Source organism: Pongo pygmaeus, chromosome 17 (genome assembly GCF_028885625.2).
Source record: "Pongo pygmaeus isolate AG05252 chromosome 17, NHGRI_mPonPyg2-v2.0_pri, whole genome shotgun sequence".
In the NCBI taxonomy this organism is placed as follows: domain Eukaryota; kingdom Metazoa; phylum Chordata; class Mammalia; order Primates; family Hominidae; genus Pongo; species Pongo pygmaeus.
The window spans coordinates 28,267,745-28,556,102 of record NC_072390.2 but is presented as its reverse complement, the minus strand read 5'-3'; the positions used below and the strand labels follow the sequence as shown (position 1 = coordinate 28,556,102).

At 39.6% G+C, this 288,358-nt stretch overlaps 1 protein-coding gene and 1 long non-coding RNA gene across 9 annotated transcripts; one reads left to right on the top strand and one right to left on the bottom strand.

Annotated features, from left to right (window-relative positions):
- Window positions 1–69,958: 69,958 nt before the first annotated feature.
- On the top strand, window positions 69,959–264,382 carry ARHGAP28 (Rho GTPase activating protein 28). 8 transcript variants are annotated; one of them, XM_063653408.1, is made up of 20 exons: window positions 70,521–70,632; window positions 79,649–79,730; window positions 125,080–125,170; window positions 169,989–170,191; window positions 188,044–188,261; window positions 201,789–201,881; window positions 210,534–210,623; window positions 218,592–218,676; window positions 221,027–221,169; window positions 223,868–224,033; window positions 224,147–224,238; window positions 226,597–226,674; window positions 232,130–232,292; window positions 237,151–237,233; window positions 239,880–240,077; window positions 240,424–240,537; window positions 245,083–245,139; window positions 246,652–246,776; window positions 259,147–259,211; window positions 262,193–264,382. In XM_063653408.1, the coding sequence occupies exons 4-20, from the start codon at window positions 170,023–170,025 to the stop codon at window positions 262,285–262,287; spliced, it is 2,034 nt and encodes a 677-aa protein (XP_063509478.1). In that variant the 5' UTR covers window positions 70,521–70,632; window positions 79,649–79,730; window positions 125,080–125,170; window positions 169,989–170,022; the 3' UTR covers window positions 262,288–264,382. The 8 variants fall into 8 exon arrangements, with proteins under 8 accessions (XP_054316989.2, XP_063509475.1, XP_063509478.1 ...); XM_063653409.1 differs by lacking the exon at window positions 125,080–125,170; XM_063653407.1 differs by lacking the exon at window positions 79,649–79,730 and having other exon boundaries at window positions 70,591–70,632.
- On the bottom strand, window positions 225,892–230,067 carry LOC134738428 (uncharacterized). Its single transcript, XR_010124146.1, has 3 exons — window positions 229,974–230,067; window positions 227,177–227,261; window positions 225,892–225,995 (listed from the first exon to the last, which is right to left on the bottom strand). It is a non-coding gene; the product is annotated as an uncharacterized LOC134738428 (long non-coding RNA).
- Window positions 264,383–288,358: the final 23,976 nt, after the last annotated feature.

Genomic DNA, 288,358 nt, shown 5'->3' with positions numbered 1-288,358 from the left:
TTTTTGAGGGGTTTTTCCTCAAAAGATAAAATTTAAAGTACGATTTTAAAAAATTGCAATCTGTTGGGCTATTTTCTCTTCTCTGTGGCTCTTGTATCACTGCACTCTCTGTGTCCATATATTTTCTTGAAGAGTTAATTACTCCCATTGTTTCCATTTCCATAATTATGATAGCATCTGGTTAGACAGCTTTTCCTAGAATATAAATTAGTCTTGTGTCCTCAAGTAAAATTGGAAATAGCCACTTTGAAGAAATGAAAAATTTCTGTTTTAAAAAGTGTGAAAATAGAGTAGATTACAGTAAAGTGAGCTGATAAATCTATTTTTCTAGTTGATATGGAGATATCATGTCAAATTTTATTTTCACAAGACCAGGTGACTTGGTTTCTCCATAGTCTTAAATTCATAAAGTTAATAATTTATGTGGAGAATATATGACAGTGATATTTGACCTATAAAAATTAACCAATAGGTAGGGGGGCAAAGTTACCACTGGTTAAACTGAAGTGTTAAGGTTATTTACAAAGTTGCTTTTGTCTATTGTTGACAGGATTCATTTAAACTGCTCAAAGTGGTGAGTTAAACGGAGAAGGGGTTTACCACCTCTGTATCCTTTAGGCCTTTAAGTATGCCACTAACTCTGCTTTTTCTAAAAAATGTGATACTGTTTGGTGACAGTGTGTATATGTGATGGCCTGGATGGGGACTGGGGACTGTTTCAGAGGTTTCCACTTAGCCTTGAACACTACAATAGCCTTGAACACCCCACAAGCTCAGGAACCAGGGTGAGGCTCTTGCCATCTGTCAACTGTGTTCATTCCAATTAAACAATTTTGGACTGGGGAAATTACCATGGTTAGGTCTGTTTACCTAATCTACTATGAGCTGGATCTTGGCCAAGAGTCCAAGTTTCTCATACTCCACTTGAACAGGAGGACTGGGATGCGTTCTCAGTGTCAATGCAGACCCTGTGTCCAACAATGCTTGAAACTTTTGGCTTTCCCTTTTGCCATGTACAGTTACTTGAGTAAGTAGCCATATGTCTCTTTGAGGAAGAACCAGGAGACTCATTGCTCTGTTTACTATTGAAAGATCCTTTCTCCTGGGGACCTAAGCTCTTATTCAGACAATGGACTATAGGTTTGAAACTGGCTCAGCTCTGGAAACTGGGCAAGGGATTATAACTTTTTATTTGGATGACTGCCTTCAGTCTTTTGGTCATACATCCTTGATTCTTTTTTGGTTGTAGAGATTGAGACAACCCTTGTTTTACCACCTATCATACTTGAAGTGTATCATGTTCAGTTAACCACTTGCATAGCCTACAAATCGTGATCTTGCCACTTATAATGGCACCCACTTTCTTCTGCATTGAAGCACTGCCACCTAGCCTCTTTTATTTCAAGCTTCTGTCAGGGAGCACAGTTCTGTGACAGCATCTTCCATCATTGTGCTGGCCTGTAGAAGATGGTCACCTCCGAGCTTCTCTGGGGTGCTCATTCCTTATCACTCTGGTGTATGAGGTGTCCTCCGGGTTTTCTCCTGGAGCAAAGCTGTCAGGTAGGTTTTCAGCCCTTACATAGCACATTCACTCCAGAAGGTCCTCCTCTCCAAACTGTTTGATCTCTTCTTCCACATTCTGCCATGAGTATTTTGGCATATCTAATTCACTCAATGTGGAGCACTGCTTTCTCCAAGCTTTGAAGTGCTGCCCTAGCAGCATGAAGCAGAGTTTAGCAGCATCTCCGGATAAACTCTTCCTTATCTGACTTTTATGTTCCAGCCCACTTCATTAATCACCCTCAGGACACAGAGCCATTCATATTCCCTTGGCTCCACATGGTCTCTGATAGCTACATCCCGTAGCTCTTTTTGGTTGTAACGCTTTTTCTCTCTTAAGGAATACAACACATCCCCAGTGAGTATACTGTGATTAACTCTAGTTAGGTCACTGGTGGCCAGGGAGGAAGATGGGGTTAGACACTGTGGGCAGCATGTGCTATCTTGCAGGGCAGAGATCTCTCATCATCTTCAGATAAAGGGTATAGCACAGGCCTATAGCAGAGAAAAGCGGCCACTTGTATTGGTTCAGAGGGCTCAGAGAATCTGGGAGTTCAACATTATCAAATGCATCAACTCAGATATCGCTGTAACATGTCACACTCCTTTCCAACTGTGGCCTGGCCTGGGTGTAGCAGGTCTGACTGAGAAGTCAACCTCCTCTGTAGCTTGGATAGTATTCTAATTAGGTCATGGGCCTACTCAGTGTTTTCTTGTCTGCTGGCTGCAGATGATGAGAGTCTCTTTATATGCTACCAAGGAGGCCCAGTGTCTTTCACACTTAGCCATAATTAATGATTAATCACTGTGGTAGGCAAAATAATAACCCCTGAAGATGTCCATATTCAAATCCCTGAAACCTGTAAAAAAAAGATTTTACAGTTGTTGAGATGTTGAAGATTCTGAGATGGGAGACTAGTGTGAATTATCCGAGTAGGCCCAGTGTAATCCCAAGGGTCCTTATGGAAGAGGGGAGGAGGGTCGGAGTCACAGAAGGAGCCTACATGGTGGGAGCAGAGGTTGGAAAGGTATGATTGCTGCCTGGGAGCCAGGAACCAAGGAATGCCTGTGGCCTCGGAAAAGGCAAAGAAATGGAGTGTACCCTAAAGCCTCCAGAAAAAATGCATCCTTGTCTATACCTTGATTTTAGCCCACTGAAACCCATTTTGACCTTCTAACCTTGAGAATTCTAAGGCAATGAATTTGGGTTGTTTTAAGCCACCAATTTTGTAGCAATGCATTATACCAGCAATAGGAAGCTAATACTTTTCACCATCTTTCTGAAAACCTAGCTGTGACGGCCCTCAACAGCAGCCATCCAGTTCCATAGTCCTTAGGTAGTAGGACTTCCCAACCTCTCAAATCCCTAATATCTTGTACCTAATAATTCATTACCTTCCACCAAAACCCATCCAAGCTCACCACCACTGAAAGTTTTAACAGTTAACACTGCTACTACTACCAGGGCTACTACACTAGCATGGGGACCTCATGGCCACTGGTCAGCAGGTGCTCCAGCTCCCAATCCCATTTAGTGCATGTTTCCTTAAACCACTTCTTGTAGGAACTGTTGCAGACCAGGCTCTTCAGGAATCATACTGTGAGACAAGATTTGTGTGAATGAAATATATTGGTGAGAGCCCCTGGGGATGGAAAGTGGTGGGGACTGAAGGAAGGGGGAATGAGCAGAGGGAGAGATTGAACCAAGATACAGCAAAAACAAAGGCCTCCATGGATCCCATGCAGAGCTCTCCAGCTGGAATGGCCCTTCCGAGAGTCAAGACACGCAGGAGTGCCAGGCTTTATCTCTTTCCACTAAAAATTTATCATATTTAAGCTACCTAGAAAGGGGGCTGTTTTAGTTTATTCAGACTGCTATAATAAAAATGTAAATTGGGTGGCTTATAAACCAGAGAAATTGATTTCTCACAGTTCTGGAGGTTGGGAAGTCCAAGATCAAGCTACCTGCAGATTTGGCATCTGGCGAAGACCCATTCCTCATAGAGGCCACCTTCTAGCTATTGTCCTCACTTAGTGGAAGAGGAAAATGAGCTCCCTCAGGCCTCTTTTATAACGGCACTAATTCCATTCATGAGGGCTCCACCCTCACGACCTAATCACCCCTCAAAGGCCCCACATCCTAATACCATCATCCTGGGAGTTAATACTTCAAGATATGAATTTTGGAGATGCAAACATTCAGACAATAGCAGGGACATAAACTTGGGTGAATGGCTCTCCTTAGCCCAAGGGTAATGTCCACAGAGGGACTCAGCTAAGAGCTGTTGGCCACCAACACTCTCAGCAGCTGGGGAGCAAGAGCTCAGACCTGTCTTGAGGGTGGGCAGGAATCGGGGTGGAGAGGGAAATCACAGTATCCACTACCATACGTATGTGTGTGTATAGATGTAGGGACGGATGTGGATATTAAGGATGTCCTCAGTAAGTGAACATAAATATAGACACATTTACAGTAACTTTTTCAAATAGAAATGTCACGAACCTCTCCTGTAAGCATAGCCTAGTTTTATCCTCCTATCATTTCCTAGAATCATCAGGTGTGTTCATGTCTATATCCTAAGCAGGGTCGTCTTGCTGGAATAGGAGCTGCCTTCCCACCAAATTACAGAATCTCAGTACTTCCCTATCCCATGTCTTTTCAGGAGTTTGCAAATGTGTGTAGTGCATGTGGGGGTGTGAGTGTGTGTGTGAGACTGCATGATGTGTGAGGGTATGTGTGGTGTGTGATATGTGAATGTATAAGTATGTGATGTATGTGGTGTGTGGATGTGGGTGTGGTGTGCATGTGAGTGTATGGAGGGAGTGGGAGGGGGGTGATCCAAATTGTCACCAGCTGATCTGATGTCCCTCCCTGCTCCCACCCTTTTTGGTGCCCTTGTCTTGTCACCCTTTGGCCCCCGTGTCTGGTGTGGCTCTGCTGATGCCAACCTCTGCTGCCCACAGGTGGCTTCCTTGCCCCTGCCCCAAGCCTCCTGATGTGTGGGGGTCACTGGCTGGTCTTCCTGGGGTGCCCATGCAGTGCCACTCTGCTCTTGACTTCTCATATCCTCTGTCCCTGGCCCATGAACTCCCTGCTCCCCTCCCTGGGTGGTCAATGGTTTTGTTTCTCTCTCTGGTTAGTCCTGACACTCACTCCTTTCTCTTTCTCACTCTTCCTCCTACAGGATAAGGCTTGTGCTCCTAGTAGTCTTGTTCTTTATTTTATATCAAATTCTTCTTCTACACAGCCATCAGCGTCTCCTGAGAAGAAGAAGCCCTGAGTCCATGAGTTTTCACACACACACACACACACACACACACACATTTAACCTGGATCCACTGGGCTCCTGCAATACTGATGCCTTGTCCCTGAGTCTTATCTTTCCTGCCAGCCTTCTGCCTTATCAGAGGCTTTTCAGGATGCCTCTTGCCTCTCCCTGAAGTCCTCTATTATCAACCCCACTAGTCCAGAAGACACATCTGTGGGTGTCTGATCCTGAATCCTAAACAGAGTTCAATTTTTTTTTCCTATAGAGTTTTTAGGCCTCAAGAAGTTCCAGGCTTATCCCTGTAATTCTGTTTAAGTATTGAGCATGCAGTGAAGGTTGAGGGTTCACCTGAGCATTCCATGGCTGCCCAGAGCCCAGAGCCTCCTGGCAGGAAGTGCTGCCCAAGACCACATCCTTGACTCTTCCAGGGTACATCCAGGAGACCTTGCTGCAGGTGGTGGAGTTGTGGCTCACGTGGAACTCATAACTGTGTGTCAGTATCCAAGTCGAAATTTGCTTTAAATCAAACTAATCTTTGGAAAATCACTTTTATTTAAATCTACTGTGAAGTAAGTATAGTACCATTAATCAGTAAGTCCAACATTTGAACAGATTATTGTTTCTTATTTGAACAGCAAGTAAATTGGTTGGTTTCTGTTTAGTGGCTATATTAAAACAATAACAATAATGACACAACTAACTGTCTTTAAACTCTAGAATGACATTCAGCATGGTGAGGATCTTGCACTATTGAAAGCCTACAAATTCATACCTCTCATCTAACACTCATCCCGTGGCATACGCTCAGTAATGGTAGGCTGATTCAATTCTTTCCATTTCAGTTAAAATAACCCAAATAAGTGTATAGTATAGTGTGCTGTATCAATGGAAAAGAGGTCAGAAAAAAATACATTAGGTGTTTTTTTTTTTAATGGCCGCTAGCTCTGGAGGGTGAGATTATGGGTAATTTTACTTTATTTTTTATTACACTTTGTCCTAGTCCATTTTGTATTGCAGTAATGGAATACCTGAGGCTGGGGAATTTTAAAGAAAACAGATTTATTTGGCTTACTATTCTGCTGGCTGGCAGGTTCAAGACTGGGCATCTGGTGAGGGCCTCAGGCTGCTTCCACTAACGGCAGAAGGCCAAGGAGAGCTGAGTGTGCAGAGATCACATGGTAGAGAGCAAGCAAGAGAAAGGAGAGGCAGTAGGTTCCTTTTAACAATTAGCTATTGTGGGAACTAATAGAGTCAGAACTCACTTACTCCTGCAAAGGGCATTAATCTATTCATGAGGGATCTGCTCCCATAACCTAACTACTGCCCACTGGGCACCCCCTCAAACATTAGGATCAAATTTCAACATGAGGTTCAATGTAGAGGACAAACATTCAAATGTTTTAAAGCTTTTTTTCTTGACTATAAAAGCAATATAAGACCATTGTAGATAAATTGGAAAATGGAAATAAGTTTATGGAGAAGACAAAGATTATCCTAGCATCCCTATCACCTAGAGAAAGCAACTGTTAACATTTTGTTATATTTCATTTCCATTTTTTCCATGTAGCCAGATATGAACATACAGGTGTTAGACCTGAGTTCACACTGGGTGTTAAGTCATGTATTTTCATTTTGTATTTGTTTTTTCACTTAACATTGTATGGGGAGCTTTTTTGCTCATCTGTAACTATCAAAACATCATTTTTAACAAAGGCTAAATATTACTACCCTATGGCGAGACACGAATATTATATCCAGTTTCTTGATATAAATAATGATGCCATGAATAAAGTTGTCAATATTCAACCACATATCAGATTCTTTCCCTGGGATAGATGACAACAGATAGGATATGGATTACTTTCGTAATTAGAAAAAATATGTAAGTTACATTGAAAAGTATCAAGCATGATGTGGACAAAAAGACCTGCAAAGTATTGGGCTAGCAGCACCAGGTTTGGGGGTAATAAGTCATCTTTTTCTCATGCCAGACAGTACAGGGCAGGAACAAGCCTGCCTGTGTTCTGTGAAGGAAACCAGTGTCTGATACAGGTAGGTGGTCTAAGCCATCTTCCTTTTCCTAGGAGCAGGAAGACTGGGAACATCTTTCTTGGTAGCACGGAAGAGAAATACATGCAATAGTTATTTCTAACATGGGGAGGTTCCTGGGGCAATACTGCTTCTACCCTTTTACTGAAGGATGTACTCCACTCTCCTTAGAGGGATATGATGGCACAGCAGATAAAGCATCCCTGAAAAGAGGTCATTTTATAGATGTAGCCTCAAAACAAAGCAGCAGCAAGTAGGATGAGTGTGGCTAGGCTGTCCCAGTCACTAGGTGAGCCTAGAGAGAAGGACCCCTGAGCATCCACAGAGGGAGTTCACCATCTCACCCTCATCACAGGATAAACTAGGCATGAAAAGAAATCTCTTTCAGACTACGATCCATACTGTGCTTTGCATCATTCATGCCAGTTTGCTAAAATATGCAGAGAAAATGATTGGTTCAAGCTGAGAGAGAGCGTTGCAGAGGGAAACAAGAGCCTAGCTTCTCCCTAGAAGCAGCTTGATATGCATCTCAAATTCATTTCATCCCCTGTATCTCAATGTGCTTCTCATTTGAGAAAACAGTTCAAACCACATATAAACAAAAACTGAGAAAGAAATAGTGGTGTTTCCTTATTTGAGATTTTTTAAAAATCTAAACAATTCTAGGAAATTATTTGGAAAGATTTTGAGATAAACTTTAAACTTTTTCTCTGCAGTAAGGTTGAAAGCTACAGGAAAGTATTTTCACTAACATAGGGTGAAAACAACATAAGTATTTTTAAAAACCCTTGAAATAAAACAGCAATTAATCTCTATGGAGTACTACATCCAATAAATGACATGAATGTATGTGTGTTTAGATAATTCTATTTTAATAAGCAGTTGCATATATATATATATGCATATACATATAGCATATATATATCTTTCTGTTTTAGGCTAGCTTCTTTCCCTGTAAAAACAGAGACAGTAAACCTTAGTAGGCTACATAATAAATTATAATAATGGACATGATAGCTCTTGTGAATAGTGGCTTTTCTCTGAAGACAGTGACAGACAAGCAAGTCGTTGCAATCTCTCTCTGCACAGCTAAATTAAGAGACTCCATCATCGATCATGTTGAATTTGTTAAAAGGCTTTTTATGTCACTTTGGTACAGCACTAGCCTATTATAGTTACTGTCATGCTCCTCATTTTGTTAAGAAACCAGCTGTTCTTAGAAGAAAGCAAAGTTGCATTTGATGTGAAAGAAATGAGTTCATCAGGCTGGTTGTGAGAAAGGAATCATATTGGAAGATATAAAAGTTGGTAGAGGGTAAAACTTAAAATATCTCCAGGGTGAGGAAAATGAGTGTCAAATAAGACACAACAAAAAAAGAACAATTATTCACATTAATATCCTATTAATATAAATTACTGACATTTGTATTTTTTAGAGGACATCATAAACTGTTCAATCATTTTATTTGATTTTCAAAATAATACCATGAGTGAGGAATTTATCACCTGTGTTCCTCAGCTGACAAAACTAAAGAGAAGAAGGGTTAATTAACTTGTTTAAAGTCACCGGGCTTTAGGCCAGGCACAGTGGCTGATGCCTGTAAACACAGCACTTTGGGATGCTGAGGCAGGCTGATCACTTGATGTTAGGAGTTCAAGACCAGCCTGGCCAACAAGGTGAAACTCTGTCTCTACTAAAAATACAAAAATTAGCCAGGTGTGGTGGCGCATGCCTGTAATCCCAGCTACTCAGGAGGGTGCGGCAGGAGAATCACTTGAACCTGGGAGGCAGTGGTTGCAGTGAGCCGAGATCGCACCACTGCACTCCAGTTTGGGTGACACAGAGCAACTCTGTCTCAACAAAAAAAATTTAAAGTAAAGTAAAATAAAGTCACCAAGCTAGTCAGTGTCAGCATTGGAAGCCGGCCATGTGCTTCTCAATCTGTAGCTCTGGTTGCATAAATAGGTCTCTATCTTCTTCTCATATTTGTGTTTATGCATATCTGTAAATTTATACCCACAATAAGTTCAATTCAAAGAATATTTATTGACCTCTTAATAAACCTTCGAGCTATGGTTTTGATTCTGTATCTCCTAAACTCATTTTTCCAAAATACTTTAATATCATTATTTCTATATTCTTAGCAAAATGTATTAAACAAGTGGTCAAAATTCTATTATTTTCATTTATTGGCTGAAGAAGTGGAAGGGTTAAATGACATTCCTAAAATCAAATGAACTAAAAGATGGCACAGAGCTGTGGAGAGTTCAGATTTCCTGACATCATCCTAGGTTCTTCACAATTTGTCACAGGTTTGTGGGTAAGGTTGAGAAAATCATGTACCACCAACATTTTTTTCCTCATGGAGTCCAAATAATCTATGACAATCTGTCACTTGGTCTTATGTTAAAGTCTGTGTTTTCGTGAATCCACCGTTAGTTTCTAATGTTCATCTGTTTGTGATCATGTCACTTCTACTTCCATTATAACAGCAGTCTGGCCCATCAAGGGGCTGAGATGAGCATAGTTTAATGCTTGTAGATGGGCTAAGTCTAGAACTTCACTCCTGGTGGCATTGTCCTGCCTCTCCATGCTAACTACCTTTTAGCACATGTACTGAGTGCCAGGCACTATGCTAAATGCATTATATGCATCTCTGTATTTAATCCTCATGATACGATCATTATAATCCTACTAAATAGGTTGAAATTAATTTGCCCAATTGTAAGCTGGGAAGTGAGAAGACCAGGATCCAAACCCAGGCAGTTTGACTCCCAAGTCCTGATACTTAACCATCATGCCACTTGCCTTAAGTCTCTACCTTGGAGCCATGTCAATCTCTAAATAAGAATACTGCTTCCTGTTCTGGTGCACCTTTCTCACCTCTCTCACTCCCTCTCAATTCAGTTTTCTCCTTCTGCATCAATCATTACTTGATGATGTTTAACCTAAGAGGCAGAACCCAATGACAGTTCTCATTTTTTAAGAAAACTCATGGACTTGGTACAGTATTTCTCTTGTGTAAACTGGTATTTGATCTCAAGCTTTTCAAAGCTCACCATCAGTCCCAGATGCTGTGCTGACTCTGCAAAGCAGTGTATGATAAATTTCCTGCTCTTTTAACTTCTGTGCTTTAAGAACACAGTCATCTGTCTACATTCGACAATTTCTGTGTCATTGTCAATGGTGTCTGAAATGTTTGTAATATGATGAGGTAAAAGAGTCCCCCAGATGTCAAAATATGTATTGTGACATAGATTTCTAAATTCCTTACTGCACTCTCATACACAACTGCACAGAAAAAGTTGAACAGGACTGAACATAACACATAGTCTGACATCACTCAATTCTTGGTGGGCATGGAGAATTGGCAAACTTTTGAGAGTCTCCAAACTTACTGAAAAGTTGCCAAGTGCTTTTTATGAGATTCTGGAATGCACTTTAGAGATTCTCCTGCTATTCCCTTCACATTTCCTGTGCATTAAAACTAGGTGCATTGTACTGTGCCTTGATATTAAACACAAGCATATGCTTTTGAATAGCTGATCCTGGAATTTCTAACTAGGATTTGCTTTTTTGATGTGAAGGTTATTGTTTGATATGGTTATTATTTTGTTTAATGTGAGATACTTAGCACTGATTAGCACTACAAGTGGCCATGGGTACATGAAAAGGTGAATTTCAACAAATGTAAATGTCACTCTGGGGAGTAATTGCACATATTTAAATATACAGACCATCCCCGACTTAACGATGAGTTGACTTACAATTTTTCAATTTTACAATGGTGCAAACGCAATACACATTGAGCACACTCCTCTACTTAGGATGCAGCAATGTCTGCACTTTTCAACTTATGATGTTTTCCATTCATGATGAGTTTATCTGGATGTAACTCCATCATACTTCAAGAGGCACTTGTATATACACCTGTCAAATAGCCTTGTTTACACAAAATCATCAGACTTAACAATAGAAGGATGAGAACTATAATTTGTTATTTCCTAATCGTTCTGAACTTAGTATGGTTTGCTGAGAGTACCCTTCTTTGCCATCAAAAGTTATATAAAAAAATCTTAACAGGCAATCTAGACTGGACATTTGAAAGCCAAGTTGCAAGAAAGGCTTCTTTTTAAATTAGATGGTACAGAGATGTATAGATAATATTAGAAAATGTCAAGGGTGGAGGTAGAAAGGCTGATATCAGAGTTGTCTGGAATTTGTGACACAGCACTTTTTGCTCTGAGAGTTATTAAAGGTTTCCATTGCCTTTTCAACTCAAGTTCCCAGAACCTACCGGTCAGCTCTACCCTGACAAGCTCCTTTGAATTTACAGGTCTTTCTTTGTCCTGTCATCAGATCCTCGTGGGCTGGATCCGCTGGACTCAGGCCCCTTTCCCTGTAATGGAGGGAGATTTGCCAAGTGTTCTAGCTTGGGCTTGGGATAGAAATGATGTATAAATCTTGAGCTGGGCCCTTTAATTCCCTCCCATGTGCAGTGTGTAGGGGCATTCTGTTTCACATCACCACTGTGACTGGAGTGTCCGGGAGCCGTGAAAAGAGTGCTGTCTCATCCACGCTGAGAAAAGTCCCTAAGTGCAGACAGGAATCTTTCCTGCGAGGCCACAGAGTGCTATGTCTGAGATGCTGACAACCAGTGGGCACCGGCTGCCCTCAAGCTAATTCCCAGGGCTTGGTTGGCAACAGCTGAACTCAGTACAGTGTTGACATTCCGCTCCTCCGTACGTGGTTCTTGTCCAACTCACCAGCGGCTCATGTGTCTCCCTCATCCCAATCCCGGCCCCATAGGTGGGAAGTCGGGCTCAATTCTCTTTCAAAACTATTGTTTATACACGCTTGTATAAACATGCTCTGCTCCTTAGAGTATTTGTTTCTAATCTTAAAACACATTTTCTCCCCCTAAAAGCAGAAACAAAACAAAAATATACTCCCGGTTGTTATCAATCCAATCTTATCAGCACTAGACAGAACCTGACTTCTGGAATCCACTCCCAGGCAAGGGTGCCCCGCCCCTGCCTGAGGATGCCCCGCCCCTGGCTTCTGCGCAGCCGCACTTGCAGCCACCCTGGGCAGGCGGTGGAAGGTGGGGCAGCGCTGCCTCTGGTGCGCAGAGGCAGAGGCCGCCATTGACCACCGAATCGGCTTGGCTAGAACTCAAAGCCTTGTGCCTGGCTGTCAGTCCCTACCTCACCACGTTGACACAGACTGTATGGCTTTCAGGGTACCTTTCCACGTATTTTCCTGTCCAGTCAGATGAGGAGAGGGAACAGTCTGAGAGAACCACGAAACTGCCAAACCCAGTGGGTCCGAATATTCCTTCAAGATTTCAAGAAAGCCGACCTTGAGGACGGCCACGGGGCCAACTGCAGTATGGACAAGTCGTTCTTGTAGTTGCACAGATGGCCATTGACAAAAACAGCCCTGCTTGGGTGACTCCTGAGCCCTGATACCCGAATGAGTATGATCAACCGGTGATGGGCCTGGATCCGGCTGTGGGAGTGTCCTGATGAGCCCTGGGCCAGCGGAGGTGAGCCCCAGGCTGGCGGTCACTCCTGGGCACTGGATTTGAAGCGCAGGGCCTCCTTACCCCTGCCACCAGACATCCACTGCGTTTCTTCCCCATTTGTACCATTCCTTCCAAGAGAGTTAACAGAGTCCCAGGTCCCTCTCATAAAAACGACTGGGAATCGTGTCCAGAGATGTAGGCTGGGCGGAGGCTGGAGACCCTTGGGTATAGGTGAGGCTGAGGATCTGAGATGCAGACCAGGCATTAGTCAACTGAGGTTTTCAAGCAAGATCAGCTGCAGTGCAGAGGTACAGCTGTCTCCGTTTGGAGATTGGGGAGAAAATCCCAACGTTTTAGTAAAAAGGGAGCTTCCTATCCATACGGTGGAATAGCTAGATACTAGGAAAGGAGAATCGAATCTGCTGTTCATTGTCCCAGTTTTCAGAACCCTTGTGGTGACCATTAGGACAATGCACTGCAAACTTTGGTTTCCTGACTTCTTTATATCCTTAAAAATGACTGAGGACCCCAAAGAACTTCTGTTCATATGGGTTTTATATATCAGTGTTTACTGTGTTACAAATTAAAAGGGAGAAATCGGAAACTATCAATTTATTTATTTGTTTATTTTTATTTATTTATTTATTTTTTTGAGACAGTTTTGCTCTTGTTGCCCAGGCTGGAGTGCAATGGCGCGATCTCGGCTCACTGCAACCTCTGCCTCCCAGGTTCAAGCAATTCTCCTGCCTCAGCCTCCCGAGTAACTGGGATTACAGGCGTCCACCACCACGCCCGGCTACTTTTTCGTATTTTTAGTACAGATGGGGTTTCACCATGTTGCTCAGGCTAGTCTTGTACCCCTGACCTCAGGTGATCCACCAGCCTCAGCCTCCCAAACAGGTGTGAGCCACTGCGCCCGGTCTTATTTAAAACAGTAATGAACCCCTTACATGTGAACATTCTTATGAAAAATAACTTTGTTTTCCAGAACAGAAGAGTAACATTATATTACATTTTTGCAAATTTCTTTAATATATTCTCTTATCTCAACATTCAGTCTGTTATGATCAGCCAAATAGACTCTAGAAAACTTCACCATCCACCCCAGAGTGAATGAGAGTGAAAAAGATAATGACACCTTGCCATTATTATGTAAATAGCTTTGGCTTGGCAGACTGCCTGACAGGGTCCCCACTTTGAGAACCTCTGGATTAGGAAGTTCAGAGGAGGGAGCCAACCACAACAAAGCAAGTCAAGGTGCTTGAATTTGGCTCCTGCCTTGTAGCACACACTGGAGGTGAGGGTTTTTTGATGAATCATTCTTTTGATAATATTTTTATAGGAAAACTTGATGCAGTTTCATCAAGAGTTATGTTTCCATGATATAAATGCTCCCTAAGTCTTCTCCTGGTGTAAGAATTTATGATGAGAGGCTAGTATTCAGTCTTTGGCTTCGTAATGGTCTGATAAGGAAGGAGTCATTTATCCCACAAAAATCACTGTTTCTTTATCTATTCATTTTTGGGGGCATTATAAATTCGATGAAGTGAAATTCTCCTGATTTCCCTCAACCTCCTTGACTGTTCTTTTTCAGTCTTCTTTACTGGCTTCACCTCTGCCTAAATGTCCAGAGGAGAGTAGGAAGGAGGAAATTCCATCCATGGTAGTTTGAATGGGCTACACAAGGTCTCAAAGTAGTACAAATAGCCATCTTTCCTGCTGGGTGATGGTCTGCTTTCTGGGTTGCAATGGGGAAGATTGATGACTTATCATGCAGGAGAACTTGCAGCGTCCTGAGCCTTCTTCTGTATGCTGTCTCCCTAGATGATTTCATCCAATCCCATGGCTTTCAGTGTTTTTATCCTCAAAACACATTATCTACCACCATTGCTTCTAAATTGAGTTCTGGGCTGAAATTTTAACTGCCTACATGATGTCTCTACTTTTATATCCTGGAGACAACTCAAATTTAACAAAGCCAAAACTGAACTATCTTTCTCCTTAGTGTACATAATCAAATGTGTTTCTTCTTCATTTTTCCCATGTTAGAAATTTGCATCATAGTCTTCTAAGTTGCTCAGACTATAATTCTGGAAGTCATTCTTGAGACCAACTCATCTTGACCTCTTATACTCTAGTCTGTAATCTAGTTCTGTTGATTTTAATTTCAAATTGTATCTCTACTACGTTAGCTTTTTTCATTACCTCAGTCCAACTTTACCATCATCTTGTGCCTGGACTACCACCAGCATCCTTCCTAACTATTCTTCGTATATCCACATACATCATGTCCCCCCTCCAATCTGTCTCCAACAAATTTTTTTAAATCAGAAATACAAATACTTCATTCCCCTTTCTATAGTTTTTCCCTGGCCTATCAATGTTCTTAGGATAAAGGTCAAAGTTCTTACCATAGATCAAAGATACTGGCCCCTGTCTACTTCTCCAGCCTCTTCTTACACCTCTCTCCCCATCACTCTCTGTGAAACCACCCACAGGGGGTTTCATTCATTCAGTGGCCAATATTTATGTATTGAATATGCACATTGTGCCAGGCACTGAGGATACATACAGTGAGTGGCAAACAAGGCCAAGGATCCTATTCTTATGGAAATTATATTCTAGAGTAGGGAATTAGGTGACAAGCAATGATATACATAAATGTCCAAGATAATTTCATGTAGTTAAAGTGCTATGAAGAAAATAAAACAATGTGATAGAAAGCCAGTAGTAGGCTATTTTTAATTGGGTGGTCAGAGAAGACCATGCTATGAAGCTGAGATCAGAGTGACAGGAAGGAGCCAGGTCAGCCATGTTAATATATGGGAACAGAGCATTCCAGGTTAGTGGTGACAACAAAGATAAAAACTCCAAGGCAGATACTGATTCATGAAATAGACCAGTGGGGCTTATCTTAGTATTAGTTTTCAATTGCTGCTGTAATAAATTACCACAAAATTTATGGCTTAAAACAACACAGATTTACTGTCTTTCATTTCTGGGTCAGGAGTCTGAAATGGTCTCACTGGGCTAAAACCAAGGTATTCGTTTCTGGAGACTTTAGGGGAGAATCTGTTTCCTTGCCCTTTCTGGCTTCCAGAGGCTGCCCCGACTCATTGGCTCATGGCCCTCCATCTCCATGTTCAAAGCAAGCAGCGTGGGTTGATGCTCACACCACATCGCTTTCATGGCCTTGCTTCTATCATCATGTCTTCTCTGACTCTGACTCTTCTGCCTCCCTATTCAATTTTCAGAACCCTTCTAATTACACTGGACTGCCCAGATAATCCAGGATAATCCCCCCATTTTAAGTCAGTGATTACTAACCTTGATTTCATCTGCAACCTCAGTTCTTCTTAGCCATGTAAGATAACATATTCACAGTTTCCAGGGATTAGGATGTGGATATTTTGGTGGGGGAGGGGGGAAAGAGGCATTATTCTGCCTACCACAGGTAGAAAAGTATGAAAGGAGATGATGTCAAAGAGGTGAGCTTGGACCAAGTTATGAAAGGCTTGTAGGCCACATTAAGGAGTTTGAATTTTATTTCATCTAAAAGGAAAAGCCGTTGAAGGGTTTTAAGCAGGGTAGTTAAGTGATCTGAATTGCATTTTAAAAGGAACATTCTGTTTTCCATATGGAATTGAATTTAAGAGGGAAAAAGTGGCAACAAGGATTCTAGTTAGGAAATGTGTGAACTTCTCTGGGCTTGATTAGTTGGATTAGGGTGGTAGCAATAAAGGTGGAGAGAAGGGAATGGTTATAGGATATATTTTGGAGATAGAAACTTGCTAATATCTTTATATGGATGTATAACAAAGGGAAGGGAAAAATGAAGGATAAGTACTTCATTTATTGAAATGGAGAACCTGGAAGATGACCAAATTTGAAGTGATAGAAATCAATTTTTTTCTCACATTAACTGTGAAAGGCACCTTTGGTATTCAAATGGAGATGTCAGTATGGCAATTATATGCATAAGTCTGCATCTCAGAACTGGTTAGGTCTTTTGCTATTTTATTTCTTCTGTAGTTCATTGTTTACATATGATACTTGGCAGCCATTCATTAAATAATATAAAGTTCTATCAGGACCAGCTTGAACAGCTATTAAACATTTTGTCCTGAAAAACAATTCAGAATGATGCCAGAACAACTGGACATCCACATGCAAAAAAATGAATGTAGACCTTACACCCATCACAAAACTTACTGAAAATTGATCACAGACCTAAATGTAAAACACAAAACTATAAAACTCCTAGAAGATAACATAAGAGAAAATCTAGAAGACCTCATGTTCTGCAATGACTTTTTACATCCAACACCAAAGTCTCAATCCCTGAAAGAAGGAATTAATCAGCTGTACTTTTTTAAAAATTAAAAATTCTGGGCCTGGTGCAGTGGCTCACGCCTGTAATCCCAGCACTTTGGGAGGCCATGGTGGGTGGATCATTTGAGGTCAGGAGTTCAAGACCAGCCTGGTCAATATGGTAAAACCCCACCTCTACTAAAAAATACAAAAATTAGCCAGATGTGATGGTGCGCACCTGTAGTCCCAGCTACTCAGGAGGCCAAGGCAGGAGAATCGCTTTAACCCAGGAGGCAGAGGTTGTAGTGAGCCAAGATTGCATCACTGCACTCCAGCCTAGGTGACAGAGTGAGACTCTGTCGTAGAATAGAATAGAATAGAATAGAATAGAATAGAATAGAATAGAATAGAATAGAAATTTCTGCTTCATGAAAGACACTGTCAGAATAAAGACAAGCCACAGACAAGAAGAAAATATTTGCAAAAGACATAACTGATAAAGGACTGTTATCAAAATCCAAAATATATGAAGAACTTTTAAAACTCAGTAATGAGAAAACAACCAGATTGAAAAATGGGTCAAAGACCTTGACAGACACCTAGTCAAAAAAGATATACAGATGGCAAATAAACATATGAAAAGATGTTCCACATATGTTATCAGGGAAACGCAAATTAAAACAACAAGATGCCCCTACATACCTATTAGAATGGGAAAAATTCACAGCACCAAATGCCGATGAGGATGTGGAGCAAGAGGAACTCTCATTCATTGTTGATGGCAATGCAAAATGATATAGCCACTGTGGAAGACAGTTTGGCAGTTTCTTACAAAAGTAAACATACTATAACTATATGATGCAGCACCCAGGCTCCTTGGTATTTATCCAGAGTAGTTGAAAACTTATGTCTATGCAAAACCCCACACATGGATGTTTATAGTAGCTTTATTAATATTTGCCAAAACTTGGAGGCAACTGAGATGTCCTTAAGTAATGAAATGGATATACTATGGTACATCCAGATGACGGAATATTATTTACTGATAAAAAGAACTGTCAAGCCATGAAAAGATATGTAGGAAACTTAAATCCATATTACTATGTGAAAGAAGTCAATCTGAAAAGGCTACATACTATAGAATTCCAACTATAGGACATTCTCAGAAAGGCAAAATTAAGAAGTCAGTAAAAAAAAAAAAAAATCAGTGTTTGCCAGGGGATAGGGAGGATATGGATAAATAAGCAGGGCCCAGAGGATTTTTAGGGCAGCAAAACTACTCTGTATGATACTGTAATGGTGGATACATGTTATTAAACATTTGTCCAGACCCATTGAATGTACAATAGGAAGAATGAACCCTAAATGTAAACTGTGGCCTCTGGGGGATAATGATGTGTCAATGTAAATTCATCAGTTGTAGCAAATGTACTCTTGTGGTGGAGGATGCTGGTAACTAGGAAGGCTATGCAGGTGTAAGGGCAGGAAATACACAGGATGCCTCTGTATCTTCCTCTCAATTTTGCTATGAACCTAAAACTGCTCTTAAAAATGAAGTATTAAGAAAACAAACAAATAGTTCCCAACAAAATTCCCAATGAAATATTTTTGCAACAGATTTTCAGGTAAAAATTTCCTAAGTCAGTTCAGTTTTGACACTGCCATGCTACATGCTGTTTTCAAAGGCTAGCATTCCCAAAGGCTAAGAAACAGCTGTTCTGAAGGTGCAGACTACGTTATTTGTGTTTCCTGTTATTTATTAGTTGGATGACATTGGGAGACCACTTAACCTCTGTGGACCTCAGTGTCGTTATTGAAAAATGGGGGTCATTTACACTTATTTTGCCCACCAAACAGGATTGTTATAGTCAAGTGAAATAAAATATGTGAGAGCATTTTGAAAACGCCAAAGCACTCTGAAAATCAACACTATTATTGTCATTATGATTCCGTCTTAGTACAACTCCTATTACCTTGATGGAAAGATGAAAATACCCTCATTTGCTTTCCTCCCTTTTAAACTTGGTATCCTATTAAGAGTACTTACAGTAAGAGTAGATGGCATTAAATCTTATCACTTGTTCAGGAGCCAGCCTCTCTAATGTTTTTATTTGGATTCTGTTTGTACCAAAATGCATTATCTGTTCCCATTGTTCATTTACCTCTCATGGGAAGAAAACAAGTCATTTGTGGACTTGGAATCCCTAGATATAAAATGTGCCCTTCTTTTGATTCAGAAATAGAGAATCTAAAAAACATGAAACTTGAGGTGTTTCTGTAAGGTGCTGTGGGATTTGAGGTGAAGAATTTGAATATAACCAATATTTTACCTAACAAAAAGCTGTAAATGTAAAAATGCCTTTGTGCTACAAGTAAACTTTCTATCTACATAATATATAGTAAATATACAAAGATTTTCATAAAGCTACACAGAAGAATCCATTTCATTACTTTATAGCTGCCATCTGCAACTGTGTAATGAATGTGCAAGTTCTGGTCCTAATTTTCTTACAGAATGTTGTGAGAAGTAAGTAAGATGAAAAAAATAACTTAGACCATAGTAAATTGTCAGTAAAGTTTATTGTTATCATTATGTCTATATTACATATTTTATTTATAATTATTATCTATTTAGCACTAATATAATTATATTGGTCATGTGATTTAATTGATTGACATATCAGTGTGTTATATTTTAATGTTAATTAGTAATGTTTATATATTATTATATGTTTTTAGTATATTTCTGCTATGGGTTGAATTATGTCCTCCCTGCCCATCACCACCACCAAATGTATATGTTGAAGTCGTAAGGCTCAATACCTCAGAATGTGATCTTATTTGGAGATATGGTCCTTACAGAGGACATCAAGTGTCAGTTAGGTCATTAGGACAGACCTAATCCACTAGGACTGGTGTATTTATGAAAGAGAAAAAATTGGAGAATGACCTGCACACAGGGAGAATGCCATGTGAAGATCAAGGCAGAGATTAGGACCATGCTTCTACAAACCAAGGAAGGTATAGCAAAGATTGTCAGCGAACTACCAGAAGTTAGGTAAGAGGCATGAACAGACTCTCCCTCACAGCCTGCAAAAGCTCCCAACCCTGCTAACACCTTGATCTCATGATCCGCTTCTCCAGATGAGACAATAAATTCCTATCATCTAAGCCACTCAGTTTGTAGTACTTTGTTATGGAAAGTACCACATGTCCTAGCAAATTAATGTACTTCCTCACTGGAAAATAGGCAAGAGTGGCCAGATAGATTTTATGGCACAACAACATAGGCAAGGATGCCAAGAGCATTCTTTGGTACTTTCTTCCATTGTCCACTACTGAAATCCTACTTTGTCCCACCAGGTCTGGTCCAAAATCCATTTCCACAACAAAACTTTCCAGTCTTCTGGTCAGAAGCACTTGCTTCCTCTTTTGTGCTTACAACATAGACAAGAATATTTTCCTACCTCATTCTTTCCCCCTGCAATCCATTTTGCCATTGAAGCCAGATTAATCTTGCTTTAAAATTACCCTTATATATTAAATAATTTTTCACCCTGTCCCCCACCCATTCAATTCTAAGCATTTTGAGAACAAGAAATTTATTGTTTATTTGTGGTATGTCTATTTCATCCCCCACAAGCAAGTACAGTGTAGCGCTTGCATGGAACATATAGTAGATGCTCAGCGACTGTTAGAGAAATTGAACTGATTTTCACATCAGTATTTCCTCATCTTCATTGTACTGAAAGAGAATGTTTCAGAGAAGGAGGAACTAAAATTAGTTGAATGAGCAGAGGTAAGTTCCCAAGAAATAATTTTTGATTGAGGTTTGTAAAAGGAGAACTTGTGGGCAAAAAAGCCGCAACCTGGAAATACTAGGGAGTCCATGGCACAGAGCCAAGCACACTAATTGTATCCAGTTGAGGTAAGAAAGGGATTGGATTTATAGCCTCGAGCGCAATTCAAGGCAAGTTTGGGAATCTTAGCTACCTTAGAGAGAAGGAAGCTTGTAAGGTTACAATGCTGAAAAAGATTAGGGCTGCAGGCTGGTTGGGTGTAGGGGAGGAGAGGGGAATGGTAAAAGGGGGAAGCAAATGATTGCTTTTGTCTAGCTAATGGTCAGGCAGGAGGAACCCGGACTACAGCAGGAGTGAATTTGAGGCCAGGGTAGAAGTAGGTCAGTTGACAGCAGTTTTCCAAGCTGGAAGTTAGAACGTGGATAAATGTAAATGAACATGTCTGAACAATAATAGAGACTATTTGAAACTAGAAGGGTTCAAGAAAATATACGATATGTGGTTGCTATCATTGTAGAAATTATCGTTGGAGTAGGCCTGAGGTGTTGGTCTTTTCTTTCTCCTAGTTTCTATCATCTTTTCCCCTTGTCTAGCTTGAATATTGAACTGAAATACATTTTTAATAGGTTTTGTCTTAAGAGCAGGTGAATTGATTCTATATTTCTCTTTCTTAAAAAGTCAAATCATCGGTTTTCTGTAGCCTTCAATGGATTTTTTCCCACTCAAAGTTTCCACCTTTGCTCTAAGATTCTCTCCATAAGACCATTTAAATTTCCTTTTATTATTTCCCAAGATAAAGAGAACTTCTACTTTGCTTGAGAACACCCTATATCTGTCTTAATGGCCTAAGAAATTTTACTCAGTTCTTCTATTGTTCTTACAATGTCTAAATGAACAGGACTCTTGAAGACTTCTTTTTCCATTGGATACTTCCATCTAGCACAAGAATAGTCCTATGTCTCATCCCTGAAATTTAAATAAACTTTAGTGTATTTTTATTTTTAGGCATCGCTAGTCTTTAGGGGTAGGAAAGTTAATTGATAGTAGGAAGAGTGTCGGTGAGCTACAAAGAAGTACAAGATACTGTCCCTGTCACTGAACCATTTTCTCAAACTAATTGTAAAGCAAGCTAACATAAGTGTGAATTATATAGCAATATAACTTGTCTCTAACATAATCTGTCTTCAAATGTGCAGACTATGGTCATATTACACTTTAGAAAATTACCGCTATGGCATACTAACTGGCTTTCACATGTATTTTCTATGGGCGTGTACTGGAAGTGTGGCCTGTGTTTCCTCTATGTACTTCTAAAAGTCTGTCTGGGAGTAGTACTCCTTTAGTCTTCCAGGAACCAGTTTGCATGTTGTATTGACATAGTCTTAGGTTGATAGATATTTTTAAAATACAGCATTTGACTCTAAAGAGAAAGGGAGCCTGTGTCGTGATCTGTAGCATAGTTGAAGTGTCAGAGGAGTTTAATAGAGAGGCAGCAGAGTATAGTAGTTAAGTATATGAACTTTGGTTAAGCCCAAACCTGAGTTCAAATCCCGCTCTGCCACTTACTAGCTATGTGACTTTGGACAAATTATTTAATCTTTTTATGCCTCAATTTCTTCTTTAGTGAAATTATTGCAATGGTAGCTACCTTACAGTTTTATGAGATTAAGTTAATTAATGTTTATAAAGTACTGGGAAAAATGCCTAGCTCATAGTAGGTACAAAATAAGTGTTAAGTAAAAGTCTTTCCATAATTAGCAACAAAAATACTTTTGATGGAATTTCAGTTGTGTATTTCTTTGGCTAAGTATTAAATGACTAAATTATCATTTGGATCCTTATTACAGAAATCTCTAAATCTTGTTTGGAGGCCTGATTGATTGGAGATTATGAAAATAACTAAATCTGTTAGTCTGAAAAGCCCTTAACATTCCCCGTGCCAGGCCCTTGTTGCCTGAGACGTTTCTGAGTAAAACTGGGAAAACTTAATGAAGGACAGTAGAATGACAGCATTTCATTTCTGCTTTTGTGACTCAGTGTGAATGGAGGCACCACATTGAACCTCCCCTGAAGTCATGTGCTGTTGTTGGTGTGTGGGCATTTGTGGTAGGGGAGTGGGTATAAGAAAAACAACTATTTCTGAAAAATAGCAGACAATACAATACAGCACTACATGTTCAGTTATAAGGAAATCAGTCAACAGGTTTGGGAAGCAAACTATGAATGCTTGTTTTGATGTTAAATTGCTGATTCTAATCTGGTATAATTTTAGCAAAATCCCCCTATTCTGCTGAATTTAATGGAGCAGAGGAGCTGAGTGTTTGGGAATATGAAGCACCTGAAGCCATGAGAACCACAAAGGCTGAAGATTGCACCCGCTACCCACATCAGTCAAACAGCACTGATTCCATAGGTAGGGTTTCAGCTGCCTATGTAAATTCATTTCAGGTTACTTTCCTTAGCAAAGCTCAACTTAGTATACTCACTGTAGAACGTATTCTTTGTTCTTACAATGGTGAACCTCCTAAGAACACAGTAATACACAGTTGATCTCAGCTTTGATGTTTTGCCTCACTTATACTGCAACCTGATAAGTGCTTTCTTCTCTACAGCATTTTAAGAAAATAAGTATTATTTTGGGACTACCAAGATTAGTAACTGGCTTTATAAAAAGCTGTTTGGTACCTTTCTGAGTTCTTGATGTTTCTATTTCCAAATTAAGAATATAATTACATTTTGTGTGTGCCGTCTTAGTTTCACAAACAATTCTGATTCTGTAATTTAAAATGTACTCTAAAAATATCTGAATCTGAGAGAATGATTTGCTATGTAGTGGCACCACTGAAAAGATTCATTCGATAAATCCCAAGTATAAGATGGCTTCCAAAAAGCATTTGAAAATCATTCCCAGTTATACTTCTTTACGTTTAATCAACCTTGTATAATTTTATAACAGCAAGTGTCTTTTAGCTTTTTTTATTATTTAAAATCTCAAAGGCCAGGCGTAGTGGCTCAAGCCTGTAATCCCAGCACTTTGGGAGGCCAAGGCAGGTGGACTGCTTGAGGTCAGGAGTTCGAGACCAGCGTGGCCAGCATGGTGAAACCCCATTTGTACTAAAATTACAAAAATTAGCTGGGCCTGGTGGTGGGTGCCTGTAATCCCAGCTACCTGGGAGGCTGAGGCAGGAAAATTGCTTGAACTGAGGAGGCAGAGGTTGCAGTGAGCCGAGATCGCCCCACTGCACTGCAGCCTGGGCGACAGAGTGGGACTCAGTCTCAAAATAAATAAATAAAATTAAAATCTCAAAGATATGCTAAGTAGAGGAAATAGTACAATGAAGAACTTCATTTACCTTTCAACAATGATCAACTCATAGCTATTTTTGTTTTCTCTACTATTTACCTATATCCCCTCCACCTCCATATTATTTTAGTGCAAATCGTAGACACTATAGCATTTGATCTATAAATATTTCTATGTGTATTGCTAAGATAGACACTACTCTTTTTAAGTGTTATCCCAATACCATCATACTCCTTCAACTTAACAGTCATTCCTTATACAGTAGTCTCCCCTTATCCTCAGGGGGATGTTCCATGACCGCCCACTGGATGCTTAAAACTTAGGATAGTACCAAACCCTATATATACTATGTTTTTTCTTATACATAACTATGATAAAGTTTAATTTAAAAATGTACAGTAAGAGATTAAAAATAGTAACTAATAAAATAGAACAATTATGATGATATACTGTAATAAAAGTTAGATGATTGTAGTTTCTCTCTCTCTTTTCTCAAAAAAATGCTGCAGCAGGCAGTGTGGGAGGCCTAGGTGGGTGGATCACTTGAGGTCAGGGGTTCCAGACCAGCGTGGCCAATATGGTGAAACCTCATCTCTATGAAAAATACAAAAATTAGCTGGGTGTGGTGGTGTGTGTGCCTGTAGTCCCAGCTGCTAGGGAGGCTGAGGCAGGAGAATCGTTTGAACCCAGGAGGCAGAGGTTGCAGTGAGCTGAGATCATGCCACTGCACTCCAGCCTGGGTGACAGAGTGAGACTCCATCTCAAAACCAAACAAAACAGAAAAACCAGCAGGTCTTTGTTCTGAAGCATTTTCCTTTGTCTGGGTACCACTGATCACGTCCCCATTGTATCATCTATCATGTTCTTCTGTCCATTTCATTGGGAGTAAAATCTAGATTGAGCTGATTTAGGTTAGGATTTTTTTTTTTTACAAGAATACTTCATAGGTGGTGATATGGTTTAGCTATGTCCCTACCCAAATCTCATCTTGAATTATAGTTCCCATAATTCCCATGTGTCATGGGAGGGACCTGGTGGGAGGTAATTGAATCATAGCGGTGGTTACCCCATGCTGGTGTTCTCAGGATAGTGAGTGAGTTCTCATGAGATTTGATGGTTTTATAAAGGGCTTTTCCCTCTTTGCTCAGTACTTCTCTCTCCTGCTGCCATGTGAAGAAGCATGTGTTTGCTTCCCCTTCCACCATGATTGTCAGTTTCCTGAGGTCTCCTCAGCCATGTGGAACTGTGAGTCAATTAAACCTCTTTCCTTTATAAATTACCCAGTCTCAGGCAGTTCTTTATAGCAGCCTGAGAACAGACTAATACAGGTGGTATTATTTATCTTTAATAGGAAATACATAATGTCTACTTTCTCTCTTTTGGGATGTTAGTAGCCACTTTTGATTATTGTCTTAGATTCATTGTTTCATTAGAAGTTGTAAAGAGGTAAAAGTTTAATTCTGTTAATTCCCTCTTCAATTATTAGTTGGAATACTTCTTTAAGAAAAGATTGCCTCATCAATTATTTTATTATCCTGAGGTACAATTTTTATGATATAGGCAGGATAAATATTAAACATTTTCCTTCATTTACTACTCTTCACAATAAAGAATTGTTTTTTAAAATAATTCACTGGCTTAAAGAAATTTGATGTGTTTTGGTGCATTACAGTTACTATCTTTATTGATATAATATTGTTTCATCTTTGACAAGTGAGGGATTATTCAGATTTGCTCCTGAGTTTACCTTTTGATAAAATTTAGTAGTTATTGTGAGCTGCTAGTGTAATAACATGGCCATCAACAATATGATTACTAAAATGGGCTGGGTGTGGTGGCTCATGCCTGTAATCCCAGCATTTTGGGAGGCCACAGCGGGTGGATTACCTGAGGTTAGGAGTTCGAGACCAGCCTGGCCAATAGGGCGAAACCCCGTCTCTACTACAAATGCAAAAATTAGCCAAGCATGGTGGCACATGCCTGTAGTCTCAACTACTAGGGAGGCTGAGGCAGGAGAATCATTTGAACTGGGGAGGCGAAGGTTGCAGTGAGCCGAGATCATGCCACTATACTCCAGCCTGGGTGCAATGGAGTGAGACTCTGTCTCAAAAAAAAAAAAAAAATACTAAAATGAATATATTTTTGTTTTATTACTATGCCCCACTAGGAATGTATAATAAAATCACTGTGTTATGGAGTCATATAGAATAGTTCCCCAAGGAGAGTTATGCCTTCAAGTGAATACAGAGTTAGGTTGTTTTATTGCACATCAAATTCCTAGGGACTATTTTTTAATTTTTTATAATTATGTAAAAATATGTACATACACCAAATAAGATATATTCAGAAATCTCAAACTTCTATTTCTGTACCTTCCATCAATTTTCTCTCATATACGTAACTAAATTTTAAAGTGATTTTTCTTCCACTAAAAAATCAGATTTAGTGATATAAAATTTACAAAAAATACAGCTAACCAGTTTTATGGGTATGACTTGATAAGTTTTGAAAAATGTGACATGACTACATGTTACACCATATGCAAACACCATTATGCCCATGATAGAACATTTTCTTCACCCTAAAAAGTTAGCTTATGTCTTTTTGCAGCTATTCTTCTTCTGACCCTGGTCCATGGCAACTACAGTTGTGGTTTCTTATAGTTTGCCTTTATGGGATTTTATATAAATATATTCATAGAGTATGTAGTATTTTATGTCTGGCTTCTTTCACTTAGCACAATCAGGTAGTGTAAGTGCTTCAACCTCTTTCTTTTTCAAAAAATTTTGGCTAGTCTAGGTCCTTAGCATTTCTATATAAATAGTAAAATCATCATGTCTATTTCTACAAAAAAAAGCTTTTTTTAAATTTTGATTCTGAATTTTGATCAGAATTCTGTTAATTCTGTAAAGCAATTCTGGAAGAATTGACATTTTACATGATTCTTTGAATCCATGAACATACTACCTTTCTCCATTCGTATAGGTATTCTTTAATTTCTTTTGGGAATATTTTATAATTTTCAGTTTACATGACTTGTACATATTTTGTTGAATTTTGTGATATTTCATATTTTTGATACAATTGTAAAAGATAATGCTTTTTAAATTTTATATTCCAAATGTTGTTACTAGTATATATAAATACAATAGATTTTAATATATTAATCTTGTATTTTACAACCTTGCTATATTCACTTATTTGTATTTATTTATTTATTTATTTATTATTATTATACTTTAGGTTTTAGGGTACATGTGCACAATGTGCAGGTTAGTTACATATGTATACATGTGCCATGCTGGTGCACTGCACCCACTAACTCGTCATCTAGCATTAGGTATATCTCCTAATGCTATCCCTCCCCCCTCCCCCCACCCCACAACAGTCCCCAGAGTGTGATGTTCCCCTTCCTGTGTCCATGTGTTCTCATTGTTCAATTCCCACCTATGAGTGAGAATATGCAGTGTTTGGTTTTTTGTTCTTGCGATAGTTTACTGAGAATGATGATTTCCAATTTCATCCATGTCCCTACAAAGGACATGAACTCATCATTTTTTATGGCTGCATAGTATTCCATGGTGTATATGTGCCACATTTTCTTAATCCAGTCTATCATTGTTAGATATTTGGGTTGGTTCCAAGTCTTTGCTATTGTGAATAATACCGCAATAAACATACGTGTGCATGTGTCTTTATAGCAGCATGATTTATACTCCTTTGGGTATATACCCAGTAATGGGATGGCTGGGTCAAATGGAATTTCTAGTTCTAGATCCCTGAGGAATCGCCACACTGACTTCCACAAGGGTTGAACTAATTTACAGTCCCACCAACAGTGTAAAAGTGTTCCTATTTCTCCACATCCTCTCCAGCACCTGTTGTTTCCTGACTTTTTAATGATTGCCATTCTAACTGGTGTGAGATGGTATCTCATTGTAGTTTGGATTTGCATTTCTCTGATGGCCAGTGATGGTGAGCATTTTTTCATGTGTTTTTTGGCTACATAAATGTCTTCTTTTGAGAAGTGTCTGTTCCTGTCCTTCGCCCACTTTTTGATGGGGTTGCTTGTTTTTTTCTTGTAAATTTGTTGGAGTTCATTGTAGATTCTGGATATTAGCCCTTTGTCAGATGAGTAGGTTGTGAAAATTTTCTCCCATTTTGTAGGTTGCCTGTTCACTCTGATGGTAGTTTCTTTTGCTGTGCAGAAGCTCTTGAGTTTAATTAGATCCCATTTGTCAATTTTGGCTTTTGTTGCCGTTGCTTTTGGTGTTTTAGACATGAAGTCCTTGCCCATGCCTATGTCCTGAATGGTAATGCCTAGGTTTTCTTCTAGGGTTTTTATGGTTTTAGGTCTAACGTTTAAGTCTTTAATCCATCTTGAATTGATTTTTGTATAAGGTATAAGGAAGGGATCCAGTTTCAGCTTTCTACATATGGCTAGCCAGTTTTCCCAGCACCATTTATTAAATAGGGAATCCTTTCCCCATTGCTTGTTTTTCTCAGGTTTGTCAAAGATCAGATAGTTGTAGATATGCGGCGTTATTTCTGAGGGCTCTGTTCTGTTCCATTGATCTATATCTCTGTTTTGGTACCAGTACCATGCTGTTTTGGTTACTGTAGCTTTGTAGTATAGTTTGAAGTCAGGTAGTGTGATGCCTCCAGCTTTGTTCTTTTGGCTTAGGATTGACTTGGCGATGCGGGCTCTTTTTTGGTTCCATATGAATTTTGAAGTAGTTTTTTCCAGTTCTGTGAAGAAAGTCATTGGTAGCTTGATGGGGATGGCATTGAATCTGTAAATTACCTTGGGCAGTATGGCCATTTTCACGATATTGATTCTTCCTACCCATGAGCATGAAATGTTCTTCCATTTGTTTGTATCCTCTTTTATTTCATTGAGCAGTGGTTTGTAGTTCTCCTTGAAGAGGTCCTTCACGTCCCTTGTAAGTTGGATTCCTAGGTATTTTATTCTCTTTGAAGCAATTGTGAATGGGAGTTCACTCATGATTTGGCTCTCTGTCTGTTGTTGGTGTATAAGAATGCTTGTGATTTTTGTACATTGATTTTGTATCCTGAGACTTTGCTGAAGTTGCCTATCAGCTTAAGGAGATTTTGGGCTGAGACGATGGGGTTTTCTAGATATACAATCATGTCGTCTGCAAACAGGGACAATTTGACTTCCTCTTTTCCTAATTGAATACCCTTTATTTCTTTCTCCTGCCTAATTGCCCTAGCCAGAACTTCCAACACTATGTTGAATAGCAGTGGTGAGAGAGGGCATCCCTGTCTTGTGCCAGTTTTCAAAGGGAATGCTTCCAGTTTTTGCCCATTCAGTATGATATTGGCTGTGGGTTTGTCATAGATAGCTCTTATTATTTTGAGATATGTCCCATCAATACCTAATCTATTGAGAGTTTTTAGCATGAAGCGTTGTTGAATTTTGTCAAAGGTCTTTTCTGCAACTATTGAGATAATCATGTGGTTTTTGTCTTTGGTTCTGTTTATATGCTGGATTACATTTATTGATTTGCATATATTGAACCAGCCTTGCATCCCAGGGATGAAGCCCACTTGATCATGGTGGATAAGCTTTTTGATGTGCTGCTGGATTCGTTTTGCCAGTATTTTATTGAGGATTTTTGCATCAATGTTCATCAAGGATATTGGTCTAAAATTCTCTTTTTTGGTTGTGTCTCTGCCAGGCTTTGGTATCAGGATGATGCTGGCCTCATAAAATGAGTTAGGGAGGATTCCCTCTTTTTCTATTGATTGGAATAGTTTCAGAAGGAATGGTACCAGTTCCTCCTTGTACCTCTGGTAGAATTCGGCTGTGAATTCTGGTCCTGGACTCTTTTTGGTTGGTAAGCTATTAATTATTGCCACAATTTCAGATCCTGTTATTGGTCTATTCAGAGATTCAACTTCTTCCTGGTTTAGTCTTGGGACAGTGTATGTGTCGAGGAATTTATCCATTTCTTCTAGATTTTCTAGTTTATTTGCATAGAGGTATTTGTAGTATTCTCTGATGGTAGTTTGTATTTCTGTGGGATCAGTGGTGATATCCCCTTTATCATTTTTTATTGCATCTATTTGAATCTTCTCTCTTTTTTTCTTTATTAATCTTGCTAGCGGTCTATCAATTTTGTTGATCCTTTCAAAAAACCAGCTCCTGGATTCATTGATTTTTTGAAGGGTTTTTTGTGTCTCTATTTCCTTCAGTTCTGCTCTGATTTTAGTTATTTCTTGCCTTCTGCTAGCTTTTGAATATGTTTGCTCTTGCTTGTCTAGTTCTTTTAATTGTGATGTTAGGGTGTCAATTTTGGATCTTTCCTGTTTTCTCTTGTGGGCATTTAGTGCTATAAATTTCCCTCTACACACTGCTTTGAATGTGTCCCAGAGATTCTGGTATGTTGTGTCTTGGTTCTCGTTGGTTTCAAAGAGCATCTTTATTTCTGCCTTCATTTCGTTATGTACCCAGTAGTCATTCAGGAGCAGGTTGTTCAGTTTCCACGTAGTTGAGCGGTTTTGAGTGAGATTCTTAATCCTAAGTTCTAGCTTGATTGCACTGTGATCTGAGAGACAGTTTGTTACAATTTCTGTTCTTTTACATTTATTGAGGAGAGCTTTACTTCCAAGTATATGGTCAATTTTGGAATAGGTGTGGTGTGGTGCTGAAAAAATGTATATTCTGTTGATTTGGGGTGGAGAGTTCTGTAGATGTCTATTAGGTCCGCTTGGTGCAGAGCTGAGTTCAATTCCTGGGTATCCTTGTTGACTTTCTGTCTCGTTGATCTGTCTAATGTTGACAGTGGGGTGTTAAAGTCTCCCATTACTAATGTGTGGGAGTCTAAGTCTCTTTGTAGGTCACTCAGGACTTGCTTTATGAATCTGGGTGCTCCTGTATTGGGTGCATATATATTTAGGATAGTTAGCTCTTCTTGTTGAATTAATCCCTTTACCATTATGTAATGGCCTTCTTTGTCTCTTTTGATCTTTGTTGTTTTAAAGTCTGTTTTATCCGAGAGTAGGATTGCAACCCCTGCCTTTTTTTGTTTTCCATTTGCTTGGTAGATCTTCCTCCATTCTTTTATTTTGAGGGTATGTGTGTCTCTGCACATGAGATGGGTTTCCTGAATACAGCACACTGATGGGTCTTGACTCTTTATCCAATTTGCCAGTCTGTGTCTTTTAATTGGAGCATTTAGTCCATTTACATTTAAAGTTAATATTGTTATGTGTGAATTTGATCCTGTCATTATGATGTTAGCTGGTTATTTTGCTCGTTAGTTGATGCAGTCTCTTCCTAGTCTCTATGGTCTCTACAATTTGGCATGATTTTGCAGCAGCTGGTACCGGTTGTGCCTTTCCATGTTTAGCGCTTCCTTCAGGAGCTCTTTTAGGGCAGGCCTGGTGGTGACAAAATCTCTCAGCATTTGCTTGTCTGTAAAGTATTTTATTTCTCCTTCACTTATGAAGCTTTGTTTGGCTGGATATGAAATTCTGGGTTGAAAATTCTTTTCTTTAAGAATGTTGAATATTGGCCCCCACTCTCTTCTGGCTTGTAGAGTTTCTGCCGAGAGATCCGCTGTTAGTCTGATGGGCTTCCCTTTGAGCGTAACCCGACCTTTCTCTCTGGCTGCCCTTAACATTTTTTCCTTCATTTCAACTTTGGTGAATCTGACAATTATGTGTCTTGGAGTTGCTCTTCTCGAGGAGTATCTTTGTGGCGTTCTCTGTATTTCCTGAATCTGAATGTTGGCCTGCCTTGCTAGATTGGGAAAGTTCTCCTGGATAATATCCTGCAGAGTGTTTTCCAACTTGGTTCCATTCTCCCCATCACTTTCAGGTACACCAATCAGACGTAGATTTGGTCTTTTCACATAGTCCCACATTTCTTGGAGGCTTTGCTCGTTTCTTTTTATTCTTTTTTCTCTAAATTTCCCTTCTCACTTCATTTCATTCATTTCATCTTCCATCGCTGATACCCTTTCTTCCATTTGATCGCATCGGCACCTGAGGCTTCTGCATTCTTCACGTAGTTCTCAAGCCTTGGTTTTCAGCTCCACCAGCTCCTTTAAGCACTTCTCTGTATTGGTTATTCTAGTTATACATTCTTCTAAATTTTTTTCAAAGTTTTCAACTTCTTTGCCTTTGGTTTGAATATCCTCCCGTAGCTCGGAGTAATTTGATCATCTGAAGCCTTCTTCTCTCAGCTCGTCAAAGTCATTCTCCGTCCAGCTTTGATCCATTGCTGGTGAGGAACTGCGTTCTTTTGGAGGAGGAGAGGCACTCTGGTTTTTAGAGTTTCCAGTTTTTCTGCTCTGTTTTTTCCCCATCTTTGTGGTTTTATCTACTTTTTGTCTTTGATGATGGTGATGTACAGATGGGTTTTTGGTGTGGATGTCCTTTCTGTTTGTTAATTTTCCTTCTAACAGACAGGACCCTCAGCTGCAGGTCTGTTGGAGTACCCGGCCGGCCGTGTGAGGTGTCAGTCTGCCCCTGCTGTGGGGTGCCTCCCAGTTAGGCTGCTCGGGGGTCAGGGGTCAGGGACCCACTTGAGGAGGCAGTCTGCCTGTTCTCAGATCTCCAGCTGCGTGCTGGGAGAACCACTGCTCTCTTCAAAGCTGTCAGACAGGGACATTTAAGTCTGCAGAGGTTACTGCTGTCTTTTTGTTTGTCTGTGCCCTGCCCCCAGAGGTGGAGCCTACAGAGACAGGCAGGCCTCCTTGAGCTGTGGTGGGCTCCACCCAGTTCGAGCTTCCCAGCTGCTTTGTTTACCTAAGCAAGCCTGGGCAATGGCGGGTGCCCCTCCCCCAGCCTCGCTGCCGCCTTGCAGTTTGATCTCAGACTGCTGTGCTAGCAATCAGCGAGACTCCATGGGCGTAGGACCCTCTGAGCCAGGTGCGGGATACAATCTCTTGGTGCGCCGTTTTTTAAACCCGTCGGAAAAGTGCAGTATTTGGGTGGGAGTGACCTGATTTTCCAGGTGCTGTCTGTCACCCCTTTCTTTGACTAGGAAAGGGAACTCCCTGACCCCTTGCGCTTCCCGAGTGAGGCAATGCCTCGCCCTTCTTCGGCTCGCGCATGGTGCACGCACCCACTGACCTGCGCCCACTGTCTGGCACTCCCTAGTGAGATGAACCCAGTACCTCACATGGAAATGCAGAAATCACCGGTCTTCTGCGTCGCTCACGCTGGGAGCTGTAGACGGGAGCTGTTCCTATTCGCCCATCTTGGCTCCTCCCCCCCCCGTTATATTCACTTATTAATGCTGGTAGCTTTTTTTCTCTAGATTCATTAGAATTTTCATTTTTATTATTGATACATAATAGATGTACATATATTAGGGGTACATATGAGAATTTGACATATTCATATAATCAAATCAGGGTAATTGTGTTATCTATCACTTTAAATATTTATCTTTTCTTTCTGCTAGGAACATTTGAATTATTCTTTTCTAGCTATTTTGAAATGTACAACAGATTAATGATAGCTATAGTCACCCTACTGATTTAGCAAACACCAAGTCTTGACAATCATATTGTCTATGAATAAAGATACTTCAATATCTTTCTTTTCAGTCTCTGCTTTTTATCTCTTTTTTTTCTCTCTTGTGCCACTGGCTGGGACCTCCAGTACAATGTTGAATAGAAGTGGTGAGAGCAGGAGTCTTATTCCTGATCTTAGGAGTAAAGCAATCAGTCTTTCACTATTAATTATTGTGGTGATGCCTGTAGGTGTTTCATAATTGCCCTTTAATGAGGTTGAGGGGTTTTCCCTCTATTCCTAATTTACTGAGAGTCTTTGCCATGAATGGGATTGAATATTGAATGTAGGCCAGATGTGGTGGCTCAGTCCTGTAATCCCAGCACTTTGGGAGGCTGAGGTGGGTGGATCACTTGAGGTCAGGAATTTGAGACCAGCTTGGGCAACATGGTGAAACCCTATCTCTACTAAAAATACAAAATTTAGCTGGGTGTGGTGGTACACGCTTGTAGTCCCAGCTACTCAGAAGGCTGAGGCACGAAAATCGCTTGAACTCAGGAGGCAGAGGCTGCAGTGAGCTGAGACCGTGCCACTGCACTCCAGCCTAGATGACAGAGTGAGACCACGTCTAAAAAAAAAAAAAGAAAAGAAAAGGAAAGAAAAAAAAATCGGATGTGGAATTTAATATGAAGCCAATTGTTAAATCATATTGTCAAACTGGACTGTCAAATTTTGTCAAATACTTTACATGAACCTACTGAGATGCTCATATGGCTTTCCTTTTTAACATTTTAATATAATGAGTTAAACTAATCTTTTAATGTTAAACTAACCTTAAATCCCTGGATGAAATCCATGTGGTAGTGATGTATTATTCCTTTTATATATTGCTGGATTTAATTTGATAAAATTTTGTTAAAGAGGTTTGTGGCTGTGTTCACAGGGAAATCATCATATAATTTCCTTTTCTTATATGTTTTTTCCTGGTTTTCCTTTCTGGTAAAGCAGATATCACAAAAAATATTGAAAAGTTTTATATCTTCTGTTTTCTGGATGTTTGTTTTCAGTTGGCAATATTTTTTAATGTTCAGTAGAATTCCTGGGTGGTTCCAAGATGGCCAAATAGGAACAGCTCCAGTCTACAGCTCCCAGCATGAGCGACGCAGAAGACAGGTGATTTCTGCATTTCCAACTGAGGTATCGGGTTCATCTCACTGGGGATTGTTGGACAGTGGGTGCAGAACAATGGATGCAGCACACTCAGCGTGAGCCAAAGCAGGGCGAGGCATCACCCCACCTGAGAAGTGCAAGGGGTCAGGGAATTCCCTTTCCTAGCCAAGCAAAGCTGTAACAGACAGCACCTGGAAAATCAGGTCACTGCCACCCTAATACTGTGCTTTTCCAGTGGTCTTAGCAAACGGCACACTAGGAGATTATATCCTGCACCTGGCTCAGAGGGTCCCATGCCCACGGAGCCTTGCTCATTGCTAGCACAGCAGTCTGAGATCAAACTGCAAGGCGGCAGCGAGGCTGGGGGAGGGGTGCCCGCCATTGCTGAGGCTTGAGTAGGTAAACAAAGCAGACAGAAGCTCGAACTGAGTGGAGCCCACCACAGCTCAAGGAGGCCTGCCTGCCTCTGTAGACTCCACCTCTGAGGGCAGGGCATAGCCAAACAAAAGACAGCAGAAACCTCTACAGACTTAACTGTCCCTATCTGACAGCTTTGAAGAGAGTAGTGGTTCTCCCAGCACGGAGTTTGAGATCTGAGAACAGACAGACTGCCTCCTCAAGTGGGTCCCTGATCCCCGAGTAGCCTAACTGGGAGGGACCCCCCAATAGGGGCAGACTGACACCTCACGTGGCCGGGAACCCCTCTGAGACAAAACTTCCAGAGGAACGATCAGGCAGCAACATTTGCTGTTCAGCAATATTCACTGTTATGCAGCCTCTGCTGCTGATACCGAGGCAAACAGGGTCTGGGGTGGACCTCCAGCAAACTCCAACAGACCTGCAGCTGAGGCTCCTGACTGTTAGAGGGAAAACTAACAAGCAGAAAGGACATCCACACCAAAACCCCATCTGTACGTCACCATCATCAAAGACCAAAGGTAGATAAAACCACAAAGATGGGGAAAAAACAGAGCAGAAAAACTGAAAATTCTAAAAATCAGAGCGCCTCTCCTCCTCCAAAGGAATGCAGCTCCTCACCAGCAACAGAACAAAGCTGGACAGAGAATGACTTTGACGAGTTCAGAGAAGAAGTCTTCAGATGATCAAACTTCTCCGAGCTAAAGGAGGAACTTCGAACCCATTGCAAAGAAGTTAAAAACCTTGAAAAAAGATTAGATGAATGGCTAACTAGAATAACCAATGTAGAGGAGTCCTTAAATAACTTGATGGAGCTGAAAACCATGGCACGACAACTATGTGATGAATGTACAAGCTTCAATAGCTGATTCAATCAACTGGAAGAAAGGGTATCAGTGATTGAAGATCAAATGAATGAAATGAAGAGAGAAGAGAAGTTTAGAGAAAAAAGAATAAAAGGAAATGAACAAAGCCTCCAAGAAATATAAGACTATGTAAAAAGACCAAATCTATGTCTGATTGGTGTAACCTGAAAGTGATGGGGAGAATGGAACCAAGTTGGAAAACACTCTGCAGGATATTATCCAGGAGAACTTCCCCAACCTAGCAAGGCAGGCCAACATTCAAATTCAGGAAATACAGAGAACACCATAAAGATATTCCTCGAGAAGAGCAACTCCAAGACACATAATTGTCAGATTCACCAAAGTTGAAATGAGGGAAAAAATGTTAAGGGCAGCCAGAGAGAAAGATTGGGTTACCCACAAAGGGAAGCCCATCAAACTAACAGGTGATCTATCGGCAGAAACTCTGCAAGCCAGAAGAGAGTGGGGTCCAGTATTCAACATTCTTAAAGAAAAGAATTTTCAACCCAGAATTTCATATCCAGCCAAACTAAGCTTCATAAGTGAAAGAGAAATAAAATCCTTTACAGACAAGCAAATGCTGAGAGATTTTGTCACCACCAGGCCTGCCCTACAAGAGCTCCTGAAGGAAGCACTAAACAGGGAAAGGAACAACCAGTACCAGCCACTGCAAAATCATGCCAAATTGTAAAGACCATCGATGCTGTGAAGAGACTGCATCAACTAACGAGCAAAATAACCAGCTAACATCATAATGACAGGATCAAATTCATATATAACAATATTAACCTTAAGTGTAAATGGGCTAAATGCTCCAATTAAAAGACACAGACTGGCAAATTGGATAAAGAGTCAAGACCCATCAGTGTGCTGTATTCAGGAAACCCATCTCACGTGCAGAGACACACATAGGCTCAAAATAAAGAGATGGAGGAAGATCTACCAAGCAAATGGAAAACAAAAAAAGGCAGGGGTTGCAATCCTGCTCTCGGATAAAACAGACTTTAAAACAACAAAGATCAAAAGAGACAAAGAAGGCCATTACATAATGGTAAAGGGATCAATTGAACAAGAAGAGCTAACTATCCTAAATATATATGCACCCAATACAGGAGCAAACAGATTCATAAAGCAAGTCCTTAGAGACCTAGAAAGAGACTTAGACTCCCACACAATAATAATGGGAGACTTTAACACCCCACTGTCAACATTAGACAGATCAATGAGAGAAAGTTAACAAGGATATCCAGGAATTGAACTCAGCTCTGCACCAAGCGGACCTAATAGACATCTACAGAACTCTCCACCCCAAATCAACAGAATATACATTTTTTTCAGCACCACACCACACTTATTCCAAAATTGACCACATAGTTGGAAGTAAAGCTCTCCTCAGCAAATGTAAAAGAACAGAAACTATAACCAACTGTCTCTCAGACCACAGTGCAATCAAACTAGAACTCAGGATTAAGAAACTCACTCAAAACTGCTCAACTACATGGAAACTGAACAACCTGCTCCTGAATGACTACTGGGTACATAACGAAATGAAGGCAGAAATAAAGATGTTCTTTGAAACCAACGAGAACAAAGACACAACATACCAGAATCTCTGGGGCACATTTAAAGCAGTATGTAGAGGGAAATTTATAGCACTAAATGCCCACAAGAGAAAGCAGGAAAGCTCTAAAATTGACACCCTAACATCACAATTAAAAGAACTAGAGAAGCAAGAGCAAACACATTCAAAAGCTAGCAGAAGGCAAGAAATAACTAAGATCAGAGCAGAACTGAAGGAGATATAAACACAGAAAACCCTTCAAAAAATCAGTGAATCCAGGAGCTGGTTTTTTGAAAAGATCAACAAAATTGATAGACTGCTAGCAAGACTAATAAAAGAAGAAAAGAGAGAAGAATTAAATAGATGCAATAAAAAATGATAAAGGGGATATCACCACTGATCCCACAGAAATACAAACTACCATCAGAGAATACTATAAACACCTCTATGCAAATAAACTAGAAAATCTAGAAGAAATGGATAAATTCCTCGACACATACACCCTCCCAAGACTAAACTAGGAAGAAGTTGAATCTCTGAATAAACCAATAACAGGTTCTGAAATTGAGGCAATAATTAATAGCTTACCAACCAAAAAAAGTCCAGGACCAGACGGATTCACAGCCGAATTCTACCAGAGGTACAATGAGGAACTGGTACCATTCCTTCTGAAACTATTCCAATCAATAGAAAAAGAGGGAATCCTCCCTAACTCATTTTATGAGGCCAGCATCATCCTGATACCAAAACCTGGCAGAGACACAACCAAAAAAGAGAATTTTAGACCAATAGCCCTGATGAACATCAATACAAAAATCCTCAATAAAATACTGGCAAACCGAATCCAGCAGCACTTCAAAAAGCTTACCCACCGGGAGGAGGAGCCAAGATGGCCGAATAGGAACAGCTCCGGTCTACAGCTCCCAGCGCGAGCGACGCAGAAGACGGGTGATTTCTGCATTTCCATCTGAGGTACCGTGTTCATCTCACTAGGGAGTGCCAGACAGTGGGTGCAGGTCAGTGGGTGAGCGCACCGTGCACCAGCCGAAGCAGGGGCGAGGCATTGCCTCACTCGGGAAGCGCAAGGGGTCAGGGAGTTCCCCTTCCAGGGGTGACAGACGGCACCTGGAATATCGGGCCACTCCCACCCGAATACTGTGCTTTTCTGACGGGCTTAGGAAACGGTGCCCCAGGAGAGTATAGCCCGCACCTGGCTCAGAGGGTCCTACGCCCACGGAGTCTCGCTGATTGCTAGCACAGCAGTCTGAGATCAAACAGCAAGTCGGCAGCGAGGCTGGGGGAGGGGCGCCCGCCATTGCCCAGGCTCGCTTAGGTAAACAAAGCAGCCTGGAAGCTTGAACTGGGTGGAGCCCACCACAGCTCAAGGAGGCCTGCCTGCCTCTGTAGGCTCCACCTCTGGGGGCAGGGCACAGACAAACAAAAAGACAGCAGTAACCTCTGCAGACTTAAATGTCCCTGTCTGACAGCTGTGAGGAGAGCAGTGGTTCTCCCAGCACGCAGCTGGAGATCTGAGAACGGGCTGACTGCCTCCTCAAGTGGGTCCCTGACCCCTGACCCCTGAGCAGCCTAACTGGGAGGCACCCCCCAGCAGGGGCAGACTGACACCTCACACGGCCGGCCGGGTACTCCAACAGACCTGCAGCTGAGGGTTCTGTCTGTTAGAAGGAAAACTAACAGAAAGGACATCCACACCAAAAACCCATCTGTACATCACCATCATCAAAGACAAAAAGTAGATAAAACCACAAAGATGGGGAAAAAACAGAGCAGAAAAACTGGAAACTCTAAAAACCAGAGTACCTCTCCTCCTCCAAAGGAACACAGTTCCTCACCAGCAACGGAACAAAGCTGGACGGAGAATGACTTTGACGAGCTGAGAGAAGAAGGCTTCAGACGATCAAATTACTCCGAGCTACGGGAGGATATTCAAACCAAAGGCAAAGAAGTTGAAAACTTTGAAAAAAATTTAGAAGAATGTATAACTAGAATAACCAATACAGAGAAGTGCTTAAAGGAGCTGATGGAGCTGAAAACCAAGGCTCGAGAACTACGTGAAGAATGCAGAAGCCTCAGGAGCCGATGCGATCAAATGGAAGAAAGGGTATCAGCCCTGGAAGATGAAATGAATGAAGTGAAGCGAGAAGGGAAGTTTAGAGAAAAAAGAATAAAAAGAAACGAGCAAAGCCTCCAAGAAATGTGGGACTATGTGAAAAGACCAAATCTACGTCTGATTGGTGTACCTGAAAGTGATGGGGAGAATGGAACCAAGTTGGAAAACACTCTGCAGGATATTATCCAGGAGAACTTTCCCAATCTAGCAAGGCAGGCCAACATTCAGATTCAGGAAATACAGAGAACGCCACAAAGATACTCCTCGAGAAGAGCAACTCCAAGACACATAATTGTCAGATTCACCAAAGTTGAAATGAAGGAAAAAATGTTAAGGGCAGCCAGAGAGAAAGGTCGGGTTACCATCAAAGGGAAGCCCATCAGACTAACAGCAGATCTCTCGGCAGAAACCCTACAAGCCAGAAGAGAGTGGGGGCCAATATTCAACATTCTTAAAGAAAAGAATTTTCAACCCAGAATTTCATATCCTGCCAAACTAAGCTTCATAAGTGAAGGAGAAATAAAATACTTTACAGACAAGCAAATGCTGAGAGATTTTGTCACCACCAGGCCTGCCCTAAAAGAGCTCCTGAAGGAAGCGCTAAACATGGAAAGGCACAACCGGTACCAGCCACTGCAAAATCATACCGAAATGTAAAGACCATCGAGACTAGGAAGAGACTGCATCAACTAACGAGCAAAATATCCAGCTAACATCATAATGACAGGATCAAATTCACACATAACAATATTAACTTTAAATGTAAATGGACTAAATGCTCCAATTAAAAGACACAGACTGGCAAATTGGATAAAGACTCAAGACCCATCAGTGTGCTGTATTCAGGAAACCCATCTCACGTGCAGAGACACACATACGCTCAAAATAAAAGGATGGAGGAAGATCTACCAAGCAAATGGAAAACAAAAAAAGGCAGGGGTTGCAATCCTACTCTCGGATAAAACAGACTTTAAAACAACAAAGATCAAAAGAGACAAAGAAGGCCATTACATAATGGTAAAGGGATTAATTCAACAAGAAGAGCTAACTATCCTAAATATATATGCACCCAATACAGGAGCACCCAGATTCATAAAGCAAGTCCTGAGTGACCTACAAAGAGACTTAGACTCCCACACATTAGTAATGGGAGACTTTAACACCCCACTGTCAACATTAGACAGATCAACGAGACAGAAAGTCAACAAGGATACCCAGGAATTGAACTCAGCTCTGCACCAAGCGGACCTAATAGACATCTACAGAACTCTCCACCCCAAATCAACAGAATATACATTTTTTTCAGCACCACACCACACCTATTCCAAAATTGACCATATACTTGGAAGTAAAGCTCTCCTCAATAAATGTAAAAGAACAGAAATTGTAACAAACTGTCTCTCAGATCACAGTGCAATCAAGCTAGAACTTAGGATTAAGAATCTCACTCAAAACCGCTCAACTATGTGGAAACTGAACAACCTGCTCCTGAATGACTACTGGGTACATAACGAAATGAAGGCAGAAATAAAGATGTTCTTTGAAACCAACGAGAACCAAGACACAACATACCAGAATCTCTGGGATGCATTCAAAGCAGTATGTAGAGGGAAATTTATAGCACTAAATGCCCACAAGAGAAAGCAGGAAAGATCCAAAATTGACACCCTAACATCACAATTAAAAGAACTAGAAAAGCAAGAGCAAACACATTCAAAAGCTAGCAGAAGGCAAGAAATAACTAAAATCAGAGCAGAACTGAAGGAAATAGAGACACAAAAAACCCTTCAAAAAATCAATGAATCCAGGAGCTGGTTTTTTGAAAGGATCAACAAAATTGATAGACCGCTAGCAAGATTAATAAAGAAAAAAAGAGAGAAGAATCAAATAGATGCAATAAAAAATGATAAAGGGGATATCACCACCGATCCCACAGAAATACAAACTACCATCAGATAATATTACAAACACCTCTATGCAAATAAACTAGAAAATCTAGAAGAAATGGATAAATTCCTCAACACATACACCCTCCCAAGACTAAACCAGGAAGAAGTTGAATCTCTGAATAGACCAATAACAGGAGCTGAAATTGTGGCAATAATCAATAGTTTACCAACCAAAAAAAGTCCAGGACCAGATGGGTTCACAGCCGAATTCTACCAGAGGTACAAGGATGAGCTGGTACCATTCCTTCTGAAACTATTCCAATCAATAGAAAAAGAGGGAATCCTCCCTAACTCATTTTATGAGGCCAGCATCATCCTGATACCAAAGCCGGGCAGAGACACAACAAAAAAAGAGAATTTTAGACCAATATCCTTGATGAACATTGATGCAAAAATCCTCAATAAAATACTGGCAAACAGAATCCAGCAGCACATCAAAAAGCTTATCCACCATGATCAAGTGGGCTTCATCCCTGGGATGCAAGGCTGGTTCAATATATGCAAATCAATAAATGCAATCCAGCATATAAACAGAACCAAAGACAAAAACCACATGATTATCTCAATAGATGCAGAAAAGGCCTTTGACAAAATTCAACAACCCTTCATGCTAAAAACTCTCAATAAATTAGGAATTGATGGGACGTATCTCAAAATAATAAGAGCTATTTATGACAAACCCACAGCCAATATCATACTGAATGGGCAAAAACTGGAAGCATTCCCTTTGAAAATTGGCACAAGACAGGGATGCCCTCTCTTACCACTTCTATTCAACGTAGTGTTGGAAGTTCTGGCCAGGGCAATTAGGCAGGAGAAGGAAATCAAGGGTATTCAATTAGGAAAAGAGGAAGTCAAATTGTCCCTGTTTGCAGATGACATGACTGTATATCTAGAAAACCCCATTGTCTCAGCCCAAAATCTCCTTAAGCTGATAAGCAACTTCAGCAAAGTCTCAGGATACAAAATCAATGTGCAAAAATCACAAGCATTCTTATACATCAATAACAGACAGACAGAGAGCCAAATCATGAGTGAACTCCCATTCACAATTGCTTCAAAGAGAATAAAATACCTAGGAATCCAACTTACAAGGGATGTGAAAGACCTCTTCAAGGAGAACTACAAACCACTGCTCAAGGAAATAAAAGAGGATACAAACAAATGGAAGAACATTCCATGCTCATGGGTAGGAAGAATCAATATCATGAAAATGGCCATACTGCCCAAGGTAATTTACAGATTCAATGCCATCCCCATCAAGCTACCAATGACTTTCTTCACAGAATTGGAAAAAACTACTTTAAAGTTCATATGGAACCAAAAAAGAGCCCGCATCGCCAAGTCAATCCTAAGCCACAAGAACAAAGCTGGAGGCATCACACTACCTGACTTCAAACTATACTACAAGGCTACAGTAACCAAAACAGCATGGTACTGGTACCAAAACAGAGATATAGATCAATGGAACAGAACAGAGCCCTCAGAAATAATGCCGCATATCTACAAGTATCTGATCTTTGACAAACCTGACAAAAACAAGCAATGGGGAAAGGATTCCCTATTTAATAAATGGTGCTGGGAAAACTGGCTAGCCATATGTAGAAAGCTGAAACTGGATCCCTTCCTTACACCTTATACAAAAATCAATTCAAGATGGATTAAAGACTTAAATGTTAGACCTAAAACCATAAAAACCCTAGAAGAAAACCTAGGCATTACCATTCAGGACATAGGCATGGGCAAGGACTTCATGTCTAAAACACCAAAAGCAATGGCAACAAAAGCCAAAATTGACAAATGGGATCTAATTAAACTCAAGAGCTTCTGCACAGCAAAAGAAACTACCATCAGAGTGAACAGGCAACCTACAAAATGGGAGAAAATTTTCGCAACCTACTCATCTGACAAAGGGCTAATATCCAGAATCTACAATGAACTCCAACAAATTTACAAGAAAAAAACAAACAACCCCATCAAAAAGTGGGCAAAGGACATGAACAGACACTTCTCAAAAGAAGACATTTATGCAGCCAAAAAACACATGAAAAAATGCTCACCATCACTGGCCATCAGAGAAATGCAAATCAAAACCACAATGAGATACCATCTCACACCAGTTAGAATGGCAATCATTAAAAAGTCAGGAAACAACAGGTGCTGGAGAGGATGTGGAGAAATAGGAACACTTTTACACTGTTGGTGGGATTGTAAACTAGTTCAACCCTTGTGGAAGTCAGTGTGGCGATTCCTCAGGGATCTAGAATTAGAAATTCCATTCGACCCAGCCATCCCATTACTGGGTATATACCCAAAGGAGTATAAATCATGCTGCTATAAAGACACATGCACACGTATGTTTATTGCCGCATTATTCACAATAGCAAAGACTTGGAACCAACCCAAATGTCCAACAATGATAGACTGGATTAAGAAAATGTGGCACATATACACCATGGAATACTATGCAGCCATAAAAAATGATGAGTTCATGTCCTTTGTAGGGACATGGATGAAATTGGAAATCATCATTCTCAGTAAACTATCGCAAGAACAAAAAACCAAACACCGCATATTCTCACTCATAGGTGGGAATTGAACAGTGAGAACACATGGACACAGGAAGGGGAACATCACACTTCGGGGACTGTTGTGGGGTGGGGGGAGGGGGGAGGGATAGCATTGAGAGATATACCTAATGCTAGATGACGAGTTGGTGGGTGCAGCGCACCAGCATGGCACATGTATACATATGTAACTTACCTGCACATTGCACACATGTACCATAAAACCTAAAGTATAATAATAATAATAATAATAATAAAAGAAAAGAAAAAAAAAAAAAAAAAAAAAAAGCTTACCCACCATGATCAAGTGGGCTTCATCCCTGGGATGCAAGGCTGGTTCAATGTACGCAAATCAATAAATGTAATCCAGCATATAAACAGAACCAAAGACAAAAACCACATGATTATCTCAATAGATGCAGAAAAGGCCTTCGACAAAATTCAACAGCCCTTCATGCTAAAAACTCTCAATACATTCGGTGTTAATCGGACGTATCTCAAAATAATAAGAGTTATTCAAGACAAACCCACAGTCAATATCATACTGAATGGGCAAAAACTGGAAGCATTCCCTTTGAAAACTGGCACAAGACAGGGATGCCCTCTCTCACAACTCCTATTCAACATAGTGTTGGAAGTTCTGGCCAGGGCAATCAAGCAAGAGAAAGAAATAAAAGTATTCAATTAGGAAAAGAGGAAGTCAAATTGTCCCTGTTTGCAGATGACATGATTGTATATCTGGAAAACCCTATCGTCTCAGCCCAAAGTCTCCTTAAGCTGATAAGCAACTTCAGCAAAGTCTCAGGATACAAAATCAATGTACAAAAATCACAAGCATTCTTATACACCAATAACAGACAAACAGAGAGCCAAATCGTGAGTGAACTCCCATTCACAGTTGCTTCAAAGAGAATAAAATACCTAGGAATCCAACTTACAAGGGATGTGAAGGACCTCTTCAAGGAGAACTACAAACAACTGCTTAATGAAATAAAAGAGGATACAAACAAACAGAAGAACATTCCATGCTCATGGATAGGAAGAATCAATATCATGAAAATGGCCATACTGCCCAAGGTGATTTATAGATTCAATGCCATCCCCATCAAGCTACCAATGACTTTCTTCACAGAATTGGAAAAAACTACTTTAAAGTTCATATGGAACTAAAAAAAGAGCCCATATTGCCAAGACAATTCTAAGCCAAAAGAACAAACCTGGAGGCATCTCACTACCTGACTTCAAACTATACTACAAGGCTACAGAAACCAAAACAGCATGGTACTGGTACCAAAGCAGAGATACAGACAAATGGAACAGAACAGAGCCCTCAGAGATAATACCACACATCTACAACTATCTGATCTTTGACAAACCTGAGAAAAACAAGCAATGGGGAAAGGATTCCCTATTTAATAAATGGTGCTGGGAAAACTGGCTAGCCATATGTAGAAAGCTGAAACTGGATCCCTTCCTTACACCTTATATAAAAATTAATTCAAGATGGATTAAAGACTTAAATGTTAGACCTAAAACCATAAAAACCCTAGAAGAAAACCTAGGCAATACCATTCAGGACATAGGCATGGGCAAGGACTTCATGTCTAAAACACCAAAAGCAATGGCAACAAAAGCGAAAACTGACAAATGGGATCTAATTAAACTCAAGAGCTTCTGCACAGCAAAAGAAACTACCATCAGAGTGAACAGGCAACCTACAGAAAGGGAGAAAATTTTTGCAATCTACTCATCTGACAAAGGGCTAACATCCAGAATCACAAAGAACTCAAACAAACTTACAAGAAAAAAGCAAACAACCCCATCAACAAGTGGGCGAAGGACATGAACAGACACTTCTCAAAAGAAGACATTTATGCAGCCAATAGACACATGAAAAAATGCTTGTTATCACTGGCCATCAGGGAAATGCAAATCAAAACTACAATGAGATACCATCTCACACCAGTTAGAATGGTGATCATTAAAAAGTCAGGAATCAACAAGTGCTGGAGAGGATGTGGAGAAATAGGAACACTTTTACACTGTTGGTGGGACTGTAAATTAGTTCAACCATTGTGGAAGTCAGTGTGGCGATTCCTCAGGGATCTAGAACTAGAAATACCATTTGACCCAGCCATCCCATTACTGGGTATGTACCCAAAGGATTATAAAACATGCTGCTATAAAGACACATGCAGACGTATGTTTATTGCGGCACTGTTCACAATAGCAAAGACTTGGAATCAACCCAAATGTCCAACAATGCTAGACTGGACTAAGAAAATGTGGCACACATACACCATGGAATACTATGCAGCCATAAAAAAAGATGAGTTCATGTCCTTTGTAGCGACATGGTTGAAGCTGGAAACCATCATTCTCAGCAAACTATTGCAAGGACAAAAAACCAAATACCGCATATTCTCACTCATAGGTGGGAATTGAGCAATGAGAACACTTGGAAACAAGAAGGTGAACATCACACACCGGGGCCTGTCATGGGGTGGGGGGATGGGGGAGGGATAGCATTAGGAGATATACCTAATGTAAATGACAAGTTAATGGGTGCAGCACACCAACATGGCACATGTATATATATGTAACAAACCTGCACGTTGTGCACATGTATGCTAGAACTTAAAGTATAATAAAAATATACATATATAAAAAAAAATATTTCTGAGGTCTAAACAGAAGAGCATATAATCCCTTAGTAGATTTGATCTTTGCTCTGAGGGTCTTTTTAGATTTGAGAATTTTGGAAAGATTGGGAATAAGAAACAGATATTTTTAACCCAAGAATTTCTGGCTACTTGATATTTCCTATAAACTTTAAAATGGAAAAAAAATGTTCAGTAGAATTCACTTATGATACTATCTGGACCTAGGGGTTTCTATGTTGGAAGGATTTTACCTATCAATATAATGTATTTAATAAATACAGGGCTAATTAGGTTATCGATTGCTTCCTTAGTGAGCTAGTTTTTGTCTGACAAGGAATTTTTCCATTTCATCTAAGCTATCAAACCTGTTAAAACCTGTTACATGAAATTATTCCTGATATTCTTTTTGTTTTTGTTTTTTTTTTTTGAGATGGAGTTTCGCTCTTGTAACCAGGCTGGAGTGCAATGACACGATCTCAGCTCACTGCAATTTTCGTCTTCTAGGTTCAAGCAATTCTCCTCCCTCAGCCCCCTAAGTAGCTGGTGGTGCCCGCCACCATGCCCAAGAAATATTTGTATTTTTAGTAGAGACAAGATTTCACCATGTTGGCCAGGCTGGTCTCGAACTCCTGACCTCAGGCAATCTGCCCACCTCAGCCTCCCAAAGTGCTGGGATTACAGGCGTGAACCACTGTGCCTGGCGTATTCCTGATATTCTTTTATTATGACTTAAATGTTTGTATGATTTGTAATGATGTCTTATTTCCTCTTTCATTCATTATATTCATATTTACGTCTTCTCTCTTTTATTCTTATGATCTGGAAAATGGTCAATTTTATTGATTTTCACAAAAGAACCAACGTTTGATTTCATTTATTTGTCACTGTTGTATTTGTTTGTTTGTTTGTTTTTGTAGAGGCAGAATCGCACTATGTTGCCCAGGCTGTTCCTGAACTGGCCTCAAGTGAGCCTCCCATCTTGTCCTCCCAAAGTGTTGAGATTACAGGAATGAGCTAATATTGCCTGGCCCAGTCTTGTTTTTCTAGTTTTAATTTATTTCTGCTCATTGTTATTTTTCATTCTTCTGCTTATTTTGTATTGAATTTTCTCTTCTTTTTCTAGTTTTGTAAGGTGAAAGTTTAGATCATTGATTTGAGACTTTTCTTTTTATCAATTACAAGCATTTAATGTTCTAAAGTTCCCAAGTACATCTGTATACCATAAATTAATAAGTCGTATTTTCCATTTCATTTGGTTAAATATTTTTAACTTTCCATTGAGATTTCTTCTTAGAAGTGTTTTGTTCAATTTACAAATATGTGGTGGTTTGCCAAATTGTTTTTTCTTATTGATTTGTAATTTAATTCAGTTGTAGTTAGAGAACATGTTTGGTATGATTTCAATCCTTTTAAATACACTGCTTGCTTGTTTTATAGCTCAGAATATGTTCTATCTTGGTGACTGATCCATGTACACTTACCAAAAACGTGTGTCCTGCTGTTTTTGAAAGCAGTATTCTCCAAAGTCAGTTAGGTCAGATTGGTTAACTGTGTTTTTCAAGTGTTTTATATCCTTACTAATTTTTGTCTTGTTCAGTAAATTACTGAAAGACAAGTGTTTAAATCTCCAACTCTAATTGTGGACTTAATATATTTATCCTTTCAGTTCTATGTATTTTGAAGCTTGGTTTTTAGGTGCATATACATTTAGGATAATGTCCTCTTGGTTAACTGATTTTATATATATAAAATTACATATATATCTATAAACTGATTATATATCTTATATATAATTATATATAATTATATATAAGATATATAATCAGTTTATAGATATATATGTAATTATATATAATCAGTTTATATATATAATCAATGTGTGTGTATATATGTGTATGTGTGTGTGAGTGTGCATGAGAGAGAGAGAGAGAGAGGGAGACAGGGCCTTGCTATGTTGCTCCGGCTGGTCTCAAACCCCTGGGCCCAAGCGATCCTCCCACCTCAACCTCCCAAGTAGCTGAGACTATGGACATATGCCACTGCACCCAGCTAATCTTTATATTATTGTAAATATCCTTTATTCTTGGGAAATATTCCCTGTTCTGAAGTCTACTTTATCTGGTAGCCACTCCAGAATTCTTTTGATTTAGGCTTGCAGAAAATATTTTTCCCATATTTTGACTTTTGTGCTATGGGTATCTTTCTGTTTAAAATTGTGTGTGTGTGGTGGTGGGATAAAATCTGATAAATGCATTTATGTAGTAAGATGATACAACAGAGTGTTATTCATGAGATAGTCAAAGACTCTCGAGTGAAATAACACTATAGCTGGATTTTAAAGGATGAGTAGGAACAAAGTGAAGGTGAAGAAGGAGGGTATTTCTAGCAAAGGGCAGCATTTGCACGGCATGAAAGTACTTGCCATGTTCTTGAAAAAGTGGAAGAATTCCTTTGTCTGGATCATCCACCCCAGGTGTGTTTCAGGGAGGAAGGGATAGGAGGACTCAGAGATAACTCCTATAACAAGGGTCAGGAAACTTTTTCTTAAATGTTCAGATTGTAATACTTTAAGCTTGCAGATCATACAGTTTCACAATTATGCAGCTTTGCTATTGTACCATGAAAGCAGCCATAGATAATATGTAAACAAATGAGTGTGGCTGAGTTCCAATAAAACTTTATTTACAAAAACAGGTGGCAGTCTGAATTTGGCCCATGTGCCATGGCTTACCAATGCTTTAATTAATGAATTGGGGTGGGAGAGCAAGTGGGGATATAAGGTGTTAGAAGTACAGCAAAGTCTATAAAGTAAAGACGAAAGTCAAGGTAACATCATTGTCTCTATTTTAGAACCCTCAAAGAGCTAAGACTTCTAGTATGGTTGTTACCACTTATATAATTTTACAGAAATAACATGATTTCTATAATTTTATAGAAATAAATTTTGGATTAGAATCCTCTTGACCTTTTTTATTGAAAAACAAGAGTTCTGGGAATCAGAGAAGAATGATCTCATTTTTGCCTTGCCCAAGTGGGAACAGTAAATGCTAAATCTTCCAGAAATGTGGGTAATCTTTATGCAGTTATGAGTAAGTCCCACCCTGTGCCAGAACTCTCCCAAAATGGGGAATTCTGACTTTGGAAATCATCCTCTTAGGTAATTTAGTCAGTAGTGTCATGTTGTTGGTTAAACTTACAGGAAGCATAAGGGCTATGCAAGCATTATATGAAAGTCTGATGTATTAGATCTGAGAACAAAAGGGAAAAAACTCTTGATGAATTGAATGAAATGGCCAAATTGAGTCTGAAGGTGGATTAGGTGGGTTCTTCTTTTTCTTTTTCTTTTTCTTTTCTTTTTTTTTTGAGATGGAGTTTTGCTCCTGTTGCCCAGTGTGGAGTGCAATGGCGCAATCTCAACTCACTGCAATCTCTGCCTCCCAGGTTCAAGCGATTCTCCTGCCTTAGCCTCCCAAGTAGCTGGGATTACAGGCATGTGCCACCATGCCTGGCTAAATTTTTTTTTATTTAGTAGAGACGGGGTTTCACCATGTTGGTCAGGCTGGTCTCGAACTCCTGACATCAGGTATCCACCCGCTCCGGCCTCCCAAAGTGCTGGGATACAGGCGTGAGCCACTGCGCCTGGCCTGATGGGTTCTAAATATTCTTCAGACTTGCAGATTCCATAAATACTGACAGCTTATTAAACAGTCTATGAAAATGTTTGTTTCTGACTATCACAGAATGGAGAAATTCAGTTGTGTAAATGAATCTTAATTTTGGTAATAGTACGAATAATTATGGATGATCTGTTTCAAATACTCCATCAGTCTGAGTACAAATCTTATTAAGTCACAAGGATGATGATTGTTAAAAATTTATTTTAATCTTAAAGATTAAAAATTTTAACTCTCCACCCCTGAAGGAAAACAATTTAGGAATTATTCAAGTGAAAATGGCAATTTTCATCAAGGAGTCAGTGATGTTTTCATAATTACTGGTTTTTACATAAATGTTTAAGTCAGTCAATATATAATTACACCTTAATTTCTAGAATTCACTAGAGACAGTGAAGTTAGTTTTTGAGCAGGATAATTATGAGAATGTTAGCCAGAAAAAAAATTACCTTTCAACAAGATGAAATTTTCATGTCAATGGTAAGTGAAATCCTCCAATATGTCCCCATACGTTGTGATATATAGTTTTTGAAATATAGAGATAAATAATGGCCATCACATGGTTTCTTCTTATTATTTGTTTAATTTGTCAGGAAAGCAGACATAAAGTGTTTTTCCTTTTTTTCCTAATTATTACTCACTTTGCCTCCTTGGCTCTTTTCTGTCTGCATTATTCTCAACAAATAAGGCTTTTCCATAGAATAACATCTATTTAAGCTCTACAGTAATCGGTGGTCTGTGATCCGGATAAAGGCTTTGCAAGCAATCTCTTGCTTAAACTATCCATTATTTTTTAAATGTTCACCTCCTAGGCTGCCACCTAAAGATCCCTGATGATGGAGGTGGGGTTGGTGAAGGTGAGGTATGAGCCAAAAGCTAGAAAGTGATGTTAAAATAATTAATTGGGAGGCCATTTCACTGAGGCAGCTCCAGTGCCGTAGGGACTTGCCTAAGCAAAGCGAAACCCAACACAATGTACACTGTAAAAGGAAACTTAAGCCTAACCATTAGTCAGAAACCACCAACCAACCTCTAACAGGAAATTTCCACTGGAATGATCCAAAGAAGACTACTGCTTTACTTTAACTAATCAAATATTTTATTTGCCTTTGCTTCTGAGTTCACCCTATCAAAAAAAAAAAAAAGCCTTCCCTGAGGAGTCCTGAACTGCTTGTGGTCTGGAGTTGTCTGCTTCAAGCATTGCTATTCACTCACTCTTTAATATTTTAATGTGCCTCAATTTATTTTTCAACAATAATTGTGAATTAAATATATATTATATCCCAGGCACTATGTTAAACTCTTTTTATATATGATTTCGTTTACTAGTCGTAGCAACTTGATAACTTAGGTATAATTTTCCTCTTCTATAGGTCTAGGAGGCTATAGTTCTGAAGATATTAGAGGAGCTATAGTAAATGTACCTGATACAAGCATATAGATTGTCTCCACCTTTGTTTTAATGCATTGGCCAGGACATCCAGTAAGATGTTGAATCTGTGTTTTATATCTCATTCAAAAAAATTAAAGTCGGGTGCAGTGGCTCATGCCTGTAATCCCAGAACTTTGGGAGGCCAAGGTGGGAGGATCACTTGAGGTCTAGAATTCAAGACCAGCCTGGCCAACATGGTGAAACTCCATCTCTACTAAAGCTACAAAAATTAGCCGGGTGTGGTGGTGGGCATCTGTAATCCCAGCTACTTGGGAGGCTGAGGCAGCAGAATCGCTTGAACCTGGGAGGCGAAGGTTGCAGTGAGCTGAGATTGTGCCACTGCACTCCAGCCAGGGTGACAAGAGTGAGATTCCATCTCAAAAAAAAAAGAATACTCCCCAAATTACTAATAAGTTAGTAGATATAATAAGTGATAATTTTATACCACTGTTCAGGTCTTCCTCTTCATTCTCTTCCATTCCCCAACCCCCATTGCAACCCAGCACGCAATAAAATATGCATACTTAAGAATTTCTTTATATCACTTCAAAAGACAGAGTGTAAAAGGAGATGAGATGAAGCTGATGAGTAATCACTGTCCAAGCTGGGGAGCAGGGAGACTGGTGTGTTATACTAGTGAACTTGGTAATAGGGACCAATGGAAGGGCTTTTCTCGGTGGAGTGGCGTGACCTGACTTGTGTTTTAGATATATTACTCTAGCAGAAATGTAGGGGTAGGATTTTGGGGAGCCAAGACTAGTAACCAAGAAGACTGGTGTGAAGGCTTTTGTAATATCTACATCTGAACGGTGAGGCCTGCACTGGTAGAAGAGATGGAGACAGACAGATTTGAAAATGAGTCAACTATTATTGAGTGGGGAATACAGGAAGAGGAAAAAGTCAGCAGCACCTTTCAGATTTCTGGCTTGGATGACTAGGTGGATGATAGTGCCCCAACTGAGGCAAAGAACACTTCTAGACTCATTAAATGGAGCAATGTTTTCAGCTTTCAAAGTTGGACATGAAGATTTGTCTTGTACAAAGTAGCTCTGTCCAACAGAAATATAATGCAAGCCACATATATAATTTTAAGTTTTCTAGAAACATTAAAATAAATAAAAAGCTGGTGAAATTAATTTTAATATTTTATTCAACTCAATATATTGAAAATGTTATAATTTAAACTTGTAACCAATGGAAAATTTTTAATGGTGCATTTTTATGTTATTTTCAAATGAAATCTTTCAAATCTGGCATGTGCTTTTACACTTACAGCATATCTCAGTATGCACTAGTTATGCGTCAAATGCTCAATAGACACATTTGCCTAGTGGCTGCCATGTTGGACAATACACCTGTAGTAGGAGAAAAATATTCTTTCTTCTTCTTCTTCTTTTTATTTTTTTTTTAAGAGACAGGGACTGTATCACCCAGGCTGGAGTCCACTGGCACAATCATAGCTCACTGGAGCCTCAAACTCCTGGGCTCAAGCCATCCTCTTGCCTTGCCCTCCCAAGTAGCTGCAACTACAGGCATGCACCACCAGGCTTGGCTGACTTTTTTTTTACAGACGGGGTCTATGTTGCCCAGGCTAGTCTTGAACTGCCCTCAAGCAATCCTCCTGCCTTGGCCTCCCACAGCACTGGGATTACAGGCCCCTGTGCTCAGCCAAGAAAAGCATTCTTTTTCATAAAAGAACCATATAGCATCTGGAAATTGATGACTGCTTAATTAACTAAGATATGTATTCAAGTACAGTAGCTCAGAAAGAAGCCATTCAACTTAACAATAGAATATATTTACAGGAGATGTAACGTGTGCTTTCAATTTTAACATGGAAGTTGTGTGATCTCTGGTAAGTTAATTTTTTCTGCACCAGGGTGAATCTAAGGTCAGAATTTTTTTCACAGTTTACTTTTACTAACTCTAGGTCAGTGAATTCACTACATTGTGCAGGTGCAGCAGCAGCAATTGTAGTGATGGTGGCAGTGGTGGTAGTATAGTAGTCATTAAAATGTCAAACCTTATACAGCACTCACTGTGTGCCAAGCACTGTTTTAAATGCTTCAGATATATTAACCAGCCTAATTATCACAACAACTCAATGCAATAGATTCAATTATTATGCTCATTTCACAGGTCGAGAAACTGAAGTACAGAAAGGTTATCTAAACAACTAACAGAGCTAGTAGGTTGCAGTTTGGGGTTTTAAATGCAGGTACTCTTGTTCTTCCATCTGTGCCCTTAACCACTGAGCTATATTGTTCTCTTAAAAAGTAAAAAGAAAAAAAGGTATTATTTTCTTGTAAACATCACAAACTTAAATCTTTTTCAAATGTGTGAAAATAATTTCAAAGCCACAGCTAGTAAGTTTTGGATCAAGACACTGATTTTCTTGATTAGCACAGATAATGTGATATGTGCATATTCATCCTTAAAAACACTTTCAATTGTAAAGAAAATAAATTGATTATTACTGCTTTCTCTTTTCTGCAGCAGTCTTGAAGCCAAGCTCTCTTTAAATTGTGAAAAGCAACAAGGGCCAATAGGCAGAGTCCGGAAAGTACATATTTCTTCAATAAAGAGATAAATGTCCTCTCTAAGAGTGAAAACAAAACAAACAGCTCTTCAGAGCCTGTACAACCCGCCTTCAGCACAGTACTGGCACAACTACGGGGAACTTCTATGCTGACTTGTACAGGAGCAGTACATGGAGGAAGCCACATCCCCAGCCTAGGTACACAGGAGATTCAGAACCACTGTGAGATTGCACACTTGGAAAGATGATAGGGAATGGGAGCGTTAGAGGCATAAATAAATATAGCCCATTTAGTGTACTCATCAAAAAGAGAAGAATCCTGCAAGTGCTTCTTTACCAGACTCTTGATTTTAATAACCAGTCAGAATACATGCAGAGAGGGATATTTAACTTGGATGTTTATGGAAGCATCAAAAGCATTTATTGAGGATGACTAAATCCACACTCTATAATAAGGTCTCCATATGATTTAGTACATGGAAAATTAACTATAAAGGAGGCGGAGTGTTTTATGCAGGTATCTGTTTCTACCTCGCTGAGGAACTGATGACAATGCTTTATCCATTGTGATTCATTGCTGGCTCTGGCCACTTTTTCTGCTGCATGCCCCACATTGCTGCCATAACTCAAAACCTGCTCTGTCCTGAGATGTCTGCTTCTTGGTTCAAAGCCTCTGGTACAAAATTAATCCGTTTCTTAAACATTTGCCCAAAGCCTACTCTGAGTCCTGAGTCTTGTCTGTCCAAGGGGAGGCTGTGTCAGTTTGTAGCTCTTTGAGTCTTTTCTATAAATGCTACACATGGACAGTTTCCCTATACTGTGGTTTCACTGGGGAATGGGTATTCTTCCACCACTTCATGTGGGTTCTCTCAGTATATTGTTTTAAAATGTTTTGGAGGAAAACCTTATCTTGACTGGTGTCTGTTCTGCAAATAGATGCCCTATTGCTGGGACATTTCTTGGGCAACACCAGTAAACACAAACCCTGCCCACCCCTGTAGCACATACAATACATACAAATACCTGGGATTGTGCCACTTCTGAAATCACATGGGTTTTATTCGGTCAAAAAAAAATTGGCACAATGAATCAAACCTCTGAGTCCTCCAACTCACTTTTTAATTTTTTTTGAGTGGGATTGAATAATGGCTGATGACTCTTTTAATATATATTTTAACTGATAGAGTTCAATCTGTGCCCTGTTAAAATTTACATTTCTTGATTGATTTATCATCTTGATATTTCTTTTCATAAAGCTTCATTCTCCACTTAATTAGATTGCCCTTTTCTGGGCTTTCATCCGACTCTACTCTGTGTTTCTCCATTGGCATCACATTTCTGAAGTAGGACGTTAGCACCTCTGGCCCTAGGCTTCATCTACTCTCATTTTAGCCCCATAGGCCCAATTTATAAGCATGAAATGTATTTATTCATTAACATGTCAATACCAATCATATGCAAAATTTGTAAGATAGAAACTTCTGGCTTCCATGGCCTCACCTTATAACACACTGCTAGATTTTATCATATTTTTAAATTTATCTTTTTTTATGTATCTTATTCATCTTCACCTAATAGGTTTTACCTTTCTAATATAGTCACAAATCAGATTTATAAAAAGTATAGCTTTATTCATCTATCCTTGAACTCAACTTAGCTCTATGACTATCACTCAAAGACGCTCAGTCTCTTCCAATTTAAAGCAGGCTTTTTCAGGAACTCATTCAGTTTGCATTTAAGCTCATCAAAGTTCCAAGTTTCTATCATAGTTGTTCTCCCCTGTGGTGGCTTCTTGTCTTCTGCTCGATCTCCTGAGGTTGTACCTGGGCACAGGGGACATTATGTGACATTGTGAGGATGATGCCGTCCTCCAGCCTTTGCTCATCTGCTTTAGCTTTGGTGGGGTAGGGGGGCTCTGTCCACACTGCCCCCACTGCTGGTGGACCTACTTGTTCCCTCTATTAGCATAAGCAGTGCCCCTCAGGAACTCCAGCATTTCCCACTGCCCATTAGAGTCCCCACTAAGGGATCTCCCTTGGCCTGCCTAGAACTACTCTGTGACTCCTGGCCTGGGCAATGAAATCCTGAGACCCTCAGCCACAAAGTCATTTCATCTTGGACAATAGTGATTCCTCAGAGAGTTTGTCATTCAGTTCTTGCTGGGGGCCCTGGGAAATTCTGGATCCTGTCTGTGCATTTATGAAGGATTCCAGGAGGTACAGGCCATCTTAGGGTCTCTGCAGGGCTGCCTCATCCCAGAGTTTCAGGTGGGGATGGCAAATAAGCTTCTCCAGCCTCAGGCCCTCAAACCTATTGCTCATATTACCCTGCAACCCAGGCAAGGGCAGATTTGACAGCTCCTCTTCCTCTAAGACAGACCCCCAAAGTATCCTCTACTCCTCTCTTTGCCATCTCTCCAAGACTTCCTCTGTGTGGCAGCAACAATGTCCTTCTCTTTACATCACTGTCTGGTTTTTTGTTTGTTTGTTTGTTTGTTTTGAGACAGTCTCGCTCTGTCACCTAGGCTGGAGTGCAGTGGTGCAATCTCGACATCACTGTCTGAAGTCTTTCTAATGGTGGATAAAAAGCCTCCACATTCAGTCTTCTGAACTTTGCTTCTAGATGTTAATGGGAAGGTTTTTGGGGGGTTTTTTGTTTTGTTTTTGCTTTTTTTTTTTGAGATGGGGTCTGGCTATGTTGCCCAGGTTGGCCTTGAACTACTTCACTCAAAAGATCCTCCCACCTCAGCTTCCTGAGTAGCTGGGACTACAAGTGCCTACCATAGTGCCTGGCTTAATGGGAAGTTTTTAGAATTTAGAAAATCTCAAGTGCTGAGCTCTGGTTATTGAAAGCCCAATTTTCTTGACTAATGTTTCTGGAATGTTCTTCAAGAGCTTATCTCAGAAGTCAAAATCTGAACATCAAAGGTTTAGCCATTTCTCCATTCCACCTGTGACAACTCTATCAATTTCTACATCTGTAAATGTAAAATGTAACTACAGTCCTGTAGTTACTAGAAAATGAAACTGCAGGACTGATACCTCACTATGGCTTTCTCAAAAAGTGTGAGGACTCAAAAGTTACAGGAGAGCAGTGCCAATGGGGCTCAAAACCAGAGAATGTGATACTGTGTAAATTATGCCCATGGATTTGTGCAGTGCAGCCTGGTTAGAATGACTTTGAAGTCAGGAGTGTAAGGCTAAATTGGCCAGTTGTTGTAGTAATACAACTTCTGTTGGAGGGAGAGGACAATTCCTATCTCTGCCCTGTCACCTGCTAGCCATGAGACTATGTATATGTTTGGTCTTTACCTGATCCCTCTTTTTGGGGCATCACTCTGAGAGCCTTTATACAGATACTGTCCTCAGGCCGTGTGGTTTGGATTGGGCAAACCCAGTCCTTCTGTCTCAGAGCTTATCACATGACCCAGACCTGGCCTGGCCTATGGCCTGGGTTCAGGAATGGGTATGAGACCAAAGCTAGGCCACTTCCCTGGGACTTGGGCCATATCTTCGTAACAAGAACTTTTTCTTTCTCTGTAAATACAATGGATCCCTGGGGCTGCAGATGGCCACCTTGTGACCACACAGCCTGTCTGATATATCTGGAAGCCAAGGGGAAATAAGGCTGAGATACTGGGGAGGCTCCTAAGAGCATTATTGGAGCCTCTGTTGTAAAGCATGTCTGAAGCAAATACCGCCGCCACCTCTTCTTTTGCTGCTTAAGCTAGTGTGAGTTGCATTCTCATTACTTGCAACCACAAGAATAATACCAATAGCTAGCACTTACGTGACACTTTTAGGTGCCACTGTATTGTTCTAAGTACGTGACTCATCTAGTCCTCACAACAGCCCTATGAGGTAGGTCCCATTGTTGCCATCCTCTTACCATCCTCTCCACTTTGCATAGGGGAAACAGAAGCCCAGAGATGTTAGCTTGCCCAAGGTCACAGACCTAAAAAGAGATATAGGTGGGATTCAATCCAGGTAGTCTGGCACCAGAGTCTAGGGACTTAACTACTCCAGGATGCCTCTTAATCCTCTAGACTAATACTGTGAACCTGGACAAGTAACTTAACATCTCTGAGCCTCCAATGTAAGGAGTAAATGATACAATACTTATCATAGTGGATCCTCAGTAAATAGTTGTGATTGTAATATTTGTAATTATTTCACAACTTCATGCCATCAGAATTCCTTCTGAGTGGTGCTTGGTAGGTGGGAATAAATGAGTTTATGTTTACAAACAGCTTTGAGGATTTGGAATGAAAGTTGGATACTAAGAATTATGATAGTTTGTTGCCTAAAATCAAGTAACACTTTTGTTCCTTTATACAAAGAAATAATGAATCATAGTTCGGACCTGATGACTTGATTGTGTCTCTCTCTTTCAACATCATATGTAGGATTAAATGATCACTTGAGGCTTGGCTGTTTTTAAAAAATTCTCTAGAAGTGACTGAAAAGAGGCCTAAGATGATGAGATACTTGAGAAAGAATTATTATACCCTTTACCACAGTGCTTCAAAGAATTTAAAATCTCTTTGTTCTGAATTTATTTCAATTGCCAATGGTAGAAAATGGTACATTTCCTAAATTATATGAATACCTGTTATCTACAGATCCCAAATCTGATCCAAATGAAATATAAATCAAAAGGTAATTTGGTAACAATTTACCTAGGCAACTTCAGACATTTAGAGTCTACTTCTTTCATAATTTTTTTTATTTCTGCACCTGCCCCACTCTTTTGAATCTATTATCCTCTACAGACACAGGGAAAACTAGCTACTTCCCTCTCCTTTTCTGGTTTTCACCTCCAGGTCCCCTGGCAAAGAGGAATGTGCTCAGTGCTGGGGCATTCCTGAGGAGAGTCATTTGGCTGCAGCCATTGAATGGAAAAACCACCGTAATTACTTCCCTAACTATAAAACTACAGTACTAGGGGGTGGGGAGGATACTATATGCAGCTCTCCACTCATTGATTGATTGATTGACTTACATGTTAAACATGAGTTTATACATTATACATTTCTTGAGAGCACATACGGCAGACACTATTATGGACTCTGGGGATACAAATGCAGTGAAATAACATTACCAAGTTTATTCACATGCTTTCCTTTTTGTATTTCCCAATATCATATTATTCCGACTCACTCGAGGTTAAATTGCTTTAGTATGGATTCCCCAAAGGAAGAGATTACAAACAGACAAAAGTAGTCTATGATCTCTTGGCTAGCAGGTGCCAGAGCAGTGATCAGAATTGTCCTCTCCCTCCAACAGAAGTTTTATTACTACAGCAGCTGTCTAATTTTGCCTTACATTCCTGTCTTCAAAGCCATTCCAACTGGCTACATTGCATAACTCCATGGGCACAATTTACACATCATCACGTTATCAAGTTTTGAGGCCCCATTGGCATGCTGTCCTATTATTTTTGAGTTCTCATACATTTTGAGAAAGCCACAGTAAGGTATCAGTCTTGTACTTCCATTTTCTAGTGTCAGTCCTGTAGTTTCATTTTCTAGTAACTACATTACTGTAGTTCATTTTACAGAGGTAGAAACAGAGGATTAAGTGGGAGAGGGCTCCTTCCTTCATGAAGTTGTTATTTAAGCCTACTATGTACCAGAAGCTATACTGAGTGTGCCTGTAGTCTGCTCAGACCCCACCCATAAATGCCTCATCTATTCCAGATGCCAGTGCTGTGAGAGGAGACGTCATCTTCAGGACCATGCCAATGTCCCAACCTGGTGACACTGAGACATTCAGGCTTTCCAATACTTTTTTGAGCCGAACGATAATCAGTAATAACTAGGTACATCCCTGAATAATGTTTCAACTGACAAACATCCATTTTCTGATTATCTACCTAATTCTGCCCAGTTTCAAAATATGACTTATGTTAACACAGTTATGACCTTTTCTGTAGAAATATTTATAGTCTTTGGAGTGTACTAAAAAATATTTACTGGCTGACTAATGGTGACTAGAATTTCTTGAATTCCCCTGGAATCTCCTCCAATAGGTATTGCTAACAAAGTGGAAGGTAAAATAACAATTTCATGTATGCATAGCGTCATAAAAAGAACTTATGTTTGTTTAGCATTATGTACACAGCAGTTTTACAACTTATCCTTTTCAAATCGTGGCCAACAACTCTGTGTGATAGGTATTACCATCTCATTTTACAGATGAGAAAAATCAGGTCCCAGAGAGATTAAGTAACTGCTCATAGTCAAACACAGCACAACTCCTATATCTGTCCTGCTTCAAACCCTGCCTTTCACCATTTTAACCACCCCTTGTATAAGCTTACTTTCAAATTATACTTTCAACATCTTCAGATCCAGGTGACTCAGTTCAGGTCATTTATGTCTTATTGAATGATGCAGTCAGCCACATTTGAGGCCTGAGTTAGCCGATGTGGATTTGAAGCCTCCTATTCTCATCACAAAAATCCCAGGTTTGTTTGATTTATCAACTTTGTCAGGCAGTTACCCCCTCCTTATTCAGGGCCATGTGGAGGCAAAACTGCAAAATGGGCAGGTGCATTCTTTCCTTGTGCATCACTTCATCTCACCCTCTGCAAGCACCTCTTCCCTTTCCAGATCTTGGAAATCTTTACCATCTATGTCCTGATTATGCCTTTTTTCAGTGTTTCCAGGCGAGCCCTACCTCCCCGAGGCTTCACCAAATCCTGCTCTAGTAAATACTCTTAATGTGTTGGCTTCTATTCCTGCTACCTGAAATCTCTAAGGTGTCAACTTAGGGACTTTCTCCCTCATGGTATGTGATCTTGGGGCCTGTCTTATCATTACAGCAGAGAAGGCAGTCCCTGAAGACCACATCTCTTAAGACTCAGTGACTACCAAGTGGAGGCCTAACCACAGCCAATCTGATGCAATTCTGGTACCCTGTTTCCTGAGAAGAGGGAAGCAAGGATAGAAGAAAAAGTTAAAATTTGTTGATTTTGTAAGAAGCACCCTGGCAATATTCTGTTCTCATTCCTGCTCCAAGAGTTGTCTTTCAGTTTTGATCTTCAATCCTGTGCTATTTCTCAGATCTTTCTAAAACACTGTTCTTTGTTTTGGTTAATCAGAAATGTTTCTTTGGTTCGCAATCCAAGAATGATCATAATAAACCTTCCCTCTTTGTTGGTAGACCTGCATACTGCATGTCCCAAAGCCTCTCACTGTCCTCTTCTTCCTTCACTGTCTCCTACTGTGCTCACCTCATCACTTGCCGGGTCAGGTGGTCTGTCCCTCCCCAGGTGAACCAGAACAAAGCAGGCAGCTGATCTGTAATAATGAGCTAGTGACAGAGAGGGGATTGTCGGGTCCTTTCCCCAGCTTCCCCTCCAAGACACCTGTGTAATTCTTTAAGCTAAATGTCTTTTCAATAGCTATTTAAATTCCATTTATCTCATCTTGGACTTTGTCTTAGGTTTCAATTTGGGACTTAGCATGTGGCCATTTATAGTTGGTTTTCTTCTGCCTCAGACTCTAGTGTACACTCTTCTCCCAAAAAGGTTGGGAAGCCTAGGAGATGTAGGTCAGAAGAGCTGAGTGAAGACCAGGTGGTGCAGAGCCCAGGAGGATGCCTAAAAGCATAAGCTGATTCTGGTGCTACCTTGTTTGACACCATCAGTGGATTCCCCATCTGAACTCTTGGGTAAAGTTTAAACTCCTCACAAGGCATTCAGATGCACCAGGGCCTGGCCTCTGCCTGTCTCCAGCTTTGTCTCCAGAGTTTTCTCCCTTACACTTTACTCTCCAGCAAAGCTAAACTAAAAAGGTTTCCCTGTACATGCTTCAGTCTTTTTTTCTCTGTGCCTTTTTTCCATCTTTTACCTGCCTCTGGAATGCCCTTCCTTACATAGCCTCAGCCACACACACCTACTTGTGAGCTACCCAACTGTCATTCATCTTTTAAGAGCATCTCTAACATAACCTCCTGGGGAAGTGTGTTATTTGATGACCTCCCACACCAACCTCTTCCCTGCTTGCAGAGACCCAATTAGTCTGTGCTTTCATATTCCTATTCATCTTCATGTTCTTGGTGCTTAGCATTGTAGGTATGAGTGATAATTGTAAATTCTTGGAGTAGATGCATGGGTGGATGGATGGATGGATACATGGAAGAGTGAATGAATGAATGAATAAAGCCTTTATGTAATTGTAAAAACATGGCATTGCAGGAAATATTCCATATTGTAAGCACTTTTTGACTAAAACTTTATGCTACGGCTGGTCTGTTCCTTTCCTCTACCCTGCCTGGGTCTATTAGTAGTGATTCATTTCCAATCAATAATGATTCAATTTACCTGTAGAAGTCACTTAAGTAACTCAGTTATGTCTACCACATAAATAACACAAGTCTTGACCTGGCTGGCTGGCTCTCGTGGTGACATAATCTACTTAACCCAATTACCAAATTGATCAAAGATCTCAAAACAGTTAATGAAGAAAAATAAGCCCTGATTTCTCTTTAAAAATAGATGCTAAGAAAGCAATAGGAAAATCAGAGTAGTCTAGAAATTCTGTGTCATCATGAGAGCACCCAGAAAATAAATTTAACTCAAGTAGTGCCAATACATTTTGAAAAATATTTCAGAGTAGCAGATCAAGATTTACCAACTGACTTGATGATGAAAGATTTACACACTACCTTTTAAAATACTTGTCTCATTATTTTCTCTTTATATAAAATAAATGCAATTTTGTATTCATTTCCTCTAATTTAAACCAGTCTTTCCAGAGGACTTGAGGGCACTGATAATGTATGTAAGATGGAGGGTTTTTTGTTTGTTTTGTTTGTTGGTTTCTTGAGACAGGGTCTTGTTCTATCTCCCTGGCTAGAGTGCAGTGGTGCGTGCGATCATGGCTCATTGCAGCCTCTACCTCCCAGGCTCAAGCAATCTCCCCACTTCAGCCTCCTCTGTGGCTGGGACTAAGGGTACACACCACCACACCAGCTAATTTTTAAATTTTTTTGTAGAGATGGGGTCTCCATATGTTGCCCAGGCTGGTCTTAAACTCCTGGGCTCAAGCGATCCTCCTGCCTCTTGCCTCGCAAAGTGCTGGGATTATAAACGTGAGCCACCCCACCCCGCCAGGTGGAGTTCTGAAAGCAGAATTTGCATGTTCTCTTTGGTAGGTAAGAATTGTGTCTTCATTTCCTGCAAGATAGGGCCAGTGACTATGTTCTCTTAACCCTTCTTGCTAAGAGAATGTCAGTCAGCGTCTGCAAGGACTCATGAGGCTGCAGCTGTTTTCCTGTTCTGGTATGAAATGATTATCCTAGCAGCAATTTTGCCAGATAAGCAGCCAAGGCCACAAGAAGCACTTTTCCTTTGTCCATGTTAAAGTTTTGCATAAATGTTTTGTTTTCTTGCCTTTCCTGATGGAGTTAAATGGAATATCTCCATATTTTGTAGTCCATGCAGCTGGTGACACTTCGGGGCCAGTGTTTGTGAGGCTTCCCCAGGTAGGTTTCGTCACATAAATTGAGTGTGACTTATCTCTCAGCAAAGGTTGTGAAAAACCTTTGGAATCCCTGGGTCCAGATTCTTTACTCTTGAGGGTTCAACTCAAATCGTACTTCTGGAAGGGCTGAGACAGAGGACAGCTGACAAGGGAGAGTGAAAGACAGAGAAGGGAACCAACATCTACTGAACATCTAGGATATGCTTAGTACTGGGATAGGTGTCTTAAAGATGTCATCTCATTTTAACTTCCCATCAACTCTTTGAGGAGATATTACTGGTCTCTGTTTTTCAAATTAGGAAATGGAAAAAGAGAGAAATTAAGGTGACACAGCGAGTAAATAGTAAATCATAATCAAGCTCAAACTTAACTCTGTCTTACTATCTTTTGTCTACCCCTCTGCTTCCCGTTTATTTAGAAAGTGCAGTCTTTGTGCACTTGTGATTACATATTTTACTATTCTCTAATGCCTTATTTATATGTATCCACTGACAAATTTACAAGGCAGAATGAAAAACTGAATTATCCTTCAACACATTGTAAGAGTAGTTGATGACAATAATTATACACACACACATATATTAAGAAACAATAATTCTGCCTTAGTAATTTTGAACTACCTTAGTATTGTGCCTTGAAAATACATGTGACTCCCTTCCTTATTATTTTCATCATCATCATTACATGCTAGTGATATTTACCCTCTAGTATACTAAATAGGTTTATGTAAAGCTACCATAAAGAAACATAAATCAAATCCTACCTGTTTCTTTACATTTTACAAGAGGAATATATTTTGAATCTATCAAACCTTTCATAAAAGAGAAATACAATACTTAAGGACCTAAATTCAGGAGCCAGATTTCCTGGATTTGAATCCCACCACATCCTAGCCTGCATAGGACTTGGGTAGCCTTGGGAAGTTACTACAGCCAGTTTCTTCAACTATAACGTGGAGCTGCCAACAGTGATACTTATCTCACCTCAAAGGCTGCTGTGAGCCTCTCATGAGTTGATGTTCTGATGTCTTAAACAGAACCAGGGACATGGTAAGTGTTCAATACATGTAGGCTGTTTTCTTTCTTTTGCATGTGAAAAAAACAGGTCTACAGTTCAGTGACTTTCTTGGGGTGTCATGTTGGTGGCAGAGTGGGTACTGACATCCAAGTCTCTCGATTCCCAGTTCAGTGCTGGGCACTGTATGACATCCAGAGTAGGACAGCACAGGAAACTGTAAGTTTCCCTCTATCTTTGCCCTTACTCCAAATAAACTGAAAATGCTGCCTACATGTCCACTCTCCAGTGTTGGGCAAGTTTCAAGCTTAGCTTCCCCAGGGCCACCATTTACTCCACTGCCTGGCCAGCTGTCACAGCCCTGTGCTGTCATCCCCTAGCACACTGGATTACAGCATTGTTTGGAATGCCAAAAATGTTAACAGACTCTATTAAGTCTGAATTTTGAAATTCAGAAACTCTCAAATTTCAATCCTTTTTCATAACTCATTTGACCGCAAGACCTGTTCAGGCCTGAACTTTTTCAGTGACAAAACATCTGAACTGACATGAGGCTATTTATAATTTGTAGTTGACCCTCATAGTGTGAGGGACACTGCCCCACATCCTGGGGCAGCAGGATACATACCAGTCAGGGTCTTGGCAGAAAGAGATGGGGCATTCAGCCCAGGTGAATAAAGAGAGTTTATTAAAGGGACTATTTATAAAGGCATGGCTGGAGCGAAGGAATCCTTAATAAGGGATGCTGCAGAACAGCAGAAGGAGTGAGTACTACATGCACCAGGAGCTGTTACCACCCCAGGATCAGGAGGGCCAGGTAGAGGTAGGAGTTACCTGAATTTGGAGAAAGCAGCATAGCAGAGGGTTGCAGTCAGGAGTGGTAGGTAGAAGGATCTAACATGCAGCAAAATAGCAAAGAAGCCTGGGAAGTCAGTACCTAACCTTACTTCTCCCTCCCTCTAGATATTCTGCTGGTGCCTCTCTTTAGTGAACCCTCCCTGAAGCCAGAGGCAAGGGAGTTCATAGATGCAGACCACACGGTGAGCCACCCAGGGTATCAAGCAGGGTAGTGAGGTTGACAAGTGGATCTGGAGGCCTAATGGAAATAGCCTGCATAGCATATTCTATAACGTCCAATATATGCATTCTACCATCTTTCTAAAAGCCAAAAACTCGAGAATGCTTAAAAGAGTTGTATTTTATTAAGTCAACAGCATATAGATATATTTGAAAAATATTAATACATACATGTCAGCTTTTTTTTTTTTTTTTTTGACAGAGTCTTGCCCTGTTGCCAGGCTGGAGTGCAGTGGCACCATCTCTGCTCACTGCAGCCTCCGCCTCCCGGGTTCAAGCGATTCTCCTGCCCCAGCCTCCCAAGTAGCTGGGACTACAGGTGCGCGTCACCAGGCCCAGCTAATTTTTGTATTTTTAGTACAGACGGGGTTTCACCATGTTGGCCAGGATGGTCTCGATCTCTTGACCTCGTGATCTGCCCACCTTGGCCTCCCAAAGTGCTGGGATTACAGGCGTGAGCCACTGCGCCCGGCCACATGGCAACTTTTTTTTGGTTTGCAGTTTTAGTGCCATAGAGACTTATGAGTCATTTATAATAATGCTTTGGTATTGGGGCTCAGAAAACAATTTGGTATTGGGTCTCAGAAAACAAAATGAGGGTCTTAGGGGTAGTCTCAAAAGCAAAAGTTTTTTTTTGTTTTTTTCCGGAACTTTTTGCTCCTAGTCTCCCAGTCTCATCTTCTAGCCATAGAAACTAGAATCTCTCTTTTTCAAGGCGGGTCATAGAAACCAGAACCTTTTTTCCCCAAAGATGGCCATAAAACCTGAAAACATTACCCCACTTTTTCCTCCATTGTTCTGTGTAAAAATTGGCCATAAAGAAGTTATCTGACCTACTTGTTTGACTGTAGATTATGAGACCCCCCATTCTAGAGAGAGTCCCGCCCCATACCCTGAAGGAAGAAATGCATGCTCAGAGACGCCAAGAAGGATCAAGACAGACAGGCTTTGCTGGGTTTCTCCACTTAGTCTCTTAGCATTAGATAATATTCTTTTTGTCCAATCATATTTCTGCATGGCTCTCCATATTGTGTTGAAACTAAGCATAAGAATCAAAAATTTCCCCTATACTTTTGGGTCTTCATTCTGAAGGATCCTGTGTTTACACATTAAATACATTTTTATGCCTTTTCTCCAATTAATCTGACTTCTGTGAGTTAATTTTTTGGTGAACCATCTGAGGGCAAAGAAGTTTCCCTTTGACCCTTACACTTGGCTACTCTGCAAGGCTGAAACTACTGCACTAAAGAGTATTATCTCATTCATTGATTCACTCATTGATTCATATGTTCATTCTTTCAACAAATATTCCTTACTGAATGCCTGCTCTGCAAAACACTACAGGCTCTGGGCTATAAAGACAAAAACGACCCTAGCCCTTCCGGTAGCTTACAATTTAGTAAAAGACACTAATTTGTTGGAAAGTAGTAATACAATCTTGAGTTAGCAAGTAGTTTTCATCTCAAAGCTATCTTGCTGGTTTGGGGTTCTATTTTGAGGTAGGTTTCATGGCCATATCTGGGCTCAGTGGAAAAAAATGCTAAGATCTGTTAGCAACATCTGACGTGGGCGCAGCCGTGGAGAATGCACACAGCACAGTGTTTGGCTGACTGTGTGCTTTAATTACATGGTCGAATGAAATTATTTATTATAATGAAAGTAGGAGCAATTTCCACAGAAGGGCAGAAGGAAGGTTACTTTGAATTAGGAACACCTGAGAGGCTTTATTATATAGAGGGTTTTTCAGGATTTCCAGATAAGAAATAATAGGTAGGGGCAAAGACAAAGTAAGATCACAGGACAGGCTGGTGTAAGTGGGCCACAGGGCCTTGGGGGTGATGAAGTACTAGGTGATCAAAATAGATTAAGGAGAGGCCATACTAAGGAGTTTGGACTTCAATTTGTAGCGAGTTACAAGCGAGGGCTTTTGAGAAGAGGATGTTCTGCATTTTAGGAAAATCACCCAAACAGCATTTTGAAAGGGGGTGGGGCATAAGAGGAAGCCGATGGAAAGTAATCTTTGTGAAAGAAGGATTGTGGCCACCTAGTCAGGAGATGGTAACGAGAGAGCAAAGACATTAGCAGTAGGAATTCAAAGAATGGTTGGCAGACATTTTGAGATCATTGATTGGAGGGAGGAGTCTAAAGTGAAACCAGGGTGTCTACAATGTGAATTCACAAGAGGAGGAGGGCTCCGTAGCTGGCAGGATGGGGCATTACTGCAATGCGGGGCATCTAGAGGCCGTGTTATGGTCAAAATGTTTACAAGAAAAGACCCTGCAGGTATTTCATATTGGGAGTCTGTAGTTTCGAAAAATAAAAGAAGAATGTTCCATGCCCAGAAAAAGTTCCACTACTGTAATTCCTTATGGTAATTCTAAAATTCTATAAGCTAAAAATTTCAAGCTTTTATGAAGTTTGGTGCCAAAACTTATTGGGTGATAAATCTGACCTGAACAAATGTGAGGCTATCTATAGACTTTATCCTACTCAAAGTCAATATTCATTTTTCTTTGTTGCAGAAATAATACACTTAAATATACAATACTGTCCCAAATTTACTGGGCTGAGGGTTTTTTATGTTAAATGGTGCATGCATCAAATTATCATTTAAAAATAAAAAGTAGATATAATTTCTGAAATGTATCTGTTCCCAAGGTTTTAGATGAAGAATTGTGGATATATATCAATACCTACAGTGGTTTTTTAACTTCACATTTTAAGAAGGTATTGTCTTAAGTTTTATGCATTGGCATAAAGCACAGTAAATAAACAGATGCCTTTTTTTATCTGAAAATTTTGGAGAATAAAGCATTCTTTGTATGTGTCTTTTCCATACACTCATGCTTAGTAAGTTTCTTTATCCATAAAATTGGGATAATAATGCTACCTACCTCATAGAGTTGTTTAAACAGTTAATGTACACCATCTAACACATAAGTATGTTAGCAAATTTAGTCATTATTATCTCATCCCTTTAATAAAACATTTTTAAAAAGCATTTTGGATGAAAAACTTATGTTTTCCCAATCTCTGAAAGTGCAATGAAAATAAATGTGTCCCTTCCTGATGAATGTAAAGCGCAAAGAGTACCCCCATTTCTTGAAAACCTAATATGTACCTGTTGCTTTAATCCAACGAGATGAATGTTATTTTCCCCATTTCACAGATGCAGCAACAGAGATTACGAGATGTTAAGTAGCATGATCAAGTTGCCCTCCAGTAAGGGATAGATTAACTTGTCTTTCCACTTCATCTAGCTCCTAGAGATGTATGGAAGAGACAGCAGATAAAACACATTGTCCGTGTGAGTAAAACATTCACGTGGGCCTCTTCCTAGGCATACTTCTGGTTACTTTTTAATCAGCTATAAGAATGTTGTTTTTCCATTTGTGCTATTAGTCCTATGTGGATAAGGACATACTTCAGACTCAAGATTTCTAATGATGCCCCTTTTTATCTACCTCGAACCAGTCCCTACATCCTCCCCGACCAACAGTAACTTCTGGAAATAACATCCATTTGGCCTATAATAATAAAGTCTAATTTTCAGACAAGCTGCAAACGGTATCTGTTAATGTGATCATGATTGGGAGGAGGAAAGGGATGTGAGAGTGAGGTAAGAGTCTGGTAGTGGTGCACTGAGGGTGTGGGAGGGAAGCGTTCCCTTGCTGTTAAGAGGGGATTACCTGACCCAAAAGGAAATCAAGTTTATTGTAACTTGACCAAGTAAACAGCAATGTAATCCAGTTCTTCAATTTTTGATGTGGATGCTTTAAATGAGAGAGTGTCACATTTTCTCCTTTTCTTCCCCAGAGCACACATTTCAAACCCGGCCTCTCTCCTCAGCCTGAGGTATGGTTTCTTAGTCTCACTCCTCGCAGCCAGGCAGGAAATGTTCCCAGCCACAGGATAAGCCTCCAGTTGGAAGAGGGCTGGGAGAGGGAGTGAGAAAAGGAAAAAAAAAGAAACAAAGAAAAACAAACTTTACTAGAGCCGCTAGCAGGAGCCCCGAAGGATCCCGGCCGGTTTCCAGTTTCCTAGAAGCGGGGATCACACCGCCCCGCGCACTCCCGACACATGCGCGCGCACGCACACATAGGCGCCCACACACAGACACACACACGGACACACACAGGCGCGCGCACACAGGCACACACACGGACACACAGGCGCGCACACACAGGCACAAACACACAGGCGCACACATAGGCGCACACACACACAGGCGTACACACGTACACAGGCACACAAACAGGAACACACAGGTACACACGCACACACAGACACAGGCACAGACGCACACACACACACACACACACACACAGGCACACAAACAGGCACTCACAAACAGGCACTCACACACAGGCACGCGCACGCACACGCGCGCGCACACACACACACACACACACACACACGGGCACACAATGCCCGCCCCCACTCCAGCCCGTGGGCGTGGTCCCCAGCGTCTGCGAATTCGCGGGCCCGGGGCGGGGCGGGCCTGCCCGGGGGCCCCTGACAGCCGCGGGAGAGAGCGGCTGGTCGCACCTCGGGCCGCGCCGCCCAGCTGCTGACAGCCTCCCTGCGCGCCGGTCCATGCTGGTCCCGGTCTTTGTTCTGGGGCCGGCGCCGAGACATGCGCGGCTGACGATGGAGGTGGAGGACTCGGGCGGCGTGGTGCTGACCGCCTACCACTCGTACGCCCGCGCCCAGCCCCCCAACGCCGAGTCGCGCTGCGCGCCCCGCGCCGCCGCCAGCCACCCGCTCAGCAGGTACCCGGAGCCGCTCCCACCGAGGGCGGCGCAGTCGCGCTGGGCTTGGGGGGGGGTTCGCCGTGCAGCTGCGCCTTCTGCCTGGGCGCACGACCGCCGTCACTGGATGTTGTTTCAAGTTTTGGTGGACTAGATGAGTGAGCCTGGGGTTCTTTGCATTGTCTTTGACTGCAGGTGGGAAACACTCGAAGGCTCCACCAGCCTGGGCTGAAGTCGTTGGCTAGCAGAGATTAGCAGCAGGATTGCATTCTTGATACGATTTGAGGATAAGTCATGTATATATGTATATAGATATACCTCATTTCGGCCAAAGTTGCTTATAAAACATCGGGAAATTAAAAAATATTCCAAATGAAACACAAGCAGCACATGAAAACATTAAATGCATAACCCTAAATCCTCAGAATACTCCTTTTGAGAGCTTGTTCAGTAACTGTATGCCTGATTTAAAATTTAGGTTGAGAAAATCTCTAAAAAGTACACCTCAGTAGACTTTTAAAGACAATTTTATTTCTACATGTTAAAACCTTTGAACTGTATAAAGGCATTGGTGTCGTTATTTGATCACTGCTAATGTCACCTCTGTGCTGTCAGTGTAATTATATTTCCTTTTGGTCAAAAGAAGTCTATAAGCATCTCATCTTGTACATTTCAGATTTAATCAGGGATCTATGTTAAATTACTCTATCAGTGATCATCCATTTGATGCAAGATCAAGGCCAATGAGACTTTCATTAACTAAAACAAAAAGTTTAAGTGGGTAGACAAAAGTATTATGATGAGTGAGATGGTTAGATATTTGATACATATTTCGGGGAAGTTTTATTTGTGTAAATGTGACTATCTGATCCATTGACGAGTGCTTTTCTTTACAAGGGGGCAGTTTGAGTGGTGTGTTTTCATCATGTTTATTTTTAATCATTTCTTTTATCTCATACTTTTAACTTTAGTTGTGTGATGATTACTTCTGTTTCCTAATTTAATTGTGATTTTAATTGATTTCCTAATTAGCAGATTGTGACTTTATTTCAAGGAATATCTTTTTGGCTAGTATCCATGAGAAGAACAAAGTACATTGGCAAGAGATCTATGTTGGGCTTGGCTAACAAAGAAAATGTTGTTTCTTTCAAAAACAGCAGGTTGAGTGAAATCTCATTTTTATATAAAGACTGGGAAAATAACATTTTTTTTCCAGCTTTAGGAGTTGTGCATATACTTTTAAAGGCTCCTTGAAGATATAAACTGGCATTTGTCTTTAGGGTATTTTCTTTTCTAAACATAATTATTGGCTGTAAGTACTCAGATTATGACTAACTAAATATATATATGTGTGCGTGTGTGTGTGTGTTTTGATGAAAAGCATGGGCCAAGTTTGTCCATTTCTTAAACGGTTCTAGTGTAGCTGTCCTGTCTATAATTCCCAGCAGCTGTCTCAGAGCGCCAGCCAGATTGTGCCATTTGGGCGATTTGAAACTACATCCGTTTCCAAAGCAAACTAGAAGCAGAAGTTCTATTAACTCAGCATGTGGTCTTGTGGAATGATAATACATGAGAGCAAGCGTTACATGTCAGAGCCAGTATTTCACCTTAAGGTTGACAATTAGATTCACATTGTTCCAAGTTTGCATTTTTGGTGACTGCCCTGCACTCTGGGAGCCTTGGTACCATTGTTCCTCTGCTGCAGGACCCCCTGGTCCCCCGCAACCCAATCACAAGAGAATAGCTTAATTCCTTGGTTCCCAGTAAAAAAGCAATCAAAAAGAGGTTCCTGTATTTACAAAGAGCCAGAGGAACCATTAATCATAAGTCTGATAACAGAAATAATCAGGCCCAAGTTATTAACCTTTGACTCACTAACTAATGATCAATACTTCCTTTCAAGCCAAGAAGCAAGATCATATTGTTCTACTTCTGAAGAAAGCACTCTCTCTTTCAAGAATACCCTTTCCTTTAAATTGCTTACACATTTGTAACCTATTTGTGGAGCAATGACCAGAATGGCACTAGAAGGCGTGGACTTTTGTATCTGCGTTATTTTTTAGCTCTTGGTGGCATAGGTTCAATTCAAAGCAAACCATTCTTTTTTATTTTCTAGACCCCCACTACACCTGAGTTTATATGTTTTTAAGGGTTTTTTTTTTCTAGCCTTTTCCCAGTAAAATAGAATATATTATCTTTCTATTTGCTCATTTTTTCCACTATTATATCCCTAGAGCAGTATCTGGTACATCGTAGTAGCCCAATAAATATTTGTTGAATAAATTAATGAATTCCTGCCAAGATTACAAAATAGCCAAGATAAAATGGTGGCATTTTTAACTGCCAACCTCAACCTGTTTGCACCTCCGTGGCCAGCAACGTGTTAGGCATTTGGGTTACAAAGACAAATGGGACATAGTCCCTGCCCCAAGAATGTGGCCCTTTACCTTTCAAACCAGCAAGACTTTGACAAAAAAAGAGGAAATAAGTGACACTATTTCTACAACAAGAGGCTTCAGATGTAAATCTGGATTTTTAGCTAACCATTTAAAAAAAAAAATTCAAGGACCCAGCAGCTCAGGCCTGCCCTGCTGCCTGCCATCCCTAGCTGAAGCTGAGCTGCTCCATCATAGGGGCTGCTGTGCTTGTTTGCCACACTCTCCCTGTTTCCCTTCAACACTGAAGCAATTTCTTTTAGGGCTGCTCACTTTATTTTATTTTACTTATTTTATTTTGTTTTCATAAAGTAGGTAGCCAGTGAAATGTACTTGTCAGTTACTCAGGCTTGAGGTCAGATTGGCAGACCCTGACTCTACACCAGTTACTACAATGTGGCCTTGGGCAATTTACTTCCGCTGCTTAGGATATTGACTAACGCAAAGGAAGCACCAGATATATTAGCTGTATCCCTACTGTTATCACTTTTAATCAGGTGTTGTTGCTGTAAAGAGGAGAGTCAAACGTTTTTGGTACTTGCATCACTATCAGAAGTGGACAAACAAAATAAGGTCAAGAAAGCCTTGTTTGTCAAGAAAAAAAAAAGGGGGCCATTTAAAACTCAAATATCTGAGTTTTATAGCTCCAATCTTGCAAATCCGAAGAATCAAAGGGATCGCTCATTCTTACCTCATTTTATAAATTAGTTAAAACTATGTATGGAGCATAATAAATAAAACCACCTGAAGTCATATAAATGCACTGGCCTTTAGAGGGAGTTATGTGTACCTAAAAGATTCTAGGTTGGGATATATTGACAGTAAGGAATCCTCAGATTTAAGTTCTTTTTTAAAAATCAATATTCAGAATATATAAATTAATATGTTGATTTTTAATATATAGATTATCCTTTGTCCATCTTGTCCTGTTCTGTTTTTGCTCTTTGAATTTGCATGGGGCAATCTGCTGTGGCATTTAAAATACTGTTATACATATTTCCTTTTGAGCCTTTGGGATTCCTTCCCACACCCCCTGTTTCTTTAAGATTTATTTCTTTTTTTAATATGTAATTTCTATCACCATATTCCTTGATTCTAATAGAGTGTGAGGATGGATAGACTTGCTTGTTAATTCTCATAATTAATTCTATTTTGTCATATTACTTTTATCTTTCAAAGTTTTCTTAAGAATTAATTTCAAGGACTCCACAAAGTCTATTTTAGCTATTACTTTTCAGTAGCATGGCGTACTTGTAACATGAATTTTAATTTGTTTCTTTGGAGCTAAAAGGCAAGAAAACCATCAAGATACAGCATCTTTCCATCCCTAATAGGCACACAAACTTTTCAGTAGTTTAAAGCAAGAGCATAATTCCCTCAGAGGAAGTTTTAGTAAACATATTTCATTCTCACTTATTTTCCATTTTGGTCAACTAATTTGATATTACAACAACAAAAAAAAACATTCTCAGCTTGCGTTTCTGGACAGTTTAGGCTTATTCCTAATGAGGAACACCAATTACCTTCTGTGTTTTGCACCTTTATATGCCTAACAGTGTCAAGAAGTCCTAGTTGGTGTCTACAGTGCATTTCTAGATCATGGGGGATTCAAACCACTGCAGAATTTATTCATGCAGCAAAGAGACTCACAAGTCATAAGTATTTGTTGGGAGGAAGATAACTAATTCTTTTTTTCACAAAATTGTATATCCACATTCTATTGTAAAGGAAGAAAGAGAATAAAATAACTGTAAATTATCAGTTCTGTTAAATGGTTGAAATTAGAATCATGATTTTTAGAGAGGCTAAGCTTCTATTCAGAATCCAGAGTGAGACTATTGACGGACATACAAAATAATTTCACTGATAAAATGAAACGTAGCCAAGGATAAAGCTAGATTTTGTTTTTCAAGGTTTTCCTGAGTATATGCAAATAATGAAGTACAATTTTTTTTTTAGTGAAGGTATAGTAGAAAATGGCCATGACTATTTCTGGTATTTATCTAGTTATACCATAAACTTCCCGAGAGAGGACAAAAATAGAGGAGGGAAACAGCCAACTCTTCCTCGAAAACAAATATAGAAGCTAACCAAGGTTATCCTAGGAATTCTAATTCTACAGCAGTGTTTAAACTTCTGTAAGGGGGCTATTGTTTCTTAGCTATTCTTAATAATAAGATAATTTGATTAAAATGGAATTGATGATTAGAAAGTAAATATTTTATATTGAGGAAAAACTAAATTTAGCAACTTTTAGTGATAGATTTATTGGTACCTTCCTGGACTGAAATTAATTAATTAAGAAGACATTTATTTCCAGGTGCTAACTCTTACTAAGCATTTATGTAGGCCCGTATGACCTTATGTACACATGCACAGGAACACCATATTCTGGGGGATACTAGGTATACTTTCTTGAGAGGATTCAAAAATAGTAATGGAAATAAGATTCTTACTAGACAATAGGTATTTGTAGGTCATTCTTTATGTTATGGTTGAAACCAGAGTTGGTGTCTCTGGTTTCTTTTTACAGTAGGATCCCTGCTGAGCATAGATTCCTCCATATGCAGAGCTGTTGGAAAACATCTGGTACATTTCCTTTGATGGTGTCATATGGCTAAATATTTGGCCAGTTGCTCTATCCATTTTTAAGCTGCTCACTTCTCCCTGATCATTAATCTCTAATGTATGCACAAAAGTTTAGGGAATTTAGAGTGTTGTAGAGTCACCTTATGTAGATGAAGATGATGACTAAAAAGTCGTAACTTTTAACTTTCTATTTTGATGTAATTTTGGGCTTAAGAAACTTGCAAAAGTAGTCCAGAAAGTTTCTGCATAACCTTTACCCAGATTCCCCAAATGTTAACATCTTGCAAAACCAGAATACCATTTGCGAAAACTAAACAAAGTAAAACTGGTACAATACTGTAAACTAAACTACGAACTATGTTCTGATTTCACCAGTTTTCCAATAGAATTGGAATTTTCCTGTTGTAGAATTGAATGTGGGACTCCACACTGAATTTTGTTGTATCTCCCGAGTCTCCTGCAATCTGACAGTCTGTCCTTGTCTTTCATGACACTTTTTGAGAACTGGTTGGTGATTTATAGGAAGTCCTTCAAATTGGGTTGGTCTGATGTTTTCTCATGATTAAATTAAGGTTATGCTGTTATTTTTTTTTTTTTTTTTTGAGCCAAGGTCTTGCACTGTCACCCAGGCTGGAGTGTAGTGGTCTAATTATGGCTCGCTGTAGCCTCTATCTCCTGGACCTAAGCAGTCCGCCCATCTCAGCCTCCTGAGTCGCTGAGGCTACAGGCACATGCCACCATGCCTGGCTAATTTTTGTATTTTTTGTAGAGATGGAGTTTTGCCATGTTGCCCAGGCTGGTCTCAAACTTCTGGGCTCAAGTGATCTGCCCACCTTGGCCTCCCAAATTGCTGGGATTACAGATGTGAGCCTTCATGCCTGACCAAGCTTATGCATTTTTGATGAGAAATCTGTGGAAGTAATATTGGGTCTCTCTGAGGGCATCATACAGCGGGTATGCGATGTTGGCATCTTACTAATGTTGGTGTTAGGTTTGATCGTCGAGATAAGGTGGTGTCTGCCAGATTTCTGTATTATAAAGTTACTATTTTCCTCTTTATAATTAATAGCTATCTTTGGAGAGATACTTTGAGACTATGGAAATATCCTTTTTCTCCTTAAACTTTCCTTTTAGCATTTACCTGTGGATCTTGTCAGTACAATTCACTAATGTGGTCTTCTAAAGGTGACTTTCTATTTCTCTCATTTCTTCTACATTTGACTCGTTTTACATACTATGAAATAGACATCTAGTAGCCTTGCTGATTTTTTTACCTCATTAGCTTTTAAAAGGTCAGCCAAATATAAATAGTCATCAACAGTAATTTAATCTACTCTTTTTTTTTTTTTCAGTTTTGACACAAAGTATAAAAAATGGTTTAATTTTACCTGGTCTGACTTTATGAAAGCTCTAAAGATAGATTTTCTAATTTTTAAATTTCTGTGATTTTTTGGAAGCAAATATTTAGTAATAGGCTCAAAGAAAAAAATCAGCCGGGTGCAGTGGCTCACGCCTGTAATCCCGGCACTTTGGGAGGCTGAGGTGAGCGGATCACCTGAGGTAGGGAGTTCGAGACCAGCCTGACTAACATGGTGAAACCCTGGCTCTACTTAAAAAAAAAAAAATACAAAATTAGCCTGGCGTGGTGGCGGGCACCTGTAATCCCAGCTACTTGGGAGGCTGAGGCAGGAGAATCACTTGAATCTGGGAGGCGGAGGTTGCAGTGAGCCAGGATCACGCCCATTGCACTCCAGCCTGGGCAATAAGAGTGAAACTCCATCTCAAAAAAAAAAAAAAAAAAAACGGAATCAGAAAGTTGCTAAATTAAATGCTGTGTTAAGAGAGTGTAGTTGTTCTTAAATCCCACTTTGCCTAGAGAGTATTACTGAAACTATCTTTTGTTCTTTGAGAATTATCTTTGTACCTGATGGAAAACATTTTCCTCTTACCAGTGTTCCGGAGATGTTATGTGAACATCTGCAAATGTATTTTAACTAAAGTAAACATTCTAATTTGAATGTAATCAGAATTTTTTCTCATTCCGTCCTCAAACTAAACAATTTTGTTTCTGAGGTAATTGCCATGTTCTTATTTCTCAACCATATGGTCTCTAGATATCAGTTCTAGCCAAGAATAAAAGTAAAATGTTATATAGCAAAGCAGAAGAGGTAAATGGAATGTTTTTCAGAAGAAAATTTTGGAAATAAATTCTATCTGTTTAAGCAATACACTTTGCTTTGTTTTTAAGCCTCTTTGGATGAAAATAAAAAGTCAGGCATACCCTGAAATAGTGTTAGAAATTAACCTTTTCTTAATGACTGTTATCATTAAGACAGCATAATTGCATGTGTTTACTGAAGTAAAGTTACCTATTGAGATGTGTAAGTTGGCTTGCTTTACTAATAAATAGTCTATATTGGTATATTGTTTTATTTCCTAAAAATTGAAATTATTACTTATTTCTTCAGGCAGCTCTGAAAGTCCTTAGCAGTACTTTTATTTCTAATATTGTTACTTTCAACATGCTTTGTAATTTACTTTTGATTAGATAATCAGCGTGTTACAACTATGTAAAGGCAATGCTGTTTAAAGGACTAAAGTGTATACTCTTTTGTTAAAGAATTTGATAGCATTTATTTTGGTTTCTTTGAGAGTCCTTTTTAGCTTGTTTGCTTTTTGTCTCTTGCTGTGCTCTGATTATTGAGTTAGTGAGTTTTTCATAATGTATCATTCTTTATTATATGAAGTTTCATACATCATTTCTTTGTGATTACTGTAGGCTGTGCATCAAAACAAAATACTAAAGTGTACAAAAACTTCAAGTTGCTTTAGTCTCTAAAGTGGGAAGTAAAGAAAGTAGATTGTTTTTCTGTGTATGCATCTTCTTAAATATCTGGGGTTTATGACACATTCTTTGAGTATCAAATGTGTTATGTCACTCTTCAATGAATGAATAATATAGATAAACTGTCCATTTGACAGGCAGTTAGTGCCATGTAATTCTAAGGGTGGGAGAACATATACTAAGTATCCCTTAGAAAACCAGCTGCCTGTGTCATGTTACTCTGAAAAACTAATTAAATCTATGCATTCCTTTTCTGATCCCTTAGTTGAATAGATGATGACTGCATACAAACACACAATACAAAGGACAGGAAGGAGAAACTGGAAACCGAGGACAAAAGTAGTAGGTAGTGTTTCTTGAACTGTCAAACACTTGAGATTTATTTGTGCTATTTTAGCAATTGTAAATTTGGGTACTGATTATCTTTTATGTACCAAAGATAAATTTTTGTATCTTTGTTAAACTTTGTGGTTAGCCACAAAATTTACTTATATACATTTATAATGTACAGGGAAAAGAATCCCTTTGAAATTTCCTATTGAGTATTCATTTATGAAAATCAATTTAGAAAACACTGATCAATGCATTTGCCTTAAAAACAAACCACTTATTAGTGTATTTACCTTTATACAAAGGTCCATCAATTATTTTAGGTTTTTGAAGATCAGTAGAGAAATCTGACAGTGGCTAGAAAAAAATTCTCAACATCCTAAAATGACATTATAACCCATACTATGATATTGGATTTATTTCTTTTCTCTCCACTTTTCCTCTCACCCTCACTACGACACAAAAATTTATGTAGTAGTCAAAGTTACATGTCAGTGGTTGGGATCAAATCTATATTTAAGTGGCAAGAGATAAAAAGCAGAAGAGAGAGAGAGAGAATAAATAAACACAGTCAAAGAAGTGAGGACTAAGCTTCTCTGAAGGTTTCCTCGACAACTGTAGCCAGAAGGGTTCTGACCTACCATAAGAAGCTGCCATCTACCACCATAATGCTTATTTGGTAATCAATCATGCCCTAATCATGTCATATGGTCCTGCGATGTTGATTCTTTAAAAATAAGTCCTAGCTTTAATCAGAGCTTACAAATGAGGCAAGCACTATGCTAAAAGCTTGACATACATTATCCCAGTTATTCTTTAAAACTGTTTTGTGACACAGGAAGAAACTGAAGCACAGAGAAGTAACCCAAGATCACACAGCAAGGAGAGCCAAGATTCCAACCCAGTCTCCTCTAGAACTGGTACTTTTAACCTGTTATTTAAATCTTGTAACTTTATTAATATATTATGGATTTATTGTTTCTCTGCCTCAATTTGATTATTGAGAGCAGGGACAATACTGGTATAGTATTAGCAACCAGCAAGAGCAACTTCCACATAGTAGAGGTTATAAATATTCAGTGTTGATTTAGTCTTTCATTTTGCAAACATTTCTATTCTGTTTTAATGGAATAAGCATAGAAGTGGGTATGAATGGATATATGAAATTGATTTAAATATAATAATATATTTGAGAACTCTTGTTATCACTTGAAGGAAGTTCAATAATAGGATTTTTTTTCATTTATATTCTTACCCTTCACATAGTCTTATTTAAGACTATATTTAACAGTATTTAAAACTAGACAAAATGTTCTAGAGCAAACATTCAAATTGATTAAGCTTTCTCTCTCTCTCTTTCTTTCTTTCAGAAGGAGGGCGGGTTTTAATCCTTTAATCTTTAGGTTTATGTTCTTAGTAACTAGATCTTATAATTTTTCACTTTAGTTTGATTAATTGCTTTTTTAACTACTAAAATAAATTTCTGTAGTTAAAAACTTTTATTGCTTAATTCCTTGCAGTATGATTTATACCATAAGAATTCTTTTTTTTTTTTTTTTTTTTTTTGAGACAGAGTTTCACTCTCATTGTCCAGGCTCCTGTGCAATGGTGCAATGTTGGCTCACCGCAACTTCCACCTCCCAGGTTCAACTGATTCTCCTGCCTCAGCCTCCCAAGTAACTGGGATTATAGGCACGTGCCACCACGCTCGGCTAATTTTGTATTTTTAGTAGAGGTGGGGTTTCTCCATGTTGATCAGGCTGGTCTGGAACTCCTGACCTCAGGTGATCTGCCCGCCTCGGCCTCCCAAAGTGCTGGGATTACAGGCGTGAGCCACCGTATCCGGCGCTACCGTAAGAATTCTTAATGAACATTGAGAAACAACACTTCATGAGAATTAATGAGTTCTTCCTCTATTCTCTCCCAATTTTCAGTCAAGTTTTCACCTTGTCTTGAGTTGAAGGCAACCAGGGGACCAAGTCAGGTCCTAGACTATGACATTGTAGAGATCAGTTCTGTTCTAAATCGTGCTCAAAAATTTAGGCTGTGGAAACTCAGACTCCTGAGCCATCCCTAGTCTCCTGTAAGCCTGAGTACAGCCCTTGTTCCTCAGTGACCTTGGAGCCATGGATGATGCCAACCTCAGATGAGCCTCAGACATTTCCATTTAAAAAATGAATCCTTAGCCCATCTTAGTCTGGACCTGAATCCTCTGCAGAGGTCAGAATCATAGTGACCCTCAGGCTCTGGGCCCTTGTGTTAATTTTTCAAGCTATTCATTTTAATAAACTTTAGTCCTTAGGACACCAGAACTATAGAGATAGGACAATCATTTTCATTATATGATAAATAGTAGTCTGGACTTTTCTGCTAACTGCCATGTTTTAGGAGTGTCTTCTCATTATTTTTAACCAGCTAAGGAGTTCAGAGTATGTTGCTAATGAAAACTAAGTTTCATGAAGACCAGTCATGAGTAAGGACAGCCAGGAACAATGTCTGTGCTACAACTGGAAAGCAAAGTATGGAAAAGTGTCTTGCCTAGAGCCTCACAAGGAATTACCAACCTGTCGAGCCTGGTTTGATCACCTGCTTCCCATTACCACAGCGTTCACTCAGGCCCACAATGTGGGCTACTGGGTTCGAGGAAGCAGGAAGGCCAACAGCAAGGAAAACATGGAAGAGGGGAGAACTGGCTCCCTGACTGGGTACGGAGCTAGAGAAAAGGTGGTGTCAATTATGAGAATGGCATTTCCTTCGCTTCCTTTCAAACACTATTACAACCACCCCTGCACATTGTCTTAGTGAGTGTAAGTTGGAGAGTCTTGAAAACGTATTTGCCGTGACTTTTCATTAGCATCTTTAAAAAAAAAATTACTGACCTCAGTAGAGTAAGCAATTAATGAGGGAAAGAGCTGACTGTAAGTTTCCACAGATTCTGTTTTGAAAAACAGAGGATGCCTGGCCCTGTGATTTTTAACATACCACAACTTAACTCCTCTCCCTCCTCATTTATAAGGCTCTGTGATTACAAGGTCGACTTGGCAACTGTTTTCATAAAATCTGAATTGTGCTGAGTTGCAGAAAGCGGCAGGCTAGAGGACTCCCACCTCTTCCAGCTGCTGGAGGCATGGAATTGGAAAAAGCAGGCCAGGCTCTGCATGTCTAAAGCTGTGTCATCCTTCATGAGGCAATGATCCCACACCAGCTAAAATAACATGAGTCATTGCTTATAAGAAGCCCAAGTGAAGCTGATTTCGATTATACCAATCCTAAACAAACATGATACTCCTCTTATCCAGATGATAAAAAAGTTCTCATTGTGGGAGTCAAAAAAAAAAAATAGCACCAATTCTCTTTAGAGTTCATGGAAGTGCTTTGCCATTTAGCGGGCTTTTAAAGTTTATCTTAAACAGGAATTCGTCATTTAGCCAAATCTTACTCTAGGTTATTCTTGCTTTTGTCTCTTTTACTCCCCTACCCCCAACCCTGCCCACATCCAGTTTGGCTCATTAGTATTTTAATCTGGTTTGAAAGCTATTGGATCAAAATCCATAAAATCAAAACTGTAATCTTGCAGCTCTTTGCTTTTATTCTTTTCCAGGATCCCCCAATTGCTTTATTCCTCTACAGTATAAAAGATGGTTTTAAACTAGACCACAAAGAGCTGGAGAAATGGTTTAGAAGGGTAATAAAGTAGCTTAAGTAAAGCTGATGAAGGCCTCAGCTGGAATTGTGGGAATATGGATGGAAGGGACTGAAGGATTCCACAGGGAAAACAAGCAAATAAGTTGGTATAATTTGGTGATTAAATGCATGCTGAGAACTAGGAACACATGACTTGGTTTTCTTTTTTTTTCTTTTTTCTTTTTCTTTTTTTTTTTAGACAGAGTTTTTTGCTCTTGTTGCCCAGGCTGGAGTTCAGTGGTGTGATCTTGGTTCACTGCAACCTCAGCTTCCTGGGTTCAAGCAATCCTCCTGCCTCAGCCTCCTGAATAACTGGGATTGCAGGCACCCACCACCATGCCCGGCTAACTTTTTTTGTATTTTTAGTAGAGACGGGGTTTCATCATGTTGGCCAGGCTGGCCTCGAACTGCTGACCTCAGGTGATCCACCCACCTCGGCTTTCTGGCATGCAGGGATTACAGCCATGAGCCATCGCACCCGGCCGTGACTTGGTTTTCTGTCTGGGAGTGTTAGGTATTGAATTTGGGAATTGTGGTGGATGAGCAGATTGTGGATGGGGAGACAATGAGTTTGACATGTGAAATTTCAACCTTTAGGTTCTTGTGGGATAATTAAGTGTATATGCTCAGCAGACAGGTGGCTATACAAGTTGGAAGCCTAGGAGGGAGATCAGGGCTGAAAGTTCTAAGCTATTTATTCATGGGAGACTTCAGCATTTCGGGGGTAATTAAAACTGGGCTTGGATGAGATCTGGCAGGAGACAGTAAAGTCTCTATAGAGACAGCAGTGGAACAAGGATGGAAACTTGAGTAATGCCAGCTAGGGAAGGGCAGGGCTTGGGAGCCTGTGACGGAGACCAACAGGATGAGAGCATTCCAGAAGCAAAGGCAGCAGGCTCAGAATGATCAGACAGCCACATCAAAAGTAGCTAAATGAACAATATGGTAAAGAAAATCATCCACCAGATTAAGTAGTGTGGATATCAGTGATGATCTTTGCTATTGTGGGTTTAATAGAGTTGTAGAGGTGGAAGCCACTTTGCTGCAGGTTGAAGAGTGATGATGAGATGAGAAAATACAGGCAGAAAGTAGATATGATTCCTTCTGAAAGCTTAGCTAGTGAGAAGGAAGAGAGAGAAGAGGGAGACCGATGAGGGGAGCTTTAAAAAATGTACCCAAAAGAACTAAAATTCTGATAAAAGTCAAGAAAGAAATCTAGCATTTCTAAAATGCATGACTTAAAAACCCACTTCTTTTCTTACTTAAAATTTTTTGATAATATGTTTTTGCTTATAGGATAAAGCTTTATTCTTAGCCTCAAAATAATATGGAAGCATTTCTAGAACAAGAATATTGTCTATTTTCTTCATTACTGGATCCTTAACTACCTTCCCCTCTCCCTCATCAGAGGGCCTGGCACTTAGTAGAGTCTTAACAAATGGTTAACTGTGGAGGCTGAAATGTGGAAATGTGATTTCTCCTTTGTTGGAAGCTACCAGGGAAGTCTTCCAAAATCTAAGCATCTCTTCCTTTACAAAGTCTTCCCTGAGAGAGAAAATACACTAAATTAACCTTTATTCATAGGATAATATATACTATTGATAACATGCATAGAAATAAGAATAATAAAAAATCAAACTGGCAACAATTGTAAATAATCATAGCTTCATACATAAAACTGAGTGCAGCATGGATAGATAATTAATAGAAAGTAAATATATCCCCCAGTGTTTTAAAAGATTAAATTTTACTTGAGTCATTTCACTCATTAAAACAAGAAGAATTTAAGCTCTGAGTCTTGCAATAAAAAGTGAAATTGAACAAATGTTTATTGAACCTCTCTATGCCATATGTGATATTGGATGCTGGGGCTACAAAAATGGTTAATAGCTGGTCCTTAAGTGAGAAATGTATTCATGATCAATTTCAGCTGCATCCGGAGTTCCACTCCTTGAGGACAGAAACTGTCTCTTATCTCTGTATCCTTAGCATTTTAGCCTACTGGCCCAGAACTGACACTCAGTATGTGAATGGTTCAATGAATGAATGATTGAAAAAAAATGCATAAGATACTCTGGGAAAGCGGAGAAGATGTAACTAACATTTAGGGCTCGGGTTGGTGAGAGAGGGGTTAATGAAAACTTGGAGGAGTCGATACCTCAATTAAGTCTAAAGAATGAGCATGAGTTAGTAGCGGGGATTTTAAGAGTTGGAAGAGTGTTTTCGGCCAAAGAACCAGCGTAAGGAAGAGGCATTGCAGCATGTAACCACAGATGCTGGTATTGCTGATACCCTGAAATATGAGATGAGGGAGGGAGAGTAGAGACCATTTAATGTGCACTTTGAGTAAAATGATTAGGGTCAGACTGTACTCAATGACATACCCAATTTCTTCATTTGGATTATGAGGGGCTCCATTAGTTGACCTCAAGGGTCTTTTCTCACGCTTAAATTCTATTTTTCCCTATTATTAAGTTGGAAGTGAGGGTAATGAGATAATCCTAGATTTTTAACTAAAACACAGTTTTAGACCTGTGCTAATTTTATGATAACACCTTCCTCCCCTCTCATTGAACTGTACTTATTTAATTGATCTCTCAGGTACTTTTGCTGTCTGTACAGTAGCATGAAATTGTTACCTAATTTTAGTTCATTCAATTACTCAAAGTGGAGCTTGGTTTATTTCAACTAAGCTACCTAAGTCCAGTTAATATATTAGTAAGATGCTTGTGTTTAAGATTTTCTTTGAAAAATATAGCCTCTCCAATAAGCCGAACTGATTTTTGTTTTTCAGATGATTGTGAATTGACAACTCAATTAATAGGAATGTTAGGTAGTGTTTAAGAATGCTATGGCACTTTATTTTATTTATTTTTTCAAAGTTAAAGAGAGTATTCACTAAAAACTTCTTTTTTGAAAGATAAATTTTATTAATATTTTATGTGCTAGATTTAATAATTTCATTTATACTTAATTTAATTATATTTAATTTAACTATGTTTATATTTCATTTAATTAAAATACTTTATACTCTTTTTGGCACAAAATTAGAAAAATTTAATAGAATTTAAATTAAATTAAAGTGGCGAGTTCCAAGAAACATGGGAGCATATTGTTGAATATTTTCCTTGTGTTTTTAATAATTCAATAAAACACACATGCATACATTTTAAGAGGAAAAATCTATTTCACTTTTTTTCCTCATTTTCTGCTTTTGAGTGTCCTCTGACATGCTAGGTCCTAAAACTGATATCTGATGGCATATTGCAAGAATGTGCCTGGGAAGGAAATGGGCTTAGAGGCTTGACAGGAATTTCCCTCCACCAAGGAACCCTTCTTCACCTTTCTTTCTCCCTTCTTCACCTTTCTATCTTCACTTCATCTTCTTATCCATTACCATGGAGGGAAAATTATATAATGGTCACGAATCTAAAGACCTCCAGGATTTCTGAAGCCATACCTACAAACAAATAAAAATAAATGCTTTATTTACTGATAAGTCAGTTTAAAAATCGAGGTATACTTCCTCTACAGTAAATGCACTGTTAAATATTCAGTTCCAGGATTTTTGACCCATGTAACTACCATCCGAAACAAGATATATAACATCTCCCTCACCCCAGACATTTTCTTCATGCACTTTGTTCCTTCAGTTACTCCTTCCAGGCAACCCGTTTCTGACTTCTATCACCACAGATTAGCATTGCCTGTTCGTGGAAGCCGTCACAGCATGTGTGATTTGTGTCTGGCTCCTTCGCTCATCATAATGGTTTCTGAGGGTCAGACACATCATTTCATAGAAGCCTGAAAGTGCCAATAATGTGTACAGACCATTTAGTGGTTTTATACTATTATTGTACCCAATTGTCATCCAGCTGTCTGGCAGCTATTGGCTGTTGGGTTAAGAGGGGCTGGGCAAGGAAGCAGGTTTAGAGTAAAACCCATCACACTGTGAGAAAACCGAACTCAAGATTCTATTCCCAGGACACTGCATCTGGAGACTCATTTCTCCATTGTAGACCCAGCCAAGATTGGGATGTAAGCAAGTTTATTTTTGTGCCTGATCAATTTACTTTGGCTTCCTGGAGCCCTTCTATTTACCCTGTAGTGATCCACGAAGGGATCATTTTGTTCTACCAAGGAACAGTCTTCTTAGCATTTAAGGTGTTTTACCTTCCCAAAGCATATATACATTTCTTTAAACCTCTAATAGTGAGACTCCAGGTCTCATTCAGAGAACGGAATGTTCTTTAGGCAGGAAGTCACACACCTCAGTGCACATAATTTAGACCAGGGGTTGGCACAGTTTTTCTGCAAAGGGTCAGTATTTTAGGCTTTGCTGGTTATATTTTATCTGTGGGAACTCTACTGCTGTTATCGAGAAAGCAACCATAAACATTACATGAACCAATAGAGTTGATTGTTTTCTGATAAAAATTTATTTAGAGAAACAGGTAGTAGCCTGGATTTGGCCTGTGGGCCATAATAGTATCTGACTCCTGTTTTAGACAGCTTTCTGCTCTGCCTACTCATGAGGCTTGTATAGCAAGCCTATCCTAGCAAAATACAGAGAATTAGTTTTCCAGAATACAGAAAGCTGAAAGGAACCTGGGGTTGCACCTGTTACAATCTCTCATTTTTAAGTGAGGACGCCGAATCTCAGAGTAGTAACTTTTCAAGGTCACAAGGAATCAGTGAAGAGTCCAGATAATTCAGTCTTTAACAGTTTCTGATGGATATGAGTCACATTACTTCAAATATAGTATCATGTTGACATTTGGAGAAACTGTCTTAGCTCATGTGTTTTAAAGGAATAAAAGAGAGAGAGAGAAACGGATATAGGAATTCATGTGGTAGTGTTCTGAAAACTTAACCAGGGGTCAGCCAAGAAAGGATGAGAGTTATACATTTAGCAAGTAGATTGATTAATGAAACAAAAAACAGCACTGTATATTGAACACTTTGTCTAAGTCTGTTTTAAAATTATATATGTATGATGAATGAATAATAAATAAATTTAACTGAAAAAATAGAGACCTCTAGATTCTCTGATATTCAGTTCATTCATCCATTTATTCTTTCTTTTTATTTTTTTTTAGCAAACACTCATCAAATATCTTCTCTTGAAGGCACCATGAAAGAGCAAAGCTAATCAAGACAGAGTTCCTGTGCTTGAGGAGCTTATATTGGAGCCCAGGAGAACTGGGAACCATTTCTTGTTTAGTACTGTATCCTCTAAAGAGGAAACAGGGTTTACTTCATGGAGGACATGATATTTGAGTTGGACATGTGGATATGGTGTGATGTGTGTATATTGGTCTATAGATGAAGGTAGACGGTAGGGAGAGGGAGTCAATAATTCAGTCAATAGTTCAGGTTGGATGTATTTAGAGATTGGCAAGGGAAGTAGTGATAGTTTTTGTAGATATGTTTGGCAGGGTTTAATTTGTGGGATGGGATTGGCTCAACAGACCAGTTGTCAAAGAGATGTCAGTTGTTTCAGCCAAAGCAGTTAAAATAAGTCAATAAAAGTGCCTCACTTTGGGAGGGTGTCTTCAACTCTATAGATGCCATATAGTCTATTGAAGTAATTAAAATATTGAATTAAATATTAAAGCATTAATTTTGAAAGAATCAGACTCAAGCAAAAAATTCTTTTAGGGTTCTTGAAGAGTTCATGTGTCCCCACACAAAAAATACCCAAATAACTGGTGGAAACTACTTTACACATTGGAAGTAGCTGATTTAATAGCTACTAATCATAAACATATGCTGGAGTCATAGTGGTTCAGCCAGAGTGCCAGTATTCGGACTTCACATTTAGTAGAGACATACATAGCTCTTACCCCCAGTGACTCACACTTTCTGTGTTTACCTTGGCTTGTGGTTGGATGATCCAGCTGGGTATCCAGTGTTGTGCACCAAAGGCACATGGGGCAAGCAGAGGGGGAAGGCTTTAACTCGACACTAATGAAACACTGGCCTGCCTTAGGCATTTTGGTAATTATGTGAATGCAAAAATATTACTAATAACAGAGCATATTTTGGAGGCCGTCTCAAACCTGGTCAGCTGCATTTAAGCTCATGGCCACAGGTGCTGTGGAATGCACCACTGTTTGCTTTGAAAGTGGTGAAGGAGATCCAGTTAGAGATTTTCTGCCTTCCTGGAATGACACCACCCCTAGAATAGAAATCTCCACATTCCCAAACAAGATTCAACCTAAATCAGCAAATATTCAATTCAACGAACCAGTTACTGCATCAATACCTATTCCAGGAAACTTTTACATCCAGGGTATCTTTACATTTATAGATATCATGACTATATTATATACCTGGAGAGAGCTCTCACAGTATTAAAAGTGTTTCTCTGGTACCTAGAAATTAGCTTTGAACAAGTATAGGGCAAGTTCAATATAAAAATAGCACATGGCTAAAATAGGGCCTGGCTCGAGTGACTGCTGTGTTGGAGGCTGCCATCTGTGTTGTCTCCTTGAATCAGGACACTTCCGGGCAGCATTGCCATGATGGGCAACTTCTGTGGCTTGGATGTTTCTGGCTGATGTGAGAAAGCTGATGGAGGAGAGGCTGGGAGGACTCTGGGCATACCAGAAAATACCATATGAATAGGATGTTTCTGTTTTCAGAAGTGAAAGATGTTGGCAGTCAACATTTAACAAGGTCAGGGCCCAAGAAGGTACTGTCTTCTAGTCATTTCTCAAGGAAGGTAGAGAGGAAACCGAAGTCTTTCAGTATTTCCTACATGTTTACTGGAAATTATACAAATTGTTGACTAATAGGAAAACAAGGGAAATTAATCCTTTTTTTTAACCCTCACACCCACAGTTTGTGGCCCATTTCCTAAATGGGAGTTTGGTCTGTGTTTCTAGTGCCTTCCTTGCATTCCCCTGTGGCTGTGTGATCTGCACAGGAGATGTCAGTCACTAGTCTTGTGTGTCAAGATGGAGGCAAAACATATTTGTTTATGTAAATGTTTATGCATACAATATGTTTATGCATATTTGCTTATCCTCATTCTAAGGTTGGAGATAAAGCTTCTAGCACATCTCTGACCAATATAATCATAACAACATTAGACAAAAATGTTTGAGCTAAAAGTCAATCAGTGCAAACAAGTGATCTGATCTGTTTGTATATTATCCATTCAGTAGGCCATAGTATACTAAAAATAGAAATTCAAGAAAGGCTAGCTAAAATTATAGGTAGCAAATTAATAGCATATCTTTATAGGAAAGTTAGAAATGTAAAAGCCAGATATTACTCTCTCTCCTACAAATATTCCTTGGTAGTATTGTTTGATAAAATGCTGGACTGGAGAGATATTTTCCTTCACCCAGGGTTTTATAGTCTGCTTTGATTGCATATAACCTGTCCAGCAATCAGTTTATAGGACATTTGAGCCCCAAGGACCGATAGAAAACATCTAACCTTATTTTTCAAATGAAGAAGGTGAGATGTTAATTAACTCAAGTCTCTAATGTTCTAACATTTCTATACCATTTTTTTAAATGGGAAGATCTCGTCATGCTTTTTCACATTGTATTCTTGCCATTCCTTCCATATAATATGTGGCATTAGAGTATAGCATCACTCTATCCACAGAGCGAGAGATAGCTTATATGTATGCAAAAACAGATTTTTGGAGAATGCTTAGCATCCATAGATTCAGGGTTGTACTCTTTCTCAGGCCTTGGTATAGATGACATATTTTGAGTAGTAATATAATCAGTCTGCCCTTTGAAAAGGAGTGTTTTAATGAAAATGAGTGTTCTATTTTAAAATTAAAAATTAGAAGATAATTAATTTTCACTGACAGGTTATTCTCTAGTAGTAAAGTGTAGGTAGCTTCAAAAATATACCCTCAGTGCACATTTAAAGTTCAGTGAGGATTCCAAGAAGGAAAAAGGGATATCTTCAAAATGGCATTTGTGATGATCTCCAACTCAGTTTTCTTTTCTGGGTTCCTTTCTTCTGTCTATTGGACTTTTCCTTTTGGAGAAGGCAACTTAAACTCCCATGCCTTACTGGGTGCCTGCTCTCACGTGTCTGTGGGTCCGCGTGCGTGGTATTAATTGCTAACATCTACTGAGTGCTTCCCATAAAGCAAGCACTATTCCCAATGCTTTACATGTATTAAAGCCCCTAGGGTTTACTCCTATGAGGTAGGTGTTTTTTTGCTTCTAATTTTACAGATTTAGAAACTGAGATACAGGGTAACTAATTGGCCCAAATGAAGTATGGTAATGTCAGCCCAAAACCCAATGCTGCTGCTGTTGCTTTTTAAAAATTGTGGTAAAATATACATTCCACAATACAGCTCATGCCTCTTAGCCATCACACTCTGTTCCCTTTCTATACATCCTCCTTCCTTTGCCTGAAAAGCCTCTTCCCCAGTCTTCACCTGGTAAGTACTATAGTCCTTGGAGATTGGGTCATATGTTACTGTGTTAGTCTGTTTTCTGTTTCTGTAAAAGAATGTCAAAGACTGGATACTGTATAAAGAAAATAAGTTTGTTTAGCTCATGAGTCTAGAGGCTGGGAGGTCCAAGTGCTTGGTGCTGTATATGGCCAGGGCCTTTGTGCTGTGTCACAACATGGTGGAGGACATCACATGGTAAGAGGGAAAGAGTGTGCCAGCTCAGGTCTCTCTTCTTATAAAGCCACAGTCCCATCGTGGAGGCCCACCCTGATTACCTTACCTAATCCTAATTACCTTTCTAAGGCTCTACCTCCAAATATCACCAACATATGAATTTGGGGATTAACTTTTCATCCCATAAAATTTAAGGGACATATTTAAAACATAGCATTTAACATTATCTAGAAAGCCTTCCTTAGTACCTTTTCCTGTTTTCTTCCAATCTGGGTCTAGATTATTTACTTTATGCTACCAGTAAAACCTGGGCCAATTGGAGCCATAAATTTATTATTTCCAAAGGTAATTATGATGTTACTCCTCTGTAGCTGACCCCTACCCCTGCACCGGACTGCAGCCTCCCTGAGAGCAGAAGTCAGTGTTTATCTTTCTGATCTCAGTAGCTAGCAACATACCCTAGAAATATTTATGGAATAGAGAGAGGGAGGCAATGTATGATTTTTTTTTAATTGAAAAACAAAATAACTGACTGCTTAAAATTTTTCAGAGAAGACAATTTTTAAAATTTTACAATGTAACATAGAAAATGATACACCAAAGAAACACAGAGAAATGTTAATCTAGGTCAGGCTCCACATAGCCAGCTCCTAATATTTTCCCTTTGTCAGATTTTATCTCTTGTAAAGAAAAAAAAAAATTCCCAAGAGGTGAAAGAGAAAGGAAATGCTTTTGTTTTTCAACTGTGAAACTGGAGTTTCCATGACCTCATTGTGAGGCCATCACTCTTCTTGGAGGTATTAATAATTTGTCTCTTGTTAAAGTGCAGCATCTAATTTAGGGCTCAGTGACTTAGGATGATTTAGAAGGGATCAGAAAACATAATTTTATAGACTGGAAAATGATGGCCATGAGGAATATACATGGAAATTGATATTATTGGAGCTGGAGTATAGAAAGGCAAAATTCTCTGTGCCAATTGCGTCAACAAGAAGAAGATATTGTCCCACTGGTGGGCACATACAAACTGGTTCTCTCTAGTCCACCCCTAGAGAGAACTGCCAGCCCCAGCAACAGCAGTTGCTCCCCACTAGCAGCGTCATAGATCACAAAATAAAATAGTGCTGTCTCTTTGTAATTGTGTAAGCCATAACATTTGCTGTATAATTTTCTTTTCTGATTTTAGCTTGATTTTCTGTCCTCGAAATTTCCTAGGGTTATAAATATAATTGGTGATTGCTAAGACAAGAAGCCAATTTTTCTATTATAAGAAATAGCAAAGTACCTTCCGTTTTTGAAGCCTTGCTTACAAAACTTAAAAAAAAAAAAAAATTCCAGGCATCTGGGAAATTCAAATTCATAAAATAATGTTTAATTAGAAAGGAAAGGAAGCTACATTTGTAGAACAGAGTAATTTGATTATATTTTAACTATTAAATAATTTTCAAGGTGGTCATTGTTATATGCACTTAATTGACATTAGATTATATTAAGAATTTAATTTTAGCTCCCTTTACAAATTGGCCAATGCCCATTCACCCTTGGTAGACTAATAAGGTTTCTGCTGAGCTGTGTTTTTTATTAATCCTCATTACTACTCTCAGATAAAAGACACGAATAGGGCCAATGGAATTCTTTCCACTATTGAGTTCTATAAACACAATTTCTGGAGCTGTTTCAACAGAATGTGAGCATTATTATAAATTATTGGGAACGCAGACCCAAATCAAAACAATGAAGCAAAACAGACCTTCCTGCCTGTTCTGACTGCATCACTGTCCTCACAAGTCAGTAAACGTCTAGCACTTCACTTTAAAATTTCTTACAAGCTTTTTCTTGGTTCTCTTTCTCTAACTTGGTCTCTCACAATCTTTTTGTGTCTAAATTTGAGGTCATTTGTGTCTTCAGTGCAAACCTCATGCAGAATAACAAAGATTCCAGTCTCAGCAAAACCATGAAGTGCTAAATCCACCTCAGTCTCTGCATGAGAAAGACCATGTCTAAGGAACGCTGTGAACTGGGCTCTGGAAACTTCTCGGGCTCAAAGTCAGTTCTTGCCTGGGAGTGCTGTGTGACACAGCAGGCTTTTCCTCCTCTCCGCTTAAGAGCATGGACCAGTGACATGAGGCCTTTTGTTCCTCTCAGCACTCTCTGACCATCCCTGGTCACAGTTCAGGAATGCCGAAGTTGGGCTTCTAAGAAATTAAGCTAGTATCGTTGCACCAAGTCATGGGTTTATGTTTTTGCTTCATATGTTCATAAGCATTTTATTTGCTTTCATTTTTGACCCACTAATTGACAATACTTTTTTTTTCTGTTGTTGCTATAAATACTATGTAGGGGTTTTAATGAAGTATTAATAGACCCTCAAGCTTTTCCTAGTAAACCACAGGCTTTTGTATCTTACAGAAATGTTGCTTAGTTGAGTGATTCTGGGTCTAGACTAGATGTAATTTGTGAGGAGGGAGAGAATAAAGGGATTTGTAATATTTAGGGACCCAGTTTGAAATGGTACCAGTGGGTTTATTTTGTATTTTTTTAAGGGAAGAGTTGTTGAAAGAGACTATTAAATAATCTCTGCTTAATTTCAGGACAATATTGTAATTGCAAAAGCTTAAAGTAGGAAAATTAGTTTGAGATGAGAGCCACTGCTCTTGTCTAAAAAGAAATTTCTTCAAATTAGTCTTTAAGTTTTTTTTGGATATTCCTATTTTATCGAATGCAAAGTGACAATAAGAACAGATACTGTGTTTTCATGAGACCAAATCGAGATCAACTATATTTTTCTTCTTTGTCTGCTGTGTGTATGTGATTCACGGAGTTAATGCAATCTTATGATTTATTCTGTAGCAAACAAGAAAGTTTCAGTTTATTCTATAAATGCAGACCACACTTTGAAGAACATAATGTATATAACCTCACATAGTGTGAAATTTGAGATTGATGTTTAAAGATTATTCTTAATAAAGTGGGTATTTTCCAAATTAAATGAAAAGATAATATTTGGTGAAATTAGATTGAATTGGTTGAGGCATCTTATGTTTGCCGCTGTTTTTAAAGTTTGAGTTCTGATGGTCTTCCAGAGGCGTAGCTACTGTATGTTCCGATTGTCTAGTAGCGTTTCATCTTCAAACACTTTACCCCTAGCATACCAATTTTTGTCTTAGTAAATGTGGCCTCTGCCCATAAGAGACAGAAGAGGTTGCTGAAATTCTTAAAGGAATCTAATTGTAAAGCTGACACACAGAGCCATGCTCACTTTTTGTGACTAGGATTTGCTCAAATTCTGGTCTGCGCTAGCACATTTGTTCTTTAGTATTACATCAGTAGCTCTAAAATATATTATACAATTGATTTCTGCAATTATTTCATTTGTTCTTGAAGTCTACTTATCTCAAATACGACCATTTGCATGAAAGAACAAGGTAGCAGGTAGGAAGAATAACTGTTTAAAACATTATCGTAGAATGGAATATATAATTTATTTTTGACCATGTGACTCTGAAGCTGTAATTACTTTCCTTAAATCTTTAGTGATATTTACTTCTTTCTATTAAATATGGTCTTCAGTCCTTGTTGCAGTTTCTTCCAAAAGGTACCACAAATCCAACAACTATTATGGCAAACCCATTAATGATATGTCATTATCATCATGAGATTAAACTGTATTTGGATAAGTAGGGCCATTTAATGTTGCTAAATCATACTAGAAGAAGGGAAATGAATACAGCTCTGTACTGGATATCATAAGCAGGATAAATTTAAATACTAAGATTTTAAGAATCCAAGCTGGCTAAGAAAGGGAGAGCATTGTCAGAATACTCAAATTACTGAGTAGGATAGAGTTGGCAGTTGTCTCCCTGATACTAATTCACCGATGGCATGGAGTAGCTTTCCAGAACTAGTGACCAACTGTGCCCTCCAGCATCTGTAATTTGGTGGACTGAGATAAGGGTAAAGTAATGAAACTTAATGCTTCAGGGCATATGTAAACTGTTCTTCTGCAGAGATAGGACAGGAATTTTCTCCATTCATTCTGCAGGTCAATTTCCCAAGGATCTTCATAAGTAATATTGTGAAATGAAGCCCTGGACCTGGGAACCTGAATTTGCCAGCTAAGTTTCCCAAGTAGACTATATGTCTGAGTGAATAAATGAATTTGATCCAAGGATAAGGAGGTCAGGGGGTTTGTGTAAGGGGACTAAAAGAAAGTAAATTGGCTGGGAGTAGTGGGTCACGCCTATAATCCCAGCACTTTGGGAAGCCAAGGCGGGTGGATCACCTGAGGTCAGGAGTTCGAGACCAGCCTGGCCAACATGGTGAAACCTCGTATCTACCAAAAACACAAAAAAATTAGCTAGGTGTGGTGGTACAAGTCTGTAATCCCAGCTACTTGGGAAGCTGAGGCACAAGAATCACATGAACCCAGGAGGCAGAGGCTGCAGTGAGCCGAGATCGCGCCACTGCACTCCAGCCTGGGTGACAGAGTGAGACTCTGTCTCAAAGCAAAAAAAAGAAAGTAAATTTTTGGAAGAATTTTAATGTGATATGGAAAAAGCCTGGATCTCCTAAGGCAAGTGATGAGTCAAAGACAATATGGGAAACATAACGTGAGAGAGTGAAGTTGAGTAGTGGCTCCTTTCCAAAAAGTGATGATGGAATCCTTAAGGATATAAATGCCATTAAGGTGGTTATAATAGGCTAGAAGGCACTGAAGCAGGAGAGGCAGTGATTTGGCAAAAGGACTAGAGGGAAATGAAGTGTTTAAAGGCAGGAAGAGGCAGAAAAAGGAGAAACGGGGAAAAGCATTGTCGAGCTCATGATGGTAAGAACAATTGATTTTAGGATGAGGAAATGAAAGCATCAGAATTATTAAAACCATATGAAAACCAGTAATTATTTACATTATTAAATTGACTTGTGCCAGTTGCACTGGTTGTGCCTAAGTAAGACAACTGTATATTTTATTATTCAAAATGAGACAATTTTGAGAGTGAACTTAACAATTATGCCTGGACAGCAGGTATAACCTGGGGTTTTCTGAGCAAACCAGAACATGTGGTCATCTTATGCCTGAGTCCAAATACCATAAAATGTAGTATTCCATGTTTTCTAATGAGTATCGTTGCTGACCAGCATTTGAGCAATTTCTTTTATATCAATAAACACCAAAATATCAATTAAATCAATATATAGGTCTCAAATATTTTGGTTCATATATAGAATCACAAAAGAATCAGGGCATTTTGGTTATAAGTTACTGTTATTTCACTTTCAGTCTCATCAGCATTGAAATAATCAACTCTGTTCACTTTGAAAGAAACAAATCTATGGGAAAGGTTAGGAGTCCTTGGAGCCAGACTTTTGGATTGGGATCCTCAGTCTTCTACTGACTGTGGGAACTTGGGCAGGTTATTTAGGCTCAGTGGCTCAGTTTTCTCCCTGGTGATAGTAATAGTATTAATCTCACAGATTTATTGTGAGAATTAAAAACATCAAGTAAAGACCTTAGGATGATGATTGCAATATAGATCTATGGAAGAGGCAACTATTCTTTTATTATATTCTCAGGGTGCACTGTTCTTTTTTTGCAGGGTCCTTTGAATGATCATTTCCTGTCCTCTTTCCCTTCCCTCTCTTCCTACTCTATCTCCATTGCTTTCAGGTGTTAAAAATCCAAATTGAATAAGAAAAGTAACTCTCACAGAAATAATGTATCAGAAAATATCCTTTCTACTTCAGCTTATGTTAGAAGAATAAGATACCACATAGAAGGAGGATCTTCCAAACCTAATAAATGTGGAGGTTGATTTCTTAATATACAAATTATTGATCATGATGCTTTAATCAAAACTGAAGGATTCATTTAAATTGAAAAAATGTTCATTATTTGGTGTATAGTCAGGGTTTTCTAGAAGGACAGAACTAATAGGATATATGTATATATGAAAGGGAGTTTATTAAGGAGAATTGACTCACACGATCACAAGGTGAATTACTACGAGGAGCAAGGAAGGCAGTAGTGGCTCAGTCCGAGCCCCAAATCTCAAAAGTAGGGAAGCCGACAGTGCAGCCTTCAGTCTGTGGCCAAAGGCTGAGAGCCACTGGTGTGAGTCCAAGAGTCCAAAAGCCAAAGAACTTGGAATCTAATGTTCCAGGGCAGGAAGCATCCAGCATGGGAGAAAGATGAAGACCACAAGACTCTGCAAGTCCACTGCTCCCACCTTCTTCTGCCTGCTTTATTCTAGCTGCGCTGGCAGTTGATTGGATGGTGCCCACCCACGTTGACGGTGGGTCTGCCTCTTTCAGTCCACTGACTCAAATCTTCATCTCTTTTGGCAACACCCTCACAGACGCACCAGGAAAAATACTTTTCATCTTTCAATCCTATCAAGTTGACACTTAATATTAACCATCACACTTGGGTCTTGACAATAAAGAGCATTACTTAAAAAATCAAGAAAATACTCTCTCTAACCCTTTGCAAAGAATATGACCTGCTTAATAGTTATCACAAATGGCAAATAGCAGTATTTTTTGGAAACATGGAAACTGGTTAGTGGAATAAGCCATTATTTCACATGGTGAAGTTTGGAAAAAAGGAGAAAACCCTATTAGACATTCGCAGAGATATGTAGGAAAATAGGCGGCAGGGCAGTGTTTAAAGAAAGAAGGGAAATAAATGAAATAAAGCAAAAGAAGCAAAATGTCTCTGGAAAGTGGGTCAGAGGCAGAGATAAATGAGAACAGAAGCTTGACCAGCTTTACATATAGAAAGGAACGTATCTGAAGTAGGAATTCTAGGAACATACCGATGATTAATACAAAGCCAAGATTTTACAGTCATTATGATTTTTCTTTCTTAGAGAAATAAAATCCATACAGATTTGGTAAAAGGAGCATTTGAAGTCGTGGTCAATGTCCTATCTTACCTATCCTATTGAATTAAGAATTAAGCAGTGACAAGTGTATATATGTTTCCAAAATTTTGTGATCTCTTTCTCCCTATGTCCTCCTCTCCATCATTGCAAAGTTAATGGGACCCACGACATCAAAGACACAGAAACAGACCAAATATCCAATGTTTTCAGCAACTTTGGTAAATTCTTTAAAAACCTGGTGGAGTCAAGGGTCTTTCCAGCATCCAGTAGAATAAAGCGTTGAACACAGAGATAGTTGTTCAAGGCACACAAGCAGGAGTATGGATCAAGCTCACACAGCACTGCCCCAGAAGATGAATGAGCTCTGCCCTTAGATTATCTGCCCAGTCAAAAGACTTAGCATGGTTTCCCTGAGACCTGGCCTCAGCATTCCTAAGCAAAGCTATAAATTTTGGACTCTGAGAGCCATTTTCCACGTACCACTAAGTCCTTTTTTGTGCTGTATTAAATAGCTATTTCCCAAGTTTATTGGCAAAGGGTTTGGGAAACAAACTGATGCCTGAGGAATTCTTTTGACCCGTGTCACTGCATGGAGTTGTAGGTTTGCTAGCAATATTATTTAGGATAATCCAAGTGAGAAATTCCTGTAGCAAACATACTATAATAAAACCATCAAATGAGCAATGGGTGAGGGCTGGGGAACTTGTTAAAAGCCATAAAGCATAACTAAGACTGTCTTTTTTGCTTCGATTTAGGTCGGAGATTCTGCTCTGGAGTCTGGTGCTTGCTTGTCTTTTTTTTTTTTTTTTTGAAACAAAGTCTCACTCCATCGCCCAGGCTGGAGTGCAGTGGCAGGATCTCAGCTCACTGCAGCTTCTGCCTCCCGAGTTCAAATGGTTCTCCAGCCGCAGCCTCCCAAGTAGCTGAGATTGCAAGCATGCGCCACTACGCCCGGCTAATTTTTGTAATTTTAGCAGAGATGGGGTTTCTGCATGTTAGCCAGGCTGGTCTTGAACTCCTGACCTCAGGTGATTTGCCCACCTGGCCTCCCAAAGTGCTGGGATTACAGGCGTGAGCCACTTCGCGCAGCCACTTGCTTGTCTTTTAACATTGCACCAGAAAACCAGAAGGGAAAGGGTGAGAAATACAAATTGTCCAGTTTTTCTCCTAGCTGCTTGGTCTAGTTAAACATTTGTAGGTAGACAGACCTGAAAATAAGGTTTTATGGTATTTATGATTTTTTCTCTATCTGTTCACTTATTATCTCAGATAAATGAGAATTGTGGTCTTCAATTAGAGAAGATCAAAGGCAAATCAGGAAATAGTGATTTATTTATTGTAAGAGTCAGGAACGACGTAGTACTGCTTTAGATTTGTTCTGAGATAATAATGGAACTTGTTGCTCTATTAAATAGATTTTTATTAATGAGCTTTAAAAATCACACTTAATCACATATGACATAGTAAAATTAAGTTTGAATAAAATTGTTGGTTAAAATCAATTTAAATTTAATACTTAGTATGTATAGAGTGGGCTTTTCCTTTTAGATGCTTACTGTGTTTTCTTACAGGCATTATTTCACCAATGATAACCTTACATATAATTTGAAAGGAGGCAAATTGAGATATACGGGCAGATGGAGATTTAGTTCTTAATCTCGAATCCTTTTAGACACAGTTACTCAAATTTCAGAATGTTTCATTAAAGAGTTGGTAGGAAAATTTGGAAAAAACTGGGCTTTTCAAAAAGTAAAGTTTAATCAAAAAAGGCAAGCCTAGAAATTAATAAGGAAATTCTGCTTTTCACTTAGAACATTCTATTAATGATCAATAAACGCCTGTGTTTAGATATAGTTTTTATTATTTCATATCTTTTCTGTAGTATATAAAGTTACAGGGACTTATCTTCATTTTGGTGGTTCTCTGTAATTTGTTTTTAAGTGCTACTAATTTTATTCAGAGTTACGCTGCATGAAATATAGTTGGTTCATTTTAAAATGTATATTTAGAGCTTAAGCCCTGCACCTAATAGGTTTAAGAATTTAAAATATGCTGGATATGCTTATGGAACATCAGTATTAAATGAGTGAAGAAATTGAATCTACAGCGCATTTATATGGAAATTACAATAGCAGAAACAAAAGGTAAATAGTAGCTAAAATTGGAACACTTTCAGATTCCTATCTTATCTTGAAAAACTATGAAAGAATAACAGAGAAACTAGGCTCTTATACCCAGCTGCAAAGTTCCCCTGCTAAAGAATAACCTGACTTTAAATTTCACCCCCAAGTTGCCGCTTCCCACTGTGTTTAAAAACTGTGGTCACAGGTGGTTGATTCCTTTTTCAGAAGGCAGTTCATTTAGATCGGTATCAGAACCTTGTTTGATTCAACAAGAAGGCTATGCTAATTGTTGGCTATTTTCTTGGAGGGGGACATCAAACTGTAATCAGGAATTTTAGGAGAAACTTGTGATCAAAACATTTCCAGTAGGAGTTCAAACAAAGAATTCAATGTGCTAAAATAATGAAGTGAATCTTCTCTGTCATGGAATTATATCCTAACTATGCCTGCCTATGTAGGTTCAAACACACACACACACACACACATGCACAAACTACATGTTTTGGAGAATTGCAGTGAACAGATAGTTTTTTTCCACTTTAGAAACATTGGGCCACTTTAAAAGTTTGGTGACAGTAAATTTGCAAATATGATTATTTTCATTTTCCAAGCAAAAAAACTGTAAGTTTCTGATGCTGTGATTGAAAGCAAAAGAAGTATAATTTGTAGGAGTACTCTCAAAGTCAAGATCCTCTTATCCTAAAAACAAGACTACAGTCCCCATCACACCAAGAAATTCTTAGGTCCAGGTAAGAAACAAACTCAGAATTCAGCATGTACATTGTAAAATTATACAGTATAGTATAATGAACATACAGTAAAATAATGAAATTTAAATGCATGACTTCTGTGAAATTATTTTAAAAGAATTTTTAAAGTAGCAGAAAAGTTTATTTTTACTGATGGTTCTGTTGTTTTTACAACACATTCAAAACACTTTCTATAGAAGCTTTCAGTTCCTTAGCAAGGTAAAAGATTTCTTCTCACTAAGAAAATGGATTGCTTTGATAAAGCAATAATTAGCATTGATGTCAAATTTATTATTATCCAAAGCTTATCTCAATTTAGCTATTGCAATAGAGCTTTCCCTTTAAAACCTCGGTCACCATTACTATTACTTTACATTCTGATCTTTAATTCATTGGAAGGGATTTGTTACAGTTAGTCTGGGTCAGTGACTCAATCTCTTCAAGAGGAGGAAACACCAAAATGGGCCTTGTACTTTCCTGGATTCATTTCATGTTACTGATTTTACCTGGGTGTAATTCAGAATACAAATGTAGAAGTTGTAAATATCCATATCAGGGGTCCTTAGCATATGGGAAGATGAGATCGTGGGATTATACTTAGGTCTCTGTATACAACAACCTTTTTTATTTTTCCAAGTTAAATTCAGTCTTTAAAATGCACGTAAACATACAAAAAACAGCATATATATTATACGATTCCCTTTATATAGCATACAAAATAAGCAACACTAATTGGGGGTATCAGAAGTAAGGTTAGTAGCATCCTAGAGATGGGGGTGGGGCTGAGGGCAGGGGCAGGTAGTGAGTACAAGGGACATGGGGCGAGCTCCTGATTTACTCTTGTTTTCTTGATTTCAGTGACATTTCATAGGTGTATTCTGTCTGTGGAAACTCATTTGGCAATCCACTTATGGTTTGTTCTGTTTTCTTCATGTATATTACATTAAAATGTTTTTAAAGGCATGTGCATTAGTAAACATGGAATTTTGGTTCCTCAGCTTGGGTCTTGGATATTCACCCAAATACAAGTTGGAGAGGCTGCTTATGTGTACATGTATCTCAGAGATCTTGGAATCTAGCCCACAGTGTTAAGTGAAGGAAACAGTATTGATGGAGGCAGGCATTGCCACTGCTTAACCCACAGCATGAATCTGGGCTCCTAGGCCCTAGGCTTGGACCATCAGCCGCCCAGCCATATTATAATCTGTTAACAGGTGTGGATGAGGACCAAGGATCAGAATCAGGAAGGGCCAGTGGTCAGTGAGGGAATTGGGAAGTAAAGCCAACAAGCCAAGCATTGTTAGTGATCGAATGACTTCCAAATATGTACCTTCAGCCCAGCCTCCTTCCTGAATAGTGGTTTTCAACTTGGGCTCTGCAATTCGGAAGACTCAATTCGTCTTTTAGCTTTGCCATTTTGTAGCTGTGAACCTTTGGCCAAGTTATGTTATCTCATTAAGGCTGAGCTTCCTTCTTTGTAAGAAGATGTATGATAATATAGAGTTGTTGGCACACTCTGGTTATATAGGAAAGGTTTAAGAAGGGTAGATAGCAAGGGTAGTTGCTGTCAATAACCAGCGGTCTACAGGCGGTTCCACAGGTTTCTCAAGTCCAATTTTTACTTTGTCATCTCTGCTCACCATTATTTACCCATTTGCTGGTAGCATAGGAATCATTCTCGTTTTCTCCTTCCCTCTACCAATCACCCCATTGATTAGCTTTCCAGTGTGTGTCAGTTTCTTTCATCTCCATGGCATGACTCAAGCTGTCAGCCTTTCTGGCTTGTCTTACTTCAGATGCCTCCCAGGTGCACTTCCCGCTCCAAAAGTTTCTTATAATGCAGACAGTGATTTTTCTAAAATACAAGTTCAACCATGCCACACACACACACCCTGCTTGAAACTCTATAATGGTTTTCATTTCCCTTAGGGTAACCTGAACTGCTTAATATTTTATACCACGTTATAAGGCTTTACATGGCCTGATTTGCCACTACTTCCCTCTCTAGCTTCAAATTTTGCTGTTTCTCTTTTTCAGTCTATACTGCAAAAGGATGTAATTTCATTCAGTTTCCCCTTCAACATGCTGTGCATCCTCTTTCAATTCATGCACGGTATTCCTTCTGTTAGAAATAGTCCGCTGTGCCTCCCCCGCTGTGCCTCCCCCATTTTTATGAAATGAACTGTGTGCCCCCAGAATTTATATGTTGAAGTCTAATCCCCAGTACCTCAGAATGTGACTACATTTAGAGATAGGGCCTTTAAAGAGTGGATTAAGTGAGAATAGGGCCTAATCTAGTATCCCGTATACCGGTGTCCTTACATGAAGAGAAGATGAGGACGGAGGGAACACCAAGTGAGAATGCAGGGAGAAGACAGCCATCTATGAGCCAAGGAGAGGGGCCTCAGGAGAAACCAACGCTGTCAGTACCTTGATCTCAGACTTTTAATTTCCAGAACTGTGAGGAAAAAAAAAATCTTAAGCTATCCAGTCTGTGACATTTTGTTATGGCATCTCAAGCAGAGTAATATACCCACAATGAATTCACTTCCCTGCTTCAGGACTGAGCGTAGAAATAATGTTTTCTGGGGTACTCTCTCTGGGTCAGGCCAGGTGCCCTCTGATTGGCATAACAACACCAAAACTATATTGACCATTCACCATGCCTTGTATCATCCCATTTAATTTTCACAATAACTTTATGAGAGGGATGATTATTTGTTTGTTTGTTTGTTTTGAGATGGAATCTTGCACTGTCTCCCAGGCTGGAGTGCAGTGGCGTGATCTCAGCTCACTGCAACCTCTGCCTCAAGCGATTCTCCTGCCTCAGCCTCCTGAGCAGCTGGGACTACAGGCATGCACCACCGTGCCTGCCTAATTTTTGTATATTTAGTAAAGATGGGGTTTCACCACGTTGGCCAGGCTGGTCTCGAACTCCTGACCTCAAGTGATCCTCCTGCCTCAGCTTCCCAAAGTGCTTGGATTACAAGCATGAGCCACCACTCCTGGCCACGAGAGATGATTTTATCATCCTAAATTTACCAATTAGAAAACTGGGGAAAAGAGGAGTTGCCAGACATGTACAGATGACCCAATCTCCTCAGTTCTTATTTTTCAAGGAAGAATATTCCTGCACACCTTTTAGAGTTTGACTTCCAGACTAGCCTTATTACTGTGTCATAGCAGTCATCCTACTTTACTGCAGACACTTGTTTAATTTTCTTCTCTGCTAGCTTCAAAGGTCCAGGAGCACAAAGCCTACGTCTGGAATTTTTTTCACTGACCTATCAGCCAGTGTCCAGCACAGTGTGTGTCCCACAAATATGTGCCGGGTGCTCCCAGCTCCAGTGCTGAGACAAGTGAGCTGCCAGTAGTCTTGCCTGGCCCATAGATGGGGAAGGAGAACAGCAATGCTCTTTAGGTAGGGAGGATACAGGAGCCGAAGTGCAGCGGAGAGGGCTTAAGTGAGCACAGCGCTCTGAGCTTCTCCCTCTTCTCTCTCCACAGTTTTTGCAGTTCTCTTTATTTAGGTTTAGAAAAAGAAAGTATTAAAGCAGAGAAATAATTATCAAGAATATGCTATATCCAATCTTTATTCATACAATCTAGTTGGCTGTTTTCTTCTGTCAAACTAAAGAAAAAAACAACTTTCTTTAGAAATTTGGAATATGGATGATAAAATCTAATTCCACACACTCGAAGTTGTCCATGGAAGGAGTCACCGTAGACATGAAAGAATGAGGTGGTAATTTAAGTGAAACGAGGGGCAATAGCTCAATTACTGAATTGCTTGGTATTAGAAAAAGAACATGAATTGGTACCTTTTCTAGAATTTCACAGGCACTTCCTACAATCCAGGGTGCATGAATATTAGTGTATAAGGCCACGTCCAAAGAGATCAAAGGAAATATTAGCATATCAACACTGTGACACTACCTGCCGTTAGTCATTTTAGTAACTGACTTGATGATCAGATTGAAAAACCATAGTGTACGTAGGGTTTGGCATTATCGAGGTTTCAGGCATCCCCTAGGGGTCTTGGAGCATATCCCCTGAGGAAGAGGAGGGACCACCCTATGTCTCAAGAGAGGCTTAAAGTGTTAGAGTTCAGAGGAAGATGGCTCCTCCCTAGAATCAGGGAAGTCATCAGCCAGAGACTAAGTTGGCCCTGACATTATTGTAGTAACCCCTCTTCAGGAGCTGAAAGCCTGCCAGCCTCCCTGAGGCAGCAGTCAGTTCTCTAACTGATTGGATCTGACCTATATGTTAGGCCAGTGAAGAGCTAAGAGTGATTCCATTTTTAAGCCTGCTTTAGCATTCAAATCAATCAAAACTCTTGTAAGGTTATTCTGCATCTTATCCCTATGATTGATCACTTCAAGCCTGAAAACAATGGCTGGACTTTCTGCATGTTATACTCTGACCTTGGTGCTAAAAAATGCTAATGTTAGAAATTGCGGGCAGTTGCTGTCTGGCCATTTTATTTCATTACTTTACAACTCGCTTAACCAAAAAGGCCTATACTATTGAGTTTAAACCAAATGACCAATACAATTGAGGTATTTATCTCCAACAGAGGACTTACACTGGAAAAAAAAAAGACTCAACAATAATTATTGCTACAGGCTTTAGCAGTCAGACACAAGATGTTACCAGCTAATACTAGATTTGATTTGCTAATGTTTTGCTGAGGATTTCTCTGTCTATGTTTGTAAACGATGTTGGTCCATAGGTTTTTGTTCTGGTAATGTCTTTGTACAGATGGTTTTGGTATCATTATAATCCTGGCTTCTTACAATGAATTGAGAAGAGTTCCTTTTACTTGTTTTCTGTGCAAGTTTGGTTTCTTCCTTAATGTTTAATAGCATATTAGTGAAGCCATCTGGGCTTGGAGTTTTCTTTGTGGGAAGGTTTTAAATTATGAATTCAATTTCTTTAATAAATATGGGTCGATCTCATTTCTTCTTCTGTCAGTTGTAATAAATTATCTTTCAAGGCATTTGTCCATTTCATATAAGCTGTTGAATTTCTTGGCATGGAATTCTTCAAAATATTCCCTTATTTTCTGTTTGTGATCTGTAGGATTTTTAGGTACAAGGTTCTTTTTTTCCTTTCCAACACTGCCTATTTTTGGCTCAAGCTGAGCTATAAATTTATTAATTTTACTTATCTTTTCCAAACCCTGCTTTTTAAAAATTTTTTTCTATTGTTTGCCTGCTTACAGTTTCGTTGACTTTTGCTCTTGTCTTAATTATTTCTTTGCTTCTATTTACTTTTGACTTAATTTAATACTCTTCTTTTAATAGCTTCCCTAAGGTGGAAGCTTAGATAATTGATTTTGTATCTCTCTTCTATTTTAATATAAAATATAAAATTCCCTCTGAGGATTGCTTTAGCTGCATCCCATATATATTGGTTTGTTGTAGTTTTCTTACTATTGAGTTCAAAATATTTTCTAATTTCTCTTAGGATTTCTTCTTTGACTTTTCAGGATATTTAAAAGTGTGTTGCTTAATTTCCAATCTTTGGGGATTTTCTGGGTATTAAAAAATCAATTTCTAATTTAATTCCATTGTGGTCAAAGAACATACTTTGCGTGAATTAAGTCCTTTAAAATTTCTTCAGACTTGTTTTATGGCTTGTCATATGATTTGTCTTGGGAATGTTCCCTGGGAACCTAAAAAGAATGTGTAGTAGTCCACTCTTTGGGATGAAAGTAGTCTATAAAGATCCATTAAGTGAATTTGGCTGAGGCTATTGTTTGTTTTCTTTATTTTTCCTGATGTTCTGTCTACTTGTCCTGTCCCTTAGTGAGGGAAGAGTGTTGAAATCTCCAACTGTAATTGTGCATGTGTCGCTCCTTTCAGTTCTGAAGGGTTTTTACTTCAAATATTTTGAAGCACTGTGTTTCAGGGCATACTCATTTAGGATTATTAGATTTTCTTGATGAATTCAATAATTTATCATAAATAAATATCCCTCTTTGTCTTTAGTCCTAGTTCTTTTTCTGAAGTTGTAACAGCCATAGAGTTGTGCTGCTGAGACCTCGTTTCCAAAGAGTGGAATACTTAGCCCACAGCCTCAGTTGCCACACTTCAGGACCTGCCAGTCTTCCTGTAGTGGCTCTGCTCTCCCCAGGAGGCCAATGGCCCATGACTGAGCACAGCGTGGTACTAAACTGGGCTGATACAGCCCCAATGCCAGCTCCTCTGGTGGGCAGTTTCTGCTGGGGGATCTCTGTAGGCCTGGCTGAGACTTTTGGGGACCCAAAATCCCAGACTCTTCCTACTCAAGTCTTTTTCCCCTTCTCTGATCATAGGTTTCAGATCTTCAGTCATGTTTGAAGGCTTTTCTGTACCCAGTGTGGCTCCCGTTTACCTTAATCTTTCATGGCTGTTTCCCCACAGTAAATCTCCTGAGCTTCTGATTCAGTATTGACAACTGCTTCATGCAGGAGCCAAGCTGCCGCACAAATCTACCTGCCTGAATGATGTGGCCACTCCAGCTTTCTTATGATTAGTGTTTGCATGGCATATCTTGGTCCATCCTTTACTTTTCCTGTGCCTATGTCTTTCTGAAGTGTGAAGACAGCATATATGCTTGGGTTTGGTCTACTATCTTGCTATATGTTTACTATTTATCTCATCTGTTCTCTTCCCTTCTTCTCACTCATTTCCGGCCCTTGTTTATATTACTTGAGTTTTACTTTTTTTTTTTTTAGTATTTTATTTTATCTCTACTCTTTTAGCTCTTTATTCATTATTTTTCATGATTGCTGCAGAGTTTACAACATGACACTTTATCTTATCACATTCCGCCTTTGAGTAATGCTATAATTTCCTGTGTAAGAATCTTACGATTTTTGCTTTCATTTTTTCTTCCTCTCCTTTTTGCTGCTATCATATATTTTATTTATTACATATGTCATAAACCTTAAAATACATTATTATTTTGTTTCATATAGTCAATTTTATTTTAAAGAAATCAAAATAAGAAAATAGTTTCCTTTACATGTACCCACATATTTACAATTCCCCACATTTTTATTCTTTTGTAGAGGTCCAAGTTTCCATCTGGTATTATTTTCTTTCTGCTTGAAAAATTTTTGTGTTCTAGTATTTTTTTTCTAGTGCAGATTGGCTGGCTCTGTGCTTTTGTTTGTCTAAAAAAGTGTTTATCTAGTCTTCCTTTATGAAGGATAACTTCACTGGATATTGAATTTTAGGTTGATCATTTTTTTCTTTTAACACTTTAAAGATGTTGCTCTACTACTTTTAGCTTGTCTTGTTCCTGACAAGAAGTTTGCAGTTATTCTTATCTTTGTTCTTCTGTATGTAATATGTCTGTTTTTTCCTACTCTGCTGCTGTCAATATTTTCTCTTTATCTCTGTTTTTCAGCAATTACATCGTTATATGCCTGTCTGTGGTTTTGTATTATCTTTCTTCGAGTTCACTGAGTTTCTTGAATCTGTGATCTATAGTTTTCAACAAACTTGGAAAATTTTCAGCCACTATTTCTTTAAATCAGTTGCCCTTCCCAATCCCCATCCTAGCACTCCAGTACCACATATGTTGGACTACTCCATGTCATCCCACAGGTCACTCAGACTCTTTTCAATTTTTCCAAACTTTTGTTCCCTGTGTGTTTTAGTTTGAGTATTTTCCATATTTTATCTCCAAATTTATTGGTCTCTTGTTCTGCAGTTGATTAATGTGCTAATAATTCTATCTAGTATATTTTTCATTTCAGATATTTTGTTCATTTCCAGAAAGTTTTATTTTCTTGTCTCCCATTTCTCTCTTATTTTTCTTTTTAAGTCCTTAAATAGTTGAGCATATTTATGATTTCTCTTTTTATGTCCTTGTGTGCTAATTCCGCCACCCTTGACTCTATCATTTCTGAGTCTGTTTTTGAGCCTCATTTTCTTGCTTCTTTGCATGTATGTAGTTTTTTAGTGAATGCTGGACTGTTGTTTTGTTGTTGTTCAGCGCAGGGTTTTATTGCCTTTCTTTTAAAGTTTTGTTAAGGAAGGTCTAGAGTAGACTTTACTTAGGCTGATTTAGTTTCACTAAAGTGAGAGACTTCTGGGGTTTTGACTAAAACCCCAGGTTCTCAACAAAGACTTTCTATTCTGATTGGTCCAAAATCAAATGCCTCCCAGCCCTTTAGGAGCTCTGGGAATTGCTTAACTTATGGAAGATCTTTTTTTGAGGGATTGGGGGCTGCTCTATGAAGTTGACGCTGCACATGAGTGACTTAATATTTAGCAACAAACTCAAGGAGATCCCATATGGATTCATTGAGCTCTTTGTCTCTGTAACTTCTTCCTGTCAGATACTTTTTCTACCAAATTCCATCTGCCTCAGCATCCCTGAACTCTGTTCCATGTCCCCTTAACTCAGTGAGACCCCGGTGTTCTTGGCTTCCCCTTGCTGTACTGCTGGTCTGCGCGGTTCATCCGGGTGGAAAGCTGGGATGCCTGTAGGACTCACTCATCGTTCCCTTTCTCTCAGGCATCACATCTTCTGTTATGCTTCCTCTTATCCGATGTCTATAAACAGTTTTTTACGTAGTTTATGTTTATGCAGTTATCTAGTTGTTTATGGTGGCAAGGCTAATCTAATATCAGTTAATCCTTTATGGCCAGAAACAATTTCAGCTTTTATAAATATTCTGGGTGTTTCCTTCTAGACATTAAGGTAGCCTTTCAGACCCTGTTTAGAGTTGAGAGAGAAGCAACTTTTTGGTAGGGTGAGAAGAGACTCCAGGGCCGTTGATTGTGCCCTGGACTGACACAAACTGATATTAGACACAGGACCATAGTTGGCATCCCAGATAGGAAGGGGGTCTGACAACTGGGAGACTGAGGGGTTGCTGTGGCTCCTGCCCCTCCCAGGTCCTGTTTCCCAATCGTCTTTCACACATAAGGAGTATAAGTCAGGGACAACCTGTAAATCTAAACTCTTCCAAGAAAGTAATTTCCTAACTGGGGCTCCATATCTATCGTTTCATTTATGGATGTGAATTTTCTTTCTCCTTTGCATGTCCATGGCAATTTAAATCATTCTTCATTCTTTTTCTTTGCATCAGTGCTATTCATTTAGGACTTCCAAAAGCGAGGGACTCTGTTAAGGGATTTGCATTCATAAACTCATTTAATTTTCACTGTGACCCAATGAGGTAGGTACTGGTATGATCTCTATTTTATTCACGAGGAAAGTGAGACTTGGAAAGATTAAGAAATTTGCTCAAGATCATGCACCTATGTTGTGCTAAAGCCAGGATTTGCACCCATGTCCTTTTCATTTCGTGCTCTACATTCCTGATATTAGGCTATCTTTCTGTCTTATACTGCACACTACCTTTGTACTACAGTTATTTCTGTGTCTGTCTTTGTAGTTTATGAATTGATTGAGAATAGGAACCCTGTACTTAACACATTTTGTGTCTTCACGGCATTTATCAGGGCCCTTGCCCACGGCAATTTGGAAAGAGAAAAGGGGGAAGAAATGTCTCCTTTATTATTTATTTTGGAAAACAAATAGCCCTAAACTCTTAGAATTAACTTGCCATCAAAATATTTCCTTATTGAGAATATTTTCCTTTCAAGGTAACTTTGTCTTATTTATTTTATTCCTAACAAATCATAGTTACTGGAATCAGCTGGTAGGAAATTAGCTATCCTTCTATAAAACAACAGATGGCAACAAGGAAAAATTCATTTTTATTCTGTTGCAAAGTGTACATAAGCAGTAATTGCAGGTTTTGGGATAATGTGTTCTATGATATTTGTTCCTTTTAGTCATGGACATAAGTGATCTTCTCTTACAAGACTGATTTTTGTGTTTTCTGTAGCATCAGATAAATATTTATTAAAATATGATATATGGGCTCAAATAACGATAGAAATAGCACAAGACCCTGTAATCAGTAACTTGAATTTATCCTTTCATTTGTGAACCAAATATGAAGTGCTGTCTTGATTAAATCTGTCAATAATCTGGGCAATAAAGCAGTTCTACAGGAAAAAGCTGACCGGTGCATTGGCATCCCCAGGGTAGGATGTCAGAGCTTTTGGGTGCTTCCAAAGTGTTCTTACATTAGATGAAGAAAAAAGACTTGACTCTTGGATGGCAGTTTCCACAATTCATCCCCACCTTCCCCTGGGATCAAACGTGCTTGTCACAGGCAGCATTTAAGCCACATCTGATAACCTTCTATAGCTGAGCTCTCTTGCGCCACATAGACTGATATTTGTCAGGCCAGAGGCTACTTGTAAGGTGAGAAAGCCTGGCTGCTGGAAGCTGTTAAAAAATCGATATCAGACTTCTTTCGAATCTTTAATTATTCAATTAAAAAACGCCTTCAGCCCTTGGGCAGCTGAGTGAGGGGGAGAGGGAAGAGGTGGGAGGTGGGGGGTGGAGAGTCACACTGCCCCGGTGTCTGAAACCTTGAATTCAGAAAAACATAAAGAGAATGAAGACTTGTGAAAGTCAGTCAATTCTGTTTTTATTTGACCACACTCTGTTCTTAGAGATTCTTTTTCATCGGCCCAAATCTGTAACTTTCAGGTTCAATAATTATGAAACTCTTCTCCATATTTTGGAACTAAAATGACTTCATTCCGAGTGAGCAATTTTAAATCTTTTTGTTTTGTTTTGTTTTATTTTTATTTTTATTTTTGAGACAGGGTTTTGCTGTATCACCCAGGCTGGAGTGCAGTGGTATGATCATGGCTCACTGCAGCCTTGTTCTCCTGGGCTCAAGCAATCCTCCTGCCCCAGCCTCCTGGATAGCTGGGACTATGGGTGTGCACCACCACACCTGGCTAATTTTTAGATTTTTTTGTAGAGATGAGTGGGGTATCTCACTATATTGTCCAGACTGGTCTCAAACTCTTGAGTTCAATTAAATCCCCCTGCCTCAGCCTCCTAAAGTGCTGGGATTACAGTTATAAGCCACTGTGCCCGGCCTAAGTCTTTATTTTCAATTATTAATGCTCACAAAAAGATCCGTAGTAAGATAGTTCTTGTCCTCTCTAAAACGTGGGAGCCAAGAGAGGGTAGAGAGGAAAAGAAGAGAGATGGGGAGAGGTTCGTATTTCACAAGCAAAGCAAGAGCGTTCCTTAGAAGTGAGAGGGAATTATGTTCCACGTGATCTTTTGAGATTCGGGATCTTTTATCTCTTGGTAATTTTATAAAATGGACAAATAACCACTAAAGTCACCTCCTTCGTTACACAAAATAGATTAATGAACATTCATCAAGGAATTGATTTGTGGTCCCTAGTGACCTGAACTGGATTCAAGCAATAATGTGAAGGCCCAATACTAAATACCATCTTGTTTCTGATCCTTGAGACTATCCTGTTGCCTAGTACATTTTTATGTTAAACATTAGTAGTTGGATCTTAAAAACCACAAGAGAACACATGTCATTTTCCTTGTCTGGATAATGCTGTTTATGTAGTTAGACAAAAGGTTAGGACTGTTGTTCAACAGCATATTAGGGTGACTAGCTGGAAGAGAGGAAACATAGAAATGATAAAATTCAAAGTAGTAGATACCTCAGATACCCTGAGCTGATCATTACACATTCTATGCATGTAACAAAATATCACATGTACCCCATAAATATGTAAAATATTATGTATGAATACAAAATCCTCTCAAATCCATACAACCCCACAAAACCATTAATGAATCCCACTGCCACCAAGGTAGGACTTAAAGGACAATGGGGAGTTTTCATTTTTAAGGGAAACAAGCCCAAAAAAGGACTTTAGGTATACTCTAAACTAAGCTAAATTGTTTCAGTGAATTAATTCATACTAAATATTGTACCTAATAGTCACACTCCATGAAGTTCACTTGTACTTTAACCATCTTAATAGTATGTTTCAACTGGGTCCTCTAACAGAATGTAAGGTCATATTTATTACATTTGTTTCAAGGAGCTCCAACTTTTCTTAAAGTTTTCTGCATTGCATTTTCCCTGGGATGTTTCTCTATAGAAAAATGGTACAGACAGTTCCTGACTTAGGATGGTTCGACTTACGATCTTTTGACTTTACAATAGTGCAAAAGTGATACATGTTCAGTAGAGACCGTACTTTGAGTACCCATTCAACCATTCTGTTTTTCACTTTCAGTACAGTGTTCAATACATTATATGAGATATTCAACACTTTATTATAAAATAAGCTTTGTGTTAGAGGATTTTACCGAACTGTATGATAATGTAAGATAATGAGCACGTTTATGTTAGGCTAGAGTGAGCTGTGATGCTCTGTAGGTTGGGTTTATTCAATGCATTTTTGACTTATTTGACAGTATTTTCAATTTGTGATGGGTTTTTTTGTTGTTGGTTTTTTTTTTTGAGACGGAGTTTCGCTCTTGTTGCCCAGGCTGGAGTGCAATGGCACGATCTCAGCTCACTGCAACATCCGCCTCCGCCTCCCGGGTCCAAGCAATTCTGCTGCCTCAGCCTCCCGAGTAGCTGGGATTATAGGCATGCATCACCACACTCAGCTAATTTTTGTGTTATTAGTAGAGATGGGTTTTCACCATGTTGGCCAGGCTGGTCTCGAACTCCTGACCTCAGGTGATCCACCCGCCTCAGCCTCCCAAAGTGCTGGGATTGTGAAGGTTTTATCTGGACATAACTCCATCATAAGTCAAGAAGCATCTGTATTCATTCACTAATTAAATATGTATTTGTTTGAGTTTTACTGTGTGTAGAATGCTGTACTTTGTCTGAAATTATGCATTTATCCATTTATTCATTTAGCAAATATTTATTGTATGTTAATGTATGCCAGGAACAGTTCTTGGCACCGGAAATGTTAAATCAGCATAGCAAATGAAGTTTCTGTTCCACCTGCGACCTAGGTGCCAATGAGGAAGTCAGACAGTACACAAGCAACAGATGCATACATAATGTAATTCTGGAGAGAAGAGAAGAAATAAATTAGCTCCTTTTACTAATGTCTGATATTGTGTGACAGCAGCTGGGAAGTCAGATAATGCGGTGTAATGATAGCATGATCTTTTATAGAGGGCCAAGTATAGGGTCTTTTACAGTCATCTTATGCAGTTCTCATCATAGCTTTGTAAAGTGCATATTATCAATGCTGTTTATTCAGATGGAAAATCTGAGGCCCAAAGAGAATCTGTGAATTTCAGAAGGGCTTAAAGCTAGTAAATGGCAAAGTTTTTTTAATCGGACCCTTGCCTTCTGACCATAAGTTGCATGGTTTTTCTCTGCATTGCTGCTTGATATTTATTGAATTAATCATCCATGAATTCTTTCCTTTCTACATTTCAGGTTAAAAAAATCTTTCGGGAATAGGAAAACTTTTTGCAATCACAACAGTTATGGTTTTTGCTTTTGACTTTTGAATAAAGCTCCACATTTGTTAAGTGGAGAAAAGAAGGAAGGAAAAACTGTAAAAATTGTCCTCACACACTGCTTGGGTTTCTATTAATCTCAGTCTTCTTGAGGCCGATTACACTTTGCAGTCTTCCTTAGGAAGTGGATGGAAGTTTGAGCTGAGACACAAACAGGAAGGCTCCAGGCAGCATTTGTCCCACAGGCACCACCTCCTTAAATAGCTTCTGTGCAGTGGAATTAGTTCTTCACTTAGAGAAGAAACTCCATTGCCCTTTGTTTCTGGCCCTGCACGGCTGGAGGCGGCCAGCACTGTCCTGTCCTGGTTGAAGCAACTTTAATGTGTGTGGGGTGCTGAATGTGGGCTGGGGATGGCTTCCCTGCCTTTGGGCCATGGGGTGACACCCTTGCAGAGGGGTTTTGTGGGTCTTCCTCAAGAATATCATCCCTGAAATTTTTAACCTGCTAAAAGGTAAGGTTCTAAGCACTTCTTAATAACTTCGGCCACAGACTTCTTTGTGCAGACTGGTTCTTTCTTTTATCTAAAAGAGAAAAGAAGGTGCAGATAGCTGTGATAGCTTTTTTTTTTAAATCTATTTTTAGGGGCTTATAGTTTTATTATTAGTTTATAGATGCATCATATTGATAGTAAATTGCCATTTTTTAACCTCTCAAAGCAGATTTTTGTCGTGGTATGGATATGGATTTTTAAACCTCAAATATACAAGTTAAGTCCTATTGGTAATTTGAGAGGACTAGTTAAAATGTGTTCTTAATAGATGGTTAAAAATGAATTGCTTAGAAGTCTTTTGATTCCTATTTCTGTTTGTGTGCTGGAGCCTTTAAACTAACCCAATCTTTCCAGTTAATTACCTAATTTTAGAAAAATCTACTGAGGTAGATAGAGTTCATTAGCCAAGCAAGCTATTCTATTGTTTAATGGAATTAATGCACGTCTGTGGGCAGGCTTACCAAGCCTTTCCTCCTGCTGTCAGCGCTGGGACAGAGGGCACCCACCAGAAGTGGCTGTGTGTTGCCCTGGTCCTACACCTATGAGTGGATGGGGAAGGAGTTCTACAGGAAAGAGGTTTGCTGGGGGATTTGTGTGACCTGCATCTGTCCATTTCTTCTGATCTTTCCGTGGCCTCTGTGTACCCCTCCCTTAAGCACCTTCTTAGAGATTAATTAGCACCTGTGTTAGTGTAGTCTCAAAGCCAAGGACCTAATTAGTCTGATCAATAGCACGCAGAGGCTCTTCTTCGGGAAACACAAATGTGTGCTCTTCCCAGAAAGGCTTCCATAATATCGATTAACCTCTTTTCATGTTTAATTTATAAAGCATTGTCATACATACAGCTACCTTGTCAATAACTCTTTGTTTGTCTTCTATTTCATTTTTGTTCTTGTTCTTGTCCTTTGTGATGGGTTTTGTTGGAGAGGAGGAGCATTAAGAGAGGTGGTCTTGCTGTTTATTTGAATTTCCTTTTTAAAATTAGATTGCAATCATCTGCATCAGAGCATTATGGATTCCTTTTACTTGAGCAGTGTCATCTGTATATTTACAAAGTGTGTTTATAGTTTCCTTATTGTTCTTAAGTGTTTTTACTAGAGCATTTTGTAATCAAAAAGTCAAGTCTTCTTTGACTCTATTGAACTTGCTTTTTAGATTGGTTTAGAGTGTGTTAAGGAAGCCTTCGATGAAATATTGCTTGTTTTCATAGTGTGTGAAGGAAGGGGTAAGAGTTTTTTGTTTGTTTGTTTTTAGTTTTACTTCCGATTTCAGGTGGTGTAAGCAAAACCGAGGGCAATGATAGGCCACGTGATGCTTCGGATGTGACATTCATTGGATGTGTTCATTTGTGAAAGTAATAAAATTTTACACATGCTTTGATGATGATTACTAAATAGGGAGACTTTCCTTAATTTTAAATCTCCTAAGTAATAATGAATTTGCATTATATTTAGAAATTGTTTCACATTCTATGGTTTCTTTTTGATAGTTCCTATGTATAATTACTGCTCCCCTCCCATGCTCACTTTGTACGTGTGCCTGTCTTTTACAGACAAATTTTATGAGGCCCTTGTTAAACTCTGAGCCAAGGGATTAGTTGAAGATCAGCTGCACTAATTAAAGACAAGTTTAACAAGATAAGACTCATGTTTAGATTTGAAAATACGAACAAACGACTTCATTTTTATGATCTTAAAGCCGAAGTGGGGAAAAACATTGGGAAAATGAACAACCCTTAGCCTACCCAAGCAAATAGAAACTTTTACAGATAAGGAACCCTGAAGACAATGGACACAGTAATACAAGGTTCTAAAGACAAGTTTCTGGCTGAAATTTTAGGAAAAAAATAACGATATAGCCCCTGAGATGAGCTAAAGTAGTCCCTGAGATGAGCTAAAAGGAAATCAATGCCTTTCTACGATAAGTGGAATGACAAAGTGAAGTAAGGATTTACTGGAAGGCCTCCTCCTGATTCCAGATGAGCCGAGTGCAGAAATGTGTTTCAATGCCTGTTTCAAACCCCAGCGGTGGTGTTTTGAATCAGTGCTGCTGACGTAAACACAGACTGAATGTGGATATTTTCCAAAAGTAGAGAATGAAAACAGTTCAGTCAAGATGTACAGTATTAATACAGTAAAGGCTTGCTGCAGCAGCTGGCCACCGGCTTGAGTATCACAGCCATTCAACTCTCCCTGAAGGTGCAGTGCTGCTGGCAGTAAGACTGTTCTTAGATAGAAGATTGCACCAAGAAAATTGCAACAATCACCCCAGGCACTCACCTAAACACATGAAAGGAGAGATTGAGAAAAAGGGAATTATTTCTTAGTGATGTAGAAGCCTGTGGATCATTTAAGAGAGGAAAAAGGGGTGGGGCGCGGTGGCTCATGCCTGTAATCCCAGCACTGTGGGAGGCTGAGGTAGGCGGATCACCTGAGGTCAGGAGTTTGAGACCAGCCTGGCCAACATGGCAAAAACCCGCCTCTACTAAAAATACAAAAATTAGCTGGGTGTGGTGGTGCACGCCTATAATCCCAGCTACTCAGGAGACTGAGGCAGGAGAATTGCTTGAACCCAGGAGGCAGAGGTTGCAGTGAGCCAAGATCACGCCACTGTACTCCAGCCTGGGTGACAGAATGAGACTCCATCTCAAAAAAAAAGAGGGGGAAAAAGGGTATTGAGAGGGGTGTTTGAGCAAGGTAAGTGCTGATTAGATGGGCATTCATTGTTGGGTGACTTTAGTGACAAACAAATGATAGGTTTACAAAGCTCATTTACCAAACAAACTCAGGGAAGTGAGCAGAGTAAACATAGCTGTCTCTGTTAGCTATGAAGATTAGCTTAAGCAATTCTCTACTTGTCAGATATATTGAAATAAATGAACATGAAAATGTAAACTTTTTCTTTTTTTTTAATGAAGATACATGGTAAAATTGGGGCCAGACATGGAAAGGCTGTTTCTTGCCTAGCTACAGATCACACTAGCTTAGGCTTCCCAAGAGTCCAACTGAGTGCTTCACAAAAATCACTATTACGGCATGAACAGTCTTTTTTTTTTTTTTTGCTTAAAAGGATGTCTAGAAGGCATATTATTTCAGTTATTTATATACTAAAGTGGTATTTAGCTATCTGAAACTTCCAGAGTAAGAAGATGGTGATCAAGATTTTTTGCCCTGTTTTTCTTGCTGTTCCACAATTTGCAGAGCTCATTCCAAATAGTGCTTTCATAAACTTGGAAAGGAATGCTGAAGATGTGGAGGCAGTCACCACAGGGCAGTTTGCAGGAGAGCCCAAGAGCTGACCAGTGTCTGCAATGCTTGAGTAGAATGTCTGCAGTAACTTAGGAATATTCAAGGCAGGTGCTTCAGAGCAAATATAACAAAAATAGAGACACATAGACATGTTCATGTCAAACAATTCTTTTAAAATAATAGCATATTACATATTGTCTTCCAGTTCATGCTTTGCCAACCCTGATTTATTCAGAAGGTATGAATCTTCTAGTATCTTTTTGTTAAAATACTACAGGATTTATCATTTGTTCCATCTCTCATAGCTGGTGTTGCTTTTTTTTTTTTTAACAGAGCAAAACAAAGCACCATAAAACATACTGTCTTTTTTAATTACACAAGTCTGTGGATATCCTTGACCAGTAAGAAGTTTCAGTCTCTTCACACTGCTTTCTAATCTATGATACAGAAGTAAGCAGAAATCAATATTATACAAACGCGGCCAGGCACGGTGGCTAACGCCTCTAATCCCAGCACTCTGGGAGGCTGAAGCAGGTGGATGGCTTGAGCCCAGGAGTTCAAGACCAGCCTGGGCAACATGGCGAAGCCCCGTCTCCACAAAAAATACAAAAGTTAGTGGAGCATGATGGTATGCCCCTGTGGCCCCAGCTACTATGGGAGGCTGAGGTGGGAGGATTGCTTGAACCTGGGAGGTCGAGGCTGCAGTGAGCCGTTATCACACCACTGCACTCCAGCCTGGGCAACAGCATGAGACCCTGTCTCCAAAAAGCGCCAGAGTGAGAGAGAGAGAAAAGAACAGTCATGATATAATTTTAAAAAGTATTATACAAACCCATCTTAAAACTTTTCAAGAAGTGATATAATTTTCAAAGCATCAGAGGTGCCTGAGGGTTCAAGGAAGGCATTTATGGCTGGAAATCTGTAGGTTTTTGTGGTAATGGTGGAAGTGGAATTATAGAATGCTGGAGGTAAGACGGGACCTTCGAGATAAAACACTTGATACGGGAGCTTTCTCACTTGGCTTGGGGAAGCACAGGAGGTGGGGATGAGGGTTCCAGGGTAGAAGGTTGAGGAGAATCCGAGTGGCCTCTGGATCCTTATCCATGGTTCAACCAGAGCTGCTCTGCATTTATCCCTTTGAAATCCTGGTCTTCTATCCAAATTTTTATTTGAACAAATATCATAATTCAGCCAAGTTTGAAACTGCTGAATAAATCCATTTGCTTGCACCTTGTTGGCTGTGCCTGAGAGCTGAACTCTTGGTCTCGCCTGGTTATTCGTTTAGAGTCAGCTCCTGCCTTACTCACAAGGCAGGGCATACATTTTGGAGCCCATTTCAAAATAAAGCATTCTTCTACATATGCACCCTAAGTGCTACGATTTATTCAACACCCTTCAGTGTGAAGGCATTTTACAAATATAGTTTCATTCATCTTCAAAAAACTCCATGCAGAAGTGGTTATCCATAACATACAGATAAGGAAACCGAGGCACAGTGAGGTTAAGTGTTTTGCCCAAGTTTATACAGCTAAGCCTCAGGGCAAGAATGAGAACCAGAGTTTGTTTCCCTCCAGGACCTGGGCACTTCCCCAGACAATGCGAAATGAATGACAAAATGTGCTGACGGTTTTTCAGTCAAGAGGTGGTAGAAAAACTCTGAGGTTTTGGTAGAAGTAGCTGCAGGACTTTGCACAGTCTAGGGAGGCTGTTTCTCCTCATTAATGGGGCTCTTGTGTGCTCTAGTCTCAAATGATTTTTACTTCCTTTTCCGACTTCTCTCTTGAAGGAGAAGATGGTACTTATTATTCTCTTCTATTAATATGTAAATATCATGGGGGGTATATGTGTGTGTGCAGGGGGTACTGTTGTGATTAAAGAAAGGAAAGGAATCACACACATTACTTCTTATGAACTGCAAAAGTTTGAGAAAGAATGTATTACAGAGAATTATTGTATGTTCTTAAGCCCTAAGTGGATTCCCAGTAATCTTGGCTTTTTGGCTATTACATGACCACTTTGGATTTGTAAACTGATCCATCTGTCAAAGTCCAGGTCAATTCCCACACCCCATCCCTTTCCTTGAAGCATTCTCACCACCCCTCACACTAAAGACTATGTTGTCAGTACGCTTCCTTTAATATTTGCACACTCCCGTACTCAGCAAGGTGAGGATTCTTTTTAGATGCATTCTTCTGTCTCCTTGGCTATCCTGTAGGCTCTGTTGGCTGCTAGGTAACATACCTCTAATGGACTGCTGGCCTTTAATATTACTTGATTCATTCATTATATTATCCTCCCATTGGTTCTATTTCTGAATCTTGAGCCTGCATAGATGTTCTTTCCCAAGACAGTGATCCTGCATCCCTGGAGCCTTCTAAATTTCTCCAGTGCTTTCAGCATTTTCCCACATAGCATGGCTTCTTGACAGTCTGACTTTGACCATGCACTCTGAAGTCATTCCTATTAACATTCTCCTTTAAATGTGGTACCTGGACCTGAATTCCAGTTTTGCTGGATTTAGTACAATCATCCCCCATTTTTGTCTGATATACTTGTATACTTCTATGCCACTTAAGATCCAGTTAGTTTTATTGGCATTTATGTAATGCTATTGGGTTGCACTGACCTTTTAGTTGGCCAAAAATATCTGTTTTTTTTTCACATGACCTGTACTCATGCCAGGAAAAAGTCATCCTAAACATATACTGAAGTTTCTGCACTTCATACTTCTTCCTAGTAAATTTCATCCTGTTAGTTTTAGTCCATTAGTTCTCCCAGTTGAGAATTTCTTGATTTTTAGATTCATATACATAGTAGATTATTTGAATAGTAAGTAAATGATCTGAGAAAAAAATTTTCTAAGGTTGTCAAAAAATTTTAATCTTTCCAAACAATGTGTCTACTCATGGTACCTTGTTGAGAAACTTCACAGGCTTTTCACAACCTAGTGGTTAAGGTCCAAAAGCATCTCCGATGGCATCTGAAGAATCTATACCTATATCTTCTCCTGCATCACTGGTTGCATGAAACTCCTCATCCATTTCACCCCATTCCCTGACTTTCCGTGGCTATGTAGCTTTGCTCGCCGAGGGCTTCTGCCTAGAATGCATGTCGTGCCTGTACCATCTCTGCCAGAGTCCTGCCCACTCTTCTCCTTGATATCTTTCCTGAACCTTTAATAGGAAGTACTTTCTCCTTCCTTTGCTTTCTGAAAGCATTGTCTAAAACTCTTAGTGCTTACTGTATTCTATTTTATGCGAGCCTGTATGGTATCATGGTTGAGAGCAGAGATTCTGGGAATGGACAGCTTCTGTGAAAATCCTAGCTGTATCCCCTCATTATGGTATAATCGTGAGCAAGTGAATTTTTCTCTCCAAGCCTCAGTTGTCATGTCTGTAAAATGGAATAGTAGCACCTACCTTATGGGGTCACTGTAAGGATTAAATGAGTTAGTATGTGTAAGTGCTTAGAATAGTGGCTGGCATGAGTAACTGTTAATAGTTGTTAGCTATATCTATAGGCGCTCAATAAATAGTTGTGAATTTTACTGAAGAAGCTGAGTAACTTTGGGGCATCATTTCTTAAATCCTCAAAGCTTGACTATCAGAGGAAACATTTTCAAATTTATAGAGACAGGATATTGGATGGGAACAACATTTTCCCAAAGAGGTGTTGTGAGATGGTCTCCAACTAAAGGCCATGCTCACAGACTTTTTCACTCGCAGTCAGCTGGGAAGGCAAATATTCGTCAACATTTTTATAAGCACCGTGCATATCTATTGGTATCAAGTAATGCAGGTAGCCTGGAGAAATAAGGCCTCCATGTTATGAGCTGTGATTATTAACATTATAAATAAAATGCTTAATTGCTCTAAGCCCAATTTTGACTTGTATGACTGTGGTCTCATGCTAATTTGCATTTTGTTTTGTGTAGCACAAGAAAAATTGTAAAATAATTTTTTCCCCTTTTATAAAGTATAATCCTTATTCTTAAAAAAAAAATCACAAACACATCCCTCTAAGGTTTGGCATTTATCTTGGGGATTAGCTATCTTCAGCCTATTGACTGACTCTGACCTCAATGTTTATTGAAGGTCTACCAAGGAGCTAGTGTCAGACTAGGTAATATAGAGATGTTAAGAAAGATAAAGTGAAATTTCTGTACTCAAAAGCTTATTTGGAGGTATAACACGTGGTAACTAAAATAATAAAAGATATGTTATAAGAAAGTTCTGTACTCCATTAATTACTAAGTCACTGGTGTAGAAAAGTGGGTATGATGAAAGCCTAGAAAGGACATTCCTTAATTGCCACAAACCTATTTCAAGTGTCTTCCTAAATTGCCATTTCAGGAAGTCCAGAGAGTAATGGATACAAGCTTTCAGGATAACATCAAAACTAATAATAATATATTTCTATAAAATGTTTCTTTTTTGTTGCTGTTGTTGTTTTGAGACAGGGTCTGGCTCTGTGGCCCAGGCTGGAGTGCAGTGGTGTGATCTCAACTCACTGCAACCTCTGCCTCCCGGGCTCAAGCCATCCTGCCACCTCAGCCTCCCCAGTAGCTGGGACTACAGGCACACGTCTCCAGGCCCAGCTAATTTTTTTGTATTTTTTGTAGAGATGGGATTCACCATGTTGCCTAGGCTGGTCTTGAGCTCAAGTGATCTGCCTGCCTCTGCCTTGGCCTCCCAAAGTGCTAGGATTATAGGCGTGAGCCACCATGCCTGGCCCAAAGTGTTTCTTTGACAATTTGCTGTATATGAAGTAGTGGATATAAGTACACTTGATGAGGAGGAGGATTATAATAGCTAACACATCTTACTTAGTTATGATGGTGACCTTTTTGAGACAAGGAGAGAAGGGGTGTCAGAGTGGTACATAGGTTATTCCATCAGTCAGTGGTAGGTCGGAGATTCAATTCACATTGGTTCAACTGCAAAGCCCTCTTTCTTAACCGCTATAATATCTTGTCCCCCTTGACTCCTATTCAGCAGCCCAACTTAAAGGATCCATGATTAGATCATTATTGATGAATTTTAGCATATATGATTGGAGGGGGGATAGCGGTGAGTTTGAAAAGGTAAGCTGAAGCAGGTTGTGAAGAAATTTTTATACAACCTAACAAGTTTGGAACATCCTCCCAACAATTGGGGAATTTTTATCAAATGATTGTTAATAAGAGAATGACATATAAAATTTTTGTTTTGTCAACATGACTCTTGCAAGGGTATGTAAAGAATATTAAAATGGGAGGAGTTGGGAAACCAGTTAGGTGGTGCAATAACCTAGATATATTATAAACTTGAACACTGGGTGTACAACAAAATAGAAAAAGATGTACTTGAGAGATATGTTTAAGGGAGACTCACCTGGATTTGTGAATCTATCTAATATAGAGGGAGTAGTAAAAAATGACAAGTATGTAATTATGCCATTACTGAGACTGGGAAAAAGGATTACAGTTAGGAGGGGGGTGAGCTTTGGACAAGATGGGTTTCAAGTGAAGGAGAACATGCAAAACACAATTTGACATCCTGAAGAGTCAGAGCTCAAGAGCGATTAGCCCAAAGATTTGCGAGGCTGGGCATGGTGGCTCACACCTGCAATCCCAGTACTTTGGAGGGCCAAGGTGGGAAGATCACTTGAACTCAGGAGTTCAAGATCAGCCTGGGCAACATAGTGAGGCCACATGTCTACAAAAAGTTTTTAAAAATTAGCAGGTCTTGGTGGCATTCGCCTGTAGTTCCATTTGCTTGGAAAGCTGCGGTAGGAGAATCACTTGATCCCAGGAGGTCAAGGCTGCAGTGATCTATGATTGCACCACTGCATTCCAGCCTGGGCAACAGAGCAAGACCCTGTCTCAATGAATGAATGAATGAATGAATGAATAAAACAGTTGTGAACCCTCAGCCTGTAAGTGAAAAGAATGGACAAGGTTGTGGGGAGAGGCTGGGGCTGCTTCAAGTAGAAAGATATTGACAGAGTATGAAGGAAAACACCCAAGAACACCATTGGTTTTGAAGGTCTGACCCTCCTTAGCATTTTTCCAATCTGGTGGCTACACTGGGGACTCTGATTGGACATAGGTATTTCCCAAGCCTTCATCAATATGATTACCAGCCATTCTTTAGGGTGGTTCCCTTAGGCACTAGCAAAGCCATTAGCTCTTGGTTTTTTCCAATATTCTCAGAAGATTAACTCCAAACTTGGGAAAGTTTTGCCCTTTAGAAATCGAGTAAGGATTGGTGTAGTCTGGAGATGTGTATAACTCATTCATAATCATTTGATTAGCTGTATCGACCTTTCTCTAGGATTTTTTCCACGAAGTTGGCATGTTACATTTCTAGTTTTGAAATAAATTAGTGCAGAGATGGATCCACATGAAATGACTGACAACTCCTTAATGAGCTGCAAGTTTCACGTAAAATGTCCTGGAAACTTTACTGGCAGCCTCCTATATCCTAAAAATGTATGAGTTTCTTCATTCTCTGTGGTGCCCTCTTTCAGTAACAAAGAGAAGAAATTGGTCGTTTTGTCCATTCATAAGCAGCTTTTAGCAATGGTCACTGCATCAGAAACAATACTGCAAGTAGCTTATGGGAAAATACCCAAGGCACAGGGTAGAGAGTCCTGGCTCTGAGGTCTGACAGCCTGAGTTAGAATCCTAGCTCTTCCTCTTAATCAGCAATGTGTCTTCAGACCAGTGGCAAACCCTCTTTAAGCCTTCATTTCCTTATCTGTAAATAATACCTATAGCATTTCTCGTGGAATTGCTGAGGATTTTCAACAGGTGTTTTACTTAATATTGGGCACTAGGGAGTGCTACATGTGACTAATGAGCATTAGTGCATCTTGATTAGAGTTGATTTTGCTGTTTTATTCTCTTTTAAAGACCTTTATGAGTGACTGTCTGGAAATGTTTTTATCTGACTTTCCTGAATACCTCAGTGGTACTGTGAATAATAGAAGATCTGATATTAGGGAAATATCGGGCTATCACAGCAGTTCATTCTATTGGATTTGGAAGACTATACTTTTTCAGGGTATTCCTCCCTTCCTCTTACAGAATCACCACTTCACATCTGTAAGCAGAGCGCTGGCTAACTCTGTGGCTTAAGCAGAGGTCAGAACATCTGAAGTGATCTGCAGATATTCTGGTATGTTCATTTTCTTTGTTCTCCAGACCAGGTCACAAGAATGCTTGTCTGAGTCAGCATTGTAGTAGAAGTGTTTCCTTTAATGTCAATTACATAGACTCATGCAGAGCCTAGGCCTTTTCATAGGCCATTATGCATATCCAACTTTGTTTGGGTCCAGATATTATTGAAGGGTGCAGTGTGTACTGCATATGAAAATAATCCTGCATCATGTTATCTGGAAAATTACCCCAAATTGCAGTTTTAAGATAGATATTGAAGCTCTGCAAAGTAAGCAGTGAAATCCTCCTCCATCTGCTGATTAGGGTTGTGGAATTTACCTGGTAGAGAAAGGAATAATAGGCTGTGCAAAATAGACATTATCAGGAACTGCATATGTTTATCACATTTCCTTGCGCAGAACAAAATTGCAGGAGCCTTTATCATTGCATCTACTTGGTTTTCACAAGCTGAACATGAACACTGTGTTTATATTACAGGCTTTCCATTTTGTTTTCATCAGCATTCTACAAAGTTTCAATATATAGCTTCCAAGGTACAAGTATACCCCAATCTCCTTAACAGCCATTGTATGACCACTGTCTGCCCCAGTTCTAGGTTGGAGGTCACATTCAAGTGCTTGCCTGTCCTTATGGACAGCAGAAACATCTGCCTATTTTTGTATAGCATTTTAAACATCTTCCTCATTATCAGAGAAGCTGTGTTAGGTAATGGTACAAATCCATTTGTCAAGACTCATGCAGGCCTCTGACAATTCTTTATTGCTTCAAAATTACTCTGACCTACATGCGTCTTTCTCACAAGCTTCTGAAAGAAATTCAACCATCCTGCTACAAAAGTAAATCAAAGATAACTCAAAATGTCACTAACTTTGAACCTGAGAGTCCCTAGCTTACATAAGAATGATCCCTATGAACTAGAACAGTTAAGGGAACTTCATGGGAAATATGAGGCTTGCAGCAAGACGTTGGAAAGGAGAGGAGAGCAGAAGAGGTCCAGGTGCTTCCAGGTAGGGCTGTTGCTTGTTGGACATGAGCTGGACCTACAAGCCCACCCCAGCTTTCAATTGGAGTTCAGGGAAGCTCAGTGACAAGGCCAGATGGCTGCCCAGAATCAGCTGGTCATATGCAGAAGCGAGACCACTGAGCTGCTGCTTCTGGATAGAATTGGATCTTAACCAAGCATTCACATAAAGTCAGTCCTTGGTATCTACAGGTTCTGCATGGGCAGATTGAACCAACCTTGAATCAAAAATATTTGGGGAAAAAAAACAATAAAAAATAACAATACGACAATTAAAAATACAAATTAAAAAACCAATACAGTATAACTCTTTACATAGGGTTTACATTGTGTTGGGTATTATACGTGATCTAGAGATGACTTAAAGTGTTGGGAGGATGTGCTTAAGTTATATGCAAACGCTACGCCATTTTATGTAATGGACTTGAGCATCGGTGGAATTTGGTATTAGTTGTGGGGAGGGGTATGGAACCAATCCCCCTCAGATGCTGAGGGGTGCCTGTATGACACTTAAGCAATGGAGGCTGAGAAAAAATATCAGTCTCTTAGGCCAGGTGCGGTGGCTTATGCCTGTAATCCCAGCACTTTGAGAGGCCAAGGTGGGTGGATCACCTGAGGTCAGGAGTTCGAGACCAGCCTGGCCAACATGGCAAAACCCCGTCTCTACTAAAAATACAAAAATTAGCCAGACATGGTGGTGGCAGGTGCCTGTAATGCCAGCTACTCACGAGGCTGAGGCAGGAGAATTGCTTGAACCCGGGAGGTGGAGGTTGCAGTGAGCCGAGATCACGCCATTTGCACTCCAGCCTAGGCAACAAGAGCAAAACTCCGTCTCAAAAAAAAGAAAAAATTCAGTCAGTCTTGTAATGCCCATGAATTTCACAGTCACAGAATGTAATTTTCTTTATTTCTGGTAATAAAATTTATATTCTAACTCTGAGCCCCCACTTCTGACAGACAGCAGAAAAACTCCATCTAGTTACAGCCACAGCCAGTCTACTTGATCCAATTTAGTACTTTCTAAGTTGCTTCTGGTTAAAATTCAGGAATATTCAGAATATTTCCCTTTGATTCCCCTCCTTTCTTTCTATTGCTGCTGGAAGCCATTGCATCTAGAGAGGCAGTCGGGACAGTCAGGGGGACCTGTGTTCGTGACTCAGCCTTCCTCTGCTGTCTGAGCTTTGACCCCAGGGGATTGGATACAGTGCTGCTGGGATGCAAGCATGGATCTGTGGGGTGGCTCCCACCTGGCTCTCTGATATGATTTGAGCCTTCGGCCTGTTCCAGTTTCTGGAAGGAACTGTTCACTCTGCAGCCCCTGCCACGGGGATCCTTATCTCCAGCCAGGCACGTCTGTCAGGCTCTGAGAATCAATCAGTCTCTGTCTGCTTCTTTTTCTCTCTCAGCTAAAGTGGGCACCCCTCAGGCTGTGCAGGGAACTCCTGACCCCATCACTCCCCAGCAGGAGTGGGAGCTGCTGTCTCTGCCCATTCTTCTTGCCCTGGTGACATGGGATGTGTCTCTGAGGCTGCTTCCTTAATCACAAAAGAAGGGAAGCAGGAAGCGAGTGTCTTCCTAGATCCTCCCAAACTTCGTGGAGAAGCCTGTGAGGGCCCCAGCTCCCAACTGACACACTGTGGCCTTCTTCCGGGGGTGAGACACCAAACACATGGCCTCTAATTGCTCATAATGATTTTTTCCTTTGCAAATTCTTTCCTTCTCCCCAGTTTGGATGGGGTGGTAAAAAAAAAAACAAAACTTGTTTTGCCAGTTGATATCTCTTTTCAAAACTATTTTTGTCTCTCTTTTGAACTAGAGCCAAGATTCTGGAATCTGTTTGCTGTTTTTATTTTTCTTCCTGACAATTCTCCCTGGGGCAAGTGGTAAACTGGCCAGCCTATATCTCTTGGAATATGGGTTTAGGGATGGGGACAGGGCAGTGGAGAGAGGGGCACATCAGTCAACAAGCTATCATATTATCCTGGCAGAGAGCACCCAGATCTGACTCATCAGTCAAGGCCCAAGCCAATTTCTCACTTCCTGGAGATTCCAGCTGTTTTTTTTTTTTAGCTGCCTCCCCAGCCTTGGGAAGGTCTGCTGTGCTTAGCCATTGCAACTGATGAGGAGCAGAGCATGTCCTTGGTTTAGGGAGTGGGGGGTTGAGGGGGTGAGATAAACCTTGTTTTCTAGGGTGAATGGGTAGAAGAGTGTTCACTGTTTTTTAGCACATTGAAAATCCAAATATGAGGTTACTCTTTCCATCTTTTAATGTTATTGCTAACAGCCTCGATTAGAGTATTAATGAGGAATCCCTTGAAATATACATGTATGTCACTATGTTATATATAATGTCAATACATTAATTATTATTATTATTATTATTTTGAGATAGAGTCTCGCTCTGTCGCCCAGGCTGGAGTGCAGTGGCATGATCTCGGCTCACTGCAACCTCTGCCTCCTGCATTCAAGAGATTCTCATGCCTCAGCCTCCCGAGTAGCTAGGATTACAGGCACCTGCCACTACACCCAGCTAATTTTTGTATTTTTTTTTTTTTTAGTAGAGATGGGGTTTCACCATGTTGACCAGGCTGGTCTCAAACTCCTGACCTCAGGTGATCCACCCACCTCAGCCTCCCAAAGTGCTGGGATTACAGGAATAAGCCACCACGCCCAGCCAATAGATTAATTATATATCATATTTTATATACAATTATATAATTGTATATAATGTGTGCCCATATATATTTCTCTAACAGACTTCTGATTGGATCTTTTTAGGAGCTGGCTATTTGGTCTTGGTGCTTACTCTTTCTTATTTTCTTTGGGTCTACTTTCTTTCCCAAATCTTGGAAATCCATTAGTAACATTGTATCTGAATTCTAAAAACGAGCAGGAAGGTTTCGGGCCAGGTGCTCCTGAGTCCAAAGTAAAAGCTGGTCTTCCCTTAACTGCCACAGCCAGCTCTAACCTGCTAGTCCTGTTTCTCCAAGAGAACCTGTTGAGGCCACTGTGTTCTTCACTTTCTGAGCTGGGCTTTTGATGGCTTCCCAGCACTTTGCCTCAGGCATTCATCTTGTTTTTCTTTTATCTTTAATGCTGCCCCTACTTACCCACTTGGGGTTCTTTTCTTCCTGAAGATTACCTATAGAAATAAACAGTGACTCACTGCAGTTTTTTTTCTATGTCGCCCCCCTTGAGAAGTCCAGACTCTGTGTTTTAAGGGTATTTACTTTTTTTTTTTTTTTTGAGATGGAGTTTCGCTCTTGTTACCAAGGCTGGAGTGCAATGGCGCGATCTCAGCTCACTGCAACCTCTGCCTCCCAGGTTCAAGCGATTCTCCTGCCTCAGCCTCCGGATTAGCTGGGATTACAGGCATGTGCCACCAGGCCTGGCTAATTTTGTATTTTTAGTAGAGACAGGGTTTCTCCATGTTGGTCAGGCTGGTCTTGAACTCCTGACCTCAGGTGATCTGCGTGCCTCAGCCTCCCAAAGTGCTAGGATTACAGGCATGAGCCACCATGACCGGCCTGGGTATTTACTTTTAACCACAGGACATAGTACATTGCTGAGTTAATCAGAAGTTCACTCTTACTCTCCTCCACTTTGAGACGCTCTGAGGGGAGCTAATCCACAAGCCCCCCTTGCCCGCTAGTTCCCAGTTGGGGTTGGCCAATGGGAGGCACAAGAGGCAAATTAGGGACTGGGAAGAAAGTGAGACTGGAATGTTTATTCCCCTTTCCCATTCCTAGGAAAACTGTGTTCCTCTATTCTGTACCCAAGACCACAGCTCTTTTCATGACCCCGGCCTACTGCTCTTGTTCCAGCTTTAAAGTTCCTTGGTTCTGGTAACCACTCCCTCCCTTTGGGCTTCCAGTCTAGGGCTGGTGATGCCTCATCCTCCTGGTTGCTGTTAAGTTCCTCAATCTTTTCTTCCCCTCATGCTGCTCACATTTTGCAAATAGCCAGGCAGACTCTTATTAAAGCCTCCTCAGTTACTTCTTTGAGTTTACTATCTACTTTCTCCCGGGAGCCCAGTCAAATCCATGCAGTTGGAGATCCCGGGAGCCCAGTCAAATCCATGCAGTTGGAGATCCCTACAGCATAGGTCTCTGGGCTGGCTTGCTCCCGGAGGTGTGTCTAAACTGTAGCCCAGCGGTATTTGTAACCCCTGGGAGCTTTGTTAGAAATGCAGAATGTTACATTCTGCCCCAGACTTCTTGAATCAGAGTCTGCATTTTAACCAGACTCCCAAGTGATTTATATGCACCTAGAGATTAAGAAGCAGTGCTTTAGGGGAGCAAGTAGCCAGGAGCCTGGTTGGGTTTACGCGTTCTGAATGTAATCGCTTTCATTTCTGGGGAAAGCCCACAACTTTTCTTGCTTCTCCTGCCCTGTCTCCAACCACTTTCCTACCCTCCACTACAGAGCAAAGCTCACACTCCTCTTACCTCTTTCCTTATTTATTCCACAAAGTGTTACTGAATCCATTCTAAACTCCAGGCAACGGGGCAGATGTTAGGGATACAAATAATAAGGAAACATGTTACTGCCCTCTATTCAATTTAGTGAAGGAATGAAGACATGATCATAGTCAATTTCAGCACAGTAGGAGGTACGTAACAGAGATGGGAACAAAATGATGTGGAAACAAAGGCCAAAGTTATCCAAAGTTACTTTGCTGGATGAACTTAAAGTCCCTCTGTAAAATCCTTTGAAATGTGTTGTGTTTTCTAATTTTAGTCACATGTGAAAATATTGAGTAAAGATATCTGGTTATAATCCCCTGTCCTCAAGCTTTATTCGAATGTCACATTTGACAAATAGCAGTATCTCTCCCAAGAACAGCTAGCAGTCCATGGAGTCAGAGCTGTTTGTACTGAGGCAGCTGCTGAGCAGCAAATGCCTGTGGACAGCCAGGGTCTGAGGAAATTAAGGAGCTGATTTTTTTTTTTTCCAAAAGACAGTTTGTGGAGAAAACACCAAAGGATTCCCTCATAAGCTGTCTTTGGAATTAATTTCAGTGCTTGTTAAAACACCTAAATCCCTCTTTCAGAAGGATTCTCCGATAACTTCCTAATTAGGTTCTCTTCTTTTATCACCTGTAAGGAACACTCCCCATTTGAGTCCCTGCATAGTTCACATAAATGAAATAACAAAGATTCCAGATTACCTAAGCAAGAGTAGTAGAACACTTTTTCATATCATTATAACTTTTAAAAAAGAAATAGTGGCTTAGGGCTTTGAATATTGATTTAACTGTTCATTCATTCATTCAAGAGGACCAGGTGTGTCACTCAAAATTTAACTCTTTCCTCACACCTTCCTGGCACTATAACTCAGTGGTAAAGATGGCTCCAGCACTCTGGGTTCCTTCTTTCCACCTCCAATGCATCTTTCTACCTCCAACTAGTCCTTCTTTGGCCCAGTGATCCCTTAGATCAGCACAGTTGCTTCCTCCTCTTTGCTTCCTTAGTTTGTAAGCACCTGGGACTTGGATTGGCATCTGTGCATACTTGCAGGAATTGATGCTGTGACTGTGGTCCTGGGCCCCTGGTATGTTGTAACCCTTATTGTATGATAAACGACTAAGCCAACCAGCAGATTTGAGAATTCCAAGGAAGTGGGTGCAGTTGAGAAACTGAGAAACGGATTACCGTGCCTATGATGTATAAATGAACTTCCATGTAGATATGAGCACTAGACTGAGATGGACATTTTCAGGCTTTACTTAGTTTTCCAGTGGCTAATACCACACAGTGATAGTGCATGAAATTAGTTTAGTTGGTCAATATCTGCATTTGAAAAAGTGAAATAGAAAAGGAAATAGGTCAGAGTATATCACACATCATGAGACTGTTTCATGAAATTTTTGTTACATATATGAAGTATGTGTGTGTACTGGGTAGAGATCTAAATTGTGTTTCTTCATATGGGTTGACATTAAACATTTTTTGGAAAACACTCCCTGAGGAGATGTCTGTTTGAAATTAGGAGAAGTTCTATTGGGAGGAACAATTGGGAGGGAGGTTTATGTCTTTTAATGGGAGAAGAAATGTCAGTTGAACAAAACAGTATTTTGACATGGAGTGACCAGCGTAGTGATTTCCAGAGTTATTCATTTGTACAAGCTAAACTGCGACTAGACATTAGTCCTATTGGGTCATAAGCTTATATATTACACCTTTTTTATTTTTTCTATTTTATTTTTCCTTTTCTTTAGTTTTTAGTAAAGAATTTTTTGACAAATTATCCTGTCATATATACTTAAAGAAAAAATTAAGAGAATTTTCCTAACTATGCCAGTCCCAAAGGGATAGGTGTGTACCCAGGTCAAGAGAAGTTGGTGTCAGTGAGGATAAAGATGTGAGAACCCAATGGAGAAGAGCAGTCCTCAGGCAGGAAGAGTTGGGGCCCAGTTTCTCTCACCACTCTCTTCTCCCACCATTCGGGGTCCATCATTGTGCCACTGTAACCTTCCAACCACACACCCCCCAGCATGCCTTTTTGGGGTGTGCTGACCACTTCACTCTTTGAAACTATTATTCCAATGTCCTTGCTATTGATAGGTGAATCCCTGAAAGAATGATGTAAGATTGTACCATTTAAAATTTGATGAAAAGATCAAAACAAATTATCTTCACAACAAGAATTGCCATTCAAAGCTTTTAAAGCTATTTGCTGTGACTATTGATATATAAATATTAATAATTATAAAAGCTATTTGCTGTGGGGAGAAAAATCCCTAAAATAGCAAATTTTCTTTTTCAGAGCTCAGTTTCTTACCAGCAAAGTTTTTTATTCTCTAGGCTTTTCCCTTTGGCCTAAAAATATTGAAATGTTCTCATGTGATCATTCATTCACAATTGAAGTTGGGGCCAGGTGCGGTGGTTCATGCCTGTAATCCCAGCACTTTTGGGAGGCTGATGCGGACGGATCACCTGAGGTCAGGAGTTTGAGACCAGCCTGGCCAACATGGTGAAACCCCGTCTCTACTAAAAACACAAAAATTAGACGGGCATGGTGGTGGACACCGGTAATCCCAGCTACTGGGAAGGCTGAGGCAGGAGAATTGCTTGAACCTGGGAGGCGGAGGTTGCAGTGAGCTGAGATCGCGCCATTGCACTCCAACCTGGGCAACAAGAGTGAAACTCCATTTAAAAAAAAAAAAAGGATTGAAGTTGCCCTTGTAAATGTATTTTGAGGATAAGAAAAAAAAAAACTAAAATAAGAATCAGTGTCTCTTGAGTGAAGAAAGTTCTTTAAGCTACATTGTTACTATTTAATTTTCCTTTATACTAATAATATATCATTTGCTTTCATGTTTTAGGTAGAGATCATCAATGAGAATGGTTATTAAGATACTTATTTTTTTCCAGGAATGTAGTCTGTAACTGGGGAAAACTTCTTTCATGTAGATTGGTGGTTTTCAACAATGGAAGGAACTTAAAAAAATTAGTTCTATCTGGGCCCCACCCCCTGAAATTCTGATTGTTTTTATCTAAGACAATATAGCATAATGCCTGTGGCACAGACATTAAGACTTTACAAAGCTGCGATGTGCAGGCAAGGCAATGGCACTCTGAATTTTAATCTGGTGGGTTGGCTTTCCATAGGTGTCTCCATGGGTGTTTTTTGTTTCACTTTTCAAAAACACAGTTTTAACCAATGTTATCATTCTCTATTAAAAGTGTTAGACACAACTCTCAAAGACAACTGTATTTAAATATACAGGCACAAGAGATTTCTTAATGTAAAAGTTTAATTCCAACTTTTTAAATTATCTAATTCCTATCCATCACAGTTGGATTGACAGTAGGATTACTCCAACTGTAATTTCCTCTAACTAATTTGAGTAGTTCTGCTTTGTTCCATGTATTCTGGTTCATTCTGCGTTTTGTCTAGTCAGAAAATACAGGTTGGCTTCAGTTTCTCCTGGCCTTGAGGCATCTGCGTGTCCGTAGTTGATAAGGTCTGGATCTGTGTCCCTGCCCAAATCTCATGTTGAATTGTAATCTGCAGTGCTGGTGGTGGGGCCTGGTGGGAGGTGATTGGATTGTGGAGGTGGAGTTCTCATGAGCAGTTTAGCACCACCCACCCTTGTTACTGTATAGTGAGTGAGTTCTCATGAGATCTGGTTGTTCAAAAGTGTGTAGCACCTCCCTCAGCCCATTCCTCCTGCTCCGGCCAGGTGACGTGCTAGCTCCCCCTTTGCCTTTTGCCATGACTGTAAGTTTCCTGAGGACTCCCCAGAAGCCGAGCAGATGCCAGCATCATGCTTCCTGTACAGCCTGTGTAACTGTAAGCAATTAAGCATCTTTTCTTTATGTAATAAATTACCCAGCCTCAGGCATTTTGTTTGTTTGTTTGTTTTTGTTTGTTTGTTTTTTGAGATGGAGTCTTGCTCTGTCACCCAGGCTGGAGTGCCGTGGCGTGATCTTGGCTCACTGCAAGCTCCACCTCCTGGGTTCACGCCATTCTCCTGCCTCAGCCTCCCGAGTAGCTGGGACTACAGGCACCCGCCACCATGCCCAGCTAATTTTTTTGTATTTTTTTTAGTAGAGACAGGGTCTCACCATGTTGGCCAGGATGGTCTCGATCTCCTGACCTCGTGATCCACCCGCCTTGGCCTCCCAAAATGCTGGGATTACAGATGTGAGCCACCGGGCCCAGCCAGGCATTTCTTTATAGCATTGCCAGGATGGTGTGCCAGACTGTATCAGAGACAAGTGATACAAAGATGACTAAGATACAGTACTTGCCCAGGAAGAATAATTCCTGTGGCCACCTCTGTGTTATATCAAGAGATAAGTGTGAAACAGAGTATCCACAACAGTGTTTGTGAGTGTCTCCCAACTCTACCAGCAAAGGCTTCAAAGGAGTAATGACATTTGAATTGACTCTTAAAGGATAAATGTATTACTTGGCCTGACAGTACAGAAGAAAAGGACATTTTTGTCAAAGAAATCAACCTTGTAAAAATGCCGCAGTTCATGACTTGTACCAGTGAAGGTAGCAAGGTCTGTGTGTTGGTGATGAATTTGCAGGGGATGAGGCTGAAGAAACAAGACTTGGGAGAGAGGGTGTGAGACCTTTTTATGACATGCATAGAGTTGGCACCTCAGCCTTTGCATGGTAGGGAGCTAGCTGAAGACTACCTCCACGACAGATATACACTTTGAAAAGACAGGCCAGGTGCGGTGGCTCACGTCTGTAATCCCAGCACTTTGGGAGCCCGAAGTGGGCAAATCACTTGAAGTCAGGAGTTCGAGACCAGCCTGGCCAACATAGCAAAACCTGGTCTCTACTAAAAAAAATAAAATAATTAGCCAGGCATGGTGGTGCACACCTGTAATCCCAACTACTCGGGAGGCTGAGGCAGAAGAATTGCTTGAACACGGGAGGCGGAGGTTGCAGTGAGCCAAGATGGCGCCGCTGCACTCCAGCCTGGGCGACAGAGCAAGACTCCGTCTCAAAATAAAGGAAGATACAACTAATCTATATTCCTTTCACCAGAGATCACCACCACTAACAATTCATTTCGGTCGTTTTCCCCTGAATGTTTTACATATGTAGGAAAATTTTATATCCCGATTTTTAATTTAACACTATGAAAAGCATTTCTTTTTATAATAAAGACACTCAGTATACTTTTGATGGCTTCAAAACTACTTTTGTATAGATGCAAAATTAAAATATCAATTGTTTCTTTTTGTTGTTGTTGTTGTTTTTTGAGATGGAGTCTCACTCTGTTGCCCAGGCTAAAGCACAGTGGCATGATCTCAGCTCACTGCAAGCTTTTCCTCCCGGGTTAAAGTGATTCTTATGCCTTAGCCTCCCGAGTAGCTGGGACTACAGGTGCGCACCACCAACCCCGGCTAATTTTTTGTGTTTTTGCAAAACACAAAGAGAGACGGGGTTTCACCATATTGGGCAGGCTGGTCTCGAACTCCTGACCTCAGGTGATCCACCTGCCTCGGCCTCCCAAAGTGCTGGGATTGCAGGCATGGGCCACCGTGCCCTGCCTCAAATTGTTTCTTTAATGGTTGTTTCCAAATTTTCATAAATAACTTTTTACATAACATTTTTGGGCATAAAGTTGTCTAAAATTATTTTCATAGGCTAGATACCTTAAGTACACTTAATGATTTAAATCATACCTAACATTAAGACTTTAATGTTGCTATATTGATATTTAGTAAAGTACAAAACTTGTGCTTTAGAGTTTAGACATATTCAGGATATAAGATAGTTTTGTTGGATTTGGCGAACCCTTGCCCTAGGAGAATAAAAAATGATGAATTCGTCCAAAATATTCCAGTTTTCTAATTTGCCAGACTCGGTAAATGGTATCATCACCAACCAAGAAAAACAGAAGATACAAGGAGAGCAGATTTTGCAGAAAAGATAAGGAGTTCCGTTTGAGACTTGCTGCCTTTGATATACTGCACTGGGAGAAAATCCAAGTAGAACAGAGTGGACAAGTGAGAATGTGCTTTGGAATCAACAAGAGGGGTGGGGAGTCTACCTACCTAGATTTGAGAGCAGTTTGGCAAATAATTGTTAGTAAATGTCACAGAAATTCGTGGGAGAGAGAAGTTGATAAGAACAGAGGGGTAGAGGATGAAACGGAGGAACACTGCCGCTTCTCAGGGTTGGGTACAAGAGGAGCCAGGGAAATAGACTAAGAAAGAGTGATCAGGGAAACCGGGAGATGGTGTTGTCACGGAAGCCTGGAGTGTGAGATTTTCCAGAAAAGAAGGAATGAAAGAATGAATGGTCTGTAGATCCACTACTCAGCACTATCAGACACATTGTCCCCTTTTGTTATCCCATAATGAAATTTATAGATAATATAATCTACTTGTGCACAAAATTTTAGAAATTAATATAATACCCCAACTATAATATAAAGTGTATTAGTCAGGGTTCTCTAGAGGAACAGAACTAATAGAATATATATATATATAAAGGGGAGTTTATAAAGTATTAACTTACACTATTACGAGGTCGCACAATAGGCTGTCTGCAAGCTTGAGGAGCAAGGAGGGCCAGGCCAAGTCTCAACACTGAAGAACTTGGAGTCCGATGTTCGAGGGCAGGAAAAATCAAGCAAAGGAGAAAGACGCAGGCTGGGAGGCTAGGCCAGTCTCTCCTTTCCATGTTCCTCTGCCTGCTTTATATTCACTGGCAGCTGATTGGATTGTGCCCACCAGATTAAGGGTGGATCTGCCTTCCCCAGCCCACTGACTCAAATATTAATCTCTTTTGACAACACCCTCACAGACACACCCAGGATCAATATTTGTATCCTTCAATCCAATTAAGCTGACACTCAGAATTAACCATCACATAAAGGAAGAAGTAAAAGGAAAGTATATTTTATATAATAAGTATTTAAATATGTAAACATTGGGACATGACTAAAACTGACTGAACACATTGAAGGAGTCACTTGGTTGGTCTGATGTGCAGAATTACCATGCATGCTACAAATGGAGAGCTGTATTGCTTGTGGTGCTGCAGATGACTTGAATTTCCAGAATGGTAAGTATTTGAACAAAACAAAGTATAGTTTTCCCTCAAATTACACTGTGGTTGTATTGCTGTAAAGTTCCATGTATAAAAACATATTTTATGAGTACTTCTTGTATGATTCCATTTATTTAGAATTCTATAAAGTGCCATTTTTTTCTTTTGTTTTTTATTTGTGGTTTTTTGTTTTTTGTTTTTGAGACGGAGTCTCACTCTGTCACCCAGGCTGGATTCTCCTGCCTCAGCCTCCCGAGTAGCTGAGATTACAGGCACCCACCATCATGCCCGGCTAATTTTTGTATTTTTAGTAGAGACAAGGTTTCAGCATGTTGGCCAGGCTGGTCTCAAACTCCTGACTTCAGGTGATCCACCTGCCTTGGCCTCCCAAAGTGCTGGGATTACAGATGTAAACCACTGTGCCTGGCCTAAAGTGCAAATTAATTTGTCGATTCAGAAAACAAATCATGGTTACCTGGAGATGGACATAGAGGAAGGGATGGAATTACAAATGGATGTGAGAAGACTTTTGTAACTGATGGAGGTGTATGTGTCCTCGACTGTCATGATGGTTTCATGTGTGCATACAAATGTCAAAACTCGTCAGGTTGTACATTTAATACATGTGCAGTTTAGTGTTCATCAGTTATGTTCAATAAATTTTTTCAATAAATGTTTAATAAAACTGAGCAAAAAAATACATTGTATGTCTATATCTAAAACTGCATTAAGCTCTGATAGTTATAAACAGGTTTTTCTCCTGTGGTGAGTGTCCAGCAGGGATTTGAAAGTCCTACATGACACAAGACAGTTCTTTCTTATGCAGGACTGTCCATGCATTTTAGGACTCCTAGCATTCCTGGCCTTGCCAATTAAATGTAGTCCTTGCAACAATCAGAATGTGCTCCCACAGCATTCCAGAACACTCCCTATGGAGTGATACAGTGCAAGGGGGAAGCAAGGGTTCACAGCATCAAGTGCCTCTCCTTCATTCTTAGAGTTCTGGCTAAGCAAGAAATCGGGGAAAATAACATAATGGTGCAGTAATCGTGACCTCTGTGGAACTCTGTAGTTCTCCCTCCTGTCGGCTGATACAGTTGTTCCACTGTGTCTACATAAATTGCTCCAATCCCTTTTTTCCTCAGAACTATAGGTTCTTAGGTTAACTCATTAGACATACGAATGTTGCTGTTCCCCTTAGCAGTGGTTCTCATCTAGCCAGTTTCCAGCCCACTTACAAACGTAATCTGTTCCCTAAAGCTACTTCCAGTATGATGCTCGCATTTGCCTCATTCAAACAGTATTTCAAACATTAAGCAAAACATAATGAAAACCTTGAAAGAAACAACTTATTATTCTGCATGATTTGTTGTGGCTTTTATACTGATCATATTGGGTCCAAAAGTTTTCCACATTTCTTCCCAAAAGACTATTTTACTTTAAGTCATGGCTGCGGCAAGTGATTTGATATCTACAGCTTATATTTCTTCATAATTATCACACTTACGAGACACAATAAATATGGAACCCTAAAATGCTGTACAAGTGTAAGGTCCATCATTGCAATGGGCCATAATTGACTACAGAAGGCCTTGGTATGTAACAATAGGTAAGGTCTTTTTATGCTCAAAATAAGGACAGATGAGGAACATTCCTCCTCTAATAATTCTCTGACCGGTTGTTTTAAGGATTCAGGCCATGGATGCTCTTCTTATATATACCTCTATTTTGTTTCCTGTTTATTTTTTCTTCTTCTGCATTCTGTCTTCCTACAGCCCAAGGGAATGGACAGCTTTGAGGTGGACAGAGATAGGGTGGAAGAAGAGAGTTAAATGTAGGGCTCTAAGGTTATGCTCTAGTGGAAGAGAACTAAAGAATTACAGTTGGTTTTCAGGAAACTATTTGAATGTCTTTCCCTGTTCACCCTTTTCCCTCCACCTTCATACATATGTAAAGTCATAATGCGAATTATAAAGTGTTTCTCGGCAGTGACATTTAAAAGATTGTTGGTTACTCTCTGTGTTCATCAGTAATAGATGTATATTGGCTTCTAATATGTTGAGGACTTGATTTAGATTTGTCATTCATTCAGAGGGACCCGTGAAGGCTAAGTGTAGTCAAAAAGGATACTAGATGATTTACAATGTAAATAGAAAATATTCTACTCAGATTCATTTATCAATATGGAAGTGTCCGAGATTACTTGCTAGAGGCTCTGTTAGATCATTCATGCAATGGGTATGAAGAGGAGAGAGAGGTTATACTTTGTAAATTCTATATGTTAATAAAATGAGTGCTTTATTCATTTTCAGTCAGAAAAAAATAAAAATATTTAGATAACAAACACCATTAAACTCTTTTTCCAGTTAAAAATAAACAATATTTCTCATTAAGAAAAAGTGTACAGCGTGCAGTTCTAGACTTAAGGTGTTGCAAAATAGATGCACAGAAAATTGATAAATGTGCTTAAAATAGCTGCCACATTTGTTCTGTTTTCTACCACATACCTCCCTAACCGTGATAAATTCTTCTTTCCCAACCTCTTCTGATCCTCCCCACAAATTAAGTTTCATAACAGACTACCAAATTTTGTTCTAGTTCATATTCTTTTTTTCCTTCATAATGCAATAAGTAAATTGTAGTGGCTTTGATTTATGTTTTTGCCTGACTTCAAAAACACTAGAGAAGTTGTCCGTTCTAAAAATGGTCTCATGGATCTTGAGCATGTAACAGGAAAATGGGGAGACAGTCCTGTGAATTGCAGAGGAACCTTGGAACTGCCCATCCTCACCAGGAGGAACTTGGGCCTCCGCTGGCAGGTAACAGTGCGCATTACTGCTCTATCCCTCACGGGACACTGCCTTGTCTCCCTTGACTTGTGATTTTAAAAATTCCCAGTGGTTTTCAGTTTTTCTTATAAATTCTTTTAGATTTGCTTTTAGAGTCTAAACCATTTATTTCTGATCTTGCCTTTTGTTTGTTCAATAGAACTTGAGACTCTGAATTCTAAAATCACATGATCAATTTAATTTTTTTTATGTTTGGTACAGGGTCTTGCTCTGTTGGCCAGGCTGCAGTGCAGTCTATGGGTTGTAGTTCACTGATCCCTGCTCTAGGTCACACTTGACTTGTCTATGGGTTGTAGTTCACTGATCCCTGCTCTAGGTCACACTTGACATTCTTACTGGGCAAGCTGGGTGTAGCCCCTATGTGAATGGTCAAGTTCCCATTCACAGAAAGAGTCACCAGATATTTAGAGGCTGGGCTTCCCTAAGTCCCTGCGTTAACTAGGATATGGCCTGTTAACATCCCAAGGGAAGTTTTAAAACATACAGCCAGGTAACAGGTCGATCCTTGCATTTCATGTGTAACATTGGAACCTAAATCAAACTACGGCATATGACAAAAGCCAGACCATCATATCTAAAGCCAACAGGCTTCTCCTGCCTTTGAGCAAAGTCTGGCCAATGGATGAATGAATGTGCCTAACAAAATGTATAGCAACATACATGGGTGATATTCCAAATATTTAATAACTCTTAAGAAGGCCCAAGAACCTACCAAGAGAAACAGGCCTTAGCGGTAGACAACCAGCCTGATTTCTGTACCGGTGAGCACTCGCTGAAAAGAAGTTGTCAGTAAATGGTAACAGAGTGCATGCACACACGCATTCATGTATTTATAAAAATATATACACATCTATACATGCATACATTTTTTTCAGAGCATATTGAGACCACTTAAGCTTCTCAACATGCATTTCTACATTACAAATCTTCAGCTTCCCTCACCTGCCTTCCCCCAGCACCCCTGCTAGACTCCCCCTCCTTCCCACACATCAAATTATTCATTTCTAAAAGCTTCCTGGCCCCTACCTTCAAAGATGCCAACATCATCTTCATTCTGTAACAATAGCCATTTTATTGAATACAATATTTTGTATTTGATGTGTAGGTCATTTTCTTCAGAAAGGATACATTGTCATGCAGGCTACGAGATTGGGTAACCAATAAACTGCAGTCATTTTGAAGTTAATCTCGCTCTCTTTTCTTTTCCTGTCTGAATTGTAAGTTCAGCTTTGTTGTTATTTTCCAAAAATACATTATTACAACATCCTATGGGCCTTATAAATAATGAGATTGGCAAGTGAACCTATTTGGCAAATTCCCATAAAACCCTTGGTGATTTAAAGGAGCAAGGTTCCCTATTAGTCGAAAATGAACTACTTGTTTTTCTTTCTCCTTTTTGTGTGTACACACACACACACACACACACACACACACACACACTTCTGTGGTTTTATATTTTATTCAAAAATAATTGAAAAATTTTAAATGATTCTTAAATTAAGAAATAACAAATGGAAAATTAGAAGCAAACGTTAGCCAGGTGTCTGGTAGGTGGAGGGGTCTGTAAACGCGATGGCAATGAAATTAGGTTAGTCTAGACAAACTTCACAACTCACCAGAGGGAGAAATTTATATGTATATGACCAATAAATATTTATTGTAAGTCAATAGACTTTGGGGCTCTATTTGTTTCCTTCCTGTTCTTGTCATCCAGGTGTTATATAACGTTAACTTTCTGGAGTCAGGTGTATCCACTTAGAAAATCTGCCCTGATTTGTGAAGAGGTGCGTTTTTTGTTTTTGTTGTTGTTGTTGTTTTTAATCAGTAACTCCCCACCTGAAGCAAGACTTCAGAAATGGAAAAATACAGGATCACTTTGTTGGTTTTGGAGTATTTTCTCTGTCAGTTGGAGACTGGAAAAGACAAGATGGCTGCCAACTCAAGGATTTCCGCCTTCTGGAGGCCGTGTAGTCTGAACATCTGTCTTCGCTTCAGAACATTGTCTGAGGCTAGAATTGTCCTGGCAGTTGTCTCTTGGACAGTACTTACAACTTAAGGCCTCTGGATCTTCATGAAACTGTATGTGATTTTTCTCCCCCACCTCCCTCTTCCCGGTCTTCTGTTTCCTTTTGTCTTCTATAATAGCAGAGCTTTGTTATCTTTTTGGAACTGGCACTGCTTGAAACAGGTTTCTACAATTTGGAGGCCTATGAGAAGGGGAACAAGAGAACAGCGATTAACTTTAGATGACGTTTTTAGGAACACTATTTTTTTTTTTTTAAGTCGGAGTCTCACTGTCACCCAGGCTGGATTGCGACGACGCGATCTTGCCTCACTGCAACCTCCGCCCCCCGGGTTCAGGTGATTCTCCTGCCTCAGCCTCTTGAATAGCTGTGGTTACAGTCATGCGCCACCACGCCTGGCTAATTTTTGTATTTTTAGTAGAGACAGGGTTTCACCATGTTGGTCAGGCTGGTCTCGATCTCCTCACCTTGTGATCCGCCTGCCTCGACTTCCCAAAATGCTGGGATTACAGGCATGAGCCACTGTGCCCAGCCGAAACACAATTTTTTAAACACATTTTTAAAAACATTAAGTTTAAAGGAAAAGCATAAATTTGAAAAGATTTATTTTAATAAAATTCAGTTTTTTAGAACACTAATGATAAAAATAGGAAATGAAAACGAAAAAACTCTTTTCATTAAATAGTGTGGAACAATTGGAGATTCATATGCAAATAAAAGCCTTCCATCTACATATAATCAGAGAAGGAAACTAATTATAAATTATGGGGGATGTGTGTGTGTTTTGAGATGGAGTTTCGCTCGTCACCTAGTCTGCAGTGCAATGGTGCGATCTCTGCTCACTGCAACTTCCGTCTCCCGGGTTCAAGCAATTCTCCTGCCTCAGCCTCCCGAGTAGCTGGGATTACAAGCACCTGCCACCATGCCTGGCTAATTTTTGTATTTTTAGTAGAGATGGGGTTTTCCCATGTTGGCCAGGCTGGTCTCGAACTCCTGACCTCACCTCGGCCTCCCAAAGTGCCGGAATTACAGGTGTGAGCCACCACGCCCAGCCTGTAAGTTATTAAACCTATACAATAACTTTCTGAAATACGTTTCTTCAATATATGGCATTCACTTTAAAAAGCTCATTATTCTAGGTGAAGTAACTCAGGAATGGAAAACCAAATACTGTATGTTCTCACTGGGAGCTAAGCAACAAGGATGCAAAGACATACACAGTGATATAATGGACTTTGGGGACTCAGAGGGAGAGTGAGGAATAAAAGACTACATATTGGGTACAGTGCACACTGCTCAGTTGACTAGTGCATTAAAATCTCAGAATTCACCATTATAGAATTCAACCATGTAACCAAAAACCACTCGTACCACCAAAGTGATTTAAATAAAAAATAAAAGCATTTCCATATATACTTACAATTCTTCTGTGTTTATGCATTTAATATTTACTCATGTGAAGCATGCATCACGCTAGACCCTGTGACAGACTGAGGGATATCAGAATTAATGTAACGTCGTTTCTAATTCCAAGTAGTTTAAAATTGAATAATTGAGATGAATCATGTCTTCCAGCCAGTGAACTACAAGAGGATAAGTGGTATGTGTTGGCAGATCCTTTTCATCTGGTAGGATCAGGGATGATATCCTAGAGGAAGTATTACCGACTTCAGTTCTTGGTTTATAACAATGCCTCATTTTTCCCTCAACAATGTGTTTACTTCTTTGGTGACTTGTCTGTTCAAATCTTTAGCACATTAAGAAATACAATGGTTTCTGCTCAAGGAAATAAGAGCAGACACAAAAAAATGGAAAAACATTCCATGCTCATGGATAGGAAGAATCAGTAATGTGAAAATGGCCATACTGCCCAAAGTAATTTGTAGATTCAATGCTATCTTCATCAAGCTACCATTGACTTTCTTCACAGAATCAGAAAAAACTACTTTAAATTTCATATGAAACCAAAAAAGAGCCCATATAGCCAAGACAATCCTAAGCAAAAAGAACAAAGCTGGAGGCATCATGCTACCTGACTTCAAACTATACTATAAGGCTACAGTAACCAAAACAGCATGGTTCCGGTACCAAAACAGATATATAGAGCAAAGGAACAGAACAGAGGCCTCAGAAATAACGCCGCACATCTACAACCATCTGATCTTTGACAAACCTGACAAAAACAAGCAATGAGGAAAGTATTCCCTATTTAATAAATAGTGTTGGGAAAACTGGCCAGCCATTTGCAGAAAACTGGCCAGCCATATGCAGAAAACTGAAACTGGACCACATCTTAACTCAAGATGGATTAAAGACTTAAATGTAAGACCTAAAACCATAAAAACCCTGGAAGAAAACCTAGGCAATGTCATTCAGGACATAGGCATGGGCAAAGACTTCATGACTAAAACACTAAAAGCAATGGCAACAAAAGCCAGAATTGACCATTGGGATCTAATTAAACTAAAGAGCTAATGCACAGTAAAAGAAACTATCATCAGAGTGAACAGGCACCCTACAGAATGGGAGAAAATTTTCGCAATCTATCCATCTGACAAAGGGCTAATATCCAGAATCTACAAAGAAACTAAGGAAATTTACAAGAAAAAAAACAACCCCATCAAAAAATGGCTGAAAGATATGAACAGACACTTCTCAAAAGAAGACATTTATGTGGCCAACAAGCATGAAAAAAAGCTCATCATCACTAGTCATTAGAAAAATGCAAACCAAAATCACAATGAGATACAATCTTATGCCAGTTAGAATGGCGATCATTAAAAAGTCAGGAAACAACCAGTGGTGGAGAGGATGTGGAGAAATAGGAACACTTTTACACTGTTGGTGGGAGTGTAAATTAGTTCAACTATTGTGGAAGACAGTGTGGCAATTCCTCAAGGATCTAGAACCAGAAATACCATTTGACCCAGCAATCCCATTACTGGGTATATTCCCAAAGGATTATAAATCATTCTACTATAAAGACACATGCACACATATATTTATTGCAGCACTGTTCACAAAAGCAAAGACTTGGAACCAACCCAAATGCACATCAGTGATAGACTAGATAAAGAAAATGTGGCACATATACACCATGGAATACTATGCAGCCATAAAAAAGGATGAGTTCATGTTCTTTGCAGGGACATGGATGAAGCTGGAAACCATCATTCTCAGCACACTAACACAAGAACAGAAAACCAAACACCACATGTTCTCACTCACAAGTGGGAGTCGAACAATGAGAACACATGGACACAGGGAGGGGAACATCACACACTGGGACCTGTCAGGGGATGGGGGACTAGGGGAGGAATAGCATTAGGAGAAATATCTAATGTAGATGAGGGGTTGATTGGTGCAGCAAACCACCATGGCACATGTACACCTATGTAACAAACCTGCATGTTCTGCACATGCATCCCAGAACTTAAAGTATAATTTTAAAAAATACAGTGGTTTGATTATTACTGAATTTTGAAAGTTCTTTATGTATTCTGGTTATAAGTACTTTATCAGATATATGATTTGCCATTATTTTCTTGAAGTATGTGGCTTATGTTTTCATTCTTTTGTCAATGTCTTTTGAAGAGCAGAAGAATTGTTAAGTCATGGATCCTGATTTTTGTGTCCTATCTTTCAAATATGCCTAAGCCAAGGTCACAAAGATTTTTATTTTCTTTTGCGTTTTCCTCTAGAAGTTTTAAAAGGTTTTAGATTTTACGTTTAGGTCTATGATCCATTTTGAGTTCATTTTTGTATATGGTGTGTGGTATGAGGTATGGATGGAAGGCCTTTAAATTTTTTTTGCATGTGAATTTCTAGTTGTTCCAGTACTATTTATTGAAAAGATGATCTTTTCCCTAGTTAGCTGCCTTTGCACCTTTGTTGAAAATTAATTAACAACATATGTGTTAGTGTATTTTTGGGCTCTATTCTGTTCTAATCTGAGCCTATTTGATGGCAGTACCACATTGCTTTCTTACTATAATTTTATAACAAGTCTTGAGACACATAATATAAGTGTGCTGACTTTCTTCTTTTTCACAGTAGTTTTGGCTATTTCAGGTTCTTTGCATTTTCATATGAGCTTTAGAAAGCTCATCAATTTATATGAAGAAAGCCTGCTAGGATTTTGGTTGGGATTTCATTTGAATCGTTGAATATATTGATCAACTTGGGGAGAATTGACATCTTTTTTTTAATGTGACTTTTAAAATTTGCTGTATAATGTACATATTTTGGGAGTACCTAAGATAATTTAATACATTGATATAATTTGTAAAGATCAAGTCAGTCTAATTGAGATATCCATAACCTTAAATATTTGTCTTTTCTTTATTCCAGAAACATTCAAACTATTCCCTTCTTAGCTATATTGAGATGTATGATAAATTATTATAAATAGGCCACTGGTCACCTTACTGATCTATCAAACACTAGATCTTATTTCCTCTATCTAACTGTAAATTTGTACCCATTAATTAACCTCTCTTCATCCTCTACCCTTTTCAGCCTCTGGTAACTACCAGTCTACCCTTTATCTTAACGAGATTCATGGTTTTAGTTCCCACAAGTGAGTGAAAACATGAGATATTTGTCTTTCTGTACTTGGCTTATTTCATTTAACATAATGACGTCCAGTTCCATCCATGTTGCTGCAAATGACCAGCTTTCTTTCTTTTTAATGGCTGAGTAATATTCCATTGTGTAGGTATACCACATTTTCTTTATCCATTTATCAATCCATTGATGAGCATTTAGCTTGATTTCCATATTTTGGCTATTGTGCTACAATAAACACGAAAGTATTACAATAAACATGAGAGTGCAAATATCTCTTTGATATGTTGATTTCCTTTTATATATGTGCAGTAGTGCAGTAGTGGAATTGCTGGATCATATGGATCATATGGTAGTTCTTTTTTTTTTGAGATGGAGTCTCACTCTGTCGCCCAGGCTGGATTGCAGTGCACTGCAACCTCTGCCTCCTGGATTCAATTAATTTTCCTGCTTCAGCCTTCTGAGTAGCTGGGATTACAGGTGCCTGCCACCACATCTGTCTAATTTTTGTATTTTTAATAGAGATGGGGTTTCACCACGTTGGCCAGGTTGGTTTTGAACTCCTGACCTCAAGTGATCTTGCCCACCTTGGCCTCCCAAAGTGCTAGAATTACAGGCTTTAGCCACTATGCCCAGCCTATTTTTTGTTTTTTGAGGAACTTCTATACACTTTTTCATAGTGGCTGTACTAATTCACATAACATCTTAAAATACTAAATCTTCCAATCTTTGAACAAGTTATATCTCTTCATTAATTTAGGTGTTCTTTAATTTCTCAGCAATGTTTGCAGTGTTCAGTGTACAGATCTTGCACATCTTTTGTTAGAATATTTTATGCAATTGTAAATGGCATTGTTTTTAAAGTTTTCTGATTGCTCACTGTTAATATATAGAAATACAATTATTGCTTTCTATATTACTCATGTATCATAACTTTGCTAAATTCATGTATTAATTTTAGTTGCTTTTAATGTATTCTATAAGATTTTCTAAATATGAATTTTTTATGATATCTACATATAGCTAGTTTATTTCTTTCTTTCCAATCTGGATACCTTTTCTATCTTTTTCTTAGCTGATTGCGTTGGTTAGAACTTTTAGTACAATGTTGAATAGAAGTGGTGAGAACAATCATCCAGGTCTTATCTTTGACTTTAGGAAGAAAACATTTAGTCTTTCATCATTAAATATGATATTACTGTTTTTCCTAGATTCCCTTTACAGGTTGAGATAGTACCCTTCTATTCCTAATTTGCTAAGAATTTTTTTACAGGAAAGGATGCTGGATTTTGTCAAGTACTTTTTTCCCATATATTGCGATGATCATGTGGTTTTTATTTTTTCATCTGTTAATCTGATGAGTTCCACTGATTATTTTTCAAACGTTAAATCATCCTTGTAGTCCCAGGATGAACCCCATTTGGTTATGATGCATTATGTTTTTTATATAGAGTAGATTGATTTGCTAAAATTTTGTTAGTAATACTTCTGCCTGTGTATATAGAGGACATTAGCTGATGGCTTCCTTTTCATGTTATGTCTGTCTTGTTTTGGTATTTGGGTAATGCTGGTCTCATAGAATGAGTTAGTGAGTGTTCCCTCCTCTTCAATTTTCTGAAAGAGTTTTTGAAGAACTTTTTTTTAAGAAGAAAAATAATAAATTATCTTTTCCTTAAATGTTTGTAGAAATTCTCTGATGAAGCCATCTGGACCTGGAGTTTTCTTGATAGAAAAGTTTTTATTTTTATTTTTTAATTTTATTTTTATTTATTTATTTTTTTGAGACAGAGTCTCACTTTGTCGCCCAGGCTGGAGTACAGTGGCGTGATCTTGGCTCACCACAAGCTCCACCTCCTGGGTTCACGCCATTCTCCTGCCTCAGCCTCCCGAGTAGCTGGGACTACAGGCACCTCCCACCACGCCTGGCTAATTTTTTTGTATTTTTAGTAGAGACGGGGTTTCACCGTATTAGTCAGGATGATCTTGATTTCCTGACCTTGTGACCCACCCACCTCGGCCTCCCAAAGTGCTGGGATTACAGGTGTGAGCCACTGCACCCAGCCTCTTGGTAGAAAGGTTTTAAATTACAAGTTCAATTTCTTTAATAGATAAAGGGCTATTCAGGTTATCTATTTCTTCTCGAGTGAGCTTTGGTAGATTGTGTTTTACAAGGAATTTATCTTTTACACTAAGTTGGTGAGCTTGTTGGCATAAAGTTATTTGTAATATTCCAGTATTTTTCATTTAATATCAGTAAAATTTGTAGTGATATCACCTCTCTCATTGCTGACATTGCTAATTTGTGTCTTCTCTTTTTCCTGATCCATCTGGATAAAGGTTTATTAATTGTATTGATCTTTTCTAAAAACAAGCATTTGGTTTCATTGATTTATTCTTTTTTTTTTTCTGTTTTCTGCTTCATTGTTTTTTGGTTCTGGTACTTGTTATTTCCTATTTTTTCTGCTTATTTTGGATTTAGTTTGCTATTTGTCTCTTTTAAGATCAAAGCTGAAGTCATTGCTTGGACATTATAGGTGTTTAATGTTACAAATTTCCCTCCAACCACTGCTTTAGCAATGTCCCAAAAATTTTGTTATGGTACATTTTTAATACTTTTACACTTTCTGGTTTCATTTTTATTTCTCTTTTGACCCATTGGGTAATTAGAAGTATGTTATTTGGTTTCAAAATAGTCCAGGATTTTCCAGATGTCTTTCCATTATAGATTTGTAATTTAATTTGATTGTAGTCAAAGAACATATTTCTATGATTTGGATCCTTTTAAATTTATTGACACTTTTTGTATAGACTAAACAGTATCTATATTGGTAAATGTTCTATGTGTACTTGAAAAGAATGTGTATTCTGCTATTAATGGGTGAAATGTTTTATAAATGTCAAATAAGTTGTCTTTTATATACTTACTTATTTAGTATCTACCTGTTCTATAGATTATTGAAAGAGGATTTTTTAGGAAAAGTTATTTATTTATTTATATTTTTAGAGACATGGCCTTCCTATGTTGCCCAGGCTGGCCTTGAACCTCTGGGCTAACACTGTCTTCCTGCCTCAGTCTCCTGAATAGCCAGAACTGCAGGTACATCAGGCACATGCCACCATGCCCAGCTGAAAGAGGGGTTTTGAAATCTTTTACTGTAATTTTGGTTTTTGTCTATTTTTCCTGGCTGTTCTCTGAGTTTTTGCTGTATTTGTTTTGAAGCTCTTGTTAGTATGTAAAATTTGAAGATTGTTATTTCGTCTTCATTGATCATATTGATTATTATAAAATGATTTGCTTAATCTACAGACATCTTTTTGCTCTATAATAAAATTTTTCCTCTATTAACATAGCCACTACAACTTTCATTTGATTTGTTTTAGCATGGCATGGTTTTTTTACCTTTAATTTTAAGCTATTTATATCCAGCATACTGTTCCGTATTGCTTTTTAATCTGGTCTGATAACCTTTGCCTTTTTTCTTTTTTTTTGAAACGGAATTTCACTCTTGTTGCCCAGGCTGGAGTGCAGTGGCAAGATCTCAGCTCACTGCAACTTCTGCCTCCGAGGTTCAAGCGATTCTCCTTTCTCAGCCTCCTGAGTAGCTGAGATTACAGGTGTCTGCCACCACGCCTGACTAATTTTTGTATTTTTAGTAGAGACGCAGTTTCACCATGTTGGCCAGGCTGGTCTCGAACTCCTGACCTCAGGTGATCCGCCCACCTCAGCCTCCTAAGTGCTGGGATTACTGGCATGAGCCACCACGCCTGGCCACCTTTTCTTTTTAATTGAGAGGTTTAGACCATTTATACTTTAATGTGATTATTGATGTGGTTGCATTTAAATATTATTTTTATTTGCCTTATAATTTTCCTTTTTTTTTAATTTTTTGGAGACAGAATCTCACTCTGTCACCAGGCTGGAGTGCAGTGGCAAGATCTTGACTCACTGCAACTTCCGCCTCCCGGGTTCAAGCAATTCTCCTGTCTCAGCCTTCCAAGTAGCTGGGACTACAGGCGCATGCTGCCATGCTCGGCTAGTTTTTTTTTTTTTTTTTTTTTAGTTGAGGCGGAGTTTCACCATGTTGCCCAGACTGGTGTCGAACTCCTGAGCTCAGGCAATCCGCCCGCCTCAGCCTCCCAAAGTGCTGGGATTACAGGCGTGAGCCACCGTGCTCGACTGTTTTTCCTTTTTTCATTCTTCTTTTTCTTCTTTTTTTGGCTTCTTTTGGTTTAATTGAGTATTATTTGCTTAACATCTCTTTGTTGTGTTATTTTAGTGATTCCTTTAAGCTATGTATTATAATCTTTATCAGTTTACCTTGAAGTAAATTGTCTGAGGTTAAAAAGAAACTTTCATATCTTACTTTTAAGATTTGTCAGGTAAGACCAGAGCATTTAGTCTAAGAAAAAGCTTAGTAGACATAGCACAAGAAAAAGATTAGTGAATTTGTAGGCAAAAGCAGTAGAAACTTTCCAAAATAAAATAGAAAAAAAGATTGAAATATATATGCAAAGAGAATAGTCATATAGTCAAATATGACTATATTTTTATTTGTCATATATATATATATGACAAAAATTTTATAACAGTCCACTTCTGTATCTCCTCTCCCTTGCAGGCCTTTCTGCTATTGTCATGCATTTTTATTATTTTTGTTTTAAACAATCAATTTTAAGGACATTTAAGTAATCGGAAAATAATTTTATATTTAACCTTGAAGTTATTGTTCCTTATGCTCTTCATTCTCATTGTAGATTCATATTTCCATTTGGTATCATTTTCCTTCTGCTTGAAGGATTTCCTTTAACATTTCTTATAGGGAAGATCTGCTGCTGCTGAATCTTTCATCATTTTTATGTCTGAAAAAACCTTATTTCTCTTTTACTTTCAAAGGATATTTTCATTGGGTTGATAGTTTTTCTTCAAGTACTTAAAAGATGTTGTTATGCTATCTTTCAGATTGTATTGTTTCTGACAAAAACATCTACTGGCGTCCTTTTCTTTATTCTTCTGTACATACAGGCTTTTTTGTTTGTTTTCCTCTGATTGATTTTAAGATCTTTCCTTTATTGCTAATTCAATTGCTAACTCAATTGCTAATAAGTTGATTACGATGCACCATGGTGTTGTTTTCTTCATATTTCTTATCCTTTGAATCTGTGGTTTTTGTGTTTTCATCATTCTGTTAGGGTGTTTAGAAAATGTTCTTTGTGTTTTCTTAAGATGTCAGTATTTTCTCTGGCTTCTTAAACATGCAGAATAAAGTTGTAATAACTGTTTTCATGTCCTTGTCTACTAATTCTGTCACCTGTCATTACAAGGTTCATTTGTAGTGATTGAATTTTCTCCTCATTATGAGTCATATTCTGTTGCTTATTTGCAAGCCTCGTCATTTTTATTGGAATTTGCAGTGTGGATTTTTGTTTTATTAGGGGCTGGATACTTTTATAGTTCTATAAATATTTTTGAGCTTTGTTCTGGCACTTGAAAACTATTTGATCCTTTCATATCTTACTTTTAAGATTTGTCAGGTAAGACCAGAGCATTTAGTCTAAGGAAAAGCTTTTCCCCACTCTAGAGGCAAAACTCTTCTGAATACTCTATTCAAGGTCTTATAAATTATGAACTTTTCCACTTAAGCTGCTGAGAACACAAACTATTCCTGACCCTCGGTGATTACTGGGATCCTGTTATCTGATTCTTCCAGTGATTTTTCCTGACTGAGGGTAGTTTCCATATATGAATTTGCTGATTCTATTCAGCTGAAGGCTTGACGGGGCTCCTCTGAGGAGCTCCAGAGTTCTTTGTCTTTGGAGATCTCTCTTCACCAGTATCCTGTTCTGTGAGCTCCAGGGCTTCCTTGATTCCCAGCTCCATTTCCTAAACTCAGACCATCAGGCCCAGCTGGGTTCCCTGCTTCTGCCCCATGGCCTGGAAGCTCTCCCTAAGCAATAAACTGGGGCTATTGTGGGGCTCAACTTGTTTATTCCCTGTTCCTCCAGGATCACTGTTTTCAGCTTCCTGACATTGAATAACTTGAGAATCGTTTCATATATTTTGTGTATGTGTGTGTGTGTGTTTTTCATTTCAAGTGGGAAGTGAGTCTGGTTCCTGTTACTCCATCTTGGCTGGAAGCTGACACATTTATGAGGCCATCTGACATCCTCCTATTTGGTCACAGGGGCTCTGTTTATTTATTTTTTCACTCTTTTTTCTCTGTGTGTTTCTGTTTATTCACCAGTGTTTTTTTCACCAGTATCTAATGTATTGTTAATTCTACTCATTGGAGGTATTATTTCACATATTGTATTTTTTATGTATAGAAATTTCATCATTTATGTCTTCTTTTCCCTTATTATATTCATGTTGTATTTTAAAGCTTTAAAGGTTTTGAGTATTTTTATTATAGCTGTTTTAACATTTTTTCTGCTAACTCCATCATCTCTGTGTCTTTCTATTGAGATTTTTCTTCTCATTATTTGTTCCTTTTTCTTTCTTTTTCATTTATTAAGTAATTTTCATTGGATTTTGGAAGTTGTCAATTTCAAGTGGGCGAGTCCTAGATTTTGTTGTATTTCCTTAAAGAGTGTACAGCTGTATTTTGGCAGCTAGTTCAGTTTCTTGTGGATATTTTTTCAGGGGTTACATTCTAGAGCAGCCTCTAGCTAGAGCAAATTTAGCCTTCTTAGTAAGGCATGAGACTTCTAAGGTTTCCATTGTATATCTTGTGTATTTGACCATGTCTCTTTACTCTGGCAGGTGTGAAGTCTGTTACTCTGTCATAGTTTAAAGCATAAGTCCACTTGGTATATATATTTTTAGTATACACACCATTGTACATACATTTTCCTAGCTCTGTATGAGCAGTGGGAACTTTCGGATTATAGCTCCCTGGTTCTTTGTGTAGAAGTTAATTTTTGCCTGATCCTGAGAAGGTTCAACTCATGCAGCCCTGATGGGCATTCAGCCAGAGTCAAGGGGACCCCCATGCCAATTCCTAAAGCAGTATCTCTTCATTGATTGTATTTTTCTGGTGCTCTGACCAGAAGATTCTAGCCGACTCGCCTTCCTGAGCTTTGATCTCTGCTTCTTCACCTCAGTGAGACTACTGGGCTCTGTGCAGGAACTCCTTCCATGTGCTCTATTTTGGAAATTCCTCTAAGTAGAAAGCCACATTGATTAGAAGGCTAACTTAATTTGTTTTCTTTCTCCCTGGCATCATAGTCCTGTTTTGCCTCTTGTCAAATCTTAAAATGGCTGCTTCCTCTATTTGTCCAGTTTCTAGTTGTTTACAGTGGGAGAGTAATTTTGATCCCCATTGCTGTCATAGTTGGAAATGGAAATTCACTTTATATATTTTTAACCTATGTACCTGCACAAATGACCATATAAAGTATTTGTTTTGGCTCCATTTGCCCTTACTAGAATGAAACCATAATGAGGGTATATTAGTTCATTCTCACATTGCTGTAAAGACATACCTGAGACTGGGTAATTTATAAAGGAAAGAAGTTTAACCAGCCCACGGTTCTGTGGGCTGTACAGGCTTCTGCTTCTGGGGAGGCCTCATGAAACTTACAATCATGGCAGAAGGTGAAGGGGAAGCAGGCACATATTTACATGGCCAGCAGGAAAGAGAGAAAGAGAAAACAAGCAAGCAAAGGGGGAGGTGCTACATACTTTTAAAACAACCAGATCTTATGAGAACTCTATCATGAAACAGCACTAGGGAGACTAAACTATTAGAGGTGCTAAACCATTAGAAACCACCCCCATGATCCAATCACCTCTCACCAGGCCGCACCTCCAACATTGGGGATTACAATTCAACATGAGATTTGAGTGGGGACACAGAGCCGAACCATATCAGAGGGCTAGGCCTTTTTGTTCATTGCTAGATTTGCAGTACCTAGAATGGTGTCTGGCATCTTGAATCTTGTACCTAGTATTTTTAGGTACTCGATAAATAGTTGTTAAACTAATTATTGTCACTATATTATAGTCAGTAAATTTCTTCAGAAATAAATTTTTAGTCTTCTCTTTGCTTGTGTTTCCTAATTCACCTTCACCTCTAAATTAGTGGATACTTTGGAGAAATTTAGTTTTTTCCTTTTTGCTATCAAGCCAAAATTTCAGCTGATTGTTGAGAAAGTTCAATATAAGTTTCTGCCTTTATCTCTGTATGAATTCCAAAGCATGTACCTACAAATTATTTTTATATTTTTTATGAGATACCAATAAGTGTATTGATAGAAGTATGCTCAGAATTTCATCAGCCCATGTATAAAGGAATGAAGGATGGGTTTGAGAAGTTCTTGCCTTCAGGAGAGGGCACCTAAAATGAATCTTAAATTAAGTCAGATAGCAGTGGAAGGAAAGATTCCAAGCCCAGGGAAAGCATGAACAAAGGCACCCAGTCATCAGTCTGTAGGATGTATGGTTGAATAACTACATCCCATTGTCTTGAGCAGTTTCATTGCAACATCCAGATAGAGATGTTCAGTGGGCTTTTCTTTTTCCTTTTGTAGACACAGGGTTTCACCATGTTGCCCAGGCTGGTCTCAAACTCTGGGATTCAAGCAATCAGCCCCCCTTGACCTTCCAATAATCCCAATCCCTGTATTGGGATTATAGGCATGGGCCCAGCCCAGTGGGTTGTTAGATGTGAGTCTGAGGGAGTAGTTAAGGATGGGATTAAGGACTGGAAATGTATCATCATATAGGTTAAAGCTAAACTCTAAGGTAGGAAAAGCTTTGGGGAGAGGGTGTTGTATAGAGTATGAAGAGCTGTGTGCTAGAGGTGGAACTTTGTGAGGTGCCAGTAGATAAAGATTGGTAGATAAAGAGCATTCAGAAAGTAGACAGAGGAGCACTATTCAGAGAGTTTTAGAGAATCAGGAGAGAGTGTTCATTCTGCTAGGAGACAGATCTGTGTTTCTCAAAGTCTGACTAACAAATAAGTGGCACTAGCATTACATAGTGGTCATGGAGGTGGGGTGCTAATAAAAATACATATATTTGGGCCTCTCCCCAAATCTTCTGAATTGAAATTTCTGTGTGATTAGGGCCCAAACATCTGTGTTTTATAAAGTTCTGTAAGAAATTTTTAGCAAAATAAATACTCCAAGCCACTGCACCAGTTTCAAGAAGGAGGGCCTATCAGCTGAGTCAAATATTACAGAGTTCTAGTCCAATTGATTGTAAAAGTATCTACAGTATCTGGCCATTCGAAGGATATTCCTGGATTCTTAATCTTGCTGCTGCAACTAGGGTCACCCTTGCCAACTTTCTACAAACTTACTGATGTGTTAATATAATGCTCATTGACTAAATGAATAAAACATCTAAAATCATGGATATGAACATTATTAATAACTAATTTGGTAGACTGGACAGCAGAAAAGGCTGAAGAAGGACAAGAATCTTCACTGAACCAGCGATTGAATTTGCTGATTGTCATGCATTCACTTACCAAAATGGGAAATGGACCTAGCCACTCTTTCTTCTCAAAGTCTGTTCACTTATTTCAGTAAACATTTTTGAGGGTTTGCTATGTACAGGTTATCTATTATATGTCTATTAAGTACATTCAAACATATTTCCAAGTACAGTGGACCTTAACTAGTCGTGTTCACTGTGTTCAGAAGTGCAGAGGGCTGTGGGAGGGCTCTAGAAACTTTCACTTACCTTCCTTCTAGAGTCTTTAACACTACACGTCTATTTTTTTCTACTACAATGTATTTAGTTTTGTGCCTCCTTTACAGAAATACATAGTGCTGTTTTTTCTTTTTTTCAATTCTTCCTGGGATAATAAAACCAGAAAATCTTTTGTAAAAGCCTATTTCTCAAAAGGTTACTCAAATAGCCATATGTAATATTCACAATCTTTCCCATTAATTATTAATTTTTGTCAATGAATTAATATCAATCCACATTTACCATTCACTTAATAAAATTTTTTTCTCAACTATATGATTCCAAAAGTTTGGCTGGAGACAGACATTTTTCGAGAAGAATTCTATAATGGAAATAAATGGGAAACTATGAGTCATTGAGCAGAATTCAGGGTCAATGAATACTTTTCCAGGTTGTTTTCTGAGTAAGAATGCAGGCTTGCTCCAATAGCCAAACCATATTTTCCCACAGAGGCTAGTCTTTATTTAATTCATACAGAGGAGCTGTTTGGACTAGTGGGAGCCTTGATAGAATTTTGTTTTACAACTCTACTGAAATATAGATATTCTGGTAAGCAGAATATGGGTAATTTTTGTTTTAAAGAGGGAGCTTTAGAATGGAAAATGGAAGCAAAATTAAAACCCTTTTCCGATATCACTTGGCTAGCCATCAAAATCAAAATATTACTAAGCAGCTTCTTGTTTTAAATAATTGGAAGTAAATACAGTGAAATGCAAGATCTTATTTCTCTGTGTTTTTAAAAATTGGATGAAAGCTCAACAGATTTGCTCACAAAAGAGTCTATTCAAGGAATGACTATCATGATGAATGCTGGCCAGTGGTAGAGAAAGGCAGTAACATTACTGGAAAATGAGTGGACAGGAAGGCTTAGGAGGGAAACCTTCCTGATTTGGGTTATTCCTCTTAGAAAGAGCTTCACCTGACTAAGATGACAGAAAATAAATTACTCTCCATCCCCATGGCATCAGCTATTGATCAGAGACGTATAGTTTTTTGTCTGCTGTCAGGGATTAGATACTGAGGTCCTTAAAGCCATTCACCTTGACTGTGGAAGAGCTTCAGAGATACTGACGACAAGAACCCCACCATGTGAAGTGTCAGCCAGTATCAGATTATTTATTTGGTTCTCTTTTGACAGAACTTACAGCTCTTGTCTTTCTAACGTTCGTGTTGACCATCGGCATTCAGATTACTGATCTGTGCCTTTCTTTGTCATGCAGTGAGAGGGATTTTGAGGGTCCTAATTATGACTGTTGTTTTCATGGCATTTTTAAACAGCATGAAGTGCTCTGACTGCTGGCTTTGCAGTTTTCTCAAGGAATTCATCTGATGATGAACAGTGTTTCCAGTAAACTGGAGAGGGTGAGATAGAGAACTAATGTCAAATGCTTTCAGTTGGGTGGACGATGATTATTGTCAATGATGTGAATAATAAGAATGTGGATTTAGAATTTATCATATTTTAACCTGGCTATGATACTTTGGAAATGTCTCTACCTACCACAGGGAAAGCTGACTAAAATGGAAGTCTTAGCTTCTTCTTCCTTGAATGATTTTAAAATAGAAGACATGAATTATTGACACTATTTCAAGAAACTTCATGCATTCTAATAGGTTAACCTATAGGTAAACTTAAAATGTCATTCATGTTTAATAGTGAATAGTGCTGATACACTCCTTTTAGATCAAATATACAGCAGTTGCTTTTTAATGTGTAGCATCTCTCTATATATAACTTACATAGCCAGTGTATTTGGTCAGCTACACCTGCCAATTTTATTGATTCACTTTCAAATTTTTAGAGAGTTTTACATACAGTTTTAAACATCCATATATTTTATGATAATTATGCATAGAGCTCTCTTTGATCTTTAATAAAACTTGGCTGGGGACATATTTCTTAACATATTTTATAGTAAAAAATATACACAATTTGATAACTTATTTTGTTATATGCTTTTCAGAAATACATTAAGGGAACAAAAAGGATAATCTCTAATATAAAAGTGTGAAGCCTTATATTTTTTAAGTGAGTGAAGAATATAAAGTATAAGTAGGCAGGAGACGGATGATGGGGGAAAGAGCATGGAATTAGGCACCAGGAGACCAAATTTGTAGTTCCATTTCTCAATAATTAGCTGTGTCACTTTGGACAACTTACTGCCCCTCTGAGATTCATTTTTCATATCTATAAAATGTGGTGATTTATTCAGGCATTTCTGAAATTCCCTCTCAATCAGAGGATCTCCCTCTCAAACAGGATCTCTAATCCTGGGATCCTCTGTTTCATTGAAAACCCTAGTTATGGATTTCCAATTCAAAGCTGTTTATGTGGAACTTAGGAAGCAGCCTTCTCAAAGTCAGCCAATGACAACTGATGGAGCACAGAATGGTTATTCTCCAGGGGACCCTACAGAGTTAAAACTGTCATGGAGTGACTCTAAGTGTGGAAAAAGCATATTGTGAAAGAAGAAGAATAAGGAAGGTTGATACACCTTCATTCAAATGGCCAACTCACCCCTCATAGAATTTAATAAGTTTGTACTTGTGTTTCACTGTGGACTTTGTACAGAATAGTTTGAAGCTGAGCTGAAGTGAGGGCCCGTGAGGAGGAAAGCCAGTCCCACTCAGGGAAAGCCTGTGAAGCTGGACCAAGCTCTGTAAAGCCCATCCACCCGAGAATGCCCACATGGGACACCAAGCAGGTAGAGAGATTGCCGGATAATACCCTTGACCTTGTGATTCTGTTTTGCTATTATTGAATTTTTGGAGCTGAAGCGAGAAAACAGACAAAAGAAACTGAAAAGCAATATGAGGATACAATCAAGCAGAATTTACACATTTCCTGACTGAAGGTTAATGACTAGGTAATAATGGCAATAAATGGAGACCAGAGATTTAGAAGAAACAGGGGCTAAATGGCTGCATTCCGCAAATACATCACAGCATCAGAGAGGCAGGAGGGAGCTAGAAAGTCAAGGTAAATTCTTAGATGATGCTGGAATGGGGGGCTCACTTTTAATTGCTTTGAAAGCCATACATAGTAGTGCTAGCTGTAGCAGGCCCCTCAAAACTATATAATCAAAATATATACTGCAAGTTGACATTAAGCAATAGAGAGAATATATAACTTACTTTTGATATAAAAAGACAATTTTTAAAAAGATGTTTATCCAGATTACTTGGTGAAGTATAAATTCAGAAGCACAAAACCTAGAGTTTACCAAGACTCTTAGAGTGACATGTTGCTGAATGGACAATGGGTAGAATGTTAGTAAAGAGCCAGAAAAAGCTTCTTTTTGCTCGTATTCTCTTTTATAGATTCCTTCCTGAGTAGCCCCTAATTGGATAAAAAATATGAGCCCCTGAGCAATGATTAGGTGGCACCAAACTAGTTCTCTACTCATAACCTCAATTTATCTTTGAGGATAATGTGTTAAGAGTCACTTGTGGGATTGACTGAGCGTTACCAAAATCAATATATATGTCAAGCTTATAAATTGCATATTAGTTTTAACACAGACAGAACATAAAACATTCACATTTAGTGATTTACTTTGCCTGCAAAGCAGACATTTTAGCCTGTCCTTACGTAGATGATTATTAGCCGAACAGGGAACAAGATCATTTCCTACCTCTGACTGTTAGCCTTTGCTAAAAGCAACCAGTAACCTTTCATAGAAGTGTCTTTAAATCTTTCTCAACCCATGCCCCTTTGGGAAAATTTTTGCCTTTCCTTAAGAATATTTGAAATCTCAAAGCACTTTTAATTATCAAAATTAAAAAAATTAAAGCAGGGGTAATTCTCATACATTTTTAAATTGAGATACAATTCATATAACATAAAATCTACTCCTTTAAAGTGTACAATTCAGTGGTTTTTAGTGTATTCACAAAGTTGGGATATCACCACTGATTAATATTAGAACATAGATATTATCACCTATTAGCAGTCACTCTCCATCTCTCCCTCCCTCAGACAAAGATGGGGAAATTTAAGAAACAGATTATATTTCAGTTTGTCATATATATAGCACACACATACACACACACATATATAATTTATGTACAGGCATACCTCAATATATTGTGGGTTTGGTTTTAGACCTCTGCAATAAAGCTAATGTCACAATAAAGTCCGTCACGTGAATTTTTGGTTTGAAGTTGTTCATTCTTCCATTGCCACCGTTCCCATTACTTGCATAGTGCTGTACTCAGAGGTTATCCATAAATGCCTAACAACTTAATTACTGATGTGAGTGTCATTGGTTTTTTTTTTAAAAAAGAAAGAATCCAACCCTCCATATTCCCTGCTGCGTAAGGATTTGTTTGCTGTTTTAAGCCTTCCCAATCTACAAACACATTTTTCTGTATTCTTTGCTGCCAACAGAGGTTCAGGCAGACCTATTTACCTGTTGATGAATAGCTTTGTTCGCTTTCTTCTTTTCCCCTAAGAGGGATGAGGCCAGCCAGGCAAGTAACAGAGAAAACTGATGACATGGCAGAAAGATAGAAAAAGAGAGTTAGGAGCCTAAGAATGAAGGCAGAAACCCCTTCTGTGCTCTTGGTCCTGTTAGTCTGAAACTATGGCTTCTTTTTATCATTATTGCTTTTCAAGTGCTTTTTTGCAGGACATCCAAGTTGAGTTGTTTATAAACATGTTAGAATCCAAAGATTACTGAGAAGCCAGAGCAATAAGAAACAAGGGATTTGTCCTCTTGCTCTATCTGAACGGCCTTCTAAGGAAGCTGAAAGGGCAGACAGCTGTGGAACTGGACTGTGCCGGGGTCTATTCCAGAGAGTCAGTGGTTTCTTTTGAAAGAGCCCTGCTACAGGCTCACTGCAATCAGTATCCACAGGAATTTCTCTAGATGTCCACACTGTGCTGCCACCAGCATCATTCAACGGCAGTGACAAATAATGGAGAACTCAGTCTTCCTCTTCTCTAGTAGAGGGAAGGCGAAATCTTTGGTTTTGATATATTCTTCCCAAAACTCATGGAATCTGTTCAGTTTGAGAGCAACGTGAAGATATTTCCTGTACATGTAGGTGGGGATATTTTCAGCAGGAAGTTTAACTCCATAATGTACTGATCAAAGCCAGACCAAGACATGGGGTTAGGCTAATAATTTGGTGGCCCTTACAATTGAGAATCATTGTGTGAAGGCCAGGTGTGGTGGCTCACACCTGTAATCCCAGCACTTTGGGAGGCCGAGGCAGGAGAATCGCTTGAGCTCAGGAGTTCAAGATTAGTCTGGGTAACATAACAAGACCTCATCTGTACTAAAAACAAAAAAAAATTAGCCAGGTGTGGTGGTGCACACCCGTAGTCCCAGCTACTTGGGAGGCTGAGGCAGGAGGATCTCTTGAGTCTGGGAGATTGAGGCTGCAGGTAGCTATGATTGCACCACTGCACTCCAGCCTGGGTGGCAGAGACCCTGTCTCAAAAAAAAAAAAAAAAAACAAAGTCAGGAGTTCAAGACCAGCCTGGCCAACATGGTGAAACCCCGTCTCTACTAAAAATACAAAAATTAGCTGGGCATGGTGGCGCATGCCTGTAATCCCAGCTACTAAGGAGGCTGAGGCAGGAGAATTGCTTGAACTGGGACCCAGAGACGGAGGTTTCAGTGAGCTGAGATTGTGCCACTGCACTCCAGCCTGAGCTAGAGCGAGACTCCATTCCAAAACAAAAACAAACAACAACAACAACAAAAAAAAAACAAAACAAGAAGAGAGAATTGTTATATGCCAACCACCTTCCTTACGAGGCAGGTTGTGTTGACTATAAATTGTTACTTGAATATTCCCCTTAGTGGGATACAGAGGGTGTCTCATCTCACTCTGCCCCAAATGACTTATTAAAGGATTCCTTCCTATTATCAGTTAGGAATGATTTTGGCTGCAAATAACAAACACAACAAAGATGAGAGTAGGTTTTAAAAATAGGCGTTTATTTTTCTCACATTTCTGGAAGTCCAGAGATAGGCAGCATCTGGTGTTATTTCCAAAACTCAGTAATATCAAGGCCAATTGCTACAATTTCTTGGCTTTTCTCTCATAACGGGCAAGGTGGCTGCTGCAGCACCAGTCATCTTGTCCACATTCCAAGGAGGGAGAAGGAGAAAGAGAAAGGGGTGCCACCTATATCAGGAAAACAAAGGATTTCACTGAAACCCTGGAGAAGACTTTTACTTATGTGACTTTGGCCAGAATTGTGTCAGATCGCCACTTCTGGGCCAAGGGAGTTGGGACAACAGGGTTGGGAATAGACTTGGGTCAGAGAGCAATTCTGATAAATACAGTTTTATTTATCTCATGATATCTCTAGGGACATTTTTATGTACCTGTTATATTTTAGCACCCATGATAGCCACACCCTAAATCTAGCTCTGGACATGCTATCAAATTAATTAAGTTGTAGCAATCACTAACCCATGGGTTGACTATCTGCCAGGCATTTTACATATATTAACTCACTCCTCGTAACAGCCCCTCGAAGTGCATGTGATTAATATCCCCATTTTGCTGTTTAGGAAATGGAGTCACAGAGGTTCAGTAGTTTGTTCAAGATTGTAGAGCTATAGCCTGCCTTCAAACCTGTGCTAGCTGGCTTCAGAGCTTTTGTCTAAATCACCACACTATATCACTTCTCTGCTATAAAAATACTTACAGCTATAAGCAGTTACACAAATGCCTGAGGGGTCTTTTGAAATTAAGAACAATTACAGGAGGGAGAGCATTTGGACCAGATGGGGAAAGGTTGAATTCCTGCCCTGGCTCCACTGACGCTAGTCATTCATTCGGCAAGTATTTCTGCGTTGTTTTCCTTTGCCACACACTGTGTTAATAAGACAAACATGGTTCATCTATATTCTAGTGGGGAAAATAGACCCCCCCAAAACAAAGTAAGCAAATGAGTGAATGAAGTGTTTATTATTAATGAATGAGAAGCAGGGAACATCGAGAGCTGAGACAGTGAATAACTGGAGGAATGCTACTTTAGAGTGGCCTGGAAAGGGATCCCCCAAGAGGTGGCATTTATGTTGCGAGCTGAATGATGAGAAGCATCTTGCTGCAGAAATCGCTTGGGGAGAAAGAAGGTTGCAGGAAGAAAGAGCAGAAAGAGTAAATTTCCTAAGGGAAGGAAGAAGTTGGCTTTTTAGAGAAACCGAGGAAAGATGAGCATGCCCAGTGCTAATGCCGTGGGAGAGTGAAGTAAGGTAAGACTAGCAAAGAAGTTTGAGGACAGAAGGTGCTGAGCCTTGAAGTCACAGAACAGAATTCGCATTTACTTATAACTGCAAGCGGAAGCTGTGTGTCCCCACTTTACTCCCAGTAACTCTCTCCATTGCTGTGCAATGAGACATACAATACTGGCTTTGGCTACTTCATGGGGTGCATATAAGGATCAAATGATGTAATGTGTATGACAGTAACTCGTTATGTATAAACCTCTCCATAAAATAACAGATAATAAAGGCCCATAGAGTATTTCATAGTAAGAAGTACGTCTTTTAAAAATATTTTTTTGGAATATACTCAACAACTAAACTTGTGGTTACACAGAGCAAGCTGTGCATAAACAAGTGCAACTTTTAAAAATATCTGTTATGTTTACAATGTTTTGTGGGAGTTCTGCTACCAGTTAGGATGTAGACTAATTTGTGACAGACTACCGTTCCCACTGTAGCAGCTAGAAAAAAAAAGGAATAAATATAAAAATCTATATTTTATAAACGATGTTGGAGAGCTGTGGATACAAAGAAGTCTAAAGGAGCCAAGTTCCAGGGAAGAACTCTTGCGACATGAGCAGAGCCGAGTGGTCATTACCTCCCTGGGCATGTCTGCTCCCTGAGTTTCTGCAGTTCTGGGCCAAAGGTCATATCTGTCTAGGTGGAGGGACTCTACTGGGGTGAGGAGACACCAGTGGAGCTGTTAATGGCTGCCTGCACTAGCACAAGAGATTGGAATTTGTAGAAGCTCCAAATGCAGAGCTAGTTCTCGCTTGGGATTTTTGCTGGGAGCCCTGGCAATACAGGATTCCAACAACACAGGGGACCAGGCTGTAAAGCAGAGAGAGATCTCTGTAGTCCCATGGTGTTTATCTCAAAACCCTTTTAGCAGGAGGGACCTACAGTACACACAGGACAGATTTCCCCCTTGAAGCATTTGAAACCAGAGATAAATGAAAACTAATGTAAATTGCAACCCAGCCCAGACCCAGCTCAACTCCTGATTGGATTGACATGCTCTGCCTCTCACTCTATCTACCAAATAGAGGAAAAGCCTAGCCCTTTCTGGGGGAAACCTTTATTTACTCCAGTTTTCTAGAGTTCTTTTAAAAACAACATCTGCCATCTAATAAAAAGTTATGAAATATGTGAAGAAAAAGGAAAATGTGACCTATAAGCAATTAGTCGTTTTTAAATCAATATTTAATCAGACATATTAACAGCATAGATACTGATGTTAAGATATAAGATCTTTCAAATAACAATTATAATTATAATATGTTATAGAAATTAGAGGATAGATGGGCAAAAATGGATAAAAATATGGATAATGTCAACAGAGAAATTGAATCTCTAAAAAGAACTAATTGGATATTCTTGATATGAAAAAAATACAATATTGGAAGTGAAGTATTCATTGGAAGACTTAGCTGACTAAACACAGTAGAAGTGAGGAAAAATGAAGACAGGGAAATAGAAATGTTTTCACTGAAGCACAGAGAGAGTTGGGAGAGGGAAGCAAAGCAGATTATGAAGGATATTTGGGGCAACATCAAACAGCCTGACAGTCATGTTATTGGAGTTCCAGGAGAGGAGAGAGGAAAAGTGACAGAAGAAATATTGGAAGAGAAAATGGATGTGGATATATTCCAAAATTGATGAAAGACATTAGCCCACAGATTGAAGCTCAGTAAACCTCAATCAGAATTGAGAACTACACTCAAATTGCTAAAAGCAAAAGATAAAATCTATTATGAGCAAATAGAGAGAACAGATACTATATTTAAAAGAACATCAAAGAATTGTAACTGACTCTCATCAGAATCAATAGACTCAACAAGACAATGGAATGACTTCTTTAAAAGGATTTAAACAAAAACTGCCAGCCTAGAGTTCTATGCCCAGTAAAAAATATTTGTCAAAAATGGAAATAAGTTAAAAACATATTCAGAAATAAAGCTGAGGGAATTTGTTGTCAGCAGATCCACAGTACAAGAAATGCTAAGGAATGAGAGAGAAATGCTCAAGGAAGTTCTCAAAACTGAAGAGAAAGGATCTGTTGTGGAAACAGGTATGTAGGGAGGAATGAAAAACTCTAGAAAAGATAAATTTAAAAGACCATGTATTTAGTTTTTCAAAAAACTTACTATTTTAAAGCAGCAACAATAATAACTATTGGGGATGTAAACATCTGAGGAAGCAACATAGATGACAACAGTAATATAAAGGGTAGAGGGAGAATTATATTCTGTAAGATATTTACACTGTTGTGAAGTTATAAAATACTAATTCCATGTGAATAGTAATAAAGATCTCTGGTATCTACTAAAATATAGTATAAGTTATGGCTAAAAAGACAATGGAAGAAAAAAATAGAATAATAAAATCTTTCCTTAATGCCACTTTGAATTTATGATAATTATCATACACTTAAAATTTAATTTTAAACCTTGTGGTGTTTTTCCAACAAAAGTTTCCATGTAACACAATTGCATTCAATTTGTCATGTAATATTTTCCTGGTATTGTTTGGAAATAAAAAGGCAAAAACAGCTGATGAAGGCTAAACTCCATTTTCTCCTAATATGGTGAGGTATGAAGCTGACCATTAAGGCTCATCAAACCGTTGGATGGGCCTGAGGGTCAAAATTATGTAATGTTTCAAGAGCGGAAATTCATGGTTCCTTCTCCACCCTGGGGTGAAGGAGAAACATTTGTATCTCTAACCAAAAATGTGAGAGCTCTTCCAAGTGCTCTTATCCCCAAAAATGCTGTCTGACTTCTTTGCCAAAAAAAAGTTGATCATTGTGATTAAAGGATTCTTTGGGTGGACTGTTTCAGAAGGAACCAGTGTGTTACTTAGCTGCTCATGACCAATAATATTTCACATCTGTTCTCCCTGAACCCGGCAGAGTTTTATGAGGGTCTCTTCCCTGAGATTCCATTAGTATACCCTTTGCATGAATAAGAAACTATGTACCATAATTGAAATATCATTATTAGCCCTAAATGTATCTTCCCCTTGTCTTCTGTGATTTACCTATTATTTCACAAATTTCATACTTCTTCAAATATTTTCAGTGTTTGGATATATCTGCTTGTTTGCTTAATTTCTAAGATCTGTGATAATATCCAGGTGCAGCCATTGAGGTGGTATTACCGTATTGGCTTGAAAAAAAGTGTCTGCATGTTTTTGAGTCAGGAAAACAAAGCAGTTTATAGAACAATATTGGTATGGTACAGATGGGAGGAAAAGACCTTCCATTTTTGCTTTATGCAATTGTATATTAGACATAAACACTTATACTGCATTAAAATTTTTAAAATATGGTCCATGTTTACTATTAAGACTGTCTTTTTTTTAATAAGTCAAGCATATTTATTTTTTGAAGGAATTAGCTGAAAAAAATCTAGAACTAAGAAAAGTCTTAGATATCCATATACTCTTTCTGAGTCTGGTACATGGAGGGCAGGGAGGCTGTGTGAGCAGTGGTAACTGATTTCAGTTTTGAAAGAAGTAGGTGTTTATATACTAGCACTCTATGAGTTTGTGAGTGTTTTTCAGTATTAGTCTTATTGCAAAAGGAAAAAGTCTTCAAAGCCTACAAATAATAAAATTAATAATAACTGTCTTAATATCTTGTCAACTTCATAGGTATTTCAACTGCTAGAATGTGTCTGACTTGTTGAACTATAAAGAATTCAGTGAGAATTATCACCCAGTTATCAAACAAAACTAGCTAAAATTCTTATCACACAACACATAAACAATAAAAGTAGATATTTCATATTTTCCTGAAATGTTTTGGTTTAAAAAATAAATTGGCTATCTTGGTGTCAGTTAATGTTCAAAACTAGAACTACAGTCAGATACTGTGAAAAGATCAATGATAAAATTCCAGAAATCTCTACTAAATTTAGATGCGATTTAGAAATCCAGGAGGATTCCTAGATGTGTACAGCATATGAGCAAATGGAAGTTTTTTGGTGTTATTATGGAAACATTATTTTGCCTCTATGTACTCTCATGAATACAATGTGCTTTAGATTAGCCATGGCTAAATTTGATAACAATCTGCTGCTGCTCTGCATGTCAAAATGTAATTGTCCTAAGTCATGATAAAACCCACAGTGGACGTTACTGTGCTATTGGTCTAGTTACCTCTTTCCAACTGGGAGCTCTTGTTTAAGTGAAACAGCTCAGACCATACATTGCTTAAGAGTTAGTCTCAGTCTTTTTGTCCAATTCCACCTGAACCCAAAGAGAAGAAGGCCAGCTTGGAGAAGTTTCTTTGAAAGGAGTTGCAAACCCATACCAACACGAACTCCTCATTCCTCCCCGCCCCATCCCACTCCTATCCTCTGGAAGTATCCATTCTACTTTCTGTCTATGAATTTGACTACACAGCACCACAAGTAAATGGAATAATCTAGTATTTGTCTTTTTGTGAGTGGCTTTTTCACTTAGCGCAATGTCCTCAGGTTTCATCCATGTTGTTTCTTGTGTCTGAATTTCCTTCCTTTATACCACATTTTGCTTGTCCATTCATCTGCTGATAGCACTTGGATTGCTTCTAACTTTTGGCTGTTGTGAATGGCCAATAGCCAAAAGCTACTAAGTGGATGCTATCAGCATGGATGGACAAATATTACTTTGAGTCCCTGCTCTCAATTCTTTTGAGTATATACCCAGAAGTGGAATTGCTGGATCTTATGGTGGCTCTTAATTTTTTTTTTTTTTTTGCTTTAAGAACATTTTATTTAGGGACATATTTAAACCTCTTAAGCCTGTAACATATTTTCTAGTATTACATGCAATCAAAATTATATTTTTAAGCAAAACTGACTTGTAAAGAAGGCAAATTATTTTCCTTCTTTTTTTTTTTTTTTTTTTTTTTTTTTTTTGAAGCAGTCTTGCTCTGTTGCTCAGGCTGGAGTGCAAGTGGCATGATCTCAGCTCACTGAAACTTCTGCCTTCGAGGTCAAGTGATTCTCCCATCTCAGCCTCCCGAACAGGTGCATGTATGGTGGCTCTATTTTTAATTTTTTGAGGAACTGCCATACTGTTTTCCATAGAAAGCTGCCCCATTTTACATTCCTGCCAACAGTGCACAAGGGTTGCAGTTTCTCTACCTGTTCACCAACGCTTGTGATTATCTGTTTTTTGTTTGTTTGTTTGTTTAACAATAACCACCCTAATGGGTGTGAGCAGCAACTCTTATGTCCTTCTCTGCCATCACCATAGATAGGTTACAGAAACAAACTTTTACTGTGCATATTTTGACTAGTATAAGTAACTTTGTATTTTATGAGTGTGTGAAAATCATTAAAAACATTTTCATGTTAATTCCTGTATGGCCACAGAGTCATTAATACAGAGAATTTTTTAGCCAGGTGTGGTGGCTCACACCTGTAATCCCAGCACTTTGGGAGGCTGAGGCAGGTGGATCACAAGGTCAGCAGTTCAAGACCAGCCTGGCCAATGTGGTGAAACCCCATCTCTACTAAAAGTATACAAATTAGCTGGGCATGGTGGTGGGCACCTGTAATCCCAGCTACTCAGGAGGCAAAAGCAGGAGAATCGCTTGAACCCAGGAGGTGGAGGTTGCAGTGAGCCGAGATCGTGCCACTGTACTCCAGCCTGGGCAACAGAGCAAGACTCTTACTCAAAAAATAATTTTAAAAAATTAAAAAATAAATAAAGTATAGAGAATTTTTTTAAAAGGGCCACCACTGAGTGGAGATTATTCCCTCAAACCCATCTCAACCATGGTAACTCCACTTCTCCATTTGATTTAAACTTAATTAATTAAACTTAATTAAACTTAAACTTAATTTTGTGACTTTATAACATAAAAATATAACCCGTTTTTATTCATAGATATTATTCTTTCCTCAGAAAATCCATTCCTCGCTGCCGAAGAATTAACAGGATGCTGTCCAATGAATCCCTCCATCCTCCTGCCTTCAGCCGTTCCAACTCAGAAGCCTCTGTAGACAGCGCCTCCATGGAGGATTTCTGGCGGGAAATAGAAAGTATTAAAGAGAGCAGCATGGGAGGGCAAGAAGAGCCACCGTCAGCTGAGGTCACACCTGCAGATGGTAAGTTGCTGGATTTGTCTTCCTATGTGCTGACTGGCTTTCTTTCTCTGCCCTCTGTTACTCTGTTCATAGGCAGAAATCATCCCACCAGTAGTTTAACCAATGAATCAGTAGAATCTGGCATATTGATGATCTACTCCCACTGATTGATTTATATCTACTGTACTGGCTCAGGGTGGCTTTTATCCCAGGTGACATGACCTGAGGAGGGCTGGACCTCAACAAAAATACATATTGATGCCTTATATACTGCAACTTAGGGATGCTGTGCCTGTCTATTGGTTTGATTCATTACCATCAAGCAAATTGAGTATTCTAATTCTGACAGCTTTTACATTTGTCTACTCATTTGTTATTATTAATTAGAGTAATTAATACTTGACTATTTTAGACATGAAGTCCTTGCCCATGCCTGTGTCCTGAATGGTAATGCCTAGGTTTTCTTGTAGGGTTTTTATGGTTTTAGGTCTAACGTTTAAGTCTTTAATCCATCATGAATTAATTTTTGTATAAGGTGTAAGGAAGGGATCCAGTTTCAGCTTTCTACATATGGCTAGCCAGTTTTCCCAGCACCATTTATTAAATAGGGAATCCTTTCCCCATTGCTTGTTTTTCTCAGGTTTGTCAAAGATCAGATAGTTGTAGATATGCGGCATTATTTCTGAGGGCTCTGTTCTGTTCCACTGATCTATATCTCTGTTTTGGTACCAGTACCATGCTGTTTTGGTTACTGTAGCCTTGTAGTATAGTTTGAAGTCAGGTAGCGTGATGCCTCCAGCTTTGTTCTTTTGGCTTAGGATTGACTTGGCGATGAAAGCAATGGCAACAAAAGCCAAAATTGACAAATGGGATCTAATTAAACTCAAGAGCTTCTGCACAGCAAAAGAAACTACCATCAGAGTGAACAGGCAACCTACAAAATGGGAGAAAATTTTCCCAACCTACTCATCTGACAAAGGGCTAATATCCAGAATCTACAATGAACTCCAACAAATTTACAAGAGAAAAACAAACAACCCCATCAAAAAGTGGGCGAAGGACATGAACAGACACTTCTCAAAAGAAGACATTTATGCAGCCAAAAAACACATGAAAAAATGCTCACCATCACTGGCCATCAGAGAAATGCAAATCAAAACCACAATGAGATACCATCTCACACCAGTTAGAATGGCAATCATTAAAAAGTCAGGAAACAACAGGTGCTGGAGAGGATGTGGAGAAATAGGAACACTTTTACACTGTTGGTGGGACTGTAAACTAGTTCAACCCTTGTGGAAGTCAGTGTGGCGACTCCTCAGGGATCTAGAACTAGAAATACCATTTGACCCAGCCATCCCATTACTGGGTATATACCCAAAGGACTATAAATCATGCTGCTATAAAGACACATGCACACATATGTTTATTGCGGCACTATTCACAATAGCAAAGACTTGGAACCAACCCAAATGTCCAACAATGATAGACTGGATTAAGAAAATGTGGCACATATACACCATGGAATACTATGCAGCCATAAAAAATGATGAGTTCATGTCCTTTGTAGGGACATGGATGAAATTGGTCATCATTCTCAGTAAACTATCGCAAGAACAAAAAACCAAACACTGCATATTCTCACTCATAGGTGGGAATTGAACAGTGAGAACACATGGACACAGAAACGGGAACATCACACTCTGGGGACTGTTGTGGGGTAGGGGGAGGGGGGAGGGATAGCATTAGGAGATATACCTAATGCTAAATGACGAGTTAATGGGTGCAGCACACCAGCATGGCACATGTATACATATGTAAATAACCTGCACATTGTGCACATGTATCCTAAAACTTAAAGTATAATAATAATAAAATTTAAAAAAAAACTTGACTATTAATTACTATTAACTAGAGAGACAGAAATTTTAGCAGTATAATTGTGAAGAAGAAAAATTTGACCTTAAAGCATTTACTGATATTACTATATTAGATTGTCTTGTATTCCACCAAATACAAGCCATGTTGTTGTTTTTTCAAACTTTTATTTTAGATATACAAGGGGTACATGTGCAGGTTTCTTACATGGGTATATTGCCCTCAGGTAGTGAGCATAGTACCCAGTAGGTAGTTTTTGATCCATTCCTCTTTCCCTACCTCCCCCCTCTAGTAGTCTGCAGTGTCTATTGTTCCCATGTTTATGTTTGTGGGTACTTAGTGTTTAGCGCCCGCTTACAAGTGAGAACATGCAGTATTTGGTTTTCCCTTTCTGTGTTAATTTGTTTAGGATTATGGCCACCAGCTCCATTCTCATTGCTGCAAAGGACATGATTTCACTCTTTTTTATGGCTGCATAGTATCCCATCTTGTATATGTACCACGTTTTCTTTATCCAGTCCTCCAATGATGGGTAGCTAGGTTGATTCCATATCTTTGCAATTGTGAATAGCTTGGCAATGAACATACAAGTGCATGTGTCTTTTTAGTATAATAATCTATTTTGCTTTGGGTTTATACCCAGTAATGGGATTGCTGGGTCAAATGGTAGCTCTATTTTAAGTTCTTTGAGAAATCTCCAAACTGCTTTCCACAGTGGCTGAACTACTTTACACTCCCACCAACAACATAACATACTTAAGCATTCTCTTTTCTCTGCAGCATTGCCAGTGTCTGTTTTTTTTCTGTTTGTTTGTTTGTTTGTTTCACTTTTTTGATAGTAGCCATTCTGACTGGTGTGAGATGGTATCTCAATTTGGTTTTGATTTGCATTTCTCTGATAATTAGTTATGATGAGCATTTTTTCATATATTTATTGTCTGTTTGTATGTCTTCTTTTGAAAAGTATATGTTCATATCCTTTGCCCATTTTTTAATGGAGTTATTTGCTTTTCACTTATTGATTTGTTTAAACTCCTTATAGATTCTGGATATTAGACCTCTGTAAGATGCATAGTTTGTGAATATTTTCTCCCATTCTCTAGGTTGTCTGTTTACTCTGTTAATGGTTTCTTTTGCTGTGTAGAAGCTCTTTAGTTTAATCAGGTCCCACTTGTCAATTTTTGTTTTTATAGAAATTGCTTTTGGGGACTTGGCCAAAAATGGTGCCAAGACTGACGTCAGGAAGGATATTTCCTACATTTTCTTCTAGCATTTTTATAGTTTGAGGTCTTACATTTAAATCTTTAATCCATCTTGAGTTAATTTTTGTATATGGTGAAAGGTAAGGGTCTAGTTTCATTCTTCTGCATATGGCTAGCCAGTTATCCCAGCACCATTTATTGAATAGGGAGTCCTTTACCCATTGCTTGTGAAACTAAACAGAAGATGGAAGAGTGGGGAAAAAGCACCAATAAACAGTATAATTGTTCTTAGTTCTCAAAAAGAGCAAAACTACTCACAGTGGATTAAAAGCATAGGTCAGTCATCTCTTCCAGGCCCTGTCTGTCAACAAGCAAATATGTAAGACATCCAAAAAAGACTAAAGGTAGTTTAGTAAGTATACACCTAAGAGTGTTTCCATTAGCCAGTGATTAACTTCAAGACAGCGGGCAGGATAAACTGAAACTTCAGAAAGTATTTTCATTCTTCATTCCCATTTCTGAGTCTCTTTCTCAGGACTAAGAAATCATTAAGATGTACCACCATTAACATACATCTGATGTTATTTGTTTTTTGTTTTTTGTTTTAATCTTTTTTTTTTTTTAATACTTTAAGTTTTAGGGTACATGTGCACAATGTGCAGGTTAGTTACATACGTATACATGTGCCATGCTGGTGTGCTGCACCCATTAACTCGTCATTTAGCATTAGGTATATCTCCTAATGCTATCCCTCCCCACTCCCCCTACCCCACAACAGTCCCCAGAGTGTGATGTTCCCCTTCCTGTGTCCATGTGTTCTCACTGTTCAATTCCCACCTATGAGTGAGAATATGCAGTGTTTAGTTTTTTGTTCTTGCGATAGTTTACTGAGAATGATGATTTCCAATTTCATCCATGTCCCTACAAAGGACATGAACTCATCATTTTTTATGGCTGCATAGTATTCCATGGTGTATATGTGCCACATTTTCTTAATCCAGTCTATCATTGTTAGATATTTGGGTTGGTTCCAAGTCTTTGCTATTGTGAATAATACCGCAATAAACATACGTGTGCATGTGTCTTTATAGCAGCATGATTTATAGTCCTTTGGGTATATACCCAGTAATGGGATGGCTGGGTCAAATGGTATTTCTAGTTCTAGATCCCTGAGGAATCGCCACACTGACTTCCACGAGGGTTGAACTAGTTTACAGTCCCACCAACAGTGTAAAAGTGTTCCTATTTCTCCACATCCTCTCCAGCACCTGTTGTTTCCTGACTTTTTAATGATTGCCATTCTAACTGGTGTGAGATGGTATCTCATTGTGGTTTTGATTTGCATTTCTCTGATGGCCAGTGATGGTGAGCATTTTTTCATGTGTTTTTTGGCTACATAAATGTCTTCTTTTGAGAAGTGTCTATTCATATCCTTTGCCCACTTTTTGATGGGGTTGTTTGTTTTTTTCTTGTAAATTTGTTGGAGTTCATTATAGATTCTGGATATTAGCCCTTTGTCAGATGAGTAGGTTGGGAAAATTTTCTCCCATTTTGTAGGTTGCCTGTTCACTCTGATGGTAGTTTCTTTTGCTGTGCAGAAGCTCTTGAGTTTAATTAGATCCCATTTGTCAATTTTGGCTTTTGTTGCCATTGCTTTTGGTGTTTTAGACATGAAGTCCTTGCCCATGCCTATGTCCTGAATGGTAATACCTAGGTTTTCTTCTAGAGTTTTTATGGTTTTAGGTCTAACGTTTAAGTCTTTAATCCATCTTGAATTAATTTTTGTATAAGGTGTAAGGAAGGGATCTAGTTTCAGCTTTCTACATATGGCTAGCCAGTTTTCCCAGCACCATTTATTAAATAGGGAATCCTTTCCCCATTGCTTGTTTTTCTCAGGTTTGTCAAAGATCAGATAGTTGTAGATATGTGGCGTTATTTCTGAGGGCTCTGTTCTGTTCCATTGATCTATGTCTCTGTTTTGGTACCAGTACCATGCTGTTTTGGTTACTGTAGCCTTGTAGTATGATTTGAAGTCAGGTAGCGTGATGCCTCCAGCTTTGTTCTTTTGGCTTAGGATTGACTTGGCAATGCGGGCTCTTTTTTGGTTCCATATGAACTTTAAAGTAGTTTTTTCCAATTCTGTGAAGAAAGTCATTGGTAGCTTGATGGGGATGGCATTGAATCTATAAGTTACCTTGGGTAGTATGGCCATTTTCACGATATTGATTCTTCCTATCCATGAGCATGGAATGTTCTTCCATTTGTTCGTATCTTCTTTTATTTCCTTGAGCAGTGGTTTGTAATTCTCCTTGAAGAGGTCCTTCACATCCCTTGTAAGTTGGATTCCTAAGTAGTTTATTCTCTTTGAAGCGATTGTGAATGGGAGTTCACTCATGATTTGGCACTGTTTGTCTGTTATTGGTGTATAAGAATGCTTGTGATTTTTGTACATTGATTTTGTATCCTGAGACTTTGCTGAAGTTGCTTATCAGCTTAAGGAGATTTTGGGCTGAGACAATGGGGTTTTCTAGATATACAATCATGTTATCTGCAAACAGGGACAATTTGACTTCCTCTTTTCCTAATTGAATACCCTTTATTTCCTTCTCCTGCCTAATTGCCCTGGCCAGAACTTCCAACACTATGTTGAATAGGAGTGGTGAGAGAGGGCATCCCTGTCTTGTGCCGTTTTCAAAGGGAATGCTTCCAGTGTTTGCTCATTCAGTATGATATTGGCTGTGGGTTTGTCATAGATAGCTCTTATTATTTTGAGATACGTCCCATCAGTACCTAATTTATTGAGAGTTTTTAGCATGAAGCGTTGTTGAATTTTGTCAAAGGCCTTTTCTGCATCTATTGAGATAATCATGTGGTTTTTGTCTTTGGTTCTGTTTATATGCTGGATTACATTTATTGATTTGTGTATATTGAACCAGCCTTGCATCCCAGGGATGAAGCCCACTTGATCATAGTGGATAAGCTTTTTGATGTGCTGCTGGATTTGGTTTGCCAGTATTTTACTGAGGATTTTTGCATCAATGTTCATCGAGGATATTGGTCTAAAATTCTCTTTTTTTGTGTGTCTCTGCCCGGCTTTGGTATCAGGATGATGCTGGCCTCATAAAATGAGTTAGAGAGGATTCCCTCTTTTTCTGTTGATTGGAATAGTTTCAGAAGGAATGGTACCAGTTCCTCCTTGTACCTCTGGTAGAATTCGGCTGTGAATCCATCTGGTCCTGGACTCTTTTTGGTTGGTAAGCTATTGATTATTGCCACAATTTCAGATCCTGTGTTTGGTCTATTCACAGATTCAACTTCTTCCTGGTTTAGTCTTGAGACAGTGTATGTGTCGAGGAATTTATCCATTTCTTCTAGATTTTCTAGTTTATTTGCATAGAAGTGTTTGTAGTATTCTCTGATGGTAGTTTGTATTTCTGTGGGATTGGTGGTGATATCCCCTTCACCATTTTTTATTGCGTCTATTTGATTCTTTTCTCTTTTTTTCTTTATTAGTCTTGCTAGCGGTCTATCAATTTTGTTGATCCTTTCAAAAAACCAGCTCCTGGATTCATTAATTTTTGAAGGGTTTTTTTGTCTCTATTTCCTTCAATTATGCTCTGATTTATTTCTTGCCGTCTCCTAGCTTTTGAATGTGTTTGCTCTTGCTTCTCTAGTTCTTTTAATTGTGATGTTAGGGTGTCAATTTTGGATCTTTCCTGCTTTCTCTTGTGGGCATTCAGTGCTATAAATTTCCCTCTACACACTGCTTTGAATGTGTCCCAGAGATTCTGGTATGTTGTGTCTTGGTTCTCGTTGGTTTCAAAGAACATCTTTATTTCTGCCTTCATTTTATTATGTACCCAGTAGTCATTCAGGAGCAGGTTATTCAGTTGAGCGGTTTTGAGTGAGTTTCTTAATCCTGAGTTCTAGTTTGATTGCACTGTGGTCTAAGAGACAGTTTGTTATAATTTCTGTTCTTTTACATTTGCTGAGGAGAGCTTTACTTCCAACTATGTGGTCAGTTTTGGAATAGGTATGGTGTGATGCTGAAAAAAATGTATATTCTGTTGATTTGGGGTGGAGAGTTCTGTAGATGTCTATTAGGTCCGCTTGGTGCAGAGCTGAGTTCAATTCCTGGGTATCCTTGTTGACTTTCTGTCTCGTTGATCTGTCTAATGTTGACAGTGGGGTGTTAAAGTCTCCCATTATTATTGTGTGGGAGTCTAAGTCTCTTTGTAGGTCACTCAGGACTTGCTTTATGAATCTGGGTGCTCCTGTATTGGGTGCATATATATTTAGGATAGTTAGCTCTTCTTGTTGAATTGATCCCTTTACCATTATGTAATGGCCTTCTTTGTCTCTTTTGATCTTTGTTGGTTTAAAGTCTGTTTTATCAGAGACTAGGATTGCAACCCCTGCCTTTTTTTGTTTTCCATTTGCTTGGTAGATCTTCCTCCATCCTTTTATTTTGAGCCTATGTGTGTCTCTGCACGTGAGATGGGTTTCCTGAATATAGCACACCGATGGGTCTTGACTCTTTATCCAATTTGCCAGTCTGTGTCTTTTAATTGGAGCATTTAGTCCATTTGCATTTAAAGTTAATATTGTTATGTGTGAATTTGGTCCTGTCATTATGATGTTAGCTGGTTATTTTGCTCGTTAGTTGATGCAGTTTCTTCCTAGTCTCGATGGTCTTTACAATTTGGCATGATTTTGCAGTGGCTGGTACCGGTTGTTCCTTTCCATGTTTAGTGCTTCCTTCAGGAGCTCTTTTAGGGCAGGCCTGGTGGTGACAAAATCTCTCAGCATTTGCTTGTCTGTAAAGTATTTTATTTCTCCTTCACTTATGAAGCTTAGTTTGGCTGGATATGAAATTCTGGGTTGAAAATTCTTTTCTTTAAGAATGTTGAATATTGGCCCCCACTCTCTTCTGGCTTGTAGAGTTTCTGCTGAGAGATCCGCTGTTAGTCTGATGGGCTTCCCTTTGTGGGCAACCTGACCCTTCTCTCTGGCTGCCCTTAACATTTTTTCCTTCATTTCAACTTTGGTGAATCTGACAATTATGTGTCTTGGAGTTGCTCTTCTCAAGGAGTATCTTTGTGGCGTTCTCCATATTTCCTGAATCTGAATGTTGGCCTGCCTTGCTAGATTGGGGAAGTTCTCCTGGATAATATCCTGCAGAGTGTTTTCCAACTTGGTTCCATTCTCCCCGTCACTTTCAGGTACACCAATCAGGTGCAGATTTGGTCTTTTCACATAGTCCCATATTTCTTGGAGGCTTTGTTCGTTTCTTTTTATTCTTTTTTCTGTAAACTTCCCTTCTCGCTTCATTTCATTCATTTCATCTTCCATCACTGATACCCTTTCCTCCAATTGATCGCATCGGCTCCTGAGGCTTCTGCATTCTTCACCTAGTTCTCAAGCCTTGGCTTTCAGCTCCATCAGCTCCTTTAAGCACTTCTCTGTTATTGGTTATTCTAGTTATACATTCGTCTAAAGTTTTTTCAAAGTTTTCAACTTCTTTGCCTTCGGTTTGAATTTCCTCCTGTAGCTCGGAGTAGTTTGATCATCTGAAGCCTTCTTCTCTCAGCTCGTCAAAGTCGTTCTCCGTCCAGCTTTGATCCGTTGCTGGTGAGGAACTGCGTTCCTTTGGAGGAGGAGAGGCGCTCTGGTTTTTAGAGTTTCCAGTTTTTCTGCTCTGTTTTTTCCCCATCTTTGTGGTTTTATCTACTTTTGGTCTTTGACAATGGTAATGTACAGATGGGTTTTTGGTGTGGATGTCCTTTCTGTTTGTTAGTTTTCCTTCTAACAGACAGGACCCTCAGCTGCAGGTCTGTTGGAGTTTGCTAGAGGTCCACTCCAGACCCTGTTTGCCTGGGTATCAGCAGCGGTGTCTGCAGAACCACGGAATTTCATGATCCGCGAATGCTGCTGTCTGATCGTTCCTCTGGACGTTTTGTCTCAGAGGAGTACCCAGCCGTGTGAGGTGTCAGTCTGCCCCTACTGGGGGGTGCCTCCCAGTTAGGCTGCTCGGGGGTCAGGGGTCAGGGACCCACTTGAGGAGGCAGTCTGCCCGTTCTCAGATCTCCAGCTGCGTGCTGGGAGAACCACTGCTCTCCTTAAAGCTGTCAGACAGGGACATTTAAGTCTGCAGAGGTTACTGCTATCTTTTTGTTTGTCTGTGCCCTGCCCCCAGAGGTGGAGCCTACAGAGGCAGGCAGGCCTCCTTGAGCTGTGGTGGGCTCCACCCAGTTCGAGCTTCCCGGCTGCTTTGTTTACCTAAGCGAACCTGGGCAATGGCGGGCGCCCCTCCCCCAGCCTCGCTGCCGACTTGCAGTTTGATCTCAGACTGCTGTGCTGCCAATCAGCGAGACTCCGTGGGCATAGGACCCTCCGAGCCAGGTGCAGGCTATAATCTCCTGGTGCGCCGTTTCCTAAGCCCGTCGGAAAAGCACAGTATTCGGGTGGGAGTGGCCCGATTTTCCAGGTGCCGTTTGTCACCCCTTTCCTTGACCAGGAAAGGGAACTCCCTGACCCCTTGCGCTTCCCGAGTGAGGCAATGCCTCACTCTGCTTCAGCTGGTGCATGGTGTGCTGTACCTACTGTCCTGTGCCCACTGTCTGGCACTCCCTAGTGAGATGAACCTGGTACCTCAGATGGAAATGCAGAAATCACCCATCTTCTGCGTGGCTCACGCTGGGAGCTGTAGACCAGAGCTGTTCCTATTCGGCCATCTTGGCTCCTCCCCCAAAATCACATCTGACATTATTTGAAATAAAAAGCCCCACCACACATGTAACGAGAATCCATTCAAGGGAACCATCTTCCATCAGTGAAATGTATTCTTACTCCTATTATACTTACTTGCTTAGGTTTTACCTTTTCAGATCCAGAAAGACAGGAAGACACATAAAGGAAAATCCCTTTTCTTACTATCTATCCACCTAGCTAGCTATTCATATTAAACACCACAAGTTCACAATAACCTCCAATTTCAATCCAGCTCCACAGGGCTTGTTGCTTTCTTCCCTTTTTCTGTATTTGTAACTCTCTTCTCCAATAATGATAAACCTGGCTCCCACTCTGTACTTTATATTACTCATTTGCTCAAACCTAGAATACACAGGAAATATTTTCAGGTTTGCTAACCTAACTGCTACAAAAGCAGACCTACTAATTACAGTTTGTTATTTATTTGTAGATTTTTTTCCTTGAAGCATTTGCACAGATCTTAAACATACAATTCAATGAGCTTTGACAAATGCATGCACTCTTATAATCTCACACTGATCAAGATAGATAACATTTCAGTCAACCCAGAAGATTTCCTCGTTCTTTTTCCCAGTCTCATGCCTCCCAATGACTTGCCAACCCTGGCCAGAGACGACCGTGACTCCCATGTTTTTGCATCATTAATTATTTTGGGGTTCGGCTTCTTTCACTGAACATGTTTCTGAGATTCTAGTAGGCTATCAATAGTTTATTTCTTTTTACTATTAAGTAGTTCGTTTCAGTTTACTAGGGCTGCTGTAACAAAGTACCACAAAACTAGTGGCTTATGTAACAAAGTACCACGAAACTAGTAGCTTAAAACAGCAAGACTAGCAGCCCAGCATTAAGGTGTCAAGCTGGGCCATGCTCTCTTGGAAACTTCTAGGGGAGAATGCGTTCCATGTCTATCTCTTAGCTTCTGATGTTGCTGGCAATCCTTGGTGTTCCTTGGCTGTTGACACCACATTGTGCCATTTTCTGTCTCCATAGTCCATAGCATTCTCCCTATTTTTGTCTGTGTTTCTTCTCTTCTTCTTATAAAGATACCAGTTATGTTGGATTAAGGGCCCACCCTACTGCAGTATGACCTCATCTCAATTTTTTTCACCTCATTTATCATTTATTTGTGTTAGGAACATTCCAATTCCACTTTATTAGTTATTATAAAATATGCCATAGATTATTGTTAACTATAGTCACCCTACTGTGCTAACAAATTCTAGATTTTATTCACTCTTTCTTCTTTTTTTGTTTACAATGTTATAATATGAATGCTATTCTTTTTATTATTATTATTATACTTTAAGTTCTGGGGTACATGTGCAGAACATGCAGTTTTGTTACATAGGTATACACGTGCCATGGTGTTTTGCTGCACCCATCAACCCTTCACCTACATTTCTCCTAAGACTATCCCTTCCTTAACCCCCCAGCCCCCGACAGGCCTTGGTGTGTGATGTTCCCCTCCCTGTGTCCATGTGTTCTCATTGTTCATCTCCCACTTACGAGTGAGAACATGTGACATTTGGTTTTCTGTTCTTGTGTTAGTTTGCTGAGAAAAATGGTTTCCAACTTCATCCATGTCCCTGCAAAGGACATGAACTCATCCTTTTATGGCTGCATAGTATTCCAACCTCATCTCAGTTTACATCTGAATTGTGTCTGCAAAAGCTTTGTTTCCAAATAAGGTTATATTCATAGATACCAGGGTTTAAGACTTCAACATACATTTTTGGGGAACATAACTCAACCCATAACAGTAATATTCCATTTTATGAATATGCCACAATTTGTTTATCCATCTACTTTTAATTTGAGCGTTGTTTACAATTTTGCTTACGATGAGTAATGCTGTTATGAGCAATCTTGTGAAAGTCGTTTTGTATAGATATGTTTTTATTTCTCTTGGATGTATGTATTTTTCATAGAATGTTTAACTACATAAGAAACTGTGAAACTGCCAGCATTTTTCCAAAGTAGTTGTACTATTTTACACCCTTTCCAGCAGTGTATGACAGACAGTTCCATTTCTGCATCATTGCAACACTTGATGCTTTCAGTCTCCATCATATGAGTGATTCTAGTGGATATGTGGTGTATCTCATTATGGTTGTAATTACATTTTGCTGATGACTAACAATGTTGAACTTTTTTCCTGTGCTTATTGTCTTTTCATGCATCTTGCTTTGTGAAAACTCTTGACTTTTTAAAAACTTTTTATTACTTTTTATTAAAACTTTTTATTACTGTATATTCTTGATACAAGTCCTTTGTCAGATATATGTATTGCAGATATTTTCTCACTGCCTGTGACTTGTCCATTCGTATTCTTAATGGGATCTTTTAATTGGGTTTGTCTCTGTCTTTTCAGTTGTTTGTTGCTGGCATATAGAAATACAGTTCATTTTTGTATCTTGATGTTATATACCATTACCTTCCTAAAATGATTTTCTAGTAGTTGTCCACTAGATTTCTTAGGATTATCTACATAAGCAAACAGGTCATCTATGAATAGAGACGGTTTTCCTTTCTGATATTTTGTGCTTTTATTTTTTATCTTGCCTTATTGTACTGGCTAGAGCCTCTAGTACAAGTTGAATAGAAGTGGTGACAGCACTTACATATCCTTGTCATGTTCCCAGTTTTACAGGGAACGGGTTCAGTACTCACCATTAAACATGATGGTAATTGTAAACTTTCTGTAAATGCTCTTTACCAGATGTCTTTCTCTTACTAGTTTTTCTGGCAGTAATGTGAATGGGTGTTGAATTATATAATGTGCTTTTCTAGTATGTTGGTTCTTTGAAAACAAATTAGTAAAATCTACATCTCCTTTTGTTTATGTTTTTGTGTTTAATTTGCTTTTTTCCTGTGTTCTTAAGATGGGAACCTAGACCATTAATTTTAAATCTTTCATCTTTTTGAATATGTACAGTTCTTTATAAGCATTGCTATCACTCTATCCCACAAATTTTGGTTTATCTTCATTATTATTCAGTTTTAAATGTTTTCTCAATTTCTTTGTGTATTTTTTAATTTACAAATTTTGGGGGTTTTTCTAGACATGTTGGTATTGATTTCTAAGTAAATTGTGTTATGTAACATAGTTTATACATTTCAGTTTTGAAATTTAGACTTATTTTATGGCTCAGAATATAGTCTGTCTTGGTCAAGGTTCCATGTGCACTTAAAAAGAATGTGTTTTACTTGTTGGTTAGTGTGGTGTTCTGTAAATGCTCATTAGATTAAGGTGGTGGTAACTTTAATCACATTTATTATGTTCTTACTAATCTTTGATTGATTTAACAAGTACTGAGAGAAGTTGTTAAAATTTGTCTGTTTTTTCCATTTGTTCTGTCAGTTTTTGTTGCTTATGTTATTGGGTGCATATACATTTATGATTGTTACTCCTTGTTGAATTGACTCATTTTATCTTTATAAATGACCTTCCTCAATACTCTTAGTAATATTCCCTGTCTTGAAGTCTGCTTCGTCTGATAATATATAGTCATTCTGGCTTTCTTAGGGTTATAGGGTTATTGTTTGCAAGATATATCTTATTTCATCCATTTACTCTCTACCTGTCTGTGTTTTTCTTCACAATTTCTTCATAGTTTCTATGCTTACGTTTTAGTTATATTGCTTTAATTGGTGTTGTTGCTGTTCAGGCATTTTAATATTCATCCATAACTTATCATAGTCTACTTAGATAAATACTGTGCTTCACTATATCAAATATAAGAATCTCGCAGCAGTAGAATTTCATTCTTCTTCATGCCCAGTGGTTTGTACTATTGTTTTATGTATAGCATCTGCATATGTTGTACATACATCAATGCAATGTTGTCATTTTTGCTTTAAGTTGTCATATGTACTTACATTCTTTTAATTTTGAAATAATTCCAAATATATAGGGAAGTCACAAGTACAATTTTAAAGACTGTTTCAGGGACCATTTGAGAGTAACTTGCCATCCTGATGCTCTATCTCTCCCAAGTACTTTAGGTATTATATGTATATATACATACACACTTATATAGAGAGAAAGCCATTCGCTGTATAATCACAGCATACTATTAAAATTAATACATTATTTTTATTATATTACAATCATCCAGTCCTCAGACTGCTATCATTTCTAGATTCCCTTTTATGACAAAAAAGAAACCCTCCAGTTTAGAATCGCTTGTTATGTTTAATTGAAAAACATGTTTCTCTTCTCTCTCTCTCTCCCCTTTACAGTCTGGAACAGTTTCTTAGCCTTTCTTTGAATTTTATGACCTTGACACTTGAAAATTATAGGTAATTTTATAGATGTTCCTCTACATCAGACAATTTGGGTTTGTCTGATGTTTCCCGATGACTTAGACTCAGGTTATACATCTTTGGCAAGTTGTGATATTGTGTTCTTCTCATGGCATCTTGTCAGGTGGCTCATAATTTTAATTTGTTCTGTCACTGATGATGTCCACTTTAATCACTTACTTAAGGTGATATATACATGCAAGGTTTCTCCAATGTGAACTTAGTCATTTCATTTTTGTAATTACTGTTTCCTTGGGAGGTACTTTCAAACTATATAAACATCCCACTCTACACCAAGTTGTTTCTTTATATCAGAATGGACTCCTGGTTTATTTAGTGGGTTTATCTTTTACTGTCATTTATTTTGATGCGCAGATTGCCCCACATTTTATCTTGGAGTCAGTTAGGGAATGTATATGGAGACTCTAAGCATCCGATTTAAAAACAGCTGCTGAAAGCTGTTTTTAACTAACCAAGATTACAGATGTTGCATAGAGCAGGGCAAGCAGTGGAGGTTATGAGTCCAGTCAAGTTAACTGTGGTAACTAAAATGAACTCCCTTTAGAGCAGGATAAGGAATACAGCGTCTCTAATAGAGCACTCTGGAAGGTGTTGGTGTTAGAGTGATTAAAAAAAGCAGAATTTTTTTTTCTCTCAAGGAGCTGATAATCTAGTGGAAGAGAAAGTAATTAATGAAATAATATAAATATATTTGGAGGAGAAAATTACTGGAAGGAAGAAGAAACAGCAGTGTTAGGACTGATAGCAATAGGACATAACCTTATCTTGATGAGTTCAGGGAAAAAGAGGCTTTCCTGAGAAAAAGATGTAGAAACTGAGATCTGAAAGATGGGCGGCCAGTAATTATGAGGTCAAGTAGAAGGACTGACATGTCCAAAGACCTTGTGACAAAATAGAATGTTGAGTTTTTGAGGAATCCGAAGTAGGCCAGTATTGACAGAGAACAGGAGAGGAGGAGAGTATGGTATAAGCGTGTCCAGAAAAGTAAGCAGTTTCACATCTTGTTGGCTATGTTAAGGGTTTTCTTAGTCTTAAGAGCAAGGAAAAACTGTAGAATTATTTTTATTTTCATTTGAAAGGGCTCATTTAGTTATAATATGGATAATAGATTAGAAGGGGATCAAGAATGGCATAGGAGGAACTGTCGCGAGTCTGTCACAGCAATCCACAAAAGAGAGGATGCAGCTCTGACCAGGGTCATGGCAGAAGAGATAAAGGAAGGTGGACCTTTTGAGCAGTGATAAGGAGGCAATATGAAAAGGCCTTGTAGATGTGTTGGAGTTGATGTGTGAAAGAGAGGGAAATGTCAAGAATGCCTCCTGGGTTACTCTCTTGCCTAATTACATCGGATGGTGGGTTTCATGTGTTGAAATACGGAATCCTGAAAGAGGCCTAGAATTGGGAGTGAGAAATACGAGTTCAGGTTTGAACACAGTGAATATGACATATGAATGACAGAGACAATGGATATTGAATAGGCAGTCAGATATATGGAACTGAAATTCAAAGGAGTTCTCTGTGTTGAAGTTATACATTTGGCAACTAGAGTGAGCAGCCAACAGGAGTAACACTGGTATCTGCCCTGGACATTTCTTACCTATAGAAGACATACATCCTACTTAGGCTGCAGTTTAAGGACTTAGACCATCCTCACCTCTGATTTATGTCAACTCCAGTCCTACCAAGTACTCTTTCCTCCCACTGTTTCATTACTCCTTACATAGGTAAGGAGGGGAGGGGGAAAAACAACTTTTTAAAATTGTAATATTAACATATTAAATATTAAATGGTAAATTTTGTCTTCAGAAATTAAAAGCTTATCCATAGCTTAAGGAAGAGCTCCATGTCATAACTCTTAACTTAAAGGGCTTACTATTTAGATTACAGCTGCCAATCATCAGTTCACTTTTCATTTTTTTGTTAAAGGGACAGCTTACAAAGCAAATGAACAATTAAGATAGCAAATTAAATATTTGCCTAGCTAAGAAACTGGGCCTGTAATACACATCAAAGGCTTTGTTTATACACCAGTGATGCAATAATGTAAGCAGAATCCAGTACTCCTAGACTAATGCTTTGGCATGCTGTTTACAAATTAGTCTAATCTGCTCTTTAAACAACCCTCACTTGGGTAATGCCTCCTTAGCATAGTTCCCAGAAACATATGTGTAGTAGATTTTCTGTTACAGGACACTGTTATTCTGATTTCTTTATATTTCTATATATTGAGGAATTTTAGGTTTTTGAATTTTCTTCTGAAAAAAGAGATTAACATTCAGGATAAGGAGAAAGGTGGGAGAATGAATATCAGTTGAATACCGACTTTGTTCCAGATTCTTTGCTACCTGTCATAAATACATTGATTTAAAAAAAAAATCCTCATAGGCACCTAATCCTTTCGTTATTATTACTCTCACTGTTGTATTTTTCTCTAATTTGGTCTTGAGGTCTCTCTCAGGTGAGCGGCTATAAACTAACCCTGCTCTGATGGAGCTACAGGGGATTTGGTCACTGATGTTTGCCTTTCACAGGATACCTCTTTATCCTGGTGGGTGGCCTAATACCTTCATGTTCAACCCATGACCAGGTGTCCCTCTCACAGGAAACTCGTTTGTACTGGCAGATGCTATAAGAGAGCCCTGGCTGGAAATAAGCTAGGTTCAGGTGTGTTGGCCAGGTGAGACATAGAGGAGGCAACTCAGCAAAACACATGAAATAAGAGAAAGAACAGATCCCAGGGAGAAGACGGCAACTCATCTATCAGGGCCAATGGGAAGGGGCAGCCATCCGGAACACTTGCAATCAACAAGCAGGCAGGGAACAGGAAAGAGTAAGAGTGAGTGAGGGACCTGGGGACCAGAGCCTCAATTAGGATGCAAGCATTACCCAAGCAGGTTTCCCACCGGGAGTCCTAATTGGCGGGTTTAGAACAAGCAGGGAGTCGCTCTGTGACTGAGAGGGGGTCACTGCACCTTATCTGCGCAGTTCATGTAGGGGATGTGGGTTGGTGGGATGAGTCAAGCAGGTTGTATCCAGCTGTCTCATAGGAAGTCATCACCAAGAGGTGATTGTATAAGGCAGACACCTGGATCTGCTATATGGAGGAATTGGGAGGAGTTGGATACCTGGAAATCACATCAAGAGTGACTAAGCCCTGCTTCTGGTATGAGAAAGTTAAGCCCATGTTCAAAAGGGATGCCAAGACAACATAAAACTATAGAGGTTCACTATACTCATTTTGATGAGAGGACACTGAGGCCTCGAGATATCGTAAGACTTAGGAATCAGGCAGCTGGTGAATGGTGGCCCTGGCATTTGAACCTCCATGTGACTGATTGAAAAACCAATTTGTATTCCATTAAATAATTGTTTTTTTCTATTCTAGTTTTACTTTAAATATTCATGTTTTATCACTTTTTGAAATTAGTAGGCCAGATATGGCTCATGTTTAACTCTCTAGCAGGAAAATTTACCTTACCAAGTCTGCCAATTACCTTACTCTATTAGAAAATACTTTAAAATTTGACTTATTTTAAAAATACAGTGCAGACTTTCATTCATTCTTGTAGTTCTTTCCCATAATTACTGTAGAAAAAAATACAAATATCATTTACCAATACTTCTTGTCTGATACTCACATGGCATCCAATCATACAGAAAATATTCTAACCCTTTCTTGGTAATGTTCTTTTACAGAAGGAGAACTTGAAGCAGAATGGCTGCAAGATGTGGGTTTATCAACTCTGATCTCAGGTGATGAAGAGGAAGATGGCAAAGCCTTGCTCTCTACATTGACTCGAACCCAAGCAGCTGCCGTGGAAAAGAGATACAATACCTATACCCAAACCATGAGGAAAAAGAATAAGCAATCTATCAGGGATGTCAGAGACATTTTTGGAGTCAGTGAATCTCCTGTAAGTAATGGCTCAAACATGGCTCAAAAGGTGCTTAGTTTGACTGGGGATGGAGTAGGGTGGGGCTGGGGTGGAAAAAATATCAGAAATGTCTGGTTGGGTGGTTCCATTCTAACTTTTTGAGAAAACTAAAGCAGACAGCACAGTGCAAGTTTGTACAAGTTTGAACTTAAGTGATCATTTCTTATCTCCTGTACTGCAATCTCCCTCAATACTAAACTTATTCCCTTTGTTGAAATCAGAGAGTGACTTCTTTGGCAGTGGAACAAGTCTTTGTGGGTAGGATCCAGGGACCCTTTACTTAAATTTAAGCACTGAATGGAAACTCTGTGGTTAGGCAAAGGAGTCCTAGGGAAGTAAGCAAGACCAGGTGGTTTGGTTGAGTGGGGGGTGGGGATGAGAGATTGGGTAGGGTAGCCTTTATGTTCAGATAAATTAAAATGGTCAAAAAATGGAAGATACCAGCATTAATTAAGTGGGCAAGAGAATGATTCAGAAAACCATAAGGGAAACATCCCATGTTTTATGATAAATGGCTGGTTGAAGTTCTAGCTTACCCTTAGCAATTTCATGTCCACAATTTTACATCTACGGCTATTACTCATGTTTTCCTATGTCTGCATTTGTTTTACTGCTAGTTCTGTCTTATAGCTTACTTGTTCATTTATTCATTGCACAATTGCAATGTTACATTACAATAATTGCATCACAGATGCGACAGATGCATTATCTGTGCAAGATCCTAGATTAGGTTCTATGCAGATGGGATTCTTGAAACATTTGGGATAACTAATATATAGAAAAAAGGAAATTTGATGGTCAGCTGCAATTAGAGATAAGTTAGCTGGGCAAGCTAGTGAATCACTCTGATTTAGGTTTCTTGTCTGATTAATTATAGTATCAATAATGGCATACATTAAAACTTCAGGGGTATTGAGTAGAAATCATGGTTGAAGACAGTCTCCAATTTGAATTACTTAAGGTTGTCTGTAAGTCATATCTTCTTTTAGATAAAGTAATCACATTGGGTAGTTGCCAAGGCAGCTCATATAGGCCCAGTTAACCTTTGCATTTGTGCTAACAGTGTCCTAGAATAGCACTGTCCTTTAGAACTTTCTATAGTGATGGAAATGGTCTACTTCTGTCCAGTATGGTAGCTCCAGATACACATGACTACCAACACTTTAAATGTGGCTAGTGTGAGAAATTGAATTTTTAATTTTTCTCAATCTTAACTGATTTAAATATGAACAGTCACATGTAGCTTGTAGCTTATGTATTGAATAACATAGTTCTAGAATCTTCTGCCATATATAATGATATAACTTATGGTAAGTGCATTTTGAGTTCTGAGCTATTTGGACTTTCAACCTAGTGTAAACCTGTGTCTTTCTGGGTGGTGGAATTGTCTACAGCTGTAACTGAGTAAAGGTGACTTCCACAAGGTGAGGCAAGAACATTAGCTACAGGTGTCTTGACCAAGATGCCTACTGTAGTAAAAGGTTGCCTTGCTGATTTAAATTCCTTGGGCCTGACATTTTGGTATTTTTCATCTGACCATCCGTATCAGATGTTCTTATTCAGACATCACCTAGCAGCATCATGGTTTATGATCAGCAACTGTGGTCCTTATGTCTAGTGGCACTTAGAGTCCTTTATGCTGTGACACTGCAGCAGTACCAAGGGATGATTTATGGGAAATTGGGATAGACTCCACAACAACAACCAAATAAATGAAGGACAAGTAATGTGTCTTGTGGGTTTTGAAAAGGCTATTATACTTCTTAACAATCTTTTTGAAAGTCTTCAGGGACTTTCTACTTGAGAAGCAGTACTCAAATGCTTTGTTTTAGTTAGATTCACATTAACCAACATAATTTTTTTTTTTTTTTTTTTTTGAGACGGCGTCTCGCTCTGTCACCCAGGCTGGAGTGCAGTGGCGCGATCTCGGCTCACTGCAAGTTCTGCCTCCCAGGCTCATGCCATTCTCCCGCCTCAGCCTCCTGAGTAACTGGGACTATAGGCGCCCACCACCATGCCCGGCTAATTTTGTTTTTCTATTTGTAGTAGAGACAGGGTTTCACCCTGTTAGGCAGGATGGTCTCGATCTCCTGACCTCGTGATCCACCTGCCTCGGCCTCCCAAAGTGCTGGGATTACAGGCGTGAGCCACCGCGCCCGGCCATAATTTTTTTAGATTAAGAGTTAGTGTAAGTTTCTAAGTCAGCCTCCCCCTTCACTTGCATTTTATTTGGTGTTTGAAGAAAGGAAAGAGGAAAGCAAATATGAATTGTACTATTTGTACTAAATGTTCGAGATTTATTGACAAATTTGTTTCAGGGTGGTATATTAGAAAAAGGAAAACTTTGTTTCCTAGGCTGAAGGTCTAATGGATTAATACCTTTGACTTATGATGATCATTCATGTTCATTTGACTTACGATGTGCATTTGACTTGTCATGATCATTCATGTTCATTCGAAATTCATCTTTCAAATGAATTTTCTTTCAAAATAAATGAAGAGCAACTCTCCTTCTTTCCACTTTTAAGCATTCAGGTATGGCAAGCTCAGATGTTCTGCTGGGTTCTAGCTGGAGCACTGGGATACCCTTCTGTTCTGGTGGCTTCTTTCTTCCTTTCTTGTATCCCCCAAAGTGGATCCCAAAGATACACAGTACCTAGTAGATTCCAGCTGGTGGGAGACTAGAAAAACTGCAAGTGGGTGATTTGCTATTACTGTAAATAAAAGGAGGGTCTGAGCCTGGGAATTCTTCCGAAAACAAAAAATTCCCTGGGTTATTTTTCAGTTGTGTCCAGGATCATCTTGAGAGGGTCCTAAAATCTTTGCATCCATGCTGCCTTTCTCACTTCTATTTCCAGATGCTTCAGACTTTGAATTTTGCTTTTCTCTAGGAAACTGCATTTCTAGGCTTTTCCCAAATCCTCCATTTACTCAGTGCATTACTAGAGAATGCATAACTATTCTCTTCAGATTTCCTAAGACTTTGGACTTCTAGTAATGTAAAAACAGCAAGGTAAAGGGTATTTTTTGTGCACCTTCTTCTTCTTTCATTTAGACCACGAAGGGAAAGATAAAGTGCTCAGTTCCTCAAAATGAAATTTCTTTTGCTTCACTGAGACAGGCAAATGGAATAAACTGGTGTCTAACTCCTGGAAAGACCAAAAGAGGGCCTAACAGGGTGCATTTGTGGTGAGGAGTGAGGAATGGCCCAGGGTTCTTCCTTCCATCTACCTTCCTCTCTTTCCTCCCAGTCCTGCTGCTGAAGTCTCAGTTCTAGAGAGAATTGAGAATGAGGACTAAGGAAGTGGGTGGGCACAGGAGAAAAGAAGACCATGTATTCTAGGGAGTCAAAAGGGCTTGTGCTGTCTTGGAAAATACCGCAGTCAGTGAAATGACATCAGTGTAAGTTTGGCATTGTATAAGCTGCTTAGAAAATTCAGATTGTTCGTTGTCAGAGATGTAAAAAGCTATGTAAACCTCACTTCTGAAAAAATATTTACAATATATAAGGCCTAAGAAACATCTTCACAGATGTTGTTTCCTAAAAAATTCAGCATCTGTTTTTGCAAGAAATTTGGAAGCTTCTAGAGAATGTACCTGAGCTTTTTCAGTTTTCTATTTGAATTTGACAACATAAACACCAATTCCTCTGTTCCTCCTCCTGTCCTGTGTCTCTGGGGTCCTTCTCTTCTCTCTCTCTCTCTCTCTCCTCTCTCTCTCTCCCCTCAACCCGCCCCCACCAATTGTGTGTCTCCCTCCCTATCCCTTCGTCTCCCTCCCTATCCCTTCTTATTCTTTCTTTGGCATCATTTACCTACATTAATTGAATAATTACCTAAGATTTTCCATTTCACTTTCTTAGTGAAGTCTTATAATCAGTTTCATAAGGAGATTTTGCATTAATCTTAGATGTATAAATTTGACCCAATATACTTATCTAGTAAGGATATAAGTATAAGTAAGATAGATAAGATAAATACTTATATCTTTATAAGTATTTTATACAATATAAATTCAGTCATTTAGAAAATAGATATGTAGATTATGCTGGTTCTTCTCTTAATTTTTTTTGCACATAGAATCCCATGCTCAAAATCACTTGACTTCAGAGTTTGTAAGATATGGGTCCATTATCTTTTCTTATATACCATTGCTATGGGGAAGTACAATGTCTGCATCAATCCTGTTCCTTTACATAACAGATGGGGAAGCTTTTGAATTTTATTTTTATTGCTGGAAACTTGAAATTTCACCAACTTTATCTTTTTAAAAAATTCATCCTGGTCAGTACTAAGCGGCCCTTACAATCTGAGAACTAGTTCATTTTTTAGGTTCTACATATTTTCTTCTAGCATTTAAAACAAGTATTTGTTTGTTTACTTTATTTTCTCAATTATCTCCTTCTGAAACTCCTGTTAGATGATTGTTGCACTGTTTGGATTGAACCTCTGTGTCTCTTAAATGTTCTTATATTTTCCAAGCTTATTTTGGCCATGGCTGTTTTAACGTTTATGCCTTCATTCTTTAAAAATTTGGCCAGGCATGATGGCTGACACCTGTAATCCCAGCACTTTGGGAGGTCAAGGCAAGAGGATGGCTTGAACTCAGGAGTTTGAGACCAGCCTGGGCAGCATAGCGAGACCATGTCTCTACAAAAAAAAAAATTTTTTTAATTAGCCGGTTGTGGTGGCACATACCTGCTGTCCCATGCCTGTTGTTTCAGCTACTCGGGAGGCTGAGGTGGAAGAATCACTCGAGCCTGGGAGGTCAAGGCTGCAGTGAGCCATGAATGGGCCACTTAACTCCAGCCTGGAAGACAGAATGATAGATCCTGTCTCAAAAAGAAAAAAAATTTAATGGTCATATTGCTAATTTACTGAAGCCCCTCCCCTTGCCCTGACTTCCCTTTCATTATAGCTAGCATCTGTTCTTGTTTCTTGACTGCAGTAGCCTCTCAGCGCTCTGAAGGTAATAACTAAATTAAACCTTAAATTTCAAGTTCTCTTCTTTTCCTTGAATTTTCTGCTCCCTTCAGAGTCATGTGTTTATTTTAGCATCATTGTTTTTCTCTTCCATTGTTGTTGCTGTGTTGACTTTGATCCTTGGGTGTTGATTTATGTTTATTAAGAAAGGACTAGATTGACAGATTGATTAGTATGGTAATGGGAGTTGTATGGTCCTCTTTTCTCCCAGAACTCTCCTGTGAATAGGAGTCTGGGCCTTTTTGAATGGTGAAGTGTGTTGACTGTCATCCTTCACTTAAGACACATACATACGGGATTATGACACTTCTGAATCAAAATATCCCATATACCCCATAAATATATATACCTACCATGTACCCACAAAAATTAGAAATTAAAAAATAACAATACAAAACATTTGACATGTGCCCATTTTATGTTTGTATGAGTCATATTTTTAAGTTTAAAAATTCCATGTTGATAATATAAAAATTAAAAAAATGTAAAATATTTTTTAAAAGACACGTACATATGTTATCAATGCCAAAGTCATGGGAGTCCTGAAGAACTGTAATTTATTTCATTTTCAAGCAAACTGAACTTCTCTTTTTATACATTATTCCACAAAGAATAGTGTCTATTAATGTGCCTGGCATTTAGTAGGCGCTCAGCATGGGTTGATAAATTGCTATACTTCCTTTTAGAAGGCTCCAAGTGAAATGCAATTCAGCCTTCTGTCTACAACCACCACACCCTCACTCGGACAGCCGCCACTGCCACCGAGGCAGGTGTCACTCATCACCAAGAGTTAACTACTGCCTGCTCTTCAGTGTCTGGGAGGGAAGGGTCTGCCTGGCCTCTTTGTTCTGAAAAATATTTTCCAGTTACTTTGGTCCTTCTGAGTGTGGGGTGCCTGTCTAATCCTTTTATTTTGGTTCTGGAAATGGGCTTTTTCTGGATCAGCCTTTACTTTCTACGCATTTTTCTCTTGTGCCTTTTTACAGGCTGAGGTTTTCCTCGACCCCTATCAAACCATTCCTGCCTGATTTTTATCTGCCAGGAACTTCCAACAATTTCTGTTCTGTTAATGGAAATGTTCAGTGGTTTTTAGAACTGCACGTTTAAAAAGACATATCTTTTGACACTTGGAGTAATTTGCAGGGACAGGAGAAGGTAGCCTGTGCATTTTGCTATCTTGATTGAATTTTCTTGTGCTGATTTTTCAGTAGTACTTATTCCTTTCAGAAAATAAATGTGTTTTTTCTTACAATGAAAGTAATACATAATTGTTATTGGAAACTTCGAAAATATGGACAGGCAAGGTGAAGAATGACAATTTCTATGGGTTCAAAGAAATGTTATGATTTCACTAAATATCTAATACATTTAGTTTTTCAATGGAGTTTTTATAATAAAGGAATAGACATTTAACCCTTGTTTTAGTTGTATATTAAATCAAAAATGTTAAATCAGTCTCTGGATACATCACGCATGGTTTACAGCACTGTTCATCGTGAGCAGAATTCCAGTACCCAAATACATTTTCCAACATTCAGAAGATCTGAATTAAATGTTCCTTTCAGTAACACATTTAACTGGACAAAATAGTCGATTTAATTTATCTCCAGCTTCATAATTGATAAGCAACTAGCTAAAAGTGGAATTAATGTACAATTGACTATATAAATATATAGTATGCTGTAAAAATGATTATATAACATATATATACATTTGGCTGCACATAACAGAAAACACAAGAAATAATGTGTCATACAAATATGAGTTTTTCTCTCTGAAGAAGACGATGTGGTTGGTGTTTTTCCCTACCATGAATCCAGTTTCTTTTTGTCTTTTTTGTCTTTCATAAAAACAATCAGGAAACTTAAGGAAGACAACAGACTGGATTTGGGGTGCACGGTTGATAGTGTCTTCCACAGAGAATAGTGTCTATTAATGTGCCTGGCATTTAGTAGGTGCTCAGTATGGGTTGATAAGTTGCTAAATGCAATGACGAGTGCATAAGTAATCATAGCTATGGTTATCTCCACAAATCTGTATGAATGTACACATATTATACATAACAAGTTATTTATTGCACAATTAAATTTGGGAAACTATAAATAAAATAAAATGCACTTTCATTTTTTTCAATAGCCAGATGACTTTTTGTATCCCAACTCCTCTTTTGGATGTGACTGTGGATAAAGAGGAGGTATTATCAATTCCCTGTAGAAACGGTCAACTGGTAAGTTAAGGCAAGGGAAACTGAGTGTAAGGAGGTTAGAAAAAATAATTATTTCAAGACAGTTAGAAAAACTAATGGAAAAAATGCCCACTTATATGGAAACAATGAAGAAAAAAGGAGACTCTTAAAAATAAACTCAGGAATAAATGGTTAAATTCACAAATAACTATATGCCCTACCTTTAATAACAAAAATAACAACACCCACGGCAATAGCTGCAGCCAGAAGTCAAAGTGTGGGGGAAGATGTCAGATCAATTTTGTTCTCTTGGATGAGCTCATAATGGAAAATCTTGAGCTACCTTCCATGTATCCTTTAGTATTAATTTAATTCCCACCATAAGAAATATTTTGACATTTCAGTTATTTTCTTTTCATTTTGAGACTGGGTCTTGCTGTCACCCAGGCTGCAGTGCAGTTGCACAGTCATAACTCGCTGTAACCTGGAACTCCTGGGCTCAAGCCATCCTCCCACCTCAGCCACCCTAGTAGCTGGGACTACAACTGCACATCGCCATGCCCAGCTAATTTTTAAATTTTTTATAGAGATGAGATCTCATTATGTTGCCCAGGCTGGTCTCAGACTCCTAGCCTCTTCCCTCCTAAAGTGCTGGGGCTTACAGACATGAGCCACCATGCCCAGATCAGTTATTTTATAAAGGCAAATATCTTTCTTTGTTGGAATTAGAATTGCATTTTTTTCTTCAGCGTTTATTTTAAGTTCTGGGGTACATGTGCAGGATGTGCAGGTTTGTTACGTAGGTAAACATGTGCTATGGTGGTTTGCTACCCAGATCAACCCATCACATTGGTATTAAGCTCTGCATCCGTTAGCTATTCTTCCTGATGCTCTCCCTCCCCCGACCCTGGACAGGCCCCACTGTGTGCTGTTTCCCACCATATGTCCATAATGTGTTCTCATCGTTCAGCTCCCACTTATAAGTGAGAACATGCAGTGTTTGGTTTTCTGTTCCTGTGTTAGTTTGCTGAGGATGTCGGCTTCCAGCTCCATCCATGTCCCTGCAGAGGACATGATCTCATTCCTTTTTATGGCTGCATAGTATTCCATGGTATATATATACCACTCTAAATGTAAATATCATGGGAAGCAGCACTATGTCATCTTAAATGTGTAGTGATAAGTGGGAAAAAGTACACTATCTAGCACAGGAAGTGAACACATTTCATCAGAGCCCATCTTGTCCATTTTAGTACAAAGTTTCAAAGAATGCTAATCTGAGTTCATGACTGCCAATGTATCTGTCTCAGTAGAAGGCTTTATTTCTATGAGATGAATCCCATGCATGATCTATACCACGTGTCATGAAGCTTGGGTCCACCTTTTGAAATGGTGCATCGTGAATAGGAGCCATAGAAGGCCGGGGTTTGCCGACATCTGCCTCCACCTGGATTCGTGGTGGCAGACCATTTGCAGTGAGAGACTTTCCTCTGTTATATTTCAGTATGTTTCGTTCTCTTTAACTTTAGTTTTTTTCCTTCCTGTTAGAGGAAGAAGGATTCTTTGCTGTTCCAAGAATAATTCCTTTTCCCACCCTTGATCTGATGAAGATGGCGATGATGATGATGATGATGATGGTGTTTTGTTTCTGTACAGTTTCTTTTTATGTTACATAGATGTCATGTGGGGAACTCTATCTGGAAGCAGGTTCTTGGTCTCTCCTAAGAGTCTGCTGAGTGGTTTGGATGTGGCCAGTTTGTGTTCTGGCCACTCTTCTGTTGCCTGAAGGTAGACCGAGGTCTGGATGTGCAGTGTAGTCAGCGGGTGCTATGAGCAATCCTGTTTTGCAGATTTTGTCTCTATTTTTTTTTTCTAATTCAATCCTTTTTCTAATTTGGTTATATTTTTCCTATGTGTGCTAACACCTTCCAGTCATACCTTCCTTCCCACCAGGATACTTGGCCCGAGGTGTTTGCCCTTCTCTGCTGTCCCCATTCCCCTTGCTGCAGCCAGTGTCTCACCCCTCAGCCAGAGGAGGGCAAGTCAGAGCAGACACTGAAGCCTTTCCAAAAAATGGGTTTCTGTGAGCCTTGTGTCCCACCTGGCTCTGCCTTCTATTTTGGTTGTCTTCTCTTTACCCGGTTGGTGAGGGAAAGCTCTCCACCCTTGGGTTATGAGAGTGGCTGAACACACAGCACCCAACACTGGTCACACGAAATCGACAGCAGTTTATTAGTCACATTTCCTCACAGCTTAGGAGAGGAGGACACCGCCTGCCACACAGGGCCACATGTAGGCTGCTCTTGGGAACAGGGTGAGCAAGCGGGGTCTGCAGGCTTTGTAGCATCAAGAGGGTAGACTGTCCCCTGGCTCCCACAGGAGGAGGTGATTGGCTTTTGAGTAATTCCATAGGCTGGCAGGGAACTGAAATACTACTCAGAGATACACAAGAACTGTCCTCTGGATAAAGAGGGTTGTTTGGCTGGGGGACCTTCTCTGCAGGAGTACGGTGGGGAGAACTTGCTATTAGGCCATCTGATTTCACCAGATTTCCAGGCAGCTTATATTATGGAGCCCTCATTTCGATCTCACACCATACGCACACCCCCACCCCTAACAAGGGATTCTCATTATTCTGGGCTTATTTTATTTATTTTCTCTTGTATCTTTTTATCCCTATGTTCCATCTTTTGCCTTCTTCAAAACTAGAGGAAAACTATATGGTGAGTTTTCACAGAACTTCTCTCTCAGTATATTAGACAGGGACTTCTATTTTAGAATGGTATGTTGCATCCTCTGTGAGTAGATTTTTAAATTGGACTGCAGACGTTGCATCAGGCAAGCAGAGGCCGATAAGGTCTGAAAAGTATGTTTCTTACCTTGTTCGAATCTAGCCATACGAAGCAGAAGATAACAATGTAGATAATCACAAAAGGATGAGAGAGAGAGAGAGAGAGTGTGTGTGTGTGTGTGTGTAGGTTAGACAAGTGGTAATCTTCAAACACTTATATATGCTATTGTAAAATATATTAGCTTAAATATCAAAAATGCATAATCTGGTTTGCCCCTGGGTGAGGGATTCCTGAGACCATGCCCAGGTTCAGTGGTTTAGAAGGACTCACAGGATGCAGCAAATAGTCCTACACATGGCTGGAATTGTTACTGCAAAGGGATACAGAGCAAAATCTGCAAAGGGAAAAAGGTGCATGGAGCGAAGTCCAGGGAATCTATGCAAGCTTCCGAGAGTCCTCTCTCAGGGAGATAACGGGACAAGATTAATTCCTCCAGCAACAAACTGTTTCTACCAGGAAAGTTCATTTAAGCCAAGGAGCCCCAGGTTTTTATTGGGGGTTGATCATGTAGGCACCCTCTACCTAGTATGCAACAAAATTCCAGACTCCCAGAAGGAACGCAGGTATTCAGTATAAGTCATACTGTTTGCACGGTTTAGGATCCATGAGCCAGTCTTAACATTGAGGAAATAGTGGGAACCTCCTGAAACTCAGATTCTCAGTTGCCAGCCCAGGGGCCTGCCTTGCAAAACAGGCCTTCCTAGGGAGAGTATGTCAGCCCTGCTATGGTACTCTTTTCTGCAGAGCTCTCAATATAATATATTTCTAGGTGTATGGCGAGTAAAAGTTCTTTCATTTGCCTTTATCTTCTCTTCTTCCCTTAAAAAGTGATGATCAGAATCAGGTTTATAGGGTAATCACCATGAAACAATTGTAGGTATTTAGTGAACACTCACCAAGTGCCTAGCACTCTAGACAACAGCAGTAAATAAGGAGACATGGCCCCTGCACACAGGATTTTTATATATTAGCTTAAAAGTGAATTTAAAATGCAAACAAAAACAATGGCGATGGTTAGAAGGTGAGACATGGTAATTCACAGTTATCAGGTAAGCTAACAGCTGGCCTTTGAATGAAATGTTTATGAAATGATTTTACATCGGCCAAAGGGGAACATTAACCCACCCTGCGTTTGTCTCCCCTTGGCTGCCACCCACCCCAATCCAACTAAGCTATGCCAACCCATTGGCTGTCACTTTGGGGTAAGTAAAGCAGTTCTGTCTTGAGCTCCATGTGAAAGAGTGAATAATCAAAGTACCAGAAGGATCTCAGGCATCCTCAGGACATGCAGACAGAAGCATAATTACAGCAAGCCTCCTCTGTCCCTTCTCCTTCCCAGTCTCCCCATGGGCAAAATATTCCCTCACTTGGCTTTCACTGTGCCTTTCATTTCAAATCATCGAAGGTCATAACACCTTTTAAAGGTGAATCAGGGCCAGGTGTGGCGGCTTACACCTGTAATCCTAGCACTTTTGGAGTCCAAGGCAGGAGGATCTCTTGAGCCCAGGAGTTTGAAACCAGCCTGGGCAAAAAAGCGAGAACCTGTCTCTAGAAAAAAATAAAAAATAAAAAATTAGCCAGATGCGATGGCATGTTCCTGTAGTCCCAGCTATTTGGGAGGCTGAGGCGGGAGGATCCCTTGAGCCCAGGTGTTCAAGGTTGCAGTGAGCTGTGATCTCACTATTACACTCCAGAATGGGTGACAAGACCTTGTCTCAAAAAACAAAAAAAAGTTAACCGGGGTAAGCGTGGTGCCAAACACATGAAGAAACTTCTCACTGAGATGGAAGAGAACATTGAAGTTATTCTAGCCACACCCGTGAGCTGCTGGGCAGTTTATGGAATGAGGTGGCAGGCACTGTCCTGTCCTGCAGAAGGATGATGAAGGAGAGTATAATGAAATGACTACGTAGAACAGTAAAAATACCAACTTACATAATCACATATATTACAGAATGTTACATCTTAGCAGATTGTGCCTTTTACTCTTTGAGCAAATCTGGCAAGAAATATCTCTGGATACTAAATTTTTATAATCCAAAAAACTTAAATCCTAAATTGGTGAGTATCAAGATGCTAGGCCCTAAATCGGTTTCCTACAGTGATGTATAGCTATTGGCCCATCTGCTTTTTCATACTGTGTTATTGTTGAGAAGTCTGATGCCTCCCTAAAACTTATTCCTTTATTTATATCCTGCTTTCATTTTTATATTTCTGGAAACCTTGTAGGTGTATTTTTATTGTTGGAGAACTGAATATCATTAGGATATGAAATCTTTTTTTTCCATCATCATCAGCACTGAGCTTTTTGTTTCTGATAACTCTTGCTTTCCTTTGAATTCTGAACATTCTCTTCCAAGTATTTCTGTAATTATTTCTTTCTCTCCACTTTTTCTATTCTTCCTTTCACTGCTTGGATTAAACTCACATATCTTAAATTGTCACTTATTTTCCATATCTTTTTTCTGTTTGTGTGCTAGTAGATTTTGTCTGCATTATTCTTGCAGAGACTTAATTTTAATGTTTACCATGCGTAATTATAACTTGGCCCCTGTTGCATTTATAATTCAACAATCATACTGTTAATTCACAAGAATGCCTCTTTTTTCACTGATTTCCCCTTTATTGTTATACTTAGTTCCTGACTTCTTGTTACAACCGCCTCTCAAATCTCTCTAAAATTATTAAATAATTATAAATGTTCTTCTGTTTCCTCAATTATCTGCTTTTTGTAGGATGTTTATCACTGTACTTCTTTTTCATGATGTTGGTTTTCTCTTGATACTGATTTACAAACCATTGCAAAATACAATCACAAAGTCTGGCTTTAAAATAGCATAGTTTTGTCAGTTAGATCAGACATAGACAATTAGAGGTTTACTTTTCTTACAAAACAAGAAGCTTAAGGAGGAAGGCCAAAGGCTGGTATGGCTGCCCTGGCATGGATCTATGAATTTTTTCTTCTTTCCATTCTGCCCCCCTTAGTGTATTGGCCAATTGTTAATACCTACAGGATGTCTGGACATCACATGCACCATGTCCATGCTTCTGAAATAAGCTGACTTCATCCACTTTCACAAGAAAACATTAGCTTTCCCAGACACTCCACCAAGTAGAATTACATTCATATCTTACTGGATGGAACCATCACATGATCACACTCAGTCTTTTTAGTTAGAACATACCATCTTGGAGCAAAATCATGATATTCATAAGTTAGGAAAGAAAAGAAAGTGGGTTTTGGCAGAAAGCTAGCAGAGTCTGCTTCTGAGACAAATTCTGTTACAGCACATGGCATTTATGAGGATCAATATAATTATGAATGAATTGGTAAGTGCTGTTATCAATGCCCAGGTAGTCATTAATTGTATATATCTCCAGGCGGCTGTACATATATATAAAAACTCTAGTGTAATGCGTGTGTGAATACGCAGTCATATTTGGAAAGATATGCCTAGATAAACGTGGCTTTCATTTCTTCTGTTAGCCTCATGATACCTGTGGCAACCACACTAATCAGCTGGATGGCACCAAGGAAGAAAGAGAGCTTCCAAGAGTTATCAAGACAAGTGGTTCCATGGTAAGTTATAGTTGGGGGGGGGATGGTGGTAGGCATGAAATAAGCCATTTCTTCAAGATGGTTGAGCAAAACTTGAAAAAAGTGCAACATAATTAAGATGGCTGGACAACCACAGATTTCAACATACTTATCTACCTTAGGTAATTTTTAAGGAAAATATTCAGCAGTAAATGAGCTCAAGTTGAGTAGGTAAGCTGTGAAAATATGCTGAGCATTATTAATGATTACAGAAATGCAAAGAAAGCCACAATAAGATATTTCTAGATACCCTATAGAATGGCTAAATTTAAAATGACTGACAATACCACGCAGTGCCAAAGATTCAGAGCAATTAGAACTTTCATATGTTGTTGTTAAGAATGTAAAATGTTTTATCCACTTGGCAGCATCTTAAAATATTAAAGATATACCTACTATAAGACCCAACCATTCTACTTATAAGTAATATATATACACACAAACACTTATCCACAATGTTTATAGCAGCTTTATTTGTAATAGCCCCCAAACTGAAAATATCCAGATGGCCATTTGCAGGTAAATGGATAAAAAAAACTGTGGTATATCCACAAAATGGAATATTACCCAGCAATAAAAAGCAACAAACTGTTGATACACACAACACAGATGGATCTCAAAATAATTATACTGTGTGAAAGAAGCCAGACCCAAAAATATTTGATTCACACAAAATGATAGAAAATGTAAACTAACCTATAGTGGGGGAAAGATGATCACTGATTGGCTCCTGGGGACAGGAGAGAGGGTGAGGAGGGGAGAGAATGAGAGATTCAAAGGAGGCATGAGTCCATATTTGGGGGTGCTTGTTTTGTTCATTATCTTGACTGTGGTGATGGTTTCATAGGTCTATATAGTTGTCAAAACTCATCAAATTGTATGTTACTTATACTTTATGTACAGTTAATTGCATATATGGTATATCTCAATAATCCTGTTTTTAAAAGTCCATTGAATGTCTTACAATCTCATTAATAGACAACATATTTATTTTTCAGTAAGCTACTTAAAATAAACAGTCTATTTGTGTGTTACATATGAATGACCCTTGACTCTAATCACACACACCACTAAACCCAAGCACTTACAAAATGTTTACAATCCAATCTACAGTAATCAGAAACCTACCTTACAAATCAATTCTTATATAGATAAAAGAAGACATCTTCCTTATGTGCAGTCAACATAAATGAAATAATCTGTCAAGGTGTTGGTTTATTAAAAATGTAAAATAATCCTTCTAGTTTATTTCCAGTGTCTTAAATGATAACCAAATAGCTATACTTGCTCTTGATTCATAATTTACTGCAAAATACAATCATACCATTTGTTAAAAATTATCAGTTATATCTGTTTGCTTCATATAAAAGAAAATCTAAGGAACTTAATTTTAAGCAAGTAGGTTTTTTTTTTCAATCACAAAACTAAGAAATTAATGGGGAGTTAACCAAGGCTTGTACAACTGCAAAACAATGTAGTAACAGCCTTAGCATGGACTAACAACTTTTTCCTTTCGTGTTGCCACCTTAGCACGTGGACCTAATCCTTATTCTTACAGGTTGCTTAGGAGGCTCTGATACTTTGTTGATACCCGTTAGTGTCACCAAACCAAACTGGGTCGATTTGCCCACGCAAAATGGAAAGAACACTGAAGCACCAAGTTTTGCAGCAAGAAAGGTTTATTTCAACTCAAATGGCAAGGAGACAGGAGGAAATGCTCAAATCTGTCTCACTGAGCTGGGGCTTGGAGCAAGTTTTATAGTCAGAGGGTAATGAGGTGTGATCTGATTGGATCTTACAATAAGGTGATGCCAGGAGGCCTGCTCTGACTGGATCCTGCCATGGGGTGATGCCAGGGCTCAATCTGATTAGATCCTAGATCCTGCCATATGGTGTCTGCCTCTTACTTCAGTCCCTGTTCCTCATTCTGAGCACTTAGGTTCCACCCATGGTTGCATGCTTGGTTCATCTGGCATGCTCAGGTTGCGTGACCTTCAACCTGGGGGTCCATGGTGTAAACCAAAAATAAAATTCTAAGGCCTTCAGCTATCTGAATGGACCCCTTCTCTTCGCCAAGGGTATTCCAGAGCTATCTGAAAATCTCATTCAGGCCACAATGGAAGAGGGGGTTGGACATGCCTCATTATACCCTCTAGCATTAACATCAACACAGACCTTAAGTCTGATAAACATTTATGGTCTATTCTCTCTAAAGCCTGCTACTTGGAGGCTTCATCTGCATGACAGAACCTAGGTCTCCACAACCCCTATCATAACTCAGACATTCCTTTCTACTAATAATAACTCAACCAATTGCCAATCAATTTTTTTTTTTTTTTTTTTGAGACAGAGTTTCACTCTTGTTGTCCAAGCTGGAGTGCACTCGGCTAACTGCAACCTCCGCCTCCTGAGTTCAAGTGATTCTCCTGCCTCAGCTTCCCAAGTAGCTGGGATTACAGGCATGCACCACCATACCCAGCTAATTTTTTTGTATTTTTAGTAGAGACAGGGTTTCACCATGTCGGTCAGGCTGGGCTCAAACTCCTGCCCTTAGGTGATCCGCCCTCCTCGGCCTCCCAAAGTCCTGGGATTACAGGCATGAGCCACTGTGCCCAGCCCATTCAGAAAATTTTAAATCTACCCATGACCTGGAAGCCCTGCTTCAAGTTGTTCCACCTTTCCAGATCAAATCAATGTAAATCTTACATGTACTGATTGATGTATTATGTCTCCCTAAAATGTATAAAAGCAGGCTGTACTCTGACCACCTTGGGCACATGTTGTCAGGACACCCTGAGACGGTGTCATGGGCACGTCTTTAACCTTGGCAAGATAAACTTTCTAAATTGACTGAGACCTGTCTCAGTTATTTTGGGTTCACAATGGCAACTAAAAAACAGCTCACCACTTAGTTACATGAAAGTTGAACCAGATTGGTCTCGGGGGGGTTATATTAGGAACATACGACAACTGACTGTCCATTTTTAACAGGAAACCTTCACTCTCCTGGAAAACTTGTACAGTAGAATTTCTCTCTCTCTCTCTCTTTTTTTTTTTTTTGACAAACTGTTACACCCTTAGTGTGACCGTATGTTTTTTCTATTCTTATTTTAGTTGCCTGGACCTCATTCCTTTATAAATAAACTTCTCTAGGTTTTTGTGTTTGTCCTCTCTGCTACTTTTTAAATTTTATAAGTTTTGAATTTATTTTGAACTTATTGCTGGAATTCTTAACTTTCACAAAGATCTTTTTATCTTTTTCATCCTGGTCAGCACGTAGTGGGTCTTTTCGGTCTAAGAATAGTTTTCTTTCTTCAGTTGCTGGATATTTTCTTCTATTATGTCTTAAATTCTTTTTCTCCCCATTCCCACCTTTCAAGAGCACATATTGGATGCTTTGCTTCAATTGAATAGCTCCTAAATTTTATTGAAGGCAGGCCCCTCTGGAGCTGCCTCTGTGAAGACGCCAGCTACAGCAAGGGAGGTGCAGCCAGGGTTGTGCCTTCCATGGGGCCAGCAGGAGCCAGGAACAGGCAGGAGCCCTGCCCCCTGCTGAGTTGGCAGGGTGGGAGCCCTGTGCTCCCAGGCACAGCTGCAGCCGCCCACCTGCAGCTCTGGACCCGGGCGTCTCTGTACTCTTGGTGGCCTGGAAAACCCCTCCTCCCACAGGCTTGGAAGTGCCTGCTCATGCTCCCTGGCCTCTCCCCGCTCCTGGCACCCACTCCAGTGTGGAGCAAAGTTGTGGCCCAGCCCGGGTGCTGTTGCAACCCCACAGGGTATGCACATGCTCAGGGAGGTGCTTACATTCCAGCCCCCTGCCGCCTTGGCCCTCCTCAGAACTTTGGGCCCCAACCAGCATGGGAGGGAGGCCGAGGTGGGTGCTGAGGGCAGCTCGGCACAGGCCTGCAGGTACCCCTCAGCAGGAACAGCCTGGGCACCACGGATGGCATGTTGAAGGTGGGAGGCAGACAGGTTGCTGGGCAGAAAGGGGCAGGTACCTGGTGAAACCCCACCTTCAAGCCAGGAACAGCCTGAAGCCTGGAGGATGGCTGCCAGTTCTGGGTGAAGTCTGCTGACCAGAGTGAGAACTCCATTGATGACCATTCAGCCAATTGGATGATGCTTTTTCCAGGCCCACCCATGGCCACTCATAGACCAATCAGCATGCACTTCCTCCCTTCTGAGCCCATAAAAACCACTGGACTCAGCCAGTCACACAGACGTCAGGGACTACCAATTGTGGGAAAGGGCTACCCATTTCAGGTCTCTTCAGGATGACCTGTTGGCAGAAAGGAGCTACCCACTGGGGGTCTCCTAAGAGCTGTTCTGTCACTCAGTGAAGCTCCTCTCTGTCTTGCTCACCCTCCCGTTGTCCGTGTACCTCATTTTTCCTGGACCTGGGACTAGAACTTTGGACCCGCCAAATGGTGGGACTGAAAGAGCTGTAACACAAACAGGACTGAAACACACTTCCCACTTGCCACATTGTGGGCAACTAGAAGGAGAGAAGAGCTGTGTCCCTTTGAGGAGCCCAGACCTAGGGGCTCTCTGAGCCAGGGCTGTGATACCCTCTTTGGGGCTCTGCAGTTCGGGGATCTCCAGGCTTCTAGGCACCACTGCATTCCCTGGTGCCCACAGTGGAAGCCACCTGTGGTACACCTGGTCCAGCCGTAGCCTTGTACAGAGCCAGTGCCTGTACTGGCACTTGGAGCTGCCTGCCCCACTGCAGCCGACGTGCCTGGCTCTGTTCTGTGGCTGGACCCTGCACTTGCTCACACACCCCTTGCCAATCCACACCTAGCTTGCCCTTGGCAGGCGTGGGATCTGGGCCAGTAGCACAAGCCAAGTGCAGCCTGCTGGGCCAAGTGGGCGGAATGAACCCAGTGGGCCCGAGCAAAACTCAGACAAAGTCACCACCCGTCAAAGAGGCTTTCGGCTAGAAAAGCGACACCCTAAGGATTCTGTGAAATTAGCTCATATTAGTCTGTTTGCTTTGTTTTCTAGTTTTCTTCAACTTTATACTCCAGATTTGAAAAATTTTTCTTGGTCATTATTGTATTTTTATTTAGCTTGTCTCACTCTTTTTATAATTTTTGGCAAACAAATTATTTCCCAAAGCAGTTTTTTAATCTCTAATATACCCATTATTATAGCAATATAATCTCAATTCAAAGCAGCAATGGCCCTTTTCAGTTTCTCACAAGGTAAGAATTACATTTTTTTAGGGAATCAAATAATTTTTATGTTTTCTTAAATTGAAGTATAACTTACAAACTGTAAGTGCCTACATTTTAGATGTATAATTCAATAATTTGAGTTGTGTTTTTGTTTTTTTGTTTTTTAGAGACAGGGTCTCACTCTGTTGTCCAGCCTGGAGAGCACTGGCACAATCATAGCTCACTGCAGCCTCAAACTCCTGGGCTCCAATGATCCTCCCTCCTCAGCCTCTCAAGTAGCTGGGACTACAGGTGTGCACCACCACACCCAGCTTCAGTTAATTTTAACAAACGTTATCACCCATATAATTACAGTTAATCAAAATATAGAACATCTCCATCACCCAGAAATTTCTCCTGGGCCCTGTCAGTCAGCAGGCCCCCCATCCTGGAGAAGCAAGCCCAGCTGTGATTTCTAACACCTTAGCTTGGTTTCCCATTTCATATAAGTCTAATTATAGTATGTTGTTTTATGTCTGGCTTCTTTAATTTATAATAATTTTGAGATGCATCCATTTGTTGTATGTTTTAAAAATTTAGTCCATTACTAAATAATATTCCATTGTATAAATATACCACTATTGATATTCACCTGATGATGGACATTTGGATTGTTTACAGTTTGGAGTTATTACAAATAATGCTGCCCAGAACATTTATGAGTACAAATGTAGAATAAAGGATATAAATTCTCATTTCCCTTAGGTAAAGATGCTACATAATTCAGATTGTCAGCAAACACAGCCACATCTCCCCATCACCCATAGCTGTTAAACTTAGTAAGGAATAATTTAATAGGTAAATCTAAAATAACTAAATTCTGTCATTAAAAAAGATCTACAGGCAGAAACAACAACAAAAAGTCATTTTCTATTGCATATCCTGTGTGGAGGATGTTGTCAACGAAAGCTAGGTCTTCATGGGTTCACGCAGAAAAAATAACAGACTCCTGTATAAATATTTTTTTCAGTATCAACATAGATCTAAACGTTTAGTTTTTTTCCAGTTATTTTGGAAATGTAAACATCGCGTGTGGAGAACGCGTTAGCTTTTGGAATGTGTGGCAATCTGTGATGCGCACAGTGAAGTGAGTACCATGTGGTCAGGGAACTGCACGCCTCCCACTGGGTGGCAGTGAGTGTTTTCAGGTTTTAGGTTGTGCCTCCAGTGGAGGGAGAGCTTCCGACCATGACTATCAATCCGAGGTGTTTCATCTTGTCCTCCTCCCCAGCCCCTCCCCCAGTCCCGTCTATCAGAATCTTTTACAGCAGGAGGGTGATAGGATTCACCCTACGCCTCCACCTAAGGACACAGTGTGTGAAAGGTGTTCTGCAAGGCAGAAGCTGTCGGTACATTGCAGATAGAAGGAATTACAGCTCACTGGGCCTCTAAAGTTTTCTGCAGAGGCATAGAGCTGGACTTTATTGATTTTCCAATTGATTTGTATAGGAAATTGTATGTTTCCTTTGCAGTTGAGTAGATCTATTTTCCAGAAAGGCCAAAATTGTTGATTGTGTGTTTGTGTGAGTAGGGGCTGCTTAATAACGTGTGTTAAGGGGATAGGTTGGTTAGTATGCAGGCTCCTCAAATGCAAAACCAAACTAATGAGGGAGATAAAAGCTGATTTCATTTCTTGTTCTCGCCTCCATGTCTTTTGTTGTGGCATCTGGAGTTCCTTCTCTCTTAGACTTCTGTACTCAAACTAGGAATTCATGCATCCCCAAGGCAACAATTTCATTTAATTTAGATTGCATTTTTTTTTGGTGTTTTTTCCTTGGGTTATATTTAGTTGCTGTCTACATATTTACGGCAAGAGAGGTCTGCCTGTCTCCTATTTTTCTAAACATGTCTTAATTATTTGTCTGCGGCCCTTTCTTACTCTTTGTTCATTCTACATTATTTGTTTTTCTCTTCCCTTCCTAGAAATTTTATTTTATGTTACATTTAGGAAGAGATTTTTATCTTATCAAACCAATCCCATTTGCTTTACACCTACAAATTTCTCATTTGGCCTGCTGTGGAATTCATCACTGGTTTCCAGTGCTATTTAAAACCTTTTCTTTTAAAAAATATATATTTTTCTGCCATTTGTAGTTATTTGGGTGGCAGGGGAGGTAGATTGTCAGTTCACCTTCTTGACTTAAATTTCTTTCTTTTTTTTTTTTTTTTTTGAGACAGAGTTTTGCTCTTGTCGCCCAGTCTGGAGCGCAATGGCACGATCTTGGCTCACCGCAACCTCTGCCTCCCAGGTTCAAGCAATTCTCCTGCCTCAGCTTCCCAACAGGCATGCACCACCACGCCCAGCTACTTTTTGTATTTTCAGTAGAGATGGGGTTTCCCCATGTTGGCCAGGCTGGTCTCGAACTCCTGACCTCAGGTGATCCTCCTGCCTCAGCCTCCCAAAGTGCTGGGATTACAGGCGTGAGCCACCGTGCCCAGCCAACTTAAATTTCTTGTACTAGTTCTTGTTTCTTATTTGTTTCTTTAAAAAAAAAAAAAGATCTTTGTTCATTTTGTAAAATAATGTATAGTATCTCTAGAAAATAGAGAAAATATAGTCAAGCAAAATGCATTCAATCAAATGCATTAAATTTAGCAATAAGTTTCCCTGCTAAAGAAAATAATATTCACATCTTAATTTCAGTGGCACCATACTACACTGCAACAAAAATCTCTTAGTTCCAGCTTCATTAAAACAACAACAACAACAACAAAACTTGGTACTATTGCTACTAAATTCTATTCACTACAAAAAACAGTCATAGAATCTGCTAAAAAAAAAATTATGAGATTAGTCCAGTTAAGTTTGTGTTTGGATACATGTAATCAAAAAGTTGGAGTTGTTTTGCTTCACATGGAGACCCTTCAGATGGGTGGCCCATGTCTGATAGGCCAGCCGCATGGACACAGCCAGGCTTGCTCTTCTGTCCCTGACTTGTTCTTGGTGCCCATTGTCCTCATTTGTACAAGATGCCTGGCAGCTCCAGGCTGTCGTCTGTGGTCCTGTCATGAGCATGTATCGAATGAACCTATATTTTTTTTCTTAGTAAATACACTTGGTAAAGTTTCACTTACACCTTGTCGGCCACGTGACCTCTCTTAACTGCAAATGAGCCTGGAAATCAGGTTTTTTGATTTACCCTAATTCCCTGGAACAAAACCAAGATATTGTTAAGGCAAATGGAGTTTTTGGCAGGCACATCAGTGTCTGCCACAGAGGCCAGTGTCCTTGGAGGGCTGGGCACCTAGGTGGCACATAGTAATGCTGCACTACCAGTTGGATGCAATTGTCCATGCACAGGCAGTCATAATTGCATATATTGCCACACATATCTCAGTATGAACACAGAGCAGAATACACAAACACATTAGAAAGTATTTGCCTGAATAAGAATGGTACTTTTATTTCTCCATTTAGCCAGATGATGCTTCTCTCAACAGTACTACCCTGTCTGATGCATCCCAGGATAAAGAAGGGAGTTTTGCAGTTCCCAGGAGTGACTCTGTGGTAAGTCATCCACTTACATGTGGTAAGTTACATGTCAAGGTACAGTTGCAAGTCAAAGCAACTAATGTAGGAAGAAGAAGCAATTCTTTAAAACATTAAAAAATACTTGAACTAAGATTGCAAGGAAACCACAGCTGCTGGTAGAACTACTAACTTTGTAAAAATTAGGAAGAAAGAGGCTCAAAATAAAAGAGGACTCCATGGATTTATGTCACTGCAGCCAGAAATCAAAGGATGTTTTTTATGTGTATCAATTTGGAGGAATTTGTTAACTTTGGTCTTCTCAGCTGAGCTCACTCAGAAAAATCCCAGAGGTTTGATGACGTGGCTTAACTGCCGTCTTAACCCAGAAGTTCCTTTTACCCACAGGATAAATTCAAAACCTTCATCTTGATATTGAAGGCTCTCCACTATGCCTTAGTTATCAGGACTCACTCATGCAAACTCTTTGCCCTCAGATGAATTCATTCACTTGGTCTTAAGTAACAGAACTTGTACTTTTGTTTTGTCAAAAATTTTTGTTATTCCCCCTCCCGTCACCCCCACTGCGAATCCCCACTCATTGTCTCTGAGCAGGTGCTCTGAGGGAGGATATGATAGATCCTCCACAGAAGACAGTGAGAGACCCCATCAGATGAGGCAATGGTTTTCCAGTGGCAGGTTGATGGAAGGCAGCAGTTAGCACAATAGCCACTCAGATGGAGGTGGCACGTTCAAAGGTTCTGCTGGGGCAGTTTTTTCTCAACTCCTGTCCATTTCGAGAAACAAGGAGCTGATGACATTTACATGCATGACACATTCCTAGAAAATCCCTGTTGTTTAGGGAGATAATGCTGTTAGCCCCACATAAATTAGCTTTGCTGTTGTGTTTTTAGATTTTTGTTTATGGTATTGTTTTGTTGCACAGTGATCATGTAACAGGAATAAAATAATATGAGTGACTTTTATCATTGATTAACTTACTAATAACTCTGTAGGTTATGGCATAAATAGGCTGAGGGTTACCCACAATATCTGACCCACTGACTGTAAATCAGCTCTTACTTTCCCATTCAAGGCCAGGCATTGGGATGCAAATGAGTGAGAGTGTCCCTGTTTTAGACATCATCTCAAATTCATCCCACTTATTAATGAAAACAAAGTCAGTCATTCACAAAGTCTGGTAACTGGTCGAATAAGGAGTGACCTGCAGTAGATCTTACACAGTTGTGCTGTTCCCTTGTGACTGGGGACTCGTGCTCTGAGGACTTGTCCGGGATCCTTTATCTTCCATCGTAGCTTGTGGCACCCATGTGCCCAACAGTCACCCCTGCGTGGCAGCCTCAACTCTGCCTCCCTCCTCCCCTCTTCATGCACATCTCTCAGACCTGTGAATTTCATCCTGTAAATGGTTGTAAAATCTTTCCACTCCCGTCCTGTCTTAACAGCCTCTAAGAAACTCATCGTTATCTTCTGTACTGCTGAAGTAGCCTCCTAAGTGATTTCCAGACTTTAGCTTTATTCCCTTCAAATTCATCCCTCCCAGAGCCTCAAGTCATTGATTTAAAATACAAGTCTCGCTTACAGCCTCCAACACTTTCTAGTTAACCTGGAAACTCCTGACATGGTCGGACCCCTTGTCGGCGTCTGTAGCTGGCTTTAACACCCCCAGCATTTTGTACAGGCAGCAGCACAGGACTGCGTGTGGTTTCATGCACACACCACCAGAACTTGGAGGAGGATGATTGTATGATTGAGTTGCCAAAGGAGAGGATGGTAGGCATGCCTTCCTTTCTAGATGTTTCCATGGCAGCTCCATGGCCACAATTTTATTTCTGGTAAGACTGCTGGTCATATTTTTCTATTTCTTTATTCTTAGCTGCGAACTTCTTTGCATCATTGGTTCATTCAGTCATTCATTCAGCAAATTCTTACTGAGCACATAATGTCTACAAATAGGCTTCTTGCAAGTTTCAGGGTATAAGAGAAAGAAAAGGGTCTTGTGTGGCAGTTATAGAGCTGTCCGGGGTAAGTTAATCACCCAGATTTTATTTTTATTTTCATTTTGTTTTTTTCTGAAGGCAGGTTGAATGCCAGTAATGACATAAATAAAAGTTTCAGCAGTATTGGGTCTAAAAAATATCTCACTGGCATTGGCCTTCAACTTGACTTACCTTGGATTGTTTGTTACTCAGAGTATCTTTTAGAAAAGTTAAACAAAATGGTTATTTGCTAGAGTGGCTCACAGATGCCAAGTTATTGCTTTGGTAACCACATTTTGGGTCCTGTGCTTCTTGGTTATAAGGAACCACAGGGACCCCAGTTTGGTTTCCCAGTCTCTTCTAGAAGGAGGAATATCCAGTAATCAAATGAAGCAGGGGCCAGGGCTTCAGGGGTCTTGTCTGTGACACCTGTAAAAATAAACCTCTCCTGCCAGGCTAAATTCCCGGGGCCAACTTACTGTCATCCCCAAGACTTCAGGGGGCCCCAACAACTTGCCCTACTGGAATTTATGTTGTAAAATGGTAAAAGAAGGTAACCTAAATTATCTTTTCCATAAGATAGCCATGACCTAACCCATATCTTTCCCCCAGTCTTTAATCATTTCTTCATGTTTGAAATGCCAACTTTATGAGAAGTAAATCCGCCAGGTTTGCAGATGTCTGTCTCTATGGTTTGTTTTTGAAATCTGTTAGGGTAAGCTCCCCTTCATCAAAGTCTGCATTAAAATTTCCCTTGGCCCTTCTTAGAAATTTTTTCTTCCAGATGAACATAGAAAAAGGCTATGACTACCTCATAAAAAATCTTGTTATGACTTTAGTAAGAATTTCATTGAATTTAAAGATTAATATTGGAGAGAGAATCCACATCTCAGAACATTGATTCTTCCCATTGAGGAATAATAATTGTGTCTTTCCATTTATGTATGTCTTCTATCCTTCAGTGAGGTTTTATAATTTATTCCTTTAAGTCTTACACACATTTTCACACATACTAGTTTGCATTGGTATTTAAACCGTAAGATTTTTAATGATATTTTCTAGCTTGTTTTGCAGATATATAAGGAAAGTAGGTTTTTTTGTTTCTTATAAGTGTCTCCTTTAGCTTCCTTCCTGAAGCTTTTCTGCTGCTAAAAATTTTTCATTTAATTTTATGATTTTTCTCAGAAATCATCTGCATATACCGAAAATTTTATTGACTCAATATGTAAAATAATTATTCATCTCATTTTTTTCCCTTAGAGGACTGACCACAATCACTTATAACATTGATTAATAATTATGAGGATCCTTTGATAAGTTCTTGATTTTTCTTATGAATTCTTCTAATGTTTCATCATTAAGGAGAGTATTTATTCTAAGGCTCTGAGCCTTATAATTGTTTTAATCAGGAATGGAGTTTGAATTATATCAAATGATTTTCCAACATCTGTTAAGATTAATGTATTGTTTTTCTTCTTTAATCAATTACTTTAGGAAGTTACATTGATAGGTTTTTCTTTGTTGAACTATAATTATATTTTATTTCTTGGAGGAACCCAATTTATTGTGTGATGTTATTCTTTTATTAAACTGTAGAATTTGATTCACTACTATTTTAGTATTTTAACCTCTGTTCTAGTAAATGGGATTAGTCTACACATACAATTTATTAAAATTTGTTTACCAGGGTTATGCTAACCTTTGTACAAATATGTTGAAAACTCTGGGTTCTTTTCAGTACCTTGGAGCCATTTATTGAACTATGATATAAACATATAATATGTAAATCTACACATATTTATAATTTGTATATATTTTTGATATATTTAATAATTTGTTTATGAAACCTCCAAAGCCTGGTATCATTGTAGGCATAAAGTTTAGTTTAATTTTTTTTTTTTTTTTGACGGAGTTTTGCTCTTGTCGCCCAGGCTGGAGTGCAATAGCGCAATCTCGGCTCACTGCAACCTCCACCTCCTGGGTTCAAGCGATTGTCCTTCCTCAGCCTCCTGAGTAGCTGAGATTACAGGTGCCTGCTACCACACCCAGCTAATTTTTTTGTATTTTTAGTAGAGACAGTGTTTCACCATGTTGGTCAGACTGGTCTTGAACTCCTGACCTCAGGTGGCCTGAGCCACCACACCTGGCATGTTTATTTTTATTTTTATTTTATTTTATTTTATTTTATTTTATTTTATTTTATTTTTGAGACAGAGTCTTGCTCTGTCACCCAGGCTGGAGTGCAGTGGTGCAATCTTGGCTCACTGCAACCTCTGCCTCCCAGATTCAAGCCATTCTCCTGCCTCGGCCTCCCCAGTAGTTGGGACTACAAGTGCACGCCACCATGCCTGGCTAATTTTTGTATTTTTAGTAGAGACTGGGTTTCACCATATTAGCCAGGCTAGTCTCAAACTCCTGACCTCGTGATCCACCTGCCTCGGCCTCCCAAAGTGCTGGGATTACAGGCGTGAGCCACCACGCTGGGCCTGTTTAATTTTTTAATGGATGTAATTTAAGGGTTAGATTATTTTCTATCCCAATTTGTGTGAATTTTGGTAATGTATATTTGCTTTATCAAGATATACAATTTATTTTGAATTACAAGGTATGTTGTTATAAATTTATTGTGTGTGTATATACACACTGGGTTCAAGCTGTCCACGTACTTCTGCTTCCCCAGTAACTGGGATTACAGGTGTGCACTGCCATGCCCAACTGAATTTTTTTTTAAAAGTAGAGACGAGGTCTTGCTATATTGCCCAGACAGAACTTTATTTTTTAGAGCAGTTTTAGGTTCACAGCAAAATTGAGTGGAAAACTACAGTGATTTCCCATATCCCCCCATTCCTATGCATGCCTAATCTTTCCAGCAGCAATATTTTTAAAGAGATAACTAACTTTATTTAATTGTGCCTATTTTTTCCTTTTGCAATAATGTATTCAAACCTTATTTTTTTACATTCTTTCTTGGCTCTACTTGGATAATTTTTTCCCATCTCTTAGAGTATGAAGATATTCCACTTAATTTTAGTCATTTGCATTAAAGTTAAGAATCTCTGAATAAAACTTTGGCTATTCTCATGGATATTTGGTATTTAATGTTCTCATTGTGTTAATATTTAGGTATTTAGGTTATAATTTCAGATGTGAACAATATTTTAATTCAAGACATCATCAGAATACCTTTAAATTCATGTTGAATAGATTTTGCAAGTGTTATATCTTCTACTGTAAAATTCATTGCATATTTGTCAGTGAATGTGACTTCCTTAAGTTGGTCTCTGGGGAATGTGGCACAGTATTTTTTGCAAGTTGTGGATTTGTCCATTCTGATCTAGATTGCAGAACAAGAAGATGAGGAGCCTTGCTGTCTTTATTTAATCAAGCACAGGTGGCTTTAGTACATGGAGTCATATAGCACAGAAACTCAAACCATGGGCAAAAACCAAACAGCCAGTCAGAGAGATCAGAAACATGTTTTGAGTCAGTGAAATTTTAAGTAGTGAACAGAGCATTGAAAATGTTTCGTATGGTCTTTATTGAATATGGAGGACATACCAGATAACTTTAGTCAAAGTCTAGGAGAAAACTATAGCAGATAGTACCAGGCTCCTACAATTTAAAATTTAACATAATAACCCCTCATACTCTACTTTCCAATCCTAGCTTGGTGTAACTAGGGCAGCAGAGCAACTTTCAGCAGAAGGAAAGCACCCGTTGTGATTCTGTCACTTCCCTTAGCAGTGAAAGCCCTGGTGAGAAACACATGTGGTTGATCACATTAGGGAAACGGTGGGCTCAGTTATGAACAAGCTGGGGAAGGTTGCTTTAAACGGGGGTGGTCTTTATATTTAAAATACATTAAAATCACTAGTACAAATCAAAAACGATGCCAGTCGTAATATGATCCTTACTGAGGAACGGATGTTTTAAAATGATATATGTCAAGCATCTAGCCTTCCTGCTCAACCTACATCCCAACTCAGGTACTGTTTATTGGCTTCCACTGTTCCTTCATCTCCACCATGAATCATTCTCCTGCTGTAACACAAAGATGTGCATTTGTTTGTCTTGCTCTGTTTTGTTCTAACCTTTAGGATTCTAAGTCTCAACTCCTTGACGTGGCTTTCAAAACGTTCCATAATTTGCACTGACTCTCCTGATTAATTTATTTCTTATGTTTTTCTAATACCATGACTCGACTCCTGGTACCCCAGTCTCTTCATGATCCCTGGTGCTGAAATGCTTCAGATATTTCCATGCCTGAAATTTCTGCTTCCATCTCCGTCTGGCCTGAATGCTTCTGCATGTCTCCTCTTGCCTTTGGAAGTCCTTTTCATTATTCCTTAAGTTTCAGCTCAAGTCCAACCACCTCATCAGTGGAAACCTTCTGGGCAGCACCTCTTCCCTCTCAATCGCTCTCCAATAACACTTGCAGTTGGTATTACAGAAATTAGTTCTTAACAGTGGCTCGATTTTCTTTTCATAATGCTTCGTAAGTGTTATTCTGTTCTCATTGTAAGTAGCTCAAGAGCAGGGATTATGACTCAAATTTCTGCTTCCTCCAAGAAAGTCCCACAATTATTTACATTACAAAGAGCAGGCACTCATTCAGTACAATTAACTGGCTGGGGGCCAGTAAAACAGTCAGAGAAAATTAAGAAAATGACATTCAGTAGGTTTAAGTACCCAAACCATCAGTTTCAAGCCCTAAATAAACAAAAAAGTCTTATCAATTTTCAAAAGAGTCTTCTCTCCCATAGGTAAGTTATGTCAAAGTCTGACAAAGCATTTCTTTGTTGGAAAACTTAAGGAAAGGGAAAAGTTGTCCACATCTCTTTAAGAATTTGAGTGTCTGGGTAATCTTTATTCTGTAGTGTTACTTGTAGAGCCACCAAAGATCTGCCAGACAATGAACCTACATGACCTTAGACCTTTTTTCAGTTTTTCATTCTTCCACCAATTACAGTAATTGGGCATCTATGTTTTAATAATTGGACATCTATTCATACACCATTTACACAATTGTAATTGTATCAACTGTTTTGAAATAAAATAGGAATAAAAGGAGATCATGAGGCTCAGAATTCAAGACTCCTTTGCACAACTTGTAGTACATGATAAAAGACCTTTCATGAAGCAGGTGTCCAGTTATTGCTAAAGAAATACGAGAATAAAAAAAGAAATGAGGCTCTGGGGGAAAACATTTTATGTGTGAATAGCATATAAAAGATTCTTGATGGAGTAGCAGATTTCACTATCACACATATTCACAGAGAACTCCCATATTAAAATTTATAAGATTTGCATGTAAATTGTTTTGATAGGATTTGTGTGTAAATTTTTACTGATACCCATCCAGACCTAGGCAGGAGCTTGCTTCACAGGCCTTTACCAGGATAGATACTCAACTTCTGATAATACTGAAGGGGAGTTCAGTGCTCTGGCAGGATTTCAATTTAAAAAGTACCAAATTAATTAAGAGGGGAAATTGAATTAGAAAAGATACCTAATATTTTCTTAGTTACTATCACTCTGTATTTTGCTGTGAGGGAATTAATATGTTAATGTTTTATTAACAATATAATTAATATAAGTAAGACAAAAATGCATGAAGATTAATTAACAAATGATATTATAATTATCAAATTATGTGACATCAGGCGTCATAATTTCTACAGCTTAGCAAAGGTATAAGCAGCAATATCAAATTATGTGACATCAGGAATCATAATTTCTACATCTTAGCAAAGGTATAAGCAGCAAATATTTAAGAGCTAAGAAAGCACAGTTATATGGACCTTACATTGTTCCCTTTTGTGAAACCTGCACACATCCAAACTGAATGCAGAAACAAGAAATCAGATGCAGGTCCTTTATGAAATCAAGAATGGCTTTTTCTTGTGAGAATAACTCTTGTATACTGCAGAACATAAGTCAGGCTGAAATGTGAGGTGGACTGTATTTACGGTAAAATGTTTTGTGTTCATCTTCCTTTGCTTGGCAGGCTATACTTGAGACCATTCCAGTTCTACCAGTTCATTCCAATGGATCACCAGAGCCTGGACAACCAGTTCAGAATGCGATAAGTGGTGAGCGGCATGCCTCCCATTGAACTTCAGCTGTTTCTTTTCGCTTTTGTTCAGGCACTCAATACAGTTAGCAGTGAATTTCTGAAAGCGAAGTATAAGTGTGCTTTTCTCCCTGTTGTGATTCTGTCACTTCCAGCGCTCACTCCTCCCACCCAACTCCAGACACCCCCTTCTGTCACACAAGACAAAATTAATTGAGCCAGATTGGAAGCAGAGTCTTTTCCTCCTTCACGGCCACCTCATCGTTTAGAAACTCCTCACATGGCTAGTGTCTTTGCTTTAAAGGCTGTTTCCCAAGTGATGTGGTCTGCCAGGAATTCCTGTAGGCCACTTCTGAGGATCCCGACTCACTGCTCAGGCATACGCAGCACCAGAGCAGCTTGCCCCTGACAAGGCTGCTGGGGAGGCTTTTATCTGCACCTCTTCCGCTTGAGAGGTGGGCTGCCTAGATGGGCTAGGTATGGAATCTCAGATCCTCCTTGTAGGAAATAGGCCCTTTTGGGCCATACTTTTGTGATTTCTCAGTTTTTCCCAAAATATGTGCATTCTTTTTGTAAATAATGGATCCTGTGCTTTTTTCAGCATTGGCTTCAAAAATAAAGGTGTTGAGGTGATGAAAATGTTCTAAAATTGATCATGGTGATGGTTGTACCACTCTGTGAATATGCTAAAAACCACTGGCAGGTACACTTTAAATGGGTGAATTGAATGGCATGTGAAGCGTATCTCAATAAAGCTGATAAGAAAAAATAAAAATAAAAAAGAAGGGACTTGCCAGACATTAGTATTCTACATCATTCTCTTTGTTCCCATACTGTGACTTAGTTGAAATCATGCCACTAAAAGCTAGCCATTTATGTGGAGTTGTCCTGTGGTTGGAGCATTGGCCTGTTTAATTGCTGCTCTCCAAAGAGTCTCTCTTCATAGATCCTTAGGAAGTTAGAATTCTATTTGTTTATCTTCCTCTGTTTCAAATGCAAGCCCCTGTATAACAAGGGAACATCATAGTTCTCCCTTTGCCTTTTTTTTTTTTTTTTTTTTTTGAGACAGAGTTTCACTCTTGTCACTCAGGCTAGAGTGCAGTGGCATGATCTCAGCTCACTGCAACCTCTGCCTCTCGAGTTCAAGTGATTCTCCTGCCTCAGCCTCTCAAGTAGCTGGAATTACAGGTGCCTGCCACCATGCCCGGCTAATTTTTGTATTTTTAGTAGAGACGGGGTTTCTCTATGTTGGCCAGGCTGGTCTCAAACTCCTGACCTCAGGTGATCTGCCCACCTCGGCCTCCCAAAGTGCTGGGATTATAGGCGTGAGCCACTGTGCCTGGCATCCCTTTGCTATTTTTTATGTTCTCGCTGCACTCATTTATTATTGTGTTTTTAATTAGCATCACTATTCAGAATTTTTATATCTGTTGACTTACAAATTTCTCCACCTAATTTTAATGTAAAATTAACTAAGTTTTCTTTAATTCTGCCTTTGGTTCCTTTTGTTATACTTGGTGGTCCCCTAGTCAGTGCCTACAGCAGAAGGCAAAAGAGAATGTGTTCTTTTTATAATAAAATAATTATTCACTTTGCATATGAACAGTTTTGCCAGGCAATGAAACCAGATGACAAGCTGAAATCTGAATCAGAAATCAGGTTAGGATTGCTCAAATGATTTATGGATTCACTTGTTTTTGCTCAATGAGTCTTTTGTTTTAATTTTCAAATTAGCTTGAGAAAAACATTTTTAAGGGGTACTACTTATAACCCATTCAGCTTTTGCTCAATGTATGTCGTACAAGATCAGGTAACCAATATTAAATAACAGAAATTCTGATTAATTCACCTAAACAAATTTAGCCATGAAATACAAATGGAATTTGAACAAACCTTAGGAGGCAGATATTCCGCAGGTGAGGGGAGAAACAAGAGGAGTCAAAGTAGAGAGGAATTCTAGCAGATTCACCCTTTCTTCCTCTGCTTTAAGCTTCTGCTTACCCATAACAGTGACATTGGGTCTAGATGAGCTTAATTTTAATATCATAAGAATATATATGAATACCCTATTTTGGACTTTCTTTTAATAATCCTAAGCAACTTTCATGAGACATACAAATCTAAAATTTAAAAAATCAGAGTAAATAGTTTGGGCAATTATGATAAAAATGTGTCCATATGGAGGTCTGTGATGTGACCCTGTTGTTTAACTGAACTCCTCGGGGTGAGTCTGCTGCTTTTCCTTGCATATAAACACTATAACATGCTTGTGGATTCACTTGTAAATATTTTGAATTTATTTTATAGCAAATAGTATTGATTGATTAAATGGTATATTAAATAGTCTATATTCTTTGTTTTGTCTTTAGATGATGATTTTCTGGAAAAGAACATTCCACCAGAGGCTGAAGAGCTGTCATTTGAAGTGTCTTATTCAGAGATGGTTACAGAGGCTCTAAAAAGAAATAAACTTAAGAAATCAGAGATTAAGAAAGAAGACTATGTTTTAACTGTAAGTAAAACCTTTCATGATTATTCCAGGAACTTCCTGTGACTTCATAGGACAAAACTAAGATTTCTTTTATTTTTTATTTTTATTTTTTTGAGATGGAGTCTCACTCTGTCGCCCAGGCTGGAGTGCAGTGGCGTGATCTCGGCTCATTGCAAGCTCCGCCTCCCGGGTTCACACCATTCTCCTGCCTCAGCCTCCTGAGTAGCTGGGACTACAGGCACCCGCCAACTTGCCGGTCTAATTTTTTGTATTTTTAGTAGAGACGGGGTTTCACCGTGTTAGCCAGGATGGTCTTGATCTCCTGACCTCGTGATCCGCCCGCCTCAGCTTCCCAAAGTGCTGGGATTACAGGCGTTACCCACTGTGCCCGGTGAAGATTTCTTTTTTTAAATATCTGTGTGTGTGCACAGGGGGTTTCGGCGGCCGGGCATCACACTGCTCACACTACCATTGGGGGTGTTATGTGGGCACCACTTGTTGTGCAGTGCACAGCCTGCCTGGCTGTACCTGGCATTCCTGTGTTGAGGAAAAGTTGTGAGGCTGTAGGCTTGAATACTATTTTACAAATGAAATAGGATTCTACCTGCCTGGCTTGTGAGCTTTCTTGCACTTTATATTCTTACTTTTCTTATACATCAATGCAGACCCTACCTTTACACACTTGTGCCTCTATAAGCCGCATATCAGAAGAGGGGACTGCAAAAAGTCACAGTCATAAGAGGTAGTGAGAGCTCATGGAACAGACAATAAAAACACATCAAAACCAATTCAAGAACTTCTATTAGTACATGGTGGGCAAAGAGAGCTATATACTTTGTTACCCCCGAAGTCTCATTATTTATATCCAGAATGTTATATCCAGGAGGCCTAATAGAGAACTATGTAACATTGGTCTGTTTGCCATTCAACCAATGCATGTGTGAAGAGTTTATCATGTGGAGTCCTGAATACCCTGTGCTGATTAGGGTTGGATGCATGATGAGCAGGGCCCGGGCAGTTTCAGAGCTAAAAAACTGAGTCATCCAGAAACAGACTTTTTGTACCAGGTGACTTGGACCGTTCCCAAACAACCATCCCATGACAGAGGACAGGAAGAGGAAAGGAAGAACTCTAGGACTCACTGAGTGCCTTCTATGGTCCTGACACTATACTAGGTATTCTATTAATAACGTAAGGTGGACCCTAGTGATTATGCCCATTTTACAGCTGAGGAAACTGAGGCCCAGAAAGGCTAAGCAACATGTCCAAAGTCCGCAGCTAGTGGGAAGCAGAAATAGGATTTGAAACTAAGTGTGTCCAACTTCAAAACCCTTCCTGGTCCCTAAGCAGTCTCCAGGTTAGAGGGCAATGTGTGGTGGTCTAGGAAAAAGAGAGAAGCCTGCAGGACTCTGGTTGCAGGGGGAGCCCCTCCTTATCTTAAAGAGAGGCATCCAAGAGAGGATGCTGGCCCCTGCATCTCCTCATCGAAGCCAGCTCCTTCTGAGGTTTGGCTCTTCCCATGAAGAACTTTGCATAGGATTTAGCACATAGTAGTTGGTCAATAAGTGATTGCAATTTTTGTTTATATTGTTGTTATGTGTTACTGTTATATGAGGACTTAGCCTCAGAAAGAAGGTAAACTAGCTAAACATTTAATAGCACAAGGCATGCCCCAAACTACAACCTATATTTTGTTTTATTTTGAAATACTTGAGGTTCCAAGGAGCAATTATTGAATGAATAAAAGAATGAATGAATGGGCAGGTACTTTGACTACCCCAAGGAAGCTCCAGTTTAGGAAACTCCTATGGAAAATGTGAACTTAAAGCTTTATAATTTAAATTTAAGTGTTTATAATTTAATCTATGGGTTTTTTTTGTTTGTTTTACTTCAGCATTTTTTTTCAATACCACTCTTTCTGAGGGCAAAGTGAACCTGTGGATATTATATAAGAACAATCTTTTGCTTCTAAAAGATCTTGCTGCTGAAATTCTTCACAATATTTCTGGATTGTTGAAGGATTTGCTGCTGTTGTTGTTTTAGTGTCTTTTGTTTTTTAGTGTGAAAATGGAGAATATGTCAGTATCATTGTCTTCAAAATCATAGTAGGATTATTTGCACTTTCTCTGTATTTTGCTTTTTTAAGAATTTGAAATCATTTAAATTTAATTTTTATGGTAGAATAACTGTTGTCTCAGAAGCATATACAATCAGTTTAAACTGGGAGATTACTAAAAGTCTCTTAAAGTGTGCAGTATGGGATAGATAAACCCTGATTTAAAGATTGACTGTCCAAGAAGGAAAAAAAAAAAAACCATATATTTAGAGCTCTCCTGGGATATACCTAGGTGTTTCCTGGTATGTGTGTGTCACATTTATTCCAATTAAGGGCCATGGTGTGTGCATTCCATGTGGTGCCTGACATGTATGTTGTTTGACAATATTGGGTGTTCCTTATAAAGAAGGCAGTTTCCGCAGTTGCGATGGCAATGTTATCACATACTTTAGACTGCTGTTTTGCTTCTAATTAGCATAGCAGTGATCTGCAAATTGTTCTAAACCACATATTCATATTTCTAGGATGCAGCATGCTCCTTAGAGATGTTTTGCAAACAACACGTTCTACTGCATAGATTTAGAGTGTCCAGGTAGCATTTGAGTGAATGTATAATAATTTTCCTTTGCCATAAAAAATAAATACCCCCACTGTGTGTTTTAGAAATTTATTATTCAGAAAACCAGATTTGGCTTAACTGAAGCAGGAGATCTGTCTGCTGAAGACATGAAGAAAATCCGCCATCTCTCTCTGATTGAATTGACTGCCTTTTTTGATGCCTTTGGAATTCAACTGAAAAGAAACAAAACAGAGAAAGTAAAAGGACGAGGTAACTAAGAAGACTGATTGCTTCCAGAAGGCTTTAACACTTTGACACAGTGGAATAAGATAATGCTTTTCTGATTTCTTTTTTCTTTCCCTCTTTACTCTCTCGCAATGAAGACAATGGGATTTTTGGAGTCCCACTTACAGTCCTCCTGGACAGTGACCGAAAGAAAGACCCTGGAGTGAAAGTTCCCCTGGTGTTACAAAAAGTGAGTAGCAGGCAAGTGAAAGGGGAATTCACAGAGCCTCATGCTTATGATTTGGTACTTTGTAAACCCACAAATGAATTTTCTTTTAGATTTAAAGACACTATCGCCCTATTAGGACTCAGGCCCCTGGTGCTTTTCAGCTTTATTCCATGCACCGCATAACGGCCCATGGCGCCTGGACCAGTTGGCCTTGCTGCATTCTTTTGGAGCCTGTTACATTTTGTTTGCCCATCACACATCAGGTGACGGACACAGATGGTCTGACCCAGGGCATGAGCAGTTACATTTTTTTCCAATATTTTTTCAAATGTTATTTGCACATATGAATGTGTTTGTGTGTGCATTTGATTATTCTGTCTAGATAAAGATGACCATTAATTATTACCAGTGCATATATAAATCATACAAATATTTGCTGAGATATAGCATAGGCTGGGTTTTAAAAATGTGTGTATGTGTAATCATTTAATCAATTTTCCAAACCAAGTTTAATAAACTCTAAAAACCAGCATGTTCCAGTCATTTTCCAGTGTGTCTGTGCAGATAGGATACATTTAGACAAAAAGAATAATTTTGGTGGAAGGAGGTTTCGAAAATGATATTATCTGAACTATAAAATGCTAATATCTCTGTGACTATTGTTGCTGAATACCTGATTTGCTTTTAAGTCATGTTGTTTTATAGCCGGCAATTTACACTGGTTTTTACCTAACTGTGCATTTATTCAACAGTGACATCCAGTGGCACAATTAAAATTCCTAGTCCTTAACACAAATTTTGTTGAATTTTAAATTGAGTTTTTAAATGATATTTAAAAATATTGTCTAAGGAAACATGTACTTACCTGACACTGATAATCATACATCACTTGTTTAGCTTCCTATATTTTGCTACCAGTGCCTCAAATTGAGATACTTCTCAAGTCAGGTGACTGACTGGCTGGAGATAGGAGCCAGGAAGATGGCACCGAGATGGCCAGAGGATACAACCAACACCTTTGTACACACGGGCTCTCCGTGGGTGACTTCCCTATGCAGGGCTGTGCCAGTGCTGTTTATGTAATATCACATCTAGTCAGCACGGAGCAGCCCAAGGAGGCTGGTTTTACCACCGCCCTTTTACTGATGAGGCAGCTGAGGGATAGGAGAGTGAGAAAACTTACCCAAGACACACAGTCAGCAAGACGTGGAGTGGGAAAAGGAGCAGAGCCTATAGCAAAGTCCAGAGTCCATGGTGACGCTGAGATTTTCTTTCCTTCACTGAGTTAAAACCAGCATTGTCTTTGTCCTGTATGTAAAGGAGAGAGTTTAAAATATCAAAATCAAAGACGATTCAGCACATCAGTTTATAGTACCGTGTAGGTACAAAAATCTAGCATAGAACTTAGCAAATAGAAAGTACTCAATAAATGCTAAACTAAATCTGGATTTATATCATATTAGCAACATGTTAGCTGTTATTACTACTGGATATTAAGTGTTCCTCGCCACGACGCCTCAAGATAGTACTCTTCCACTCCTACAAGAGAGACTTTTCTTACAGACGTGTTTCTTCTTCCTAAATATCTGTTTGCCTCCATACCTAGAAGAATTACCTTAGTTCCAGGCACCATCCACCATCATTTCTTGAAAGGAAAATAGCAGAGATGCTGGATCCCCTTCCTTCTTACTGGGTGAACTTGGCCAAGTTATTATCCTTTCCAGAGAAGCACTGTGAGCTGCTTTATTACAGCAAATTGAACTGTTCTCCTTGGTCTCCTTAGCAGTAGAATAGGGTTATTGTGAGGATTAGATGAGTTAATGTAGGTAAAGGACTGAGAATAGGATCTTACACATAATCAATGCACAATAAATGGTAGTGTTTATTACTTTTTTAACACCCATCACCATCCTGAGAACTCACGAAAGCTATTAATCTTTACCCCGTCTAAACTCCTTGATCAGACATCTAGAACTCCTATAGTTTCTTAGTCAGAGTGATTGCAACCAATGACAGTAGATTTAGAATCTGTTACTGATCGGTCTGCAGAAAGAGTTATAGTAATCAGATCTTAAAAATGGTTAAGAGGCATATATAATTTTAGAGTGGTTAAGAGCACGAACTTGAGTCAGTGCCGTTACTTACGAGGTTGATCTTGGGAAAGTTGTACAACTGCTATAAATCTCTACTTTCTCATTTGCATGTTGGAGGATAACGTTGATGTCATAGGATGGTTATGAACATTTAACAAAGCATTCAAGTGCAGGGCAAATATATATATGCTTGGTAGCTTATTGATTCATGTCATCATTGTTACTGTTTTATATGTTTATGATCATATAGAGGTACTTATTCTTGTAATATATCATTGCTTTCTAGTTTTTTGAGAAAGTTGAGGAATCAGGTCTGGAATCTGAAGGAATTTTTCGACTTTCGGGATGTACTGCTAAAGTCAAGGTACCGAACATTTTGTCTCTTCCTAGGTAGAGTTCTAAGCTAGCTAGACCCTGTTCACACAAGCATCGGGTATCCAGATCTTTGTTGTTCATTAGACATTATCACTTGGTCCTTCCTAGTATTCCTTGGTGCCTGTGGTAAAATGTTTGTGCCAGAGTTTTTTCATGATCCAGAATTTTAAAAATCAAAACAGAAACATTAAAAAACCAAAAACAACAATGAAATAGCACATCAATTCACCATCAAAAACTGCTGCTTGCCTTTAGTTTGTAAAAGTTGAAACGTCTCACCACCGTTTTGGAGGTTAAACACCTTAGTTTGTTGTGCTCCTCTCAGCCGTGGAATTCACTAAGCCAATGTTATATGAGCCTTTATTTCCATCTTTCGTTGGTTTAAACATTCTTTGGCTCTCCCTTTAGTGAAAGCTCTTACAGGAATTTGTAGCAATGGCTATAACCACTAGAATACTCACTCAGCAATTCCAAAACCCAGTTCCACTTACGGTAATGTTAACATCCACATCTAAAACCAGCTGTTAAGTGTGAATCTTGTTCTTTTGCTTTCTTACTTCCATGAGGTGGCAAACTCTACAGTACAATAAAGCAAAGAACTATTAGAAAAGAAAAGCTTTTCTCATAAAAATCCAGCAACACATCCCACTGTGTCTGCGGGTAGGCATGTACCATGGAGAGCTCATTCCTGTGGTTGGATCACTCCCTAGCTTGCAGATGTGAAAACCTGAGCAGTTTTAAAAGATGGATCCCTGAGCAAACAGTCTCAGGGGCGGGGGAAAACCAATGTGGTAATGTTTATCAAAAAGACATTTGTAGAGGCAAAACAGCATCTCTTCATTAATTCATTTTGGTGTATGCTTTGGGAAATTCTATTTGTATGAGTCTCACAGTTTTTATATAGAAGTGTGACAAGAGGTTTTTCTAAGTGGAAACTGAGAATAGATAGGCTGTGTCTATTGGATCCTCCAGAAAGCAGATGCTGAAATGATGGGTGAGGAGCAGAGGAAGGTCATGGCGGTACTGCTTCTGCAGGATGAAAGGGGCAGGAACCAGGATTGGCTGGGGTGAGGCTCCGACCACAGTGCAGGTCTGACAATTCCTAACCACGGAGGAGCCGTGTGCTGGGCAGAACGGGCCAGGCGGCCCTAGTACCCATGCCTCACCCCGTCGTGGGCTGGGGCTTCCTGCAGAAAATATGGCTGAGCCACATCCAGAAGGGGTCCACAGCTGGGAGAGTCGGCTACCTGGGCTTTTGCACATGAGGGCAAGGTCTTCCATGAAGTGAGGTCAGAGCAGAGCACCAGGGCATCAGGGCTCCGGGCATGTTGAGGGGTTACGACTTCCCTGAGAGTGGAGTTGGCTGAATGCTGGCACAAGTTCTTGTGGAAGGCAGGGAAATGCCCAACGGCTCCTTAAGGTTTATGCTTTCTAAGTTGCATCTGCTTTCTGTCTCCGTTTCTCGTGTGTTTGGTTCTTACATACTCTTCTAAACAAAAGTATCTGACATGTAAGGATGAAAACCATTACTTATTTTGGTTAAATCTTTGGTTATATCTGCAGAGTCAGAGAACCAAAATGAAAGAAAGAAATTTCCTAAACAGAAACAGATTCCATCTCTTGAAACCTCTGTCCATAATTGGGAAACTGTATTTGCACATATTCCTACTGGTTCCTCTGTGTGTGTGTGTGTGTGTGTGTGTGTGTGTGTGTATGTGCATGTGTACACATGCATGCATGGGTGTATAACATGCATAATGCATATGATTTAAATGTCCTGTTTCTAAATCACCAAAAGGAGAAAACATTACAGGGCATTTCTTATGTGCACAAAGTTTAACGTCATAGCAGCCGTTACCTTTCTTTGGCTAATCTTCCACTGAAAAATGCTTCTCAAAGGCTAATCATTCCTTCAGAATGTTATTATAGGCACATGCATTCCTGAACCACATATATAAGTCAGTCTTTTTTCTCCCCTACCCAGTTTTATGTAGTTTCAGCCTATTTATTCCATCACTTATTAGTGGAAAATGTAATCCAGATGTTTTCATGGTTTGAGCCCCAGGAAGGCCAATATGAAAGAAATCTGGGCAAGTGAACAGAAACCGGGAAACACTGCAGTTAGAAAGACATTGAAACGTGATGCATTAAAAGGTTCTTTATTCCTCTCCTTTATTCAAACTTTTTATTTAAACTACCTCCTTTTTTGTAATTCATCCACTAAACTACTAAAAACTCCATTATAATTATCCTCGGATTGAACCAAGTCGATGATACCAGCCCTGTGGTCCACTAGTGTATCATTACTGTGAACGGTCTGGCCTGGCTTTGTGCTTTAAATGCTTGGGGAGGCTGACAGGGAAGCAGCCCTGGGAGGAAGCTGCTGGTTTTAGCCAAACGGGGAACATGCAGCTGTGGAGCCAAGTCCCAGACTTGAGGCCTCAGCTCATTTGGAACCAATTTAATGCTTTGCTTGGTGTTTGCAATGATTTTCTTTTCAAAAATGACAGAAATTTGAGCCAAACACCGGGGAATATATTTTATGGAAAGAGGCAGACTGTTTGACATGCGAGATTTTCTTTTTTGACTAGTTTGAATCATTCCAAGGCTGTTCTAAATGTTTTATAATTACCTCACCTGGCTTATTTAGGCTGGTCATTTGCATTTGTATAAAACTACCTCCAAAATAGAGGTAGGTTGCATTTTTGCTGAAGGGAGATTTAATGACAAGACTTCTCATCCTTGCCTAGTGCTCTCAGTAACAGGGGTCAGAAAAACAGGGCTTCTGAACCTCTAAGTGCTCCCCATCTTTGGCAAGGTAAACCCACACCCGGTTGACGTGGTTTCACATTGGGGCCACAGAAATGTCAGCTCTGTTCAGAACCAAAAAAAGACATTATTTCTCTCAGTGTTGCTTTATACCAGCCATCCAGACAATATGATGCGGTATTATTCCCTAAACAGTCACACCGCATACGCGTGGGGTTCCCATAGTAATGACACTGCAGGTCAAAATAGACCTGAGAGTGGGGGAGGGGCGAGCAGCCAGTGCGGTGCTTATTGAGAGCTGTCAGCATGGCAGGCCCTGCCCTGTGAGCTCTATGTGATATTATTTGTTTTGATCTTGGGAATGTCGTTTTAATATTCCATTGTACATTGAGAAGCTTGAAGCACAGACCATACCCTAGTCAGTCGCAGAGTTGGGATAAAAGCCTAAAGGATCTGGTTGTAGCACCTGCCCTTGACCCTGGTGCCCTGTTGCCCCTTAGGTGACTGGGAACTACTCACAGGTTAGGACGGCCACATTCGTGATTCAGATAGATTCCTTTGGCAGAGGTATGTGGAAAATGAATTTGAATTCTTCTCCTCTCGCTGGTGCTTCCTCTGCACTTGGAAAACAATGTCCCCTTTGCTTTACTGCAGTGGTACCAGGCTATTGATGGGAAATGCTTACTCCTCCTCCTGTATTTTTCCTATTAACAGCACTGCCATCTGCCCATTACAAATCAGATGGAAATCATCTTGGAAAATCATCTCGGATGATTATTTCTCCCTCTGAGTCTCATATTCAATCCATCACTGATTCTTGAGAATTTTCCCTCCTGGGCATTTCTTAAATGCCTCCTCTCCTTTCTATCCTACAACTGTTTATCCAGATTAGTCCTTAGTTATCTGTCCCTGGAAGTGGTGCTGTGGCCTGATAACTGGGTTCTTTGCCTGTCACTGGCTTCCACCCACCCAACCTATGCCAAGCTCCACGCTCCCCCAAATCATTTTTCCATCTGGCTGTCAGAAAAGACAAATCTACTCTTGCCATTCCCGTGCTTACAGATGTTCCAGGCTGCCTCATTGCCTACAGGGTGAAGGCTAGTCCCCTTAGCACTGGCGCTCGCTGCTCTCCAGCCTTGTTCCTTGCCGTAGATGCGCCAGCAAGGCTGAATGAACTGGAGTTCCCCAGACACACTGGATCTGCTGGCATTTGTATCACTGCTTGAGCAGGATCCCCTTCTATTTCCTCTCCCCTGTAATCCTCAAGACTTGCCCCTAGCAGAGTTTGACTCCTCTCTTTCCTGGCTGCATAGCACCAATACATGACTTTTCTTTTAGCATGTGCACTCTAAATTAGTCGTATCAGCTCATGAAATAGTCCCACCCACTAGATTACAGGACACCGAAAGGCAAAGAATGGATCTCATGCATCCTCTTTTCAGAACCCACTCTATCTCTTTCATTTTAGGAAGAACTTTATATTTACGCTTAAGGTTTTGTAAAGTGTATTTATCACCAGAGGGTTTCTTGATTAGCCAAAGTATTCCTATAAGATTGAAAGCTTCTCCAGGACAAGATGAAAATCTCCTTTTGATACTATCAGTAGAGTTTAGAGGGTGCATCAGAATCATGTGTATCTCTGTAAGAAACTTGTGCTGCCAGGGACCTCCAGTTTTCAGGCTCTGGGAGCCAAGAGAGTGATTATGTCTGGCTGGTTAATGAGCTAATCCTTATTAGGAAAAGGTCGGATGTGCACACTGACTCTGGCTGTGCATGCTCAAGGCCAGAAGAATTAGGCTTCTCATGAGAATAAAGCAGAGGTCTTAAAGAAACAGAGCTTTTAGAGTTCCCTGTCTAAGTATCTTTTCTGGAGCAGTTAGTGTCAGCTGGGAGACTGACTATAACTGCTGGCATTATAGGTAAACCTTGTAGTTCAAAGGAGCAGTAAAAAATGAGTTTGCCTTTGAAAAGAAACATGAAGCCTGAATGGCACTGATAATCAGATGAATTCATAATGTAAAATTTGTAAGCCAAGTAGAACTTACGGAGGCTTAGAGGTTTTTTTAAAAGTATTTGCACAGTGTTCCAAACCTTACAAAGGATTGGGCAAGCATGCAAACATGTGGAAGACATGTGTCTGTCTTGGAATAAAACTTTGCTGTCACTGCTCCAGGAAGATGATAGGTTTGCATGTTGCAGCGAGGTCAGAGTTACTTTATTGGGATATTTCTCATTCTGTTTGTGAACTGGCTGAGAGGCAAACCTTCTTGATCTAATTTAGAAATAGAAGAGAGGATGGCAGAAGGGATTATGTAAAGGGGGGAACGGAGACTTTGTCAGAATCTAACAGTGTATTTATCATGTGGGAATAGTGGTATTCTGCCAAAACCACAGAAATGAAACTGTGATCAGAGTAGAGAACTTCTATATTTGTGTAGAATTAGAAAATTATTTCAAGATCAACATTATTTTTTAAATATTTTAGAAAATTGTTTTTAAAAATTCATCCTCACATAGCTATTTCCCTTAGTCATGTTGAAAAAAATTACTCTTAGTAGACATTACCTTACCAGTCTGTTTACCAAAAAAGTTTATGTAAGAACAGTTTTCAAAGGGGAAAATGGGGTCAGGTGGTAAAAATGCATTGAATACTGACTGTTTTCCTTGATTTACAGCAATACCGTGAAGAACTTGATGCCAAGTTTAATGCTGATAAATTTAAATGGGACAAAATGTGCCATAGAGAAGCTGCAGTAATGTTGAAAGCATTTTTCAGAGAACTACCCACCTCTCTCTTCCCTGTGGAATATATACCTGCCTTCATCAGTCTAATGGAAAGTAGGTGGAAGACGTTAAATGTGAATACGCTAAGATATAAGGTCAATAAAGTGAGAGCAGAAGAGAGATGCTGAATCAAATGTGCTCATGTATAGATTTGCTGTGTCCTGACAGTGCTTGGTGGAATATTAAGTTTGATGGCAAACAGTCACCTACTTACATACTTATATACTTAAGCCTGGTTTAGAGTTTTATAATCATTAAAAGGCAGAGGGGTTTGCAGAAAGACCAGGCTCTTGAGATTTGGATTCCTGTGCAACCATCTGTTAGCCATACAATCAAACCTTCTGAGCCTCAGTTACTACATCTGTAAATTACAGATAATAATTACTTGTCAGGGTTGCCGTGGATATTGAATGAAGTCATTTAGAATAGAGCCTGGTGTGTGATAATGCATCAAAAAATACGACATCACTGCCTTTCTTAAATCTGAGGTCCTAGGTTGGATGATGCAGCATGCAATAAATACTTCAGAGAAGATAATTTGTCTCTGAAAATTACAAAGTCACATCATGTTTCTGAAAGTTACAAAGTCATATAGATTAGGCCTTTAAGTGAAGTATGTGGGCAAAAGCACAAAAATTATAAAGTGCATGTTGTAATTGACAAGGAATCATTTGGCATGGTTTGAGCATAAAGGTTGAATATTGTGGAGGATGTAACAAGAGAAAAGTCTGGAAAAGTAGAATGGGGGTACATAGTGAGGGTTTTAACTGTTAACCTGGAGAGTTCAGGGGTTGCAAATCTAAATATGTATGAGCATGCTAAGTAAATGTTGATTCTACACGGACCAAAAAGATCTGTGTCCAAACTGAGAGGACACACCCCATCTAGAGACACTGGCCACTGCTTGGTTCTCCATAATGGTTGCTGTGCCACACTGAGAGCCAAATCCAGGCTTTAATGCGAAAACACTTAATTTGAGAATGTCAACCACTAATTTTTTTTTTTTTTTTTTTTGAGACAGAGTCTCACACTGTCGCCCAGGCTGGAGTGCAGTGACGTGATCTTGGCTCACTGCAACCTCCACCCCCCGGGATTCAAGCGATCCTCCTGCCTCAGCCTCCCAAGTAGCTGGGATTACAGGTGTGTGCCACCACACCTGGCTGATTTTTGTATTTTTAGTAGAGACAGGGTTTCACCATGTTGGCCAGGCTGGTCTCAAACTCCTAGCCTCAAGTGATCTCCCTGCCTCGCCCTCCAAATTGCTGGGATTACAGGCGTGAGCCACACCTGGCCCAGCCACTAATTTAAATTTTAAAATGTTGTGTGAACTTAACAGGTGATGTCTCTATCTGCCAGTTTACAACCTTCTCAGGTTGGCCAGAACTACAAAATCATTAAAATTACAATGAAAGAAAACAATAGATCCTAAGTTGTATGACAAAATTTGTCCTAAAAATTATGTAGGTTCTAAATCTTTGAATGTTTTAACTAAACCAGATTCATAAAATAATCTTTTGTTTCTTGAAAGAAGAGAATATTGTAGGCAAGGCAGTTGTTTTCTAAGCTTTAATTCACATGCTGTCCGTGACCAGTATCTATTTTCTTTGTAAGCTTACTGTTTTTTTTTTAATGAGAAAAACTTGCTGAAAAAGAGAGAAAAGCTACTAATTTCCTTCATTCATTTTTATTTCAGATATTGTATTTTTTCAGTTCTAGAATTTTCAGTTGGTGCTTTTAAAATACTTTCTGTTTTTCTGTTGAGGTGACCTATCTTTTCATTCATTATAATCATATTTTCCTTCATATCATTGAGCACAGGTACAATAGCTGCTTCAAAATCCTTGTTGGCAGCCAGGTGCGGTGGCTCACACCTGTAATCCCAGCACTTTGGGAGGCTGAGGTGGGCCGATCACGAGGTCAGGAGATCGAGACTGTCCTGGCTAACATGGTGAAACCCCATCTCTACTAAAAATACAAAAAATTAGCCAGGCGTGGTGGCGGGCACCTGTAGACCCAGCTACTCTGGAGGCTGAGGCAGGAGAATGGCGTGAACCCAGGAGGTGGAGCTTGTAGTGAACCGAGATTGTGCCACTGCACTCCAGCCTGGGTGACAGAGCAAGACTCCGTCTCAAAAAAAAAAAAAAAAAAATCCTTGTTGGCTAGTTCCAACACCTGGGTTATCTCAGGGTTGGTCTCTGTCTTCTCTGAGAGTGGGTTACACTTTCCTTGTTACTTTGTATGTCAATTAAGTTTAAAGCTTATTCTGAACATTATGAATACAGTGTTTGGAGACTATGGATTCTGAAGTATTTCTCCAAAGAACGTTGTTTGGTTTCTTTCACTATTGTTGCTCTTTTAAGCCAGCAGTTTGCTTGACTGGACTCAAATTGCCAGTGGTCTTTTGGGCAGGAGCTCAACTCTCCATTCAGCTGTTCAATCCTTCACCATGTTACCCCACACATGCATGGTTTGTGGGTCAGCCAGAAATTTGGGTGAAGTTTATACCAGAATTAGGGCCTTCCATCTCTGGATCACTCATTTGTTTTTGTTTTTTGGTAGTTTGAATTACGCAAGGAGGATTCAAACCTCTAATTCCAGATCTGTTCAGAGAATCGTATTTAAGAAGGGTATATGAATATATTAATTTTCATCCTCCAAAATATTCAATCCTTATGTTCAAACCATGCCAAATGATTCCCTGTCAGTTACAAAACATACTTTATAGTTTTTGTGCTTTTACCCAAATACTTCACTAAAGACCTAATCTGTATGACTTCGTAATTTTCAGAAACACTGTGTGACGTTGTAATTTTCAGAGACCAGTTATCTTCTGTGTAGCATTTACTGCATGCTGTATCATCATTACTGCCTATCTGACTGCAGCCAGTACATTTCACTGAAGGGAGATGTTCTGAGAAATATCCTCAAAGGATTCACAAAGAGTCCACATTCCTTCGTATGACTTTGAAAGTGAAAAATATTATATTGCAGGTGGTTGATTTGATACCAGCGAACTCTGCAGGAAACCCAGAGTTCTGGCCTGCTACCAGCAGGAAATAATGGCCTTTTTGCCACCTAAGTAAGCTCTAGTTGTAACAAGATTCTCTGAAGGGGAGGATTGTGAACAAGTGCGTGTGTGTGTGTGTTTAAGCTGTCCCTCTCAATACCCTCAAATGGAGCTCAGAGAACACAGAGCCTTTTCCACTAATGTCATTACTTTCTCTTTTCAAACTTGGCCCCAAACTTGACCGTAAAATTAAAGGACTAGTATCATCATCAATCAAGCCTCAGATGCTTTCATTACATGCTTAATAACTTTCTGGGGAAATAATGACCTCAGGAAAGAGAATACTTGTGACTGGGATGTATTAAATGAATTAACTACAAAACTATTAATCACAAAACAGCGTTGAGCCAGGTTTCCTAAGTAAAATGAAAATGGATTATTTGCCAAATTAAACTTAATCTTAAAAGAGCTTCTTAATTTCTCTGAAGTTAATGGAAACATAGTGGTCCCAAGCCTACATCTGCATCTCTTGGTTTTTTTCCCCCAGAGTTGTTTTTTTTTTTTTTTAATTGCGTTGGAAGGATTAGAGACAGTCCTCAGCCTGCCATTTATGCACTAACATAATGTCTTATCTGCCCCTAAATGCTTTGCACTGAGACTTGCTCTTAAAGTTTCTATTATTCAGGCAAGCTCACATCAATGTGTATTTGCTGTTTTCAGTAACATCCTGGACCTGCGTCATTATAAATTTGATACAAGTATCTACAAATCCACACATGGATTTTTCTTCAACAATATGATCCTCCCTCTCTCCCCATATTGCTTGGTTGTATACACTTGTCATCTACTTCTGAACTCTAGCACACACAGCTCCAGTAACCTACTAGCTTGTCACAAGTGTTCCCACTGCTGTACAGCTCAGTTAACTTCACCAGCAGCTGACTGCCTTCCAGCCATTGAATAGAAATAGATTTTCCTTCAACTTGAGAACTCCCCAGGATTCCAGAACATAATGCTTTCCTCCAAGAACTCCCCACCAAGACACCATTTTGAAGAAAATACAGAGGGACAAAGGAAAGCCTAGATTCTCTCGTGTATTCTAAATTTTCAGCACAGCTGGTCGTGGATTATCCAGCTGTGGATGGACTCCCTGAGTATAAATGCCAACCCTCTGGCGCCATCTTGTGTCATTATTGAGGAAGAAAATACTCAACAATCTCCAAACATCCAACTACAGTCGTCACCTTCCCTAAGTGTCCATGGAAGATCTAGAATAAGTGTCATAGATCATAAAAACAAGAGCAAATATGTAGAAAGATAACTATTTACAGGTACTGATTTAAACACTCTACATATATTAACTCATTTAATCCTCATAACAGCCTGTGAGGTAGGTACAATGACTATTCCTATTTTACAGATAATAAAGTAGATGCGACAGGGATTAAATAACCTGCCCCAGGTCACACAGTGACTAAATAGTATTCCAGGATTGAAACCTGGTTCTAAATCTGTGTTCCTAATACTTATACTTTTCTGCCTCATTATATGGAAGCAAGGTTTATTTTCTCTTGTATTGAGTGAGCTTCACTTCTATTTGTAGTATTAAAGGAAGGGAAGGTCTGCGAAAGTACTTTGAAAGGGAAGTGCTATCCAAATCCAGAATTATTCTGAGGATCTCGTTGGCCACCTGCCTCAACAATGGCATCGTGGGATGGGAAAAGGGAGTTGATGGACGGAGGCTTCTGTCCAAGTGAACAAATTTACATTGCTGGGCACAAAACCTGAGTCTTTACCACCAAAAGCTGTCAGGAGCCCTCCTGTGCCACCAGATGCTAGCAATAAATGCTGTCGTTATGCATCAGGGTTTTTTAAAGTGTATGACTGTTTCTGTTTTCTTGTTAGGAGGGCCTCACGTCAAAGTACAGTTTCAAGCCTTACACCTCATGGTCATGGCGCTGCCTGATGCCAACAGAGATACAGCTCAGGTACGTCGTGTCCACCTCACAGCTTGTCATGGGGCTCTTATTGCCCAGAGGACATGGCTCATATAGGAAAATGAAAGTGGAGATGACAGTTCACTGAGCCACCTGAGCATGCTGCAAACACACGGCCTTTCTGTGCTCCCACTGCCCTTCTCCTGAGGAAGACAAGAAAGAGTGGAGATCTTGGTATCTTGTTTCTTTTTTTTTTTTGAGAGACAGAGTTTTGCTTTGTCACCCAGGCTGGAGTGCAGTGGCACGATCATAACTCACTGCAGCGTTGACTTCCCAGGGCCAGGTGATTCTCCCATCTCAGCCTTCCAAGTAGCTGGGACTACAGGCATGCGCCGCCACACCCAGCTCATTTTTTGCAGAGACAGGGTTTCGCCATGTTGCTCAGGCTGGTCTCCAACTCCAGGGCTCAAGTGATTCTCCTGCCTCAGCCTCCCAAAGTGCTGGGATTACAAGTGTGAGCCACCATGCCCGGGTGGTATCTTCTCAAACATTTAAGTTTCATTCACTCCATTCATCCCAGAGATGTTGACTGTCTATCCTGTGTCAGGCATTGGGAAAGGTGTTAGGAGTAGGAGAAGAGGCAAAAATGAAGGCTTAAATGGAACAATGTCAGAAGTCAGTAAGACCATTATGTAACTTGTAAAATAGACTCTATAACTGCTGGTCCTCAACTACTCATGTTAGTCTGATGTACTGAAGTGGAAAGAAAACTCTGATGAGCATCCTCGGGGAGGAATTTGAAATCACTGGTTTAAATAATATTTCCAGTGTGTTCACGTTTTTAAATTTGTGAAAATAATTCAATTTAAATAGTTCTAGAATTTCAGAATTTTAGAGATCATCTGATAGAATTTCATCATTTTACATATTAGGAAAATGAAGCAGAAAAGTGATTTCTCCACTAATATATATTAGAACATTTGATAGAATCATATTCTATAGTTTCATCCCCAATTTTTCTCTCTTTATTTCACATTCATTCTTTGCTGTATGTTGGTAAAAATCAAAGTTTCTCTTGCTCTCTGGATAATCATTCTATATACAATAGGAAATTTGTTTTAAGTACAACAGGTATTTGGAATCTTTGAAATGAAATTGAGATAAGGATGTGTTGAAAAGAGATGGTAATTTTGAGGCCAGTAAACATAATGCTGAAAACAAAGGTGGTTCTTAGTGCTGCCTCTTATCATACATTTCAGTGTGGTAAGGACCTTCCTCCTACATAGCAAAAATATCTATGTCAATTATAATATATGTCAGTCATATTATATCCTTGAGGCAAGGACAGAGATCAGCTATGACATAAAAATGTCCTTTTCTAATATAATTCAATAATTTTTCAAAAACTGAAAATTTATTAGCTTGTTTTTTGGCTTTGTCTACACAGTGTTCTTTTATCAAAAAAAATCCATCTGGTATCAAATATCTGAGTCAAAATGTCATCTACCCTTTCATACAACTGAGGATGCAGCAATTATCAAATAATTCAATACATTTCTAACAAAAGGTCCCCCCAGAACATCACGGGACTGGTGAGGATGTTATACACATGCTCTGTCTCTCTCTCTCTCTCTGTCTAATTTTTTATTCTAAATTGTGACTGCAGCTAGGATTGCGGCTGGTGTGGGTTAGAGGTCAAGAACTCTAGCTGAAGAATTGGTTCCCTTCGTTCAGATCCTGGCTCTGCCACTTAAGCTGAGCAAAGCTGCTCAGCCCCTCTCCACCTCGGTCTCTTCATCTGTAAAATAATAATAGTACCTACCTCACAGGGTTTGGAATGATAGCGAGTGAATATAAAAAGTACTAAGAGTAATGCCTGGCTCACAGCAAACCCTCAAATGGATGTTAACTATTATTACTATTTAGTGCTGTTTTTCTCATTGCAAATACTGTACAGTGGAATTCAAACTTGGAAAACCAAAGAGCACTTCTTTTGGGGATTTCAGTCGTCTTGGTGAATTTAGTATTTATACTTTGATAGCACAGCAAACTTGTATTAAGCTTTCTCAATTTTTTATTTTTTTTAATGCTTAGAAGACCTGCACACAAACATTTGCTTTTGGCCAGCTGTCAATTTCAAAGTTGAAAAGCAATAGAAAAATAGCACCCAAAAACTCAATTTTTTTATTGTTTAGTTGAGTTTACATTTGGGCTGAGGAATGAGATACTTATGTTGTTTGAATGGATTTTCCTTTCCCTAGGAAATTGTAAATAGTTTTCAACAGCAATGCTTTAAGTTAAGGGTACTTTTCAGAATTACTTTTCTTCCTTCACAGCAAAACTACCTTTCGTGTTTATTGAACTGCAGCGTTTTCTCTTCCTGGTTTATATTTAATTTTAACATTTGTCAGACTCTTTTAGGATAAAAGAAAAGAAAATGCAAACCTTATTTATAGAAACTGCAATATAATAAAATCCATTAAAATGGCTACTTTTATGAAGCAGACAGTTGAATATACTGCTCACATTTCTTCTCAGTACTTTTAACCAGTTAGATGGGAAACATGGTACGTTTAACCATTCTGTACTTCTGACAGTTCTCTGGCAGCACAGTGAATGGGAATAGAATGAATGATAGCAATCAGGGGCACCTTTTGACAGTGTACAATTGTATGACACGATGCTGTTTCTTCTTAGGCCCTCATGACATTCTTCAATAAAGTGATTGCCAATGAATCAAAAAACCGAATGAGTCTGTGGAACATTTCTACAGTGATGGCACCAAACCTTTTCTTCAGTAGAAGCAAACACTCTGATTATGAAGAATTACTGTTAGCAAACACTGCGGCCCACATCATCCGCCTAATGCTTAAGTACCAGAAGATTTTGTGGAAGGTGAGTGACATAGTGATGACAGGTCCTCCTCAGAAGTCCATGGCCCCAGGAAACATAAAGCCTCCATGATTGGGCAACTCCCTTGGTCATAGGGAAGAAATATGAGAAGATAACCCCAGGTGGCTGTGCCAGCCTTACACCTTCTGGAAGGCCTGCTCTTCAACACAGTTTCCCTTTGAAACAGGGATCCACATAATTTTTTCTAAACTTTATAAGGACAATGCCACCATTCCTGGCTCCAGGATACCGAGTGACTGGGAGGAGTTGCCATGCCTGAAGACAGAATCTGCTAGGGAGATTGAATTCAAGTGTTTTCCATCCGGTCCAAGCTATTTTTCTTCTCCAGGTTCCCTCTTTCTTAATCACTCAAGTAAGAAGAATGAATGAAGCCACGATGCTGTTGAAGAAGCAGCTCCCGAGTGTCAGGAAGCTGCTCAGGAGGAAGACCCTCGAGCGGGAGGTAAGACAGCAAATGAGGCATGGTGATTGTTCACTGCCTAGATTTGTACTCCTCAAAGGGAGGCACAAAGTAGCTTGTCATTTAGAACCAAGCGTTTTATATTCTTAAGGATCAGGGAGTGTCGTAACTCTAAACATCATGGAAAGTGGGTCCATAACAGAGTACCGTGGTCTTTGCATCTTGTTGAGAGTTATGTGCTTTTTGGTTAAAGTTCTTGAAATATCTCAGTCAGGAAGATTGTTTGATATCCCACCAGAAAGGCTAAAATGGTTCTCGCAAAAGCTGAAAGTCAACATTTTAGTCCCTGTCAACTTGATTTAAGGGCAATCCAGTGTCCAAATGTCTAATACTTGGGAAAAGAGATTTCTTCATTGATTGGTTAGTAAAGGAATAGCTAATCCTTAAATTATTTTGTGTAAATTCATTGCATTCCAAGGAATTCAGAGTTTTGTTTTAACACAGTTATTTGTGTGGAAGCACATAATGGAAACAAGTTTTAGAAGAATTATTTTTACTGCTTTTATCTAACTTGAGGGTGATCACAAGTGCCAGACATTGCATTCAACCTTGAGGAGGATGTGGAGATACTTGAAATTTACTTTGCCCTCAAAGGAACTTACACCTAATGTGGGAGACAAATGTATATGAGAGCCCCAGGGGCCCGGTAGGGAAGTACCAGGCCAACTGTGCCAGGGCCATGCAGAGGACAAAGAATGTGCTCTAGCGTGGGAGACTGTGGATGGCTTCATTGAGGATGCAACGTTGGAGCTACATTTTTTTTTTTTTTGAGACAGAGTCTTGCTCCTCTGCCTCCCGAGTTCAAGTGATTCTCTTGCCTCAGCCTCCCGAGTAGCTGGGACTACAGGCATGCGCCACCATGCCCGCCTAATTTTTGTATTTTTAGTAGAGACAGGGTATTTTTAGTAGAGTAGGGGTTTCACCATGTTGGCCAGGCTGATCTTGAACTCCTGACCTCAGGTGATCCGCCTGACTCAGCCTCCCGAAGTGCTGAGATTGCAGGCATGAGCCACTGTGTCCTTCCTGGAGCTACATTTCTTTTTATAGAGTTGGAGTCTTGCTCTGTCACCCAGGCTGGAGTGCAGTGGCATGATCATAGCTCACTGCAACCTCAAACTCCTGGGCTCAAGTGATCCTCCTGCCTGAGCCTCTGCAGTAGCTAGGACTACAGATGCATACCACCACACCTGGGTAACTTTAAAAAAAATTTTTGTAGAGACGAGAGTCTTGCTGTATTGCCCAGGCTGGTCTTGAACTCATGGCCTCAAGCGACCCTTCCACTTCGGCCTCCCAAAGTGCTGGGATTGCAGATGTGAGCCACTGTGCCTGGTTGGAGTTGTATCTTGAAGGATGGATACTACTGTGAAAGGAGAAAGAGAGAAAGTCCAGGGAAAAGGACAGTAAATGCCAAGGCAGTGAGGCAAGAGGGAGTGTTGTTGATTTATCATAATCGTGATGAAAGACTGTATTCTCTGACTCATGATAGGCAAAGTGACTTCATATCAAGTAGAACCAATACTTTTATTTAGAAATGAAATTTTTAAAAATTTGTTTTAATTGAGAAAAAATCACATAATATAAAGTTCACTATTTTAAGCATTTGAAATTATGCCAATTCAGTGTGTTTGAGTATATTCACGATGTCCTGCAACCATCTCGGCTCACTGCAAGCTTTGCTTGCCAGGTTCAAGCGATTCTCCTGCCTCAGCCTCCCAAGTAGCTGGGATTACAGGCGCCTGCCATCATGCCTGGCTAATTTTTTAAATATTTTTAGTAGAAACAGGGTTTCGCCATGTTGGCCAGGCTAGTTTCGAACTCCTGACCTCAGGTGATCCGCCCACCTCTGCCAAAGTACTGGGATTACAGGGGTGAACCACCACACCCAGCCTGAAGACTTTTTCTAGTAAGTCCAATGTCTGGACTTCCTTAGACAGTTTCTTTAGAAACTATTGCTTTTTCTCCTTGTGTAGGAGCAATATTTCCTTGACTTTTTTTTACCTAACAGCTATTTGTTGAAGACTGGACATTTTGAGTATTATAATGTGGCAACTTTGGAATCAGATTCTTCTCCCTCCTCAGGGTGTGTTGCTTCTGCTCTTGTACCTATTGTTTGTTCGCTTCATGACTTTTCTCCTGAACTGATTTTGTAAAGTCTGTATTCTTTGTTTTGTGTGGCTATGGAAGTCTATGTTCCATTAGGTTAATGATAACTAATGATTAGACAGAGATTCTCTTAAATGCCTGGAATTAAAAAACCTCCCAGTCTTTGCAGATGAGCAGTGTGTGTGCTAGGGCACACCTTTAGCACTCTGCCAAGCAGTTTCTAACTCTGCCTGAGCCCTCGCTTCCTGCTTGCACAGAGCCTGAGGATCAGCCAGAAGTTTGTGTTTTCAGCTGTTTCTCAATCATGTGGCCTTTATATTCTCAAGAATATGTTAAGGCTTTTTACATAGGCCTTATGTAAAAATAAAGGCCAAATAAGGCCTTTATTTTCCAAACATCTCAGTCTCCAGCCTTGCCTCCCAAGCTTTTTAGTTATCTCTTGTTTTCCTCAATTTCCTCAATTTCCTCCGATCCACTGCATCAGGCAGCTGTAACAAAAACACTTGCCTGTAAACGTTTTTGACATTACATAACCCTTTAGCACCCATTAAGTTCCAAGTTAGGCAAGGTAAAGGCAAGCCTTTTGAGCCAGTCTTTGAGGGAGCCACCAGACAGATGAGAACAAATCATTAGAATTCTTGAGTGAGGTCCACTCTGCTCCCTGCAGTACCCATGCCAGAAATGCAGGCTGTTATTTTCAAGGCTATCACTGGACTGGAGAGCAGGGATGGAAAAACGTAAGTAAAAATGACACACAGCTCTTCTTCTTACTTAAGCACTCCCCTAGTTGAAGCCTTTAGATTTGTATCCAGAATTGTAAGAGTCAATACTGACAGTTTTTGCCAGTTCATCCATTGCTTTTATGGAGGGGCAGCCATTTTCACTCTGTTAATTATACAAAACAGTATAATTAAATGTGTGGAACAGAGGTCAGGTCAGGCCTTGTCAGTTACTACCCATATGAGCCTAGACAAACTACATTCTTTCTTTGAGTCTCAATGTTCTTATCTTATAAATTGGGAGGGAGGGCAGATAATGATCTATCTGTTTCATAGAGCTGTCATTAGGATGGACTTATGGGGGTGTGTGTGTGTGTGTGTGTAAACTGTACATTGCTATATCAATGTCGCTTTAATGTTTTATTGTAAATAGAACCAAGATAGAATGTAAAGGTTATAAATACCATAGAAGCAAACACTTAAAGACAAAGAAATAGTTTTTCTTTCGTACTATTGTATCATATTGCTTTTTGTTTTGTTTTGCTTTTTGTTTTTTTGTTTGTTTTTTTTTTTCTGGTCTTCCTAGATATTTCTTTTTTTTTTCTTTCTTTTTCTTTTTCTTTTTATTATTATTTTTATTATTATTATTATTATACTTTAGGCTCTATGGTACATGTGCGCAACATGCAGGTAAGTTACATATGTATACATGTGCCATGCTGGTGTGCTTTTTGGTTTTTGTTTTTTTTTTTTCTGAGATGGAGTCTTGCTCTGTCACCCAGGCTGGAGTGCAGTGGCGCGATCTCAGCTCACTGCAACCTCCACATCCTGGGTTCAAATGATTCTTCTACCTCAGCCTCCCAAGTAGTTGGGACTACAGGCATGTGCCACCACGCTTGGCTAATTTTTTTGTATTTTTAGTAAAGACGGGGTTTCACCGTGTTAGCCAGGATGGTCTAGATCTCCCGATCTCATGATCTCCCCACCTCGGCCTCCCGAAGTGCTGGGATTACAGGCGTGAGCCACCACACCCAGCTGCTATATTGTGTTTTTAATTTTTGATTTTGATTGGAATAGACAGTTCATTAACAAGTTATAAATTTAGAAGTCAGGAAAGACCATAGAATAAAAATCAGCCACCTCTGACTTCCCCTCCTGGAGACAAATAGTATCACCAACGGCAGGGTGTGTGTACAGGAACATGCAGGTGTATAAACCTTCTGAGATGCTCTATCTGCTTACCAGCAAATATCAATGTATGTTCTTTCCCCTTTAACATGAATGTAGCATACAGGAAACACTGTCCTGCATCCTGCTTTACTGACTTAACAAATCATGGGGATTATTTTATATCAGTCCACAAAGCCAGCACCTTTGCTTCTCTGCTTCTTTTGCGTGCTATTCCATAGACACACAATAAGTTATTTCAGCAATCTCATATTGGTGAACAGTGTGTGTCTAATCTTTTGCTGTTACAATCTGTGTATCAGAGAACAAACATCTGTATACATCATTGTTCACAAATGAAGTGTATTTATAGGATAAATGCATAGATGTGGAGCTGTTGGATTAAAGTGCATATACATTTTATAATTTTATAAATATTGCCAAAATGTTCTCCTTAAAGATTGTACCAGTTTACACTTCCAAAAGCAACATATGCTTGTTTTCTCAACATTACTCCTAAAGACTGTGTTTCTTTTAGACTGCAAGCCCCAAGACTTCAAAGGTACTGCAAAAATCACCCTCGGCAAGAAGAATGGTAAGAAAAATAATTTCCTTTCCCTTCCATTAACTCCCTATAAAGTCTTCTCTGGCGACATCCACCACATTTATGTATAATGTTGGTCATGAACTATCCTTCAAACTTGACATTTTCAATGTGGCACATAAAGGAATGGTAGAGGGACCTGACTAGCTGATGATTCAGAATGTGTGCCTGGGCCTACTATACACAGCTACAATGCTGTGGAAAGTTATAGGAGGAATAAGATTATTGCAGTCATCGGTAAGTAATGTCAGAGTGTGCAATGTATTGTATAGGGAGAGGCTTCTGGGGAGCTGGATGAAATAGGACATAGATGATCAAAGGCATACTTTAGGAGTACAGTCTTCGCTGCAATGAGCCCGGGACTTGGCTCCCACCCAGATCCAAATCCCTCGGTATCTTTTCCTGAACTCCTGCCCTCATAGTCCTTGCTGGTAATGTTAGGAGAATACTGTAAGAACTGACTCTGTTCGAAAATATTTTGTGTTAGTTCCCTAGGGCTGCCCTAACAAGGTACCACAAATGAGCTGGCATAAAACAATAGATATTTATGATTCTTTCACAGTTCTTGAGGCTGAAAGTCCAAAATCAGGGTGTCAGCAAGCTTGGCACCTTCTGAATGCTGTGAGAGAAGCACCTGCTTCTTGCCCCTCTCCTCGCTTTTGGCGATGCCAGTAATCCTCGGCATTCCTCATCTGGTCTCAGCCTCCATCTTCACATGGTGTTCTTTCTTGTGTCTCCAAGTCTCTTCTCCTCTTATAAGGATGCAAGTCACTTGGATTAAGGGCACACCCTACTGCAGTTTAAACTGGGCTTCAATTTGTCTTTTGGGGAGACACAGTTCAACCCATAACGTATTTATTCTAGGGTATCAATAGAATATTGATAGAATGTGACTCTAGGGAGTCCATTTATATAAATCGTCTACATCATCATCCTTTGAGAAGGTACAGATTTAAAACAATTAAGAGACACCATCTTTCCCACAGCCACCTACCCTGTTCTGCAGTGTTTTCAGCACACTTTGAGAGGTCCCGTTTCAAGTGCCCACGTGGAATTGAATTTGGGCCAGCCCTGCTAACTAAAGAAAGGGAGTATTGGAGAAGCCATATTTTCTAATTGACTCTTAAAATTTTCAAAAGGTTGGTCTTCTTAAAATATATTGAAGTACAGAATTATGCTTAAAGCAGGGTTAGGAGTCTGTTCAAGAAATGCATAAATAGAAACATTTGATTTTTGTCATAACCCAGTTTTTCCCCCTCATGATTTTAAGTCATTATAGCAAGACCTGACCATGTGCAGTCAAAGTAAAAACCCAGGTTAAGTTTAGTCATGAGTGAGTCTCCAGCTGAGAAAGAAAGTAGTGTTCCATTCTGGTTAATGTTGATCATAGTGATGTGTTTTCCTAATTCAGAGTAGCACTGATTTTCATATCTCTTAAGTGCATCATTGAGCTGATATTCATCCTAGTTTGACAGACTGTACTGAATTTCTCCTCCTTGGCAGTCTGACGTGCCGGAAGGAGTCATACGGGTCCATGCTCCACTTCTCTCCAAGGTGTCCATGGCCATTCAACTCAACAATCAAACCAAAGCCAAAGACATATTGGCAAAATTTCAATATGAAAACAGGTAAGTCAATGTGAATGAAGGTCTCTGCACAAGAAGGAAAACCTTTATCAGATGAATAACTTTCTAGGCATTTACAAATTTGACCTTTTGTAAAATATAGAACCTGTTGCTTTAGGGAGTTTACCAGTGGATTACTAGAATAAAAAGAGAATGAAGTTAGTAGATATATGACTGCTAACAACAAAAGTTGTTTTTCAAAGGAATTTCTAGAAATGGGATTCTTGATAGGTATTGTCTATCTTGGTAGCTTCATTTATTCAGTGAGTTCTACCTTTTATTTTATTTTATTTTATTTTATTTTATTTATTTTTTGAGATGGAGTTTCGCTCTTTTTGCCCAGGCTGGAGTGCAATCGCACAATCTTGGCTCACTGCAACCTCCGCCTCCTTGGTTCAAGTGATTCTCCTGCCTCAGCCTCCTGAGTAGCTGGGATTACAGGCATGCACCACACGCCTGGCTAATATTTTTGTACTTTTAGTAGAGACGAGGTTTCACCATGTTGGCCAGCCTGGTCTCAAACTCCTGACCTCAGGTGATCTGCCCACCTTGGCCTCCCAAAGTGCTGGGATTACAGGCATAAGCCACTGAGCCTGGCCGACTTTTACCTTTTATTCGAATGAAAATATAGCAAGTTAGTTTTGTAGATATCTTGATAGTCCTTCAGGAATAACATTTTCCTAGGCTTGCATTGGCTTTAACATGCCTGTATCAGATAGAGATTATGTAGTTAAGTGGATACCATAGCTGTCACTTTCCTTAAAACATACTACTAATAATTCTTAGAATCAGAATGATACTTACAAAAATTATTTTTGCAAATCTGCCGTGATCACCTTAAAGGGGCACAGATCATGATAATTTTTGTCTGGACATGCTTACTAAAGAATGAACATTTGTCTTCTGGTTTATAAAGGATGAGAAGCACTCATTTATCCATTGTAGAGCATGTATGATTTGCTGTCTCTTGTAAGACTGATGGATGGCCTTAAAATGAAGCATTCCAATCGTGTTGAAAAGAAGTAGCCTTGTTGAGCAAAAAAGCCAATTGTAAAAGTTAACATATTGCATGATTTCATGTATATAACATTTTTGAAATTAAATTTTATTGATGGAGGATAGATTAGTTGCCAGAGGTTGGGAGGGATGATTTGGAAGAGAGATGGTTTTGGTCACTAAAGGCCAACATGAAGGACCCTTATGGTGCTGGAACTTGTGGTGCTGGGATCTTGACTGTGGTGATGGATAACTGACCCTCTATAAAATTCTACTGAAATTAATACATACACACACAAATGAGTACAAATAAAACTGGGAAATCTGAATAAGATAGGTAGACTTTATCAATATCAGTATCCTGATTGTGACATTATGCTGTAGTTCTGTGAATTGTTACCATTGTGGAAAATGGCAGAATACAAAGAATCTCTCTGTATTATGTCTTACAACCACATGTGAATCTACAATTATCTCAATACAAATTAATTTAAAAGAAAAGTAGCCAGTAAAAGTAATCTATGGTGTGAGGTAAGGATGGTAGTTTTTCTACCATCAGGAGAAAAACTTGGGAGATAGGTGCACCAAAATCTCAGAAATTACCACTAAAGGTCGTAGTGGAAGGTAGGAGGTGGAGGAAGGAATAGTGACTGGGAAGGCATGCTGATGGCCTCAGACTTTTTTTTTTCCTTTTGGTATTAGATTATATGATGTGTTCACTTTATGAAGATTCATCAAGTTGTATACTTCTGACTTGTGCATTTTATATATAATATATACACACACATTAACCCATTTTCCACTTGCTCCAAGAATACTGCACTGGCAGCAAGCTGCACTTTCCTTCCTAAATGGGAAATGGGTTAAAAAAGAAAGAGAAGAGTAGACAGAGGCCAACAGGAGCCCCAGACGTGTATTCCTCTTTGCTATTGGCCTGGACACCTCCATGTAGGCAGTCATATAGAAACTTGAAATATCATTCAAGGGATTTGGGTATCCAATAGACTTCTAGTTACATACACTACAAAACTGACTTTGTACTCTCAAGTAGACCTTTTGTAGAAAGAAAATGTTTCTAATAAAAATATATTAGAACCAATGACTGCAGATAGACTCAAATCTTTTATAACAACTTGTTCAAAAAATCTTAGTAACTCAGGAATGGAAAACCAAACATCATATGTTCTCACTTGTAAGTGGGAGCTAAGCTATGAGGATGTAAAGGCATAAGAATGACACCGTGGACTTTGGGGACTCAGGAGCAAAAGGGGGAAGAGGGTGAGGGATAAAAGACTACAAATTGGGTTCAGTGTATACTGCTTGGGAGATGGGTACACCAAAATCTCAGAAATTACCACTACATAATTTACTCATGTAACCAAATACCTGTTCCCAAAAAACCTATGGAAATAAAAAACTTGTAAAATAATAATAATTACTAAAAAATCTTGCCCTATCCATTCTCTTTACTTGTTAGAACTATGGCCTATTTCAGTTTAAGTGTTGTAAACTAGCGCCAATTTTGCGTCTTTCACTAGAGGCTTATTTCTGACTGCCTACTCAGACCCCCATGTGTTTAAGTTAAAGAAGGAGGGAGAAGCCCCATTCCTTCCAGGTAACTCTTCCTTACAACTAGAAAACCCTAGATAGTAACACAACAAAAAGCAGAGAAAGACTCTGAAAGGTGGAAAGAAGAGGCCTTGAGAAATGACACGGTGGTGAGTTCTGGGAGTTTCCTTATCACCTCCCACATATCCCAGACAGAGCACTGCGGAAACTTCCAACCTGCAACTGACAACAGGCACAGATGAAAAAGAGCTCTAAGGAAAGCCTAGCCAAAGGATTATGTAAAGAGGTGGCCTAACCACAGAAAACCTTTCTGGCAATATCTGCCCTACTCCAGCCAAACACCAATAGAAAAAACACGCCACTGCCCCATGGTTTCAGTGGATCCAAGCAGGGAATGGATCTGCCATCCACCACCTGCCACCTAACACAACCAGGTGGGTGGTCTGATTCCAAACCAGGGTCATGTTTGCAGGGTCCTGCAGTGAGCTAAGTTTTCACCTTCACCCAGCAACAATGAAACACAGCAGCAGTGAGGCAGTGCAAGGCAGGCCATTTAGCACAAGTGTCAGTAAGGCCCTGAGGGAGCTGAGCCTCTTCCCCCAACCATATGAGCAAAACTGAGCAAGGCAGGCCAAAGCAGAGGTTCGTGGTGCCCTTACTAGTATCAGTCAGCCCCAGCAGGGAGCTGGGCCTCCACCTGACACCTGGTGGAAAGGGTTAAGATGTGGGAACAGTTGGCACTCTGCTTCCTCCCCTCCTCTTTTCCAGTGTCAGTGGGGCCCAGTGAGGAGCTGAGCTTCACCCTCAGCCTGCAGCAACAAGGCAGTGTTAGCTTCTGTTTTCCCCCACCCCGGTGGCAGCAGAGCCCAGCAGGGAGCTGATCTTACACTCCCAATTGGAGGCAATGAGGCAGAGCCAGTTGGTATCCTGCTTTCAAAGGGCCCAGCAAGAAGCTGAACATACCTGCCCACCCAGACCTTGTGCTAAACCTCAACAGGAAGACTACAGGCCAAAAAATGAAAAATAAGCCCCAGAGTCTCATCATATCATATCCAAAATGTTCACAATACAACCCAAAATCACTCATTAAAGCAAAATCACAACATGAATGAGAAAAAACAAACCACGAAGTCAACACTAAACTAAATCAAATTTTAGAATTTTCTGACAAGAATTTTATAGCAACTATCACAAAAAATACTTCCACAAGCAATTATGAATTCTCCTGAAACAAATGAAAAAGTAGAAAATATCAGCAAAGAAGTAGATGTTCTTTAAAAATACAACAAATGGAAATTTACAGAACTGAAAAATGCAAAAACTGAAGTAAAAAACTTGCTGAATGGGCTCAGTAGAAGGGTGAAGATAACAGAGGATAGAATTAGCAAACTTGAGGACATGTCAATAGAGTTTATCGATTATGAACAACAGAGAGGAAATAAACTGGAAAAAAAAAATGAACACAGCCTCAGGGACCTACGGGAGTCTAACAAGTGAGCTAAAGATCATACAATCAGAGTCCCAAAAGGAAAGGAAATACAGAGTGAGACTGAAAGAATATTTGAATAAATAATAATGAAATACATCCCCAATTAGGAAAAGCCATCAAACTACATCTTCAAGAAACTGAGTGAACCCAAATGGGATAAACCAAATCTAAACCAAAATAGTATGATTAAACTTGTAAAAATTAAAGGCAAAAATCCTTGAAATAATACAGAGAGAAATGATGTTTTTAATATGAGGACACCAATTCAAATTATAGCAGATTCCTCTTCGGAAGCCATGAAGGCTGGAAGGAAGTGGCATAACATTTGTCAAGTACTTAAAGGAAAGAACTGTCAACTGTGAATTCTATATTCAGCAAAAATGTCCTTCTGGAAATGAGGGGGAAATAGACATTCTCAGATGAAGGAAAACTAAGAGATTTGTTGCTAACAAACTGACCCATAAAGGATGACTGAAGGAAGTTCTTAAACAGAAAGGAAATTATAACAAGGCTTGGAACATCAGAAAGGAGAGGAGAACATCAGAATGGGTACAAACAGGGCTATAAACTATCCTACTTCTCATGCATTTTTTAAATCACATTTGATGAGAGAAGCAAAAATTACATCATCTGATACATTGCTCAGTGTATGTAGAGAACACACTTAAGACAATTACATTTTAAAATAGTGGTGCACCCCCACTCCCTAAATGTGGTCTATGTAGAGTGACTTCCTTCCAAAAAATAGTGTGTAAAAAGGGAAAAAGCAACTGTACAGCCAAGAAATCTGACCTCAGTTAGGTGATCGGGTTAATATTAACAGTGATGAGTCATGTTGATTGATAGTATCAAGGTACACCCTTGATATGGTTTAAAAAAAAAAAAACAACCCTTTATCTCTGTGGTCTTCCTCCCAAGAACACATAATTCCAATCTAAATATGAGAAAAACATTAGAAAAATCCCAATTGAGGAACATTCTACAACATATCTGAGCAGTACTCCTTGAAACTGCTCAGGTCATCAAAACTAAGGCAACTATGATAAATTATCAGAGCAGTCTAAGGAGACCCGACTACTATATTAGTTTCCCAGTGGTGCCATAACAGTTTACCACAAATTGGGTAGCTTAAAAGGTGGAAATGTATTCTCTCACAGTTCAGGAGTCCAGAAGTCTGAAATAAAGATGTCAGCAGGGTTGATTCCTTCTAAAAGCTCAGCGGGAGAAACTCTGTCATGCCTCCCGCATAACTTTCAGTGGTTGCCAGCAATCTTGGCATTCCATGGCTTGAGACACATCATTTCAATCTCTTCTCCCATCTTCACATCATCTTTACTCATTTGAGGTGCCCCCTAAATCCAGGATGATTTAATCTCACAATCTTTAATTACATCTGCAAATACCCTATTTCCAAATAAGGTCAAATTATGAACTTCAGGGTGGGCATGAATTTTGGGGGACACTGTTCAGCACCCTGCAATTACTAAATGTAATGTGAAATTCTGGATAGGATCCTCGAACAGAAAATGAACATTAGGTTAAAATGAAGGTAATCTGAATAAAGTATGGACTTTAGTTAATAATAATGTATCAATATTGGTTCATTAATTGTAACAAATGTACTATATTAATATTAGATGTTTATAATAGGGGAACAGTGTGGGGCATATGGGATCTGCTTATACCGTTTTCATAGTTTTTCTGTAAATCTAAAAGAGTTCTAAAATTAAATGTTTATTTTAAAATTGTTTCTAGGATCCTACCAGTTTTTTTAAAACCACCACTTTTCAATGGTAAAATAATTTCAGAGTAAAATAGGTAAAATTTAGTTATGCTAGAATATCAGGATTATCTTTCTATTTTAAAAATGAAATCTATGCATACATCAGTGGTCCTCCTTTAACTTATGTGATTTTGAATTCAAAGAACTGATAAGAAATAGAACTATCACACTCATTTGAATGGCTACTATCTTAAAAAAATAAGAAATAAAAATAACAAGTGCTGACGAAGATGAGAAGAAATCAGAAATCTTGTGCACCACTGGTGGGAAGTGGGAATGTAAAATGCTACAGCCACTGTAGAAAACAGTATGGTAATTCCTCAAAACATGACAAATAGAGTTACTGTATGATCCAACAATTCCACCTGTGGGTACGTGGCCAAAAAATTGAAAGCAGGGGCTCATGGAGACATTTTACTCTCATGTTCACAGCATCATTCACAATAGTTAAAACATGGAAGCATCCCAAGTATTCATCAACAGATGACCGGATAAGCAAAATATGGTATATACATATAATGAAATATGATTCAGCCATAAAAAGGAAAGAAATTCTGGCATATGCTACAACATGGATGACTCAAGAACATGATGCCGATGAATAAGCCAGTCACAAAAGGATAAACACTACGTGGCTCCACTGAAGTTCTGGTCAGAATCGTAGGGGCAGAATAGAATGGTGGTTGCTAGGGCCTAAGAGGAAGGGGAAAATGGGGAATTATTGCTTAATAGGCATATAGTTTCAGTTTTACAGATAAACAGAGTTCTGAAAACAGATGCTGGTTATGGTTGTACAACATTATGAATATATTTAATACCACTAAACGACACACTTAAAAATTGCTAATATGATACATTTTGTTATATGTATTTTACAATCATAGAAATATAAAAACTTTTAAAGGAATAAATACAATTAATGTTTTAAGTGTGAGGATAAAGAGAACTAATGAAAGTACACATCATTTATTAGTAAAACATCAATACCAGTAAACTGCAATAAGTTACACATGTACTGTAATATCCAGAGAAACCACGAACAAAGCCATCCAGAGAAACCACAAACAAAGCCATACAATATACTCAAAAATTCTGTAAATAAAACAAGATAGAATCCAGAAAGATAGGCTGGGCACGATGACTCATGCCTGTAATTCCAGCACTTTGGGAGGCCGAAGCGGGTGCATCACGAGGTCAGGAGTTCGAGATAAGCCTGGCCAACATGGTGAAATGCTGTCTCTACTAAAAATACAAAAATTAGCTGGGTGTGCTGGTGGGTGCCTGTAATCCCAGCTACTCGGAGGCTGAGGCAGAGAACTGCTTGAATCCAGGAGGCGGAGGTTGCAGTGAGCCGAGATCACGCCACTGCACTCCAGCCTGGGTGAGAGCAAGACTCCATCTCAAAAAAAAAAAAAAAGAAAGAAAGAAAGAATCCAGAAAGATAGACCAAATCCTGGGCCATAAAACAAACCTCAACAAATTTCAAATAATTGAAATCATACAAAGCATCTTCTCTGACTATAAATGTATCAAAAACTAGATATCAATAACAGAAGGAGAACATGAAAACCTCTAAACACTTTAAAACTAAATCAGATACTTCTAGATAATCTGCAGGTCAAAGAGGAAGTCTTAAGCAAAATAAAAAAAAATACCTAGAATGAAAGTAAAACTGTAACATATAAAATTATGTGATGGCTGGGCACAGTGGCTCACACCTGTAATCCTAGCACTTTGGGAGACCGAGGCAGGCAGAATACCTGAGGTCAGAAGTTCAAGACCAGCCTGGCCAACATGGCGAACCCTCATCTCTACTAAAAATACAAAAATTAGCCAGGTGTGGTGGCAGGCACCTGTAGTCTCAGCTACTCAGGTGGCTGAGGCAGGAGAATAGCTTGAACCCGGGAGGCAGAGGTTGCAGTGAGCCGAAACCACACCACTGCACTCCAGCCTAGGTGACAGAGTAAGACTCGGTCTCAAAAATGAATAAATAAATAAAATTTTAAAAATAAAATTATGTGGGATGCAGCTAAAGCTGTGCTGAGAGAAAAATTTATAGCAGTAAATGCTTATAATAGAAATGAAAGATCTCAAATCAACTGTCTTAAGTTCCTACCTCTGAAAACTACAAAAATAAGAGCAAAATATACCTAAAGCAACCAGAAGGAAAAATTAATAAAGATAAGCAGAAATAAGTGAAATTAAAAATAGGAAAATGATAAAGATCAGTGAAACAAAAAGTTGGTTCTTTTAAAAAACAATAAAATTGATAAACTCCTAGAAAGACTAACAAAGATAAAAGGATGACACAAATGAAGAATATCAAAAATAGGATGGGATATCACTAATATAGTACTTCCATTAAAGGGATGAAAAGGATTACTGTAACAACTTTATAGCTAATACATTCAAAAACTTAGAATGGACCAATTCCTCAAAAGCCACTAATTACCAAAATACAACCAAAATGAAATTGACTAGCTGAATAGTGCTATAGCCATTAAAGAAACTGAATCTATAATTTTAAAGTTTTTAAAACCTCTCCAAGCCCAGATGGTTTCGCTGGAGAATTCTAGCAAACATTTAAAGAATTAACACTAATCTAGAACAATCTTTTCCAGAAAACAGAAGAAGGAGGAATACTCCCTAACTCATTTTATGAAGCTTGTATTAATACCCTGATACCAAAAAAAAGTGATGTAAAAAAACAAACAAAAGCCCTACAGACCAATATCTCTCATAAATTTAGAATTTAAAAATTATCAGCAAAATAGCGAATCTAACTCAGCATTTATTAAAAGAATTATACACCATAAACTAACTGAGATTTTTTTTCAGGCATGCAAGGTTGATTTAACATTAAAAAAATCAATCAATGTAATTAGCCATATCAACAGGAGAAACCATACAGTTGTCTCAATTGATACAGAAAAAAGCCTTTGACAAAATCCAACACCAAGTCATGATAAATGCTCTCAGAAAACTAGGAAAAGAGGAGAACTTACTCAACTTGATAAAGATTATCTACAAAACCTACAGCTAACATCATCCTTAGCAACGAAGGATTGAATGCTTTCCCTCTAAGAGCACGAATAAGGATGCCCACTTTCATCAGTCTCATTCAACATACTACTGGAATATTAAGTCACTGTAGCAAGGGAAAGAAAAGAAATGGGAGGCATACAGGTTATAAAGGAAGAAATAAAACTGTCTCTATTTGCAGATGACCTAATTATCTACATATAAAATTTCATAAAATAAAAATTTAAAAAGACCTAGAACTAATAAGTCAGTTCAGTAAGATCACAGGATACAAGATTAACACACAAAAATCAATCACATTGGAACATGTGGAAACCAAATTTAAAACCAAAAGTAAAAACATAATACCCTTTACAGTCACTCTAAAAATAAATACTTAAATATAAACTTAAGTAAACCTTTGCAGGATCTATATGCTGAAAATTACAAAATGCTGGTGAAAGAAATTAAAGAAGACCTAAAGAAATGGAGAGACATATCATTTTCATGGATTGGAAGGTAACACAGTAAAGATACCAATTCTCCCCAAATTGATTTATGAGTTTAATGCCATTCCTGTCAAAATTCCAGCTAGATACTTTGTAAACATGCACAAGCTTATTCTAAAAATATATATGGAAAAGCACAGGTGCTAGAATAACTAAAATGATATTGAAAAAGAAGAATAAAGTAGGAGGAATCACTTTACTAGGTATTAAGGCCGATTATATATAAAAGGTAGAGTAATCAAGATAGTATGGTATTAGTGGAGGGATAGACACTTAGATCAGTGGAATAGAATAGAGAACCCAGAAACTGACCTACACAAATAGGCCCATCTTATTTTCAAAAGATTTTTGTTGTAAACTATAAGTAACATAAAAGTATGTTTTAACCATTTCAAAGGGACAGTTCAGTGACACTAAGTACATTCACATTGTTGTGCAACCATCACTGTCATTCATACCCAAAATCTTTTTCTCATCGCACACGGAGACTCTATACCCATTCTCCCTGCCTTTAGCCACTGGCAACCATTCTTCTCCTTTCCGTCTCTATGACCTTGACTATTCCAGCAACTGATTTTGAGAAAAGTACAAAGCAGTTCGATGGAGGAAGCCTTTTCAGTAAATGGTGGTGTAGCAATGGACGTCCATAGGCAAAAAATAAATAAATAAACCTCAATCTAAACCTCACACCTATTCAAAAACTAACTCGAAATGGATCACAGACTTAAGTGTGTAGTGTAAAACTATAAAACCCTTAGAAAATAATGTAGGAGAAAATATTTGTGATCTAAAACTAAAGAGTTCTTAGAGCTTGACATTAAAAATGTGACCCATAAGAAATAAAATTGATAAATTGACCTCACTAAAATGGGAAACTTTAAAAGACCATGTGAATAGGATGAAAAGACAAACTAAGGACTGGGATGAAATATTTGCAAAACCACATATCCAACAAAGGACTAGTATCTAGAATATATAAATAAAACACTCAAAATTCAACAGTTAAAAAAACCAAACAATCCAGTTTGAAAGTGGGCAAAAGACATGAACAGACACTTTACCAAGGAGTTACAGATTACATTTCACCAAAGAGATAAACAAATGGCAAATATGCCCATGGAAAGATGTTCAACATCGTTGGCCATTATGGAAATGCAAATTAAAACCACAATTGCATATTACTACACACCTGTGAGAATGGTTAAAATAAAAAATAGTGACAACACCAAATACAGGCAAAGATACAGAGAAATGGGATCACTCATGCATTTCTGGTGGGAATGTCAATAGTGCAGTCACTCCATAAAATAGTTTGGCAGTTTCTTAAAAAACAAAATCTCCAACTGCCATATGACCCAGCACTGACACTCCTGGGCATTTATCCCAAAGAAATGAAGACCATGTTCACACAAAAACCTGTTCACAAATGCTGATAGCAGCTTATTTATACAGTCAAAAACTGGGGGGAAAAAAAGCCTAGGTGTCCTTCAACAGGTGAGTGACTACAGAAACTGGCTCATCTATACCATGGAATATTACTCAGCAATAAAAATTCAGCAACTTGGGTAGATCTCTAGGGATTTATGCCAAGTGGGTAAAAAAAGGCAATACAAAAATGTTTCATACTGTATGTTTCCATTTGTTTAACTTTTGTGAATTGACCAACTTACAGAAATGTAGAATAGGGTAGCGCTGCCAGGGGTAAGGGATGGAGATAGGGTAGGATGGGGAGAAGGAGTGAATGTGGCTATAAAGAGGCAACAGGGGGTGCCTTGTGGGGCTGGAAATGTTCTGCATCTTCCCTGAATGGGTGTCAACATTCTGGTCATGATACAGCACTAGAGTTTTGTGAGATGTTACTATCGAGAGAAATCAGTGTAGGATGCACAGGATGCGCTTGTATTACTTCTTACAACTACGTGTGAATCTACAGCACCTCAAATGAAAGTTCAATTAAACAAAAAACAACAACAACAAAAGAGGGCACACTTGCATCTTTCTCACAGTGGAGAGGCCAGAACAATCATTTGAAGTAACCAAGCTGAAAGTCACTCCTTGATGGGGATGGAGGTCAGCGATGGTCATTCAGACTCTTCTAACCCAGCATTCTAGTCTAGAGTGGAAAAATTAAATTGAGCGATAGTTTCCTGTGACTTGCTTTTATTTATTTTATTTTATTTTGTTTTGTTTTGTTTTGTTTTGTTTTGTTTTCGAGACGGAGTTTCACTCTGTCGCCCAGGCTGGAGTGCAATGGCACGATCTCCACCCACTGCAATCTCCTCTTTCCGGGTTCAAGCAATTCTCCTGCCTCAGCCTCCTGGGTAGCTGGAACTACAGGCACACGCCACCACGCCTAATTTTTTGTATTTTTAGTAGAGATGGGGTTTTGCCATGTTAGCCAGGCTGGTCTCGAACTCCTGACCTCAGATGATCCGCCCGCCTCAGCCTCCCAAAGTGCTAGAATTACAGGCGTGAGCCACCGTGCCCGGCCATGACTTGCTTTTGTTAAGGGGCAGAGACTTGCAATGAAGTCAGCCTTAGATACCTTGCAAAGCATGAGGCAAACTGAGAAATGTGACATGGGCTGATAATTCCATTCAATTTTTTGGCAAATGCAGAAATAAAACCTGACTTCTTTTGGATTGAGAGTAATATGGCCAACGACAAGGCAGTATTAAACACGCAGCTGCTCTGTGGCCAGCCTTGATGTGTCAGTAACTACCCTGAAATGGAGCAGGCAGCTGTGGCCTGAATGGGCCCTATGTAGTGGAGCGCTGCGGCTGCCCATCCTGGTGGGAGCAGTCCCCTCCTCCCTGGGCCTCAGCTTCTTGTCTGTGTCAGACAGAAAAACAATTGTTTTTATCATAACTTTAGTCATGATACAGTTTTGTGGGACATATTTCATCAAGGCAGAATGAATTATTTGTTGCCTGGTTGTTTAACATGCATTTTTACCTCGGATCAGGAAGGAGTATTAAAATTACATTACTTTCTCATTTTTTTCAGTCATGGTTCATCAGAATGTATTAAGATTCAGAACCAAAGGTTATATGAAATTGGAGGAAATATAGGTAAGCATACTGTAATAATTTCTACTGCTAAATTCTCTGATTACTCTAAAAGAAATATGTTGCTATTATCATAAAGGTATATTTTATAAATTTCTCAGATAAAAACTAAAAATCAGTAGGTGTCTGATATTTTTATCTCATGTGGGAACAGTTGCACAACTTTTCTAAAATATTTTCAAAATTTAAATGGGAATATTTTAGTGTTGATATGGAGTAGGCTTGGGTCTTTTCTTTTCTTCTTCTTTTTTTTTTTTTTTTTTTTTTTTTTTTGAGACAGAATCTTGCTCTGTTGCCCAGGTTGGAGTGCATTGGCACAATCTTGGCTCACTGCAACCTCCATCTCCCGGGTTCAAGTGATTCTCCTGCCTCAGCCTCCCTAGTAGCTGGGATTGCAGGTGCCCGCCACCACGCCCAGACAATTTTTATATTTTTAGTAGAGACGGGGTTTCACCATGTTGGCCAGGCTGGTCTTGAACTCCTGACCTCAAGTGATCTACCCGCCTCAGCCTCCCAAAGTGCTGGGATTACAGGTGTGAGCCACCATGCCTGGCTGGCTTGGGTCTTTTCAATGTGATCTGAAGTTGGAAAGTCTCTCTGGAGACTCAATGCAAAACAAAGCAGAGAATACTGTAAGAACTTTCAGAAGCATGACACCATTTTGATTAACTTCCTTATTTTAACTCTCCTCCCAAATTCATTCTTTCTGTTTCCCAGGGGAAGAATCAGCAAAACTTCCCCGCTTGGTCTGTGAATATCCTCACAGCCCCATGGGTGCTCCGTCTCCCACTGAAGGCAGCGCCTCCTCTCACCAGCACCCTCCACTCTCCCACACCATCAACCTTTCCCTCCCAACTGCAGCATTTCCGTCTGCATTTTAAAAATTGGCAATTTCCCTCACCTTTACAAAATTCTTTCTTGACCCCCCCTTTAAGTCTACTCCCATTTCTCTGTTCCACCTTACAGCAAAAGCTTCTTGAATCACTGTCTACGCTCCAATTTCTTCCTCCTTGTTCTCTCCGGAAGCCACTCCAGGCACACTCTGCCCCTCAGCACTTCACCAGAATCGCGCTCTTGTCGTGGTCACCAGACAACTCATCTGTTTTTAGAACTGCCTGAGTTGATCTTTCCCTCCTTTGAAGAACACTTTCTTCACCTGACTTCAAGGATGCCCTAAGCCTCTGACTGTCTTCCCACTTTTCCTAGCTGCGCTGCTGGAGACCCTGTGCCCCTTATTTCTTGTCCTCTCAGCCTCTCAAGGTTGGAGAACGGTAGAGTTCAGTCCTCGGAACTCTCCTCTATTTGCACTTGCCTTCCTTGGCGAGCTCAATCCATCTCACTGCTTTAAGTACACCTGTATGTGGATGCCACTGAGATTTCTATCCCACGGGTCCCTTTAAACAATAAATCTGTAAATCTAATCACCCGGCAGGGTTGGATTTGGGGCCTCTGCATTTGCTCTGACTTTTCCCCAAGATGCCCTCCCCCCAGACAGCCTCACTTCTCAGTCCCTGGCCTCTGCCAGGTCTTTGCCGATAAATCAGCTTCTCAGCGAGACCCTCCTTCCTCGCACCCTCCCGAACATGCCTTCCATGCTTGGTCTTTCTCTCATGTTCTTATCACCAGTGGACTTACTTGATATCATGTTTGTTTAGTTGTCTTCTGCTGCTCTTAGGCATGGCTGTAAACCCAGCCCCTGGAATGAATCAAGCAACCAAGCACGCAGGCAGCTCTTGGTAGTTTTGTTTTGTTTTGTTTTTTTGCTTTTTTGAGATGGAGTCTCGCTCTGTCGCCCAGGCTGGAGTGCAGTGGCGCTATCTTGGCTCACTGCAAGCTCCGCCTCCTGGGTTCACGCCATTCTCCTGCCTCAGCCTCCCGAGTAGCTGGGACTACAGGCGCCCGCCACCGTGCCCGACTAATTTTTTTGGTATTTTTGGTAGAGATGAGGTTTCACTGTGTTAGCCAGGATGGTCCCGATCTCCTGACCTTGTGATCCGCCCACCTCGGCCTCCCAAAGTGCTGGGATTACAGGCGTGAGCCACCGCGCCCGGCCAGTTCTTGGTAGTTTTGTTTGAGACTTCAGCATACATTTCAAGCACACTGCACGTAAAGACTTTCGAATACGTTTGCCCCAGGAAATGATCTTTTAGTTGTTACCATTTTGGGATTTCCTGCCCATGGGCTTTACATCCATAGTAAAGAAACAAAATGACCATTCCTAAAATGAACTTGACTTGAATCTTCTCTAGCTCTGGTCAAGTACCTATCTATAAAACCATTGGAGGACATGTATTAGCATATAAATGATGAGTTTATACCTGAAACAAGTTCTTGCCATATTTTTCTTTTCTTTTTTCTTTTTCTTTTTTTTTTTTTTTTTTTTTTTGAGACAGGATCTCACTCTGTTACCCAGGCTGGAGTGCAATGGTGCGATCTTGGCTCACTGCAACCTCAGCCTCCCAGGTTCAAGTGATTCTCCTGCCTCAGCCTCCCCAGTAGCTGGGATTACAGGCGCCTGCCGCCACACCTGGCTAATTTTTGTATTTTTAGTAGACACGGGGTTTCACCATGTTGTCCAGGCTGGTCTCAAACTCCTGACCTCAAGTGATCCACCCGCCTCAGCCTCCCAAAGGGCTGGAATTACAGGTGTGAGCCACTGCGCCCGGCCCTTGCCATAATTTTCTAATTGATGCCATGAAGCAAGGGAACAATTTGCCTGTGATGGTATGTCTGCTTTCTTCCAAAATTTCACATGAGATTTGTTTGATATACCCATACTTCACAGTCTTAAAGAAAGAAAAAAAAAAGGAGAGAGGGAGAAGAGGGAAGAAGAGTTTGTTAAGAAACCTTAATATATGTCTACTTACTTTGGCCAAGAGAACTATATTAACCTTATTTGAACCTCACAAACACACACAGACACATATGTGTGCGCGCACACACACACACAAATGTACACTAATTCTCTGATCTTTTTCTTTTAGGAGAGCATTGCTTGGATCCAGATGCTTATATATTGGATGTATATCGTATAAATCCTCAAGCAGAATGGGTGATTAAACCCCAACCAAGTTCTTAAAATATCCTCGAGATAGCTGCTATCATGTATTATATGCCAAAAAGATCCTACATTTTGGTAGGGAAAAAACAACACTGTGTTTGATTTGTTCCTACAGCCTTCTCAGTATTTCTGGCCCTCAGCAGTGGGCATTGTCAGCATGAACTATGGAAGAGGCGCTGGTTCACCAATTCAACTGAAGCTTTTTCATGACATTTTTTTAATAAAAGTAAAGGAAAGATGATGTGGTCCTTCCAGAAGAAAGACCAATCTAGAATATGGAACTCTAATCACTTCTTAGTATTTCAACTTCCTAGCAGAAATGAACTTGGCCCTAGACCTAGGGATAAGCAATGTTCTTTATGTAGCCAATGCTACGAAACAAAAGAGGTGAAAGAGACCCTTTTTTATACTTAATGTACATATATTGACTTTTTGAGCAAGAATGCCAGAAATAGCCTTCATTTCTACCCTGCAAAATAATCCAGATCTGCTTTCTAAAGAGAATCAGTTTCTAAAGTGAAACATGCAATATTTATGCTCTGACTGACTCCTGAATTGGAGGAGGAAGAACTTCTGTTTAAAGAAAACTGTATTGTTATGTATGTCAGGCTGTGTATTGTGACTATCAGCATTCTGGTGCAAATGAACTTATCTCTATCATCGACTGTGGAAAATTGATACTTTTAAAGCATATTCTTCTGTGAGCACAGGTCCTCCTAGTGAAGCTTAGTTTGACAAAGGGTGTCGTATGCTTTCCTAACCTTATTTGTAGTTAACATTCACAGAGCCTCCATTTTCTCATTATGGTTATGATGCTCAGTATCTTTCCAAGTGCCAGCACGGGCTTCCTTTTCTGATCAAACATACCATTTTTTATATTTCACAACTATAGACAGTCACTTCTGCAGTCCCAATTTAAAAATGCAGAACTGCTTTATCCAAGAATGCTGAAAAATACTGTTCTATCCAGGTTTTATAAACTGTAAAAGCAGATTTTGCTTTTGTTTGTTAATCATAGGCATGGCCGAGCATTGTGGATTAGCCTGAGGCTTAAAATCAGATGCATGTCTGGTAAGATGACCACTGTCTCACTATCAAGAGCCTGCGGAGCCATTTTCCAGACCTGTGATTGCCCAGAACACATAGTCCCCACGTTTCTAATTTGGAGCAAATTTAAAAGGTGCTGAGGGATTGGACAGCTCTGCCTTTCCTTGAGACTACGGATATAGTCCTTCTCGGATTAGCTGGAAATGGGGATAGAGTTCTCATTTATCCCAGACATATACATTGGCTTTTTTGGAATCTACAGATTGAGATTTTGATGAATTTATATTGGTTTTAATGAGACCAAAATGACTCTCTCTTAACAATTCAAGCAGTAGACAAATTTGCTCACAAATACAGAAAACATCTTTTTGTCTACTTCACAAGTCTCAAAACATGATAATATTTAAGCCCATTTGTAGAAGAAATCTTGTATATACTATATTACACCTTGATATCTATACAGAACATCGCTTATATTAAAACATGTAGATAACTTTCTGGCATTTAGGATTTTGTTCCATTCATTTGATTTGTTCATTTGAGAATTTTTTTTTTTTTTTTTTGCCTGAAAACCCATTAAAAGAAAACATGCCTTCTGTATAAGTTTATGTTTATTCCTACATTTTATTCATTTTTAATGTATGGGTAATTGGCACGTGACTTTACATAATGAATTTCTAGACTCTGAAAAAAATGCTTTTATCATTTTTGCAATTCAGACAAGGGTAAACATTTTACTTTATGTAATTGCCACGTCCCAAGATGTAAAACGGCAGTAATTTATGACCACATATGGAAGAAATTCTTCAAATAGTTACCTTACGTTTCTGCATATATATGAAAACTGAGTGATATTTCTCAGTGTGTTTCCTTGCATTTGAATAGTTCAATTCTGTTGTGTTTGTATAGAAAATTCATAAATCTGTTCATTTAATTTTTTATTTGAGAATTTTTATTTCTTTTGACTGGAAACACATTAGAACCTATGAGTAAATTCTGAAGATTTTAAGATTTACTTCAGCTTGTCACCAGTTTCAAATAAATCCCTAATAGGTAACAAGTAAAATACAATTTCTTGTCTACTTTCATGTGGTTTTAAATGGCAGGGACTTAGCTGAGTCGGTAAGTATAATCACTCTAGTTCATTCAAGGATGTGTGACAACTTTCAACTTCCATACATATATATATATACACATATATATATATACACATATATATATATATGTATGGAAAGCCATGTCAATACTAGTATCATTGGATATAACTTTTATTCTTAATCAGAGGGTGAATTCATTAGAGAAGAATTTTTAGTAGATACACAGACTAATATTTGTGTGGAGGTTCTTTTGACCAATTTTATTCTTAGGAATAAACAAACCCCTACAGTTAAAATGCAAAGATGCCTGTCATCTAAGTATTGAAAGAATTTTTGCCTTATCAAGAGTGGTTTTTAAAAAATTTAATGAATTCATAAAAACGACTCATATCTTTGCAAACAAAAGAAGGGCAGATACTGGGCTTCTACATGCTATCCTTAAGAGCTTCTCCCCCTCATCCATTCCTAGTGCTCTTGGTATACACTTGGGAAAATAATGTCCTCCAGGAGAAAGTGTTAGAGGGAACTAATATTTTAGGAATGCTTATTCAGAAAAAAATCCTAGAGTTGATTCGTTGTTTTCCTCCATCCTGCAAAAGAAGATCCCTTTGTTAAGCAGCTCACTTGGAAATATGATTCTTGGAGTCAATGATCTCTAAACAAACTGGATTATCAACTATTTACAATGTCTGTACAGTATAAACTACCTCACTTGCCTTTCTTGGGAAAAAAATATGAATGGACTTTAACAATTGTTGTTACAAACTGTGCCTGAATCTTATTATTTAAATCACTTCAGTTAGCATTCAGTGTATGTTTAATAATATACATTTAATGATGAAAAATATTTTCAGCAAAGCTTTAAAACCAGAAATACTGTGCAACTGTGATCTGTGTGGTATACCCTGAGAGAATTCTGTGTCCCACTCATTGTCTTGAGTTCCTAACCATGTGCAGACGCAAGTGTTCAGGAGTAGGAATTAATGTCCATCTTTTCTTTCAGGCATTTTCATCTGCTGTCCACGTATTTCCCTTGACTGAAAGCTCACGAGTTAAAATGTCCCTTCTTCCTAGCGAGCATATTTCAACTGTTCTTCATAAACGTTTATGTGCCTGAAAAGACTTTATGTTAAAGGATTAAATGATTTCTCTGACAGGCAATTTTTAACTGTTTTCCACAAATAAAAATAATACGTCATGGGATTAAAATGTTTGTTTTCAAGCATTTTTAACAGTTTTACACACTTACGTACATCTTAATTAAATTTTTTTTTCTGTCAGACATTTACCAACTATTTTCTAAAACTAATTTGATTGACAAATCATGACACTAGAAAACGCCAATGTTTTATGTCTTTGCCCATCTCAAAAGCTAATATTGATTCTTCTGTTCCATCAGCTTTCATTGTTAAGTAGAATATGTATGTTGCATTTTATCCATCAGAAATAAAGAGAAAAAAACTAAAAACATTGTATGAGAATTCTTCTACTTCACTATTCCAAGGGCACAGTGATGCTAGGGATGATTTTGCCTTAAGGAAATATTTGGCAATACCTGGAAACAGATGTTGTTTCCAAATGTTCTTGTTTTTGAAGAGTAACTTCTCAGTTTTTCACCACCGGGGCGTGAGAGGATGCTGCCAGCCTCTGATGGGTGAGAAGCTAGGGATGCTGCTGATCCCGCTCCAGTGCACAGGACAGCCCTGCAACATAGAATTAGCCAGCCTGGGCCTGGTGCGGTGGCTCACACCTGTAATCCAGCACTTAGGGAGGGCGAGGTGGGCAGATCACCTGAGGTCAAGAGTTCGAGACCAGCCTGGCCAACATGGTGAAACCTCATCTATAGTAAAAATACAAAAATTTAGCCAGGCACAGTGGTGTTTGCCTGTAATCCCATATATTTGGGAGGCTGAGGCAGGAGAATCACTTGAACCCAGGAGGTGGAGGTTGCAGTGTGCCAAGATGGCATCACTGTACTCTAACCTGGAAGAAAGAGCAAAGAGCAAGATTCTGTCAAAAAAAAAAAAAGAATTATTCAGTAGTGCCAAGATTGAATAAACGTACCCTGAGATAACAAATAAGGTAAGAGTGTCTGTTTTTCCTATTTTTATTTAACACTGTACAGGAGATCCTATCTAGGGCTGTAAGTCAAGAAAAAGAAAAGGCAAAAAGTGTTGAAGAAGTATAAAACTTTAATTTGCAGATGATGTGACTATATGATTATGTAAAGAAAGTCATAAGTAATCAATAGTTAAAATTACTAGAAGTAATAAGTACATTTAGCAATATCACAGGATACAAGGTCAATCACAAAAATCAATTGTGTTCCATGTATTAGCTATAAAGACAGCTGGGAAACAAAATTATAAAAGCAATACCACTTACAATAGCATCAACAAATATAAAATATAGAAAAATAAATTTAGAGCAAGATAAGCAGGGCCTAATTACTGAAAACTACAAACATTGCCAAGGGAAATTAAGTATGAACTCAGTAAATGGAAGGATAGTCCACGTTCCTGTATTGCAAGATTCAATGTTGTTAAGGCATGCATTCTCCCCCAAATGGACCTGTAGACACAACGAAATCGAAATCAAAATTCCAGGAGTCTTTTTTTGTTGTAGAAATTGAGAAGCTGATTTTAAAATGTATATGGAAATTCAAAGGACTTAGAATAATCAAAGAGTCTTGAGAAAGTACAATAAATTTGAAGGACTTATATTACTTGTTTCCAGACTTATTACAAAGCTACAGTTATCAGTACAGTGTGGTATCGGTGTAAGGATAAGCAGAAGGATCACTGGAACAGACTAGAGTTAAGAAATAGATGCATACATATATAGTTGATTTTTCACAAACTGCCAAGGCAATTCAGTGGGGAATGGAAATTCTCTTTAAAATACAGTGCTGTGATTCCTGGGTGTGATGATTAACTTTAGGTGTCAAGTTGACTGGACTGAGGTATGCCTAGATGCCTAGTGATGCATTGTCTCTGGGTATTTCTGTTAGGCTGTTTCTAGAGGAGACTCGCCTGTGAGTCAGTGGACTGAGAGAAGCCCCACCCTCATATGGGTGGACACAATTCAGTGGGCTGGAGGTTTGGCTGGGACAAACAGGTGGAAGAAAGGGGAATTCTCTGCTGTCTCCCTCTCTGTTCTGTCTCTCCCTTCCAGAGACAGATGCCTTTTTTCCTTCTGCCCCATCAGACTCCAGGTTTTTCAGGTTTGGACTCTGGGACTTGCACCACAAGACTCCTGAGGGGCTCTCAGACTTTAGGTCTCAGACTTGGGGCTGCTTCCAGAATGAGCCAAGCTATGGGTTTCTCTGGTCTTCAGCTTGCAGACTCCCCTGTGGTGGGAATTTTCCACCTCTCATTGATTTTGGGAGCCAATTCCCCTGAATAAATCCTTCCCATATATCTGATTGGTTCTCTCTGGAGAACTCTGACTAATACACTGGGACATCCCTTTGGGGAAAAAAAAAAAAAAAAACCATGATGAACCTGGACTTCTATTTCACAAAAGTACAAAATATGCAAGTTAGATCACAGGCTTTAATGTGAAAGCTAAAAGTACAGTCTTCCAGAAGAAGACTTTGGGGAGGTTATCTTTATGACTTTGAAGTAAGTAATATTCCTCAGACAACGTTGCAAGACATCTCAATTCCAAAGTTCTCTTCAAAATATTATTTCTTTGACGACAGCACATACAAACAGATGGAAGAGAATCAGGAGTTGGGGCAACACGGGGCTGCCCTTGGATATTTCATTTATCTCTGCCACCATAAATCATACTTTCTATCAATACCTACAGACAAGGGGTAAGCAGTGAGGAGAATTGGTGTGGGTATGCTTTCGAAAGATTTTACCATATGTGTACTCTTACAGTGTGTTTATGAACTTGTACCTAATGATAATTCATTCTGAGCTTTGCTCTGCCATCTCGTAACATTTTTATCACTGTGCAGGTGCTAGCCTGTGCTAGAGTGTAGACTCCACCACCCCAGGGCACCAATCCAATCACATAACAATCTGCATGTAGAAGTACCAAAATCAGTACTACCATACCCATCAGTAATAGTCCACCAATTCTCCAATCTAAAAATCTATTGCATAACAGGGTTGTGGAAGCTATTTTCTACTTCCATAAATCTTTCAATGCTGCAACTTTTTGTTTTCGAACAGTAACAGTTCGGTTTCAACAACAGCTATTTGGCAAATGTGATCCAGTTCTAACAAGTAATCCACAGTTATTCTGTTGTCAATTACATTATCAGTTACAGTATTTCTAACCCTACAACTCTTGACTCAGTAATGAAATCGTTCATGAAGTATGATTTAGTGACGCAGATGATAAGCACAAAATATGCTGCACATAAACAGTTAGCATCCCTCTACATTAATTTGACAAGTTAACATCACCCCATGCCATTTTGCCAACAGTTGTAAGCAAAAGTATTCATAAATGATAAAGAATCCCAGGATGCTATTCTTAGCCACCTCTATTTGAAGAAGAATATGAATTTACAAGTCTGGAGAGTTTCCTTGGTCACAACACCAAATAGCAGTCACTTGTTCATCTTTTGAACAAAGTGTAATGTCATGCAGAGATTTCAAAGTGCACTTCCGGGAGTAAGGCAGGGCCAGGCACAGTTGTCGTCCTCAGCAGTTTACAGAGGGATGAGTCTGGGGAGTTAATCTCGGTGGTCTTTCTGTGCCCACCAGAGCTAGAACCAGAACTTCATGTCAATACATTGCGCTACCCATCCAGTTGAGGAAAAGTCTTTTCTGTTTCAGGACAGAAAGGTTACAAAGACCATAGTTTGAAAAGATACATCCTAAGATCGGCCATTCTTTTCCTAAAAGCAATGCTCTCAAGCAAACATTTCATGTCACCAGGTTCCCAGGGGAAAGGAGGTAGACAGCCTGCAGTGAGATTTTCACAGAGATAGAGAAAAGATTATGTTAACTCTTTATGCAGTCCCTCCACTATGTGATGTAGGTTCAATCCAGTTAACATACAAATATGCAAAGTGATATACATATGAGAACCAGCATTTGACTTTTTCTATGAGACAGTAATCTCCCTTTCACCTCTTGACCAATCCAATTACTTAATGTCCAAGTAATCTTAATAGGACTCCAATATTTTTATCCTGGGAATTACGGGCATATTTACATCAAATAACTGCATGACAATATTTGCCATATCAAATTACAGTACAGCTAATTTTTTTGGTTTTCAAGTCATGTTTCATTTTTATTTAAAAAATAAATCTAATGGTGTATATTTAAGGTGTTCAACATGATATTATGTATCTAGTGAAATGGTTACTAGAGTGGAACAAATTAACATATCCATCATCTCACATAGTTACCTGTTTTTCCGTTTTTCCGCCTTGTGGCAAGAGCAGCTATGATCTACTGATTTTGCAAAAATCCTTAACACAACACACTATAGAAACTACAGTCCCGATGTTGTTCATTAGATCTTTTGACTTGTTCCTCCTACATACTTGCTAATTTGTATCCTTTGACCTAAAAGGGGACACTTGCTAACCTGGAGACAGCATAATTATTGTTCAGTTTAGCAAGTATTCCCTTTTAAACATTCCAGTTTAGCACGTTTCAAACTGGATTTTTAAATCTTTATGCCCAAATCCGTTTCACCCACATTAAAAAAAAAAAAAAAAAAAATCTCAGTTAACAGTGGCTTTTTCAGTTTCTCAAGTCAGAAATCTTGGAGTCCCCTTGACGACTTTCTTCTTGTCACATCCCGCACCAGCCCCTTAGCAAGTGTGGGGTGACCCAGTTCAAGGCACTGTCATGAACACAGGATGACCAGGTTCTTCTGGCTTGCACTTTCAAACCTTTAGACGATCACTTTTTGCCTCTTAAAACAGCTTTCTTACTATATATTCTGCTTTCCCGGTATTCGTCGCTAGACGGCAGCAGAGGATTTTGATTGGATTCCAAATTGGTTGGTTAAAGCAGCCTGAGCTGCTCAGAGGGAGGTTGTGGTTGTGTGTTGTGGTGGTGTGTGGTTGTGGTTGTGCTGGTGTGTGGTTGTGGTGGTGTGTGGTTGTGGTGTGTGGTTGTGGTTATGTGTGGTTGTGTGTGGTTGTGGTGGTGTGTGGTTGTGGTGGTATGTGGTGGTGTGTGGTTGTGGTGTGTGGTTGTGGTTATGTGTGGTTGTGTGTGGTTGTGGTGGTGTGTGGTTTCGGTGTGTGGTTGTGGTTATGTGTGGTTGTGTGTGGTTGTGGTGGTGTGTGGTTGTGGACGTGTGTGGTGTGTGGTTGTGGTTATGTGTGGTGGTGGTGGTGTGTGGTGGTGGTGGTGTGTGGTTGTGGTGGTGTGTGGTGGTGGAGGTATTTGGTGTGGTTGTGGTGTTTAGTTGTGGTTGTGGTGGTGTGTGGTGGTGTGTGGTGGTGGTGGTGTGTGGTTGTGGTGGTGTGTGGTTGTGTCGGTGTGTGGTTGTGGCAGTGTGTGATTGTGTCGTCCTTGCTGTTGCCTTACTCGTCTTGGAACTCTCCAGCCGGCAGAGGAGAGAGAGGTTCTTCAGACCATCCTCACACCTGGGGACTGGTGGGTGGCTGTGCGGCGGGAGGCTTTAAAGCTTTGTCTGGCATCCGCGGGCCACGCTGGAGGTCGGGCGCCCGCAACCCTGCGCCAGGCTGTCCTGGACTTGCCCACGCTCGGCCCCTGCAGCTCCGTCCGCCCGCGGGCTGCCTTTGCTTTGCCTCCCTGTGTGGCTGGGAACCAGCGGGGCGGGTGCCATCGTCCGGCCTCACCCCCTACCCTGGGTCCTGCACGTGGGCACTGCGGGCTTCTGGGCCACCTCCGCCCTTGCAGCGCAGAAGGCCCCGTTGTCTTCGTCAGCGCTCAGTCAAGGTGAGCAGGGCAGGCAGTCTCTTTTTGAGTCTCTTCCTTTCTGGCACCAGTAAACAAACGTGAACCCTAAAGAGCCACTCCTTCAACAGGCATCCGGATGGCCAACTGGGCCTACATTTTGAATAGAGCCACGCAGCCATTTGCAGTTGACTAGAGGTCACCCTGAGTCCCCAGACCACCGGCACTTCTGCTGTACTTTGCCACGTGCTGCGCTCACCTGAACCAGCCAAGGAGAGCTCAGCTGTATCAACCAATCAACCAGAGCCCAGCTGTATTGACCAATCACAACTAGGCAAGTTTGACTCTTTTATTTGCATAAATGAACATGATTGGGCACCTGGGCAGGTACTGTCACTATAAAACCAGAGCCCTCCCTGTGTACTCTGGAAGGTACCTTACTTTAAGGCTGTATCTGCCAGGTTTTACAAACTGTTCACTGGAATAAGCCTCTTTCCTCCAGATTCCTTTTCAGACGACTTTTGTTCACAAACCCCACACAAACAGCTTCATCCCGTAGGGTTAATTTACTTCCCTGGATATAGCTCCTGACTTTTGGCAGAGAATGGCCCTGAATGATAACTAAGCCCATGCACTATCTCTATCCTTTCTCTTTCTTGGTGGATCCAAATCTAGGTTTGGAAGAGTAATGGCAATTGTCATCCTGTGATAATATTTCCTGCCCTGTTACTGGTATTTTTTCTGTTCCATAGCTAAGAAAGCTGTCATTCCTAGTTAATTAATGGCTTCAAGGGCATATGTAGGAGGTTATCTCTTCCTATGTTCTTGACTAGGAAATGCCTGCTGTCCCCTTCTGGCCATCCTGGAAGGTTCTGACCCTGAGCTGGGTTGCAATCTCTTCCACTAGATCAACTTGGAACCCTGCTGGCATTATCTCAGTTCCAAAGACATCTGCAAAATGTTGTTTGACAGCAAAGCACAGAGCAGATGGAAAAGAATCAGGAGCTCCAGGAAAGCTGGAGGCTCTATTAGACACATTTCTCTCTTCTTCCCAGCAGTAAATTACACCTTCTCTGACCAGACAAGTTGGAAAGGGATACATGGGAGGGGACACTCTTGAAAAATTTATCTGAATTTTGCCAACTACCAATCACTTGCATACTCTTACAGGCAATGACATCTTATTTATGACCTTTTATGTCATATAACACATATAGCTCATTTTCAGTAGTTGCTCTGCATTTGCATAACATTTTTGTCACTGCATAGCAGTGAGCTTTACTATAGTCCTGAGCTCCATTTCCTTAGACATTGGAAACAGGCTTCTCTACCACACAGTTCTGTGTCACTACAATAGGACCACAAAAACCTTAGCCATAGAAGGAAATCATTGATAAATTGGATCCATACAATTTAATATTTTTGCTCAGCCAATAAACTGTTAAAGGAAAGCTATAGATTAGGTGAAGAATGTGTGTGTTTGTGTGTGTGTATAATTCACAGAATATGTAAAGAACTCTAACAAATCACTGATTTTAAAAAGATAATTTTTTAATGGACAAAAGACTTGAAGTAACACTTCACAAAAGTATAGAAATAGACAACATACATAAAAAGGTACTCAACATCATCAGTCATCAGAGAAATGCAAATTAAACCACCAGGTGACAGCACTATGCAACCACAAGAATACTCCACATCGGCTGGGCACGGTGGCTCAGGCCTGTAATCCCAGCACTTTGGGAGGCTGAGGCAGGTGCATCACAAGGTCAGGAGATCAAGATCATCTTGGCTAACACGGTGAAACCTCATCTCTACTAAAAATACAAAAAATTAGCTGGGCGTGGTGGTGGGCACCTGTAGTCCCAGCTACTTGGGAAGCTGAGGCAGGAGAATCGCTTGAATGGGAGGCAGAGGTTGCACTGAGCCGAGATTGCGCCACTGCACTCCGGCCTGGGTGACAGAGCGAGACTCTGTCTCAAAAAAAAAAAGAATACTCAACATTAAAAAGAGACATAATACCAAGTGTTGGCAAGGGCATACAACAAATGGCATTCTCATACATTGCTGTTGGGAGTATAAAGTAGTAGAACTACTTTGGAAAACTGGCAATATAGTATAAACATAACCATGTACCTACCCTATAACCTAGAAATCAACTCCTAAGATATTACCCAAGAGAAATTAAAAGACATCCACACAAATACTTGTGCAAGAATGTTCACTGGAGTTTTATTCATAACAGACAAAACTTGGAAAAGGGTTAAATACACTTGGTTAATTCATATAATGGAGTACTACTCAACAATAAAAAAAATGAATTTACAGCACATGCAACAATATGAATTTCAAAAACATGTCACATGCAAAAAGTCAAACATGAGTCCATACTGACAAAGGCTTTCTTTGACCTAACTCCAGTGAGGCTCCTCTAAGCCCTCAAAGCATAAACTTTAGACTGTCCTTGGTTCATTTAGTTGAGCTGCAATCTTGTTGGGTCAGTTTATCGAAAATCCCCCACCACTGTTATCTGATCAAATTCCACACCCCCCAAGCTTCCTATCTTCCCATCCTGGCCTGCCTTGGGCAAAGATCCTGTTGAGCTCCTCTAAGAAAAACCTCCCTAGCTTTGATGTTACCTCTTAGGAATTTTCCATCCACTGAGCCCCACCCTGCTTCTTGGCTAGAAACCCCCACTTGTCCTTGTTGTGTTCAGAGTGGAGCCAAATCTTTCTCCGCTGCTGCAAAACCCCATTATGGAGGTCCCCTATGGTAAAATCTGCCTTATCATCTTTAATGAGTGTCATGAATAATTTTTCTTTAACAATACATGATTCCACTTATAGGAAATTCAACAGCAGGAAAAACTAACCTATGGAGATAGACATTAGAAAAGTGGGTCGCTTGGAGCAGGGACCGACTGGAAATGGGCATGAGATAATTCCCCTGGGCTCTCCATGATCAGGCCCAACCTACTTTGTCCTTTCTCCTCTCCCATTGCTGCACAGCAGGGTCCCTCTGCTTCAGTCAGGAGGTTAGATCTGCCATGCCTCCACCACCCACCCATCCCCACAGTCTCATCCCCACAGTGACAGCACTTTGTGAACTGGGCTGTTCTACCACAAAGGCTGCCAGCACACATTCTGCAGAGCCTGGTTACAGATGTCGTCTTAACAGATGCCCATATCATTCACTCCATCCCATTGTACAAGTTGGCCCTTCATTTTATAGTGTTTTCAGGTTAAAAACACATATGCCTCTTGATCCTTGCAACTTTAATAAAGCACTCTCTCCGTTTTCACCTCAACATCCAGTCCAGGTAAAAGGTAACAACTGATAAATATCTGTTGATGAATGTTCAACATTTAATCATGTATCACCCCTAAATAGCATGAATCATGTTAGAGACAGCTGCATGGACAGACCAAATGGGAAATGAATGCTTTACTGCAGAAGGCCTATTTGTTGGACCCTGTTCTCCAGGTCCAAGAAGTCTTTGTCTTTGACACAAAATGAAGTTACTCCTGGCCCACTTGTGGTACTTCTATGGACTTATTCAAGGAGTTGACAAACTTTAGAAAGGCCTAAAGAAATTGTAATTGAATACAACTTCCTTCTTTCATTGTTCTGCTCCTTCTGAAATGTAGGGGACTGCCACTCACTAGCATCCTTTGTCCAGAACACGTTCCCACTCCGGGAACTTAAGAGGAAACAGCCTGCCTGCCTGCCATGTCAGGGTAAATTGAGAACATCACAGTCTTAGTCCATATGTGTTGCTTTAAAGGAATATCTGAGGCTGGGTAATTTATAAAAATAGGTTTATTTGGCTCATGGTTCTGCTGGCAACAGCATCTACTTCTGGTGAGGGCTTCCAGGAGTTTCCACTCATGGCAGAAGGGGAACCAGTGTGTGCAGACATTACATGATGAGACAGGAAGCAAGAGAGACAGAGGGGAGATGCCAGCCTCTCTTTAATAACCAGCTCTGGAGGGAACTGATTATGTGAGAACTCACTCACTGCCATGAGAACAGCACCAAGCCGTTCATGAGTGATCCACCCCCACGACCCAAACACCTTCCACCAGGCCCCACCTCCAACACTGGGGACTAAATTCCAACATGAGGTTTGGAGGGTAAAATATTCAAACTATAGCATCAGCCAAAATTATAGCTGCAGGGAAATTAGAAGAAAAACCGGCAAGATGAACAAAGATTTAGTGAAATATAACACATTAGAGAATAAAAAGGGGAGTCTATAGGGTGCAACTGTAGTTGATTGTATGTTTTTGCATAACTGGTTCATTCAAGTAACTGTTATGGGTATTTTACTGAGGATTTTAACATCTGAATACAATAGTTAAAAGTGTTCTCTAAGTGTCTTATAATTTCCTTACCTTGTTTGGGAGTCAGGATTATAACAGCCTTGATAAATGTGTAGGGAAGCTTTCTTCTTGCCTTTTGGGAAAAAGCGCATTAAGTGTTTGAGGGGTGGAAGGGAGGGGCTGCGAAGGACATGGGAAAGTTTTCAGGGGTAATGGGTATATTCATTGTCTTCAGTGTGGTGATGGTTGCAGGGGTGTATACAAATGCCCAACTCATAAATGGTACACTTTAAATATTCAAGTTTATTGTATGTCAATTATACTTCAATAAAGCTGGTTTTTTTTAAACCCTCACAATTTAGTTCTGGGCTGTGTGCTTGGGCTCTGAAATTCGGTGGCAGTGGCCTGAATCCCCATGCCCACTGTGGCAGAGCAGGAGCACCATCCTCTCGGACAAACACCACTACTTTAAGTTCCCGCTCCCTTTCCAGCCTCATGCATTTCAAGAAAATCACTTCTCTTCTAACAACAAGCAGACAGAAAGAGCAGACAGTAAAACAGAGATAAGACAGTCGGGCACAGAGGGAGGTGGGGGGAAAGTCTCTTGGGTAATTGCCAAACTTCACCCTCATACATTGGGCCCCAGTATAACAGTGAGCCTTAATAAGCACATTCCTTTCCCTTCAGGTGCACTAAGATAGGGAAGCTAAAAGCAGACTTGGGGGTACGCCTGCAGCTGCAGGAAGATGTATGGAAACAGACACACAACTTTCCCTCCCAGATAAGCACACCTAAAGAGACACAGAAGCAGTCCAAGCCTCTGATAAATTCTCCCACCCTGAATCCTTAAAAACTCTTAGTCTGTAAGAGAGCATGCCTCTGATCTAACTCAGCCAGAAGCCACTCTCGGGTTTGTTTCCTTTAAAATAAACCTGTCCTTGACCATCAAGCCATCGTGTTTCTTTCCTCTTTCTTTAATTCTTACACACTGGAGCCTAGGGAAAGGATCATTCTCTGCCCACTTCCATTACCTGAGAAAAGAACACCAGAAAAAGAAGCTATGGGGAAAACATTAAGATTTGCAGCCACGCATGGCAGCTGATGCCTGTAATGCCAGCACTTAGGGAGGTTGAGGTAGAGGACTGTTTGAGGCCAGGAGTTTGAGACCAGCCTGGGCAACATAGTGAGACCCTGTCTTTACAAAAAAAAAAAAAAAAAATTAATAAATTATCTGGACCTGGTGGCAAGTGCCTGTAGTCCCAGCTACTTAGGAGGCTGAAATGGGAAGATCCCTTGAGCTCAGTACAGCTCAGGCTGTAGTGAGCTATGATGGCACCACTGCACTCCAGACTGGGTGACAGAGCAAGACCCTGTCTCAAAAAAAAAAAAAAAAAAAAAAAAATTTTGTAGACTTTTGTAGACTGTCAAGAGGGACATCAAAAATGCCTCCTGTGAGGCCGGGCATGGTAGCTTACATCTGTAATCCCAAGCACTTTGAGAAGCCATGGCGGGAGGATTACTTGAGCCCAGGAGTTCGAGATCAGCCTAGGCAAGATAGACCTTATCTCTACAAATAAAAGTAATTAGCCAGGCGTGGTGGTGCAGGCCTGTGGCCCCAGCTCCTCAGGGCACTGAGTAGGAGGATTGCTTGAGCAGTCCTCAGGCAGTGGAGGCACCAGTGACCTGTGGTAACAACACTGCACTCCAGCCTGGGCGACAGAGTGAGACCCTGTCTCAAAAGCAAATAAATAAAACAGAATGTCTCCTGTGTAAAATGACAACTTTCAGTAGAACAATTATAGGAAAGATACAGGATCTTTCTGTTCTTTCCACAGTATTTCAGATTTCAGACCGCCCAAGATTCCTCTAGCTAATGACTTCACAGTTGGTAACAGCAAGTTACCTTCACAATGTTTCTTCAGCATCTATTATGACAGTTCTTGGAACTATAGGTGCCAGATTACTGTTGACACTTGATGGTGGTGACAATGGAAATGCCTTTAGGAGGCTTGCAGATCCCTTGGACCCAGAAAATACAACTTTTTGAGACATTTGGGAGAAAAAAGAGGGTTTTACATCAGCTTTCCCTGGGGTTCCATGAACACTAAATGGATCTGAAGACACACCTTCAACATTCTTTAAGAAGGAACCATGGAAGCCAACCTTATATCGTTTAAAGAGAGAATGAAACTTGAAGCAATAGACAGGAAGAACCCTTATCTGATCTGCTCTGCAACTACTGGAAACATTGAAGGAGATAGTTTACACTACAGTGGATGGGAGTGGTGGCTTAGGCCTGTAATGCCAGTGCTTTGGAAGGCAGAGTGGGGAGGATTGCTTGAGGGAGAATTCAAGGTTGCAGGGAGCTGTGATCCAGCCTCGGCAACAGACTGAGATCCTGTCTGTAAAAAAAGAAAAGAAAAGAAAAGTTTACATTACATTTGGAGACTAGAGAGGAGCTTTTGAATATTGCTACGATTCTTCAGATAGTCTCCTAATTGGGTAGATAGTATCGCTTGACAAATGTCTTACAACCATCAAAAAATAATGCTCCTATTACAATAAGCAGAGCGAAAGCACAATCTTCTCCTTTCCACATGCCTCAGCATTCAATGCGGGCTCTGTAGAAAACTCGCCCAGTAACTTGGGTCAAGAAATCAGGTTGGGTTAAACTACCTGCACAACTTTCCTCCTCATGAAGGAAAGGTTTCTTAAAAATGATTCCCTGACAAAGATCAGCATTCATAATTAAAAGAGGCCCAGAATGAGAGAAAAAGGAAAAATTGTCTTCCTGTTTTGTGTTCTCCTCCATCTCTACTTATGTAGTTGCTAGAAAGAGACCTTGGCCTTCCACTAGATCAGGGATGATGTTGCCGAGACCATGACTGCAGCAATGTCTGCAGTCTATTTCTTTGCAAACAAACAGGGGACTCCATACTCACCTGCTTCAGAAGAAAGCCCAGCAGCTGCCCACCTCCCGCTGGCCCCGTGGGTATGCAGCTCGGTGGACCATGCAGACGGATGTGGATTGTGCCTTCCAAGCTGTGATAGAGGAGTTAAAAATAAATTATTTAGGCAGATAATGAGAATAAGGAAGTCCTTGGTAAGGTTTTCCTTTTAATGAAAAGCATTAAAAGGAATGCCCCAAATCATTTTCTTTTCTAACCAAGAGCAATCTGTAAAATCAAGCTGCAGACATAGACAAGCAAGCTGGAAGCTTGCATAGGCGAATGCTGGTAGTTGTGCCAATAGAGAAAGCTTACCTGGGAATAGGCACGCTCAAAATGGTGGCTCCATCTTCTCCTCTCTTTGCCACCCGCGTGTATAGTAAGGAGCAGACAAGATGGTACTGGCCAAGTAGAAAGCCCATTTGTATAATAAGATTAGGGTGGGACGACCAGCCTTCCCCAAGCACTATGTAAATGTCACACCTGATCAAACCAATCTGTGGGCCCTGTGTAAATCAGATGCTGCCTCCTCAAGCCTGCCTATAAAGTCTGCTGTGGTCCACCTCAGGCCGGCTTTTTCCCTTTTGAACACCTCTCTCTAGAAAGAGAGAGAAAGCTGCTCTCCTCTCTCCTTTCTTCAGCCTACTAAACTTTCTGCTCCTTAACCCACTCACATGTGTCCATGTCTTTAATCTTCTTGGTGCAAGACGGTGAACCCCAGGTATTGACCTCAGACAGTGATGCTGCTTCAGCTGGACGGCTCTTGAATGCCTCCATAGAGGAGACGTGGTCGCTGCCTCCTCTGGTGGGGAAAAACACTCTACCTCCCTTCAGTGATTAACACCCCCTCAGAATAAAAATGGTAAAAACCAGTCAGCAGAGGCAGACATACCAGGGAACAGGAGAGCCAACTGATGCTCTCAGAACCCTCCATCATATGCCATTCCTCTCTCACCTAATGATCCCATAGAGGTATATGCACCATAGGCAGAAATATTGTCTTATGATGACAGACGTGCCAGAAGAGCAGAGGCTTTCAGAAAACCACCAATTCAGCAAACTAACTCTCCGAGCATGGACTGGGGAAATTCCTCAGCTCTCTTAACTATAGGAATTATTTTCAGCCTGTGTCAGCTACGCTGAGCTCATCCCCAGTTCTGAATAAACTATCACTGATTTCTACCAAGGACAATTATATGAAGTCGGTAAAATCCACATGCAGAGGAGATGGACACCCAACTCAACAAGTGAATGTGACCTCAGTGTACTGAAAACAAGCTTCCAGGAAGGATCTCCACATTGGTTTGTGGATAAAGTAAAATAATTTGTGAAAGAGACAGATCCTCAGACTTTGGCATTACTGGAAAAGCTCTTCAGGAGACCTGAAGTTGGTGGGAGTTTCTGCTATGTCTGAGGGGCTGACATGAGGATGAAATACATAAGACTAACATCAAGTCCAGCATGAAAGTTGGCCACTACCCTAAAAGACTTAACGACAAGAATGTTCTGTGTATGTTCAGAATGTACTCACTTCTCAGATGTACTGATGCCTTAAAAAATATTTTTGTTGCTCTAAGCAGTCTTGCTTTGGCAAAGGGTTGCCCTGAAGATTGCAGGACTTAACTGGCTTCTCTAAATACTGTTAAGGTGGGAGAAATCTTGCACATTAAACTTGGGAATTCTTTTACTTTTTTTTTTCTTTTTTTTTTTTTTTTTGAGATGGAGTCTTGCTGTGTCGCCCAGGCTGGAGTGCAGTGGCGCGATCTCGGCTCACTGCAAACTCCGCCTCCTGGGTTCATGCCATTCTCCTGCCTCAGCCTCCCAAGTAGCTGGGACTACAGGCACCCGCCACCACACCTGGCTGACTTTTTGTATTTTTAGTAAAGACGAGGTTTCACCGTGTTAGCCAGGATGGTCTCGATCTCCTGACCTCATGATCCACCTGCCTCGGCCTCCCAAAGTGCTGGGATTACAGGCATGAGCTACCACATCCAGCCTACTTTTTTAAATTGTACAGTATACTTTAAATAGGAAATCAGAAAATTTTATTGATTTTATTGATTTTAGTCAATATTTATATATAGAACAGCTAAACCCCAATGGGTAGAACATCAGGGACTGACTATATACAGAAACCCACGACAATTTTACCTTAGAAGAGAACTTAAAGATGCAAATAAATCATGGTTTCTCAACTTGACACGATGGATATTTTGGACAATTCTTTGTGGTTGGGACTGTTCTGTGCATGATGGGATATTTAGCAGTATCTCTGGCCACCACCCACTAGAAGCCAGTAGTATCTCACACACACACACATCCATTGTGACAATCAAAAATGTTTCCAAACAAATGTCCCCTGGGGTGGTGCAAAACGTCCCTTGGTTGAGAATCACTGAACTAGATATATTATCTCCTTCATGAATGTTTTATGTCTGGTGCTATCATGTTCTGTTCATGTTCTTACTGTTTCCAGAAAGGTAACCGCCACATAGATTGATTTCCTTTCTGTTGTTATTTTGTATATATTTCCCGAAGAAAAGTTTAGAAACTTTAAAAATAAAGAAAAATAACTAAGAAAAGAGACTTAGCTCTGTCTGAGTGCAGAGCCCCCATGATTAGGCTGCCACATCTCAAGGCAGGTCATTCTCCCCTGTGTTTCTTGAAAGGGTAAAGGTGAAAGAAGGGGATTTTCATTTGCAAAGGATTTTTCTCAAGAGGTCTTGTGAGCAACTATAACAATAAAAACCCCGGATGCTATTAGATGAAGGGCAGGTCTTACAGATCAGTCTGTCACACTCAAAAGGGGAAATGCAATTTCTGTTTTAGAAAAAAAGAAAATCTCTGGTGTCGAGAGACCTCATAGATTTAATGACCATCTTACCCGGCACTGTATTAAACAAGTAAAAAGAAACATACTTCTTTCCACCCGGGAGCCTGGAGTCCCATGGCGAGGTCACATACATCTAGTTCTTTATGTCCCACTTTCTGCCTTTGCTGACATCTGATTGAATTATTGAAAGAGTTCATCGACATTAACCCTGGACAGCCCATTCTACCTAAGGGAGAAACTTGGAAGTGTGACCCAGTCAGAGTCTGAGCTGCCAAGACAATAGCAGGGGAAGAATGCTGCATTGGTACTGTCAAAGTAATCAAAAGGTGTTTTGTTATCAGCTCATTAATATTGATTATACCTTTTTCCACTCCATTAGAGCCGATAATTAGAGGTGGTGCTAGGTATGTTCAATGTTTCCCAACTATTCTGCTACTGACCCCGGGAAGAAAAGCGTTTTGAATATTAAGCACGTACCTTTCTGTTTACCAGCTATAGTCCAATGGCATCCACTTTGGCAAGGCTGATCCCCAGAAGGACACCATTTTCTGAGAGGTACAAAACTCGAGTGCAATGTTACATCTGACTAGACTCTGTAGCCCTCTTTGACTGAAACACACAAGGACAGCCCAAATCAACCTCAGAGAGGCATGGGCTGGGCTTGGTGGCTGTGCATTTGGGCTCCTGGCTGGGGTTCAGAGGACCTGGATCTAGTTCTTCCTGTGGATCCAGCTGCATCCCCACCAGAAGGTCACTTCTGGCCTCTGAGCCTCAGCTTCCACATCTGTGTGATGAGGTGGAGCTTTTAAAGAAGACTCAAGCAATCAGCTGGGATAAGCCAGACCAGAGCAAGAACGGGCATATCCCTTCATCTACTTCCAGGCAAGCATTTGGTGCTTGGCATAGGCTTACATTCTGGGCAGTTGCCAATCTTGAGTCTATGACAATGCTATTCAAACTGTAGTCTGTGGTCTGGTGTCAGCTGGCAAACTTACTGGTCAAGACAAGATAAGCAGAACAAATGGGAGGAAGCTTTGGGAAAGTGTATAACAGTCTGACATGTCCCTGAAGCCCCCAACATATCAATGAACCTGCCTCACTGATCAGAGGATAGGCAGCTTGGGTGTGGTTGTACCAGCACTGCAAGGTGGCCGGTGTCATGTGGCAAGAGCTGTGTACTTGTCATGCCCAGAAGGACCTCTTTACAATGTGTGATGTTTTAAAGTTTGTCAACTGTAATCCAACGCTATATAATCTGTATGTATTTACAATTTCTAATTTGTTTTTATAGTCATTCTGATTTTTAATGACTTTTAATATACATATACACATGTATATTTGGTAGCTGCATTAGGCAAGTAAATTTACTGTAGATGGCAAAGTGCTAAAATCATAGTGTTATTTAGGGAAAAGCACTAATGAAACCATAAATGAAACTGGCACTTAAGTGATATTTACTTATCAAACAAATTCAATACAAAGAATTCTTTGTGAAAGAATTTTGAGTTAGAAGCAGATTTTCAGTATTTCACATGTAAACATTAAAGTTTTGGGGAGCTTCATATAGACTTGCTTTTCAGGTTGCTAAAACTAAAAACCATTTATAATTGCTGAGAGATTAGCAGCAGAAGACTGTATTGCAGCTGTCTGCATACACCTGTGCACCCACAAAAAATTAAAATAATAATTAAAAATGATTAAAACAAATGAAGTCTAAATCGGCCTTCCAGGAAATCGGCCTTCCAGGAATTTCCATCTGTTGGGTCTAGGCATACTCTCTGAAGCAAGAAAATGAAAGAGGTGCCTGACATCCTCAAATCCAGGAAGAGAGCCCGCTGGTCCCCAACTCCACACTGAACGGCTGGGGCTTCCCCCCGCTCCCCGGGGCCACAGCCGGGCCCCCACCGTTCTCAGAGCTGCCTTCATCTGAAGATCACAAACCTGGGACCTGGGCTTCCTCCCACTGCCCGTGTCCTCCCGCCCGCATTCCCGTGACTCAGAGGTCAGGGCCAGACTACCCAGAGCGAGAGCCCTGTAGAGTCCCCGCCCAGCGTGCACCCAGGGTTCCCACCCAGCGTCCCCGCCCAGGTCCCCAGCCCGGTCCCCGCCCAGCGTCCCCGCCCAGCCTCCCGGGGGCTACACCAGGCCGCCTGCGCTCGCTCGTTGACAGCACAGCCCCTTCCAGCTTGACGGCCTCCGCCCTATCGACTCTGAGTGAATACAATTATTTCCCTCTGCCTTCCACTCGGAGAGAGCCTCCAGGATGCCAACTGGCTTCACTGGAAACACCCCGGCTCCCCAGCCCTCCTGGGGCATCTCTAGGTGACACCCCACAAGGCCTGAGGCCTCTACTCCTTCTCTCCCATCGGCAGTGACCCTGCCTCGCACCTGCCACGTGGGTCCAGCCACACTGTCCCAGCAGACCCTCTCACCTTAGCCTAGGGCTGGACTTACCGCTTCCAAAAGCGCTGGGCACAGCCTTTATATGACTGACCCCGCCCCCAAGTCCCAGGCCACCCCATGCAATCTCCCAACCGCCCAACGGCCCAACCGCCACTCCAAAGGTCACCAACCACTTCTCCAGGCCACGGGCTGCCCCTCCCCACAGCTCTAGGACCCTTCCCCTCCACCGCAGGCTGACCCCACCCACCTCACCAACAGTCACGCCCACTGCCAGTCTGGCTCTGGCCCCGCCCCCACCGTTCTCTCTTCGGGCTCCACGACCCCGCCCCTTAGCAGCAGGTCTACTCTGCCCACCCCAAGAATCACCACTTCCACAGCCAGGCACCCCAGCTCGGGCTGAGGTCCTCTTTGGCTCCTGGCAGCTGTTACCTCTGCAGCCGTCTCTACCAGATGTCTGCTGTGTTTTGTCCCCCACATATAGTTTTGATATATTTTTAAAACTTAATCTATATCTCACTTCACTCCCTGTGAGGGTGGGCAAATGCCTGTTTAGCTTAGGATCAGATCCTTAGCAACTGATATAGGGGCTGGTGCTCTATACCCACACCTACTCTGCCGGCTGCACAGGATCATCATGGCAAAATGAGATGGTCTACGTAAGAGCACTTGTGAAAATTCTAGAACTTTCTATACCCTTGAAACTCCAGAAACGTAAAGAATTATTTTCATTATTGTTGCTTTTCAGTACATTGATCTGGGCCCCACATTTCCAGCTTATGGTTTGGTTACAGCTCTACATGACCCAAATGGAAAGATAAAAATGCTCTCCCTTGCTCATCTCCCTTTTAAACATGATTTCTTCTTAAAGGTGCTTAAAGGAATTTCATATGCAATCAGTCCTTTTATCATCTATCTCTAATGTTTTACCTGGATTTTTTATTGGCTGTCATGCAGCAATGACAAGAAAATCCATTTGTGGATTGGAATCTTTAGGTATGAAATGTGCCATGCTTGCCTGGTTGAAACAATGTAGGACCTTCAAGCGAGGGCTGAAGGTTTGTTTGCACTGGTGTGGAGGAGGAAGAGGAGAAAGAGAAAAGGAAAACACAGGGTCACTTTAGGCCAACTGCTCAGAACATGAGAGAAACTGGACCCAGTGGCACTTAGGCTGAGATCTGGCTGGGTAAAAATAGGTGGCAATGTTTTTCTAACAAAAACATCAGAACTTGTAAATAAGTACAAAGAAACTTTTGTGGGTAGTGGTACTAAATATTTGCAATTGGAATTGCTGAATAAGATGCAATATTTATGGTCGCTATAGTATAGGAATGATGACTGATTATGTATTTTGGATGTTTGTCCTCTCCAAATCTCAAGTTGAAATGCGATTCCCAGTGTTGGAGGTGGGGCCTGGTGGGAGGTGATGGGATCTTGGGGGTGGATCCCTCATGAATGGTTTCTCGCCACCCTCTTGGTGATGAGTTCTCGCTCAGTTCATTCTTGGTTGAGCTCTGGTTGTTTGAAAGAGTTGGACATCCCCCTTCTCTATCTCTCTTTCTCCCATTCTCTCCAGGTGATGTGCCTGCCCCCCGCACCCCTCCGCCGCAACTTCACCTTCCACCACCATTGTAAGCTTCTCGAGGCCCTCACCAGAAGCCAAGCAGATGTTGGTGCCATGCTTGTACAGCTTGCAGAACCGTGTGCCAATTCAACCTCTTTTCTTTATAAATTACCCAGGCTCAAGTATTCCTTTATAACAATGCGAGAACAGCCTAATAAAAGTAGAGTCAGCCTGAGGAGATAGTGTTTCACATCCCTCGATGTCTGTCATCTCTTCATCTCTGGAAATCTGCAAATCTCACCCTCCTCTTCTCTCTTTCCATCTCTTCTCTCTTTCTAAACAGCCTCAATAAGGCCCTAAAGAAGTGGGGAAGTTAAACATTTTACATTTCTCTTAAAGTGTCAGTGGCTGTGCACCAATGAGTATTTTCCCCTTTGATTGTAATCTACCACCCTGCATTTTTTCTAACAAGTGTCAACACCTGGGGCTGTTTCCTAAGACCAAAGCCTGGGCATCCCCTGTGTCTAACTTAGTGGCTCAAGGAATTTGTCTCATCTTTTCCTTAAATCTTACAATGTTTAATGAAGTAGGACTTGGTATAACATTGTATTAGCAGCCGAAAAGCACACTAGCTCCAAAATACCTAAGTTAGAATAATTTTCATGAATGAATAAATTTTCATTCTCAGGCCCAGAGCAGTTGATAGGAATGGCAATGACAGGTGCTGGGAGGGCGAAGTTTGAGAGCAAACTCACCTACAAAGAAATACAAGACACTATCTTAGGAGTGATCACAAACAGGACTTTGTTTTAAGATAATGTGTCCTCGAATTTGTAGGATAGAGCATGTTAAATATCACAGAATTTCTGCCATGTTTCAAAAACTCACTTTAATATTTCTCCTATGAGTACATGTTGGCAATATGGCTTTGTATGTCTACCTACATGTTTCTAAAATTCCACTTCTGAACACAGATCTTTTTTTTTTTTTTTTTTTTTTTTGAGATGGAGTCTCGCTCTGTTGCCCAGGCTGGAGTGTGGTAGCGTGATCTCAGCTCACCACAACCTCCGTCTCCTGGGCTCAAGCAATTCTCCTACCTCAGCCTCCCAAGTAGCTGGGATTACAGGTGCCCGCCACCATGCCCAACTAATTTTTGCCTTTTTAGTAGAGATGGGGTTTTACCACGTTGGCCAGGGTGGTCTCGAACTCCTGACCTCAGGCAATCTTCCCACCTCGGCCTCCCAAAGTGCTGAGATTACAGATGTGAGCCACCAAGCCCAGCCTGAACACAGATCTTTCAAACATCAGCCTGTTTTGGGGATTTATTCAGTGTGGGTGAGCTTTGCCAAGAAAAATCATGTTGCTGTCATCTATTTATATTTTCATAATTATGGTGATTAAACATATGTAACGAAATTCACTATTTTAACCACGTTTAAGTGTGGTTCTGTAGCATTAAGTACATTCACATTGTTGGGCAACCATCACGGAACTTTCCACCTTCCCCATTCTCCCCAACCTCCTGACCCTGGCAGCCACTATTCTACTTTCTATCTCTATAAACTTGAAAGTGTGTGACTTTCAGTGTTGTTCTTCATTTGCAAGGTTGTTTTGGCTATTCAGGATCCTTGAGATTCGGTATGAATTTTAGAATTTTTTTCTATTTCTGCTAAAAACATTGCTGGAATCCGTAGATTGCTTTGGGTGATATTGACATCTTAACAGTATTAAGTCTTATTTATTAACAAGGATATCTTTCCGTTTATTGCTATCCTTAGTTTTAATTTCTCTCAGTAATGCTTCAAGGTTGTTAGTGTATAAGTCTTTCAGCTCCTTGGCTAAGTTGATTCCTAAGTATTTTATTCTTTCTAATGCTATTGTAAATGAAATTGTTTTCTGTATTTCTTTTGGGATTGTTCATTGTTCGTATATAGAAATGCACCTGATTTTTGTGGGTTAATTTTGTATCTTCCAACTTTGCTGAAATTATTGATTAATTGTAAGAGTTTGTTTTATAGAATATTTAGAGCTTTCTAACATATACATTAATATTGTTTGCTAACAGAGAGAATTTTACTTTTTCTTTTCCAATTTGGATGCCTTTCATTTATTTATTTTCTTCCCTAAATTCTCTAGCTAGGACTTCTAAAACTATATTAAGTAGAAGTGGCAAAAGCAGCATTCTTGTCTTGCCTTTTTTTCTTTTTTTCTTTTTGAGATGGAGTCTTGCCCTGTCGCCCAGGCTGCAGTGCAATGGCACAATCTTGGTTCACTACAACCTTGCCTCCTGGGTTCAAGCGACTCTCCAGCCTCAACCTTCTGAGCAGCTGGGATTATAGGCGCTCATCATCACGCCCAGCTAATTTTTTTATTTTTAGTAGAGACGGGGTTTCACCATGTTGGCCAGGCTGGTTTCGAACTCTTGATCTCAGGTGATCCACTCACCTCAGCCTCCCAAAGTGCTGGGATTACAGGAGTGAGCCATTGTGCCCGGCTCCCATGTCTCACTTCTTAGATCTTAGATCTTAGAGGAAAAGCTTTCAAACTTTCACTATTCAGCACAATGTTAGCTATTGACTGAAGAGAGAGGATTTTAGTCAATAGCTATTGACTAAAGAGGATTTGGGGAAGCTGCATTTTTAATTGATTAGTTTTTACAACTTATTGAGGTATAATTAAGTAGTATTGAACAGCACTGTTCAAAATGATTGGTTTTGATATATGTTTACACCCCTGAGGTCATCATAATCGAGACAGTAAACAGTTCCATTGCCCAACAAGTTTCCTCATGCTATTTTGTAACCTATTCCTCCCTCCATTTTAACCCCTGGCATTTTCTAAAAATGTTATGCAAATATGATGAAGTATGTATTTTTGTGTGAGGCATTTTAAAATTCATCATATTTCTGAGATTCATTCACATTGTTGCATGTATGACGGTTTATTCCTTCTTATTGCTACATAGTATTCCCTTGTAGTGTATGCTACAGTTCATCTATTCTTCTACTGATGGATACCTGGGATAGTTCC

Coding starts and splice junctions, on each gene's coding strand:
- ARHGAP28 (XM_054461014.2), top strand. CDS start 70,457: ATGCTGGTCCCGGTCTTTGTTCTGGGGCCGGCGCCGAGACATGCGCGG. Junction 226,675..232,129: donor GATGTACTGCTAAAGTCAAG/GTACCGAACATT, acceptor CTTGATTTACAG/CAATACCGTGAAGAACTTGA. Junction 246,777..259,146: donor AAATTTCAATATGAAAACAG/GTAAGTCAATGT, acceptor CATTTTTTTCAG/TCATGGTTCATCAGAATGTA.